Raw genomic sequence first — 233,114 nt, forward strand, 5'->3', positions numbered from 1 at the left:
TTTTTATTGTATGTATACCAGAGGTGAGCAGTTAATTTTCCCAAGGGGTCACATCTGCCAGTTTTTCCCATTTCATCCCAAGCGTGTGGTTACCTCCATGAACAAATATTGTTCCTTGCAATCTCAAACACTTTAGTTTTCCCATCCATAAAGATGAGTAACTTGGCTGTGTCACAGACATCACGTCCAGTTCAAAGTGTCCACTTTGTCAGCGTAAGTTGCAGATTTCCCACAGTGTCCTTGATCAGTCTTGTTATGCTTCGCCTGGATAGAGACACATTCTCAAATGCTTCTTTTTTTCTCATGGGCATAATAACAGTTCACCAAATAAACTTCCCATCGGAGAATAGTTTACCTTTGTTACTGCTATTTGTGCAATTTTATGGGAAAAGACAAAGCTGGTCTTGACTGCTTCTTCCTTGGATGTGTAATGCTTGGTAAAAAAAAAGTTCTTCTGTCTTCACATATTAGTTTGCGCTCTGCATCATTCAAGTTCTTGTATTTTTATGTAGGTGCTTAGTCTCATAATGGCAATTCAAACTGTAATCCTTCAACATAGCAATCTTCTCACCACAAACTAAGCACACTGCTTTATCTCTAACACCATCTCTTGTTCAAAACGCTACATTCTGCATCAATCTGTACTCACATAGCAAGCAGGTCTGGCCCGGATCTGGTATCAAGCCGGCACTGCTGGCGGACTTCTGGCATGATAAGACGCATGTCATCCAGATATGGGCCAGGCCTGACATAGATGGCACTGTCTACGTGATGGCATGCCATATCTGGCTCGATTGTGGTTTGGTTTATGTGGCCCAGGCCCACAGAAAACAGGTCTGGCCCAGATCTGGAATCAAGCTGGCACTTCTGACTGACTGGTGTTTTGGCAGAGTGTATGTCAACCAGATGTGGGCCACGTCTGGCAATGATGGCACTATTTATGTTCCTATTTTCCTATTTTAGTTAGAAGACCCAAATGCCACTCTACTGCTATGGTAGCCAATGTTTCAAATGCAGGTTTGACAGGTTTGTGAGTGTACACTTTATCCAAAACCTAGTGAGGGCTTACTCATCTTTGCCAGTGGGAGGCTGTAGCTCAGGTGGTAGAGCAGGTCACAAACTGATTGGAAGGTTAGTGGTTTGATCCCTGGCTCCTCCAATCTGCATGTCAAGAGTGTGAAAGTAGTTAGGAAGCCCTCAGTTAAGCAAAAGTATGTGATTGGGTGAATGTGGCATGTTGTATTGAGCACTTGAGTAATCTGGGAGAGTAGAAAAGTGCTATATAAGAATCAGTCCACTCACTGTCTGAACAGAGTTTTGGCATGTTACTTCTGCATGTTCTGGTGTTACGCCCCAGTCTAGGGGTACAGGAACGCAACATAAGTTTGAAAAGATTGCCCCGCCCTGGTCCCCAAAACCATACACAGAGGGAAAACCAATTTCTTAGTGAATGGTGGTTTATTTATCTACACTGCAAAAATGAAGCTCCGGGGTGAACAAAGGCCAAAATAACAAACAAAACAAGCTAAGTCAGGAGGAGGTGTTATCTAAAACCCTATGTGAAATCAAACATCAAACAAAAGACAAGCGCTACACCTAACTCCCTAACTGAAATAAACAGGAGAAAACAGTGCAAGGAAAACGATAAGGCAGCTCACCCCTTCTGTTCCAGTGCTATTTACAAGGTGCTATTTACAATGAAAACTAATGTACACACTATATACAGAACTCAGAAAGTGGCACAAATGTCTCAGGTTTTAGAGGCCAGGGTCAGGTCTGCTGCTGCTGTCAGTGGCTGCCTGGGACAACTGCTGGTGATGGATTTTGAATGCGACCACATGATCAGCGGACCAATCGGCAGCCGTCAGCTCATCCAATCCGGGACCTGCAAAGACTTAAAGGCACAGACAAAGAAAACAACTACTAAAGCAGATTATGGCCAGGGCCATAACATCTGGTACATGTTGTTATTGCATGGCTTGTTTAAAGTATACATTAGGCTGACATCTGGGGCCAGAGCTGAAATTGTTCTGGGCCAGCAGTGTGTCTACAACTGGCCCGTGGCTGCACACCACCTACATATGGCTAACATACCGCAAAGAACGACGGCCCTTTGGTGGCCCAGATCAGGTTTGCCAGAGGTAATCCACGCATGGGCCAGCACAGGACCACCAGTGTGTATGCAACTGGCCTTGTGCTGGCCCATGTGTGGGCAACCTTGGGCAAACCAGGTCTGGGCCACCAAAGGGCCGTCGTTCTTTGCGGTATGTTAGCCATATGTAAGCACATTGTGTGGGCCTGATCCGGGCCATACCAATTTTGCTATGTGGGTATGTGTATCAACTGAACACACACACGTCTAATAGCAGTCACCTTCAAAATAAAAGCAACAAAGTTGCATTGTGATTTCCCCAACCCACAAAACCCCCAGAAATCTCCGTTTTCAAAGACCTAAAATGGTGCTAATATGTGGGCAAGAGGCAAAAAGGCTATGTTTTCCAAAATACCTGTGTAGGTGCTGACCTGAAGCTATAATGTTAGCTTTTTGGCTTCTGCCATGTTGGTTTTTGAAGCAGATATTATATTATATGAACAAAAGAACAGACTGCTAATTTATTAGCTAATGCTAGCTAGATTCATAGCAAGCTATATTCATAAACTGTATGAGTGCAATGCAGCTAATCAGTGGTAACAAACAGAAAACACAAACACAAAAAAGTTACTCACCAAAACCGAAGTACGAACCACACAGCAAGCCATAACAGTAGCCAGTCTATTAAAGATAACACAAAAAGGATCCAGTTTAACAACTTGAGGTAGTGGATGAGGCCTAGCAGAAACTGTAGCTGCCCTTGTCAAGACAGCTATCAGCCAATGCAGACATGTACCTAGTTCAATTATCCAGTTAAGAAAGTCATTTAAAAAAAAATTTCTTAAAAAATTACCCTACTCATAGTTGTTATTAAGGGGGGAATTGTCCATAGACATTCATATTAATGTGTGTTAAGCTTTAAATATGCTTTTTAATGATGGTAAGTCGGACATTCTAACATGGGACTCTAACATGGGATAGCTGGTGAGACAGCTTTGACAGGTTTCGACAGCGAAACCTGGTTTCGACAAAGGATGTTGAAGATGGAGCTGCCAGGCCGGAGGATAAGAGCAAGACTTCAGAGAAGGTTAATGGATGTATTGAAGGAGGACATGGAGCAGGTTGGTATGACGGAGGAGGATACCAGCGATGAGGTGAGATGGAGGCAGATGATCCACTAATGCCAGCAGGTAGAAGAAGAAATAGAAGATTTATGCAAAGTAGAAAGCATTAGACTAATAAAATGCAATACCTTTTCAAAGTAAATTTTTTTTTTTTTATAATGACTTTATTTCAGGTTTTATAGGAAGTTATTTGTTAGTTTTCCAGGCATGCATTGAGTAGGCTACTGTATGAAAACCCGTGGTTGTCATATAAGTGAAGTCCTGTTACTAAAAATAACATTTTCTTTGTATTCCAGGGGGTTTAATACGACTTCACTGTGTTAATAATAATCGGTTCAGCAGTTATTTCTAAGTGGGTCAGCCTATTGGCCACAAGGACACTGCTTAATGGGAAATGAAATCCAAAAATATAAGTTACCTTACATAAAGCACAAAACAAATATGGCAGATCCACTTCATACCCAGGATTAGTGAGAGGACTGAAGCTCTTGAGGTTTAATTAGGTTGCGAGGTTCATTGGAGGTGAGGTTGGTGAGCAGGACACGCAATAAAACTTCCTCCTCCCTCCTCCTCCTCCTCCTCCTTCGGACTTTATAAACCAGAACACTCCATTCGCTCCTGCTTTGCGCCCCAGTGAGCATCACATTGGATTACACCGCGGAGGTCAGTGTGCCGAAGATGCAGGAAACAGAGATGATGCTGACCGTGTCGTTCATGAATACGCGACATTTTACATGTTAGAGATAATTTTGTAAAAACAAAACAACAACAAAAAGACAGACCATATTCTCGGATTTTTTTCTAATCGATTCTTTTTAACATTTCCGGTAATATCAATAATATTTTGGTTTACTGCTCCCGGACAGTGTGCCTCCGCTACCCTGTCATGTGCACCCTCCGTCCGGCGTGGCTGTGCGTGCTGCTCGGGCTCTTGCCTTTGGAGATCCAGTCCCAAGCACTGACTCCGCAGAGAACTCACAGACCCAGGTACCCGAACCCCGAAACTTTTAGGGGGATTTATTTGTTTTTAAGTAAATTGTTAAATTCAGAATATCTTCTTAACTAATAACCTTAATGGAAAACAACTTTAATTTTGCTGCTTTACTTTGATGCACATTTTGTATTTTTCCTCTTTTCCCCCCATACAAGATAAAGTATAAAGCAATGTTAAAAGGTTTTGTGAGTAATTGTGAATAAATTTGCACCACATAACACCCTTTAAACTCTCTCTTTAGAAATAAAAAGCCTTTGTAAAAAGGTAACTTTGGCAAAACAATGACTACACATCACAGCATTTGAAGAAAAGAAAGAAAGAAATAAAAACATAAAAGAGAAGAAAAAGGGTCTAGTGACAGAGTAAGGTAATTCCTCTCAGTAGCAGCAGGAGGTGAGACAGAGGTGAAGGTGATTTAGTGGGATTTGGGACAAGGATACATGCGCATACCGAGGGGCCAAGCAGCAAGCAAGCAGTCTGAATAAGACACCAGCAGCTTGTAGGTTCCTTAAGAACATGTTATGATGTGGCTGCTTCAAGGCCAGCAGCACGCCGTTTAAAATTACCGTCACATGCAAACCCACAGGTCGTTACTTTGTTTTCTGCTACCTTGGTAGATCTAATCAGAGAAAACTTCTTACGCTGTTTTGTGTGTGTGAGAAAGAAAGCGTAAGAGAGGGAGAGGGGTTATGCTCCCTGAGTCTAAGTTATATAAGAGGGATTTCTCCCCTTATTTGCAGCTTTTATAAAGCTTTAATCCCACATTAGTGTTAATACACCTTATCTATTGTTCGAGAGCTAAATTAGTGCGATAACAGTGTAAGATAAAAAGGCATCAAGGCAATGCATTTCATACAATTATTTTTATTTTTATTTTTTCAGAACTATTCCTGCTTGTTTATTTGATTGTTTTTCCTCAACAACACCAATAAGAATTATCAATTTGATTAAGTTGTGTAGCATTATATACTAAACATCTCTGGCTAATGGGGGTGGGGGTTGTGGGGAACCCCATCTCAAACGTCTCAGTGTGATTCAGTGCTGTTGGATGTAACGTAATATTGCTGCTGGCTCTCAGCAAAGTGAGCCTAAAGAAATAAAAGAGGAGAGAAAGAAAAATGAAAGCATCCTGCTGTAATTTAAAAAAGACAGAGCCAAAAGGAGGGAGGGGGTCGTGCTGTTAGTGAAGCTGTGGGCAACCCATAGGGACAAAAGGGTGTGTGTGTCTGTGTACACGTATGTGTCTGCATGTGTGTTCAGTCTCTCTGTGAACAGCCCCATGCTGAGCTCTAACTGGGGAAGAATGTTGGAGACGCTCCTTTTGGTCTCTCAGATTCAGGTTCACATCCTGAATCACACATGAGAGGTGAGGGAATGGGGGTTGCAATAGAAAGAAAAACACAAAAGGGGGTTCAGCTTATTACATACTGCTATCATGGAGTGTTAATTGCTGCCAGATATTATAGGCAACAATCGTTTCTGTTTTCCTTCCTGTGAGTTATGACCAAATTTCATTTTAAAGCATCTCAGCTGCTCAAAAAATAACTTTTTTACAACTTTACAGTAAGTTTCATTGACGATAAGCAATCCCTCTCTGTTCTCCAGCTAGTACCGCCATTAAACAGACCAGGTGGGCAAAGAAAACTGTGACTGGGAAATGGATATCACTATCATCAGATCTTGTCAACTCATAATAAAGTCGTACTTTTAATGTAACTGGCTGTAACAAAGCCAGGGTGAGATGCTGTCTAAAGCTATCCCTTCTCACATGTAGCACACAGCAGGCGATGTGAGGTGTGTTCTCACTTCTGAAGGAAGAAGGTGAGGTTGGTGCCTAAGAAGGCAGGACACATGAGGTCCTCTCACTCTCTGTTACATATATCTAACTGCGTCTGATATTTTTGTGCTCGCATGCACCTCTGGTGGGCAGTTTCTCATCTACAAGAACTCAGGATGCAGTGAATTCATGTTCACAGCTATAAATCTACAGCCAGTGGAGACTAAGGATGCACTTTAAAGAATGCAAGATGGTTTTTCACTGCACTCTGACCCATCCACTGCTAAACAGAAAAGAAAGAGTGGTATTTATGCAAATGTCTGAATGAGGCAAGGGAATGTGCTATGAAGACGATGAAACATGGAAAGCTGATTTGTCCAGATGGCATACCTGTGGAGGTATCTCCATACCTCCACAGGTCTGGAGTCTAGGAGAGAAGACAGGAGAGTTTGCTTATTTTTGCCAGATTGTTTAACATAATCTTGAAAAATGAGAAGATGGAAAAGTTGTGTACTGAATTTCAAGAACAAGGGTGATGTTCAGAGCTATAATAACTACAGAGCCACTCACAAAGATATGAGAAAGAGCTGTTGAAGCTTGACCGAAGCTAGTAATGATTAATGAGCAGCAGTACAGCTGAAAAGGAGCAATACGGAGAAGGTCAGGAGGAGTTGCACTGTGTCCTTGTAGGTCTATAGAAAGCATGCGGAAGGGTGCCAACAGAGGAACTGTGGTACTGCATGAGGAATTTAGGAGTGACAGAGAAGTGTGTGAGAGTGTTGCAGGACATGCATGAGGACAACGAGACAGAAGTGAGGTGCGCAGTGGGAGTTCAAGGTGGGGTTGAGCCCCGTCTATTTTGCAAAGGTGATGGAGAGGCTGACAGATGAGGTCAGGCAGGAGTCTCCGTTCACACATGGCATTGTGATCCATAGTGAGAGTATGGAGCTGGTGGAAAAGAGTCTAGAGTGATGTAGGTATGCTCTGGAGAGAAGAGGGAGGAAAGCCAGAGGAAGCAAGACAGAACATTTGTGTGCATGTAAAGGAGACAGGTGGAAAGGTGAAGAAGAACACCCATCCCCGTATCTTGTAGTACAGTGGATAAGCAAAACCTTTTCACCACAATGAAAATGCAGACACTAAAAATTACTGGAAGTAAAATAAAAAATAGGCATATGTGTTTACTGTATTGGTTCTTTGCTGTATATTAGCTTACCTGTATTAGATGTGTTAGAAACTAGCAAGTAGCTCAGTGGCCCAGATTTCTTGTTACTGGGAGGCAGTTTGGTGCCAAGTGCCTTTCCCTTCATTGGCAGTTGATTTTAAACCTCACCACAGGGGGCCATTTAACCATGTATGTGTGTGAGTAAATGCACAAATGTGTGTTTTTTTGTGCAGAAAGAAAAAGAGACAGGCAACTACAGATGTCAGCACACGCATGTAAAGATGAATAAAGCCAAGAGTTTTCTTACGCTGTGTACCGCATGCATGCAAAAGTCTGCATCTCAGTTTGACAGTCACGTGTCACAGTCACGTGTTTTGACTAATTCTCCACCATGCAACATTATGCCAGTGTGTGTGTGTGTCTAAGTGTGCACGCTTCATTCACCATCCATTAAAACCAGTTCAGTTCACCTAGCCTAAAGTCAATGGTATAACACACAATGAATGTGTGTTCTCGTGTGTGTTGGCAGTGAGAGCTAAAGGTGTCCAGCCAGAAGAGTGATCAGAATACCAGTCAGGATTAGTTACAGGATAAAATGGTAATCTGGCCCACTTTTCACAACAAACAAACAAACATTATCTTACTTCATCCATCCCTCTGCCTTTATTCTTTGTTCCTTACATACTGAATATACAATATCATTTTTTGCAGTACAGAATTATAAGTCATGCGTAAGGCAGTGTTGTGTTTGACAAAACTATAAAAGTATTAAAGAGAATTAGGGACGATGAGGGTTTGCAGTCATTTGACTTAACCACTTGCTCCTGTCAGCAGTATAAAAGGGCTGGAATAAACAGACAATTGCTTTATTGCAAACCTTTAATTTACCTGTGCAGTATTATGTCATCGCTGGTTGCTTACATGACAAAACATACCCCCTCTTTGCACTTGAACTTTTGAGCATCTGGGAGAAAGTGGGAATTATTTTTTTCTTTTTTAAATAGAAAAGGTATTGTGATGATGTGAGAGGAAAAAAACGTTTGCAGACAGCAGGAGACTGAGAAATAAAGTACTTAAAACCCACTCAAGGGGAGTGGAGGAGGTGTAGGAGCCCCTCACCACCAATCTACATTGTGCTTTGTCACTTCCCGGAACTGTTGTGAGATTTGCCGACTTGCATACTGTTATTGATTAACCATGTCTTTTTTTTTTTTTGACTGAGCGGATGTCAGTGTCTTGGTTCTCGACTCTGTTGGTTTAAACCACTTTGGTCCGGTTGGGAGCTGGAAACAGAGCAGCCTTTAGATGTCGCTAGCAGAAATTTTAGACCGACTGGTTGCATTCTTTTTTAATTATTGACTAAAATGAACTTATCACCCTTTTAACTGTGTTTTGAAGATTAATGGGGGAAAGCAGTGCTTTAATGTTTAAGCAATGCACATAGACGGTTAGATAGCTACAGGCAGAACTACTACCTGTGCACCACTCTGTCTTTCTTTATCATCTCTTCTCAAAAATGAGACCTCAGACTGAGCACAGCAGACATTCCTGCAGTGCAACCGTGAATCCTGTAAGGCGTTTATCCAGTTTCACTGTGAAACTCAAGCAGGTGACATGCATGACTGCCAATCATCACATTTGAACAGGTATTGCTAATGTTGCGCGTTTACACAGTCACCCTTTCATATCCACACAGTTGTTCAATTTTAAATTGCTGCGTTAGGCGGGGATGAGGTTAATTGAAGTTATACTAAAGGATTCACTAAGTCTTCAGGAAATGAATCTGCACCAACGTAATGTACCCTAAAGTCATGGGGGCTCCATAGTAGAGTCAGAGATCCTTAGTTTGATCCTGAGAGGCGACATATATCCCTTTGGGGTTGCATCAATAAGGGAACCTGCCAAGTCAAACATGCAACAAACCCACTGTGACAACCCTTTGTGAATAAGGCAGCAGCTGAAAGTAGTATTATTACCCTAAAGTCACGTTTATATGACGTATGTGAATGTGATTCCCTGGAAATATTTTCTGTCTTTCTGTCTGTTTTTCTCAGGCTGAGTTTTCCCAGAACCTCTAAATTCCCAAAGTCCTTTCACCCCAGCATCGTGCCAACTGTGTCTGATCTCTCTGTCGCTGCTCCCAACCAAATTACAGAGGAAGACGGACAGATCATCTGGAGGGCCTTGCTCCCACACAAAGATCCCCCGCCAAAGCCCTTTGACCTGTTGGTCGACCAAAGCCACAACGTGCTACCGGAGGTGCCAGTCTGGCAGCACGGGTCACGGGGTCGTCGCCATGCTGGTAGAGGCAGGGGCCACCCCCACCTGATGAGGGTGGGGTGTGTCCTAGGCACCTGTCAGGTTCAGAACCTCAGCCACCGTCTGTACCAGCTGATTGGACAGAGTGGGAGGGAAGACTCCTCCCCAATTAACCCCCGCAGTCCTCACAGCTATGGATAAGGCCACACCCACTCACCCACACTCAAGACAACTTCATCAACACCTGCTGGCAAATTACCCAGGTCCACTGTTACACTAACTATATGTTCAGGCTCAAAAATATCGCTACTGCTGTCATTCCTTAACAGAGCAGTTGTGGGGTTTTTTACAGCTTGGGTCTTATTTTTATAGTTTTGACTAAAACTCTCATCAGTAATAAGAACAAGGTACTCACAGAGTAAACTGTTGAACGCTTTGAATGAGGCAACATCATGAAAAAGACAACAGCAAAGACTAAGAGGCCATTTGGAAAGGTCAGAGTCCCTTGACTGGAAACAGCAGACTGCTTTTTTTTTATGTCAGAGTGCTTTGGTCACTCAGGAGTCTTTCCCAAGACAACTTCCTGCTTCAACTCATTATCACCAATTTGAGATTGAATCTATCAATTATTCTGACGAGTACATTGCTATTGTAAGCTACAGATACGATTGTCAAATCTGTAAAAATAACACTTTTTAAAGATTATTACCTGTAGTGTGGGCTACAGCATTATACCGAGCTAAAACTAGAGTCCTATATGTTTTGGCATTTACAGCACGACTATCTTTGTAACCAGACAAGCCTCTCTCAACCAATCCCTACCTGACTAATGTCTGCTGATGAATGGTTATCCTCCTCCTCTTAACTTACCTGAGCTCAGTGTTAATCCACAATGTGTCTTGAAAGCACATTTATCCCTCTCTGCTTCAGTGCAGACAGAACCCGAGAATAACCCCCAATCAAACCCAATTAACCCTTCACCCAAAAACCCACAGTGCATATGATCAGCCAAAATAACCACTAACCCTAATCCGTAATCTGTCTGTACACTTAACAGACACCGTAGCAGGTCTCAACTCTATTAAACCAGAGGGAGGACAGCCGCACTCGATATTCTCTGCATCAGTTTGAGCCTTAATTGATCATTTATAAGGCCTTAGAGTGTTTTGCCTTTCACCAGCGCAGATTAAGCATGCCAGTGAATTTAGACCATCATTTTTTAAGCTTTATAGTTTGTTTTATTCTTTTCTTTCTGTGTGCACATCAGCTCATTATAACTCCCGTTTTGGTAGTTCACACAGGCTATTATTAGGAATGCATGAAAGCACTTTATTATCCTTTACATTCAATATGACTTGAATTTTAAAGGTGTGTTATTTAACTTTAAATGAATGGGTCAGTTTTGCTGTAAATATCACACTTTAGTAAATCTTTGTTTTCATATACACTCCATTCAAAGACACAAGTGTCCTTTTGTAAACCATTGTGCTGTTTTCTTCTAACACTGATGTTAAATAAAACCTTTATAGTTATTTCACCTGTCAACAGCAAATCAAGGCGTCAGTGTGAAGTTTTTTGTGAACATTTCATGCTGTATTATACTGACAATATTTTACAAATGAAGTAAAGTTACAAACCAGCATCATTTTACCCTTTTCATATCCATGTTGCCTCCTTTATTCTTTCACTATGAAACACTTTTTTGTCCATTCCTAAAAGGTGAGTGTGACTTACATTCACGTTTCATTTCCTGTACATGCACAGAACAAAGCAGGTAGAGTTCAAATGTTCAGAAAAAACACACATTGTAAGTCACGTTCATAAACAAAGAGCAGAGGCAGGGGCTAATGAGGCTACCAAACTTGATCTAGCTCCTTCTACAGCCACAAATAGCTTTAGATATAAAACATATTTTACACAAGTATAATAAACCCCGCGGTTTGCAACATTTACATCAGATGTGCCATGCTTGATCGCATGCAGGCTGTTGTTTCTCAACAGTTTTGGGAGGCATTTAATGTGGCCAATTAGATTTAAGAGTGGGCCAAGCCTCTACCACCCCCAGATACACCCCTTAAACGCAAATCAGAACTAGAAATATTTAAGCTTTTCTGAGAAGTTATCTTGTTTGTGTCCAAAAAATTATGCCCAAAAATGTTTTTTTATGCCGTACAGTATTATTAACACATAAAACAAAATGTAAAGATCTGTTGTACTCCGTGTCCTCTCCGAGGGAATGTAAAGGTTGCAAATCAAAATTCAAATCCAAATATCTCATCACAGCAAAGCGGAAAAATATGAAGGTTTTCCTGTCGTCTGTTCAGTCTTTACAATGTTCACCTTGTGACCTGGTAAAGAGGCAGGCATTTGGTTTATGTGACAGACAGCAATCAATAAAAAAAATAGAAGTCACGAAGTAACGCTTGTTTGGACATCTTTGTCAACTTTACCTCTGTTAATCTGCGTTTGAACCAGCTGATACTTGAAAGACAGGACCGTTGATACTGAAAAATCCCAAGTCAGAGCCTGCCTTCATGAGGACCAGTACCCATAGATTACAAGAAAGCAGAATTGTTTTGCTATTTAAATAGTTTGTGATATAGTTCGCAGACATGTAAATATGACAAATCTACTGTATGTAATGCATACATAGTATTAAAAACAGATCTACATATGTGTAAAAACTTTTTTCCCCCGATAATTATAAAAAAAATAAAAACAACTTAACTGTGAAAAGAAGTACTGAGTCATTCTACATAAGCCCAAACATGCAATCTGCTGATCACTGAAAAGCTCTTCCTGGAACGGACAGACACTCTGACATACAAAAACACACAAACAAGGCCAACGTGCAACACAGGGTACCCCATTACATAAAATTTGGTTAAAGTGTGACAGGACATTGCTGTAAACCTAGCCCCCAATGCACGTCAAAAAGGTTACAGTTTGAACCAGGAGGATATATATGGGCAGGCGGACAGTGACCACCAGAGCATCGACGCATCACAGCCCATCACAACCCAACAGTAACTGTGATTTCACCTATCAGCCATGAGGATCATTAACATTGTAAGTGTAATTTTTGCCCATTCACACCATTCATTTGAAAGCAGAGTTGCTGCATAGCTTTGTAAAATCTGAAAATGTACTTTTTACTGCTCAAAGGGTCCGGACCCGTCTCTGGCATATCGGCCAAATTTGGAGACAAGTAAGGCGAAAGACAAGGAAGACTACAGAAACTTTGAGGTAATTAAACAAACCAGCTTAATTCCACATTAATTTATGAGTTGAAGGAAAAAACTGAGGTTATAATTACAGGCAGACATAACTGCTTTAAGTTAAAAAAAAAAAAAAAAAAAGCTGAGCTTCAGAGTGAGCCAAAACTTAAGCAAAATATCAAAATGTGCCTAACACTAACCCAAGGCTGACCACAAGGGGAGTTCAGGTTCTTATTTTCTACTCAATAGAGTCTGACTTCTGGCTAATTTGATCAGTTCTGTAACAGCAGATCATTCACTCAGTTCATTTAGTCATTCACTGAGTTTAAGCTTCCACAGTGGGGTCAACTCACTGAAAGATAGTTGAGTTTTTATCAGCAGAGGCTGACACAGTTCTGCATATGTCATCAGATTTTTAACTAATCAAACATTACAGTCTAATGCAGATTTTCCGAGAAGCTCATTGATTTGATGGTCTGATCTAACTAAACAACTATGTAACCCAGTGTTAAAAACGGGATTAAAAGTATAAATATTCATACTCTCACAATGGGAATAAATATTGATAAAAACAAAGTTAATTATAATAAATACTGATAAAAAAGCATGTAAATATAAGTTTAATTAATATGTACATATGTATATGTAATATATAAATGGTGTGGGGGCAGAACTTAGTCCTTTAGAGTGTGTTTGTTAGAGCCACTGAGCGACCAATCATTGGCCGGTGTTGTGCCAAAAACTGATTGCTTGTATTTAAACTGCTATAAATAACTTGTTGATCTACAATATGTGAAACATATGTCAAATATATCTCTCGTGAATTATATCAAGTCCTCTTAACCAACAAACAACATTCCTGTAACAAGGTAGAAGCCGCAATCACTTTTTGGCAGGGACTTTTATGTATCCTTTATTTATGCAGTTAAAAAAATTATTGTTTATTGTAAGTGGACAAAAGGAAGCTGATTGATTACAATTAAGTACAATAACACAGCTACAAAGATAATTGAGAAACAGGTAATTTTTTTAAATTTTGTATATAACCCCTTTGCAATACCTGTTCACCGAAGTCTGTTTAGCAACATACGTAACGATATTACACATAAAAAAACACACGGAAACATTGGAAATCAGTTTTTGCTTTTGAGAATCTGTTGGTGTTGGTCTGTGTTTTCAGAGCGGAAACCTAATTGACCGTGTCTTCAACACGTACAGCCTGATGCACACCTATCAAACAGTGGAGTTTGTAAACCAAAAGGTGAGAAAATTAGAAGGAAAAAAAAACAGTGAGTAAAACCTGGTACAAAGAGAACATTTTAAAAAAGAGACCTGGATATTAAAAATAAGGTCTGTCACTATGTGAAATGATCAGTTACAGATTCATGAATGGCAGCTTTTAGTCAATCACACTGAACTTGTGCGACCTCTGGATTTGCCTCTGGATGAGCAAACTTGACTCAGACTGAGCAAACAAAAAAGAAAGAGGTCTGAATCACAGACCAGTCTCTGGCCTTAACATTGTTTACTTAACCTAATTCTCCTCACAAAGTTATACATTGAATATATTGTCATATATTTGACAACATGATGTGCTTTTGCTTTATTATAAACGGCAGAATATTAGTGTTAACTGCTGAATAGCATCGTGTCTGTGAAGGTTCTCAGTCATCCAGGTCATCGTAGTCAAAGGAGCTTGCAAAGAAAAGCGTCTGGACTTCTTTAAGTTGCTTGAAGACGTTTCACCTCTCATCCAAGAAGCTTCTTCAGTTCTAAGGTCAAATGGTGGAGAGTCTCAGATTTAAACCTAGTGGGAGTATCCCCCCACAGAGGGAAAAAAGGACCCCCTGATGATCCTCTAATCGCCTGAGCCAAGGTGTGGAACTGGGTGTGGGTCCCAATCAGCCAGGGTTTCGGGTGAGCTCATTGTGAAACCTGGCCCCACCTTATCATGAGAATTCCTGAGGTCAGATGGCCCAGGATGTGCGTGGTCGTTAAGGCGTCTAGGGGAGGGAACTCAAAACTGGATTATAGATGGCAGACAGTTGGTGTCGTAAACCACCGCCTCTGTTCAAAGATGGTCGCTCACAGTGGACATAGATGGCTTCTTTCAAACCATCTGTCCTCTCTGTCCAAAATGTGAACATTGGCATCCTCGAAAGAGTGACCTTTGTCCTTTAGATGCAGATGGACTGCTGAGTCTTGTCCTGTGGAGGTGGCTCTTCTGTGTTGTGCCATGCGCTTGTGAAGTGGCTGTTTGGTCTCTCCAATGTAGAGGTCTGAGCATTCCTCGCTGCACTGTACAGCATACACCACATTGTTAAGTCTGTGTTTTGGAGTTTTGTCTTTTGGGTGAACCAGTTTCTGTCTGAGTGTGTTGCTGGGTCTGAAATGCACCGGGATGTCATGCTTGGAGAAAACTCTCCTGAGTTTTTCTGATACACCGGCAACCTTTACATGCGTGTGTTCCTTCACACGCATGTGCAAGGAACACACGCATGTAAAGGAAGCACTCAAAACGTGCAGCTATCCTAAATGGGCGTTCTTAAAGTCAGCAAAGAGGCACAGAAAAGAAGATCAGACACCAGCGAGGGAGGATAAGAAAGACAGACGCAACAACATTGTCATCCCCTATGTAGCCGGTGTATCAGAAAAACTCAGGAGAGTTTTCTCCAAGCATGACATCCCAGTGTATTTCAGACCCAGCAACATGCTGTGGGGAGACACTCCCACTAGGTTTAAATCTGGGACTCCCCACCATTTGACCTTAGAACTGAAGAAGCTTCTCGGATGAGAGGTGAAACGTCTTCAAGCAACTTAAAGAAGTCCAGACGCTTTTCTTTGCAAGCTCCTTTGACCGCTGAATAGCATCACTTCTATCTGTTCACCAGAGCATTTTTCACACACCGCTTGGAGTTATTTAACTGTCTAATATTGATGCAGCACACTGAATGGAACGGTTGTAACCACACCCGGATGGGGATGATGGATGCCATCATGTCTCTAGACCAGCTTGTGGATGAGTCTGATCCCGATGTGGACTTCCCCAACTCCTTCCACGCTTTCCAGACTGCTGAAGGCATCCGCCAAGAACACCCAGACAAAGGTAAAGTGCAGAGAGAGAATCAGAAATGCACCGAGACTGTGGAAAAGCTCATGCTATAGAGTAAATATCTTGTACTTACTGTACCTCTCAGAATGGTTCCAGCTGGTTGGTCTGATCCATGATGTCGGAAAGATCATGGCTCTCTGGGATGAACCGCAGGTGAGGGATAGGTCCAAGATAGGTAAAGCTGGCACAGCAGATTCATCTGTTCAAAGTTTTCAGAGCTGCTTTTCCTCAAACGGAAGTTTTAACACAGTTGTGTTCATTTAGTTTATTGCTCATTATTGTTATTATTACTATATAAATCCCATTTGTTTCATGTTTAATTTTAATAGGTTTCTAAGGTAACTGTCTGTGTCTCTGTGTCCTGTAGTGGGCTGTAGTGGGCGACACTTTTCCTGTTGGCTGCAAATTTCAAAACTCCATTGTGTTCAGAAACAACACCTTCCTGAAAAATCCAGATGACAATAATCCCAAATACAAGTTGGTATTCTGACGTTGACTCTGCGAATTTCACAAAATAATTGCACATATTTTACAGATGAGAACATTGGAAAAAAAAGTTAACGAAGTGTGCTTGAAAGCAAACTGCTCAGTGGACATAAAAACACACATCTGCATCTGTTCAGTCCACAGTCGGTGTTAATCAGCTGACCAAAAAATTTTTTTTTATTTGTGCTATTGAAAATATGCTCCTTGTAAAATTATGACTGCTGACAGTAAATTGTAGTCTAATTATTAAAAGTGCAGGGAGTTGATCCTGTTATGTTTTTTCCCCCTTTAGCACTGAGTTTGGGATCTACGAACCAAACTGTGGCCTTGACAATGTCCTCATGTCCTGGGGCCACGATGGTAAGAAGCATCATCAGCCACGCATGACTTAAATTATTTTTAAAAGTTCTACTACTATAGAAGAGCATTTATCTATTACACTGTGATCTACACCCTTGCGTTCTTGTCTTCAGAGTATCTCTATAGAGTTATGAAGTTCAACAAGTGCCTCATCCCAGAGGAGGTGAGTTAATTATTACCTTAAATTGTTTTTATCGGGGGCAATTAGCTTTATAGTTGGCACAAAAGTGTTAGGCAACAGGAAAGTCTTGGCTCTGAATTAACAGCTTAAACACTAATTCCTCTTTTCCTCTGACATGGTGCCAGTTCTGCTTGGTGCTCTTTGAGAACCAGGGTAGATTTCAGCAGGTTTAAGAACCAAACATTTAATTGGATTAATTTGTGGGGAAAGACTGATTGCAACTCCAACACAACCAGAGTAAAGGTCAAAGATTAGGCATCAGAACAAAAGGGGTAGAATAGAAGAATTAGTGGATAAATCCCGATTATAGTGGAAAAAATACATTTGTTTTTTCCATGCATACAGTGACTGGAGACACCTCTAATTTGTGTCTCCCTCCAGGGCTTATACATGATTCGCTTCCATTCCTTCTACCCCTGGCACTCCCATGGAGATTACATGCATCTGTGCAACGATAAAGACTTGAAGATGCTGCCCTGGGTCAAAGAGTTCAAGTGAGTATCTTAAACACACATGTAAAATGTGTTCAGTCAAGTTTTGCACCCAGGACTTAACTCTGATTCATCTACAGCAAATTTGACCTGTACACAAAAACCACTGATCTGCCTGACGTCAACAACCTGAAGGTGTACTACCGGTCTCTGATTGACAAGTACTGTCCTGGAGTACTGCAGTGGTAAAACGGACCAAAAGGAACGCTTAAAAAGAAAAATCAACGACAACACTGTTAGAAATCTGTTAGTGGAATGATTTTACATACCTATATTGTGACACTCTGACTAAATGTATAGCTGGACTTGGTGTCTTTCTGTATATAGTTTAGTTTTTACTGGATAAATCAATCTTATTTTGTATATTCTAATCATTATAATAATGCCTATTTTATACAATAAAGCATGTACAAATCAAAATTTCACTTTTATTGTACTGTTACATATATATAAAAAGATTTCAAAACACTACAGTGTTCCATGTGTTTAATTTGAAATCTTAAACAAAAACAAAACCCAAAACACACGTTTGTAGAAAAGGGGAAAAGTGCTTGTGTGATTTAGTTCTGTACATACAGCAAGACGCAAACAGCACAGGCGGGAGACAAACTGTGCCGAACAGTAGCGTCAACGCTAGACAAACCAGAGCCCACATCATCGTTTCTCGTTTCATTCTACATGATTTGTTTGTTTTTTTTAAACTGGGTTTCTCCAGGTGTTCAGCTGTATATGTCAGAACTGACAAGGAAGGCATTAAAATGTTTAAAAAACTTCTGCAAAGTGATGAAGCAGAAATACAGAGAGATACAGTGTGGTGCAGTGAAGTGTTGGTGAAACAAGGCAGGCATGTTGTTAACGAGTGGCTGATCGGGAAACACAAAAATACAGAAAACATCTTCTTTGGTCATCTTGGTAACATTTTATAAAGGCAGACGTGATAACAGTCTACGATGGATTACCAGTAGCTTTTTCAAGGCCCTCATCTTTTTTCTATCCTTTCTTCATCCTCATCTTCTTCATCAACTTCGTTCTCCTCTTCTCCCTCCTCTTCCACCTCATCTTCACTGTCTGCTTCTTTGTCAGCCTCCTCATCTGCCTGCTGTTCATCAGACTTCTCATGATGGTCTGAAGAAGAGCCGTCGGCCGCATTTTCAGTACGATCGGTCGCTGTGGCCTTGTGAGCGTCTGAAGGCTTCTCTGCATCTTTGCTTTTATGTCGCAATCCCTGAAGTAGACAGAAGGTGGCACTGCAGGCAATCAGGGTCCAGATAAGTGTGTGCGCAGGGACACCTCTGACCTGAGAGCGCACCCACCTCACCGCTTGGGCAACAGTGGTGTTGGACAAACGGCGCGGAGGAGACTTGTCCTATAAACAGAAATCAGTGTGGATCAGTGGTGGTGCTAACACTGGATCTTTTGAGCTGGAAAACTAAGGCTTGTGTTTTTATTACATCACATCACCAATCATGTTAGTTTTGTTTTCACACTGAAATTATGAAACCGACTGCTTCCTATACTGGCATACGTCATGGACATGTAGTCTAATTCATGCAGGAAAATAGAACTGCATGCCGCATCTCATTTTCACCCTCCCCCACACTTTTGACCACTTGTAATATTCTCTACAACTCATCTGAAAAGGATGACACACTGGTGTACAGTGGGTCCTCTTTTCTCTTCTGACTGGTCTGCCTTTTTTGTCCCAGGGAGGGCTTCAAACACAAAAATCTGGTTCTGTGGAACAACTATCCAGAAGCCTAAATCTAATCAGGAGCGAACATTAAGCTCTTCGAATACAGGAAAGCATTTTCGAGAGTTACCTTAAGTCCATATTGGTTGAGCATGCCCTCTAGGAAACTGTTTCCCAGATGCACTATGGGATAGAACTCCTCATCATAGACCCTCCTCCACCAGCGCTCTGGGAAAGAGCTGCAAACAAAGAGTCGGTGAGGTCTAGTTTTAGGATAAAATAAGTAAACCTGCATTAAATTTAGTATGCATGTCTAAAGTCACTTTTTTTTTTTTTTTTTTTTTAAACACCAGAAAATGAAATAAAGGAATAAATCAAGCCGTGAAATGTTTCCAGTGAAGTTTCTTCAATGCATGCAAACACAATGAAGCACGAGGAGAACCAGAGAGCACTGACCCGTCAGCCTTTGATTCGGTAAACCAGTATCTGTAGCGGTGAGCTCGCAGATAGGCAGGCGGCTGCTGGTGAAATGGATACTGGGATACATCCGACTGGATCAGTTCAACAACTGCAGAACACAAAGCAAACTTTAAGAGAACTGTTTGTTCCTGACCAAGGTAATTGAGCACTGTAGAATAGTCTAAGTCAAGACTAAGGTAGAACATGGATCTCTGGTGGATTTTTATTTGCCTCCTGCTACTTTTTCTTTTGATTGCACCACCTTTGAAAATACCATAAAATGTGGCTTTCAAATAAAACCGTATAAACAAACAACATGGGATTTTTTCCCCCTAATTTGATTAACTGAACTTCCCATTAAGCAGCTGCACAAGGAAAATGCAGCTCTCCGCTCTACGTGTTCATACCGTCTCTTTTTCCTTGCAGGAGTCTGTACATCAGGCTGGTGAACCATGGAGATTGCGTATTGGGCCCAAGAGCAGCAAACCACATTTGCCAGTCCAGCCTGGGCTGATGGGGTGTCAGCACAGGAGGAGGTGCACTCAGATTCCCTGGCTTATACATGAACTCAATCTCCTATAAAGAAAAAAAGATTTAAATGAAAATAAGTTAATGTTATGAAATATGCAGTTTTCCTAATTTACAAATTAGAGAATTTTACATCTTGTTTAAGTTCTCACCGTCCATGTGACCCCATCACTGCTTCCCTCAATGACAACCTCGGGTCGCCCGCCAACTCCGGTCATCCTTCTGAACAAACCGTACGAGTTGACTACCTGATAGCGATCAACCATCTCATAGGCTTGGCGCACTCCTGGCCACAACCTGGAGTTGGAATCGTACTCTATGAAGGTAAACGGCACCTGAAAGAGAATCAGGCGATTTACAGCTGATCGCTTATGAGCTTTATCAGTTCCCATGTTTCCAACAGAACTCACCAGGCTGACAGCGAACATTGAAGCTGCAGCCCCTGCGAACACCGTCCACTGGACCGTTCCCCAAAACCTCTTAAAGAAACCAGACACACACGCACACCTAGAAATAAAAGTTAGATGTTAAGTTGCACAACATCTAAAAGGCAACTGCTCAACAAGCAACACATCACAACCATTTATAGGTCAATCTTACCTGAAGAGAGAGGTAACCATCTCCCAGGTGAGTGAGAGGACACCGATCCAGATACAGGGAATAGTGACGGTCTTCAGAAACAGGTTAAACTGGTGGTATGTAAATGCTGCCAAGGACATTTTAAGGAACATGAAAAAAGAGAAGCAAAATTGGTTACAGGCACATAAAAAGAAAAAAAAAAAGAAACACTCACCTGTCCGCGAGGAGATGCCTTTCTTAGCTGTATCCAGCTGCAGGTCAAAGCAGATGATTGTTCCAACAATCAGCAGAGCCCAGACCACCAGCTCCAGCAGGTAACACAGCCACGACCACAGCTTTGAGTCTAAATACAGTGGAGAGAGAGAGTGAGCAAAGTTTGTCCTCAATATTTCTTTTAGTCTGAAGGAAGTTGAGATAAAACAAAATGTGCATTCTTCGTGACAAACAGCTACGCCTTAGCCTACGAAACATCGCCTGGGCTGCAGCTGTGCAATGAAGTTTCATACCATCATTCCCGTTATCAGTCTTGTATGCCTTGCGCAACCAGAAATAGACATGGCGATCATCCAGAAGTGACAGACAGAGGGTCACAGTCAGCAGGTTGAAGAAGTTGTAGTTGCCAGACAAAATGATGAAGACTTGAAGCAGCACCTACACGAGGAGAGAAAACAGACTGATTTCATTTTAGAGCCAACATTGAAGTTGATAATACTGCAGGTGAAACTAAAGCAAAACGTGAAAAAATTCATTTCTTTTCACCTGCAAGTAAAAAGCTCCAAGTCGGAGCCTCCGCAGTGGACTGAAGAACAGGAACGGAACAGCGATCTCGATAACGAAGGCTCCCACCACGCTCAGCTTCTGCCAGCACACCGGCAACTGGTGGGCAAACCAGGCCAGAGGGGTTGGGATACACTGAGTCTCGTAGTGATACGTGAGGGCTGCTCAACACACAGCAAAAAGAGGGAGAGAGTAATCAGATGGAGGAAAATGACAGAATGAAATGGGAAAAGAAAACATGACACCACTGTGTAAAGACAGCATAAATGGCATCCATACAGTCACTCATCCGTACCTGTGAGGCCCCACCAGGTGGGACAACGTGAGGTTAGCTTCACCACCCCGGATGCAAACATGAGTCTGAAGAGCAGCCAGCGAGTAAGCCAGAAGGTGACACGATCGTGCTCTCTGACCCCTCGTGACCCTCCGATTAAAGTCAGGGGAGCAACAAGGATACAGAGGAACCCCGTCTCTAGGAGCAGGTTGTCCCTGAAAAGCAAGCAATCAAAGCAAGAGGAGAGACTAGTAAGAAATTGCATCTACAACAGTGTTGCACAGCAGCAGAGACCTTGCAGCACACTGATAAAATGATCTCCTTTAAGCAGCTGCTGTTTTAGAAGCTGTGTGGTATTCAGGAAAAAAATGAACTGCATTGCACTCACCACTGGAAGTAGAGGAAAACCTGGCCTACCTGTAACAGACAAAAGTTTAGTGAGAAATACTGTGACAGGAAAAAACAGAAGAGCGCATTACCACCGTGCAAAATCACCTCATACATAGACAGGTACAAGACCCAGAGGCAGAAGAACACCACACTGTCTCGAAAAGCCTCCACCAGCGTGGCAGCAAGGCTCAGTGCCGCACCGATAAGACACAGCAGCTCCATGGCAGTGTGAGTGTCCAGGCCAAGCCGAGGTCCCAGCCACAACAGCGTGGGAGAGGAGAGCAGCTGCTCCACCAGAGGCTTCCCACTGTATCGCAGCTGCCAGCGGGCAGGGAGCAGCCCCTCATTTCCATACAGACCTGCACACAAACACGGAAAGCAACAGTACTGATTATGCTGGTGGTGAGCAGTGGATTCATTATGTTACTCTTTTTAATGAATTTTACTTCTCAGTGCTGGAGATTATAATCTGAGTCATTATAATCTGGTGACCTGCTGGGTGGAATCGAAAAATAACAACACTGGTCATACATATGTGATGCAGTTCTATAAGTAAAATGAATGAAAATATTTTATTATAACCACCAGTTCTTAACAAGTTTAACAATGTTGCAAATGTATGTACTATGGCGTAAAAATTAACGAAAATAAACAGTAGTAACCTTTGCAGTGGAAAGTCATGTTGCCATTGCGACTAAATTAAAAAATAGCCCAAATACATTTCCTTTCAAATATGGGCGGAGGAAATTTTTTTTTTTTTTTTTTAACTTAACTGGGCTGCAGAGATACCCCTTACATTAAAAACATAGTTCGGGTGTGCTGTGACTCAAAATGCCACCGTATGTCTTTTTTTTTTACAACAGGTTGCTTGTAAATTTGGCCCAGTTGCAGGCTGACCGTGCCCGGGATGAAGAAACTTCCAGGCGGTTCTTCACCACGTCTAACGGCGTGGAAAGCAGAGGAACGGACACACAGGAAGCGCCAAGTTCCCAGCTAACAGGCTAACACATAACATTAAGGGAAGTCAGCTAGCCGCTTCTTGGGCTGCAGAGTTGAGAGGCTCACCTGGTATCTGCACGTAGAGGGAAACAAAAGCAGTCAAGTAGATGACCGCCATGCACCAGAGGAACATGCGGCGTGGCAGAACAACTTCCCCCATGTTTGACCGACTCCCGTTCTGCTTTTTTACCCCTTCACCTATCGCTGCTACTCCTGTGGAAGCTGGGAGCAGGATTTCACGTAGCTGGGGGACACGTAGAAACGAGCTGCTTACGCTAAATTCACCCGAATGGTCGCTAGGTGCCGCTGCAGGTGGCTTGAACGGTGTGGTGCGTTAAAGGTACACGGGAATTTAGATATTTAACCCGATTTAAGGATTAGCTTGTTTCTGACGATCAGATCATAATTAATAAAATACATTTTACAAGAACAAATCAATGTCGTATACATTTATTTTTTATATTTTCATATAGCTGATATTTTTCATCACTTATTTCGAGGGATACCTCACGTTTATTCTATGAAGCTGAATGCAAAATAAACAAAACGATACAAACAGAAGAATAAACTTTGAAAATGTTTAAAATAAAATAAAACGCAGGGTCACGACTTCAGAAGGTTGTTTCTACGGCTACAAAAAATAAATAAATACATTATTTATTGAAATTCTAATGAAATTTTTTTTTTTAAAAATTATGGTTTGGGGAGGGTTTTTTTTGTTTTTGTATTGGCAGAAATAATCTTTAAAAAGACAACTACAGATCCCGTTCTATTTTTATAGCTCATCAAATTAAACAAATAACAATAAAAACAAGAAACCAATAGCTGTCACTTTGACTCAGGTTTATTGTGCAAGACCTATCAGGCAAGCATACAGGGTCATGGCAATAAAAAAAAAAAAAAGGGTCTGCATGCTGCTAGTCAAAGAGCCAAAGCTTCCAAGTATTTACATTCAAGTTTTAGACACAAACATATGAAACTAATCACAAACAGCTGATCACACACAAAACAGAGTACCACTAATCCTCTGACACAGTGACACAAAAACATCATGAAACTCATTGCACAGCTGAATTAAGTAGTAGGACTCTTTAACTTACAAAAATACTAGAAATCTGATTTTTTTCTCTTTTTTTTGGAGAACATTTACAGTCTGTTTTCAGGTGGCACAGACACTTGTAGCTGCTCCCCCCCCCCCCCCCCACCCCCCACAATAGACAGAAGACCAGCAGCAAGACTCTAAACATAAACACGAGTGCCCACGAAACAGCGATTAAGCTTGGCGAAGGTATGTGAAATTTGACACACACAGATAAATGCATCAAGAGGACGTCAGTTGCTTCGATACCCAGAGATCAAGGTTTAAATACTTCAAAACAACCTCATTTTTTATATTCTATTACAGATCCCTGCTACGACATCCCAAAGACCCGCTTTATATCAACTCACCAGTTTTGTTTGTATTCATCTGACATCACACCTGTCACCATTTCCCTGCTCACTCCAGTTGCATGTGAATAAAAAGCATACCTGCTATGCCACTTGAATTTAAGATAAAGCAATATAATCTAATAGTTTTAAATAGCTTTATACTGAATATATGGTAATGGCTATTCTAAAGGGAGTTATTGCTCTACAAAAATATGTGCATATAACACCTGTAATTTTGGCTTGTGTTATCTATATGCATGTAACATGAGTTTCCTCCCAGAAATACAGCTGTTACACCATCGTTCCACACTTGCAGAACAATTTTGGACTTCCTCTGAGAAACACTTTAAAACTAATTAGCAAGATTCTCAAAAATTCAACATGAGCCCAGTTTAGACATAAAACATTAAAATTGGACAACAGTGAACGGATCACATGTCCACCTGGATTCTTTGGAATTAGCTTCAAAATTTTCCACTTCAGGCTATTTTTTCTATAGTTTAAGAAAGAGCACCACTCAGTTGAAATTTAAACACTTGCCTTGCCTGATGCATAATCTGTTCACTTGGTGCTCAACACATGGGATGAAAATAACTGAGTAAGAATTTGACTGTGTTTTAAAATCATTAGCTTGTATCCCTTTTACTTCAGTCATTGAGCGACATCTGTGATCCGTGGATGGACAAATCAGTCATAGCTGCCTTACTCATACCCGACTGGATGACCAATATACTGTGGCTGCGAGTGACCCCAGCATGGATGGCTTTAATATGAAGGTTAGGTGTAAGGAGTCGGTGACTGGTTTTAAATTAAATGTTTTTAAATACTTTGAAATTCCATAATATGTCCTGCAAAATATGTTCTCTTTAAACAAAAAAGAAACATCCCACACTCCTATATTAATATAGATTGCTTTGCATGCTTGAGCAATGGTTCTTTATTCGCTGTGTCCAAGCCTTTGGATCTTTTATAGAGTTTTAAGGCAAACATAAGTCAGTCAGATTTGGACGGCTAGACTTAAAGTGTGTTAACTTAGTGTGTGTTTCTTGGAGCCAGAATTGGGGACCAGTGTCATTGTCATGTAGCCCCATCAGTTTCACTGCCACCGGTCTGTCCAGTATTTGCCGTAGATGCTGAGGACTCCTGGTCTGTTTCGCTGATGCAGATAACCGCATCACCGCTTACATTTATGAGACACTGAGCCTAAGAGAAGAACAAGTACACAAAATTTAATCAATTGAACAGCCAGTATTGAGATAAACCGCCTGTTAGTAATGTGCAGTTTATATCACCTGATTTTTATTCGGATTTTCCATGAACACACATTCTTTCATGCTGTAAGACACAACTGCATTGCCGCCGAGGGCCGCTACATGGGCTCGAACCATCGCAAACACCTCTGCGATGAATGAGTGAAGGAAGCCGCTGACACCGCCTTCCTGCACAGAACAAAAACACACTTTACGTTTAAAACTGCGCAAAATGACCGCGGGACTTTGGATATTTTACTGACGTCGCTCGTACCTCCCGTAATGATGTCGTCTCTCTGATAAAAAACATGTTGATAATGCCAAGGTATTTAATGATGCGTGTCCCGGGAAGGAAGGAGAGCGGCGTCATCTTCACCACCGTTACCGAGCTGCCTCCAAACGAGCGACTGGAGCGCAGCGAGCGGGAACGTCCCTCTTGAAGCGGACTGCAGCGCTCCAAAGATGAGACTGCAGGTTCAGAGAGAGTGTAGGCAGAAGCAAGTGGGAGACGTGAAGAGAAAAATAAGAAGAGAGGAGAGGGGATATAAAGAAAAAGAAGAGATAAAACGGGAATGGAGATACCAGAAAAAACTCAAAACTAGTGGAAAGATTAAAAGCAGACATGAGCCTTGAAGCAGAAAGAAATGTCATAGTGGAATGAAAATGCAGAAACTCAGCTGTTAGGGTTTGCACAGCAAGAGTAAAATGTGCACTTACATGTGCTTAGGCATGTGTGTGTGTTTGTTAGATTTACATGCAGCATTGAGAATGCAATAGACAATCACTTGGCGCGTGTGCGCTGCCATGCATATCATGCAGTTGATGCAAACAAACAATTACACATGTCTGCAGACAGAGAGACAGACCTGGGCACAGCTGTTTACAAGTGTGAATAGAGTGCTTACAGCAAAGTACATGAGAGATTTTATTCTATATGTTGGCATTTGTGAGGAAGGCTTCAGACATGGAGACAGACAGAAACAGCTGTGAGGCTGAGGCTGGGCACATGTACACAAGCCAGAGTGTGAAAGATGCTCCAATATCTTATTGCAAATTTACCTGATGTGGCTTACATCCATCAAACCAGGAACCTTCAGAGCCACATATTAGACTGTAGTTTACTTAACATGCACAGATCTGAAAAGTCACACGAGCTCTTGCAGAAAAGCTTTGACCCCCGCCCCACCATGATTATCAGTGTGTTCCCAAACAAATCAGACATGAAATCCTTTAGCATTCATACAGTGTCTCCTCCTATCTTCCAAGCATAAGAAGAATCAGTGATGCAAAAGCAGGGGAGGGGAATAAAAGGAACCCTCCGGAGGTTCTCATGAAATTGCTGCAACCAACAAGCTATTTGAGAAAAATGCTGCACACAAAATGCAAAAACCTTTCTAATGTGACACACTGTTTTTGGCAAGCTGCAAATTGTGGATCCCTCTGAGGGGCGGGGCGTCAACTTTCACACTCTAGCCAAAAAAACAAAAACAAAGCTGGTGCTTGATTTACAATGCTCCGCCCCCCAGTGGCATGCATGGAGGGGTGTGTGCGCGTATGTGTGACCGCTTGTGAACCGTGTTCTGTATTTGTGGGTATGATCACCAGAGTGTGCTAGAGACTGTGTCCTCCTACTTGTCTTAACTGATCCTCGTCTTATGGTGTGAGCTTTCAGCCTAAGCAGCTCTAGCCAGGTGCTGCATCTGTCTGCAAAGGAACCGTAATCAACGGAGGCAGCTGGAGAGAACACACACGCACGCACGCACACACACACACGCGCACACACACACACGTGCATTCACAAACGCAACAGCAACAACAACAACAAGAAAAGAAAACGAAAAGACAAAACAGAACACAAAACAAACGAACAGAAAAGAACAAAACTGGATGAGGGTTGGGAGCTGTGCAGGATAACTCTGTCCGAGACTAAAGGATGAAAAGTCAAAACAGGGCAGTGTAGTAGTTTCGGTAGCGGGAGAAGGGGCTGGGAAAATAAAAGACAAGAAGGTAGCTTACCTCTGGGTGACATGTTGGTACTTTCTCCGACACCTGTCACACACACACACACACACACACACACACACACACACACACACACACACACACACACACCATCACAGTCTAACTTTGTCCTTGTCGGAAGGTGAGAAAAGTTCAGTAACAACCGATTACTGCCACAAGGCGAACACAGCAGGCGCTGCCTAGCTTTAACCATCACCCCCACCCCATTATCCCATGGCTGTGTTAGCCTAATGCAAATGGGGGTCACCAACACAAAGTCTCTTCTAGACAGCGTCACAGACTGTTATCTAAGTTCACGGCAAAACAAACTCTCACTTGTCTACTACAGTTCATTTACCTGCTGATCGGACTATAAGCAGCTGGTTTTGGCGGAGCTTTGCAGCTGAGGTGAATAAAGAGACTGTATCTGATGTGTTAGTGGACGAGATGGGTGATACCTGTTTAGTGAAGCAGGGTAACGGAGGTAAGGGAGGTAAAAATACAGTTAAAGATACCTGAGATTTTGGATGCTGTCTGAATGTTGGAAGAGGACGAGTCTGCACACAATTCCAGGGGAAACTGCAGCTGCTCTTCAGCCTCAAGGCTCCCTAAAAAGATACACACAAAAACCACACTCAACTTTACACACAGCACTAGCAGGGATGTTTCTAAAAAGCAATACACTATTTAGAGCAGGGGTGTCAAACATAAGACCTCAGGGGCCAGAATCAGCCAAAGTGGGTTGTATGTGGCCTATCGTGTAAAATGAGTTTGACATCCTGGCTTAGATCCTAAAAGAATATTTGTTTTCCTACTTCACTAATAATCATGCAATAATTCTCAGCTTTGCTCAATATTGATATCAACTTACCTAAGCTGAGTTATTGCATTATTTGGAGTCAAGTAGTGGCTCACTTCATAGATACAGCTTGAATTTTTTTTTCCTTGACTGATGAGTACTGAGTGTATTAAACTGGACGTGAAAGCTTTCCTTCATCTGAGCAGAGCTTTAACTGAAGTAAAATTAACAGAGAGACTGACCTTTGTTGACGGGCTTCTCAGCTGTCTTCTCCTGAGTCTGTTCCTTGTCATAGGTCATGGCAACGGCTGTCACTGTGACCTGCGCAGGGAGACGGGCAGAGGAACAGCAGTAGATAAAAATTTTTCTCTCAATTACATTCACTGCTCTGGCAGCTTGACAAATGAGTGATAGCCTGAATTGTCTCACCTGTATGAGCTCTTCTTCTGGCACTGCTACGGTGAAGTTGAGATGACAAAGACAGCAGGGGATCATAGAGCGCAGCTTGAAGTAAAAACTCTGAAACAAACATGATGAATTGTAGACTTGTAAAACCCAAAACTAAACACAGACAACCATAGCAAGTTCAACTAAGAAAACCCCCCCCCAAAAAACAGTGCCAGTGTGAAACCTGCTCCATGATGGTTTCTTACCTTCAGCAGGTTCTCACAGAGGTCAGTAAAGATCTTGTTTAAGCCTTGGTTAGTAAGATTGGCATTGCTCAACCTCAAAACCCTCACTGATGTAAACATCTGTCAACATAAAGGATGACACAGATTTACACAGATCTAAATTAATACTTAATTGTATTTATTTCTAAAATAATTATTCTGCAATAATGGTTAGTATTGCTACAACTACGTTCAGTACGTACCTGTACTCCTGAAGTCCAGTTAGAAATCCCAGGCATATTTTCAGTGTTGCAGCTGTAGAAACCTGAAGACATTGAAGCAGATGCAATGAAGCACAGAAACAATGGCACCTGCTAGAGCTTGGACTGAATTATTAACTTGTGTGCAGTGCATAATGATCCATTGTAACTGAACCAGAGTGAGTGTGCAGCATGTACCTGTGGGGGGAGGTGCATCGATCAGGAGGGAGTGGATATCCTCCACGGCATCGGTGTCATCAATCTATAGGAGTGATCAAACATTGTCACCATTTAAACTGGCATTTACAACTGGCGTGTACTGATTTGATTTGTACAGATACACACCTCCAGGACGAAGGCATCCTTTTTGCCGTGGGACAGATCCAGTTCTGATAGCTCGTCTGAGCTTTCCGAGTGGGAGCGAAAAAGTCTGGATCGATGCCTTGGCTCAGGGATTGGAGAGCCCACCCCTTCCTCTGCAAGCTCCTGCAAGCAAAACAGACGCAGCGTCCGAGCAGACGGGACGTCAGAGAGAAAACCAGAACACCGCAGAAGATCACATCTGTATCTAACATCTGTACATCTGTACTGTAACTAGTAGAATGACTGTGTTAGTAACAATCCACATGCTCTCACTCACCCAGTCAACTTTACTGACACACACTCATGGTTGGTGTTAATTTGGGAAAACGCACACTCGCACACACACAAATATATATGCAGGGGAGAGTGTGATTGGTCAGGGGAGATGGACATAATCAAAGTACGTTAACAACTTATAAAATGACTTTGCAGTGAGTCATCTGAAGAGGTGACTCTGGTGTGGGTTATGTATTATCCCCACACACAAAAAAAGTCCCCAGTTAAGAGCTGCAATTAATAGTGTGAGATTAATAGTGTGAAACACTTGTCATGCTTTGCTGCGTCTCACAGCTAAAGGTTGGCATGCTCAGTACCATGTTTATGCCGCAGAACACCTCAGGGTCCAGGGCAAATAATTTCTTTAATGATCAGAGAGAGACAAGAGGGGTAAGTTTATCACGATTCACAAAGAACAGAATATACAGCCCAGGCATATATGGACAGTTAGAAGTTGTTCAGCTTCAGCACAGAGGATTTAAATAAGATGACATGTACTACATTAAAGTGTCAAGTCTTAGATTTCACTTGAGAAGGTGTGCATCAGTATGGAAAGGACTGCTTCCTATGCACGGCAGACAACGTTTAGGGACTCTTTCTTTAATCTGACCTTCAGCAAGTTGAATAGGTCTCAAACAGATTTGGCTCAAGTGATTAACACAGCGATTGAAAGACAGCTCACTTCTTCACCCTGGAAGGCTCTTTGGTTGCTTCGGCTATGTGCCTGATGACCATTTTTAATGCATCTAGAGAATTCACCTACAGTGCACACCTGCACACTCGTCCCTATGCTTTTTTTCAGCAGTGAATTAATTAACAACTAGCAATATGACATTAGCAAACACAGCCATATGGGCTGAAACAATAACAGAGAGGGGGCTTTAAGTCAAAAGATCTATCTATCTAGCTATCTAGATCAGGGGTGGGCAATCTCAGTCCACGAGGGCCGGTGTCCCTGCAGGTTTTAGATGTGTCCTCGAACCAACACAGCTGATTTAAATGGCTAAATTAGCTTCTCAACATGTCCTGAAGTTCTCCAGAGGCCTGGTAATGAACTAATCATGTGATTCAGGTGTGTTGACCCAAGGTGAGATCTAAAACCTGCAGGGACACCGGCCCTCGTGGATTGCCCACCCCTGATCTAGATATATATACACATATGACTTGGCCCCTTTGTTCTTCTGATCCTTTAATCATGAATTAATCTGGTCACGAATTCTTCCTTTAAAAGGTGAGAACAAGTTATGTACTTGTGAAGCATTTCTGGCTTGCTTTTCAGCAAGTTTTTTTTTTTTTCCTTCACCATGATTTTCAGATTTTCTGGAAAACAAATACCAACATGGAGTTCTTTCTCTTTCATGTTCAATTCCTCTCTTCTCATTTAATGACACATAACTTCTACTTGTAACTGAAGGTTAAGTGTTGATAGTCAGCTCTGAGCCATGACACACAGCCACCCAGGAAACAGTTTCCAGTTGGCCGGGCACTTTGAATCTTTGTAAATCTTGACCCTTTAATGTTGTATCCAATCAACAAAGCTTGGAGAACAAAATAAAAAGGTAACTGTCCACATAACTATAGTCTGGACTGTATAGTATGTCTCATAAAATGTTTTTTAACACTGTAAAATATCACCAAAATAATGGAAAACACTAGTATTGTCCATACAATGTAAAAGCCTGATGACAATGCACTAGTCTTTAATATTCTTGGTCATAGACCGTAGATATTTTTTCTTTCAAAGTAGAAAAAAAATGTGAAAACTGTTCCCACTTGTTGCAGTATAAAATGACCACAAACAGTGATGTTATAGCGTATTCATCAGGGTAAGTTTTTACCATGTCTGAACATCATAAATTTTAACTTTTTTAGTTCTGTTGTGCTAAAAGGCTTCATACATGACACCACAGCTACTGCAGTTGGAAACAAACCTACATTACCACAAACCTGCCCTGAAAGGTGAGACTTTTCAGGCTTTATCACAAAGATCAGCTTCCATAAGTTCACTGTATCAGCAAGTGTTGACTGTCTCACCGGAGGATTTATTTGATAGAGCTCTTTGTTCACAGCTATGGTGTCATTAATCCTTTTCTGAATGGATGATATATGCTCGCTGCTCAAGTCTCCTGGAGTCTTCCCTGCTATCTGGATACCCCCTGGAGCAGGCAGAGCTGTCAGGTACACACCTGTAGCAGACTGAACACACACACGTTTTCTTCGATTAAGATCCACCACACATAAAAGCGACATAATCACTTGTTAGCATGAAAGGTTAACCTACAGCCAGACCCAGGAGCATGTTCTCGCCAACACTGATCTGTATGTGCAGGCCAAACAGCGCGTTCATGCTCCGCAGTTTCAGCTTATTCATCAGCTGAGTGTGTAGCTCATATTCCATGAAAGGCAGCAGGTTAGAGATGGCCGTTGCATTCGCTTCTCCCTGGGCTTTCTTCTTTAGACGGCACAGCCTGACAGATAAGAGGCACTGGCATTGAAGGTGCATTGATTCACTCATAGAAAACCTGCTTGACTGAACCCAATTGAGGTCTAAAATTGACCTTGATTGGTCAAAATTGCTCACTTTGATAACTTCCTTTGATGTCAAAATGCATCGTCTGAGGTGTATTGTTTAGTCCACATGATACCACTGAAGAATATTGGGTCTTATAAATTATGTTATCTGAAATATCTACTGTAAAAGTTATAATTTATAGCTAGATTATAGAGTGAAATGCTTGTAATATTCTTTACTTTTATAGATTTGATTTGTGTGTTTTTTTCCCTAAGTAATATTTTTTTAAAGCCTTTTAACTCCTTTTCTGCTAATATCAAGAAGGGTTTGTGGGTTTGTGAGGTGTTATACCTGGCCTGGATAAGGCAGCCCTTTCCTGCAACAGCTGCTTCTGATGGCAGGTCAATTGTTGTGAAGAGCACATCAGGAACCTTACAAAAAAAGGCAGTAGTTATTGATATTTTTAAAGAGCAGAAACCTTTTATTTAACCTAAAAAGAAATTAACTGTATTTGATACCTTTTGTCGTCTACAGTGGTAACAATAGGTGAGCTGTGCAGGGAAGGGCATGTTGAGCTCATCGTACGGGATGTGACAGAAGCCACAGTTCGGTGGCGATGGCTCCTCAAACCTGGAGAACAACAAAAACCAAAAAGGTGCATTGTCATAAACACGTGATGACTGACATTCAGACTGTCCGAGACTTTGAGCTGAACAATAAGAAAAAAAGAAACCAACCTGTGGTCGGTGCAGCCGATGTCCAGGCAGCCTTCACGCATGTACCGAGGATTCAAGATGGCTGCTGTGCCAGATGCGGACAGAATACACACCTCCTCGCTGTTTTGAGCCAATGGGAGAAATGAAAAGAGAAAAACAAAAAGGCGCAATGAGAGCAGGACACAAAGAGAGAAATCACAAGGATCCAAGTGTTTTGTACCAAACTCGGGATTAAAGTGCATCACTTTTCTGTGTGTTTACGCAGTACATACCAGATGCTTGTGCTCTCACTGTACCCTACAACCGCATGGCAACCGAGAGCTCTGGCATGAGATTTGATCTCCTGGCGAATCTCCTCCCACCAGGCATCGCGAGTCTCGGGCTCATCTGCGAAACACACAATTCTAAATCAAACAGCCTTCACGAGGCATTTCTAACTGAATTATTTATCAAAACACCTCACTGAACACTAAAATATAGGTTAAAAATGCAGTACCCTCACAAATCCAAACAACACTAACAGGAAATCTGTGCATAATCCGGTGCCTAATCTGACTGCTTTGACTTACCAGAAAATCAACAAACAGCCAACATTACAGTTTGTATTTTCTGATGTTTTATGGGTTAATCAGTGTATCAAAGCAGGCCAAAACCAACCGTGAGTTTGTAAAACAAACTGACACTGAAAATGGTTTGTGAGAATTTCAGAGAGATGATGATGATGAAGGCAGAGTCAATGGTCAGACAAGATTAGTTCATTAGTGGACATCATATAAATGTTCATGTCTCCCTTCTCTTTGTCTCCTTTCAGCCAGCTGCACTAACCGAAAGGACACAGCCACCAGCCATTATGTGGCTCTGCTAGTATAGATAGAAAATCTGGTATAAGAGAAGACACTACGCCTAATTTTAAACGTGCTTTCCTATCCTGGTGACAAAGCTAGTAATTTTAAAGCGATCGAGCCTTCATCATACTTATGCTAAACCATGGGTGTGTTTCAATATTCTCATGAGGCTTTGCTCCAAACATCTTTTTCTTTAAAGCCAAATCATTGCAAGTTGAGAGCTTAATCATAGAGCTGGGCGATATGAGATTTTTTCATATCACGATATGTTTTTTTCATTTCAGGCGATAACGATATCTATCACGATATAAGCCAAATAACTATATTTGTAAGATTTAAATGTGCCGTTGCTCACAAGTAAAATGTGAAATAATCAGCAGCTTGTTTTTAAATATTTATTTCCCATAATAAGTTCAACAGGGTAGATGTACTTAAGGAACATGAGACTTTTTCAGATAAATAAAGGCAAATATTGCAAACTACACAAAAGGCAGCCGCTAAAGCGTTTAAGTTTCAAAATAGAACAAATGAAACAGACTAAATTGTCAATTCCACTTAGAAACAAAATATTAATTCTAAAAATAAATCTTAGTTTGTTTTACAGAAGAACAGACAAAACTGACTAACTTTTGTCAGTATCAAATAAACTGAGAACTAAAAGGAAATTCTCAATCTCTCCTTGTTGTATAGTTTAGCTTTTCAAACAGTTTTAACAGTTACTTTAGTCTGACAAAAGCCGAATGACGAATTAGCGCTTCCAGTCAGAGACTGAGGCTACGTCCACACGTACACGGGTATTTTTGAAAACTGAGATTTTCCGTTTTCGTTTTAAAAAATAATCCCGTCCACACATAAAGGCAGAAATGAAGGAAAACGCTGCTATGAACATGCCAAAGCAGCAGGTGGCGCTAGATTCCTAACCGTGCAGAAATGTTGGCCAATCAGAAGTCTAGAAGCCTCGGTGGGAAAAAGTAAACAAAGCTGGGGCATAGAAGCAGAACCGAGTCGTATGTGTGGAGGGACAGTAACTGTGTGTATATGTAAGCATTTAAACACTGCAGAGAGTAGAATTAACAGTAACAGTATTGTAGAAATTCATTTCACCGAAACAATAACGTGGCGCACAGTGTGACGCATGCACCAGTTTATTGTATTTCCAGACTTGCTTTCGGCACAATTTACAGTGCACGCTACTCTGTTTTTTGTCAGACTTGAAATAGCTTCACACTACGGAACTTCTATGGCTCTTCCGTTCGACAATCTCTCCGGCATTGGAACCATCATCTGTTTTCTCTTCGGTCACGCTCGGTTGATTTTTCTAGTCGGCACACTCATTTCCTCCATTATGCGCTGGCTCCATTACCCGCTGGCTGCTTCCCAAACAAACACACGTGCGGCTTGGCACTTGTGCTGTACGTAACAAGTCACGCGACGTGACGCTGCGGCTGTGATTGGTTCGGCTCTGCGCTACTGAATTTGGATCGGCTGACCTTTTTTTTTTTTTTTTTTAAGAGAACAAGAGCGGCGAGGTCTATCGCGATAGCTTAATTTCTCTATCAGTAAAAGTTATATCGCGATACATATCGTTATCGTTCTATCGCCCAGCTCTAGCTTAATCTGACTCATATGGTTGTTTTAGGCTGTTGAACAAAGAGGACATGACCAAAAAAAAGCTACATTAGAGTATTGAGCTTCACCCCATGATTCCCTGGGAGCGCTACATGCTGACAGAGCCTCCCAAATACAGAGAGAAACTCAAATGGTAGGTGAGACAGGGGAGAGGAATGAATGAGGGGGTGAGAAGAATGGGCTGTGAAACTGAAGAGATGAAGAACAATGACTGATGGTCAGGCATTAGGCCCACGAGGTGGGTTTCTTTAAACCAGAAGCAGTTATGTCAAACAGGCACAGGCTCACCAACGTGCACACTCATGACCACGTGCACAGTCATGGGCAGAGAAGGGCCATATTCATTCACTAGAGTCCATCAAATCTACTCCATTATTTAAGTCAGCTCACCTCTTTCCCTCCATCCCCACCGTAAAGTCCCAGATCCAGTTAATTTTCCTCAACTGCACCCCCCAACGACTTCTTTCCATGCATCCATTCATCACTTTTCTCTCTCTTTCGCTTTCTTTCTCTCAGTATGAATACGGCCCAGTGAGTTAAGGATGCACATGCCTCAGTGGCTCTTCGTGACAGAGTAAACCTCCTAAACCTCCTCTGGTCTAGACAGGTTTGACCACAATGTTCATTCGGGAAGCGTTAGAAACAGCGCTGGGACAACGTTAGTGAAGAGCAGGAGCTCTTCTGTGCAGCAGGATGAGCTGGGTGTGGGGTAGCCAGGCCAGGCTGGATGGGGTGGGGACGCAGGGCATGCTCAACTAAACTCAGCACACACACACGCAAACACACAGATTAGAGAGAGGAAGATGGCAGCTCACTGAAGTCAGAAGTTTTCAGCAATATGAGGCTATGCTGAATTCTACTTAAGCTTTCTATGGGGGCGTTATAGTTTAACACTAAGCAGACATGGGTTTAATTTCATTGAGCTGCCATCATTCCTGTGGGTGAGAGCATTAAAAGGGGGGAAAATACCTGCAGTGACACTATTCCAGTCTAGCAGTTTGTATGAGCGCGTGTTACCCAAGGCTGGGCCAGAACACACCGTTAGTACAGAAAAGAGAGAAAAAGAAAAGAAGAGACAGTCTAACAAACCGACACAGCACAACGGAAGCACTCCACAATCACTATGCAAAGACAGACACCACTTCACAGTCACTAATGCGACGACAAACTAAGTTAGGTCCTATTGAAACAATCTGACAGAGAAGAAAAAGACTGATGAGGAAGAGAGGAGAACTGAGATGAGTAAAAGCGTCAGGCTATATTTACTTATTTTGTTTTTAACATAAGGAGAAGAGAAGCTCTACAACACAAAAAGGAGCATGCAGCGACTGTAAGTACATGTAGGCGCACTGTGGAGTTTTCACATAAACAAAAACGAATGCGTCTCATCATAATGCACCGGGCATGTTCTTACTGTAAATGCCCCCCTGCTCCGATTTTAAATCATCAGTCAACAGGTTCAAACGGTGCCAGTCTGGAGCAGGCCGACCAACCTGAGTGAGTGATAGAAGTCATCTGGGTTGCCAACATTTAGCTGCAGTGATTCAACAACGACGGCCTTGGATGCATTTATAAAACATTACATGAAGTGCTTTTACATGCATTAGCTAATGTATTTTGCTAATAACCAGCAGATCAAGCCTGAGTTAAGCAGAGCATAACTGTTAAGTTATTGTTGTTATTGTCGAAGTAAAAACAAGCTAAAAAAGTAATGCACTTGTAAAAATATTGCTCCCCGGTGCTATTTTTGAAGAAAAACTCCACAGGGTACCTTTGATGTTTTTCTGTAGTAGAAAGGCAACAGTGAACAGGGCTCTTTTCAGACTGCTTTCCAAGTTAATCCTGGAGTTTCAATCAGGGTCATTGAGTCTAATTTAAACAAGACTACAGGTTTAATCACAGCACCTTTTTTACAGTCTTATTTTAGTTCCCCTGTCCACTTCTGACAAGAGCCCTGCTTATCCTAACCCAGCCCACATTCATCAACACTCCCCTTTGATTAGATTCTCAGACATCCTTCATTCATATTGGTAGGCTATTAGTAAACTGAGCTAAAAGGTAAAACTACTAAGTCTATAAACTGGACTCAGGCATTTCAACACTGTTAACAGGCAGGTGATCACCTGACGAGCAAATGTCTGTAAATCTCATTTGAAGGTGTATTTATTATGCCCCTCTTAACACAAGAACAGATTCAACACACTGAGTTCAATAAAGACAGAGAAAGGCTGGCAGAGCTTAATCAAGACACCACAGCACCCCGATATGTTGCCACCTACAGCCAACCACACACACAACAGAAGTAGCAGGCAAAACACTGGAGCCATGCGCCACTACTGCAATTCAGCCGCAGGGGGCAGCACTGCACGACAACAACACAGCAACCACAGCACAGGCACACACACAGAGCCACCACATGACCAGCACAGACTATTAATTACATAAAGCCAGTGAGTCAAACGACAAGGTGAAAGTTGCCCCTATCCATAAAAATGTTTGACACATGTGATGATAGCCCATCCTAAAGTTTAGAACAAACTGCAGACGCAGCCTATCGGCGTGAACAGGAACAGCTTTCACCTGCTACCTACAGGACTTGCAGATAAACTTAAGTCTGACCGTCAACTTATTGTTTTTTTTTTCCTTTGCAAACAAATTGGGAGTAGGACCATACACTGGAAAAATTTGGCAACACAAGAGGATAATGGGTAGCATTGACTAACAGCCATTTGCAACGAGATCAAACACACACAACACTGTAGGGTCAATGGAAAAAGCTCACTCTTATCTTTTCATGGCGCGATGGACGAGCTACGTTAGGAACTTGTGTGCTTTTGTGTGTTGAACTCACCGGGGTTGTGTATCCGATCCAGTAATTTGACAGATCGAGCGCTGACCACTCCACCAACATGAAGCAGAAAACCAGGCGGGAACGACGTCAAGGTGAAGAAGGGGAACTCCTACACATTTAATTTAAAAAAAAACAAACACACACACACTGGTCACTTACAGAAAGGGCCTTTCCAGTATTTTTGTGTCTCATGTTTACTTATACATTGGTGAATATTAGGTTCTCAACTCAAAACTGAGTTCAAATATTTACTTTTTGCTGACAAGGCTAATTTGTTCTGCGTTAGGTAGGTGGTTAAAACACCACTATAAGATACAACACCTACAGTAGTGGGCAAAAGTCTTGAGTCAGCCTATATTTCTTTATATTTTACCAAGAAAATGGGAATTCTACAAACATAAATGAAATACAGTACATAAGGCAAAAACTGTTTTTACAATTCTAACTAGCCTGAAAGGTCAATAGGACCCCTTTTAATCTTCACTAAAGTGTGAAGTCTTTCAGCCAAGCGTCCTTCTCAGTAGTCTTCAGGAAAAGTTCTCCAGGCTTCTTAAAGAACATTCACGTGTTAATGTTTCACTTCATGTGTTTTTTTTTAGCCATGTATGCTTTTAACTCTTTTGTGTTTGGAATCACTGTTGTGCTGAAAAATTAAGCCACAGCGAGGTCCTGTGTCAGGTCTTTGCTGGATTTTATTTCCTTTTTTTAATATATGAATTTCAATTACTGTTCATCTGGTTCTCAGCTAATAGCTCTTTAAAAATCACCTTGTTGGTGCAAAAATACATCTATCTAATCATGTTACATTTGCAATTTTTCATAGAGTCAACTAAATAAAAGTGAACAAAGTGTTTTTTTTCTCATGGTCTGCTAGTAAAAAAGTCCCTAAAGATACAACTTAAAAATGTTTCTTTGCCAAGTTGACTGTAATGTGCAGACATATGTGGGTTAAATTCCTTTTTATGTTTGCATGATTAAGACATCAGTTTTTAGTGGCTTGACAAAAACAATAAGAAAAACTATCACGTACAAGGACTGGACTGAAAATGAATGAAAAAGCAGCCAACATGCAAATCAAAAAACCTAGAAAGACTTTCAGAACACTGGAGAACTACTGCTCAAAACCACCTACTTCCTGCTTGGAGGTAATTTAGTTTAAAAAAAACACACAAAAAACCCCCAGAAAAAAACAAGGGCTAGCTCAAGACCTTTGCACACTACTAATAAGATCTTTATATTGCATAACAAAAAAAATTAATTTGTAAATACTTTGAATAGAGATCATCCTATATTTTTAATATTTTTCAACCCCAGAAACCTCACAGTATCAATTCTATGCAAAAACTGAGAAATTGGAAAATCCTAAAGCAGAACCAGATATCAAACTTCACATTTTTTCCTCTTCCAATACACACTGAAGCAGGTGATTATCAATCAAAACTGTTTTTAAAGTCTAAAACATGATGCATGTAGACTTAAGTTACAGCAGGTATAGGATAAGTGGAAACATGCACCAAGGACAGAGTGTGATGAGCCCCCCATGCAGGTTTTGTCCACTGAGATTCCCCACTACAGCCTACCCATGTAGGAATAAAACTCAAAAGCATTTCAAATACAGCTGGAAATGATTGAGAAAAACATCTATGAAAGCCTAGGTATTTAGTGTCACTGATGTAGTGATTGAATTCTTTTGAGTCTACTGTATACACATGCATTCATTAGGTCTGGAGCTGAAAGTGAAGGACAAAGACAGACAAAGTAGTTTGCGGCTGTGAATCATTACTCTGATTTACATGCTTGTCTCTGCCCACTAAGAACACAGCTGGTCTTCTGTCTCTAGCCAAGTAATGTGATGCAAATCCATGCATTCACTCACACGAGGAGCAGGAAACAAAGCCTGCTGGTATTCATTCTTAGTTGAAGAGACAACACTCTTACAGAAAAGCAGAGGGACGTAGTGATTCCCAGCCATGCAGGACCAGTATGTGATGGATGGCTTCAGTGATCAGAAATCAGGTGGGAATGCCACAAATTTCAATCGTATCCACTACTCCACAAAAGGAAGATGTCTTCCAATTTGTCTGACAGCTCCTCCCACTCTGAGCCAGGTCACAAGAATGAGCTGATGAGATGAGTATGCTCATTCCTGTTTTTGATACGGGAAACCAAAAGTCAAACTCGGGAAATTTTTCTGGAAGGAGGGAGGCACTTGAGATGAATATCCAGACGAAACACGAACAGTCTCAAACACACCCCTTCGAACAAGAAGGGAGCCCAACTCCTAACCTCAGGCACTCTGCCTTACATGTTTGTCAATCTTTTAGGGTTTGGAGGGTGTAGAGCAATAAAAAAAAATTTTTAAAAAAAGAGCTAGGTTAGGAGTTGACTCAGGCTAGGTGGTGGTCATCCGCTTGGTTAGGGTTTCAAGGGAAAGGTGGAGAGTGAGAAGGTGTCACACTGATGGGACATACCCTGGCGTTTAACAATAACCCAGAGGAAGACGCTCCCTGAATAGCATAAGTGGTCGAGACACAAAAAATGGAACATTACTTGGTCTTACACAGACCGATCCCCATTAAACACCTCTCCAATGTCAGTTATGAATTTGTCACAAAGAATGCACCTGTGTTAAAACTCACCATTTGCACAGAGATCTGAGGCTGATATGCAACGCCAACACAAATGTCAAACCCTCAACTCTCCAAAATGGCTCGTCAGCTGTGACATTGCATTTCAGTCTCAGGTGTCTGCACCAGTAGTGAGCTAGTAATTAATTGTTTGTAAGCGTGGACGATGAGTGACACCATTGTCACCGTACCCGCTGCTCAAGAGCTGTCTGCGTCTGTTGTCTGAGGAGGGTCCTCAGAGGTCCCGCCTCCTTCCCGGCGCTGCCTCCACTGCCCATTCCTGATCACAGAGGAGAGCCTGGCTTCAGTTTTGTCATTTTAAACACAAAAGTCAGCCGAACACAAAGACAAACAAACTGTCAGGTGATTATTACATTGCAGCATTCATGTTAAAACAAATCAAGAGAAAGTTGAACTTGGATGAAAAAAAACCTAATGATCTTCAGCCTCATGAACCTCAGACTAACTTATTCTGATCATTTAGTGCACTAGAAAATACATCAAACCACATGCTGGGAGTTAAGGTATTCAGAATAGGACTCTCACAGTAGTTTTGTGGACTGTGAGCAGTTAGTGTTTCTGACAAAACCAGTCAAGACAATTTGGGTGTGAACAGTCCTGCTGTTGACCCATCAAATGAGTGAGATGCCAACACTTCACTGTTATAAGGTTCTGGCACTCGGTGACACACAGCAGGCCTACTATACCGGAGGCTGCCAGCAGCAGGTCCTCAGTGAAGGACACGCTCTTTCTCAGCAAGGCAGAGTCTGACTGGATGGAGGAGAGTGGGGCTGAGGTGGTTGCCCTGGGATTAGAGCCACGACCACAGCCCACTGAGCCAGAACCAGGAAGGGACAGAGTGTCTGTGGAAAGGATGGGGGAGCTGGGGCAGAGGAAGATCCCAGGTCTGCATCTCACTGAATGGGGCTCCTCTATCCAACAGCAGAGAAAAAGATGGAGGGTGCATAAAGAAAACAGATATATTGAGAATGGATAGGCAGAGAGCAATGAAGAGAGTAGGTAGAAGCACAACAACTGAGAAGATGGAGAAGAGCACGATGAGGAGGAAAGTGGACACAAGCATAGAGAAATGAACTATGCAAAGTAGGTAGCTAGTATTAAGTAAGCTGGGCATTGTACTGATACTGACCTTGGTGAGCGGATCAGCTGTCAATACATTACATGGCTGGTCCACATTTTAATTAAATTAGCATGCTAACTACAAACTGATGACTTTCAGTGTTGCAGAACCCAAAATATACTTTCGATTCAAATAATTTAATGACATTTATCAAATGTGCACTGTATGTACTGGTTGTAAGGAGAGAGAAAAAGGAAAAATGCTGAAGAATGATGGGAAGCAAAAGCCATTTTCACACATGAACTCCAGACAATCAATGCTTCTGATCATGAGTCATTTCTCTTGCTCTCCATAATTTTATCTTCCCATCATTATGGTACAAGTTGATCTTGGTTTCAATCTGTCCAAAGATTTTTCTAGAACTGTGAAGGCTCTTCTAGATGTTTCCCGGCGGTCTGATCTGGCCTTCCTGTCACGACCTGTGAAAACCTCAGTTCAGGCATCTCGTTGATTGTTCCAACTTTACCAAAAGTGCTCTTCACTCGGTTAGATGTGAAGCTGTTTTTCCTAAACATGGAAATAATTCTGTTATAGTGGACTTTACTTGTCTTCTGTGGTTTTTCAAGCCTTTCGATGTTGCTGAACTGGCTAGTTCATTTCTTCTTTTTAAGAATACACCAGAATGTTGTTCCTTAAAGCTGATGCTCTCTGTTTTCTTTTGGTCTTTCAGCCAAATGATGAGCACTTTAACTTGTATTTATACATCTCTTGATCTCATATTGAGGTCAGCTACTAAATGCAAGCTCTAAACTTGGAATCAGCCCTAGATTTTTTTATCTGCTTTTAAATTATCACGGAATAACAAAAGAACATTCCTCTGAAATTGGATGTAATGGACTATGTAAACAATTGGCTGTAATTCCTAACAAGTTAATGCAATAACTTTGTCAAATGCCTCGAATTAAAGCTTAAAAGTCTACAACTCAGTCAAATCTTATTGAAAAAGTGTTAAATCCTAAAGACTTAGCTATACAGTGCACCCAAAAAGTATTCACAGCTGTAGCAGTTTGCCATGTTACAGCCTTATTCCAAAAATTGATTAAATTCATTTTTCTCTGCAAAACTTTGAGTATGATGCCACAAGCTTGGAACACCTATTTTTGGGAAGTTTCTATCATTCTTCTTTGCAGAATCTCTCAAGCTCCATCAGAATGGACGGGGAGCGTTGGTGCATAGCCATTTTCCGATCTCTCCAGAGATTCAATCAGATTCAAGTCTGGACTCCTGCAATCTACATGTGAAAATGGCTTAAGAGGAAAAGAAAGGAGGCACAGAAGAGGAAACATGAGCAAGAAAGATAATGAAGTGGAAAGAAAGGAGGAATGTGGATTAGGGGAAAATGTAGGTCCAATCCTGAGGGCTCGGGAGGGCAGCTGTGGTGAAAAGTTCCTCAGTTTTTGTGGCATTTATTAGTGGCCTGCGTTAAAATGTGCTTAAGTTGTCCTTAGGGCAGAGTTCTACCAAAATTATCTCTTGCTCAATGATTAACCATAATGATTACTAATGGAGAAGTGACCTTCAATCAACAACAGCCCCCATGAGACACAGTGCTTCTAAAGCTACAACAACAAGGGGACGGAACAAATACAGAGATCTGGTGTGCCTTCAGGCTATGAAGCACATGTTTCATATTACAAATATTAAAAATGTTTTTGGTTTTTTTTGTTTTGTTTTTCAAAGTGTGAAACAAGAAGACACACCAGGCCACTGAGGACAAGTGGGAGACGAGGCAAGGCTTAATAAATATTTATAATAAAACTTACAACAGAAAATAATGTTAAAATATTCTTAAAAAATGAACTGAATAAACTGAATTTGAAAAACAAAACCACACAGCAGCACCAATATGAAGTGTAGGAGAAGGGAGGGATGAGAATGGGAAAGAGGGACGGGGCCAAGTATTCTTACCCGTCTTGGGCGTCAAACTGAGGTCTGTGTCTGATGATGAGGACTGGCGGCTGCATGGCTTGGAGGGAGAGAAGGGGGGAGGAGAGGAGGAGGTGGGAAGGGCTCTGAAAGGGGTTGGCGGGCCGGAGGACGAGGGCAGATCCTCAACAAATACCGGCCTGCCAGGAGAACATGACACACACACACACGTCAGTCACCACTGCACCCCTCTGAGCGTTTGTATGTGTGCGCATATGTGGGTGAGAGTGAACCGAGGTTGTTAAGTGGAAGGGTGACTTTTTAATGTGACACTTGTTTGCTTTGGGTGAGGTGTGTTGTCAGGTGCTACGCATGGCTGGAAAACAAAAAAACAAAAGCAAGCGTGAAAAGCAAAAAGTAAGGACGAAGAACAGCACACGCACACACACATAAATGAAACTAAAGAAAGCAATATGGCAAAACAGACAAAAAAAGATCAGATTAACAGAGGATGACGAGCTGAAGCATGTGTCCCAGTAGAGTGAAGCAAAGGTCAGGTGACTGTAGGGTGATTACAGGCCCTTCCTCAGAAATGCTGATGCAACTGCAAACCCGACTGCCCACCCCGCAGTAATTAGAAAATGAGAAGTGGAGGGATTCCAGACTAAAATCATTTTTAAGGACATAAGGGTCTGTCTACCTTCTTTGCCTTGATGCTTCTATCTTATAGCTTTATTGCTACACTGCATTTCTGATTTCCTGCCTTTCTCCTGCACCTATTTCCTTTCCTGCCTCTGCGTACCAGTGAAGATGAGTGTGGGTACAGAGACTGAGAAGTTCTGGGACAGTCTCTGGGAGCTGCAGACCGAATGCACTGGGCTGTTGTGGGTGGAGCGGCATCCGTGGGCAAGGGGAGACCTGGGCCAATCAGCAGAAAGAATGAGAGTGAGAGAGAGAGAGAGAGAAAGACAAAGAAAAAGAGAGAGAGGAAGACGAAGGGCCGATATGGACACGAGCGGTGAGAAACGTCCAAATCCAAATGTTGGCAGAAAGGAAGAAAGAGGTGCACACAAGAACCAACACAACACAACATTGCAGTAGAGTGAAAAAGGGAGACAAAAAAGGAAAAGAACAGCAAAAAGAGGTTGTTGGGTTTTTTTTGTTAAAACTCCCACTTTTTGCACTGTTATTCAATTTAAAGTCATGTGAAAGAAGCACAAAAACAACACGCAGCTCTCAGTTTGAAATCTCAGTCTCACACATATACAGAGCAGGGATGCAAACACGAGGGGAAAAAAAGGTAACGAAAGCTCTACAGCAGTACAGATAAGTAACCAAAAATAAGCTAGCCTGGAAAGAATTTCTTTTTATTTCTCCCTGGGAAACCTTAAAATTCTCCATTATGGCTGAAATATTAAAAAAAGAAGTAAAAGAAAATAATCGGCAATCATTTTAATACATGGAGTAACTGTGGATATCAATTTTAAGCAAACTGATTAAGAAAGGTCCTTTATTTTATAATAGTGTAAAATATCCAACCGCTACATCTTGAACTGTTGGTCAAAAAAAAAGCAATCTGATGACCTTGTTTTCCACTTTGGCACCATTTTGTTCTCATTATGTCTTTTTTGTTTGTTTGTTTTTACTGAAAAGTAAGTAAAGGAGGCCTAAGCAAAGATAGATAGACAATTAAATAAAAAAGTGACTGTATTTTTTTGTAGTAACTAAAAGTGCATTTATTGAAGAGAAGGAATTGAGACTGTAAATGACTGGCAACTGCCAGCGCTACCCCTCAACCTCCTAGTGTTTGATATAAGATATATATCGGATGACGACATAAAAACGTCTATAGTTTCATTTTATGCTATCGTTTGTTTCGTGGTGTCGCAAAATAAACTGTTTACGGCAATATTTTTTCATTATTTTGATGGTCACTGTAGTGGCTATATTAATTTCTTAAAGTTCTCTCTTTCTCTTATATTTAATATAACCACACTACAGACAGACAAGCGTTTGATTTTAATGCATTGTGGTTAGCAACAACGACGGTAAATCCACCGCGTGTCCGCTTGTTCCACATAAACCTTTCACAATAAAGCTCAAGATCCTGTAGAGACTTTTCAAAATAAACTGAATCACGTGAAAGATGCAGAGTGTTTACGGATGAGAAGCAAAAAAGAGCAGTCAGGTGCTAAAAAATAAACCTTAGACTCAAACGTTAGAACAGGCTTTTCCTCGCAGCACGCTGTGTAATAAATACTCACAAAGAAAACGGCGGCCGTTACAACTTATGTCTAAAAATGTATAGTTTCATGCATCAGTTAAAACACTGCACTCCAGGTACGATGCCCAGCTGGAAACGCTTCAGGCAAGTCGAGCTGCCCGAGATTCACAGAATTTACAGAAAATGTTACATTTTTGTTATTTACATCGTTATCGGACGATAGATGTCTTAATATCGGAATATGAGATTTTGGTCATATCGCACAGCCCTAGATACACCTATGGGGAAATTAAAAATCTGTTATTATAACCTTATCAAGTTATTGAATTCACAAGACTTGACCTCTGACCTTGAGGTCAAACCCAAAATTACTAAATGGATTTAATTTAGTGGAATTTCGCTTTATACTCACTACTGCTGAACAGTGTCAGTAAATTAAACAACAATAAATACCCGAAAGAGATTAAACGACAAGAATCCCGAATCATGGCAGCTTTAGCTCATTGAATAACCAGTTTAAAAACAATCAAGAATGTGTGTAATCACAGATAGCTGTTTAGATTCTGATAACATAGAAGAAATAGGGGTTTCTTTTACAACACTTTCTTAATTGCAAGAAAAACCAAAATGCAGGTAAGTCTTAAAGGAAAGATGAAGAAAGACAATCATAACAGAAAGAAGAAAATGAACTCCGGTACAATAATTACGCTCGCTTCGATTCATCACTTTGTCCTATTTTTAGTGGACATTCATGACTGTTCTCCTCACCGAAAAAAAAAAGTTTTCCAATTAAATTCACACATTTCATCTCACCACCAGCAGATGTTTACATCCCCGTTACACAAAATCTCACACGCCGACACACAGATGTAAAGTTTGAAGAGAATAAGAGGCACACAAGCGCACCAAGTCGTTAAGGTTACAGGAACTGGATGTAAACCACAAAACAAATCACTTATGATGGGAAAAGCAGAAAAAAGTGAGTAACCACATAGTTAGAGGCACAGCAGAACATGTGTACTAGATACACACTAAAAAGATGCAGCACTAGAACATGCAGAGGCAGAGCAGAAAGCCATGCAAGAGGAGTCTAAAAGAGCAGACACAGACAAGGGAGGAGGAGGGGGTTGAGGATGGCTGTGTGTGTACTGTACATGTGTGTGTCTCAGGTTATGTCGTGTGCTGTTAGTTTTATGATGCACTATACGTGATACAATGGACACACCAAGTGCAAAGGGGAATCAAGAGATACTGAGACACACACAGGAGTGTGCACATAAACCTTTATACAGTACACGCTTTAATCCACACACTCTCCCTCTCGTGCACACACAATCGTCTTTCCCAAAACTCACAGTCTTGCACATAAAAGAGGTAGTAGTGTGCATGCTCGTGATGTTGGTTCATACTCACTCCTTTCCATCTTTAGAGGGGGAATTGCAGGCATTGGAAGCAGGAGCTGTGTTTGGGTGCATGTGTGTATTGGTGTTAGGGGCACTTCCAGAGCTGAGTTTGTCCAGCGTGCAGGCGGTACCTATGGCCCGGACCACCAGGCCCGACTCTCCTTCCAGGTCGAAACACTGCAAGTAGCCCACTACTGCATTCCCACCCATCTCCAGCACTTTAAGCCCTATTTTTCTCTGTAGTTCTCCTGGACGGGGGGGTAACACACGGCCATGTTAACAAAACAGGGAAAATTGGGGCACTCATTCCTCCACACCTGAATTTCCTTACCAGACATGAGAGAGATGAGCCTCTGTCGCGCTTCATTGGAGGCCCTGGGAGTTCTGATACGGTCAATCCACTGGTACTCTGGATCTTCATTTACCACGAGTTCCTCAACAAATCCGTGCACCAAAGTTGCCCTGTAGCACTGTGGAATACATGTGGCTGCCATACAAAAACAGAGGGGAAGGAACTTAGATTTCACTAGAAAGGTTTGTTATAGCTGATATTCCATCTTTATTGCACAGTTTTAAGTGGTATTTCCTTGTTTACAGATGTGCTGATGGCACTGACACGGCTTATAATTTTGCTGATTAAGGAATAACCCCTTTTTTTGTTGGCAAGATCATTATGACACAAAAAACTTGATTACAATGCCATCTAATGAACTGCTCTCCCTCACATAAATCTGAAAATTGTGTCTTATGATGCATTTAGAATCAAAAATCCACCCAAACTTACTGCAGAAAAACTTGACCCCGCATGAAGACTGTCTGAAACGGTTCAAATCGTTGAAGAGTTCCACTTTAACAATGACGTTTATTTCCCCTCGAATTCCTGATGACAAACAATAGAAATATAGATAAGGCCATGAAGAAAACAAAATAAAATTAGTGATCATTGTGGATGGATTAGCTGATTCTTATACCATGGATGGTATCATAGATGGGAAACCAGCCAGAGATGACAGAAGCAGCCTCACTGTAAAGCAGTGGATCAATGTCAATGTAAACTTTCCCTATGGCATCATTAGCACTGTAAGTGTCGTGGTCCAATACTGTGATCTGCAATGGCTCATCCTGCAAGTCCTCATCATCGACCTACAGACAGCAAGGCATGAAGAGGAACAAGAGGCAAAAGCGAGGAGGAGAGTTTAGAAATCTACAGAATCTGATTGCAATTTAATGTAGTAATAACATCGGTCCCTCATGTTCAAAGAGAGGCATTTTACCTCAAATTTGAACCACTCCGAGTTCCATTGTGGATTGAGGGATTTGGGACAGACATCAGTTTTGAAGGTTGTGTTTCCAAACTTGACCTGGAATGTAATCAGACACCTTTTTAAAATGCCTAATTGCTTTTCTTGGCTCATTTTAGAGGGGAAGTGACTATCAGCATTAGGACAAACAGTTCATGTACAGCCACACTGCTGTAAACAAATTAAGTACATAAATTCTTCTCTTACCTCTACGAAAGCATCAGTAAGGTCACTGGCTCTGTCCATCACAGGCAAGTGGCGCCCTGCCACAATTTTGGCCTTCAGTTTCCCAGGCATGATTCAATTTTACGCTGATCTGTCAACATATATAATTAAATCTGTCAACACTGCCCTTAGCAACAGGAAACATCGAGGCGTCGGTAAACATGTTTTGGTGATAACGTGCAGAGCCCCTTCCTCTGTTTACAAGCTCACTAGCTAATTAGCTAAAAGCTAAACTAGAATTTGTATTTCTTGTTTTTCAAAAAGGTTGATCCACTCGGTTTGAGGTTATCTACAGGATTGCCGTTTATCAAAACAAAACAAAAAACAAACTATCAGTGTGCTAGATTAAGTTAGCAACACGAGGCTAACACGAAAAGCCACTTAGGTTAACTGCATTGCAGTCAGAATCTCTTTAGCTCTAGTTACCTGATCGGCCATGTTTTTACAGTCACACGGCAAAGCCTCCACCTATGCAGCTACAAAATAAGCATGTTGTCTTCAGTGCAGACTGTAGCATCCTTACCAGTGCTAGAAGATTAACATACAGCTGGCCAAGCAGCAGCAGTCTCGTTTTACTCGGACATTATTGTTGACAGTCCACCGTTCGTCTGACCTCCGTGTCTCTCCCATAACACGAGACGTGAGTTCCCAGTACACCACACAGGAAAGTGTCGCTCAACTTAGAAATCATCCAGCCGCAGATATTGCGGCTTTACAGATACTGGCGATGCTCTACAAATGGCATTACTGTTCACTAACTATTTATTACACACGTCCCGCGTAAATACAACGGCTAGCTTGACAGCATGAAGCCCATGATGAATGAATTCTCACTTGGGGTTGTTGTGTGCTGCGTTTGTGTGTACCTCGTAAAGATGTACTTTAACATGCGAACGTTACGTCGACGCGCCCCTGCTTCAAATAAAAATAATAATATAAGAAATAATATAATATCTTTTTCCACTAGGATGATTAAAACGTGCTTATATGCAGTCAAATTAAGTTTAGCTTTTCAGTAGTTCAATTTCGCTTAATTTTATCTATTTCAATAGCAGCTCCCCCGTTAAGTGTATCCCTTAAAGGCATCTTAGAGATTTGGTTTGAACATGCGCAACTTTGACAACTTCGTTTACCTTCCATGTGACCGTAGCACGAGGAAGCAAACACTCCCAGTATTATTAAAATAAATGCAAAATGTTTTGCGTGCATGGGTACTGTAAGAGGTTACGTGATAGATTTTTTTTTAACAATCCTGCTGTTGTATTTTTTATTTTATTTTTTTTGCGCACGTTGAATACTTTATCCGGAAAAAAATATATATCTTTGCAGAAATGACAACAGGAAAACCTATAATAGGAGGAGGCTTTCCTAATAATCAGGAAAACCCAACAAAAGACCTAAACTAGAAGTAGCCTACTGCCTGAACCGTAGTCCTCCAAACATCTCAACAAGAAACTGTTGCACTGTTGCAGGTGCTTTGAGTACTTAGAAATATTGACTGAAAATAAACCCTCAGCATGTTCTCCATTTGCTCAAGCTTGAATGTTATATGTTTTAAAACTACAGCCCCCGTGAATTTCAGGGAAGGAGTTGTGCCCGTTTTTTGTTTTGTTTTTCTAAATTAAAATTATACATTGTTTGTTTCATTTTTTAAAAGATTTACCATTACATCTCAACCTGAGAGCCTTTTATATATGTATATGTAATATGTTATGTGTAAGAACTGTAAAAATGTTCTGCAAAACAAAGCAAGAAAAGACATCAGGAAAACATTACACAGTGTTCTTTTGTAGTACACGTAACTCTTGTGCCAGGTGGATTAGTCTATATCAAACACAGCTTGTCACCTTTGTCTACTGAGGGGAGTCAAATGGTATTTTTAGTATGTATGATATGTGTGAAGACAAACACCTGTCACATAAAAAGAGATTTAGTTACACATGTATGACTACCTATATTTGTGGACCAAGGTTTAAAATTAAATCTCCCTTACACTAATAGATTTTAATCACAATACATGAAATAATCTGAAAAGGACAACAAAATAACTTAACAAAGTAGGGAAAACTAAACCAAGGGCACCAGAAGGCAGGAGCTATGGTTCACTAGGTTCATGGCTCTTTCTAACATTTATGGCTCAAAGAAGAAAAGTCCTGCAGGGTTTGATCGTGCCCTTATTATGTCTCCAACACAACAAAGTGGGTACTTGTGTTTTTTTAGTGGAACCTCTCAACATTTATTATAAGTCATAATGGAAGAGCACAGTTTCACAGTTATAGTTTTAAATCATAATTAATTTATATAGTCTGGACATACTGCTTATGAAATTATGTCTAACCAACTGCAACACAAATATGCAGTTTGGGTTGCGATTTGTCTATATTCTATTCCTGCAGAGCTGGCACAGTTGACGTTGAGCACACACAACTTTGTTGTAAAGGGCTATTCTATTCTATTCTATTCTATTCTATTCTATTCTATTCTATTCTATTCTTTTCTTTTCTATATGAATTACTGCCTTGCCGTTTTATCTCTATCTGTCTAGACTCAGATACCATATCTAGTAAGGATTAAGTACATATATATAAATATAGTAAGGGATTTAATATGTTGTGGTCACATCTCTTTCATATTTTGACTTTTGGGTTGAATAGTGGCCAGAAATCTTTTGTAGAACTTTATGAACTTTGACACCTTTTTGTTGATAAAATCTCATCAACTTCTCATTTTATCTTACAAAATATATTTTTCCCCATAAATTATGACTTTATATAAGTAACCTGCATTTCATTGTAATATTGTTACACGAGTACAATGTAAAACATTGAATTTGATTGAATCAGGTTCAATTTCATTTATTTAATTGAATTTAAATAAACCTTTGATTTTACATATTTCAATTGCATTACATTTACTTATTGGATCATGATGTGTTGATGTCCAAAACATTTGGTGACAGTGATCTTGACAGTTGATCACTTAATAAAAAAAATAACTTTAACCACTTAACATAAAACCTTATTATTGAGCAATACAAAAAAGCAAAACAAAACAAAAAACAGTTATGTACTGGGAACTCTGTTCTCTGCACCCATGGGCCACTAACAGGTTAATCCAACCATGTGTTAATGTCTGAGCGGGTTTAACACATTGTGCGGATAGCTGAAATAGTTGGAGAAAGGGCACCAAGTTTTTAGTGTGCACAAGAATAAAGGACGTTTAAACTATGCATACATCTTACCCTGAAGAATACAGTTTCATAGTTGTGCAGCATTCACACAATGAAGAATATTGTATCTTTCATTCAGATCAGATTCTGGTTCTTATTCCAGACACCTAATAGTATGCTTTAGTAGGTGGAAATCCTTTTGGTTTATTGGTAGGCCAGGAACTTTTTGCCTTTAATAAATAACATTATAATACCGACGCACTGTAAACCTCTCTGGAGATGCCATCACTGTACCACAAATATGAAGATGAAAGCTACCAACGACCACAGAAAGTCACGCATTTCAGGCTGAAAACGTTCCCCACTCAGTCTTCCTCCCTTTGCCACGAATTTCTTTCTTTTATTTATTTATTTTATTATTTTATTTTTATGTAGAGTCTTATCTTAACAGTTTTTTGTTTAGTTTTGTTTTTAGCTAGGTGGCCAAAAATAAAGTGCTGAATTTGTATCTTGGTGAGAAATCTCTGTTCTAAAACAAAAAGAAGAAAAGGGGAGATTTATTCGTCACAATAGACGATCTTCGATCTACAGGCGCTGCTGTTTCCCGCTTGTAAAGTAACTCGTTCCTGACGTGAGAAGTGAGAACTTCAATTAGGCATCATAGTTTCTTTCATTCTTTCTTTCTTTCTTTCTTTCTTTCTTTCTTTCTTTCTTTCTTTCTTTCTTTCTTTCTTTCTTTCTGTCCATTTTCCAATTTAATAGCATCCAAATTGTGTAAAGGAAAAACAATGTCTGGCGAGTAAGTTGTCACTTTTTTATTCTTATTTAAATGGCCTATGAAGCCGGATACTCTTTCATATGAGAATAATAATCTCATGCCTTTTTTTCGTTTGTGCATCTTTGATTTTGCTGAACAACAAATTGGGCACTCAAAGCGGTGTAAGTTACAGCCTGCATGACCATGTACTTTCTCAGCTAACAATTATACAGATTTGTGTTTAACATAGTTTGAATTTCTTGTGCATCCCTTTCTCCTCAGTATACAGGGAGTGCAGAATTATTAGGCAAATGAGTATTTTGTCATGCATGTTGTCTCACTCCAAGCTGTATAGGCTCGAAAGCCTACTACCAATTAAGCATATTATGTGCATCTCTGTAATGAGAAGGGGTGTGGTCTAATGACATCAACACCCTATATCAGGTGTGCATAATTATTAGGCAACGTCCTTTCCTTTGGCAAAATGGGTCAAAAGAAGGACTTGACAGGCTCAGAAAAGTCAAAAATAGTGAGATATCTTGCAGAGGGATGCAGCAGTCTCAAAATTGCAAAGCTTCTGAAGCGTGATCATCGAACAATCAAGCGTTTCATTCAAAATAGTCAACAGGGTCGCAAGAAGCGTGTGGAAAAACCAAGGCGCAAAATAACTGCCCATGAACTGAGAAAAGTCAAGCGTGCAGCTGCCAAGATGCCACTTGCCACCAGTTTGGCCATATTTCAGAGCTGCAACATCACTGGAGTGCCCAAAAGCACAAGGTGTGCAATACTCAGAGACAGGGCCAAGGTAAGAAAGGCTGAAAGACGACCACCACTGAACAAATCACACAAGCTGAAACGTCAAGATTGGGCCAAGAAATATCTCAAGACTGATTTTTCTAAGGTTTTATGGACTGATGAAATGAGAGTGAGTCTTGATGGGCCAGATGGATGGGCCCGTGGCTGGATTGGTAAAGGGCAGAGAGCTCCAGTCCGACTCAGACGCCAGCAAGGTGGAGGTGGAGTACTGGTTTGGGCTGGTACCATCAAAGATGAGCTTGTGGGGCCTTTTCGGGTTGAGGATGGAGTCAAGCTCAACTCCCAGTTCTACTGCCAGTTCCTGGAAGACACCTTCTTCAAGCAGTGGTACAGGAAGAAGTCTGCATCCTTCAAGAAAAACATGATTTTCATGCAGGACAATGCTCCATCACACGCATCCAAGTACTCCACAGCGTGGCTGGCAAGAAAGGGTATAAAAGAAGAAAAACTAATGACATGGCCTCCTTGTTCACCTGATCTGAACCCCATTGAGAACCTGTGGTCCATCATCAAATGTGAGATTTACAAGGAGGGAAAACAGTACACCTCTCTGAACAGTGTCTGGGAGGCTGTGGTTGCTGCTGCACGCAATGTTGATGGTGAACAGATCAAAACACTGACAGAATCCATGGATGGCAGGCTTTTGAGTGTCCTTGCAAAGAAAGGTGGCTATATTGGTCGCCGATTTGTTTTTGTTTTGTTTTTGAATGTCAGAAATGTATATTTGTGAATGTGGAGATGTTATATTGGTTTCACTGGTAAAAATAAATAATTGAAATGGGTATATATTTGTTTTTTGTTAAGTTGCCTAATAATTATGCACAGTAATAGTCACCTGCACACACAGATATCCCCCTAAAATAGCTACAACTAAAAACAAACTAAAAACTACTTCCACAAACATTCAGCTTTGATATTAATGAGTTTTTTGGGTTCATTGAGAACATGGTTGTTGTTCAATAATAAAATTATTCCTCAAAAATACAACTTGCCTAATAATTATGCACAGTAATAGTCACCTGCACACACAGATATCCCCCTAAAATAGCTACAACTAAAAACAAACTAAAAACTACTTCCAAAAACATTCAGCTTTGATATTAATGAGTTTTTTGGGTTCATTGAGAACATGGTTGTTGTTCAATAATAACATTATTCCTCAAAAATACAACTTGCCTAATAATTCTGCACTCCCTGTACATCATCCATTGCCCCCAAGGGAGAGGCGAAGGTATTTATATTTTTATATTATCATATGATTATTAAATTAAGTCTTATATTTCTAACCTGTCAAGAATGTGTTTTTATATTTGCAGACTGTATACTTTCATGCAGCAGAAAAAAGAAATAATTTCAGTGTCATTGTGAAATATTTATGTCAGTTTTATTTGATATGATCTGACATTTAGTTTCTCATTATAGAAAAAAAAAGGTAATCATTTAAATGGTTGATGAGCTTATAAGTGATGTCAGAATACCAGATACGCTCTTGTGTTTGTTAAGGGTACCTATTTTAGATAACTGCGATAACTGCAGATAGAAAATTTTCCATCCTGTTGCTGTTTTAAAGGAATTAGGCACTTAATTAAGCAATGTGGCATTTCAAGTCATCAATAATATGTAAGATTTGTATTGTTTCCAGCCTAAATGCAAGATTTCTGCGTCACGCAAGCTATCACTAAAGGTAAATAATTTGGCAAAAAATGCACGAGCCATAATAACTCCTGAATATATAATAAATAGAATGTCATTATTAGAATGTTCTTTCCTATAACAACCAATATTAAAATTATAAGCGATAACCAGATGACACAAATGAAAACCTCTTTGACTTTTTCGAGATCCTTCTCCTGACTCGTGCAACGGAAGACTTGGAGGCAGAGAAAACTGCAAATGAGGAAGCGAAGGTTCGATACCTGAGGGAGAAGCTTCCACCGCTGCAGCTCAGAGGGTTAAACATTGATGATCTGCAGGTGTGAGCTTATGATACTCTGAGTAAGCATATGGGCTTGACAATGTTTTTAAAGCCCATTAAGTGTCATGAATTGAAACTTATTTTTTTCTGTGTAGAAAGTCTGTAAGGAGATTCATGAAAAGATTCATGTGGTGGACGAGGATCGCTATGACTGTGAAGCAAAGGTTCTCAAGAACTACAGAGATGTATGAGCTCAGCAAACATCATAATACACCTAGTTAAACTAAAATATGTTGACACGCTTCCCCCCCCCCCCCCCCCCCTTAACAATAAGCCACCAATAAAGCTTTTCCCTCTATTGCTAGATCAACAAGTTGAAGCTAAAGGTACAGGACCTTGGAGGAAAGTTTAAGAAACCAGCTCTCAGGAAGGTGAGAGTGTCAGCAGATGAGATGTTGAAAGCTCTGTTTGGATCGAAAACTAAGGGCTCCATGGATCTGAGGGCCAATCTCAAGTCTGTAAAGAAAGAAGACATCAAACAAGAGAAGGTTTGCTCTAGCAACACACATAATTGGTATCTAGGTACATTCAAATAAGCAGCCAAATAAAACTGCAGAATCTGATGGTCTGAATGCGGCTTTACTTTAGGAGCTGACGATGGAGGTGGGTGACTGGCGTAAAAATGTGGAGGCCATGTCTGGTATGCAGGGCAGGAAGAAGATGTTTGATGCTAGAGTATTTAAAAGTAGAATGGGAGGGAGAGCCTTCAGTTTTCAGGCCCCTCTTCTGTGGAACCAGCTTCCAGTTTGGATTCGGGAGACAGACACTATCTCTACTTTCAAGATTAGGCTTAAAACTTTCCTTTTTGCTAAAGCATATAGTTAGGGCTGGACCAGGTGATCCTGAATCCTCCCTTAGTTATGCTGCAATAGACTTAGGCTGCCGGGGGATTCCCATGATGCATTGAGTTTTTCCTTTCCAGTCACCTTTCTCACTCACTATGTATTAATAGACCTCTCTGCATTGAATCATATCTGTTATTAACCTCTGTCTCTCTTCCACAGCATGTCTTTTATCCTGTCTTCCTTCTCTCACCCCAACCGGTCGCAGCAGATGGCCGCCCTTCCCTGAGCCTGGTTCTGCCGGAGGTTTCTTCCTGTTAAAAGGGAGTTTTTCCTTCCCACTGTCGCCAAAGTGCTTGCTCATAGGGGGTCATATGATTGTTGGGTTTTTCTCTGTATCTATGAAGCGCCTTGAGGCGACTTTTGTTGTGATTTGGTGCTATATAAATAAAATTGAATTGAATTGAATTGAATGCTGCTGGTGGGGCCCAGTGAACAAATTCCTTCATGTGCTGACGCTGCAGGATGGATGGAGGAAGATTTAATGAAAGAACTTTAATTGAAAGTGAAAAAAAATTAACCAAAATTTAACATAACATTTATAAAATCAAACTAAAATGAGTCAAAAATAAAATGGGATAGTCAAAAAGTGAAAATTACAAACCTAAAAGTAAATGAATTCATAAATTACTAGTGGAGACTAATACGCGATGAAGTTCAGAGCTTGACCATTACAATAAGATATACTCCATGGACAACTGGATTGGTTGGACTTAGATTTTAGGCATATTATCATATGGTGATAATACTGTATTTCATTTGTGAGTGTAGCAGATTTACATTGCTTGGCATTGTCCTTGTACACGGTAATGGAGCTGTATTTCTTCTGTCTCCACTAAGGAATGCCATAAACTTGCAGTGCCACCTGAGATATTTAGAGCAAGGATATACTTAGCCTTTCTTCTTCTATGGAATGAATTCCTCTCCGGTTAAAAACAGCAAATATTGTCACACATACTGATACTTGTCCTTGAACTAGCGTCAAACACTGTCAGCAAGACAGGGGGTTGAATAATCAAGGGTGTTGTGGATGGAGTCAGCAGCCTTTAAGGACTCTAAGGGTGATGGAAAGAATTTGTGTATGACTGACAATGCTATTTTTACTGCGTGAAGTTATTTCATTTAGTATAACAGTGGCCTATATGCACTACAATAGTACAGCTTCTGTCTATATGAGCTATGAAATAATCTGCCATAACCCAGAAATATCAGTCTAGCCTCAAGAATAAGAAAATCACAGAAACTGGCCTGCTAGTCTCTATTTTTACTTTTACAAGAATCAGGATGTATGTATAGATATGTACCTAATGCCCAAATCAGAGATTTTGGCCCAAAGTTTCTGCAGATTTGTCAGCTGTATATCCATAATGCGAATACCCCAAAGGTGCTCTGTTGGACTGAAATTTGGTGACAGTAGCAACGACAGTACCCTATTTATTTCCTATCCTATTCATAGTCTTTTATTTTAGGTCACAAGCAGTTGTCTAAGCATTTCACTGCATATCGTACTGTGTATGACTGTGTTTGTGACAAATAAAATTTGAATTTGAATTTGATTTGAGTACAGTGAACTCATTGTCATGTACAAATATCATGTAACATGATATTCTATTCTGATTGAAATAAGCAGAAGATTGGTAAAGTGTGGTCATAAAGGATGGACATTATTAGCAACAATACTCAGGTAGGCTGTGGCATTTAAACAATGCTTAGATGATAAAAAGGGGCCCAAAGTGTGGTAAGAAAAGAACTCCCATAACATCACACCACCTACAGCAGCCTGAACTGTTGATACAAGGCAGGATTTAATTCGTGCATGAATTAAATTACGACTTGTCAGACCAGGTAATGTTTTTATAGTCTTCTGTTGTCTAATTTTGATCCGCCTGTGTCAACTGTAGCCACAGTTTCCTGTTTCGAATTGATAGGAAGTGACACCCGTTGCAGTCTTCTGCTGTTTTAAGGTTTGACATGTTGTGCCTTTGAGGAAAAAAAAGCAGGACATGTTTTCTGCATACCTTGGTTGTGATGAGTGGTTATTTGAGCTACATTTGCCTACCTATCAGATCGACGCACCCTGACTATTCTCATGTCACCTCTGACATCAAGAAGGGATTTCCACCTAGAGAACTACTGTTCACTGGATAGTTTATATTTTTCATACCATTGTCTGTAAACCCTAGAGATAGAGATGGAAATTTTGTGTAGATGAACACATCCCATCCTTCACCAGGTTTTAACTTCAGCTAGTTAACTATGCCTAAATTCATTAGATTGGCTGATAAGATTGCCGACCGGCAGGAACACAAATGTCTTTCAAGTTTATCTGAATGAGTTTAAGAATAATTACTACTTACCAATTAGATTATTGTGAAAATGTGCAGAGATGTACCAAGGAGGAAAACAGTGATGATGCACCTATAAAGCTTGTTTCTCTCCAAAGGTAATTTAATCAATAACTAGAATACCTCTCTTTTTTTTAATTAAAGGTTGTCTCAGTTCATTACTTGCATCCTGGGGCAGTTGTGGCTGAAGAGGCAGAGCAGTTTATCTTCTAGTTGGAAAGTTGATGGTTTGATCCCAAATTTCTACAGCCTACATGTTGAAGTATCCTTTGGCAAGACACTAAACTCAGAGACTATTCTGATGCACCTATATGAGTGTGTGTGGGAATGTTAGGAAAACTCTTAGGCAGATAAAAGTGCTATATGAATAAGTGTGACTGGGTGAATCAAGCTTCCAGTAAAAAGTTCTTTGAGTGCTCAACTGAGGTACAAGTCCACAGTATACCTCAGTATATATCAGCTATGTAAAACAACACGGTAATCAAACGAACACATTTAAGAGGACTTTATTTGCCAGATTTGTCAAGGCAGCGTAACATGGAATAACCTGTCCCTGAGAGAAAACGCTTCAGAACATTAATGGAGAACCTATTCCCAGCATAAAGACAGTGCTGAGGTATTTTAAAAGTAAACCAAGAGCACTTTAAGTCATGTGAAGGAGTGTAAAGGAGGAAAGGGGGAAGTATCCATTATTCCAGCAAACTCACAAACCAAATTTAGAAAGAGGCAATGCTCGTAAAAGGAAAAAACAAAAAACAAACACAACACACTACTCTTAGCAGTGTTATAAATTATAAATGTCACTTTCAACTCGTCTTCTGTCTTCATTGCCCTGAATGACAAGTGAAAGAGTTCAGCACCTGTCAGTCATTTTTACAGGTTACGCTAAAAGACAACTCATTTGCTGACATGGAATGTTAATGAGAAAATGCTGCCATTACTCCAACATTAACTAACAACATAACAATGCGACAAAGCGACAAGAATTTTCACTCATTAATCACATTTTGAGGAATTTCTCTGCTGTCAGAAATGACAACCTAAGGAGAAGCATGATCCATTGATGAAAAAGTAGAGCAAAGGGACCATCAAACACAGGACTTAATGCTATGATTAAAGGTTATTTTGGTTATTTTTGGTTAGTGGCAGTGTAAGTAGAACTGGCAAAAGTGGAAAATGTACTTCCACAGTGGATATGATATGGTCATTAATTGCCTGTGCATTGACAAAAACAAATCTGTCTAAATTAAAGCCATTATTTTTTGTTTCCTTAAAAACAACTTAATGCTACAATTAAACATCACTTTAACATTAACTTATTATTTTCAGCTTTTTTGGATTTGCCTGTAAAACAGTTCTCATTACTTCGAGTCACAGCAGAGTAAGGACACTTAAACATAATGAGAACAAACAGGGAAGAGCACTGAGGTAAGTTCAACATTTCTAGCATTAAATATAAAAGGGGGAAAAAAGAACACCACAAATATTTATTCAATAAATAAAATACTTTCTCTAATTTACAACAAGACAAGTAAGGCTGTGTTTTTATCATATAAACAATCTACAGTAAAAAGAAATTTTGGGACACAAATAAAATAAAATCCCCCCTCCCCCCCTCCCCCTCCCACTAGTTAAGACCTATGTGCAAGAGTGATGTTTATAATAAGGGACACTTGTGAGCTTACATATATGGAATCCAGCTTTGTCTTCAGATTAGGAAATGTTCTTCCTGCCAGTAGTGCAGATCATGATCTTGGTCAGCATCATTGTGCACGGCGGTATCCTCATACATTGAATTTTATAGTCACTGGCACTCAGTAGCCAGTACCCTCTTTGGAGTCCACAGCATATTCAATGAAATAAACTCTGAGCATATCAGTAGTATCTCCTAAGCAATGACCTTCAGTGCTGCCACCTGCTTCCCAAAGCCTGAGTGAGCAAATACAGCACCGGCTCATGTGCTACTCTCTAACCGTCAGCAGGTATTACCATTACATAGCAGGAATCACCCTCCGGCTTTAAAGTGCTCGCGTTGCCTTGGTTGTAACCGTGGTGATGTCATTGTGCAAATGCAGGTGACAAGGTCACCTGGGACTTGTTGACATTCGCCGGTTCCACATGCCACGTTTGGAGTGATAGTGGTGGAAAAAGTTCCTCAAGTAGATCCTCTCCACTTCCAGACCTGCCTCAAGGATTCTAGATGAGAAAACAAGAGGAAGAGTGCTTACTCAACCTGGATCACAAACAGGAAAGAAACGATTTTTCGCCAATTAAGAGCTCCAACATGCTTTGTTGTCATTTCTTAGACACAAATCATGATTGGCTGAAAAAAACCCTTGCACTAATAAATCAAAATTTTTTTGAGAGTATGTCCATCTGTTCTTTGCCTTTACCAGCAACCTTTTAACCAGTCTGCGTCTTACCTGGAAGGTGTATTGCTTCCAAGTATTGCTATCTAATTTCTTTCAATGGATGAAATGGATGGAAAAACTCTAAACATATCTATCCATTTAGAAAAGATAGAAAGTGTGAGACAAACCTGTCGAGAAGCTCCCAGTCTTCTCCTCCCCAGCGATCAGTAAATTCCTTGGTGTTCATACCTCCCACTGTGTCAAGATCTGACTTATAGATACCCAGCAAGCCAAAGCCATTGATCTCCCAGTAACCTACAACACAGACAATCACATAGCCCAAGACATAAATACTTGTCATTTTAGTGGCTAAAAAAATAAAAAACAAAAGGAAGTGAATCTGGTCCCATTTCCCACCTCTGGCCTCTAAAGGTGTATTACCACAGCCCAGCCTCATGACAATGGGAGCAAAGGCCATGTATCCCTCTACACAGTGCATCCTGATGGTATCAATGATTGAAGGAGGGAAGTGGATGTGGAGGTCGCAAAGAAACACGATGCTGTGGTCATCCTAAGGAACAGCGAGATGGGAAACATTAAATTCATGAAATTTACTATTGACATCTATCGGTACACTTTTATGCTTCCTTGCCGAGCGATGCCGCAGTACTCACAGTTATCAGGTCGATACCTGCTTGCAGACCAGCAGAGCGCTCAAAGTTCCCATCCATCTTCACATACTGGTACCTGATCATTTCCACAAGCATACATACAGCTCAGTTACACCATGAATAGTTTGCAATAGGCTTGTATTGCCTGTAAAATTAACTCACAAACACAAACCTGGGCAGTGAGGACTTCTCAAGAGCCTTCCTCACATCCATGTCAGTGCTTTTGTAGTCAGTGATTATGAGGTTGAAGTTACTATCTCCAGTTATTTTGAACAGTTCCTCCATGTCAGTAATCAGCTGCTGCACCCATCTAGCCTGGTTTTTTACTGAAAAAGACATACAGGCCAATTATATAAATGTAATGGACACTATTGCTCCCATTAAGGTGAAGGTTATCTCTGGAAGGAAAAAGTCTCCATGGAGAAACTCCACACTGGTGAAAAAAGAAAAAAGAGAGTGTAGGAAAGCTGAGCGCAGATGGAGAAAAACAAACCTCCAGGTTCATTATGACATTTATAAAGAGAAACTTCACAATTATAATTTACAACTGAGGAATGCAAGGAGGTCCTACTTCTCTGACATCATCACTAAAAACAGCCATAATGCTCGGGTCTTATTTTCTACAGTTGACAGGCTAACAAACCCTCCTGTGTCAGTGGCAGCTGAACTTCATTCGACCATGGCCTGCAATGACTTTGCCAAATTCTTCACTGAAAAAATCCAAAAAATTAGACAAGCAATTGGTACATCAACAGCAGATCCAGGATATGTACTGTGTCCACCAAAAAACTGTTTAAACACCATGAAACAGTTTCAACCTATTAACAGCAAAGACCTGGAGGACATCTTAGGTAAACTGAACTCCTCCTCCTGCTGTTTAGATGTCCTGCCAACAAGTTTTTTCAAAAAGGTCTCAAAGACTTTAGAGTCAGACCTGTTACAGATCGTCAACTTTTCTTTATTATCAGGTGTGTTTCCAGAATCACTAAAAACTGCTGTAATCAAACCTATACTGAAAAAGGACAATCTTGACAAGACACAAATGAACAACTACAGGCCGATCTCAAATCTCCCGTTTTTAAGTAAGATCATTGAAAAAGCAGTTTCTCAACAGCTCAGTTACTTCTTAAAACAGAATAATTGCTACGATGCCTTCCAGTCAGGTTTTAGACAGAACCACAGCACTGAAACCGCTCTGACCAAAGTGTTTAATGACATATGTCTGAATACAGACAGTGGAAAAATGTCAGTCCTAGTTTTACTGGATCTCAGTGCAGCATTTGATACAGTTGACCATAACATATTACTCAAACGACTGGAGAACTGGACAGGTCTTTCAGGAACTGTACTAAACTGGTTCAAAACATACGTAGAAAACAGGAAATACTTTGTATCAATAGGTAACTTCACATCTGAGCAGACAAGTATCACATGTGGAGTTCCCCAAGGTTCCATCTTGGGACCCCTTCTGTTTAACATCTACATGCTCCCACTGGCACAGATTATAAACAACAACAAAATAAACTATCACAGCTATGCAGATGACACACAAATATATATCACAATGTCACCAGGAGACCGAGGCCCTGTACAGGCTCTTGGTAAATGCATTGAGGAAATCAATGACTGGTTGTGCCACAATTTTCTCCAGCTAAACAAAAACAAAACTGAGGTAATAGTCTTTGGCGCCAAAGAAAAACGATTACAGGTCACCAGAGAACTTCAATCTATACATCTAAAAACCACAAACCAGGCGAGAAATTTGGGTGTAGTGATGGATGCAGACCTAAACTTAGAAAAACACATTAAGACAATAACAAAGTCAGCTTACTATCACCTCAAGAATATATCAAGGATAAAAGATCTGATGTCTCAACAGGACCTGGAAAAACTAGTCCATGCATTCATCTTTAGTAGGCTTGATTACTGTAACAGCATCTTTACAGGTCTACCTAAAAAATCAGTCAGACAACTACAGCTCATTCAGAACTCTGCTACTCGAGTCCTCACTAAGACCAAAAAAGTGGACCACATCAGTCCAGCTCTGAGGTCCTTACACTGGCTGCCTGTCCGTCAGAGGATAGACTTTAAAGTTCTGATGCTGGCCTATAAAGCTCTGAATGGTTTAGGACCAAAATACATCAATGACCTCCTGACCCAGTATGAACCATTCAGATCCCTCAGGTCATCTGGATCCGGTCTTTTATCAGTTCCCAGAGTCAGAACCAGACACGGAGAAGCTGCATTCAGCTTTTATGCTCCTTATATCTGGAACAAACTCCCAGAAAGCCTCAGATCAGCTGAAACACTCAGTTTATTTAAATCCAGGTTGAAGACTCACCTATTCTCAGCTGCATTTGAATAAAGCACCAAATCCACACTTTAAGCTTAAATTTCAAAACTTACATTTAACTACTGATTTTATCTACTGTTCTGATTTTATCTGTTTTGATTTTATATACTGTTTTGTTTGTTTGTTTGTTTGTTTGTTTGTTAATTAGTTAGTTTATTTGCTTGTTTTAATCAATTTTAAATCATGCTTTTTATTTGTTCTTGTTTCTAATGTCTCTGTAAAGCACTTTGAATCACCTTGTTGTTGAATTGTGCTATACAAATAAACTTGCCTTGCCTTGCCTTGCCTATATGACAGATAAGTGACTTATCTCTATCTTTTATCTGGCAGAGGTGTTTTGACCTTTGCATTTTTTTTAAAGCTATTAATTCTCAAAGGGAACACAGGTCATTCCCACAGACAGTATAATAACAGGCTTGCCATGCCCATGCGGTGCTCGACAGTTAAACTGCATTAATAAAGGGAAGCTCTGTTATGTGCTTTACATACCAGTATTAATGCATTACTGCCAAATTTACATTAATATTATATTATGCTGAATTCATAATGTGATTCAATTTCTGTCTTCAGGTGATAAGAGTTTTACATTTTACCGTTAAGGACCTTGTCTCAGAGAGATTATCCTTTATTTCTGCATAGTTTAGAGACATGGAGCCATTATTTAATCCCACTGAAGGGTTTTCTTTTTCCTCTAAAAAGGTCCACTTACATCTCACCATGTTTTTTAATATGACACTGTCAGGCTGTAAGAACTTCTATCTTTGAAAAATGAAATATTAACAAACAAGAAAATGAACATGTAAATCAGTTGATTTTGAGCAGGTGTGGGAACTTTTTTTTAGATTTGGCTGATTTTATGTGCAATCACCAAGTAAGTGTCAGGTGTACAGTACCTGGCACTATGAAGTGGACCATGGCAACAGGATTCCAGCGGAAGCCCACCGGGTTGCAGAGCAAAGTCTTAGATTTTGACTGTTGGAAGTCTGAGTCCCAGCCGTTGGACCAGCTATTGGTTACCAGAGCATAGATGTAGTGTGATACACGCAGCAGCTGGCCATTCACATCTTTCAGTTCCAGTTCAAGAAGGTAGCGGCTGCCCTGGAAGTCATCCACACGCTTCACCATGTTAACCACACGTACCAACTTAAACCGCCTGCAAGAGCAACCACAAAAATAAAAGTGCAATGTGCTGTAAAGGAAGTACAAAGGTTTTTGAATATTTTATCACCTAATTGAAAATGGCATGAGCTTACAATAAGAGTCTTATATCATACGTTGACTTGTTACAATTAATCTGAAAAACTTAATTTACTACACCAAGTATAAAATAACTACTAAAAAAGTAGCAAAAGTTCTCATGTGCTACAAAGTGGCTCTTGTCAGTGTAATATTTTTGCATACTACAATCAACAGCCACGTTATTACATAGCCCTGTCCAACTGCTGGTTAACGCATACATCTAAGCAGCTAATCATATGAAAGCAGCTCAAAGTATTTAGGCAAGTTATAGCTTTAAAAATATAGTAGCAAATGAAGCAATTTAAAAAAAAATAAAAACACTTTACCTGAGGAGGTATACATAAATTAACCACTGACTTTCAAGATGAGAAAAGTTAAAATCACCTAAAATACTTATTTTAACAAATTCTAGAGGATATAGCAAAATCCAATCAGATTAACATTTTCCACACACACACATCACTAGATGCACAACTTACCCATGATGCTTTTTATTCAGTTGGTCCATGAACATCTTGACTATTGGCAAAGCATCATTGGAGTGAAGCAACAAGTTTCCAGAAATGTTGCACTGCAGGTCGATCCAATCTGAACGCTGGGCCTGAAGATCCAGGTGGTTGACATGGAAGGTCTGGTTCCAGTTGACTTGAGTGTCAAAAACTGGTGCAGGTGTAAGATCTTCATCATCAGTACCTTCAAAGTCTTCTTGTCTTTCCCAGAAGTAGCGTTTCTCACCCTCTGTGGTGTCTTTCCTTTTCTCAGCCCTGTTGGAGAGCTCATCTTCCTCCCCTTCTTTCCTATCTGACCACCTTTTGTCAATATTCCCTTTAGCAATCTTCTTACCTCTAACAATGCTGTTTTCTAAATCTTGTTGTTGTGGCATAGTCAGTTCCATATCCTTATCATTGGGGCTTTTTTTGCCATCCAAGTCCCTTTGATTTGATCTTTTTAATGGGTGGTTGAAATCTCTTTTGGGAGGGGTAAAACGCTTGCTGTTTGGCAGCTGAAGTTCCTTCTGTTTGGTTACAAACCTCCGCTGCTTGGCCACTGGTGGTTTTTCAGGCTGTGAGTTGTTGAGTCGCTGGATTTCGGTATTATTCGTTTTACCAAATTTCTGGATTTGATCCTGTTTAGAGCCAAGTTGCTCTGATTGGACAACTGGTTGCTGATTTGCTTTAAGGTCTTTTTTATTACCCAGTATTGGTAGATTATTCTGTCCTGGTCTCTGAGCTGCTTTTACCCTTTTTCTTTTTACTCGTTTTCTGCTTTTCTGCTGTTCTGCTTTTACAATTTGCCCCTCCTCTTTTTGTAACTTTGTCTGATTCAGTTGCAGGTTATGTTTTAAGCCTTGCTTTAGCACTGACTGGGGCTGAGACAAATTTTCTTTATGTTCCCTCTTCCCCAACTCGCCTCTGTGCAGTCCTGAAGAGTTGCCCAATGTGTTGTTTGATTTTGGGACAACCAAGGAGAAGAGTTTGCGCCTACGTTTTTGTACATAATCATCATAATCATCTCCATAGTCTTGATAATGGGCTTTATCCTCATGAGCAGGCTTGGTTTCCGTTTCTTTTTTATGAAAGTCATTGTCCTCCTGGTTAAAATTCCTCATCTGGAAATTAAAATCTAATATACACCAGATATAAAAAAAGGACAGTTAAATGGACTGAAACCGCAAGCAGCTTATGTTTGCTTATGGGGAAAAACAAGGGCAAAATACCTCTGTCTGGATTTACTTTTTCCTCTGTAGCTGGACGGTCAAATCTCATGTATCTAGAGAAGCCGAACCTAGATATGACATTTAAAAAAAGAAAAAAGGACGGAAGTTATAGCAGCCTTGCTTGGTGATACTCTAAAACTAATTATAGTTCAACTTGTCACACTTTTCCAGCATTATTGTTATTAGTCCTTTATTTATCCAGGTAGAAAATCCCATTGAGATTAAAAATCTCATTTCCAAGAGAGACATCATGACAACAAAAGTCAAAATACATGTACCACATAAGTATATAACATTTTAAACAAATACAATATCCTGTACAAACATGTGAAAAATATACATATAGATCAAATTAATCTTAGGAGACGTAGATAACAATTCTTTGCCATTTGAGAATAACATGAACTTGGATTTCTCTGGATTTAACATCAACTTAAGTTGAGTTGAGTGGGACAGTAAACGTATTTGTAACAATTAGCTCACCTCTTTAGGTAGTAAGAGCTCTCAGAGTAGAAACAGCTGGTCTGCGTCTCCATGTGTGTTAGTCGAGTGTAGTCATTGGGGTAGATGTAGGACAAGTGGACCTGAGGATATGAAATGAAATGACATGGTGTAAAATATATGACATCTTATTGAAAAAAGTTGAATATTTTGAGGTATGTAATTATTGTCCTTTGTATTGAAAGTTGGATAAAAATCTATTTGGTAAATATGAAGGTACAATTAGAGGCTTAACTCAGCAGACTGGAAACAAAGAGAAGGTAAAGCTACCAGTGGCTTTCTTTAAAGATTAAAAAACATCTACTTTAGAGCTCTTCCAAATCTCACTAACGCATTTCAGCTGAAGCGTGAAAGAGACATTGAAGACAATTTCTTGGCCAGTAAATGACGTCCTGGAGGCAACCATTAGAGATTCCAGGAAGTCACTGCAAATAACTCGACTTCAGCAACAGTAGTAAAATCAATACGAGAAAAATCTCAAGCTATTTTACTGTTTTTTTTTTCTTCCTAATGGATGCAATTAGCACTAATTTATTTTATATGGTCCTCGGAAGACATTAAGAATGTGGGTGCAATTTAAAGGCCTCAAATAGATAGCATAACTCAGTATACCAGGGATACCATTAGAAGACTGACATAAAAGCCATAAAAGATTGAAAAAGCTTCCCAGCGTTTCTTGCTGGCATGCCTTTCTTTATCTCTTGAACAAACAAAAGATTTTAAAAATGCACCTGTAACCTTCTGAGAATAATGGTATAAGGTGATTAAATATCAGAAAAGTAGTGTAAGTGACGTAAACAAATTATCAGTACAACAGATACGTACAAACTGCAGTCCTTGATAACGAAGCAAAGGGAAGTCTTTGATTGTGTAAGAGGGGTTATATGAGCAGTCAGGCAGAACACCTTGTAGGTACTTGCTGTTTAACATGCGCACTGCAAAAAAGCGAAACAGATAAGAGGCGAGATTACTTTGTGCATTCAGTAAGAGGAAATAACTTGCACAGTACTTGCATCCGGGATGGTAGGAAACAGACAGCTGATGTATCTGCTTTGTGTTGAAACAATCGAGCGACGTAGCTGACCTTTGTAGAATGAATCTCGACGGTCTTCAATTAACATATCTGCATCAGCACTGCGCTGCTTTGTGGGGGTTTGCCGGTGGCTTGCAGCTGTCTGTGGTATGTGGGCGACATCATTCATTGACAGTGCTGACTCATCTGAAGACACGGAGCGTCAGAAGAAGATACAAGCTTTTTACTTACTGTGCTTTTTAGCATCTATGCAGAATAAAAGGCAAATGTTTCATTGCGATCTAGACTCATGAACATTCATTCTGAGGGATATATTTTGAGGCATGATGTGTGTACTCACTAGTATAGAGGGAGATGTACTTGGAGTCAATAACCTTAAACAGACTGCTATAGTCCAATTGCAGCCACTGTGTGAAAACAAAACAAACTTTAAAAACTGCACATCTTTTCCACTTTATTACTCACATAATACAAGAGCGCATACTCGGCGCGGGAGTTTGGAAACAAGGAATGAGATAAGAAAACAGAGAGGGATCCAGCTACTTACTGCCACCTCCACGTGGTCAGTCCCTTCGTCGTTTTGCTTGTGAATAACTTCAAAAAAGTATCTCCTCTGAGCAGACAGCCTGTCAGACAGTAAAGGTACTCAGTATCATGTTATAGTCATAAAAAAGACAATATAAACTACTTACCCAAAGATAATCTCAAACCCTTATTTGCTGAATCTACATAATAAATTATTTAAGACTTCAATATATACAATCATGGTAATGTTTTTACATATCAGGACATAATAAAACCATACTGTCCTTAATAGGTCTTAAAATTAGGTAATTACAACCTCAGATGAAAAACAGAAGTTACACATGTTCAATAATTATTTATTGGAAATTAAAGGAAAAATGTGGAAGTTTATACCATCTTCCTGTACCCTTGGATGAACCTTTCTTAAATAAATAATGACACATGTCATGTGCTGTTTTTTTAATCTCAGGTTGTATTTACCTTTTAAGAACAGATGAGGTCCAGATCATTTTTTTTATTATCCTGATACATAAACCCTTATATATATATATATATATATATATATATATATATATATATATATATATATATATGTATATATATATATATATATATAAAACTATGAGTAGACATTAACATTATTTAAATATTTGCATTAATGTGGATTTAGGCCGGTTCTGTATATCTTGGCACGAGCATACACGCCACTCCTATGGCAACTCACTAAACTGCTTTAATAAAGCAACTAATTTTATACGCACAGGGTGTAAAAGGGTGTGCTTTCCAGCATGCCATTAATTATAATTCAACTGTTAAGAAGAGTCATTTGTGCTTTTGAAACAGGTTTGATGCCTCAAACCTAATTTCTTATCCTCAAGTACAACAAGTACAACTTGTAAAGTATTTTAAATTTAAAGAAATATTTGTGACTTGAAAGAGCTGAAATTTCACCTTTCTGCCTCATTTAATATACACAGAAAAATCAGTACACAAACAAATCCCTAACTGCTACTTCCCCACTGCAACATGCAAAATATTTATTAAAAACTGACTCTGACAAATTGGTTAATATATTCATGTCAGACAGGTTAGACTACTCTAACGCTCTATATGCAGGTTCTTATCGTCAGGTTGACTTCAACTTGTTCTGAGTGCAGAGCCCAGGGTCCTTACACATACGTGGAAATAGGAACATATGACCCCAGACCTGAAATCACTAAAGAATTACCTTCTTTTAATTTTAAAATTTGCATAGCTTTGAACCTGCTTAATATAGAAGAATTGTTGAGACATATTTCAGCACGTCAGGGCCCTATGACTGTTCACAATCGTTTTCTTTTTTGTGTGTCCAGAAAATACCACGATTCTGACCTTGTAGCCTTCAACATTGTCTCTCCTCAGCCCATCAGGCTGGATGCTTTAGTGCTCACGAGTAACTGTGTTTTAAAAAGCTCCATACACAGAAAGTTGTTATTATGAGGGAACTGCTTTGTTAATATAAGGAGAAAGAATGAGGACACCCAGGAAAACAGTAAGGGTACCAGATGGGGGGAAAGAAAGTAGCGTAAGTCTTTGACTGCTAACGATGCTTTACCAGTGTTAGATAAGCCTTGTTCTTGTTCTCCAGTTAGGTCAGTTCCACAAGTTCAAAGCATTTGTTCGTTATTTGTTAAATGATAAACCCTGGCAGTTGGTGGTAATGCTTTTGAGACTCTTATCAGTTTGAACTGTTTGTGTAAGATGTCAAACCAACCAATGTAAGTACGTTCCCAACTTCACTCACCAAACTGGTCTGGAGGTCTGACTGGAATACTTCTCAAACTCACCCGGGGCCGTCCATTCTTTTCCCGTCTAGGAAATGAAAATTAAACACTGAAGGAAATGTTACAAAGACTAGTATGAGAAATTTACCCCGGAACACTTGAGATGACAAAATGCATACCATTCCAACCCACGCAATTAACTTCAAATTAAGGGGAGAGTCATCTGTGCTCAGCCAGAATTCAGAGTTGTCGTCAGAGCTCACAGCAAACACAAAATCTCCTGAGACAAAAGAAGAGGAAATGAGATAAAGGAATGAAGAGACAGACTGAGTCTGTATAGCATAACATACACGTATTACATGCTGAAAATACACAAAGTGAAAAAGTACCATCAGTATGTGGATGAAGATAGCCAAATATTCTGAGCCCATAGTTGGTCCACTGAGGAGAGACGGCCAGCTTCTCCACTGTGGTTCTGGACTAAAGGAGTAATGAAAGACAAAGAAAATCAGCCATGATTTGATGTCAAAGTGATGGTGCATTCCCGAATAAGTCAGAATTTCTGAGTTCCCAGTCGACTTTGAATCTGGAACGCTTCCTTACCTCGGTTTTAACACTCAGACCAGTCAGAGTCGGAACAGCCTAACCAACCCCAAGTTAACAATCCAAGTAGTAAAATCCAGTAGTAAAACTGTAAAACTTCATTTGTACTGCCACTGCTGTGTATCTGTGACTTATTAAATCACTTAGTACTGACTAGACTCTGCATGAACGTGCAGCAGACATGTTTTTAAGCATGAAAAGTATTGCTCTGGTGTGCTAGTGAGTCCCGAATGTCGCTTTTCCTGTAATGCACTAACCTGAGATTGACATTACTCCCGAGTTCCGAGGTATCTGAACCATGGCGTGAACTCAGGAACGTGAAAATCTGGCATGAAGACGTATAATGTACCACTGAGTAAAACCAACTGTGCGTGTGTGAGAGTGTGTGCACGAGTGTCTTCTTTCACATCCAACCACAAATACTTACATGCAAGAGGAGGTGATATCTATGGGTTATCTGAGTTTGGTGGTATTCTCTGGTGACAATCTTCTGCCTATGCTTCTACTACTTTTATACTTTTACACATAAAACGTGAAAGAAATAAAAAACCTTTTTTTTAATGAAGTTTTACTAGGAATATAACATCACACATACTGGGCAGTTTTCTGCAAAACCAGTATAATATGACAATGAGAAAGGACTCAGTACTAACATAATTATATATAGCAGGAATAATGTTTACTATGTTTACCTGTTACATTTGGCATGTTAGCATCCTAGTACAGTTTTTGCAAATTACCATTTTTAGCCTGGCTGGAATGCTATTTGGTTTTCATATATTTGGTCACACAATGGCCACAGTGGCTAAAAATGTAAATCATCAGTTAAGCAAGATTAATGAATAACCATATTCTAACCATTAATAAAACGAGTTTTATTAAGAAATGGGGTTTTTTCGCCAACATGTTTAATGATTCCTTGTAAACTGTGCTTGTGCTCTTGTGAATGTTTCCTCTTCTGAGGTTTGTCAAATCTAGTTTAAGATTGTCTGACTCAGTGAAGGTTTACATTTGACTGTGACAACTGAGAAGTTGGGCATTTTGACTCACATGAGGGTAAAGCGGGTAATGCAGGTTTTTGCGAAGATCGGCCGTTGAACTGCCACACCAGTCCTCAAACACATGCAGATTGGCCTGTCCCTTATACTGCAACACAGGAGAGTGACAGTGACTTTAACACAGAACTTGTATGTTTACTGTATTTAAAGGCACAGAAGTTGGAGCAACAGTCTAAATCACTTTTCTCATTTGCAGTTCAAATGCTCAGTGAAAGTCAATAAGAAACACTGGAACACGAACACGTAAATGAAGAAGCAGCTGAGTTTCAGTAGATGCACAGATGTCCTGTAAACATATACCTCTGTGATATCTGCCAAAGAGGCCATGTTATCTGATCTGTGTGTGCGTGTGTGTTTGAGTGTGTGAGTGAGTGTGTGTTGGTTTCGCCAAAGGGACATAACAGTGCAGATCGGAGCCAAATGTAGCCAAGCAGCTCATCAGATTTCAGTAGTGGTCAGGCTAGTTAGTTAAATATTAGCATGACTGAAGCTCACAAGTTTACACAAAATGCCGTAAAATGATGACTGAGAGTGTAGCTTGTAATCATTTAAGGAGATTCTTACTCAAAATCAAAAGGCGGTGAGTTTAAGGAGCCCTTTTGTTGTAAAGCTCAATTTGCTTCTGCTAAAACTCTATTTTTCAATAACTAGCCTGCTACGTGTGGCGCTTCATCAAAGCATTTTTGAGCTTTGTTAATTCTCCGAGACATTAGCCTAGTTTTACATCGTTTTTCACAGCAATATTACTTATAACTCAATAATAACATTTTGTAAAAAACTTATCAACCTCTTCCTTGACAAAAAACACAAAACTATAGACAAATCTACTACAGGGGCATACAGTGTGCACAAAATCATGTAAAACTGAGGAATACTGACTGTAGAACTAATAAAGACATTGATATCAAAAGGGTTTTTTTCTCAAAGCAGATACGTGACACTTGTTTGTTGTTGGGTACATGTGGCTTTCCTTTCACTTGACTGTACATTAAAAACCCCAAAGTGAGTCAGTTTATCAAGAAAGATTTCAGCAAATTAACAGGAAAGTAAGTCATAGTTAGATGGAATAAAATTACAGGTATTTCATCAAAACTAACAAAAAATGTTTTATGGATAAATATATTTTATATGCAGTGGTTAGTATTTGCATTTCATCTACAAAACTGAAAATTAAGGTTCTTTTTTTGTTTTTCTCTTTGCATGATTTCTGCAACTTTTGTTCTTGCTCTTTATCAGTGCACCTGATCAGGACCCAAAGAAGATGTATACTAATATTGTGCTGTAAATTGTGTGTAAAAACAAAAACAAAAACATAAACAGGAACCGGTTACACCTGACATGAAATATTCGAAACATTAACACAAAGCAGGGAAGCTTCTGAAATGGAGTCACACTATAAACGGAGGGACTGAGGGAGGCCACTGGGCCACTAGGTATGGGCAAGCGCACACACCTCTGGTTTCCAAGGTTGTGGAGCATAACTGGAGACCCAAGCACTGCTGTCCCCAACAGTGTTTGGCTGATGGTCCTTTTTTGCCTGTAAAAACAAATATTAAACTTGGTTTAGTTTTGGTTTCCTTTCTGAAAAAACAAACACTCTCGGGTGCCATCCTTACCCTATTTTCAAACACGTCTCTCCTCCAGCTGACGTGGTCAGCGTCAGTAATTGGACCTGAGGATATAGGTGAAGACAATAGTCAACATGGTCACATCATCTCTGTGAAAGTTGTTATTTTAAAGCGACTTGAGGCTTCCCCAGTAGGTGCACATCCAATCAAAATGCATTCTAAACAAAAAAATCCCAATCTGCTTCTTACAACTTGTGACATAAAAGAAACTCTATCTGGGTTGCATGTGAGGAGCGGTAGGCACGCTACACGTCCATGCATAAATGATAAACTCTGCCCATGCATTGCACACAACAATCAGGCCCGGTGTCTAAGCAGAGACTCACTGCTCATAGTCCCTGAACATAGCTCATCTCAGTGACAGGCTTCAAAGAGCTGCTATGGCATAGGGCTCCCACGTTGGCAAACATCTCTGGCGCTCTGGCAGAGCAGATGCTCAAATATTATTCCTGCTGACTTCTTCCATCATCCTTCAAATTACAGGACAGGGTGTATTTTAAAACAGGACCTATTTGTCTGTCTTTCTTTTCTTTTTTTACGACCATGTGGTGTCAGCAGTGAACTGGAGTTACTGCAGTGATGGTCTGTCATTATCGCCAGGGTGGAGATCTCCTAACACACACCCTTGTGACATACGTTCCAATTTTAGCAGCACAAGTAATTCTAGAGCCGTGGATAAGGAAAGCAACAGTGGAGTACTTTTCATCTCTATGTGCACTCCTCTCCTCTTCTTACTAAACCTTCCCTGTCATGTTTTTTTCTACTTTCCGTGGAATGTATTGCGAAATTTACTGTCAGGGTGGACACTTCAGGTGATAAGAAGGATGCAGCAGGGTTTCACTAGCTTTCTGCGTCCATATATGGCAGGAAAACAATTTTTTTTTTTAAATCTCTTGTCACATTGTTGCTGTTTTAGTGTTTTTTTTTCTGTCCACTTTGGACACAACATACCAGTTTAGCAGTCCTACTCTTCTTATTCTGTCAAAAAAATGTTGCTAACAGACATTTAGTTAAAGTGTTGAATAAAAGGGAGAGGCTGTGTGATAACATGTAAAACAGAATATAATCAAATATATCATTTACAACATTTAAAAAAAAAAGCTTCATTTGCATGTTTTAGCATGCAAATTAAGTGTCCACAGTATTCTTTGGATTATGTGCTTGAAGTTTTAGTGTTAAGAAGGTTTACAACAGGATTTTTTTTTAAACTGTTTGTGAGATGCATAAATTTTTATACAGCAAGTTTTAAAAGCAATGTGTCAAATGGATGCATAATATTTCTTGAGCTTCTGTGTTGTTTCAGCTTGAACTCATACACCGAGAGTTAAACGTTGCCTTTTTAACTGAAGTGGAACTGGCTCTGAAAATGAGAGGTAAATTTCCAGGATGTAGGCGTACATTTTTCTTTGCAAAGAGGAAAAAAAACCTTCATTACCAAAGCCTCAGACAACTCACCACAAGAGACAAACCGCTGGTAAGCCTCAAAAAGCATGAAAGCTTACTTGCAGTTGTTTTAAAAAAAAGTGGAAACAAGCGGAGGTGTAACGCTGTGTTCTATGTTAACTATGCAGAAAACTGGAATCAACCAAACGTGGTAACTGAGCAGTTATGGTTTACTGAAAGTAGTACCTTTGCACACGAGATGATTTGTCTCCTGATAGATGCCCTGAATGCACAATATATAAAAACCAAAATCCTATAAGCAAACAAAGAGTTTCTGTAAAGTGTTGCAATGTCCCCAAGCTGCCAAATATATCTCCTGATCCCAGTTAAGCTCAGCATACGGTTCACTTTCTGTAAACCATAGTCAAAGGCAGATCAAGAAGTGAAGGTGGCGGCAACAATAGCCTGGGACAGCGTCTCCAAGGTGGAGATGGTGTGTGTCGATGAGTATGGATCAAAGATCAAAGATCAGGAAGTCATATCTTGAGATGGATGTTTCTTGACCTCTGGGTCACATCTTTTAATCTTTTAATTCAGGGTTTTTAGTCCCATTACTACATGTGTATAAAACCAAGCATCCAGCTATGCTTTCTGCCTTTTGCAAACATTTGTGATACAGTAGGCCTTTCTAGTGCTCAGTGAATTTAAGCTTGGTCTTGTAATAAGATGCCTCCACTGCCCCAACTCAGCTTATGACATGTTTTACCTCTCAGATCTTCCACCATCAGCTGTGAGTGGTATTGCTGCAAAGTGGAAGTGTTTAAGAACCACAGAAACTCAACCATGAAGTAGCAGACTACATAAACTTACAGAATGGGATCACCGAGGTGTATAGAGCCACCGACGCTTTGCTGACTCATTAACTGCTGAGTATCAAAGCTCCTCTGGCATTAACATCAGCAAATAAAATCTGTGCCACGAGCTTCGTACGTAGAATGTGTTTGCATGGCTGAACAGCTACTGTAGGTGTAATGTGTAAGTGCCCCAGTACTTTTGTCTATATTGTGTATTTACCTCAAATAAGAAAGCTTGAAACCTTTGAACAACGTGCACAATTTTCACAGAATCAGAATCAGAATCAGAAAGGGTTTTATTGCCAAATGTTGAGCAGGTTTACAACATTAGGAAATTGCTGCGGTGCTTCAGTGCAAACATACTGTCATAAAAATATAAAAATAAGAATAAGAATTAAAAGTGCTAAGTGGATAGATATATACATGATATATACATGAGTGCAGGTGGTGATCAGTGCCAAACATGGAATGATGCAGTGAACACAGCGTAGGGTCATGTGTTAGTGGTGGGAACAGTCATACGGTTATTGTTCATGTGTCCGACAGCAGAGGGGAAGAAACTGTTCTTATGGCGAGAGGTTCTGGTGCGAATGGACCGGAGCCTCCACTTGTGCCTGACATCTTGGATTTTATGACAAAGATTTTTTTTTTCCTGGTAACATTTCTAAAAACGTGCCTCAGAAAGGTTTTTATAAGGACCTTTGTGGCGTAGTTTTACAGAATAATAAAGCCAAATGGTAGCTACCAAAGTGGCTGTGAGGTCATGTCTTTGTACTCCCGCAAAGGGGCTTCCATATAAAGTTGGACAGGTGGACAGATCGATCTAAATATCGATACTAACCCTGGTATTGGTATTGGATCAATACTAGCACGACAGGATCGATACTATGTGTCTAGCCTCTAAGTTCAATATGCAGCCCACTGAATTGTGTTAATAATTTTTTGGGAAACGAAAAATATACCTCCCACATGCACGATGAAAGAGGAACCTTTTTGTGTTGACTGTCATGTCTATTTTATTTGTAGCCTCTTGCAAAAAGTAAAGTGCCATTCAAATCTCAAAAAGTACCAATATTTACTTTAGGGGCACATTCACATTCCGGGTCTCAAAACACAAACAAACCCCAAAAACCAACCCAGTTTCAAAATACATGAAAATCTGAAATGTGTGTGCTGTTGTGTTAAATTATTGTGGACAGTAAAAATCACAGTGATTTAGGGGCTCATTAAAATGTGTTCAGAATTCGGCAAGTGACGATGATTCGTCTTATAAATCATGACACACTGCTCCCCCTTACACAAGCTGTCTTTAGAAGTTAAAAATATCAGTGTCGGTATTGGTATCGGCAGTACTGTGTTTACTTGGTATTGGATTGATGCCACAATTTGCATTATCACACAGCACTTCTTCCCCAGTCCAAGCATACAATGCATAAATCAAACAATTTTGTAGTATTTCCCAATAAGGGCTCCTGCTGTGTGGAAAAATGCCATTTTTAAAGATATTGTTTTGTTTTCGCTTACAGATATATATCACACAAAGCTGGACTAGAAGCCTTAACTGAGGCCTATGCTCTTCAAGCTATTTAATTAAATAAGTCACTTGACCTTGCATGTGGCCATTGTGTATTAAAGGATCTTTGTCTGCATCACAATTTTTTTTCTGTGTGTGTAGATGTCAACCAAATTAATTGGATAATAAATTGCACATTATGAGTTTAACTACTAGTTCTCGACTTTTACCAAAGGGTTATTAAAAATCTAGGCCACGTGTCCATTGCATGGAATTATCACATATAAGTCATGCACACAATGGCCATCTTTATTCTGCTGGGCCAGTTATTAACTGCTTTACTGCAGCAAACATTATCTACGTTGTTAGTTGTAGTGCTCATATGATCTCAGAAAAAAAAGCCCGTCCCATAAAAACTGCTGTTTGTCTAGTTTAAAGGTGATTAACCTGAGTGAGTGAGTAACCTGCTGCACAAATAAAAGATCTGCATGTGAAGTTTCCTGATGACTTACGCACTTCCTTTAATTCACCTTGATGCACGTTTCTCCACCAAGGTGATCTCTGCAAAAACTGCAAAAGCAAATTTCACAAATGCAGTGGTGATGGGTGAGGGGGGAGAATACATTAATTGCAGGTGTAGATCGGGCATGCATTCTTAAAAAGGTGGGAAATAAAACGGAACTTGGGTGATTATATTTTCCCAAAAGGTAGAAAAAAACCAGAGTTGTGGGGGAGTCGTAAACCGCATTTAGGGTAAAAAGAAATTGGACTTGTGAGAAGTCGTTCTTAATGAAAGTGTGTGTGAACAGATTATGACCCATTAAAGATATAAAGTGCTGCTCTGACCCACAAAGTGTACTCTAGGATAGCACATTTTAAACCTCAGTGAATTCCACATGAAGAAGACATTTCTGCATAGCTCCAAAAGTGCAATTCAAGCTGCTGGCGAGCCATGCAAATCACTCAACAAGCATACTTTAAAACAGCAGCCACATGGCATCACGAATAGGCACAACATCCCCATAGTGGACCTCATTTTGACCCTCAATACAAGGTTCTAAAAACTCTTAATAAATATCATTTTTAATTGCTGTTGGTTCTTTCTCTTGTAATTATGTAACAGACTGACTTGAATTATGTGTTTTGGGCTTTTTTTATGTGAGCCATGACACATTTTGTTCACTCAAAGTCATGTACATGTATGTTATAACAATCAAGTTACAACATTTTTAAAAACGTCTGTCTTGTCTTATGAACTGTGTAAAAAAGGGGGGGGGGGGGGGGGGGAAAGAAACCTCATACTGACCACTTGCAACTGAAGTCATGTGCTTAACTGCACCTGCCAATTATTTATCCATGTTAGGATTTTAATACAGCTCTGTTTGAAGAGCTTTGTGGAGTCCTTCTCTCAATAGAAGCCCCACTGTGGCCGGGGGGCTTCAGCCCAGGAATGTGTGCACATATAGGCGAGCCCTCTAATGTAGATCTAGGCATGTGTTTACATGCTGATGCTGTGCTCAGACTGAGCGTGTCATATGTTTCTGTTTCTCTCAACAACCCCACTGTTGTTTCCTTTCATCTGTTTTGTGCTGTGTGTGTGTGTATGTGTGCTGCGACAGACGGTAAGGCAACGTGTGAGGGTAGAAAGCAGGAAATCTGGTTACCCAGTGTGAGACTAGATTTCCTTCTGAGTGTAAACCTACTATGTGACCTCCTGACCTCCCCAACCCCCTTCTTACTGTCTTTCTTTCCCTAAATCAACCTGCTGTTTCACCTGCTGAAGGCTCAAGTTTCCTGAGGAAATGCATCCAACATCATGAAAGCTAAAGCAGATGTTAGATGTGAAAACGTGTTTAAAATGCACATGCATTCAAATCTTTCATGCAAATAAACAAATCTTTTGCGACTTCGTTTTCTGACTTCCAACTTCACATAATAAAAAATGTCACCAAACAACTCCATACATTGTTTTTGGTGATGACTCATTTTTACAGTGGCCTTAGCAGTATTTCATGTTTGTGTTTCCTTATTTTTGTAAATGATGTGGACTGTTCAACACCACAGTGCCATGGAAATGTGTGATACGTGACAAATAGCTTATATCATGCACGCTCAAATGCGTAATACAGTCCAAACCTTTTTACTTTTGTTCGGCTATATTTCTCTCCCCCCCCTCCCTCCCGCATGCGCATGTTCACTTGCTATCGCTACTGCATAATTATCATAAATAGAAACTCCGTCTGAATGGTGCATCAGCAAAGGTTTGAGTGACACTCTGTGAGTAGCAGTGCGCGTACTGGAAATCATAAACCATAAACTTACTCATATCACTCCTCCATTCTTTTGCAGCAACCATCTCGTGGTACACGGCCACCAATCCCGCCAGCAGGATCGCACCGAACAGGAGATATTTGCCATTTCGCCGCAGTTTCTTCAAGGGGAAAAACGACGTGATCATTTTGACTCCCGGGGGAAACTTGCTCCCGAGTTCCTCACCCGCTTTGTCATGAGTAGGGGACGGAACGCGCCCTGAGCACGTCCGCCTGCCGCCCACCGCTGCTCCCGGTGGATGCGCACTATCACCGGCACCCTGGATATCCCCGGCGCTCGGGTCCCCTGGTGCCTCTCATCCGGAGAAAAATCCCACCTTGCCCTGGGCCAGCCGGTGACCTACACTGGGCACTCTCGATCATCTAAAACTTTTAATAGGTCTCCTATTGCTCCTTGAGCGCCCGGCTTGAGACCTGACCTCTGTTCCTGCTAGTACCACATGAAGCGCACGCAGCTCGGTACAAAGAACTCAGCAAGGAATGAAATCTTCACCTCCCCTCCCCTCACCATCCTCCACACAATTTAAAGAAGCCAGATGGAAGGAGCTAGTAAGCGGCCAGAATAGGACCAGCTTTGCCGTCAACGTAAAAGCACGATCGTGATCATGTGAAAGAAAAAATAATACTTGATCTGCGAATACTCGCACAAATATGGCAAAATTACTTCAGCGCAAAGTTTCATCAACGTGAAATATAATGATATATTTTATTTCCTGTAGCGAAACGTTTCCCTTCTTTCCGAGCTCCTCAGGTCACAACTTTTGCACGCTTGTGATTTATTTTGAAATCTGAAACAGGAAACACTCTTTAGTATTCTAGCTAGCTCGACGTTACACACCACTGAGATTAAAGGGAGGAGTAAACACGTTCAGCGAACACACACACACACACACACACACACACACACACCCTTTACCCTGGGATTTACCTGCAACAGGTATAGCAACAAATGCTTCCTGGATTTTGTTGCCTTTCGAGATTTTTCCTACGTTTCACACGTAACATGTATTCGTATGTTACAATTACACATTTGTAATAAAGTTAGACAACGTAAAAATTGTCTTCAAATCTAAAAAGCAAAACAAAAAAATTGTTGCCAGACTTTGAGGGTGCGTGTGACTTTTCTGAATAACAAACACGCCTAAGAAACAATATTACCAATGCTTTAACAGCCACCATGACTAATCCAAAGTGCTATTCAGTGGATGCATGGGATCATTAAGGGATAATGGTTAAGACTATAAACAAATAAAAAGTAAAAGGGTTTTTTCCCTATTGAATTAAAATAGTTTATTTTTTTTTACATTTATTTATATCCAGTGTTGCCTCCATCTGTTCATAATCGTAGACATGATCAAAAATGCCAGTGGCTATATGGATTATATAACCACTCTGATACTGTATGTCTAAAATCAAGAGCAGCAAATAAAAGAACAAAGGGCTCATGGCATAGGGAACACAAAAGAAAGCAGACCCTCCCAGGTAAGCGCGATCCCCACACCTGTCTGCCTTTAAAATGCTGAGTCACTAAAAGGAGATCTTCTCAGAAGAAATGTCTGTAAAAAGTTAAACACTGTAAAGAAAAGATTTTTTTTTAATACTTTTGACTTCTGTGGAGAATAAGCAGTACTGGGTCATAACTACCCCAGAGGGAGAGAAAGCACATCTGTAAGCTGAGTGAGAGAGCTTGAGGATCAGATAAACACCTCTTCCTCCTCAAGACAAGGCCTCCTGACTGTCACAGGTGCAAGCTCGGTAGTTTTAATTTTCAAAATACACACAACACTGGTATTTTTGCACAGAGATTTTAATATTCCTCCCATAAAGATGGAGAGTAAACAGCTTAGTTAACCTTATGTTTCATTAAAGCACAATATGAAACAATAATAATTAAAAAAAAAAAAAATGCATTTACCGTCCCACCCCATCACATCTTTTTGCAGTAGCTTACTTTATGTGACAGACAGTGCAAACACCAAATTCAGTTAACTTGCAATGCAAATATTACAAATCAAGCTTATTACAGGTTAAATGGCTATCATCAACTCGTACAACCTTTAAACATTTAAAATCAGGTCAATTTAATTTTGCTTAACGTATAAACAAATTCCTCATCATAGAGCACAAGTCCAGCTGAGGAGTCGCCCTCCTCGTGTGACACTGTCAGCAGATTCTTTATTTTGCACACTTTGTGTCGATGGATACATCACAGGTTCTCAAGTTCCTCACGTGACCAACGAAAAGTGGGAGGAAATGCATGTACAAGTCAAAAATATCACACGCAGCTGAGTTGTATCCATTTGTTTATTAAATCCTTCTGTCAGGACAGAACAAGCAGTGACTTTTCCCCCCCAACAAAGATGAGCTGTACATACAACCCACAGCCATGTTTTTAAAAAACCGGGCCTCTCATTTGGTTTTTCATCCCTTTCCTGCAGGCACTGCTGACTAAAATGAATAAAGGTTCATTTAATCCTCTCGTGTGCAGTCTAAACCTGAATCTGACAAGCCAAATATGTACACTTTCATACAAGTACTTTTTTACAGTAAATTAAGACTTAACTGCTTAATACTCGAGGGCGTCCAGGAGAAGCTAATTCAGGTAGTTTCTACTGTAGCTGCTTTAAAAATGCACATATTCCAGTTAAGTAAACTGTTGTATTTGTAGTTTTGAGAACAATACAGAATCACAAGCACAACACTAGGAAATAAAAAGTACAAAAAAATCATTTCCAAAGCAGAAGGTGAACAGTCCTGTACCCTAGGGGTTAAAAGTGAACTCCATTTTAAACTGAGAGAAAAGCTCCAAGTCTGACAGCTATTTCACACCAACATCTTATTACTCCACCTATCCACAGTGCTGCTACATACATACTTTGGGACATAGGCACTAACATTGAAAACACAGTGGATCTATGCACACAGCCATCACAACTCTAGGAATTGATCAGTAGGCCCATGAGGAGGCTCGGATGGACAGCAAAAAACATAGGGTGGGTCATACAGAAGGTAGTGCAAGGTGGGGGATGGTCTAGCCCTTGACGGGTGAAGGTTCTGAAATTCAGCACTTAACATTTTGGATGCAATTCCCCCCCACACTTCCCAAATTCTTTTGAAACCACATGCACAGTTCAGAGTTGAGGGGGAGGGGTTGGGGGGGGGGGGGGGGGTAAGACTGTAGCATACAATTCATTTAAATCCACGTCCCACGGTGCCTGACGACACCCCACCCCACAGTCGGCTAGCTGCCACAGCAAAAAGCCCAACAAGAAGAAAGCCAGCGAGGACGTGCCCAAGGTCAGTGTTGTCGATGACATACTCATTCTCACACACAAACAATCACACCTTAAACACAAATGGCCAGAGTTACAAAAGTCTGAAGTACAGATGAACCGCAGGAGAGAATAGGAAAGGGGGAAAAAAAAAAAAGAAGACAAAAAATAAAAAAAGCTGCGTCTTCATCTACGCTTTTGCTTCACCCCCAGCTTCCTTTTCTCCGTTTTCAACCTCCATCGCATCTTCTCCGTTCTCCACGCTCTCACTCTTCCCCTTCTCTGCTTCTTTCTGTTCACGAGACACAAACCAGTTCAGCACACCTTCACTTTTTGCCAAACCTAAAATCGTGCTTATCACACCCTCTTGTGGCTGTTTTAGTAAACAGATCCATCACCTTTGAATCCCTCTCTGCAAATTTCTGGAACATGTTGGCATAGATGCGTTTGTCCTTCTCGTGCTGCTCCTTTATACGTTTCTGACAAAGTAGCACCTGGAAGAACATAAAGCAGACGTCACCCTGCTGTATTTCCAGATATGTTATGGGTACAACAACAACTAAAAGACTGGATATGCAGAACAGTTGTTTTATGACCAGTGACCTTAAAAAAAACAGCGTTTTCAATCCCAGAAGCACAGTCATATTTGTTCACCCATCCTGGTTTGTTACTAAATGAATCCAGTATAAACTTTCGTTTACACCATGAAAATAAATTAAACATTCACCTGTCTCATTTTGGATGGTAGTACAATAAAATTAGACACATTAACCAAACTGAATTGTAACTGCCATAACAGAGAGAGACAGATTTTTTAAAAAATTAAATATCATCTTAGATTGATTAAATTTCAACATTGAAAGCTGCTTGAATTACACATCAAAGGCGCACTGTGTTATACCTGGTTCTTGGCAGCTTTGTTGGCAGGATACAGCTGAACCACTTTTTGGAAATCATCTCTCGCCTTCTCAAACTCGTTCATTCCAAACAGTGCCTCTCCCCTTCGGAATAACGCCTTTTCATTGGATGCATCCAACTCCATCGACTATAACATAATTAAATATAATTACATAAATATAATTAAATGTTTTCAGTATTTAAGCAAAAACCAAGACAAACCACTGATCACACACACACACGTGCTGCTTTAAGACAAAGAACAGTTACCAGATACCTTGTCACAGTGTTCCAGGGCTTTGTTTGGCTCCTGTAGTTTAAGGAAGCACATGGCCAAATTCAGGTGTGCAGCGAGCTGCAGTGCTTTCGCCTTCTTATCGTCCTCTTCTGACAAACCAGATTCATGTTCCAGCCATGACACAATCCTTTTGTACTGCACTGATGCATGCTTATATTTTCCCTCCTGAAGCATATAAACCATTGCATCACAAAACATCTTGAAATCCAAGACAGGATCACTTCTTAAATTTAAAACAAAAAACAAAACAAACCTTAAAATACTGTGTTCCCTTCTCTTTGACAATGCTGCTCTGCTCCAGCTTTTCTGAGGTGTTCATTTCCCATGATTCCTTAGCCTAAAATAGAAAGAACACATTTTCCTTTTTAGATGAAAATATTGTAAATGAGCATCTAAAGTGCTGCTGTGTTTGCCACACACTCCCACCTTACCTTCTCAAAAGCTGTTAGTTTAATCTTGTACTGCAATGTCGCTCCACCAGGAATGTTAAACTTTGCGTTTCCTGCATTCCCGAAACCATATCTAACAAATCAGACAAACATATCATTAGTCATGAGTAAAGGGCACAAAAATCACTGCTGGTGTGCAACTTAAAAACCATTTAAGTTAAGGTATTGGATACTGCAAAAAAAGAGATAATTCTGCAGCCATTTTCCTGTTTAATCACATTGCAAAGCTTAACCGTTATAGTTGATTATATTAGTCATTACTCATGCTGTCACTTAGCTTAAAACCAAAGACTGCACAACTATCCAGTTAAAAATTCATGTAGCTAATTCTTGCAGGAATTAATGTTTATTTACTGTTACAGCAGCATTTTTAAACTGTGGAAATATTCTGTAAAGAGATGCTTGAGAGCTGCAGAAAAAGCAGTTCAAGAGTCTAAAATTGGACTGACTTCATATGAACATAAAATGTCACCACTATGAAGTTAGTGGTAAGAATTTGCACATGTGAACATACTTAGGTTTAATTGTGAAGACCGCCTCCTCTCCCTGTTCCATAGCCATGATAGCCTTCTCGACTCCAGCTGGCAAACCGAAACTCTCACCATCTCCAATTTCAAACTTTAATTCCCTCTCGTCAAATACACTGTCATCACAGGTCCCTATCACGGTTACTGAAGAAGACAGAAAATGTTCAGGTTAGTTCATGTCCCACTCAGTCTTGATTTCTTGGCAGACTGCCACGTTACAAAGTCAGCCATTTCTAAAGTGTCAGTGAAGTTCTTTTCCATCATTCGGTCTCATTTTTAGGAACCTTAAGAATTCCGTGTAATAGTACTTGTATGATTACAGACTCAGTTTCTTAAAGAAACCAAAACTGTCTTACAGTCATCTTTGAGCATTTACAGTCACACTGATGAGCTGGAGACCCGAGTAGACATTCCTGTTATACTTGTGTGCATATTCGGTGGGCTGAAATGTAAATTCTCCCCGAACTCCCAAAAAGTTGATTTTGTTCATCTAGACGTAGCGGTTTCAGTTGGAGAAACATTTCGTCACTCATCCATGTGAGCTCTTCAGTCTCAGCTGATTGCAGGTTTAACCACGCTTATAAACAGTACCTTTGCACAATGATTGAAAGTAGCCCACTGAGTGATCATTAATATGCAAAATGTCATGACCATTGATCAAAGACCATTGATTAATGGCCATAAGTACCATTCATAGAGAGTTGTGGAATGGCTGCAACCACAGCATTGTAACACAGTTGGTCCAAAGGGGGGGGAACAAAACAAAAGTGAATGCCACTCAAGCTCGCAGACTTGGAAAGTATAATCGAGGTTTTAATCAAGCCCAATACATCACCTGGACCATTGCTGAAAGTGGATATCTGCAGGTTTACCTTTGAATAGCTCTATATTGTAGTGGTTTAGACAGTGACTTGGCAAGTAAAATGCTGCTCGTTTAACTCCAGCTGGAGTCACAAATCGCCTAGAAGTGTAAAACTCACAAATCAAACATGCAAAGCTACTTGCTCTAGCGACCCCTTGTGACAAGGGCGCAGGAGAAAGTAGTTTCTTCGTTATGTCTGCAAGTCCACTCTTGGTGACAAAACCAATCGGTTACTGAATTATTATTCAGTGGGTTTGTTAAAACATAATAAGGGACATATAAGACCATAACCAAAGGCAACGCTGTTTGAAAAGATTATTATCCTCAATATGCTCTTACTTAAACACATTTAACCAGGGACTCTACTTTCCAAGGATGGAAATATAAAACATGAAATTAATTGTATCAAACACATTTCTGGATGAATTACCTTCAACAGCTGCTCCTTCATTAGGTTTAGAATATCCCTCTCCTTTAGTGATAATGCGTCGGATGATTCCTCCATCCTCTTCTTCCGTTATGTCTTCCCCTCTAAATTCAAACAGTTCCACCTATAAGCATGTAGACATGTGACAAAAAATGTATATCTTTTCATTAAAAAAACAACAAAAAACAACAACTTTTTCAATATAATTTCCAAAGTTCCCAATTTTTTCCTCAGAAGATTAGTTCTTTTGGGGGCAGGGGGTGGGGGGAGCAGTCATTCAGGTTTGTATTTTTTCCTTTTCTTTTACTGTAGTCTTTAAACAAAAGGTTACAACAGTTATCCTAAATGTATGAAAAGGTAACAACTGGTTTTATACAAAACAATAAAAACAGAAGGCTGTATAACAATTTTTAACACCATCAGAAGCAACAACTATAAGCACAGTGGAGATTCAAATTGTGAAACTGCTTATCATGATTTGCTTTTTTGCAAGTCTGGCCACAGAGATACCACTTAAAGAGATAAGCATTATCAGAAAAATTATTTAAGTTATCCTAAATGCTAAATTTAAGCATTTTATGATCCACAGCTGAAATTCACTGCAAAGATAACTGAGACAGACTGACTGAAATATGCAATGTGTAACCTGAACTGTAAAGGTAATTTATAAACTTGGAAGCAAAAAGATTGTAAAGTATTTTGTACTTGCTGAATTGAAGCCACTTCTCAATTTCTATCCTATCATGGGAGCCCAGATATATAGTATCTCAAACTACACAGTTAAAAGTACTTAATGGACAATGAAAACTGGCATCCTTACCTCAAAAACAAGAGTGGCACTGGGTGGTATCTTGGGTGGGCTGCCTGCAGAGCCATAGGCATACTCTGGCTTACAGATGAGCTGGCACAACTCTCCAATTTTCATTGTGGCTACACCGATGTCCCAAGCCTTTATTACTTGTCCTATGGGGGGAAAGGTAGATTACATGGTAAATGGCCTGTATTTATATAGCACTTTACTAGTCCCTAACGACCCCAAAGCGCTTTACACATCCAGTCATCCACCCATTCACACACTGGTGATGGCAAGCTACATTGTAGCCACAGCCACCCTGGGGCGCACTGACAGAGGCGAGGCTGCCGAACACTGGCACACCCTTGTCTCAAGGGGCAGCAACCCCCTTTGTGGTTATGTGGGGTCATGTGGTTATGTGTTACCTTAAATGCATTCTGGTTCATTTCCTTTATTAAAAGGTCATTTTTTAAAACGTAGAGAAAATCCTGCACTGGTTGTGCAGCTATAACAAATATGAAACTAACCTTTGCCCAACTCAAAGGAAAACTTCTCTCCTCTGTCTCTACTGGAGTCAAAATGAGTCCCGTCCAGAAGTGTGCCCACATAATGTACAAACACTTTGTCGCCGGACATAGGCAGTTCTGTGCTTGTACCTTCCCTTTTGATCACCTGGAGAAAAAGGTAAGACGAGAATTTATCAAAGAACATCAGAAAGCAATTTCTTGAACATGCTTGTGATCGCTGCCTTGCACGCGCACCACGCACTTCGCTTAGTGAACGACTAAATTGCAAACTTGTTTATTATGAATGAAGGCCTATATATTTAAAGCCCTCAGTATGTGTTTAATTGTGGGATGAAATATAGAATGTGTCCATCAATAAAATGACAGTTGTTTCTTCAAGGCTCCAGATCCTTCTAGAAATGCAGACCGTTTCATTGACAGCTAGTCTTGTTTCTGACATTCTGGTACTGAGTTAGTTCTCATAACTGTGACGCTGCATACCATTATAAGGTGTTCCTAGCATTAAAGTTAGCTTTCGTTGAATTTTTTTTTAAAAAATCAGTGTATGCGACAGCATAGCTATCGATAGCTAACGTTAACCTAGCCGAACAGTAAACAAGCTGTCAGCTAACCACTCAGCTAGCTAGGTGCTGAGTACCAAATCAAGCACCATTTTTTACCTTTAAAACACCCCCATCTTTCTTTGGTGTGATGTCCTCTCCTTCCAGGGGGATTGTATGTTGTACTTCACTTGTTTGTTCCTCTGCAGTCATCGTCATGAAGCTGATCTGTCCCTTCTCTGCCTTGCACAACAATCCAAACTAACACTGGCTAATAGTGACGGTGGCTAAAGCCCCTACTACTCCTCAGATCAAGTGCTGCAAGCAACAACCTGATCAACGTTTACTAGCTGGCTTAACTTCCTCGAGAATACAGCACAACTACCAACTAGCAACAGAGGTCCTTTGCTATAGTTCACCAGTCACGCTGCTATCGGCTTATAATACGAGGTTTACGCAATGTTGCCTTCAGTCCACGTTATCCTGCAATCTGGCATCTCACAGACGCTTAAAGAAGGGCAGAGAACTTTCCAGACAGTCTAGGAGGTACCGGGGGGGAGGGACCAGCGTAGGTGACGTTAAATATAGTTTAAAGGATCTACCTGGAAGGCGGCAGCAAATCCAACGAGCAATACTCATGCTTATTTTACGAATGTTTTAGGTCAGTACTCAAATTGCTAATATCAAGGCTATCTGACATTCTCTGTCATCAAACAGTGTTACAGTAAATGACAAAATCGTGGATAAATACACACAACCCCGTCCGGACAAACGTTACTGTACATTAAAACATGCACTCCTTCTCGTAGCTCGTTTCCTATTGGCCAGACTCTGTGACCACTTCTGTTTTTTGGCGCGGTTGTTGAATAGCCGGGAATTGACAACTAAAAACAGACATTATTTTACATGATATACACGGTAAGAAACGGCAGTCCTATTTTCTCAGATTTTGATTGACGTTCGATAAAAGATACGATTGTAAGGAGAAAGATTGCTAGCTAGCAGAACGCTTCACTTTAAAGATAGCTGAAAAGCTGTCGGTATTAAATGTTAGCTGCTTGACGCAACGTATTGGTGAACAGGTAAGGTCTTTAGTTAATGAAGATTTAGTTATTGTAGTAAAATGAGCCCTGCCGAAAAAGGAATTTGTCGTCGATTGAAAAGGTGCTATAATCGGTTGTTTGTAGAGGCAAGTCAAAGGTCCATATCAGAAATGAAAAGTTGAAACTAACCTTTGCGTTTGTGTTTCCTTCCAGGAAGGTTTAGGAGCATGGAAAATAGTAGGGCACAGTTTCCATTTCCCTACCAGCCCTATAACATCCAGGAGGAGTTCATGCAAGCCCTGTACAGCGCACTTGACAAAGGCAAAGTTGGCATCTTTGAAAGTCCCACTGGAACGGTGTGTACTAATGCATGGGGAAAAGCATATCTGTGCAGAAGCTGTTGGACTTCATTAATAAGTGTTTTTGTCTATTTATGTCAATCTAGGGCAAGTCACTGAGTCTGATATGTGGAGCACTGAGCTGGCTCACAGATTATGAGGAGAGAAAGAGGCAGGAGGCAGCTGCTCTGTTGCAGGAAGGAGAAGCAGCTCTTTCCACTAATGCTGCTCAGTCCTCTGCAGTCAGTTCCTCAGCAGAGCTGGACTGGATCACTGACTTTGTACAAAAAAAAGCAGAACGTGATTTAGTGTCAAAGTTGAAGGTGAGGAAAACTTGGATGTGAAGTGTATGTGAAGTCTGAATTTTAACTTGCTCAACATTTGCTTATTGTTGATTGGTTTGGTGTCAGGAGGAAGAATTGAAGAGGAAGAAGAGAGAAGAACGGTTAGAAATGATCCGAAACAATGTCCAGCTAAAGTATGCGGTTAAGCGAAAGGTGAGCCATCATGCACATGAGCATTTAATGGAACTTTACTTGGATATTAAAATTATTCCAAGTCATTTAATACAAGTGAATGAAATGGTTTTGTCTGTTCATAGAGCTATGAAGAGGATGAGGCATTCAAGCTGCTTCAGCTCAGTAAGGAGGAGCAGGTCGAGGCAACAGGAGATCAAGAAGACGAGGAGCTGATCATTGCAGAATATGAGAGCGATGATGAATCAAAGATTAAGAGCAGGTGAGGAAGACTGATTGTTATAGTTTCATATTTTCTAATTAGTTTGAATTCATCTTGAGTTTTTGGTTACAGTTCAGTTTAGTCTTTGTTAGTTTCCAGAGTGGATTTGCTTGTTCGTTGGCGCAACTGTTGCAAAGCAGCAGTCCTAGTACATGTTATTGTCATTGGCTATTTTTCTTCTTCTTTGCCTGCTAACTAGTCTCGCACCATGTGTCATAGACAGAGTGTTCATATGCCAAAACGAGCAGCTCAGTTATGCATTGCGTGCTTCTATTTAGATTTTCAAAATTTTGTTTCTGAAATATTAAACTTTTCTCTGACAATACAGTCCCATTGATTTTGAATGGTGCACCAGTCCTCTCTCAGTATGCTAAAGGTTGCTAGTTCAAATACAACGTGGTACAATTTTCAATTTTTTTTATTTATTTTTTTTGTGTATCATACATCAGTTATCGTTATTTTGAGTTTATCTCTAGTTATATATTAATAAACTAAGTGAGGACATGAATTAATGGGTAAAATTAATAAATAATCCAAATGAGAGTCTGAAATTGACAAAGGATTTCTTTGCTTGCATCCTCAGATTCTTTGGAGCTGAAAAAGATGAGGATGATGAACTGGTTGAAGAACATGTTACTAAGGTATGAAATTTCACGTTGTAGCTGTAAGAGTTAAATGGGTTGGATGGAATTAATATATTTATAACAAGAACATTATTATAATTATGAGCATCGGACATTCTCCTGATGTGGAACTGTGTTCATATGCATATCTGTAGATTTACTACTGCAGCCGCACTCATTCCCAGTTGGCCCAGTTTGTCCACGAGGTACAAAAGAGCCCCTTTAGCAAGGACATCAGTGTGGTCACACTGGGTTCACGGCAGGTATGTACCCAGCAGTGACTGGAAAAAAATAAAAATCTTTTCTACTGTAGAAAAAAAATGTTTATACAGTCATTGGTACACACACACAGAAACACACAAATGGCATAATTGGTTGAGTACATAAACATCTTATCTCATTAAAGTAACACAAACAATATATGAACATAAGCTGGTAAATTTTTGCATGGATCTCTTCATCCTGTACACTTATTCATTCAATAGATGTGATTATACTTTTTTCTTGAAGTTGCTTTTGACTGTTTCTCCATGGTGCTTTTTTTGTCAGCTCGAGTACTTGAGAGATTTCCTTTAATTCCTCAAAGTAACTGACTGGTATAATTTGTCTCTATTATTATTATTTTTTGTCAGTAAAAGTACAGATTGTTCATAAAGCACGCCACCAAGTCTTTCTGTTTGTTTACCTACTGGCAGTTTTTCCTTCATAGACGAATTTTTACTGCTCCCACCCAAAGAGGTTTTAAGCATAGCTAAAGGAATCTCACCAACGTGCTTTGTTAACTAGGTTTTATTACACAGGTGTAATAACTAAATTTCGTTTATCAAATGGTCAGAAATAACAAATAAGTTAACAAAGGTTCATTGCCTTTGACATATGCAGACTCTTATGTGTGTAATCAGCCCGTTAGAGGCTTTTTCAAATGTAGGAAAAAACCTGATCTTGATTTTCAGAGGATAATAAAGCCAAGAAGACATTTGCAGAACAGGATATGATGGGGAACAGTTATGAAACAGTCTAATTCTGAAAGAGTCCTTTTAGATTCTGACAGAACTATCAAGTAGCACCTAACAACAGCCAGCGCTGGGAAGATTGGCCTGTTAAATCCTCTACATGATAGAAAAAATGGAGAAACAAATGCAAGATAAATGGTGTTATGTTCTCTTCTATAGCACATTGAACAATCTAGTTTGTGTCTATGTAGAAGGAGGGTATTTCCTTTATGAAATACACAGTATTCAAAGACGCTGTACTTGAGACTTTACTTGGGATTGCACACAAACTATTACATTTATTCAATCAATAAAACTGTGACTCTTGACACTGACATCTGACATTGTCCTGTTATAAAATTCTGCAGAATCTGTGCATCAATGAAGAAGTGCTGCAGCTGGGCAGCATCCAGCGCATAAATGACCGCTGCATGGAGATGCAGAAAAACAAGCACGGTGAGAGGCATTTTGTGGAAGAATTGCTCTTCTTCCAGAAATTATTTTAACCTCAGGCTTTATTGATTTTTCTCGAGAAAGCCTCTTTCATCTCTCCTTCCATTTTGTAGAGAAGCATCATCACGAAGAGGGTGTAAAACGTAAGCGAGGCCCAGCAAAGAGCGTGTGTCCCTATTATAAGGCTTCAGCACTGCAGCAGATGCGAGATGTAGTTCTGGGGGCTGTTCATGACATAGAGCAGCTTTTGAAGCTGGGCAGAGAAACACACTCGTGTCCTTATTACTCTACACGTCTCGCTATTCCCCCTGCACAGGTAACTGAGTCGCCAGTCGATTTGTCAACAAGAGCTACTTGGTTACTGTATTTCTCCCACAAGATCTGGTTTTCATTTAATGTCTTTGTGGTTTGTTTATGTTGGTGTAGCTGGTTGTGTTACCTTATCAAATGGTGCTTCATGAAGCTACAAGACGAGCAGCAGGTGTCCAGCTAAAGGGACAGGTACAATTATATGTCTGGTATTCTTCTTCCTCTCTTAAAAATATAGAAAAATAAGTGTTTAAAATATCTTGGCAGTATTAAGAAATATATTTTTTCTCTTTTCAATTGTAATATCTGAAAATAACGATACAAATATGACCAAATGACTGAGTGATAAAGGGATATTTAAAAAAAGTTGTTGGGGTATCTTTTACAGGTGTTGATCATAGATGAAGCTCATAACCTTAGTGACACTCTCTCCTGTATACACAGTGCAGAGCTCAGTGGAGCACAGGTGAATACATTATTCTATAACATGCACAAAATACAGATTTCTGAGACGATTCTTCCTTGTGATGTTCTAATGTTTCAATTTTCTGCAGCTTTGTTGTGCTCACTCCCAGCTCAGTCAGTATGCTGACCGCTATAAGTGAGTCTCAGAAAATTCGCTTATTCGGAAATTGATCGCAGTCTCTCCTTCTTTGTATTGATATTTTTGTTTCTTAAATGCCAGGAGCAGATTGAAGGCAAAGAACCTGATGTACATTAAGCAGATCCTGTTTGTGATTGAGGGACTTGTTCGGGTGCTGGGAGGTGAGTGTCTGCAACAAGCTTAGCGAGGGTAATAGCTGGACAGTAAAATCAAATTTTGCAATGCACCTCATTTTGATATTTGTTCCTATTTGTTCTTCCAGGTAAGGTGGGGCAGAGTCCACAGAGCCAGACTACACAACCAGGTCAGTCAATGATAAACACATAAAGTTATGGTCTAAAGTTTGCATGCACTCATCATGGTCATGAATATCAAGGTAATGTGAGGCTTTTAATGATTTCTTTGAGCTTTCCTTTTTCCAAGATGGAGTGATTGTATAGCATGCATCTTTAGTGTCTTTAAAAAATGAATTAGTTGTGCAAGTTTGAATTTATTTTGGAATTTCTCTAAGGAACACAGGGCCAAAAATTATACATGCATACTCAAATGTGTACATACTGTATAATCACTTAAAACTTTTAATAAGTAGTGGTGAAGGTTCTACGGTTTCTTTTAATTTAACAAAGCTAAAGTCCATAAACCTCTTGTTACTGATTATCATTGATTTACTGCCAGCAGGTCTGTGTCTGTATATTAACAGGAAACCAACCATTTTAAATGAACTGTACCAATTCTGCCAAGAGTCGTCAAATATTCAACCAGAGTTATACCAGAAGCTTGTTGATTGCTACCAAATCAACTGGTGAAGATGCAACTTGCTAAGGAACATTTAACCGAAGGTCTTGCACAGTATCTTAGCTGTTCCTAGAACTGCGCTCTTCTGGACCACTGTTACCATCACCTTCCACATTTTCTCCAGCTCTTCTCTGAGCCCTTGGTATTTCTTAAGCTTCTCATGATCCTTCTTTCTGATGTTGCTGTCATTGGGAGCCGCTACATCTATCACTACGGATATCTTCTTCTGTTTGTCTATCACCACTATGTCCGGTTGTTAGTCACCACCATTTTGTCCGTCTGCATTTGGAAGTCCCACAGGATCTTAGCTCGGTCGTTCTCTACCACCCTACCTCGGGACTTCCAGGCCGTATTCGGCACAGGTGTTTCTGTACACTATGCCACCCACTTGGTTATGGCGTTCCATGTATGCCCTGCTTGTTAGCGTCTTACACCCTGCACCTGGGGTCTTGCCTGGTGTGAGATATATATCCCAAATAAATTCAAACTTGTGCACCCAAAGATGTATGCTGTATAATCATTCCATCCTCAAACGAGTGAATGACTTCTAATAAATTATTAAAAGCCCTAAATTACCATGACATTTACATATGATGAGTGTAAACTTCTGACCACAAACTGTAAACACGCAGTCATACATATCAAGGCACAAATCTGTTTTTTTTGTTCTTCTAGGAACAGAGATGCTCACCATCAATAACTTTCTCTTCAAGGCTCAGATTGACAATATAAATTTGTTTAAGGTAGTTGGTAATTCTATTAGGAATCACAATCATTTTAATTGCACACCTCATCGAAACTACAAGCTCTCATTGTCATTCTTGCTGTAGTTACAAAGATACTTTGAGAAGAGCATGATCAGCAGGAAGGTAAGTGTGATTTATCTCATACATACAAAGACGGTAAACGTCTGAGAGTTCACTTATGTAAAATTACATTTTTACCACCCTGGTTTTCTCTCTGCAGCTGGGGGGTTTTGTGGAGAAGTACGCAGGCTCAGGTGTGACTCTGCACACACACTGCAACAACAAGGAGAACCGGCGCACAGAAGGCTTAAACCGCTACCTTCAGACCCTACAGAGCAACCAGAACCCTGGAACAGGTCGGCTGTGTATTTTGTTACCCACAAAAATAATATTTAAATAATTTTCAGGACAAAATAATATTTCTGAGAATTGCATCATTATTGGAGGCATAGTGTATATACTGAAAGAATGCCTCACTGTACATAGTTTTTTTTTTTTTAATCAGTCACAAAAGTACTTTTGAAGATCTAAGATGTTCTGAAAGTTTTTTACACTTGGCTTTTTGCACGATGTTGTGTCAGAAAAGTGTAAAAAGAGACAATACAAGCAAATGCAATTAATCTCACATGATTTTTACCATATTTAGCTACTACCTAATTTCCATTTGTAGCCCCTCAGCAGGAGAACAGAACTGTGAAATAAAAAAAAAATTCATGTAATAATATTCAATGTAGTAGATACACAATGGATGATATATTCAAGCATAGATATAAATCACAAAGACACAAATAGTCCCTGCTTCAGGGGTTATACTACCCATCCCAATATCATATAAAGATTAGAGTTTTATAGAAATAATTATTCTGATTGTTTAACACTAATTTTTATCATCACATCTTCAGACTTTTGAGGAACTTGTTCAATTCCTTGATGCTGTTAAATGAAAGGCAGATTGTGTAAAAGCTCTTTTTAGGTATTCTATACTAAGTTTTACAAATTATTTCAACAGTTCAGTACGAGAATCAATTTCTAAAACAAACTGCTGGCGGAGAAAGGCGGCGCACACTCTGGATTTGTCTCCAGTCTGAAATGAATCGAGTATATCACAATCAGAATTTTGTTGTGGTTTCTTAATTATAATGTTTATGGCTCATTTATAAAGTCCATCTATCCATCTTCTTCCGCTTACTGGGGGCAGCAGCCCAAGCAGAGAGGCCCAGACCTCCCTCTCCCCAGCCACCTTGTCCGGGGGAACACCAAGGCGTTCCCAGGCCAGCCGAGAGATATAATCTCTCCAGCGTGTCCTGGGTCTGCCCCGGGGCCTCCTCATTTATAAAGTCACCTGATTACTTTAAGGTGGTCAGACTCACTTGAGACGAAGAAGAGCTAAAGTAGATGATAGCAGAACGTTTCACAGTATTCAGATGCACACTCAGCTTTTGCAGTGAATCAGTTTCTAAAGCACGGAAATAATTACTGTTTTAATTCAGTGCATTAAAAATGTATAAGGATTTGTAAAACTGCACTTGAGTTGCACGGGTAGACATTTTTAAATGGAAAAATAAAAAAATATGTCTCTGATTCCAACATGCAAACAAACTGGAATCCAGCCCAACATAAAACATCAGGCTGAACAGTATTTCTCTGCTTTTAGTGAGTTTTACCAGCCAATATACCCGACTGGTATTGTTTTTAACCTTATGACTCTGAGTATATGTTATAAGGGAGCAAAAACTGCCACAAAGAGGCCTTTGAGTAGCTTGGCAGGCATGTCTCTCTGTCTGTGGACAGATTTTGTCAGTGCAATAATGTCATAACTGTGCGGGATGAAGTCATAATATGTGATGATACCTTATGGTTAGGTTATTGTTTTTCTTTTTGTTTGTTTTTGGGGGGGGTTTCAGCATTCTTAGAAATTTATTTTGTATTCTTGTTTTGTGTGCAGTTCCTGCAGCTGACCAGCAGGAGTCCGTAGAGACGGAAAAAGTCCTGTCTGCATCTCCAATGATGCAAGTGGAGGGTTTCTTCATGGCTCTCACTAACAGCAACACTGACGGCAGAGTGGTGGTGCACAAACAAGGTGCCGTTTTAAACACACAGCACAAAATAAAGAACAGTTATGACATCAACGCATTACAGTGTAAAGTACACCCTTTGCTTGTTTTACAGGGTCTTTGTCGGAGAGCAGCGTCAAGTTCCTTCTGTTGAATCCGGCAGTCCACTTTGCCCAGGTGCTGGAGGAGTGCAGAGCAGTCATCATTGCAGGAGGAACTATGCAGCCTGTGAGTTGTGTTAAATCCTCTAAAAATAAACTGAGCTCTTGCTGCGTATCTTTTATCTTTCCACTCTAAAGGATGTTATATGTAGGTTTCAGACTTCAAACAAGAGCTTCTGTTTTCTGCTGGGGTGGGAGAGGAGCGCATCACTGAGTTTTCCTGTGGTGAGTGGCCCATTTTATAACACAACAGTACTTTGTGGAGCTCCCCCTTTTGTGTTTTTATTATGCACTCTCGCTAAGTGACGAGATTATCAAGATTTCTGTTTGTGGGAAATTTTGATAAAGGGAATAATTAGACTGCTTGACAAAAGTGATGACAGACATTTAGATGGAGTTCTAATTTTCCAGTGAGGTTACCCAGACTGTTATAGGAATAAGTTCCTGAAGTCAGGTGATGTCACACGAAGGTGGTTGTCAGCACAATACGTTAACCCAGGCTTTCCCAATCTACCTACGAGCATGTTTACAAGAAGGTGGTGTCAGCTTATAGCCAATCACAGCAGAGAGACTAATTTTACAAAAGAACATAAAACTATACTATGTGGAAAATACAAAGAGGTTTCACATATAATAGAGTCTGAAAGGGACACAGCTGCTGCAGACAAATCAGTGGTGTCACTGTCTATAACAGGAAAAGTGGAATGTGAATCTGCTTACATATTAAGCACTTTGTTCAGCAACCTGGAAAAGATCTATTATATTAATAAAGTTTAAGTAGAAATAGGTGCCCTGTTTTAGGCTCACATATTAATGCTTAATAAAATGAAATAATTTAAATTGTTTGTAGCCGACAAGCAAAAAAGTTGTCTAAGAATATATATTTATTATTCATCATCATTATTTATGTCCATTAGGAAATAAACTAAATGTTTAGATTCTTTGAATCTAAACTATTCCCTCAGACAAAAGTCTGAGGGAATAGTGACTTTTTCTAGAGAAATAGCTGATCAGCATGCAGTGATTTATTTATTTATTATAATTTTTGATCTCTTACCTCAAACATGGTCTGCTCTGGAGCTGGTTAGATCTGCTGCACAAGTTACCATGGAGATGTCCCGCAGTACGTGGCAAACTGCCTTCATGATACTGAAAACTCAGGATTTACTCCGAAGTTACCTGGACAAGCACAAATCCTGCTTATCCCATCACGATAGTTATGTTATTTACTTATATTGTATTGTTACATTATTATTGTTCAGTTACAGACTTAGGGTAAGATCTACAGAAATAGCCTTTGTAATTTTTGAAGACTCCCAAAAATTGATGTGTTTAGATGGATGATTGTTTACAGGCAAAGCAGAGGAGGAAATACAAGACATCTCATGAACTAAACCATAAATTAATCCACTGTACACAAACTTTAGCCCAACCTATAACAAGTTAAGTTTTGTGCTCTGTGACTCATTTTGTGACATTTGAACATGATCTTAATTCACAACACATGCAAGCCTTAGTGGTAGTGGTTGTGCATAGGTTGACTGAAGTGTATTAGTGCACGAAAATAACATAAGAATATTAGTTTGCATTAATGCATTTAACATGATAAATAACAGAAATTTTGCCCTCTAGGTCACGTAATTCCTCCGGAGAACATCCTTCCCCTCGTGTTGTGTAGTGGCCCGTCTGGTCAGGAGCTCGAGTTCACTTTCCAAAACAGAGACACGCCTCGAATGGTAACTCACACATGCAGAATACTGAATGAAGTTTGCGTTGTTATTCATTGGTTACAGTGGTGTCATTTGACTGATGCACATTTGTTTGTTTGCAGATGGATGAGACCGGGCGCATTCTCTCCAACATTTGCAACGTGGTTCCCGGGGGCGTGGTGTGCTTCTTCCCTTCTTACGACTACTCGAAGAGGATCATTTCTCACTGGGAGGCCAGCGGTACACTTACTCGATTGGCTAATAAGAAGAAGGTACATTAGCTTTATATATTACTGGAAACTACTTAGTAAATACTCAAGTCACTAAAAAGAGTCAAAAGACATCTTGTCCTATAGTCTCTTAATTATCTAATCACACCTCTTCAGATCTTTCAGGAGCCAAAGAAGGCCAACCAGGTAGAGCAGGTGCTGAATGAGTTTTCCCGTTGTATCCAGGTAAAACTGCACTCTTGACACAACCGATCTCATATGCTAACGTCAAGGATGCATACAGCTCCTCCTCCCTCCCCCCACTTGGTAGGTCAGATCATAACCTGATTCACCTCACCCCCCGCTATGTGCCAATTGTGAGGAGGGAACCTGTGACCACCAGGACTGTTAGGAGGTGGTCAGAGGAGGCAATAGCGGAACTACAGGGCTGTTTCGAGGTGACCGACTGGGAAACACTCTGTGAGCCTCACGCCGAGGACATCAATGGGCTTACTGAGTGTATCACAGGCTACATAACTTTCTGCACCGACTCCATTGTTCCAGCTCAGACTGTTCATTGTTACCCAAATAACAAGCCGTGGGTGACTAAGGACATCAAAGCCCTCCTCAACAACAAGAAGAGGGCTTTCAGAGGGGGCAACAAAGAGGAGGTGAGGAAGGTCCAGGTGTTACTAAAGGACAAGATCAGAGAGGCTAAGGACAATTACAGGAGGAAGCTGGAGTGGAAACTCCAGCAGAACAGCATGAGAGAGGTGTGGAGGGGCATGAAGACCATCACTGGATTCAGGCCAACCAACAGCAGGGGAGCTGAGGGAGGTGAGAATAGAGCCGACGAGTTGAATCTGTTTTTCAATAGATTCGACACCACAGTGTCTGCTCCCACCCCCACAACCTCACCTGCAGTCAGCCTGGAATCCAGAGCCACACCACTGTGCCAGCCTCTCTCTTCACATGTTGCCTCCTGTGAGATTCCTGACACCCCTCCCCCACCCATCACCTTCACTCAATACCAGGTTGAGATGCAAATGAGGAGACTTCACTCAGGCAAGTCTGCTGGACCAGACGGAGTGAGTCCCCTTGTCCTCAAGGCCTGTGCCCCCCAGCTATGTGGAGTCTTTCATAAACTGTTTATGCTGAGTCTGAGTCTGCAGAGGGTCCCGGTGATGTGGAAGACATCATGCCTCGTCCCTGTACCAAAGACGCCTCGTCCCAGTGGCCCCCAGGATTACAGGCCCGTGGCACTGACCTCCCACATCATGAAGACCCTGGAAAGGCTCATCCTGGACCAGCTGCGACCCATAGTAAGACCACATCTGGATCCCCTTCAGTTCGCTTATCAGCCTCGTCTCGGAACAGAGGACGCCATCATCTACCTGCTCAATCGTGTCTACACCCATCTGGACCAGCCGGCGAGCACTGTGAGGGTCATGTTTTTTGACTTTTCCAGTGCTTTCAACACCATCAGGCCGACCCTCCTGGGTGATAAGTTAGCAGCGATGCAGGTGGATGCTTCTCTGGTGTCCTGGATTGTTGATTACCTGACAGGAAGACCACAATATGTACGTCTCCCACAGTGTGTGTCTGACAAGGTGATTAGCAACACAGGGGCACCACAGGGGACTGTCCTCTCCCCCTTCCTCTTCACCCTCTACACCACAGACTTCAGCCACTGCACAGAGACCTGCCATCTTCAGAAGTTTTCTGATGACTCTGCGGTGGTTGGATGCATCAGCAGGGATGATGAGACAGAGTACCGGGCTGTGGTCGACTCCTTTGTCACGTGGTGTGAGCAGAATCATCTGCAGCTCAACGTGGCAAAGACCAAGGAACTGATCGTGGACTTCAGGAAGACCAGGAAACACTTGACCCCTGTTTCAATCCAGGGGGTCAGTGTTGACATTGTGGAGGACTATAAATACCTTGGAGTACACATTGACAATAAACTGGACTGGGCTAAAAACACCACAGCACTTTACAGGAAGGGCCAGAGTCGTCTCTATTTTTTGAGGCGACTGAGGTCCTTCAACATCTGCCAGAAAATGCTGAGGATTTTCTATGAGTCTGTGGTGGCCAGTGCGATCCTCTATGCTGTTGCATGCTGGGGGAGCAGGCTGAGGGTCGCAGATGCCAACAGACTTAATAAACTGATCCGTAAGGCCAGCAATGTTGTGGGGATGGAGCTGGACTCCCTCAAGGTGGTGTCGGAGAGGCGGATGCTGTCCAAGATAAAGACAATGTTGGATAACACCTCCCACCCACTCCATGACATGTTGGTCAGTCACAGGAGCTCGTTCAGTGAGAGACTGAGATTACCGAAAAGCACCACTGAACGACACAGGAAATCATTCCTGCCTGTGGCCATCTCCCTGTACAACGCATCCACTTAACACACTGTTTGCTGCTATAACTACACATGTTTCTTTTCCAAATATTTATTTATAAGTGACTTATGTATGTATGTATGTATGTATATATATGTATATATTGTACTATTCTTAGTTAGCGTATTGTCTGTCTTGTCTTAATGTTGGTTTAAAATGGAGCACTGTAACAAAAAATAATTTCCCCCAGGGATCAATAAAGTATTCTGATTCTGATTCTGATAACTAAACTGATGATCATTAGGATTGTGTTTTACCACTGCCAAGCAATGATTGTCTTTTTTACTTTAGAGGTGTTCTGCGGACTGCAGTGGACTCACAGGAGCATTGTTGTTCTCTGTGGTTGGGGGAAAGATGAGTGAGGGAATCAATTTCTCCGATGATTTGGGCAGGTAATTGAAGGGCGCCGAACAAGCAGTTGTACACCGTTTTAAAGCAGGGAAAGTCAAAGTCATTTTACATCATGGGCCACATTCAGCCCATTTTGATCTCAAGTGGGCTGGACCATTGAAACTGGCCTTTCAGTCAGTGAAAAGAACTACACTTTTAGCTGAGATGTGTTAATATAAGAAAAAGACAGAATTATTTCCATTACCCAGACTGTGCTGTAATTATAAAACATGAAGTTTCTGTTCTCAGAAAAAATTTCCTATTTTTTTTAATTTAATTTTATTTAAAAAAAAAAGACATTTCTAGCTGATAGTGGGGAAAAAAAACAAGAACTTTTATGTCATTTAATTGTTTGTCTATTACTTAATTACTTCAATGTAGTTTGAATGGCCATGGGGGGAGGTCTTTATCAGCAAGAGAAGCAGGAAAATGTATTAAAATACAGTTAAAATATAAAATGTATTCCCTCCTTCACATTTTCTAAAACCGTGCAGTGAGCCAGATTGGAGTTTGGCCACTGGGTCTTAAATTTGAAACCCCTGGTTTAAAGTATATCACACTAATCAGTGTGGGTTTGTGCTTTTGATAACAGGTGTGTAGTGATGGTGGGAATGCCCTATCCAAACATCAAGTCCCCAGAGCTGCAAGAAAAGATGTCATATCTGGACAAACACCTGGTGAGACTCTTTACCAGCAGCTTCTACTGTGACTTCATTGTAAATAGAAGATTAGAGGGAAGGCGACATGCAGCTTAGTATCAAATCTCATCTTTTTTTCTATTTCAGCCTCACAGTCAGGGGAGGAGTCCAGGACAAGCTCTAATAGAAAACATCTGCATGAAGGCTGTCAATCAGTCTATAGGTACAGATAATGAAGTCATATTAATACATATCAATATCAAAATACAGTTTTATTAACTTGTGCGTGATATCCTCTGTTCAAAGGAAGAGCTATTCGTCATCGGGGCGATTATTCCTCCGTTGTGCTGTGTGACAGGCGTTACTCCCGGCCTGCTACGCTCTCTAAACTTCCCACATGGATTAAAGATCGCACTACCACGCACACGACGTTTGGGCCTGCTTTTGCTGCCTTACGAAAGGTGAGGAACATTACAGGGAGTGCAGAATTATTAGGCAAGTTGTATTTTTGAGGAATAATTTTATTATTGAACAACAACCATGTTCTCAATGAACCCAAAAAACTCATTAATATCAAATCTGAATGTTTTTGGAAGTAGTTTTTAGTTTGTTTTTAGTTTTAGCTATTTTAGGGGGATATCTGTGCGTGCAGGTGACTATTACTGTGCATAATTATTAGGCAACTTAACAAAAAACAAATATATACCCATTTCAATTAGTTATTTTTACCAGTGAAACCAATATAACATCTCCACATTCACAAATATACATTTCTGACATTCAAAAACAAAACAAAAACAAATCAGCGACCAATATAGCCACCTTTCTTTGCAAGGACACTCAAAAGCCTGCCATCCATGGATTCTGTCAGTGTTTTGATCTGTTCACCATCAACATTGCGTGCAGCAGCAACCACAGCCTCCCAGACACTGTTCAGAGAGGTGTACTGTTTTCCCTCCTTGTAAATCTCACATTTGATGATGGACCACAGGTTCTCAATGGGGTTCAGATCAGGTGAACAAGGAGGCCATGTCATTAGTTTTTCTTCTTTTATACCCTTTCTTGCCAGCCACGCTGTGGAGTACTTGGACGCGTGTGATGGAGCATTGTCCTGCATGAAAATCATGTTTTTCTTGAAGGATGCAGACTTCTTCCTGTACCACTGCTTGAAGAAGGTGTCTTCCAGGAACTGGCAGTAGGACTGGGAGTTGAGCTTGACTCCATCCTCAACCCGAAAAGGCCCCACAAGCTCATCTTTGATGATACCAGTACTCCACCTCCACCTTGCTGGCGTCTGAGTCGGACTGGAGCTCTCTGCCCTTTACCAATCCAGCCACGGGCCCATCCATCTGGCCCATCAAGACTCACTCTCATTTCATCAGTCCATAAAACCTTAGAAAAATCAGTCTTGAGATATTTCTTGGCCCAGTCTTGACGTTTCAGCTTGTGTGTCTTGTTCAGTGGTGGTCGTCTTTCAGCCTTTCTTACCTTGGCCATGTCTCTGAGTATTGCACACCTTGTGCTTTTGGGCACTCCAGTGATGTTGCAGCTCTGAAATATGGCCAAACTGGTGGCAAGTGGCATCTTGGCAGCTGCACGCTTGACTTTTCTCAGTTCATGGGCAGTTATTTTGCGCCTTGGTTTTTCCACACGCTTCTTGCGACCCTGTTGACTATTTTGAATGAAACGCTTGATTGTTCGATGATCACGCTTCAGAAGCTTTGCAATTTTGAGACTGCTGCATCCCTCTGCAAGATATCTCACTATTTTTTTTACTTTTCTGTGCCTGTCAAGTCCTTCTTTTGACCCATTTTGCCAAAGGAAAGGACGTTGCCTAATAATTATGCACACCTGATATAGGGTGTTGATGTCATTAGACCACACCCCTTCTCATTACAGAGATGCACATCACCTAATATGCTTAATTGGTAGTAGGCTTTCGAGCCTATACAGCTTGGAGAAAGACAACATGCATGAAGAGGATGATGTGGACAAAATACTCATTTGCCTAATAATTCTGCGCTCCCTGTATTGTTAAAAACGTCCCCTTCATGATTGACATTTTAAATTTTCATATTGTGTCTGTATGTTCTTCTTTCCTAGTTCTTCCTGGAAAAGAAGCAGAAAAAAGCATAGTTCCTCTCCCAAAGGACCCAACTAACATCTCCCTAATATTCACGGAGACTTGTGTTAGGATGATAAGAAAATGATGTGCAACTGCAAGAGGGGAGGGGGGGGAAGAGACACAAAGTTCAATATCACACCACAGGCTTTTGAACATCTTGCACCCTTGTGAGTGCTGCTGGTTAAAAAAAAAAAAATCAGTCAGGCAGTTTTTCAGTTTTCATATTTATTATATATTTCATTTTTTGTACACTCTCTACATCTCGTTTTATTTAATGGCTGGAGAATGATGAATTTGATGGCACGATGCAAACAAAGGCTAACGGGGCAATTAACACTTCTAGTCAGGGTTATCCGTCTGAATCTCATAAAAGAAAATAACTTCTCCTCTATTTTTAAGTTTGGCTTGTTAAAAACTACTTACTGAACAGCTACCACACATATCAGGCACAGCGCTGGCATAGCAAATACATGTGACTGATTTACTCCTGAAGTTTGAAATATTCGTAGAATTCAAAGCAATGTGTTATGTAATGCAAAGCCTGCAGATCCGTTCCATCATCATCGTTTAACATGTTCTGCTTAAATTAAACATCAGTAAATTGTTTGATCATTTGCATTTTCCTTTTTTTTTTTTTTTTTAATAGTATTTCTGTGTTAGAAGGAAATTAAATCATTTTAAATAACTGTATCAAAGGGCATCGAATGTGGTGTTTGTCCATTACGCTTCCCAGTCGTCATCGTCTGTTGTCGCTGTATGTGGGGCAGGAAGTGGAGGGATGACATCTGACATCCTCGCAAATGCCCCAGAAGGACCGGCCGGAGCATCACCTGACTCTCCACCAGCTGGACCCTTACCAGATATTCCTGAACAGAGGATAGAAGACATTATGCAAATTCAATCACTAATATCAGTATTTTCAATTTCATTTGACATAAAACGGGCCTCTAACCTTTTCGTCGCATAGCAAGTTTGTTGAAGAGATCAGACATAAAGTCTCCACCACCGGCGGCCGCTCCCACTGCTATTTTAGAAGGAAAAAAAAAGAGTAAATAAATAATCATGCTACCAGTATTTTTTTTAAATTTGCAATTGGAAGAGATTATGGTCTCACTAATTCCCCAGTGCTGCACTTCAAAGTGAAGCATATAATTACAAGACTTTTTTTTTCTTAATCTAGTTATTCAGTCAAGGCAGTTCTCTTGAAAAAAGAAAGAAATGTAAGGTCATGACCTGGCGAGAAAATGAAAGGGCCAGAGATATGCTGTCTAATATTAGGTAAAACAGTTTTTAAGTACAATCGTTGGTTGGTATGAAACTGAAGTCACACAGTTAAGCATATGTGATAGTCAAAAACGATCTCATCTTAACATTCAGTGTGAAATACTGTATAAACTCCTGGTTGAATACTAATTAGGGGCTGGTCACGCTCCACTTTGCCTGGATGACTGCCGTGTGCTCATTAATAAAACATGGGCAGAACCACATCCACGCTCAAACCATCTGACACCTTGTTCTTGCTCCTTTTGTTTCTTCTTCTCCAGCTTGCGTTCCTTAACGTTGCGTAACTTGGCTTTGCCGATGCCCCCGGCGTTGCGGATAGACTCCAGCAGGCTGGCACGGCCATCTGACGGCTGGACCACCTCGCTGGGTGCACCCGACACAGGACCTGTATTTAGAGGAGCCAGTGAGGTCTGGGTTTACATCACTGAGGTCAATCTAATTTATGAGGACAAACATCATTTAGTCCGTGTGTGCATAACTGAGGGAACAGGCTTTAAGACACTGTCAGGTTCGCTCCAAGTCAGCAGTGTAGAGCCTGTACGAGACTACTGACGTGCATAAATGTGACAAACCTGAACTTGGCACTTGGGAAACTTCTGCGGAGCTGTCTGCAGGAGGGGGTGGTGGAGGTGGCGGAGGAGGAGCTGACGCCGGAGCTGCGGGAGGGAGGGAAGGCTCCGGAGGAGGGGGCGGGGGAGGTGGCGGAGGTGGTGTGCCATCAAGCTGGAGCTGAGTTCCTGAAACAAGCAGATGAAATACTGTATAACACTGGAAGAAAATTTGATCTATTTATGTAGCATCTTTTCAGATATCACAAAAAGCTTCACAGTAAAAGACAAATGGGCACAAAATGATTGAGGTTCACAACATAAGACATCTACCTGGTGCACTGCTCTCCTCAGAGAAGCAGGGCAGCTCGGGGATGTTGTGTGTGGGTCCCGAGGGGGCAAATCCAGGTCCGAGGTCTGCGCTGTAAGACAGGTCGTCTGCAATACCTGGCAGGTCTGGCAGGTAGGACGGCACATCTATCTCAGGCACTTGACCCAGGTCTGGCACATAGAAATAACTCTCTGCTATCTGTTAAGAGAAAAAGAAAACCATGATTAAGTTTTAACAGATCTGATCCTTCACAGAAAAAAAAAGGAAAAGTCAGAAGGTACCTGTCTCTCCAGTTGCTCTCTCTTTGTAATGGACAGAGGAGCATCGAATGGTTTATCTTCTTTTTCCGTCTCTAGTGTTGTGTGCGTTTTTGTCACTGCTCCCGCCAAAGGATCAAGAAACACATATTTCTTATATCTTTAAAAAAATAAGACACAAATTAAAACATACGAGAGAACATTGAAATCAGTCAGTGTTTACAATAAACATCTGTGTCTGTGCTGGCGTGTGCAGACTCACAGATTTTCTGTGGTATTAAAGAGCAAAAGAGAGCTGACAGATGAGATGTTACGCGGCAGACTGCCCAATCCTTCTTCTGTCTCATCCTCAGTCTTCTTCTTATTTCTCACGCACACAGGGAAATACATTAACTTCTCCTGAAAGGAAGAAAGCAGGACTTGGAGTGAGAAGGAGATCAAGAAAATGTTAACGAAATCTTTAGCAACGCATATCGTAAATGTCATCAAAGTGCTCCTGCGCATAGATGCACACAAACTACAACACCAAGTTATATGTTAGGGGGTATTGCTTCTATTGAGGGGGGTACTGAATAATGCATTTCTGCATCAGAGACAAATGCCAGCTCTATTTTCTTTTTTGTTCCCTTCCCAAGCCGACAAATACACACAGATACACAAACACGTGCAAGCACAGGCAGGAAAAAATATTATTTTTATATTTTTTCCTGTTAAGTTTTCTGTAACGGTGAAGGAAAAACAGTGGTGTTTGCTATAAATAATGAAGGAGCAGAGCACGTACACACAAGAACCACTTGGGGGGAAAAAAAAACACATCTCTTGTCACTGTGCGGTGACACAAATACAGCTGGGTTCTGATATAACCCATTTACATACATCACATACAGTATGTGACAACTTCAACTGTGACTCATGTGTAGTTAAATCTACAGAAAAGAAGGGACATGCCTGTTGCGGCTTTCGATACATGATTGACAAGCTGCATTTTTCTACAAGTCTATGTTGTTTTCACCTCCATTTTACCTCCTAAATAAGTACTAAATTGCAAGTAAAAGCAACAGAGTGCACATACAATTGGCTGCTGTGTACTACTTTGCAGTATTTTTTAAACAGACAACATAACCTACTTGGCCTGAAAATGTTTACTTAGCAAAACAGGAAATACGCAGGCCGAGTGGAGATTTATGCATAAACATGTTTCACAAGGTTTACAGGGCATTCACATCCAGTCAAGCATTCACTTGAAATATCAAAGTTTTAAATCAGGTCAAAATAAAATGTGTGTAATTTAAGGTATTACCCACATCACTATGGATATATCCAAGACCAAGACTCCTGCAAATGCTCTAAAGCTTTAAAGTGGTTTGCCCAGCAGTCTGCATAAATATGACCAGTGTGCTCAGAGTCCCCATGCCCTCATTTGACTAGAACGTGAGGTGTGGATAAAAGCTATGTAAATAAAGTTAACCGTGTCCATATTCCTGTTTTCTACCTGCTGTTTTAGCAGCATGAGCTGAACAAAGAAGCAGCAACACTAACTAGTCAGCAAACTCTTTTAAGACATCAGCTTTGCGAAAATAAAATATGCAATGTGGCTCTTAGCAAGTCACAGTCATCATTTTCATAATTTTGAAAATTGCTTTTCAAAACCTTTGCTCTTTTCCCCCCCAACATTTTAATGTGTTGATCTCACCTGCAAAGCCTTTTCATCAAAGGGTCGCAGTTTATTCTGTATTCTGTGTCGGGGCCGTGTTTGTGAAGAGGGGTCTGTAGCTCCAGCGAAGATAGACAAGTAGTCCTGAAGTTGATCTGGGGCTGGGTACTTGGCACTGGAGAAAACCTATATGCACATAAAATAACATTTTTACTCTTTTTTTCTCCTATATTCTGTATCAGAACTTAAAAAGCTGCCTTCTAGGGTGAAGATTCAGTGTTACCTTGGTGGCTTTCTTGCTGCCTTTAATCTTGTCGACACGGGCCTGAGCTAGTCTGATCCGGTCAGTGATGCTCTTGAGCTGGTGACGGTTTTTCTCGACACTGTCTGACACCCTGCAAGCAACAACAACTGAATATGGGCATATGCACATCTACACACAAAGGATAACCGTATGTCAAGGATACTGCACAATCCAGTTCTTTATTATATATCCTGCAGAGTCCCGAAACCCCCCAAAAGGAACTGAAGACTCCTACAATTCATTGAGATTATGTATAAGTATCAAATGCCACTCTCATGTTTTATCAGTGATCTACTTATAAAAAGCTCATGTTTCAAAAGTTTACATGGCCAAAACTGTTCTGTTCATAAATGTTATTGTTTCCATGCTGTCACAGGCAACACCTCCTCTGTTTTCAGGGTGCCAGACAGGACCATCTGTCCTCAAGCAGCTGCTGTTTGTTAACGGTGCAATCTATTAAATATGACAAAGCTTTTTGGCCCATGAGCAAACTTGCAACAGCTGCTGTTATATCTGCTACCAATTCATTTTGTGCGTTATTAAAACCTGTTCTTTTGTTGTTAAACACTCTTTGCTACCTAGCCTGAGCAAATGCAGAGATCACTACTGTTGAGTTTTTTAAAAAACTCTGTAGCTTTAAAACTTTTTGCCATTTTGAAAATCTGATAAGCTAAAATTGATCAAAGTAACCTTTAAATAAATGACACTAAAAATGAAACAATCCCTGAAACAGGCTCTGGAATAACATCTGGCTCACTCCTACCCTGAATAAAATGTAGTGGTATAAACTGAAGGAATAAAACAATATCAATAATAATGAATTTGTATAATACATTGTATTACTACAATGTAACCACAAACAACAATGTAATTTCCCTATTAATTTCATATTCATCCCGTATTTGCAACCATGAAAATGTAAACAAAGAAAAAGACTGCAGACCCAGTGATTCAGTTTACAACCAAGAGTCAAACACTGCGAGACCAACCTGGAAACTGTAAACTGTGTGTGTGTGTGTGTGTGTGTGTGTGTGTGTGTGTGTGTGTGTGTGTGGTGGGCTTGCCTTCTGAAGATGTCTGTAGAAATGTTCTCCAAGTACATCAGTGCGTCTGCTATCTGATGAACAGCCTCCTCCCTCCTCAGGTCGGGCTGGATGAGAGGCACAGAGTACACCTGGCCCTCCAGGCAGTGCTTCTGTGTCATCCTGCAAAGCAAGAGAGCAACAAAGTTGAATCAAACTGTACCACTGTGTTGTAATGGCATATTCTCATAGTAAGGATTGCATTCCTGACAAACAATATTGTTAAAAATACCATGCTGAGTATCAAATTTATGAGGGCTTATGTCATATGGCAATCTCTCTCGCTGTCTCTGACTGACACTGACACACACACACACACACACACACACACACACACACACACTTCACGTCTGACTCTCACATGACGGCGCAGGAATATTATATCATTTCTTTAACCACAGCACTATGTGGACTCTTTTTATCGTCTTCAGCTGGTCAGAATTTTCTAAAAGCTAATAGCTCGAACGGTAAATAAATCTGCACCCAAATTGCTGAAGATATTATATTTCAAACAGCTGATCTCCGTAATGAAATAACCCGACATCTGACACCTCTTAATCCTAAATGCAGAATATCCGTGAGCATAGCCATACCCGTTTAAAGACTTGTTTTACTAGAAAGACAGTCTCACCTGACCATGAGTGTTGTTTACGACCACAAAAACAGTATAATGGGAAAAAAAATGTGTCGGCGATAGCCACTCGTTTAGCAAAACAACAGTTTCGCACTTCCGCATCCGTGTAGCACGTGACGACTCAGCAATTATTGTGTTGCTTTCAGGAACACTCGGAAATCTCTCGTTTAGTGCAGCCTACGCTTGAACTACGTCAGTAAACCGAAGTATTGGCTAAGAGCAGAAGTAAATGGCAAGAGCACTTCTCAGAAAATGTGTAGGCTTTCCTGCAGAATTCTAGAAAGAATTCTGGACGATTCTAGCACCAGTTTTTTACAGAACGTTGTTGGAAATCAAAGAAAAGGGCAGACTTCCATCAAATATGAATTCTTCAAACATTAATCTCCTGCTAAAACCAGGCAAAGACCCTGTATATCCCTCAAGCTATCGTCCAATATCCCTTATAAATGTAGACCTTAAAATAATCTGCAAAGCTCTCTCAAAGAGATTAGAGAAAATAACCCCCCTCTTAATTCATCCTGACCAAACTGGTTGGTAGGCACTCATCAACAAATACACGTAGATTACTTAATTTGATGGACTACTTATACAGTAAAAACCTTGAAACGACAATATTTTCTTTAGATGCAGAAAAAGCATTTGACAGAGTAAATTGGAAATTTCTATTTGCAACTTTACACAAATTTGGTTTTGGAACCTCTTTCATTAACTGGTTAAAAATATTATACAATTTCCCAACAGCTTGTGTCAAAACAAATGACCAAACATCCTCCAGCTTCTGTCTCCTGAGGGGCACCAGGCAAGATGCCCACTCTCCCCTTCACTGTTTGCAATTTTTATTGAACCACTAGCAGCAGCAGTTAGACAGAATTCAGTAATTAAGGGCATAAAATGCAAGAACGTGGAACATAAAATCAGCCTTTATGCGGATGATGTGTTACTTTTTCTCCAAAACTCACAAACCAATATCTCTGGGGTGATTGAATTGATAAACTCTTTTGCAAGAATATCAGATTACTCAATTAACTGATCAAAATCTACAGTCCTCCCGATTAATTGCTCCTTCCATAATTCTTCTTCTACACCACTGCAATTGGGAAATATAAAATATTTAGGTATTAATGTTTCTCCCAAGCTTGTAGATCTGACTAAATTAAACCATATCCCACTTTTAAAGACAGTAGAAGGCGATCTGGCTAGATGGAAATGTTTACCCATATTACTCATGGGAAGGGTTGCCGCTATAAAAATGATGGTCTTACCAAAAATAAATTATTTCTTCTCAATGATCACAACTACCAACTTTCAGCACTACTAGCCAAAAGGCTTCAGTTTATCTCAGGATGGCTAAAACATACCCTCTTAGATGAACCTTGGCTAGATGTAGAACAAGCACTTCGCAATAATCTAGAGATCTCAGACCTACCATTTATCAGCTCAAACATCCAACGACATCAATGCTTCAAAAGCATCAGCATCAGCTCTTCTCTGACAGCATGGTGGGAGTTTCTAAAATTGACGGAGTCTTCATTAATCCCATGCAAACGTACACCTATCTGGAACAACCCTGACATATTACAAAACAATAATATGATAAACTTTCCAGATTGGAGTGGTAAAGGAATCAAATACTTAGAACATATATTAGAAGGATCAGAATTTATTCCATTTGATAGACCAAAACTTCTGGACTCAGATTTGCTTAAAAACCTTTCATTTAATTAGAAATCCCAGTCTTCAATTAATTCAATACAAAATATTACATAGAGTGCACTATACAGGTCATTGGATGTTCAAGATGGGCTTTACGTCTACCAACAACTGCTCACACTGCCAAACCAATTCACCGGACAATTATATCCATGCTCTTTGGTTCTGTCCACCAGTTCAGAAGTTTTGGCGCGAGATATGTGAAGACTTATCGAAGTGTCTGAAATGTAACATTCCAACTTCCCCTTTAGTGAGTTTGTTGGGCAGCTTAGATAATGTCACTACAGAAAAGAATATAGCCCATATGGTTTTCACTGCCCTATGCATAGCCAAGAAAACAGTCCTCATGAACTGGAAAAATAAAAATAATCTTAATAATAATATAGAAATGATCTATTAGATTACATTAGTCTTGATACAGCCTCTGCCACCACATCAGATCAATTACTCTAGGCTCCTTTGATCAGCTCCATCACCTAGTGGGGGTGGGGGGTCATAGTTTGGTCCCACCTTTGCTGTTGTGATTGGTGTGGGGGCAGGGACAGGCTTGGGGCGTCGGGGGATTCCCCAGGAGCATCTTCCTTGGAGGGCTCAACCCGGGGTTGCGGTCATGGCCTATTAAGGGCTCTGTTGGCTCTTAGGTGACGGTTTCCTCGTGGTTGCGTGCAGCGGGGCTAGGGGAGGGTCTGTGCTGATGGACGCGGGTTACTGACTGGTAGCCTGGCTGCCCCTGGGTGGGTCCGGTACGGGCGTGGGGTTCTGGGGGTGCTCCGTCTTTGGGCTGGGGCCCTGGCTGGGCCTTGAGGGCTTGGGTCCTGGTTGGTGTGTTGCTGGGGTTGTGGGCGGGTGGGTGTATGGGGGCCAGTGCATCGAGCCACCTGGGGGGCTCTTCAACTGGTGGGGGAGGCTGTTACATCTTGCAGGAGGTCTCCTCTTCCTTCAGGAACTCACTCTGCAGGAGGGGGAGATACAGGAGAGGTGGAGGAAGATCTCAGCCTGGGCGTCTATTATCCTGTGTAGTCTGGAAGATGAGTGGATGACGGGGTGGGAGGAGGAGTTGGCCGTCTGATTGGGGTCTGGAATGTGGGGCCTCCCTGCTGCTGCCGAGTCGGGGCAGTCTGCTTCTCTCCACCCCAGGGAAAAGGGTAACACTACCTGGGTCTGGGTGCAGTTTCCCCCTCCAGGGGCAAGGGTACCTATGTCTGTCTCCACGTTGGATGAGTGTTGAGTAATTGCATATGAGAGCATGAGGGTGGGAATGGATGTCTGTATCTGTGTGTGCCTGTATGGCTGTGTCTATATGTCAGGTTGGGTATCAGACGCCACCTCTCTGGGGACATCTCAGGCCCTCCAAGGTATGGAGGCCTATCTCCCCCCACCACTTCCCCTGCCAGTGGCAGACGCCCTCAGACATCGGTGCGTTGGTGGTTCTTTGTGTCCGGGGGTGGGCGTCCAGGACACAAAGAACCTCACTTCTTGGTGGCTGCTTGTCGGGGCCTGGAGCCTGGGGCTCGCTCGGGCCACTTCGGGGGTGGGGTGCCCTCAGCCTCTCGGCCTGGGGCTCGGTCACTCTGACACAGCTGGCTGCCGATGGAGCTCACGGGCGCGTCACTGCAACCCCCCCCCCGGCTTCTGGCTGCCCCTCTGTTGGTCTTCCTTGGTCTCTTGTGTTCTGAGGGCCTCTGGATGTCTGGAGTTTTGATCTCTTCCATACCTGCTTCATGCCCTGGAGGACGGGGCTGTGGCCCCCCACACCCTCTTGCACTTCATTACATGAAGGAACCTTTTAAAAACAAGTGCGACCATGCTCACAGGTGTACACACGGGTTCTCACACACACACACTACACCCTTTTTGGCTCCTACCTCAAAGCACACTGTGTGCTGTCGATCTTACGTGCTGCACAATAATGTTTAATATTTAGTATTTACTGTTATATTCCCATAGATCATCGTGATGTTGTTTATTATGTTGCTCTTTTTTTTTCTTCTGCTTGTTTTCTCTTTTTTCTTTCTCAACAGGTGATCCAGGTGATTGATACATGTATTTTTTGTCTGCTTAATTTGTTGGTTTTTGTTTTTTGCCCTTTATCCCCGTCCCTCTTCCCCGCTGTTTTTCTTTCCCTCTTTTTTTCTCCCCTTTCTTTTCCCCAGTCAAGTCTGTCCCATATTTAGCAAGTGAAAATAAAATAAAATAAACAATAAAAGGTGAATCAAATAGACCATTACGGCAAGGCTGGGATGGTCCATTTGGCAAAGTAAATCCGTTGGGCATCTTTCTTCGCCTTTAGACAACAATTCTGATGGCAAAGAGACAAACGGGACAGGCCAAAAAAAAAAAGTATAGGCAACGCAAACATAAATAAGCAAACAATAATATAAAAGTCTCTAAGTTTTGTATTATTTGACTTTTGTGAATGAGTGTTTAGGTCAAGGCACCATGAGACGTTCAATTGTCTTTGCATGTAATACATCCCCCCCCCCCCCCTTTTTTTTTGTTCCGTATTGTTTATTTCTATATAGACAATTTCGTACGAACTAATTTCACATTCTGGAGCATTTATAGTTTTAACTTAGTTTTTATGGGCCTTTAAATTACATACAAAGCTCAGGGGCAAGATGCATCGTAAGATGCACATGCTACACAAATACACCGCCTTGCGATTGTTTAACCAAATTCTTAGATTTAAAAGAAAAAAGGATTTTGTGTGCAATAAATCAGCTTCACATACTAGTCCACAAACTAAAGATGCTCCGTAGAACTCCTTGTAGCTACCTATAGGGCGCGTGCTAGGACCGTGCTCGTGTCTGTGCGTGCAGTGACGCATCCATCCTCGAGCACCTCCCCTCCTCCCTGCTGTCACATCTGGAGCTGGCTGCTCTCATCAGCACCACTCAGCGCAGTGTATGTGTGTGTTTGAGAGAGAGCGAGAGCGAGTGAGAGAGAGTGAGGGAGGGAGTAAACGACTGGAGAAGTGGAGACTGACTTGGTCGGCGTAGCCTCATCCACAGCCGAACAGAATCAAGGAGAGGAGAGCGGAAGGACATCCCACGCCACCTTCTCATCCGCACTCACAAATAGGCTGTTTTGCATCTCCTCTGTCCTCCATCCGCGCGTCCAGGTTCTTTCCCCCCTCTCTCTCTTTCTCTTCCTTCCTCTTGCTGTGGGTAGCGTATGATGAGCTCCAGCCTGCTAGAAAACCCGGTGCAGGCGATTCTGTACCTGCGGGAGCTTACCACCATCGTCCAGAATCAGCAGAGTCTCATCCAGACCCAGCGTGCAAGAATAGAAGAGCTGGACCGGAGGGTAGATGAGCTGATCGGCGAGAACAGACACCTGCGGGACGTCAGGATACAACAACAGCATCCTTATCACCACCATCACCACCATCACCACCCCGACCCCAGCTGCCTTCATCATCACCACCACCATCCCCAGGACCCCCCGCTCAAGACTAGTCCGGGGTCTTTGCCAGATGCGGCTTCACCAGCACAAGTCGAGGCGGCTCCGGCTGTCCAGTCCTCGCCCACCCAACCTATGGACCCAGGAGACATGCAGCTGGTCCCAGCCGAGCCATCCACAATTTCGCCGGTTGAAAGTGAGTCCGAAAACGGTGGAAGTTGCCACAGCTGCCGCTCTTTGGTTCCGATGACCCCGACAACCCTTTGTCGGTCTCTGGCCCTGGCCAGGAAATCCGAGTGAGTAGAAAATATTAGAGCCTTTGATTGTTTGCATGTATGCGTGTGCGCCAAAACGCTCCAGATGCCTATATACATAGCCTAGTGGCTTTTCAAAAAGTAGCTCTATAGCCCATAATTTCAAACCTCTCGCGTTAACCTGACTTATTCGGCTGTATCAACTTCAAGCCAAAACAAATTTCATATCTTCCATATTACGGGCTAGCCTGTTGTCGAATCCAGCTTTTGTCTGAAACTGTGTAATTAGGCGCATCCACGTGTGCGTGCGCGTGCTCTGCAGATTGAGAGGCGTTTAATTAAAGAAGAGGGCGCTTGCAAATTTCCAATTTTCAGCTCTGTGTATGTGTGTGCCGACCAAGGACCGTGCCAGGAGAGGAAGAGGTGGATTATTTAAATGAGAAACTGGATCACGATCACTGGATCATTACATAACAAACAGCTGGAGGCCTGTACGTGTGTTCGTGCGCGGGCGCGCGTGTGTGAGCGAGAAACACACTCAGCGCAGCGGTCAGAGTCAGCAGGAGACAGAAGCAGCTTCACGTGTGACGATGACACACCTCGAGCCGCTGTCCGTGTTTGCTGGCTTTCCTTGTCAATTACCACCAGGGATCTACAAGCTCCCACGGGATCTCAATTCCTCTGATGTTCCCCTGGTAGATGAGATACACACACACACACACACACACACACACACACACACACACACACAGTACCGCCTCCTGCTTGTCACCAGAGCTTCACAGAATATCACCCTAATGAGGGAAGACCCATGTTTCTCTCTTTGCCAGAGTGTGTGTGGTGTTCTTTCTGTTCATAAGTTTTCTATCAGCAGGAGCCCTTATTGGTCTCTCTGGGACTCCACCCCCACTGAGGGGAGCAACACAGAATGAAGTTGTGATGAGAGGTGCAGAGGAGCACATATTAACATTAGTGATATTAATCCAAAAGTGCACATGATCATGCATCTTACAGTCGCAGCTCCATGTGCACGAGTGTGTGTGTGCAGAGTCCCTGTTGCTCCTCTGGACCCTGTTGCACTGCGTTGACCCCAAGTTGTTCCTGAACGTCTTACTCTGCAACGACAATTTATTGCTCAAGAAACAGTATTACACAGATTCTTAATTATAATTAAGAAGAGGGGAAGAAATTACAATAACAATAATTTTTTGTTATTAAACGAGCTCAGAGCTTGGAGCAGAACATCCCCCAGATGAGCAGGCTGCTGCAGAGCAGTTGGCTAAATAGCCCTCTTGCTCCTGTGGGTACTGATGTATGTCCTTGAATGCAACCTTACGCCTCTGCTCCCTCAGTGATTTTAAGTCTTTTGGATTAGACCAGTAGCCTAACACCTAATGTCTACTTTTGCTTTTGGCAAGCCAAGCAGGAGAGGAGGAGAAAAGCTTTTCACCTCCCTGCTCCATCCTGTCTGCAGCTAACTGGAAATCAGATCTCTGCTCCATTAGTCCTGTTGCCAGCTAATTAACCTGTATAAGTTGTGTGATTGTGCATATGCATATGTGCTGGCATGCCTTCGTTCACACATCCCACTCTATCAGTTAATTTGAAGATTTATTTTAACTCACTATCGACTTTTGTGACAAACAGAGACATGTGGACTAGAGTTCTACATTGGGTTGGCTGTGAGTGTATTTATGTTTGCATTGTCATTGTTGCAGAAACCAATGGATATGCCTATGGGGGAGAGGCAGGATCCTCTCCTCCACTCATTCTCAGTCTTTCTTTCCAGCTGAGCCTTCTATCTGCCCCACTTAGCCCATGGAGCGAACAGTAATCAGCCATTCTCAGGAGAGGGAAAGGCAGAGAGCTATAAAGAGAAAGAGAGACATGCATGCCCAGTTGTTGTCTTTGATGGAGCCCTTGGAGGTGTCTAGAGGAAGGAGCTTGAGGCTGACACTGTGAATGGACCGCTGAAAGAGAGGGGAGTTGAGAGAGATGGGAGGGTGGTTAAAAGAGGAAGAGGAGGCAAAGAGAAGCACATTCATTGTACAAAAATTGAGACAGGTACAAAGAGAGAGTAAAACACACACAGAAAAAAAGAGCTGTCTCCACGATCTATCCGTCTGGCAAACAAATGCAAAGGCTGAACAACACTTTGCTATCCTGTGGCGGCATGAAATGTGCATACAAAGAACTGGTAATGTTTTTGAGTCCAAATGGAGCTGATCTTGTTGCATGCCAACCCTCCTCCATCGCTCCTCTCGCCTTACACTTTGTACTGGGTACTGGCTGATGAAAGGCATTGCGTTTTAAGTGCTCTTACAAAACAGGGAAGAGGAGAGGGGAGGTGCAAGAGAGAGGACAGAGCTCACAGAGAGAGAAAGAGAGAGAGCCAGAGAGAACATAGGCCAACAGCAGGAGGCATGTCCTGTTAAAATATTCACCTGTTCTCTTTGTAAGTGTTGTTGCAGACGAATGGCCGTTACGTGTGTGCCTTGTACAGACAGATGGACCCGCTGAGTGTTTGTGTGCGAGTGTGTATATGAGTAGCCTATGTGTGTCTGCTCAGGCTGGCCTCTTCTTCCCTGTATGACCAAATAAAACTGAGCAGAGCTGAACTGTTTTATATTAGCCTGACAAAAACTTCCAACTCTCATCATGATGGACAAACTGGAGTTGACTTTGGGAGTTGAGGTCTTACAACAACTGCCTGAACAGTCAGCTCCTATTTAAACCAGTATAGTTAAAAATAGGCTATATTGTATTTGCTTTCCTTTGGAGAGTTAGAGGATGAATGATCTTTATCTTATCATTTTGATACATTAAACACGAAGCTATAGCCTAGCAGGAGTAGATGAAAAATAAAAGTGAAAAAGCAAACTCACCCCCCTGCATATTTTAAAGTTCCTAAATTAAAATGTCATATTGCTTTATTTAATCTGTGCAAACCCCAAAGTGCAAGCAAGAAAATTTGTAGTTTTACACTGTAGTATTTCTCGGCCAGATTAATTAATTCACTGGACTCAAAGCAAGTAGTCTGGGACAAAAAAATACCATGGTCAGCAACCCCTCTGCAATCTAGTCGTAACTTTAAACTCTTCTCGAGATGTGGCTTCGTGCTGTGCGTCTCCTCTTCTAAACTTGATGAAAGCGAATTAATTTACTTTCCAAAATGTAAAAAGTGTTCCATGTTTTCTTTCAATTGCTGATGTGGTAACAGTATCAGTCATATGGCTCTCCATTTCATCGAGGTTGTGGCCTCAGAAATAGTTTCACCCTGCAATTTAGTGTAAAGACACTCTTTTATATTTGATGACAAAGATCCGTGACTGAGCTGTATCTTCCATAAACTCTGAGCTTTCACACAATTTCATTTTTCTGCTCACCTGTCAGTCAGATGTGCATTAGACAAAGTATATTTTGGCATCATCTCATCCAAAACCAAAATAGACGGTGAATGGCACAGGGAATGTAGTTTACAGGCTTACGGGGATGTTTAAACTCCTTCAGTTGTTGAGCCAGCGATCGATTCCTGGCTCCTCCAGTTCACGCACTGAAGAGCCTTTGAGCAAGACACTAAATCCCACATACGACCCGTTTACATCCATAACTGATAAAGCATCGTACCCGCAGAATAATACAGTCTACAGTATAAACAGATTTGAATCAGATTTTTAATGCAAAGCATTTTGAGTGCTTACTAAGATTAAGAAATACTAAGAAATTGGCTTTTTAAATGACAATTTACAGCATCAAAACCTCATCAAGTGTAAAATTAATAAAAAGCAGATCAAATTACTTTAAAAACATGGAAACGTCTCAAACTACAAAAAGGTTTGTGGCTATATAGAGTAGATCAGGTGTTAAAAAGTAAGATTTATTCAAGTGTGTAGACTTGTTTTAACCTGCAGGAAAACTAGAGGGGGACCGTGTTACTGTTTATTAAACATCTATCTGCGTACTAAAAAAAAGGGGGGAAAGGGAATATTCTTTGACAAGCATGTTTGAAAATTACTTGTTTCAGATGTATGACAGAGCAGTTTATGTTTTTAGCTCCAGTGATTTCAGAAAGTCCTCTTAGCTTGATATATTCCCTTTTTTGCCCCGCTTTACCTGATGTTTAAAGCGGATCAACGGCACAACAAAGACAACAACTACAATGGAAAAATGAATATTCAGATCTAACATGATTGTTTTGGAAATTTTTTGAACCTCCTGGGATCAAGCTGTTAACAGAAGAGTGTGAAAATTACTGCAAAACCTGCAAAACAAAACCCAAAAAAGATGAATCCAGGTATAATAACTAGTCTATAAATTCCACAAAAAGCAGTTCTTTGTGTCAGAGGTGTCACTGGGGGGCTTAGGTGTTACAACAGATGAAGCAGTATTATTCATACCAAATAAATATGAATAATTTTTGCCATGCATCTTTTAAAAAAATGAAGACAAAAAACCCCACAGTGTCCCTTTAAGTCTGTGGAAGTTGCTGTGAAACGATAGCTTTTTATAGCTCAGACTGTCATTCCTAGTCTTGCACTGACTCTGACTGCCTGTCACTGTGGGTCTGTGTCATGAGCAATATGCTGCGCCCAGGTCAGAAGACTTGCTGTAGCGTAGCCAAGAAATTCACTGTCAGCCGAATCCTTTCAGCTCAGCATGAAAAGACCAATACTACACCAAGACCTCACAAAAACTTAGCTGGATGGACAGTGATGATCATGCTAATTTTCAAGCCTCTGGTAGTGGAAGGTGTCCAGCATTCGGAAGGTGAAAAGGTCGAACGGCAACAGCTTCCACGTGATGCATGGGATTTTTTTGTCCGTTGTTCTCCTCGGTTGTAATCTGCCCCAGATAAAAGGACTAGCAAAGTGCTTAAAATATGAATGTAAATGCAAAATGTATGAGAGAGAAATGAAAATGAGAACTTAAGAAAAACACAGGAAGCAGAGCCAGAATAACCATCTGTCCAGATTGGGTTAGGGGAATTCTGCTAAATCACCACTGATCTGCTGAATTGGAGAGGAGGGGAGAGGACGAGCACATCCGGATACACAAACACATAAGTGCTCCCACTCTATCTAAGCTTTCTCAGCCTTGAATTGACCTACATAGGGTATTTACCCCGGGATCAGTGGCAAGTTGTGTAATGCAATGTTACAATAATCCAGCATCCAAGAAGCACTTCTTCAGGATCTTTTGTGATGTCGGGAATGGGCGCAGAGAAGCGTATTAGCACAAGGCAATCCAACAACTGAACCAATAACAACCTGAAAGACATGCTTTCCCTTCAAGTCTATCCACCCCACTGCTTTCCTCACCTGTCTCTTCTGCTGCAGGAGCGAGACTGTGCTGCATCAGTTTTGCTGCCCCGCCCCTGAGCATCCAGAGACTGAGACCACTAGCTCGTCCAGGTAAGCCAAAGATACTTTAATGGACTTTTTTTTTTCTCTCACAGTGTGCTCTTGCAACAATGTAAAACATCCAGTCTGCATACATACACTCTGTGCATTAGTGCCAGCTGAGCCATTTCAACACCCAGGCCTTTAAGCATGCCTGATAGCCTGCTTGCTCTTTATTGAACCACATGTGAGTGTGAATTGGTGCATTTATAGACCTATTGTGCATGGATTTCATAAAGATAGTTAAATGTTCTGTGACTAAACTACACCTCTGACAGCCTCAAGGGTAACTCACATATTCATAGGCATATAAATGGGAAGTGTGGGTAACCGAACTGATATTCCCACTATGAAAGCGCCTATGGCAACTCTGACGCAACCCTCGCCACTACCATAGTAACTGGAGAATCTACTGTAGTGACTTTTACCGTGTGACTGTGCGTGGGCAGTGCTGTCTGTTTGTGATGTGAGTTGTTTGTGAGTATGTAGAAAGTATTGTGTATGAGGATGTGTGGGAATGCATGACATTTCACTTGGATTTTTGAATGAGCCGTTAAAACTGTGAAAAGCTGATTTTGTCATGTTTCTCAATGATTATTGTTTTTCCACCCTCCTCCCGAATGTCTCCCATCTTCTAATCCTCTGTGCTCTGTTTCTAAATCCAGTCGTTCCCGGTCTATTTCTTTTCCTCCAGTCTCTTCATCTGCTATGGCGTAGTTTTCCTCCCTGTGTTGTTTATTTCTTCTCATTATTTATCTGTCTGTTGGAAGACTCTTCTAATCAGCTCACTGCAATTATTTCTATCTCATCCCTCCTTATCAAGTCTCTCACTTATTCTGCTTTTATTAATATCACCATCTGTCTGTCTGGAATCCCTCTCTTCTCTCTGATCTGATGACTTTACTCCTACACCCACATATCCCTGATTGGATGGGCACAGCGGCAGTGGACAGCCAGCTGAGATGATGATGAGATGTAGCGGAGATGTAGCTCATTATTATCATCGTTACACAAAGTTTTGTGCTCTCGGTGGCTGCTAACCTGCACCCACGTCTACGCGCTGATGTTCGCTGAATCCATCAGAACACACAAACCTCCCAAGAGATGCTACGAGATCTGCCTCTAGCTTAAACTGGTGTGCCTTTTCTCCTTTACTCAGCCTTTTCGCGTGTGAGCGAGTTCTCCCCTGGCTGTACAGTACTTTAGGTCTCCGTGGGACTGTGAGCAATGCGTTTTGACAGATGTTCAAATCTTGCCACCTTGTCACACAAAAGCAAAGGCAGGAGTCTATGTTTGCGAGCGTGTACGAGAGGAAGAGAGGGTGCCCATATCATTACAGAGGCTTTTGCTGTCCAGATGCATTAATAGCTGACTCTTGCTTTTAAATCCTCTAATGTATTCTAATGTACTCTAATGTATTCTGATGCAGTACTGGGGCATGGCAGTGTTTTAATAGAGTTTTTGATATAGACAGCCTCCAGCATGCACACCCCAACACACAGTCTCAACCTTCCTGTTTCCTCTCTATTTTCCTATCGCACTCTTTCCTCTGGTCCCACGCTCTCTTTTTCCATCTATTTTCGCTAACTTTATCTCATTTAATGATAAGAGCGAGCGTCTCTGGCCCTATCTGTGACTTTTAGCTCGGTACTCAGAATAGTTGCTTTCACAGCAATCAAAGAAAACAAAGAGGAAATTTAGTGATGCAGTCATTATTTAACCATGAGCGGGCTTTTTGTTCTCCCTGGTCCCGTTTAGCACTGGTCCTCTTCGTGTAAAAATTATTAGAGTAAGCCTTATCTGGGAGGAAGAAAGAGTGAACAAGCACACAACGTCATGCGCACACATTCAAGGAGGTTTCTGGTTTTGACTATGAGAAAAAAATTATTATAAAGAAATGGTGCTGCTAAATTCCAAACAGTATTTTCCATGAATATGTAGACAAAGTGTCTTAAAATGCCTGTTTGTGTATTTTGGACATTTTCTCATGACTGGTCTGGAAAAAGACATCTTATGGAAATAAAATAACCCAAAATTTCAAAATTGACCTCCGTATGAAAAAAAAAACATGCCTTCACCTGTAGTTTCTTTTCATAATCAATACACATACTCACCTGCTACTTTATTGGTTTTAGTAATTATCTAATCAGTCAATTACAATGCAGCAATTTAATGCATGTAAACATGGTCAAGAGAACCTGCTGAAGTTTAACCTGAGCATCGTGGTTGTTTGTAGCAGACTGGCCTGATTATGTCAGAAAACAGAAAACGATCTGAAAAAGAGAAAACATTCCATGACAAAAATGCCTTGTTGTAATCAGAGGTCAGACGATTATTACAAAAGGCATCAGTAACTCAGAGAATGCAGAAGAGCATCTCTGGACAGGCTTATAGCAGCAGAAGACCACACCAGACTCCTCTCCTGTCAGCTTGGAACAGAAAATGGAGACAATTGTTCACACTGGCACAAAAAAAAATTTGTTTGGTCTGATGAGTTTCATTTTCTGCTGCAATATTTGGCTGTAGGCTCTAAATTTGGCATAAACAGCAGGAAAGTTTGGATCCACCCTGCCTTTTATTAACAGTTCAGGTTGTTGTTGATGGTATAATCAATAATTTCTTGGTACACTGAGCCTCTTAGTGCCACTTGAGCATTGTTTAAATGTCACAGTATTGAGTATTGTTGCTGTCCATGTCCATCCCTTTATGACCAAACCGTATCTATCTTCAGGATGGATAGGATGGAGCAGGTCAGCCACTAATCAGAAGGTCGGTGGTTCGATCCCAGGCTGCCTCCTGGCTGCATGCCAAATATCCTTGGGCAAGATACTAACCTCATGTTTGCCTACTGGTGGTGGTCAGAGGGCTCGGTGGCACCAGTGTCCTGCAGCCTCGCCTCTGTCAGTGCGCCCCAGGGCAGCTGTGGCTACAATGTAGCTTGCCATCGCCAGTGTGTGAATGTGTGTGTGAATGGGTGAATGACTGAATGTAGTGTGAAGCGCTTTGGGGTCCTTAGGGACTAGAAAAGCGCTATACAAATGCAGGCCATTTACCATTCCAGCAGGATAATGTACCATGTCACAAAACTCAACATGACAATGGTCTCCAGAGTCCTCGGATCTCAATCTGATAGAGGATGTGCAGCCAACGAATCTGAAACGGGCGTGTGATGCTGTCATGTCAATATGGACCAAAATCTCAGAGGAATGTTTCCAGCACCTTTTTGAAGCTATGCCACAAATAATTAAGACAGTTCTGAAGGGAAAAGGGAAGTGAAGTGGTGGTGTCAGTCTGTTCATGCAATACTCTGGAACAAATCTGAGCAAACTTGACAAAATATGTCCCTCAGATCTCAGTACACAACATGTAATGAACATCAACAAATAAAAAGAAACATTCAAACTTCTCACATAGTAATAGAAGGAGGCCTGGAGAGATCGACAGATGTTTGGTAAATATGCATGAGCGGAGAATTGCTGAATATTTTGTCAGATGGTCATCAAGAAGACTTATAAGGAGGGCAAATATGAGAGTGGCTGCATGTCTAAACTAAACTAAACAATCTTCCATTTATATAACACTACAGTGCGAGCTAACCGCAAAGAGGTGATCATTTATGCTTTATATATAACATTTTAATTTACCGATTGAATAGGAGGAACAATCTATTGATAAACCAGTTACTGGTCAAGTGTGAGCTAGTCACCACTGAGGAATATAGGAAAACGTTCACTTCTATTACAGCTGATTCTTACCTCCTTAAGAGAGAGTCAGAGAATAAAGAATCAGTCTTTGACTGCTCACAGTTTATAGACATGCATCCTGCGATGATGGATCACAAGAAGATATTGATTCACATTACCGGCTCACAAGCAAAAAGGGTTGGGAACAACTGGATCAGCACACTAAAGGGAAATGAATCAATATTAACTGAATAGTAATTTAGGTTATTTTGGCTATTAATGGAAAAATAAAATGCTTTCACTGTTTGTCATAGTGTGAGGACTTGTGCATTTTCTCTATGTTGTATTATTGTGATAGAAATGAATATTGCTTGTGGATTGTTCATTTAATGAGTCATTTTTGGGTCCAAGAAATTATGATTTTTAAAAACATTTTTTTTTCATCACATTGACAAACAGCTGATGTGCTGTTTCTTTTCTGCAGAACACAATAAGAAAAAGCTGAGTTTTATGTTTGAAACAGCAAATAAGAGGTGGAGATTATAATTTTTACATAGTTTTACACTGTTACATATTCAGAGTTGCACACTTGCAACTTGCACTCGAGCCACAAATCTGACCAAATAGGACTGGGCACATAAAGCCAGTCAACCTCACCCTGGGCCGCCACAGCTACACATCACTGTCTGCGTGCTGCTCCCCTTATAAGTCTCTTCACATTTCACATACTTGATGACCAGCCACTGACATCAGAGTTTTACTCCGTCAGAAGGACTGATATCTTTCCGCTCTTATTTCTGTGTCAGTGGACAGATGCTGAGCCTGGAGGATGGCACCTCCTCTGGGGACAGACAGGAAACAGAGGGTACCAAAAGGGAGGGACCCAGTGAGTACGAGAGCACCCTGGAGAATAAAAACAAACAGGTATGTCTTTTAGCAGGTGTATGTGGGCTCATGAGCATATTTTGGGTGCTGAGGCAGAGCTGGTTGTTCTACCTGTCTTTGCACGAGAAGGTGTGCATGTGAAGGTTGCTCACTTGACACAGAGTTGGGTGACAAAAAAATAAAAACAGATTCCCATTCAGATCTATTTCTGTCTATGTTCACATGAAAAAAGAGCACCCAGGATACCACTGCCACAGAGACAGGAGCATGAACGATGCTAAGTTGTCATGGTAACAGCTAATAACTGCTTCTGGCGGCTGGAGATGTCTTTATTCCTCATAGGAAACTGCTGAAGGGTCCGCTGTTACTGCTAGCGCTGTTGCATGGATTCACTTATATGAGCGTGTCTGTGTGTACTTTTGGTATGATCAAATCCACGCACACACAGAAACACACACAAATGAGTGGCTGTCCTCCTTTTTCCCTCCCTTTTTGTCTCTTCTCCCCCTGCCTCCCACTTCTCCTTCGATTCCCTCTCGCCGAAAATGTAAGAGAGCAAAAAATTGTGGAGGACAGTGAGATTTTAAGCTGAGCTGCTCTGCCAACAAATGGAACAGAAATAAGCTTGTGCGGGTGTTTACTTTTCTATTCATTTTCTCAACAGCACCTTTGTCACAGCCCATCCATCCTCTTTTTCATGCCCCTTCAGCCAGTATTAGCAGCTGAATGATGATAGATGATGTTTACTTTGGTTCTAATAACACAAACACCCACCAGTTTTAAAAAGAGTGGACTGATAAGTAAGACCCAAGCGGGCGCTAGAAGACTCATGGACTAGTGGAAAGTATAATCAAGGCTTAAGAAGGGTGTGAGTGGGAATTTCATGATTCAAGTCAGCTCTTTTGATCTTTTGCAGGCATTGGCGCAAAATTGTAACATGTTTGCTTACTGCTGGATGAATAAGTATCTTTCATTAGATTTTGTGTGCTTTGCAGTACTATTCCTGAAATGTCTTAAAGTCTCAGAGTCCTGTCAACAAATTTAATATACTCGCTCTCTCCCTTTTCCCAGATAGAAGAGTTGGAGCAGAAGTATGGAGGCCATCTCATAGCAAGGCGGGCAGCCCGTCGTATCCAGACAGCCTTCCGTCAGTACCAGCTCAGCAAAAACTTCCAGAAGATCCGCAACTCATTGTCAGAAAGTAAGCTTCCTCGTCGGATCTCTCTACGGCATCCCAGCCCTTCGGGCAGAAACCGGAACGCAGCTCAGAGACACAGCTACACTCTGCATCCTGGAGGAGGACAGATACCTTTACGCTCTAAAACCCCCCCTCCACCCCCTTGCCGCTCCACGTCTCTGCCCCCATCGTCTCCTGCGTCAGCCCCGGCACCTCCCCCAACTCCTGCCCCAGGCTCAGGCCCAGGACCTGGACCAGGCCCAGCACCACCCACACCTCAAACCCCAGGACCCTCACTCACACAACTGGAAGACTGCTTCTCTGAACAAGTGAGGTTTTTGTTTTTTGTTTTAATCTTGTGTTGTAGGAATGCAAAACTGTATGATTTTATAAATGTTTTATAAACTTTTTATAAACTCCAGATAGAAATATCTGGAAAACCACTGAATGAATTATAACAATTTTTGGTACATTTTAGACATTGACCTTTCCATGACTGTGAATCCCAGTGACTTCTTTAACCCTCTAGTCAAATATTTTGACAGGTACAGAGCATATTACTATTAAATTCGATAGATACACCATGTCCTCATCATTCAGAAGATACATTTTTAACAACGTCTTGACTTTTGTGTCATTTTCTAGTAAATGTATTGGCAGAAAATTTGGTGTAGACATTCATAATCTCCTCGGGATCTTTTATAACTTTGATCATTCTTTGATGTCCTCAGGTCAAGATGTGAATGTGTCTGATACTGAGGTTTATGATGAAACATCTGCAAAACTGATGACATTCTTATTATTCTCTGACTTACTTTGTGTTTTAATGCAAATCAGCAAATGTCTGCATGGCATTATGACTTCATTAAAGCCAAGGAGCCCTACGAGCGTGTAGTCATGTTAAATAAGATTTTACCATATTCGTGAGGCACGCTGTCAGTATCAGTCTGTCCCATCATAAATCTACTGATCTCCGTGACAATATTCTCTTACCCTGACTGAACTTATCTTTAAATTCTCTTTAAATCTTGCACTACTTATCCAAGAACAGAGCTGACCCTCAGTGTCCTTGCATCTACACTTTATCTTACTTAGCTAAACTAAACTGACTGGCTCTAGTGACTTGATAGAAATGAGTTTAATCTTAATGCCAGTGGCCCACTCAGTAGTCCAGCTGCTGTCATTGTTAATTTAGTTCCACTAGTCTTACTAAAAGCCACTAATGAGCAACCCTGCGACTATCATAAGCTTTTACATACATGAATCATGGCCCTTGACCTGATTAAATCACGAGTTGTGATGTGAATTTTTATATTTTTTTGTGATCATACTTTCAGCTGCACTCCTTGGCGCAGTCAATTGATGAGGCCCTTCGTGGCTGGAGCTTGTCTGAGGGTGGAGAGGGCAAGGGACTGCTAATGGACCCCGGGGCGCTTCGTGCAGCTGCTGAGAGTGCTTGTCTGCCACGTAGTGCCAGCTCGCTGCTCATGGCGTTCAGGGATGTTACAGTTCATATTGACAGCAATAGCTCCTATACCATCTCCTCTGCCACCACCACAACCACCACCACCTCTTTGGGCAATGCAGGTGGGGGACAACCAGGTAGCAGGAAGACTTCTGTGAGTGGAATGGCTGGGGGAGGAGACAACCAGTCAGTGGAGGAGCCAGAGTTTCCTGCACCTCCGCCTAGTGAAGAGCTGGAAATGGTTGATCTAGGATCCAGGAGGGGTTCAGCAGTGCCAACTGCAGGGGGAGGAGGAATGGAAGGGGAGAACAGCACAGACAGACTGGGATCCTCCTCCACTTCTACCTCTACTTCCACTTCCATCTCCACCTCAGCCCAGACTAACCAACAGCCTGCCCAGATTTATACCCAGTACCAGCAGTACCACTACACTCATCCCCAGCAGATCTCCGGGGGGCCGAGCCCCGAGGCCCTGCAGGCTCTGGTCGTCTCTCTGCCGAGGGACCGCTGCCAGGATCCAGCCTCTTGCCGCTCACCCACCCTGTCTACTGACACACACCGCAAACGCCTCTATCGTATAGGACTCAACCTCTTCAATGTGTGAGTAGACCACCACACACACACACACACACACACACACACACACACACACACACACACACACACACACACACACACACACCGAGCACTCTCTCAGAAAATATATAATAAATATTTCTGCACCCTCTGGCTCAGGGTTCAAAGTACTCTTACTGCTGTTTGTGTCTCCAACACATCTCCAACAGCCATGCAAAACCGCTTTAGGCAGCTGCTCATTAGCGTTTGTGATTGTTGGGAGGAGCTGCCTGTTCAGTGTTATCTTCTGATGATCTGATGTCCATGGCAAAAAAAAGACATCAAGAGGAAGGCAGGGATGGGAATGAGAGAGAGAGACAGATGCAAAGAGAATAAATGCGGTGGAACATTAGAGGCAGTCAAGGAGGTCATGAACAATGCGAGAGCCACAGAGTTCCTATAAATAGTGTCCACGGTTGGACTGCACTTATTATTAGCTAATACAAATTAATGTAAATTAACCCATATGCATCAGTAACACTTGGTCTCTTTCTAAAGTCCACAGCTAACAGCTTTTGCGCACGGATGCGCCTCTCTTTTCCCTCTTTTTCCTAGTGCCTCCTCTGACACACACACACACACATATTAGGCACCCTTTCTCTTAAATATAGTGTAAGAGATTTTGTTTCGCGCTCAGCTCAACACACCTCTCTGCTTGAATGCACAAAACTTCTTACACGCACCATTCCCTCTAACGCTATGTGCTTTTCTCTATTTGTTATGTGCGGACAGGAATCCAGAGAGAGGCATCCACTTCCTGATTACGCGTGGTTTCGTCCCAGACACGGCCATCGGAGTGGCTCACTTTCTGCTGCAGAGGAAGGGCCTAAGTCGGCAGATGATTGGGGAGTTTCTGGGGAACAGCAAACTGCAGTTCAACAGAGATGTCCTTGAGTGAGTTCATGTCATTTCTCTGTCATCAGTCATCATTTAGGTTTATTTGATTAGGAAAAGATATAACTGACTTTATGGTGATAATAAGGCACCCCTTTTCTTATATTCTGATCATTCAAACGTTGTACTTCCAGTTAGAAATATAGGCTTCTTACAAATTTATAGCGTCAGTGCACAAACTTGTATGAACATGATGACATTTTGGGGGTTATTTTGTCAGATTTGACAAAGGTAATCCCCATAGTAATGAACCAATGACATTTATAAAACTGGTTTAAGTGCACCTCACTTTTTGAGTTTCCGATCATAAAATATTCTCTCACTCACTTTGACACTTTTTTCTTATCTTATGTCAAGCACCTTAGATCAGTGAAACAGAAACTGCGCTGCAGTCCAGCATCTGGACTGACAGCAATAGATCTTATTAACATTTACAGCTACATTGTTTAGGAGCGGATGTGAGTTAAGAGGTACAGTGGGTCATCTACCAACTGTAGGGTCAGTAGCTCAGCTACTGCTGTCTGCCTATTGAAGTACCCTTGGGCAAGATACTGAACCCCAAGCTGCTCCTGAAGGATCCATGGGAGTATGAACATGTCCATGAATGTTAGACGAGGTGCTTAGGTATAGAAAAAAGTGCTTGTATGTCTGGGTGATTGAGGCTCGTAGAGCTTTGAGTGTTTAGTACCAGTCTATTTAGCATTTACTCATTATAAAGTGAAAAAGTTTTTTTTGCTATTTGCCTATTTAATTTTCTCAATTTGAGTTAATAATCTTAACACAGTATTCATTTTGAAAATTTAAACCTTATCACATGGTTCTCTTCACCAGATTTAGATTGCTTCGTTGCTGCAAAACTGTAAATGCTCACATTTTCAGTCGTTTCACTTCTCATTGAATCGGGCTTTAAGATTAGAATTCCTTCCTGACCTTGGAAAAAAACAAACTCATTCACATGTAGCTGAGGAGCTGACCCCGCTATTTGTGAGGGTGCCCCTATTTTGAGGAGACCTGAAAGAATCAGGCTGTATAGAGGCTTTTTTAGGCACTGAGTTCTTTGTGGTTTCTTTTTTTTCTGCCTCTACAAAGGTTTCAAGGACAAACTGGCTGCTTGTTGATATTGCAGAAAATCACTGTGATACCTTATTTGAGAAATGTCTGCAAATGATAACAATTTAATGATGATCAAAGCTCCTGCACATGTGTGCTTATCTCTCTTCTCCTTGCCAGTATTCTCACAGGAAAAGTCATTTCTATACATACTTTGCATCCATATGGACCTCTTTAAAGACTTTTTCTTTTTCAGGAAAACCTAATCTCACTAATATTCTCATTTAGGTCCTTTAGTAGAGTTTCAATCATACATCATAGTACAAAGTCCGATGGTACTGTTGCTTTATATGGCTAAGAAACTGAGGTAAATAAAGTAAAACATCTGTTAAATTTGGACTTTCAAACTTCAGTTATTTTAAAAGCTATCTCAAACTGAGCTGGTTTTCGAAAGCAATTACCTTATAAATGAGCGTACGCGCAAAACTCACTTGACATGTGGCACCAGTTTGCGGAAATGGAAGACATCCATGAAAACATGCTTTTTCTTAATGTTTTGACACTCACCCCTTTTTGCATCCTCCCAGTGTAGGCTGCAGACTGAGAACCAGCGTAGCGAGGTTTTCTGCTGATGTTGTTGTACAGACTGTAGAAATAGGTCACTGCACTGAACACACACTTAAGCACACACCCTCACTTTCTTTCAAAGAGACACACTTGTATGGACACAAATACACCCATGCACCTAAATGTACATGCGCAATCTTGTACGTACTACTCCCATTACCGCAGTCTGTCCTCAGCCTTTCATGTTACCTCTCTCTTTCCCATTCCCTCTTTTCTTTTCATTTTTTGCCATCTCATCCCTCTTTTCCCACTATTTTCGGACTCTTTCTTCTCCACTGATATTTGCACAGCACGTGGGTATATGTGTGTGCACGTGCAAGCATGTTGTCTCTATGTGCATCATTCAGGTCAGTGGTTCTGTAATGGAACTATGACTGTAATGACGAGATTTGCCGTCAGCACTTGGGTACAGATAGTTTGTCTCAGATCCACTCGCACACTCACTCTGTTACCTTCTCACTACAGTGAAGTACTGAAACTAAACCCAGCTTCATTTTGCCTTTTTTTCTTGTCTTTCCCCCCCTCCCTCTCTGTCTCTTTATAGCTGTGTTGTGGACGAGATGGATTTCTCAGGCATGGAGCTTGACGAAGCCCTGAGAAAGTTCCAGGCCCATGTCCGTGTTCAGGGAGAAGCACAGAAAGTGGAGAGACTCATCGAAGCCTTTAGGTGAGACTGTCAGCTTGATCACAACCCAACCTCACTGACTAACGGGCTCTGGCTTTGATTTTTAACAATGTGCAACACAAAAACAGTGCATCATGTGACCGAGCAGGGCTGGGTAGTGCACTCTGAAGATTTTAACAGGAATGGGCCTTTTGCTTGTGGCCACCAATACAAATCAGAAAAACAATGGCACACAACCAAGAACACACACTTTGGAATAAAATTGAAGCAAAAAGCTTTTTCTGATCTCGCAGCCTTGGGGTAGCAGAATGCGTCCAAGATGGCATACTAATCAGCTCACTGTATAGACATAGAAGAATCGGCTGTTTTTGCTGGCTTACTGCGACAGGCTGTGATGACAGCAAAGCTCTGTGTCATTAATAAGTTACACTGATTTCCTGTAACCTTTGAATAAACTCAACAGTGTTTGATCATCAGCCAATCACAATAGGGATTTACACTGCAGCAAAATCAGCGTGTGTTCCATCAGGACAAGAATAGATGCTTTGTTTCGCAGCTCTCTTTTCACCAGATGACACTTCCCTGGCCAAATCATTTTCTTTTTAGGCTGCTGGTGCATGCTGGGTAGTTGCGTGTCCATCCCATTCAAAATCACACATGAATATGTAGAAGTTTGTTACTCACCAAGATCTGCCTCAGTTGGTTTTGTCCTCATTTTGTGTTGAATCCAGCCCTGAAGTCACGCTAGTGTATGCTGCTGATAAAGGTCTTGAAATGCCAAGTGGAACTTGTTAGACTTACTGCAGTTTGCAGACTACACTTATACCTTTCCTGCAAACTGTCTAGCTTTGCTTCTAACAAATACCTGGATGGAAACTGTTTTATTTTAAAATCATGCTATTTAACCTTTAACTGAGGCAATAAACAGATAGAAGCAACCAGACAAATAAAAGCTGCAACTTTGGTCCCCTGGCTGGCCATGTCCTTGATAAGTCCTAAAGATATCCAAAGCGTCCCCTCAGGACTAAAAATGCAATAAAAATGCCCTTCATTGTTTTCTATTACAGAGAAATTGCTTGAATTGCTCTATACATTTAATGTCCTTCCCTTGATGTACTGCTCTTTCCCTCAGGAATGCCCACACTGTCACCAGCATGACACGGCTTGAGTCAGTGGCCTCTTTGAACTCATTAACCAAGACGTCATTTTCCCTGTTCACACCATAACAAATGTTCAGCTTGTTAGTAGGCTGCCAACAAATTTCTGCATCCTCATTCTGACAAATCTTATGACTGTTAATACAGTTTCCTCCTTCTTCTGTGACAAGGGCGGTTTGTCCCTCTGAAGACATTGAACAGCCCACAGGCCTGCTGCTTTAAGCTGAATACTATTGTCAGCATTCAAACATGTTCACAAAACCATTGTGTTTAGCAGGTAATGATCACCATGTTTACCATATCAGTTTGCATTGCTAAACAGCACGCAAGGCAAACAGCAGATGGAAGTACAGATGGTAGGAATGTCATTAGTTTTGCAGGTATTTGAGTTAAACCAAAATAATGGACAGATTAAAATGCTGCCTGACTGCACTACAAGTTTTGCCAGAGGCTCATCATCGACATTACAATTTATATGTGAGGACCACACTGTTAAAAAAAACATCTTAAAAAAACAGTAATATTCCGGCAGCTGGGGCGCCAAAATACTACCGTAAAATAACAGAAAATAACTTTCTCATGAAAATACAGTTATTTTCAGTAATGAAAATAGAGTTTGTTGCGCTAATTTTACATGGGATTCTGCCTTTTCCAGTAAAATACTTTTATATTAGGATTTTTTCCTACAGTGCAGCCATACCCGCGACCTTGTGGTTGTTAGTTCACATTCATTGGCCGATGTTTAGCGTCATGTTATTATGTGTCCCAACATCCATCCTAGATGACATGAAATTTTCAGCAAAATTATAATTCAAATACTCCTTTAATTATTATTGTTCTCATTAATTTTCAATTTTTCCATAGTATTACATTTGAATTTAACAGATCATTCTCTCACATAACAGACAAATATTTGTGAAATTATGATACATTTCTGAATGTATTTTTACAATCTAAATATGCATACAGTGGGGCAAAAAAGTATTTAGTCAGCCACCGATTGTGCAAGTTCCCCCACTTAAAATGATGACAGAGGTCAGTAATTTGCACCAGAGGTACACTTCAACTGTGAGAGACAGAATGTGAAAAAAAATCAATGAATCCACATGGTAGGATTTGTAAAGAATTTATTCGTAAATCAGGGTGGAAAATAAGTATTTGGTCACCTCAAACAAGGAAAATCTCTGGCTCTCACAGACCTGTAACGTCTTCTGTAAGACGCTTTTCTGTCCCCCACTCGTTACCTGTATGAATGGCACCTGTTTGAATTCATCATCTGTATAAAAGACACCTGTCCACAGCCTCAAACAGTCAGACTCCAAACTCCGCACGGGGGGACCTGGTGAATGACCTGCAGAGAGCTGGGACCAAAGTAACAAAGGTCACCATCAGTAACACACTACAACGGCAGGGAATCAAATCCCGCAGTGCCAGACGTGTTCCGCTGCTGAAGCCAGTGCATGTCCAGGCCCGTCTGAAGTTTGCCAGAGAGCACATGGATGATACAGCAGAGGATTGGGAGAATGTCATGTGGTCAGATGAAACCAAAGTAGAACTTTTTGGTATCAACTCAACTCGTCGTGTTTGGAGGAAGAAGAATACTGAGTTGCATCCCAAGAACACCATACCTACTGTGAAGCATGGGGGTGGAAACATCATGCTATGGGGCTGTTTTTCTGCCAAGGGGACAGGACGACTGATCCGTGTTAAGGACAGAATGAATGGGGCCATGTATCGTGAGATTTTGAGCCAAAACCTCCTTCCATCAGTGAGAACTTTGAAGATGAAACGAGGCTGGGTCTTCCAACATGACAATGATCCAAAACACACTGCCCGGGCAACAAAGGAGTGGCTCCGTAAGAAGCATTTGAAAGTCCTGGAGTGGCCTAGCCAGTCTCCACACCTCAACCCCATAGAAAATCTGTGGCGGGAGTTGAAAGTCCGTGTTGCTCGGCGACAGCCCCAAAACATCACTGCTCTCGAGAAGATCTGCATGGAGGAATGGGCCAAAATACCAGCTACTGTGTGTGCAAACCTGGTAAAGACCTATAGTAAACGTTTGACCTCTGTTATTGCCAACAAAGGTTATGTTACAAAGTATTGAGTTGTATTTTTGTTATTGACCAAATACTTATTTTCCACCCTGATTTACGAATAAATTCTTTACAAATCCTACCATGTGGATTCATGGATTTTTTTTTTCACATTCTGTCTCTCACAGTTGAAGTGTACCTCTGGTGCAAATTACTGACCTCTGTCATCATTTTAGGTGGGGGAACTTGCACAATCGGTGGCTGACTAAATACTTTTTTGCCCCACTGTATGTACAAAAAAATATATTTAAAAAAACAAGTAAATTATGTTTTACTATATTTACAGTTATTTTACCTTTGACATGTAAAATCACAGTGTACTTATGTAAATTTAATGATATTCTAGAAAGACAGTACAAAACTGTAAAATATACAGTAAGACACTTTGACATTACTATTTTTTGGAACAGCGCAGTTTCATGAAAACTGCTGATATACAATACTGCTAGCATGGCTAATGTAAGCATGCCAGAAATACAGCATGTCTTTCAGTGCAAGAACAAGTAAGTACAACTTCAATTAGTGATTTCTTTTCTTTCTTTCTTTTTTTTAAAAATATATTTTCTATCTGCCTGTTGTATAACATTTGTGCTGACAGATTCATTCCTCCTGGACACGGAGGATACCATTCTGTCCCAAATCTGTAGAGAACTGTTCTGCCATTTCTCACAAGTTATTTTTTTCAGCTCTCGTTGCTGGAGGGATTTTGCTGTGCTGCTATCCTTTGCAAAATATTCCAAATGAGTTATCCTACATTCAAGTTAGGGAAATATATATATATATATATATATATATATATATATATATATATATAGCCATGCATTCACTTCTTCCTTTAAAACTGATCGTTTTTTCTCTGACCTGTCCTTTCAAGACTGCGAGTCGTCTTTTCTTCCAGTCTTTGGGTATATAAAGATGCATTCATAGAGCCATCTGTAAATGTCATCTCCCCTACAAGCTTGTGCACTCATGCATTCCCATATCAGCCTACGCCTACATCCATGTTTCACTGTTGGTGCTCTTCAGCCACTGTGGTATTTCTTGCCTTATTGACATCAGGCATGCAGGATCTATCTGTATCATCTACAAATGCATTTATTTTGCTTTTCTTTTAACCAAAGAATGTGCTAGAATTCATTGATGTTATTTTCTCAGTTTTGCTGTTTTTGTGCCATGTTGTCGACAGTGGTTTTCTTCTTCGAAACCATTCCTGTCTTGTATGTACTGTTTGGGCATTTTTGAAGAAGTTTCCATAAATAGTGTTCTGGTTCAGAGCATATACACATGATCTTGACCCCATTGAAAAGATTTTAATATTCATTTAATACAGAAGTGACTCCTGAGATTTAGAGCATCCTTTAAAGAGTGTTCTAGGCAGCATTTTTCAAAGAAAAGCTCTAACCGGATGCTCTGCTGTGAGGGGTAATATTTCTAACCTCATGTTGCACGAGACACAACCAAGGACAGAGCTGAGTCAGTTCCGGTTTTTACAGGGTAATTTGTGGGTGTGTTATTCAGTTAACCTGGAAATGAGATGAGTAATCACGTTTTTGATTTCTGTTTTTCAGTTTGTAATTTAAACGTACACCTTCTTTTCTGTTTGTCTTTAATTATTTATACAAATTAACATCACATCAATGAAGAATATCATATTGTAAGTAGAAAAAATAGTACAGTTAACATAAGATGACTCACTGTTGAATTAATGCCCACGATTGTAAGTGAAGGAACATTTGATCCAGTGCAAAAATGTGGCTTGATCAAAGTGTCTTTAGCACATCTAGGGAAACACTGCATGTCTATGACACTGATTAAGACACTACTGTTTATGGGGGGTTTGGCTACACTGACAGCAAGCACCACTTATTTATTTATTTATTTTGGATTGAGACGTTTTTTAGATTCTAGATTTTAGATAATGTGAAAAGTACAGAATCCCCGGCCTATCCATTAAGAAAAGTGTTCTTATTCCAAACAAGAGGTGGTGAGGGAAGAGAGGAAAGGGAGCAGTCATGACACTTCCCCTCTCTGATTCTGATTTGAGGGCCAATCAGAACACCCACTGCGGTCATCAGTTAATCACAGAAACACTCAATCATACATACTGAGCCTTTGGGTGCAGATTATAAAGTCATCAGTGATCTGAGACCACACTTTCTGGAGCTGGGAGTTTAGGTCAGAAATGAGCGGGCTTTATCGGGACTGCCAGACATCCACTACCATATCTGTTATGTAACACTTGTTATGTCATCTGTTTGAAGCGTGTTGTACTCTTGTCGAAAGCAGTTCTTTTATACAAAGTGGTATTTGTGCCAGCTGGCATGCAACTTTTATATGCAGATATGAAGATAAGCGATCAGAGCTAGTGTTTAAATAAACTGGTTACATAAGACGGAGATGTGTGGTTGAAAATGTGTGAATGAAACAGAAATACACGCTCATGCTTACCACTACCGATTTAGTCAACTGTTTGCTCACTCACTGAGAAAACATGCACACATATGCACTTTCACATCCATGCACATGCCCATTTGCATGCATACGCTCACAGATACAGCAGAGCTTGCCTTGAATTCAGTCTTTGATTAATTTTTTGCAGAAGTTGGCAAGTCTGCTGATACAGATTCATCTGTGAGTCTGTGGTTTTGTATCTATGTGCGGGTGCCTGTTCTATCTGCAAAGGAGTTTGAGACGAGCAGGATCTAGTCTCTCTCAAACAAAGGCATTTCTTCTGAACTGTACAGCGTGATTAATACTCACTGACTCCTCTGACTTCAGTTCTGGTTTGGAATGTGAGAAATGGCTTTCTGGTTGCACCGGTCTCAGATGTGACCTCTTGATTGCATACGCTCTTCCAAGTGCATAGTCCTCTAGAGCAGAGCAGCCCCTCTCCGTGTCTGCATCGTGCCTGACTGCAAAGATAAAAGCCTCCCGCCACTGAAATGGCCCACTGTGTAAGTGTAAGTGACAGTAAGAAAGAGAAGGAAAGAGCTGTGGAAGAAGGAGGGGTGGAAGTGAGAGTTTGTGAAGGCTATGGGCACCAATGGGTCAAAGCAAGTCCAAATGCAGCATCTCTGGTTCCTAAACAAAATGGGGAGAATTTTCTTAGCTGTATTGCACTGTCAAATTTCTCTGCTGTCCTGTCTTTCATATATGGTGGAGTGACGGCTTTCACATTTGAGCTAAAGTTAATTAGTGAGATTAGAAAGAGAATTATCTATCTTCAAATTACAGCAGGAATCTACTGTCTTTACAACTAGATCAGTATGCAAGCATCTCTCTTAAAGATGTCCTGATTTTTTTTATATAGCATGAACTCACCAATCAGTTGTATGCGTGTGTGTGTGTGTGTGCGTGTGTGTGTGTGTGTGTGTGTTTGTGTGTTAGTGTGTGTGTAAATAACTGTGCCAAAGTCTCAAGCCACCTTTTCCTTCTTCATATTTTGCTGCCAGGGAACCCAACCGCTTTTTAAATTTTTTTAAAGTGGTCTCGAGCTAGTCAATAGTTCCCCATGTTTTTAGAAGGTCTTTCAAAGTTTTTCTTTGAATATGAGTACTGCTTTTTCACTCATTTTCAGTTCAGTCCTTGTAAATGACCACTTTCATTTTCAGTCATTAAGCCATAAAAATGCACCTCAAGCACAAAACTCAAGGGATGAATCGGTTTTCTGTCTTCACATCACAGGTGACCTATCAAAGAACCAATTGATCAGTCTACAGCAACTGAACACTATCTGAAAGTTTTTTTTCCAGGAAATAGGAAAAATTCAGAAAAGAACTGACACAAGCCCTGAGCGGTGAACCTGACTGCTGAGCATCATTAGAAATGGTCTCAGTGGAAGGATGGCTGTCAAGAAGCCATTCTTAAGGAAGGAAAACAGGAAGAAAAGTTTGAGGTGTGGCAAATTACCCAAGAACTGGACTGAAAATCAGTGGCTGCAGGCCTTGTAGAGTGATGAATCCAAATTTGACATTTGGTTCATATTATTGTTAATTGTACAGAGGTCAGGAGAGAGATACAACTGCGAGCGTCTACAGCCATCTGTAAAACACGGTGGAGGCTCTGTCATGGTTTGTTTAGGATCTTCTAAAACTTGATGAAATTATAAACATAGAAAAGTACAATTAGATTTTCATCCACCATAAAATACTGTCTGGAAAGCATCTGACATACAACGTGTACTTTTCAGCCTGGCAGTGTTTCCAATTTCAATGCAATAAAAACATACCTGGGTAGAAAAACACAACATGTAACACTACCAGTCATGAATTAACAGCCTGCCCAGAGTGTGGTTCTCAACATTACTAAAGCAGTGTGGGATCATCTTGACAGAGAACAAAACAAGAGGCAGACAAAATCTAAAGAAGAGCTTCGAATATCCTTCAAGAAGCATGAAGCACTAATCTTGAAGACTACTTAAAGAAATTACAAGAAAGCTTGCCAAAGAGAGTGCGGCAATTTTGAAGAATAAAGGCGATTATTCTAAATATTGACCTTCAAGCTTGTCAGAAACCCTGTTTTTGAATCATGTGCTGTTTTTGCATTCGTGCTTGCCCATTTCACCTACACATATTTCCCATTTTCTTTGCACCAAAAGAAGAAATGAGGGGTGGCTCAAGACTTTTGCACAGCACCGTATTTGTAAGAAATCCACATACACAAATATATAAACACAGAGCATATATTTCTTATGTTGTTTGTTAATTTTACACTTGACGAGTGCACGATAGGCTCACCAAATCAAAAAGCCATGCATCGTATTACATTGCATGAATGCAAGTTAAAAATAGCCATAACAGGACTTTGACGTCATGCTGCATGAATATTATCCATGTGTATGTAATAACTTGGCATCTGAGTGTGATTTCACGTCATCATCATTATCATCTTGTTTTTTCATTTAGTTTTTCCATGTATTTCTGTGCTGCTAGGACATTTTTAACACACTGCAGTGAACACAAGTATTAAAATCTGGCATTACATTTTTGTGATGTTTTTGTTATGACAACAAAATTGTGGTGTCTTGCAAACACGTAGCAATGCCATTCTGTTAGAAAAAATTCACCTCAATCTATCCCGTCAAAAGAAATAATACTCCTCAGGATTCTGTCTGACTAATAAACAGGATTTCAGTATTGTTGCGTCAGCAATGCTTAATGTTCTCTACTTTCAAATACATAACAGAGAAGTGTGTGACCTCCACTGAAAAAAATATAAAAATATAACTCCTTTTTGTCCTCCACAGTCAGAGGTACTGTATGTGTAATCCTGACGTGGTGCAGCAGTTTCACAATCCAGACACCATATTTATTCTGGCCTTTGCTGTCGTCCTCCTCAACACTGATATGTACTCGCCCAACATCAAACCCCAGCGAAAAATGGGCCTTGATGACTTCATACGCAACCTAAGAGGTAAGAATGTGCTCAAACTGCGAGGCAGAGAGTATTTTTCTACAGGTTTTACTCTACGTGCCATGCGAGAGCTAACTGTCCCTGTGGGCAGAGCTGGCATAATGAGCTGCAGACATGTTTCAACATTTATAGCAAGTGGTTTTATCAGAAGGGCACGAGCACTGGTTATAAATAGTAAACTTGTTTATACATACGTGCCCCTCTACTGTAGATCACTCACAGTGGATTGGTGTGGTGGAAAGAATGACGGTGAAGATGAAAAAGAGAGCAGATGGCAGGGGAAGTCAAAATTTTACAGCAGGCACTCTCTTATCGACCTCACTTCAACCTCACTATCAGGCCCGTGAGTGACAGCTTCTTGAACTGAAGTAAATTACTCAAAGAGGCTGTGGTTGGCTGCCTATGCTCGGTACCATCAAGGAAACCATCATCAGTGCGGGAAGAGATTCCTGATATCCTTGACTCGGAGCGCTGCCCCAGAGGCCGTGGCGGCCGCCCATTTAATTGAGGCTCACTTAGCGTGAGATTTAATGATTTGAGCTTGGTTTTCCAGAAGCAACTCATCGCCGCGGCTGAGCTTCCCATAGCTCTGAATGTTGTCTCCATTAGAGATGGCACGATACCACTTTTTTTATGTCCGATACCGATACCGATATCATAAATTTGGATATCTGCCGATACCGATATGAATCCGATATAGTGTTTTTTAATCAACAAAACTGTTTTTTTTTTAAATATCTTGCTGCATTTTGTATAAGTTCATACTCAAGTTTAAAACAACAACTACACTAAAGCTATTCTGTTATACCTATATGCAAAAAAAAAATATTTCATAGTTCAGCAATACTGATCAATCTAATAAACTTAAACCTACACCATCCTCCCTATTCTGGTATTTTAAAGAGTACTTAGCGTAAATATTAAGCAACCTAACTAATAGGGTTCCAACTCCCAGCAACAACAAAAATAAATAAATAAAAAATAGGGAACCACCCCTCACACTCCACCTCATGATGCTTAATCAACGTAATCAACCTTAATTTGATGCAGTGTGAAAAAAAAAATGCACAGAAATCAATTATTTTTCAAGAAATATTAAATAGATTCAACATCTTTCTTCAACAAAATTGCAGACTGCACAGATGGTACCTTCCCAAAGGAAAAAGTACTATAGCTTACTAGGGTATATATATATTAGACTTAATAGTCACTATATACAGTAATGGACTTCTATTCATTTTACATCAAATTAAAACTTTGGGTGTAAGATTCGGATAATTATTTATTAAAAGGTAGACATTTTAAATGAGAATAAGAAAGAAAAGTATGTCTTTGTGCCCCCTTTTCCCTGTTCATGCCCTATCGGCCCCCCTGGCTAAACTTTGCTAGATCCGCCCCTGCACAGTTACCAGCCGTCAGCTACGTAGAAAAAGATCCTGGAGTAGAAAGTAATATTAAATAAATTCTAACAACAGCTTATCAAGCTTAAACGTGCTGCTGTTGTTCAGCCGATGGTTTCCTCTTTCTGGTGCAAAGTGGGCCAAAAACAAACCAGAGAGACGGACTCGCGACAGAAAAGCCGATCAGCTGATCGTTAAGCAGTTTCATGATAGAAGTAGCAGCAAGAAGAGGCAGTCGCTCCATATATCGTTTGGTAAGCTTAAAGCAGGAATGCTTTACAAACATTCAGAGATGGACTTACACACTTGCTTTACTTCTCTCGGGGATAACTTTGTCGGAGATGAAATGCCGGGTTGCTAGCGAAGCTCCACATGCTATCCAGACCACCGACAGGTCCCGCATGCCACAGCCGCTCTATCACGTGATGCATACTGCTCCGACGTGCTAACGTTCTGAGGTGAGTTACCGCGTGTTGCAAGTTTTGTGAGGTGCTTTCGTGATATTTAATGGATCGGATTAAATTTTTTATTTTTCTCCGATATCCGATCCAGTAATTTAGGTCAGTATCGGACCGATACCGATACATAATATCGGATCGGTCCATCTCTAGTCTCCATCCAAAGGTTCAGCAGATTCATATATTAACGGCAACAATGGCCTAAGGAAAAAGGATTTCACTGTTATTTGTGCCTTTAGTTAACAGAAAAATCTATTTCTCAGTCATTACATATTTTTCCTTCATATTATCTTCTACAGCTGAGTGTGCTGCTCCACAGTGATAGTGGAACAACTGCCAGGATACAATGTCAGCACACACACGCGGCGATAACGGCACATTTTCTGATTTCACAGCTTCAGATCCTACAAAGGAATAAAACTAATTTGGCATTAAAATGTTGGGTAAAAGTGATACAGTCACACAGTTTGAAATTCAGATTGTTAAGTTTACACTCAATCTCAAGACACCCATTAACTTCCTCTGTGTGTTTTTCCCTCTAATACTTCCATTAATTTGCACATTAGAATGAGTCACAGTCAAGTCTGTGAGTAATTAAAACTTTTGAGATGCTTATTTAATTTCCAGCCTAAAGAACTGTTATCTGGTATCTGATTTCAAGTATTGACTTCACTGTCTGAAATCAACCCAAAAATCAAAAAATGGATTTTTTCCCCCCCATTCTCTGACTTTCTCTGTGCTCTTGATACTATTCCTGTGTTATCTCCTCTCGTACCATTTGTGGATATCTCCTCTTCAATCTGGATATCAAAGGTGATGTCACCTTTCTAATGTAATTTATTTTGTCACATTGACCAAGGACAATGTTCAGTTTTGCAGGAATAAACAAGGACTGTGTATATATTGTTTTAAACTATGGCCTTGAATGTACAAATGTGCAAAGCTGCATGCACAGTGCATGCAACAGTCAATAACTGTTGCAACGGTGGTGAGATATTTTACATATGATGTAAGTGTGCAAAAAAAGGGGGTAGAGAACGGCCAACCAAATTAACCCTTTCATACATGAGTTATGACAACCTCAGTGAGGGTTTTTTCTTAAGTATTTTTAGGCATGAAAAAAGATTTTTGAACTTCATTTTTTAAACATGTAATTTTCAAAGAGTTTTCTTTTACACATCCACTTAGTCAGCCCACTGGGTGACCAGTGGGTGGCAGGGTATGGAATGACACATCAGTGTCCAATGTAGTGGTTTATGTGCAAGCATACCATAAACATTGATACAAATACAAGAAAACAGCCTTTGAATAGCTGTCCACTGTAGTGGCCACAATGCATGAAAGGGTTATATATTCATCTTTGGCCATCACATAAGCCAACCAACAAGTAAAGACAGTTTATAATAAAGACAGGTTATAATTTAGTCAGATTTGATGTTGTGTCTGAATCTGTTTTGCTGGCGGTGGTTGTGGGGGGAGGGGTTAAACCTATCTGTTAAAATGTGTATGGTGGCTACTCATGCATTGCATGAACCCTTCATTTCTTTCAGGTGTGGATGATGGAGCGGACATCCCCAGAGAGATGGTTGCAGGTATTTATGAAAGGATCCAGCAGAGAGAGCTCCGCTCAAATGAAGACCATGTCACCTATGTGAGCCGTGTGGAGCAGTCAATCCTGGGCCTAAAAACTGTGAGTAATAGCCACGTTTTTGTGCAAGTCCTGCATTTCCTTTTGTCTTTTGAGAGAGCTGTCTGCCCTTTTTTTGTACAATCTTCTTTATCTTATATCACGGATTATTTTTCTGCAGCCCATCCCCTGCTCTGTGCTAGCTGTCATCTTCATCTCTTTAACCTTGTCCAGATTCTCGCCGTGCCCCACAGACGTCTAGTGTGCTGCTGTCGTCTGTTTGAGGTGCCTGATGCCAACAAACCTCACAAACAGAAACTGTCTCAGCTCCAGAGAGAGGTCTTCCTTTTCAATGACCTACTGTTGGTAAGATTTTAACATTTAAAAACCATTAAAAAGCACTAGAAACCATTTCAGAACATGTAGTATGTGCCCAAATGCAACCAACCATATTTCCGTGTTGTATGTCTCTAGATCCTGAAGCTATGTCCCAAGAAGAAAAGCTCTGCTTCATACACCTTCTGTAAAGCTATGGGTCTCCTAGGAATGCAGTTTCACCTCTTCAGCAATGAATGTAAGCTGCCATTTTACACTGCAGCAATTTATTGCCAGTGCAGTTTCACCCTGTGCTGAAAAATGCTGAGCCATCCACAGCACTGTTGTCTGTCAATGTCAGTGTCAGGATCCATACTTTAAGGAATTGCCAAGCACTCACCAGTATACCAGTGTTAACACGCTGTTGTCAGTGTTACAGCAGATATCCTGAAGGATATATTTTTATTCTTTTTAAGATTTAGTCTTTTTAAGTTTTTAAAGAAAGAGCATTTTGCTTGTACATTCATCAAGATGTTGTCTATGTTCTACAAGAGCATCTTACTGTCAATCTCTTATGTGTGCTGTCAATCTCCTATCAACATTTGAGTCCTCGGGTGCATCATCGAGTAAGGTTTGTGAACTTGGTGAAGCTCTGAGAATCTATAAACACAAATAATTCACTAAATCCATCTGGAAAGATAATAGAAAAGGTGTGTGAACTGAGAGAGCTTATGGGTTACTGGAAGGAAGAAAGAAAGGCTGAGATTATCTGTGTTAGGTATTGATTATTGGATTATCCATTCGTTTTTCCAGTCACAGTTATGGTAAAAACACTTCTGTTTCTCTTTGTTGGGGTTTCTCATCAGTCTATGCCCATGGTGTCACCATGATGAGCCCGTTTACTTCAGAGAAGAAGCAGCTGGTGAGTTTCTGCTCTCCAAGTGGAGAAGAGCTCAGGAAGTTTGCGGAAGAGCTCAGAGAGTCAATCGCAGAGGTCAACGAGATGGAACAGATTCACATCCAGTGTAAGGAGGAAAATCCTCAAAATCTGCAAAATCTATGTAAACAAATACTGATCAACCTGTGTACGGCTCACTGAACTTTCCCTTTCTCATGCTGTAGGGGAACTGGAGAGGCAACAAGGCATCCAGCCACATGGCTTACACACTAACGGTGGGCAAATGGATGCACATACAGGACACGGCTCTCCCTCAGGTGCTGGTTTTGCTTGTGCAGCATAACACAGAATATATTACTCATAATAATGCAAACATTGCTCAGGGGAATATAGGAAATAGAACAAGTTCTTGGAGAAAAGGTACATGAAAAAGCTGGTGAGAAAGCCATCACTGTCACTTTTGAAATATTAAAGAAAGACAGAGAAATAGCTTCAAAAAGATTGTCCAGTTGTCATTTTTACATTGTACACAGGTGTTAGAGACTTTCAGATCTGATACAGTCTCTAATTCAATAAATAATTATAATACACGGTCCTTTTTCAGAGAGAGGATGGATACCAATGTCATATGTTAATGATGAGGCTAGAGTGCCAATTACAGTTGTGGAAAAAATTTTCAGATGATCTGCAGTCATATGAAAAACTTAGTACACCCCATGATTCATTATCTTGAAGAACTATATTTTACAGAAATATGTTAAAGTTATGTGTTATCTGCAGTCTGGAATTTGACTGGGTTAGCCAATGTGTTGTAGATTTGCTGACGTGCTTTCTTTTGCATGTCCCAGTTTTGGCTGTTGGAGAGATGGCCTCATAGCAACTCTAGAAACTTTGGTATACAGAGAAGTTCATGCTTTACTCAGTGACGGCAAGGTCCCAGATCCTGTGGCTGCAAAACAAGCCCACATCATAACATGTCCACTGCTGTGATTGAGCACAAATGCCTCAGACGTTTGTGCTGATACGGTGTATTTGGATATTACCAGTTATGAGAAAACTGTAGTATTAAAATATGAAAACATGACATGTTCAGTTGATTCTGTGCAAAATGTATTTTAAAAAAAATATTCAAGAACCATTTTTTAACTGAATGACAGTTGCCTGTATGAGAGTCTGTTTCTGACATTTTCGAAATTCTGTATGTGAAGCTGAAATCTGCCTGTTTTTCCCCCACAGGCCAGGATGCGTACGATAAAACCGGCAACAACAACACAGTAGAGGTGAGTGCCAAAGCTACTCTTGTCTCCCTCAGGTAAGTATCTGCGTCTGCAGCTCTGTGGGTGTGGTTTTTATATGTGTGTGTGCGTGTGTGTGGTTGGACAAGGGCTGTGCCTCATCCTGACAAGAAAGTGTGCTTTATGCTTTGCTTTAAAAGAGCTCCACCTGAGGCACATCCTGACTATGCAGCCATAGATACAAAGGATGCTGAGAGGACTCTGGTGTAGTGGTGCTACAAACTGTCTCTCACTGTGCCTCATGAGTAGATGAGCAGCCACTCTACTCGCTATATAGCATTCCTTCTCTCATCAATTGCTGCTTGCCAGCCTTACTGTATAAGCCACTGCAAGCCACCATAAGCCTGGCTGGCTCCAAGAATACATCTACAAAGCCAGATAAGCTTGATACTGTTAAAGGTCTGTTGTGTGTGTGGGTACGTGTGTGCATGTCTGTACAACCAGCCCTTCCTGTAAGTAGGCGAAGTGAAAGAAGATGTTTTCTCTGTTTTATTCCTTTGCCCGTACTCCCAGCCCCCTTCTCCTCCCTTTCAATCAGTCCCTTAGATTTGTAAGTCACTGTGTTAGGGAGACACCACGCCCTCGGTGTCACCTCTTTCCTCGTCTGGCACTCCCTTATCTTTCAGCCTATCAGTCTGCCACTCAATGACCACTCCCTGTGTCGCACTCCGACACTCATAAAATCCAAAGGGTTCCCACCATAATTCCTTAAGAAAATCTCGTCTTACCCAGCAACCCTCTTCTCTTCCTAGGCTGGTGCGTGTAAATATGTGAACTCAAGTTTAAATCATCGAAGAGATGATCAAGAGAAAATGAGAGTGTGTGTTTTGCATGCGCTCGCTCTACATACTACCTACCTGCATGCCTGCATGCCCATGTGCGTAACACACCAGAGGGCTGCGTAGAGGCTGCGTTCAGGCTGGTAACTCCTCATGCGTTCTCTGACTGTTCCTAAACTAGGTGTCAATTCACAACAGGCTGCAGACCTATCAGCTGAGCCAGCCCAGCATTGAGTCAACGCCACTGGCTCTGGCTGCGCCACCTGCCCTGCTCAGCCCAGTCCAGGCCGGAGATCTCCGCCCAGAAACACTCATCCAGTGCCAGCAGATTGTCAAGGTGATTGTCATGGACCAGAGTGGGCGAGGACGGATGGAGGCATTCCTCAGCCAAGGCCCGGCCACCCATCAGCTCATCCAGTCGGCCCTGTCAACACCTGCGCGTGTCAGAGAGGGAGATGGGCCTCAACCCCCTTTGCCACCACCTCCTCCACCTTACAACCATCCCCACCAATTCTGTCCACCCGACTCACCCATGCCCCTTCACCACACCATGCCTCTTACCCGCAGGCGCAACTCCAGCGGCTCCCGCAGCATCGTTTAGGTCATCAGCTGCGTAACAAACTCCCTGCGCCAGACAAGATCCGCACACTCACACTCAACAAACACATGCTGGAGCACAAGTTAGCTTACTTTGAATAGTAAGACAAAAGAAGTGCAAAAAAAAGTAAAGATTATATTGTGTGACTTAAATGCATTCCTCAGAATTTATTTATAGTCTTAACTTGGCTGTGTGCTTTTTAAACATGGAGTAGCTTTGATGGTATTTCTGAAAGACTTTTCTTCTTTCTTTTCTCTTCAGCCTGTCACCTGGTAGCAGCTGTTGTTGTCTGTCTGGATTTCACGCTGTTGGGTGTATGGTGACTTAGCATTTTTAAATGTCGCCTATCCAACAAGTGTACGTGAGCTTGGAGTGTCAGAAAAAAGCACCCTGAAAAGACATGACATATCTTAAAAAAAAAAGGGGAAGATTATGTTTTCTTTGAGGATATTGATGTTCATGGCATCTCCCTGTTTTCAGTATTACCACACTCAGTGAGGGATCGTTTTGCAGCTAATCTAACTACTTTATACCATAATCATTTTCCTTCATCTCTGCATAATGTGAAGAAACAAGAGCACCAGCTTATTTGTTTCTCCATTTTCTAGGGAACTCATAATCAGTGTGTGTGAAAAAAGGCAAAGAAGATAAATTGCCGTACCGTCTCTACCACCTACGAGTTAGTGTAGTAAGCAAGGATGCTGCTACTAACTAAACTATCCTAAATTAATATCCTGATGACAATCATGATTCGGTGCTTCACTGTTGCATGATTTTCTAAAATTGAACAGATAGCAGATATCCTCACAGTATCTGTATGCTGTGATTCTGAAGTTGTGCTCTCACACAGCTCAGGAAAGAGTCTGCTGCATTGCAACATGTAACACTTTATCTGCACCTCTGAGTTGTACTGAGGGGAGAGTGCTTCTGTACTGTTTGTTCAGCCTGCTTACCCATGGGCAACAGGGAGCCGGGCTGGTAATTTATCCTAACCAAGGCTAAAAGAAGCCTTTCTCCTCCTGTCTATTTACTCCAAACAGGTTGCCTTGTGCATAGGGATGTTACCTTTGGATTTAGGGAAACCTAAAAAGAAAACGTTATCCAAAAATCAAATATACATGTTTTTCTTATGCTTTGTAGTGCTGTTTTTACATCTAGATTTTTTTTTTCTTCTGGTTTGAGTTGCTCAGTTGTGGACATGCCTGCCTTCTTTTGAATGTAATGGAGTTACTGTAGATAGCACTTGCCTTGCACTGCTAAAAGTAGAAAAAATGGCAGAAGGAAGCATCTATGACAAGAGGCATAACCATGATAGGATGTAAATAAGAGGTCCCGGTGCTGAGCTGTAATGTTTTGTACCTGAACACTTTTTTGGTTGGATGTACAACTCAATCCCCCCCCCCCCCCAAAAAAATTAATAAAAACATAATGCAACAGTTTGCAGATCACACAATCCCATATGATTATCTACAATATAACATAGAAAACATACTAAATGTTCAAATTGAGGGAACCCCCCCCCCCGATAATGTAAAGATAAGGAATTCAATGGCAGCAATCCATCTAAAAAAAATGTTGTGACATGGCCGTGTTTACCTCCGTGTCAGCAAAGCCGTGTTGTTGTAATATTTCTGCAGTTTAGTGCACCTGCTGTAGCACTGTCTTGTTGATAGACGTGGTGGTGTCCTATCCTCTTTAAACCAGAGGATGCAGCGTCACTGTGCCTTAGTCCATTTTAAATGATCCAGAGAAGACTACACATTTTCTAGATCATCTTTACATTATGGTTGTTTAACCTGCATTTGTGGATGGCAATTTGTGTTCACAGAGAGTGATTTCTGGAAGTATTTGTGAGCCCATGCAGTGATATTTACTGTATGACAGAATCATGCCTGTTTTCAAAGCAGTGCTGCGTGAAGGCCCATTGTGCTGTTAATGATGAGATATTGACAATCTTTACAATTTTACATTAAGGAACAATATTCTGAAAGTGTTCCACAATTTGTAGATGTTGTTTTTTGCAGGTCGGTGAACCTCTGCCATCGTTGCTTCTTAGAAACTCCGCCTCACTAAGATGCCAGCCATGTTACTGACCAATTAACCTTTATTTAGTATTATATTTACACGCTGTTCCTCCCCTTTTGTTGATCCCATCCTAACTTTTTTGAGATGGGTTGCTGCCATCAAATTATAAATAAGCGTAATATTGTTCCTAGAATAATAAAATATCTCAGATTAAACATTTGTTTACACGTTTTTTTAATGTGCTTATGAGATTTTCAAATCACTGCATTGTGTTTTTATTGACATTTTCCACATTGTCTGAACTTTCCTGGAGTTTGAGTTGTAGGCATCCATCCATTATTATATTCAGGATCAAGGGTGAGAGGCAGGGCACACCGCACAGGCAGCCAGTCCATTAAAGGGTGGACACATTAAAACTGCTCACAACAAGATTTGAATCGATCCGAAGTGAATTTTTTATTTACTTTATTTATTTATTTTTTGATAAATTGGATTTTGATTTCTAGAAATCACATTGCTACTAATTTTCTGATGTGTATTTTTTGGTGCTTTGAGCACCACAAGACAAAGTGCCATCTGCTACCATCATACTCAAGAGAAGGCTTGATTTCCTACAGCTATACCTCCAAAACTATATTAAAATGAAGTAAAATGCTCTACACAGGGTTGACCCAAATCACCTCACTAGACCACGTCTCCCCTCTCACCTATTTATATTCTCCTTACGCAATGAAAATATTATATAAGCAGACATGCACATGTGTACTGAATGTTAAATCAGGGGGAAAACTGAAGATGTCCGTGGAATAATAACTGATTTCCTCACGTGTCGTCTGTCTTGATGGTTTCGAGCCAGTTTGTACAGCACATCACGAATCATCCGACTGAGACATACCAAACACGTCTTGTACCTTTTTGCACCACAGAATATACTGGATATATTGTAAATAGATAATATAGATTTATTCTGAAAAAAGTGATTGCTTTGCCCAGTGTGTGTATCTACGTATGTATTTGTACAGAGAAAATCTAGTTTAAAAGAAAAAAAGAATATTATAGTTATTATAGTTACTATTATTCACATTTAATATCGGGGGGAGTCCTATATGTGATAAGAGACAGAAAACAGGCAGCTTTTATAGAATACGTGACATTATTACAGATCTACACTTGCCATTAAATTACCATGTCATGTTACTACAGGATTATTAAGAGATGGCTGCGTGTCATCTGTAAAGGTATGCAAAGGGCTATGCTGTATTGGTGAATACGTACAGTACACCACAAGTCACGCCACACACACACACATGCACGCACTAGCATAACAAACAGCTGCACATGTGATCACACAAACACGCAAACATGCACATGGCTGCCAAAGCAACAACAAATTTAAGCTTAGACTTACCTTTGAAACTGCTTGATTTCTCAAGTCAGTAACCCCACTTTGTTTACTGTAAACTCTGACTTGTACTATACCGCATGACACATTTTTTTGTTTGCTTTTTTTGTTCGCTTTGTTTTTTTCATTTACAGTACACAGGAGGAGTTTGAGTCTACGTTTTCGTTATTATTGTCAGGGCATGTTTGCTTTGTTGATGTCATTTTCTCCTTTCTCTCTCTTGCTCTACTCCCTCTCCCCCCTTCTCTTTTCTACCCTTACCCCTTGCCTTCTCCGTGGTTGTCATGGAGATGCACCAATCTGCATCCTCACTGTGGAGCACTGTCATTAATCTCTGCACCGTCACAATATTTCTATAAAGGAGATTTCTTAAAGATCAACATGTTTACTAAAAGAATTTCTAATTTTTCTGTTTGAAGAGAATGAAAGAATAAAGTAGTTTTTACTCTCAGTCTTGCGTCTCCACGGTGTCTGTGTATGAAGCACTCTCTGCCTTTCTAATGAATTAATTTGCAGCAGGTGTGCAGGGAGGATGGTGGAATGAAGGAGCTTATGGGAAATCAGTCTGACCGGTGTTTCGCTGTCATTCCAGCACACCTGGTCTGAACTCATTCATTAGAGGTCCTTCCACCAAACCCCCTGCCCCCAAAGTAACACTGAATCTGAGGTGTCTGAATGTCATATGCGTCTGCTGTAGTGGTTCTCAAAGATGGGTCCAATGACTTGTGCAGGTACCTGATCCATATGCACAAACCTGTCCATAAAAACTGCTCTAAATTGTGCTGTAGTAATAAAAGACGCATATCTACAGATGGGGACCATTTACAGAAATAATGCTATCATTTGGCCAATAGTAATCTCTTAAAAGCGTCCTTTTGCATTCCTCAGACATCATGGTTCATATTGACATGATATCATTGCATAGTCGCTGCAGATTTGTCAGTTGAAGATCCATGATAAGAATCACCAAACCCCAAATGAGCTCTACACGATTGAAATCTGATGACTGTGGAGGCCATCTGAGTAGAGTGAACTCATTGTCATTGTCAAGAAAGCAGTTTGAGATGATATGAGCTTTGTGACACACACATACACATGGTGCTCAGCTGATACTAAGAGGCTGAAAGTGTCCCAAGAAAATATCCCTCATACCATTACGAGACACGAACTTGAGCTGTAAATACAATACAGGATGGACCAATGTTTTCAAGTTGTTTTTGCTAAATTTGAACTCTACAGCAGGAGAAGCGGACACTCATTAAACAAAGTATTTTCCAGTTTTCTATTGCCCAGTCTTTGTGAGCATGTGCCCTCAGTTTCTGCTGCTGTAGCCTCAAGGCTTGACATCAAGATTTGACATGTGGTGCATTCATAGATGCTCCACTGCACACTTTGATTGTTAAGAGTGGCTATTTGAGTTATTCTCCTGAACGCCTGGTAACAGCAAGGCCTTTTCTCCCAAAGAACTGCTGCTCAGTGGATATTTCTTCTTTTTCAGACCATCCTCTGCAAACCCACAGAGATGGGCTGTGCAGAAAAATTCAAGCAGATCAGCAGTTTTTATCAGACAGGCCCGTCTGGCACCAACAATTATGCCACATTCAAAGTCATTAAAACCATCCCTCTTCCCCGTTCTGATGTTCAGTTTGAACCTCCGCAGGTCGTCTCAAGCCGAATGCTTAAATGTTTCTGATGTGTGTGCTAATATGCAGCTGAAATGATGCATCCAACAAAGTGCTTAGTGAATATATAACCACAGCCTTGGATTTAACGGTTATGTTAGCTATTAAGCTACTGCAGACTTCCCTTGTTGAAACAGCAAGACTCACTAATTTGTAACTCCCTACTGCAACGTCAAAGTGCAGACATTTGATGAAACAGTCAAGTGGAGAAAGTCTTGATTGTTTCTTTTATTTTGCAAATCACTCTTGAGAAAGGATAACGAACATCTCAACACAGTTATAAAGAGACTGAAAAGCCCCAACACTACTTTGGCTGAAAACAATTACCTTAAAAAAACACAGATGATATGAACATAATACATAATAATAATAAGACAGTGAAATCGATTTGTGCAAATACCTGTAGGCTTACACTTGTGATAGAGCTCTCACGATCAGCTCACAATGTCTCATTTATTCCTGTCCTTTCTGAACTTCTTTGTCCCTGCTCTTCACTTTTTTCCCTCGCAGTGTCTTTGGAAACAAGTGTTCAAAAGGTTCAATATAAAGACGACTGTGCTCGGAACAGATTTTGAAGTGGACTGAGTGGAGTTCTTCAGACAGATCGTTGAGTGTAGATATTCATCTCCTGTTGCTCTTACTTTGGTTTGTGGGGATGGACCTCTCCATCTCCAGGATCTGCCCACAGGTCATGTGACAGTGACGCACAAAACCCCCCAAAGAAATCTCACAGATGTTCCTTAGTCAGTTTTTTTTACATAGTGGTCTCCTCCCATTCCAGTTCAACATCACCTGAAGAGCAATACAACCTTGTGAGGTGAGCACTGAGCTGCATGTTTGTTTGTTTTTTTAAGTATGACCTCATATATTTACCTTCCATGGCATCCAGGGAGTCCATCTTCTCCAGAGCAGAGTAGCTAACAAACCATATCGACTGGCTGTTGCCTTTGTTGTTTAGAAGTTCCAGCGTACTTTGGTGCAGGAAGATGTACTGGGCCTGACAGCACACATATGCATAGACATATTTCTGCTTATTCAGACCATATGTTCTTTTGCATTAATCACACAAAGAACAGATGTTGATATGAACAATGATATAGTCCTAACAAAAGCGTGGGAAAAGCAGATTAAGTTTGAATTGCTGTGGTACGAAGATTGTACCACTTGATTTATTTTTCAGAACTAAAACTTAACAGAGGTGATTTAAAGCCAGAGACATGTAAATTGGCTGCGCGTGAAAGGCTTTGCATCTCTGTGAGAAGCCATATAATGAACTGGTGACCTGTCCGGCCAACCCTCCTCAAAATTTCTTGCTGCTTTACGTGGCGATTAAGTGGTTAAAATAATGAATGAATAGATGGATGATTTGAGATGTGCAAAAATACTTTGGTATCTTAATGGCTGTGACGACAACACCTCTTGGTGGTTTTTGCTTTGGACGTTTTATTTAGTTTCATTACTTCCAAATAAAGGATTTTGAAAGAAAACTTCAAGCACTCAGCAGTGCAGAAAAACTGGTTCTGGGTTGTCGCTCTGTCTTCCAAGATGACAACCAAAAACATGGTGAAAAACTACGTCCAGAAGATCAAAGTGAACTGGCCTGAAATTGAATCCATCGAAAATCTTTGGGGTGAACTGAAATTTGAGAGATTAGTCAAAGCAAAGCTGGCTGGGATTGCTCAGGGAACATGATTGTAAATGACTGTAAGCTGTTATCCAGCACAAAACACAGCTGTCTATTAGCAATAGTCAAACTAGGATGTTTGGAAATGTGTTAAAAACTCCTTATTCTGTTTAACAGGACTTGAAATACTTCCCAACTATATTTCCAAATAATTCTATCCTTATCTCTATAGTTTGAACTGACAGCAGTTGTGTAATTCATGAATACTGAACTAAAGGCACCAGAATGATAGAGCCTATTAGCCAGTACAGGCCCAGTCTTTGACATTTCAAGTGTATTGTTTAGTCCTATGTGTGGTTTGAGTACTTGTGGCTTGTGTAATTAATAATAATTGTCATTCATGGTCTTTTTATTTCAGTAGGAAACTGGAACTACGTTTGCAAAATCTGATGGACTTTTACAACAACATCAACCCTTTGATGCCATAAACACATAAGTAGCTCAAATCAATGACTGTAGAAAACATTTAAAGTGTCTTTTTAAAGCCGTCTGAAAAAGGCACTCTGCTTCAGAGTCTCAGCAAGGACATTTATGAGTTTGTAAAAATAATCAATATGAATGATGTCCTCAGGCATTGCACTAATAGCTAGCCTGGCACACTGAAAACTGAACTCTCAAAGAATCATGCCTTCAGCAAGCACAGCTCTCGTAGCTGCAGACACTACAGGCTCAAATCCCACAGCCAGATAATGTTCACAAAGACGTGGAGAAAGTCTAGCAACAAGAAAACAATTACACAGAAAAAGCACAGTAACCACAGCAGGCAGAGAGTCTATACAGGCACTGACAGACAAATCAGCAGTCCAAAAGTAAACACTAGGGTAAATATAGGAAAGGTTCAAGCTGTTTCAAAAGAGGGAATCCTGCTCAGCGCTTGCTTTTAATCCACCGCCAGATCATTCCCTTTGTCAATACTAAAATTTTCCGAATATCTTCTGATGGGGATGAGATCACAGCAGGGTACAAAGTAAAAAGTAGGGCAGCTGCATTTCCATTTGTCAGTCTTTGATGATTCTTAAGTTTATTGGAAGAACTTAGGATAAATAAATTTAAAAAAATCATATTTATTCTATTTACCATGAAGCTCACATGCAAAAGGATAACATACTGCTGCACTTATGGTAAACTTACCAGATTCTGTACCATACACATCCGCTCGCTGCGCAGTTCAGCCACCAGCCCATAAATATCGACAAAGTCATGATCTCTGACATGCTGAATAAGATGATCCAAAGCAATAAACACACCTGTTCTTCCTACGCCAGCGCTAAAGAAAATACAAGAGAGCAAATGCCATTATACTTTCAGCTGCACTGTTATACCACACAAAAGGATTTAGGTCTTATTTGTAGGTGTAATACAAAAGAGGATATGAAATTACTGACAGTGAAGCATTTATTGATAATCTGTTGATATGAGACTCAATTTTAATGACCAAAAATTAAATATTTTGCTATAGTTCATGCAATGTTAGTCTCCCTTACACGAAGCTGATAGCGTACCTGCAGTGGACAACAATAGTGCTATTGTCCTGCCTGTGCATTCGGACAGCTTTGACAAACTTAATGAGCGTACTGCAAGACTCTGGAACGCCGTGCTCAGGCCACGATGTATAATTGAAGTGGCGGACCAAAATGTAGTGCCCATGCTGCAGGACAGGAACACACATAACAGGAAGTCAATTAGAAACTCTGTTTTTATGGCAGATGTTTTTCAGTGATAACAGAGATAACATTTATTATTTTTCTAACAATAAACAAATTTAATTAAAAGGATGTAGGCTCTCTCAAGCCATCAAACTACTGATGGAGAAACGTCAAAACAAAACTTTCTTAATGTAATCAGAAATGTAATTCCAAACTAAAAGGTTGTGTGACCATCCTCAATATGCCTGCACGTCTTACTACCAAAACAAGATGGTTAGTAGGCCTACCCTCTGTTTCCTATGAAACACATGTAGTTCTACAAAGATGTAAAGCCTCCCCTATCATTCAGCTTTATTACATAGAGTTTACAAGATTTTTTTTATTTTTATATTTTCTTATAGAACATAAAATTCTGATAATTGTGATAATTTATCACCCCAAAATTGGGCAGTGCCACCATTACTTTTAAAATTCATATTACGGGTTCTACTAAGAAACCAGTGCTTTTGACACCAAGAGTCTCAAAAGACAAGTCTGAACTTAGTCTGAGCTCTCCTTATTGGCTGTAGGAAAAATTATTTACTGCTCCCAAATTCCAATAAAACTGGAAGAGCTCGACATAAATACCAGTTTAGCTTGAAAAGGGTAGCCGGACAGCCTAGAGTCCCAACATTACTTTACATTCAACAGTGTCTTCTGATGGCTACCTTATGCACATCACTGAATCACTTTTTCCACCTGCACCCCTTAATAAAGCAAACATATTGTCTTTGCAGTCAGTGGATGATGCTGTTTCATCCATACTTAATCAGTTTAATGCCTTTTTGTTCTTCATCAAGTTTTTCCATGTTATTCGCTCATCAATAATCCAGTAAACCTGTACTTTAGTTTGCCAGAAGTGTAAATTGTTCAGCCTGTTTTAATAAACCAAACTATATTCTTTGAAAAGGTTTTTTAAAGCAAACCTTTTCAAAGGTTCATTCATTAGAGGAGCTGGAGAAGTGGGGGCATATTAGCAGATGTTTTTTTTTATTTTTTATTCTTTTAAATCTTATTAGTTATTTTTGAAGAAAAGAGAAGTTGCTTTTTCTTTTTTAATTGTAAAAAATAAAAGAACTAAACTAAACAAAAAAAGCCAATTTATCCTCATAAAATAATAATAATAAAATGGCACCATGTTGCCTAGCAACCACTTATCAAAGAATTAAAATAACACTGATATAGTAGAGCAGAACCTGAGCATTGCAGGTGACTTGTAAAAACATGCAATTTTTTTAAGTATCTCCACTTTCCAGGTGCACAAATAGACCAAACAATACTGTATCATTGACATGAACTAATATTACTATTGCATGCACACATATATTTCAAGTCATGTGTGCACTGTAAGTGTGCATGTGTGCGTGGTAGCCGGTGAATGCTCACTTGACGGAGGTTATTAGCGCCATACCTTTTCTACTTTCAGAGTTCTGATAGTCCAGTCAGGAAAGACTTCCTCTGACACCTTTGAGATGAGAATGTCACTAAACACTGACATCGGCTTGTTGTCTTCAGGCCAGTACTTGTGACATCGAATCTGAAATGTCACACACACCCACACACACATACATCAGCTCTTTAGAGCAGACATAAGCATCCAGGGAATGAAGCCCAAATACTGGCTTGTACTCTGAATGCTAATAGCGGTGATGTTTTTTTTCTAACAGTGACAAATCTCTCATACGCACTCTGCCTTTCTCATAACACTGAGTGAGCATGGCGATAGTGCGGGTTCCCGTTTCCCAGATCATCCTCCAAAAATCAGCCACAGTGCCCGGCAGAGGGCCCTGGGTGGCTATGAACTCATTGGGACACAAATAACCCTACAGACACAGAAAAAAGGAGACGGGGAGGCTTACATCTACCCTTATGTATGTGGATGTCTATCTGACAGAATCGTGACTAACTGGTACTCACTGAGACAAAGCTGGCATTGATGTAGTCTGAGCCTGCAGTGCCAGGTTCAGACAGCAGTTTCACTCGGTTGTTATTATCTAAAAACAGTACAGGGATAATAATACAGCTGAATTTAAATATATGAAATGCGACCACAGTGAAGCAAACAGCAATGAGAGATAGGAACAATTCTGGTACGTTGTAGGCGCAACGGCCTTGAAAAACTAATTTCAGCCTGGCAACATACAAGGTTTGATGTTTGGGAAACGATTTTTGGACTTGTTCCACGGCAGGTCAGCGTCTGTAGTGGCCAGGTCCTGCAGCAGCTTTGGGAGTTCCTGGATGGACAAAATATAACACATCAGTATTCACAGAAACACACAAAGGTCAAGGCTACAATTTTTGCCAAAGTAAAATCAAGGGCCACGAGTGAGTGAAAGATAAAAGTAAAAACAGGTGACTACTCACCCAGTTCCTGCTGGCAAACTCAAAAATAAAACTCACAGTCCTTTTGACTTCAGAAAATATTATCTAGTATGTATGTAAATGGTAGAACAGGTTTAGTTTTAAAATTATGCATTACTGAAACATCTAAGGTCAAACATTAGTGAATTATCTAATGTATTAAATGTAATATAAACCACTAGTTTTTCATTTTCTTCTGTATTTATTTATCATTGTATTCATTCATTTTCCATGTATATCTTAAGATTTTCATCTACTGTATTAACACTGCTTTACAAATCTACTATCGAAATCATTTTGTATGTTTCTGTATGGTTAAAACAACCAGTACCCCCAAGTTCTTTTAAAAAAATTATATTTTAATGCTAAAATATAATTATTGTTATTATCATTGAAAAGCTGAATAAAAATAAAGCAAGTTTGATTAGAGTGACAAATTACAGTTATTTATTTGCATTCCTAAAGAGAGAAAAATTGTTCTAGTGGTTGAATATTATGATTCTCTGAGAGATCAAACTTAGAATAAAAACCTGAGTTTGTTATTTTGTTGCTTTGCCTTTGTATTTCTCGACAAATACATCAAATCCTGTAACCCAGTAACCCAGAGATATCACATACATACTCATTTTATGTATTCACGTGAAGATGTAAACAGAATTATTGACCAACTATTATAAAAAAACCCAGTATTTTTAAAGTATTTAAAGTATCAGCAGCATTTCTGAAGAACCTAGGCATTTACCATCTAGCTGGTGTTGATCAACTAATAGGTGAAATCTGGATCTAATTACAGAATGACATATTTGCATGAAGAAGCACAGATGTATAAAAAAAATGCAAAAAGACTTGTAATTAATAAGGACAACTTAATTGAAGGCAAAATTGGGGTAACTTTATAAAATGTTCTCTATATTAATTTTTTAATAATCTGTTAATAATCTACATTTAATGGCATATGAATGTATATACAGTGGGGCAAAAAAGTATTTAGTCAGCCACCGATTGTGCAAGTTCCCCCACTTAAAATGATGACAGAGGTCAGTAATTTGCACCAGAGGTACACTTCAACTGTGAGAGACAGAATGTGAAAAAAAAAATCCATGAATTCACATGGTAGGATTTGTAAAGAATTTATTCGTAAATTAGGGTGGAAAATAAGTATTTGGTCACCTCAAACAAGGAAAATCTCTGGCTCTCACAGACCTGTAACGTCTTCTGTAAGAAGCTTTTCTGTCCCCCACTCGTTACCTGTATGAATGGCACCTGTTTGAACTCATCATCTGTATAAAAGACACCTGTCCACAGCCTCAAACAGTCAGACTCCAAACTCCGCCATGGCCAAGACCAAAGAGCTTTCGAAGGACACCAGGAAAAGTATTGTAGACCTGCACCAGACTGGGAAGAGTGAATCTACAATAGGCAAGCAGCTTGGTGTGAAAAAATCAACTGTGGGAGCAATCATCAGAAAATGGAAGACATACAAGACCACTGATAATCTCCCTCGATCTGGGGCTCCACGCAAGATCTCATCCCGTGGGGTCAAAATGATCATGAGAACGGTGAGCAAAGATCCCAGAACCACACGGGGGGACCTGGTGAATGACCTGCAGAGAGCTGGGACCAAAGTAACAAAGGTCACCATCAGTAACACACTACAACGGCAGGGAATCAAATCCCGCAGTGCCAGACGTGTTCCGCTGCTGAAGCCAGTGCATGTCCAGGCCCGTCTGAAGTTTGCCAGAGAGCACATGGATGATACAGCAGAGGATTGGGAGAATGTCATGTGGTCAGATGAAACCAAAGTAGAACTTTTTGGTATAAACTCAACTCGTCGTGTTTGGAGGAAGAAGAATACTGAGTTGCATCCCAAGAACACCATACCTACTGTGAAGCATGGGGGTGGAAACATCATGCTATGGGGCTGTTTTTCTGCCAAGGGGACAGGACGACTGATCCGTGTTAAGGACAGAATGAATGGGGCCATGTATCGTGAGATTTTGAGCTAAAACCTCCTTCCATCAGTGAGAACTTTGAAGATGAAACGAGGCTGGGTCTTCCAACATGACAATGATCCAAAACACACCGCCCGGGCAACAAAGGAGTGGCTCCGTAAGAAGCATTTGAAAGTCCTGGAGTGGCCTAGCCAGTCTCCAGACCTCAAGCCCATAGAAAATCTGTGGCGGGAGTTGAAAGTCCGTGTTGCTCGGCGACAGCCCCAAAACATCACTGCTCTCGAGAAGATCTGCATGGAGGAATGGGCCAAAATACCAGCTACTGTGTGTGCAAACCTGGTAAAGACCTATAGTAAACGTTTGACCTCTGTTATTGCCAACAAAGGTTATGTTACAAAGTATTGAGTTGTATTTTTGTTATTGACCAAATACTTATTTTCCACCCTGATTTACGAATAAATTATTTACAAATCCTACCATGTGGATTCATGGATTTGTTTTTCACATTCTGTCTCTCACAGTTGAAGTGTACCTCTGGTGCAAATTACTGACCTCTGTCATCATTTTAAGTGGGGGAACTTGCACAATCGGTGGCTGACTAAATACTTTTTTGCCCCACTGTATTTAACTTTATCTAATTTACCTCTGTTTTTGTATTTATAGTTTATTTATTGGTGTGGTATGCACAGGGGAAGGTTGTAAAGAAAAACGTACAGAAAACTCCTCCTGGAACTTGGAATTGTCATTGGCACACAGATCCTCTACATGCTGCAGAAAAGACTTCTTGTTGACAGGCCTGTCGGTGAGGGCGGGGGAGAAATGCACTGAATGTGAGAAGCAGAAGAGGATGCACAGTAACTCTATGCCTATATGTGATTTTCTTTAAACACATTCAAGGATACAAGCAAGACTAAGCAGTACAGGGCAGACTCTTTCATGCTGCACTGTGTGCATATTTGAAATATTTACACAGGACGACTTACTTGAGTGATTTCCTGTAGCTGAGCAGCCTGGATAAAAATAGACAGTAAAAATCAACCAATATAAACAAATTAACTCAGTAATCACAGCCCACACAACAGCATTTTCTGTCCACGACAGAACTGAACTGATCCCCGCTTCAGACAGAATATGGCGATGTGTTGAAGGCAGGGACGGTTAACCATTTTTTAATCGCTTTGGTTAAACATCGACACAGACTTTGATGTTTTGTTCTAAAGGAATATGTGAACATCAGTAGCATCAATTGAATGCAGCTATTCCCCCGAGGAAGCCTTCTTGTTGCAGCGCTGTGACATGCAGCTACGCAGATCCTCAGCCATCAATAAAGCTTACACATTAGTACCCTACAAGAGTGCTAAGCCTTCCGAGCAATTTTTAGATAACAAGTTGGCAAACAAATTAAAATGGTCTTAAGCAGAGGTCTGTCAGCAACTCTCCAGCTTCCCTGACATTGATGGAGAATAGGGAGCAGTTTGTAGGTAATACATTGATGTCACTGATTTGTTCAACTTTTGATCTCCACTGAAGGTTTACTAAGCAGCACAGATGGATTATTTAATGAAAGCTTAATGAGTAACACTGTGATGACACACATGCACGCAAAGCAGACTACAGCTTACAAACAGATATATGCAACAAAATGTGCCACACACATGCTAAAAGCCCAACTTACTGGATCACATAAATCTCTTTCCGTCGAAAGAAGAATGAAGAATACCTGGTGGGAGAGAAGTGCTCAGTGAGAGAAAAACAAAAGCCTAAGCGAGCAAATGCAGGTGCTTAAGTTGTGCGGAAGAAATCTGGCTAAATACAATGGAATGTGTGTTATTTTAATATGAAACTCAGCAAAGCATTAGTGCAGGCATACCACAGAGTCAAGGACAGTCCTCATTTAATGTAGATCTGCTGAAAATAGATGACCTCAGTGCAAGGGCACATCAGCTAAGGACTTAGCTGGTACCCTTCTATGCATCTAACTGGAAAATATATTTTAAGTTGCTTGAACTTGTCTCCTGTTGCTGCTGCACCTGCAGCTCCCTTTGCAACCCATCTCCAGTCTATCTCCTCCCTTTAATGCTCTGCCTGACCATATTGCCAAATATAAATTGTTGTAAACTGCAAATAATGTTGAAAATTAAGCTGCCAGGCAAGAGGAAAAAAAGAAGTTTGTGGATGTAGTGATGGAGGACATACAGAGGTTGGAAGTGACAGAGGAGAGGATGCTATGGATAGAGTGACATGGAGGCATTGAGCAGCCAAAAGAAGAAGATGGATATTCTTGTGAGAGAGGTAGCGTGTATAGAGACCTCGTTTCATCACCTAACTTGGGAAGAGAGTCTGGTTACAACAAAGCATGGAAAAGAATCTGTCCTAATGACCGCAATGTGAACTGCGTATGGATATTTTGGTTCACATTTTTTTGCTTGTTTGAAACTTAAAAAGAGTGGTTGACAAACTGTCCTCAGGAACTGCATCCTTTATCAATTGCCTAATTAGAAGAGATAAGTAGCAATTATCCTCTGCAGGGAAGAACTTGTATTTATCTTCTTGTAATTAGGTTCTGTGTTTTAATACTCGTACACGGTCAACTTTTCCTGAAGACAGACACATTTACTCACCTACATGAACCTCTTTATTTTTGTTTTCTGTTGTGTTTTGTCAGTGTGTGGCTGACAGTATTCTTTAAATGTTGTGGAAGGAAGGGGTTCACTTAGAGGTTGTTTAAATGTTATTTTCAGTAATGAAAATAGAGTTTGTTGCGCTAATTTTACATGGGATTCTGCCTTTTCCAAGTGCTTTTAGACATTAAATTAGGAACATTTTAACGTGATGAAATAATGAAATTACCTATAAACAAGGTCACTGAATGAGGCAATATGAATCATAATACGTAAATGTACAGAAATATACGGTTAACAGTTGGTTTAAATAATAATGGATTGCATGCCCTGGGACAGACTGACAGAGGCGAGGCTGCCATATCGCACCATCGACCCCTCTGGCCATCACCAGTAGGCGAAGAGTCTTGACCACGGACACAATACCGAGAGTGTCCGAGCCGGGGCTCGAACTGGCAACCTTCTGATTACAAGGCGAACTGCCAACTCTTGAGCCACGATCGCCCTAAACAGCAATGATAATAATACTTGTGTGATGTAACACAAGCATGTTATATACTTTTCCATAGCATTAAATTTGAATTCAACAGTTCAATCTTTCAAATAACAGACAGATATTTGTAAGATCATGATACATTTGTGAATGTATTTTAACAATCTAAATATGCATATGTACAAACAGATACATTTAATAATCATGAAAATTATGTTTTATTACATTACAGTGAAATGTGAAATTTAAAATGTGAAAGAACAAAACTGTAAAATGCACAGTAAAAAAATTTTATATTAGGATTTTTTCCTACAGTGCAGCCATACCCGCGACCTTGTGGTTGTTAGTTCACATTCATTGGCCGATGCGTCATGTTATTATGTGTCCCAACATCCAATGACATGTCACATTGTTTTCATGGCCACACCCTCACCCCAGGTGCAGAGGCCTATTTCTGTTCAGGAATGTTGTGAATACTTTGAGATTCATATTAATTGCAATTCCTACCTCTACATTTATTTTTTAAAATATATAATTAGCACAGCGTGGCCGTGCAATGTTTTATATGTTTTTTTTTAGTTTTTATTCCTATTAACTATATATTTTCACTTGTTACCTCTGAATTATTGAATCAGACCTAGATGACATGAAATTTTCAGCAACATTATAATTCAAATACTCCTTTAATTATTGATTATTCTCATTAATTTTCGATCATTTTATATATTTTCCCATAGTATTACATTTGAATTTAACAGATCATTCTCTCACATGACAGACAAATATTTGTGAAATTATGATACATTTCTGAATGTATTTTTACAATCTAAATATGCATATGTACAAAAAAATATATTTAAAAAACAAGTAAAATGTGTTTTTAGTATTTAATACTAAATACTAAATACTAAATACTAAGTAAAGTGTGTTTTACTATGTTTACAGTGATGTTATGTTATTTTACCTTTGACATGTAAAATCACAGTCTACTTATGTAAATTTCATGATATTCTAGAAAGACAGTACAAAACTGTAAAATATACAGTAAGATACTTTGACATTACTATTTTTTGGAACAGTGTAGATATATATATATAGAGGATCTACTATTACAAAGCATTTGGCAGTATAGTATATACAGTAACATTTCTGCTTAGTGGACAATCTGCTCTACCTATTAGCTGCTGATTAATGAATCAGATTATAAACCAGTGTTTATACTGACGTACATATTTTTTTTCCTCAAGTTTACTGCTATAGTCGAACCATCGGTGGCACTCATAAATCATAAACAACAACTAAACCTGAGTTTGATTCTCACCAGATTCAAAATTGCAGCTTGTAAAGGAAGAGCAGCTTGCACCACTTAGTGTCTGCACTCTTGTTTGTGCCAAAGACAAAAAAAAAAACCCAGTAAAGCTAGATGCTAAATTTGTCTGTGAGGATGGTGGGAGAAAGGAGACAGGAAGACTTGTCTGTTCTGCAGAGAACTGAAGATAAATTATAAAGCCACTTTAGTGCTGCATTGTGTCTCTGTGCTGCTGCTATTTTCTGCACAAACTCTACAACACTAGAAGATTTTGTGCTGACAGGAGCGCACATCAAGTTGGCTGCAGCAAAGGCATTTTTTGTCTTGTTGACTGAGATTTAAGATCGTGTTTGGAGAAGCTAAATTAAGCCTGAAGTCATGTAGTACGCACCCTAATTCAGTTGCCTGAAATGTGCATGTTATATTCGTCAAAGTGACGCTTTTAGATTAAAACTAGCACAAACTTACTGGTTGAGTTTTTCTTGTTTTAGCTCCATATCTGCTACGGCGATCAGCTGATCCAGCTTACACTTAGTCTCTATGATCTCTGCCTCTCTGGGCGAATACGTCCCACCTTCCTTTTTACGCTGGTGGATCCTGACATGTCAATAAATCAAACAGGTAAATAATGATACAAATACATGTGTAAAATGAGTGAAGTTTTGTTTTCAAATGATGTAATGCTCAACTAGCCACGATTAAGACTATTAATATATGCAAATGAGTGAGTGTCTATCGCCATTTTACTTGACTGAGCCACAGATGATGATGATGAGTAACACAGCCAAGAAGAAGGAGAGCAGAACGCCCAGAATTATCTGCTCTTCTCTGGTCAACAGCCCATCGCCTGGAGCTGGAGGGTCACAGAAATGGCAATAAAGCAACCCATGCATTGGTAATTAATTTGACAATAAAATGATGCATTAGTAAATTTCCCCATACTCCTTAACAGAGAAGAATTCACAGAATGATAAACATTAATTCAAAAAAAGAAGAGGGCTTTGCCACACAGGTTACCCCTTTCCTTAGTACAGCAGTACCTGTTTTGATATGCTCCGAGTATTCAGAGTCTGTGTATTCCCCGTTGACGTTAGTGGCTCTGAACTTAAACCTGGTAAATATAAGACAACACACAAGACTTTGCATTAGCTTTTACCAAAAATAAACATAAAAAAAAAGTTGTTTTGTTTTTTCTATTTGACTGTGTCTGTGGCGCACTCACACATAGACAGAGTTAGGCTTCAAAGGTCCATTGCAGAAATACTCAGTGTTGTTGCCCGTGCAGTCATTGCTCTTGCCGATCACATATTCTGCAGCAGTTTGGTTGTACCTCTGTGACCAACCATCTCTAAACACACCTCTGAGATGTGCATTCATACTTGAGTCACTGCACGGGGGGTTGGGGAACCCTGAGTCAGTAAAGTAAGGGGCGGGATGATCATAGTACGCGCTCTTCCAGTTGGTCACGTTCTTGTTGTCCTTCACTGTGGCAAGATAAAAGTTAGAGAGGAGAAGAAGTGCAAAGAGGCCAAGTCAAATTTCAGCTGCTTAAGTTTTGACTTGCTTTTTTCTTTGAGGTAGGGACAAAGTAACATAGTGTAAACTCTGATTTAAAACACACACACATACAAAGACAGACACCCGAGTCGAGTGTATCCAACTAAAAGTGATGGCTGTCAATGTTTTTTAAGAGTCATACCCCCTGACTCGGCCACGATGACCTGAATTTTTGTGATTGGTCCATTGTCGTCACTATAGAAACATGCAGGCATGTGGATGGTGATACTCCTGTGGGTAACCATGGCAACCCCTCCATAGCTCAGCATTGCCTGAGGTTTTTGGGTTGGCTTGGATGGGGCTGAAACACACACACACACACACACAACCACACACATGAGCACACCCAGAAACACACGCACACGTGTGTGCGTAGAAGTTGCGTCTATGTGAGAAGATGTACTTTTAATCTGCCACATTTACATATATAACACGACAAACAGGCTGGAATAAATGCATAATTAGCACCCATCTAATAATACTACCAAGATACATTTACTGTATCAGAGCGGCCCTGAATGCCGAGCAATAATACTGTGCAGTGGTAGTTTTCTGTCTCACACTATGCTGCACTGCTGCATCAAGAAAGAAAGACTCTGGAGCATTGCAGAGCACAGACAAGACAGACAGGCTTGTACCTTTGATCCCTGTAGTAATCAGGACACGTGAGCTGAGTGGGCTCTTGCCAGCCCCGTTCTTTGCTGAAATCTGCAGTCAGACAAGCACAAGAGAGAAGGGAATACAAAAGTAAGAAAGACCAGCACAGAAAGGAACTAAAGCATTGAAAAGTTTAACAAGTCCAAGCTTTTGGTTGATGGTAGGCTTGGTTGTTTGGCTAGTATAGGTGCGCTGGTGTTGTGTAAAAGGAGATGAGATCATAAAGTTCTATAACTGAAGTTTCCCCTTCAGTTGTCTCCTTGTGCAGCTTTGAACTGCTCTTAAAGCTTTAAGTTGCTCCATGGAAGCCTTGTTCTGGCCAATTGTGCTTTTACTTCACCTACAACCTCAAACTTACAGAGCAAGAACCAACTTCTATCTCAAGCTGATCCAAATTTCATTTCGAGAATTATCACCAGTGCTCAGAGTTCCAGCTACAATTTAGAGATGAAGCTGCAGTTATTTAGAGACAGAGCCCACAGTTTCATAGCCAGGGAGTACATTATCAGTGAGTTACGAGGCCTGTTACATTTTTCCACTGGGAATTTTCCAGGAATCGGAGGGAAAACTTTTAGAAGAACTGCGGTGTATGCCAACATGAGTCTGCACCTAAGGGAATGAAAAGACACTTTTGGTCGCAAGTATACTTACTTCACTACAACCATGATGTTGGATAATCTGAGCCATCTGATGAACCATTTGCACAATACTGTATATTTGTTTTATAATTTTTTGGGGACATTGTTTTTCTTACATGGAGAACTTACACACCGAATCTCAAGTTTGCAATGAAAAGAAAAGAATTCACTTCACACAGCGGTGTGTTTTTTACCTGTAAACTGTAGGTCCGTCCTCCCTTTAGCCCTTCTATTACAGCATCCATCGTGTTATTCTCTTTTTGGATGATGTTAAGGCTAATGTTTCTGACCAGCTGGTCCTTCTCATAGATGTATACAATGTATTCTGTGATGTTTCCATTGGGCTCCTCTGGAGGGTTAAAGGTCAACTTCACAGCACGCACTTCCTCTGGGATTACTGAAACTGTCACATTCTTTGGAGGGTCTTTAGGTTCTGGGGTCAGATACAAGACAACAGTATTAATTTGGTCAACTCTAAAGGTGGGCAGAAGGTGGTGCAGACACTACAATGTGAAGACGTACCCTCCTCCTTTGTTTGAAAGTAAATGGGTCCAATGGCTTTCCCATCACTGCTAGCGTGCTCCAAGTCACCAGTGAAGGCAGTGATAGTCACAGAGTAACGACTGAAAGCCGTCAAGTTAGTAACAACAATGGTCATCAACTCCCCTGGAGCCCTGACTATTGAGATATTCACCCCGGGACCATCCACCTGGCATTACAGGACATTATGTAGAAAAGTTATTAAGTTATACTGGATTGCTTTTATAGCCTTGTACTTAAATTGCTACTGCTTTTTGAGAAAGCCTGAACAACATAATAGCCTGTTGAGCTGTTCTAAGAATAGCCAACTTTGTTCTACAGTTCATTGGTGACATGCTCATATTTGTGACAAACACAGTCTAACGAGATGACCTGCACAAGATAAGAAGTCAGTCCAGAGAGAACAGCTGGAGCGTCCCACGCAATGTGAAAGCTGTTGGAGGTGGAAGTCACTTTCAGGTCACGGGGAGGAGCATCGGGGTCTGAGGAAGGAAATGAGAGAAACACTGAAAACTGAGTGGCTCCGGTTATATGAATCAAACAAGACTAAACAAGATAAGGTAATTAATCTTTTCTTTGTTCTAAATACTGAATTAATGAGCTGAAGACTTTCCTGCATACATTAGTTGTACTTGGCAGGGGAGGTCGAGTATTTAATTTGGCCGGAACATATTAGATAATAAAATTACTGCAGCAATGCAGGACATGTCATTGCAAATGTATTAGGTATTATAGATTATTGGCATGACTAACAATTTTAATACTTTAATTGCTAAATCTTAACATGTTTACATGAATAAAAAGGTACTTTTGTTGCATTAGTGTTAACTGATCATTCTTTGGGATTAGCAGGGATCACTTGGTCCACCTCACTTTAAATGCCTTTCCTGTAGTTTTGCAGTTGTTAGATGTCATCATATGTTGTCTTTTAGATTGGCATATAGATTCATTACATGTGCAGTCCAATAAATATCAGTATAATTTCTTATTCAGCTTCTATTTCTTTTTTCTCTTTCATTTGTCAAACACGTGTAATAATGATGTTACAACAGCCTTAGTATTTTGGTAATTACTACTTAATTACGCACTGCTAAACTATAATGATATAACATCTAAAGACATCTTTCAGAATAAAACAACTGACCATGCCTGTGTTTGCTCAAGTTGCTAATGAAACATCAGACAAGCTGTGTAATTTTGCTGGTATGTCTGAAAACAAATAAGTAATTATTTGTCAAATATTGGTCATGAAGGTCTGACTAAGCGGGAAATCTCTCTGGCTATCTGGCAACACAAAAAGGTCACATCGTCAGTGTCATTCCTACTTCCTGCCATGGTGCGTTTATATTTCCACTGTGTATAGTCTCCGACTCCAGCGTTGGTCACAGCAGCAACTTTGAAGCGGTAGTGTCTGTATTTAGCCACGGGATGGATTGTGAAGCTTTGTTTCTGTTCTGCATCTGAAGCATTTATCGACACTGTCACATTATGTTCAATGCAATGCAGGGCCAGGTCGTCCTTCGGGGTTGACTGAGCTTTAACTGATATGCTTGGTTCACAGTTAGCTGAAATCAGCTGTGCAACGATGTGATACTCTTTAAGCAGGCCTGGAACAGAATGTGGTGGAGCCCACCGAAGTGTCACATTGTTAGGTGTGACCTGAGAGATGGTGAGGAATCGAGGGGCAGCAGGAACTGTCAGGAGACAACAAGGTTTAATCAATTATTCACTTGTGGTGGTTATGTAAAATGCAGTACAAGAAGATTTGACTACCTGATTCTGAAAGGGTGGAAGCTGTACAGTTTAATCTGTCTCCTGGTCCTGCAGAGTTTACAGCAGCTACAGAGAGAGCATATTCCTGGTCTGGCGACAGCCCAGTCACTGTGTGCTCTGGTGTATGGGCCTCATGTTTATAGGATTGCTGGTCTACCTCCAATTGAATCTCATAAAAAATGATCTGCCCATTAGGATTGGCAGGAATTTCCCAAGACAAAAGAATTGAATCCCAGCTCACTCCTGAGCAAGACAGATTCCCTACAGCGTCAGACACTGCAGACAGAGAAAGACACGAGACAGTGATGTTGTTAACCCAAATCTTAGCTTTCGGTTGATTTTCTTACTAAAGAACTCACAAAATTAACTGTTTATTATTTAATTGAACTTAAAAAGGTTGCAGGTTTTTGGACAGAACACTGAATTATTACTAACGTGCAAATATCTGTATTGACTAACTGCGTCTTTTTTCTTCACTATTAAAGATCTAGAAACATACTCGGTCCAAAAAAAGTGACACTACACGACACAACACAACAAATCAAACCTGTCTAATTATCACATTTCATTTATTATTTTAGTTTCTGTTTGGTAGAATAGCCAGAATTCTTGTTCCAGCTTAACCCATTAACTTCATTAGACGTAGGTTCTGGTCTAGAGACCCCAAAGATCCATAACCAGGGGTCTTGGAAATGTTTTCTTCCCCGTAAGTGGTCCTTGGCCCCAAAAAGTAAAGAAAATCCTACAGATTTAAAGCCCGAAAGCTGTTCTTAAGATGCCATCTGATGAATCCAGGGCTTTATTCTTTTGTTCACTACCCAGAGCTCATGACCATAAGTAATGGTAGGAATGTAGATCAACTATACACTCTCTCCTCACTTGTGAACAGGACCCTGAGATACTTAAACTCCGCCACTTGGGGTGGAGTCCCAGACTCGCTAGGCACTCCACCCTTTTCCAGCTAACTACCACGGTCTCAGACATAGAGTTGCTGATTCTCATTAGAGCCGCTTCACACTTGGCTTCAAACCATCTTACAGCATGCTGGAGGGGCCCACATGATGAGCCCCAAAGAACCACATCATCTGCAAAGAGCAGAGATGCAAGTCTGAGGCCAATAAAGTGGAAACCCTTTGCAATTTGGCCATTTCCAGAATTTCTATCCATCCCTTTCATGAAAGTTATAAACAGAATTGGTAAGAAAGAGGAGTCCTGGTTGTAAAGGCAATGAGCTACTGGACAGAGTCTCCTCTTCAGCTCTCTGACTTAGACCTTTGGTGAGAGACTGAGGAATGTATTCCTTTTGAAACTAAGGACCACCACCCTGATCTGCCAATCCAGAGGCACTGTGTCTAACATCCATGTGATGCTGCAGAGGCAATGTCAACCAAGACAGCCTTACAACATCCAGGACGAATTACATCCATCCAGGGGCTGAAGTAGTCAAAAACTGTCCAGTGGCCACACTGGACAGTTTTTGAATACTTCAGTGGCCTCAGCCACAGTGATGGGCAAGTCACTAGACTCTGCTTCCACTACAGTGTGTCACTGAGATTGAGAAGGTCCTTAAAGCATTCTTTCTACTTCCTGACTATCCGCAGGCAAGGTTAGCAGCACTCCATCACCACTGTATACAAGAAGCTGGGTCCCCTTCCTGAGTCGCCTAACGGGTTGCCAGAATTGCCCCAAGGCCTACTGAAAGCCTTGCTGTATGGCCTCATTTTCTTTTTGCTACTTCTACAGTCACACTCCACTTGGCATCCTGATACAAATCTTATCATCCCAAAAAAACATTCCAAAGTTTTAATTGAGAAAGGAAACCTATATCTGTGTTTACATGTGTCCCTTGTTTGTATACAGTGTATATTTTACCTGACTCATTGGTTGTGAAGGACACAGGGCTGCTGAACTGATTCCCATGGCCCACTCTGGTGAAACTGTTCACACTGATTTCATAGGAGCTGTGGGGCTTGAAGCCTGAGAGATACTCTGTGGTTGATGAACCAGAGGAATTCTGCATTTGTTCCCAGACAAACAAACAAACAAACAGGAAATACATACGATATTAAATCTGACTGCTGGAGTGGATAATATGTCTATATCAGCACATATGTGATGGTGAGTTTAAGTATCATGTTATTGCTCAGTAGCATCTGGAGTGTGAAATTAGCTCCCGCCCATGTGTACTCTTACTGAGTGGGTCCTTGGAGTATGTGTAGGTGTGTGTTATTGTTGTTGTGAGGCTGCTTTCAGTGTGTGAAATTAACAGTACCCGATGTGTGACGGTTTGTGTGATGAGGTCTTGGATCCGAAATCCGTACTTTATCACCACTCCGTTGGGCTCTAGAGGAGGCTCCCAGCTCAGCCACACAGAGACTGCCGTGTGGTTATATATAGTCAGGTTACGGGGAGGAGAGGTGGGACCTGGATCATAAAGTTGGGCAGATAGAAAAGAGAATATTAAGTTTCTGCCATCCCACTATAATCATTTAAACTCTTCTTTCAAACTAACCACTTTCATCGCTGTGCAGCTGCAGCAGCAGACTAGGCCCCGAGCCTTTACGAGTTGCGGCCGTAATCGTGAGATTGTAAGCTGTGTATGGAAGTAGGTTAGTGAGGACGAACGAGGTGTTGGGGGTATGTGTTGTGTTGGTGCCCTCCAGGCCAACAAGAATCAGGGTATACTCTGTTATCTCCCCATTGGCCTCCAGAGGGCGTTGCCAGACCACACCGATGGAAGACGAAGACAGGTTCTTGGTGGACACCAACAACGGAGCAGAACTAGGAACTAAGGGGAAACAAGCCCCCACATATGTCAGTGCCACAACAAATGCATAAAGACATATTGCATGGGTGAATATCTGTGAATAAACTCACTGTCATCATCCGTTCTCAGGTACATTGTGCTTGTATGGTTGTAGGCAGGGCCAGCAGTAGTTGCTGGGGTAACAGTCAGCACATAAGGGAAATATTTCCTGAGTTTGGTGAACAGGAAGATGTTGTCAGTTGTGGTGTGCTTTATGGTCTTGTTGACAGCTGGAGCCCTTTGGTTGGAGATGTTTGGAACGATGCCTGCCTCCTGTAAGGTGAGCAGGTAGTAGGGGCGTCCGTTTGGCTCCAGAGGAGGGTCCCAGCTCACTATGATTACCGTGGAGCTGAAGATCTGTGCCGTCAAGTTTTGGACCGAGTCACCTGGCACTAAAGAATGAGACAAGAAGAATAGTGTTACTATTATTAATCTCCACTGGCACGAGTGATTGAAACTCTATGCCCTTACTGTGAGTTTACGTTTGAGTGCGGAATCAAATTGGGCATCAATCAATGCCCTGAGACTTAAAAATGAAGTCATCACAATGATGATCATCATCATCAACTTTCAGGGTGATTGTAATTAGCAAAGAAATAGCACATCAAGAACAATACAGCATAACATTAATTTGGCAGCACAGGAAAACAGGAACAAAGCAAAATCAAACAGTAAACATACACAAAACAATGCACGATTAACAAGACTTCATTTTGAAATACAGAGGCTCTTAGAAAAGAAATTTACAAACTGAAAATTAAGGAATGAAAGGGAGAGAGATGAAGTGATACTCATCCTGCTTATGGTGTCAGGTCCTCTAGAAAGAGTAAAAAGAAAAAAGGGGTGGGGAGACAGAGGACAGAAAAAAAACAGAGAGATCTGCAAGATGAATGAGTGGATGTTAGGGGCCGGATGTGTGTGAGGGTCTGAGCCCAGGGGAGTAAACCCCTGCTGGGCTTAGCTGTGCGGGACAGACAAGGTGCCCTGGAGGTCCGGCGACTGGCTGAGAGTGGAGCAGCTAGAGCATAGGCAGAGATACAGAGTCAGTGTGAGCAGTGATTATTCAGAGGCACAGAATACACGACAAGCAAAATTGAACAAAACAAAAAGTGCCAAAATGCAGTCAGTTTGTGAATAAGTCTGTAGTTGCTGTCTGCACCGTTTTTTTTGAAAATCACATAAAAACAAAGAGCTTTAAAAGGCTAAAATGCTAAAATGCAACAAAATATTTGCATATGCATAAATGCAAATTCAAGGACTGTAGTGTGAATTAATATGAACTTCCTCAAAGCTCATCAAACTCAGTTGAATCTCTGTGCCAACAAATTTTAAGTGTTTCTGCGTTCCTCCCTTTTTATAATCCCTAACATTTTTCATCATGCTGTCATAACTGGCTGTCTTCAAAGCGCAGTGTCACAGGTGGTCATTTTTTTTTATCTCCTTTCACGGATACTGAAAGCTATTTTCAATCACAGCGTTTTTATGTAATTTTTTTTCAAGTTGAAGAGCTCTGAAAAAAAGAGTGCAGACCTGCCCTCCGGTGAGACTCTTAATCATCGCATGCAATTATTATCCAGCTTCCCGAGTAGTATTTTATGTGTATGTGTATTTTCTTTATCCTCGTTTGTACTGCGTTTGTGTGTGCGTGTGTCTGACTGACCGTCCTCTGGTAATAACAGGATTAAGGGCTCGGAATGGACCCCTCCATCACCCTGCACAGTGCTGGATGCCATCCAGAAGGTGTAGTTATTGCCCCCAATCAGCCCAGTCAGAGTGTAGGAGAGACGTGAGTCAGGAGAGGTGTGGGAATATAAGTCTGAAACAGGAACTGTCTGTGGAGAAAAAGATGTGTCAGGCTTAATTTCACAGCCTGAAAAATGCAAAATATATACTGTTACAAATCAGGTGCAATACATTGCATCAGGAAGCAAGTTTGCCCTGCATTTTTTCACTTTTTGGCTACTGTTTACATGGGCAGTGGAATGACCTGTAAGCACAGCTATCATTCAGTTCACATTTTTTTAAAATTCTAGGACAAATTCATGTAATTGTTAAAAAATACCATGAAACACATATTACTTAAACATTTTTGTAGCCTAACTTGGGGTGAATTTTTGTGACTGATAGTGTCCTAAAACATCTGAGAGTACAAGAGCAGTGAGAAGGTGTAAGAGAGCCTGGAGAGGTGGAGCTATGGACTGGAAAGAAGTGGAATGGGAGTCACTAGAAGCAAGACAGATAATGTGTGATGTGTGAATGAGAGGGAGACGGGTGGAAATGAATAGTGATGGTGGATGGATTTAAATACCTGAGGTCAACCATTCAAAGTAATGGACAGTGTGCAAGAAAGGTGAAGAAAAGTGTGTATGCAGGGTAGAGTGAAGACGAGTATCAAGGGTGATGTGTGACAAAAGGATAACAGCAAGAGGGAAAGGAAAGGTTTACATCATGCTAGTGAGACCTGCTATGATGTTGGTTTGGAGACAGCGGTGCTGACAAAAAGACAGGAGGTGAAGCTGGAGGTGGTAGAGTCGAAGTGATGAGAAGAGACTTGATTAGAAATGAGTACAACAGAGGTACAGCTGAGCAGTTGAGGCTGAGATGGTCTGGACATGTGCAGAAGAAGGATACTGGACAAAGGAGGCAGGAGGAAAAGAGGAAGACCATAAAAAAGCTTTGTGGATGTGTGACAGAGGACATGCAGAGGGCTGACGTGGCAGAGGTGGTTGTTAGTGATGAGGTGAGATGGAGGCAGATTAATCTGCAGCTGCGACTCCAAAATGGGCAAGCCAAAAGAACAAGAAAAAGAAGAAATCTTTCAAAATATATCTTTATATTTTGAAAAGAAAATGTCTTGACTTCATTATTTTATCCCGTTAGGCCCCAAAAACATATTTTGTGAGGTTACAGCGACCTTTAAACACTAAATTCAGTTCATCCCTCCAAAACATCACAGTGACATGAATGGTTACAGATGTAAGCCCCACACTTTGAAAAAAAAAAAACTATTAAAGATAAAGTTAAACTTAAGAGACAATGTGTTTATGAGCTTGAGCAAAAGGATGGACAGACAACCTAAAAAATAACCCATAAATACATTCTCTTTCCTTATCATTCAATCTGTCCTTATCAGGGTCGTGCGGGGGGAGTGTGTGTGTGTGTGTGTGCTGGAGCTAAAATGCTATAAAGGAATCTGGGACTTTGCCGTGATTACTACATTCAGCACCTTTCATCCGACTTATTGACTCAATTAATCTGTCTTCAGTATTTTTGTCTCACCTTCGCAGTCACAGTGTTGTTAAATGAGTAGTAAATAGTGTAGTGTACAATGATCCCGTTGGGTTCAGTGGGTGGATACCACATCAAGGTAACAGAGGAGGCGTCTGTATTAACAACAGTCACATTCTGCGGGGGGTCAAATGGCTCTGAAAGGAGACAGTTTAAAAGGACAAAAACTCAAGTTGTGCGATAAAACATCACTTAAGAGGAAATGTTATTTTTTATGTGAGGATAACACGATAATGTTTAAAGATTGCATAACATGTATCCAGCACCTGCATCAGTTGTGGTAAAGCTGATGTAGATCAGCACTCCTCCATCCCCCAGTCTGGTCCAGCTGGAGACAGAGGCATTGTAGTGACTCTCTGAGTCCACGTTAATAACCACCGAAGTCTTTGTCACATTCTGCCGCAGGTCAGTCGTTTCATTCCTAACACATAGATGCTGAATTATTTGTGTTTTCTTTTAAGGTTATTACATGGAAGTAGAGTTCAAAACCTTACCAGACTCTGACAATGTAGTAGAGTATGTCTGAATTGGCCTCGAGTGGTGGCTGCCATGATAACTCTACCTCATAGTCTGACAACTTCCTGGCATGGAGAAACTGAGGAGGTGTGCCTGGAGCTGAGACGCACGAGAAAGACTTTCCAATAACGTAGCACAAACCTGCATTGGTGGTGAACTTACAAGTAAACGGAAATTAATTTCTAAAATATTTATCGTTGTGGAAATCAGGGACTCAAAAGGCACACAGGAAGACACTAGAAAAAATAGAACATTTCCCTGAAAAGAAAAAAACTGATTAGTTGTAATGAATCTGTTGTTTGTGCTTCCCAGTCGTGGTGGAAAACACGAGTGTCACGTGGCATCGGATATCTGTGATGTAACATCATTAGCATGAGCTGAAACAGAGACGTGAGGAGGAAAAGACTAGAGGAAAGTCAGATTTAATCAGATGCCCTTCGAACTTGTCAGCCTGTGATGATGTAATGGTGGAGTGTCCTGGAACTGAAAAGAACCCCCACACCACCCCCATTTTTTCCTCTTGTCACTCACGCCCCTCTCACCATCCTCAAGTGTTGTGATGTTGAGCGGCTCGCTGCTGTAGTTTCCCGCTCCGACTCTTGTGTGTGCTTGAACTACGATGCGGTAGTGTGCGTACTTCCTCAGATGCGTGATGTGGATGTAGTTGGTTCGCGAGGTCAGGTTCAGGTAGTGACTGGAGTTCCAAATCTCTAAGCTGTAGTGAATAATGACGCCGTTAGGCAGCAGAGGAGGCATCCACGTCACATTCACCTCACTGGGACTAACTGATTCATAGGAGAGCCCATATGGAGGACTGCCCGGGACTGGAGAAGGAATAAAACATCATAACGTGTTGGTTAAACAGTTGGTATTCACTCTAAAGCCTTTCATATGAATGTATCTGTGAAGGTGGGCACATCCTTCAACGCACCATCTTCTCCAGATAACAGGTATAAAGTGTCTGATGTCTGGTTGCCATTTCCGTAACGCGTGTACGCGCTCACAGACACATTGTAAAAGGAGAATGGTTTCAGACTGAACAGGGTGACTTTGTTAGAAGACGTGTTCACCAGCGCAGAGTAGGATTCATTCTCATACAGGACCTCATACTGCTGGATCGCCCCATTAGCTTTCTCTGGTGCAGACCAGGCTATTGTGGCAGTAGAGGGGGTGGTGTTTACCACAGTGAGGTTTACAGGAGGGGAGTCGGGCTCTAAGAGGGAGAAGAAAAAAAACAGAGAACTTGTCAGTATTTGCAGTAGGTAGTTAATAAAAAAGTTACATTTTCAAGCAATTTATAAAGAATACAGTAATAGTTATTATGCAAAGCTCATGATTAATTAATTTAAAAAACTTAACACTGGATATTCATTAATCATTGATAACATATAGTTGATCCAAGCATTATAAACAGAATTCAGACAAAGTTTAGATTTTTGCATTTGCACATACAGGCAGCACGATCCTAAAGTTTTGCAACCAGCAAAAATAATAAATTCTTGACTTAAATTTGGCCGACCCTCCATTCAAGCTCATTTCCTTGTGCACCTCCTGAATGCTTCCAGTTCGGCTGCATTCACACGTCTGCCTCAAACTTGCTGTGAGAGCAGGAATGAGCTTCTGCATCAAACTGAATGAGCAGTTAATGAGAGTTCAGAAGCACAAGCAAGAGAAATCTGTTGTTGTTTTTTTTATTCTACATTCATCGCACATTTTATTTTTTAAAATGCAGTTTTGTTTTGTTTTTTCAATTTATGCCAAGTGGTCAGGAACGGGCCCTCGAGGGACTGACTGAAAAGTAGCAGCTCTACAGGAAGACCTTGAAGGAGATATCGGCCAAATTGTATTCAGGTAAGGATTTTTATTTTTATGGGAAAAGTTACAGAAATGTATGATGGCATCTTGTATTTGTGAATGTATAAATTCAAAAGTCCAACACGTACCATCCTCTAAAGTGAAAACAAAAATGTCATCTTCCTCAGAAAGTGAGCTCTCCCCCACAACTGTGGATGCAGCTACACGAAGCTTATAAGGAGTGTACTTGTCCAGATCTATACATAACAAGAGGGAAAAGTGATACTTTACATTGTAGTGGCAGTTATACTTAACGGCTTAAGAAAATGTCAGCTGAAGAGAATGAAGACGCTACCTGTTATCAATATGCTGGTAGTGTTAGTAACCCATTTCAGGCCTTGATTACTGGGCAGTTTGAGACCATAAACAGTGTAATGTGTGATCCGCCCATTGGGATTGATGGGTGGGGTCCAGCTCACTAGAATGGAGGTAGAGCTGATATTCTGATAGGATACCTCAAGCACGGAGCTAGGAACTAAAAGATACAGACGCACAAGATGTTAAAATTGGGCACCTTTAACAGCTCTATTAACATTTTTTCTTGTTAATATTTATTACAATTATTAAACGTGTACCATAAGCACCCACCCTGCTCCCTGGTCTTCTCTGTGATATTTGCAGCAGGGCCCTCTCCTACAGTGGTGGAAGCAGTGACCCTGAATGTATACTCAGTGAAGGGAACTAGATCTGACACCAAGTAGGACAACTCCTCAGACAGAACGTCCATTACCTCCTGTCTCACTGTTACCCCTGCAGATTCATGCAGACACATGCACAGAGGATTTATGAATAGTCAAGGGTTTTTTTTTAATAATAATTCTGGTTAAAGCGAAGCAAAGCAAAGCAAAGTTAAAAAAATGCAGTGTTTACAGTTAGCTCTCCCACCTGTGGTACCAGACACAGCACCGCTGCGTGTTGAAAAGTGTTCTGTAATTGAAGCATCAATTGTAGACAAGCGAAGCTGGCCTGGGGTCAGGGCCAAGGGGGCAGAGCCTGAGGTCACTTCCCCGGCATGTAATTGCTTCGTAAGCCAGGGTGGAAGTGTAACAGATGGCACAGAGGTAAGAGAAAGTGCAGACGTTCCAGAGACTGCAGAGTCAGAAGACTGCATATTTGGGTTGTCAGAGCGTGAGGCAGTGTCATAATCAGGGCTGGGCCTGTTGGTGGCCATGGGGTAAGTGGTTGGCTGAGCATTCGTGTTAGTGATGTAATCAGTGCTTCTAAGTCCAGAGTGTGTGAAACTGGAAGCAGTAGCACTAGTGTGCAGCGTGCGGTCTGAAATAGTAGCTGTAAAAGTTGGTGGAGATGTGATCAGACCAAGCTCAGCAGTTCTTTTATGCCTCTTTGAACTGTTATGGACATCAGGTGGACGTGTTTCATTTTCATAAAAACCAGTTGTATTCTGAAAGGAGACAAAAAAAACACCTTATATATGGATATATGAGACTCATCATCCCTTAATGTGATTTCTAATAAAATCAGTAAGCATCAGTAGATAGCACTCATTATTAAAGGGGCTCCGATATAAAGTAGGTGTTTTTTTTTTTAATTATTCCTATAATAGGATACAGCAGCACACAGTCCATTGTAATCCACCAGACTAGTGGTTTAAAAAAGCCGATAATCCACTGTAGACTATTGCAGAGTGTTGCTGAACCATATTGATCTTTGAGAGTGTAGTGGTCTTACATCCGACCGTAAAACGACGACAGTGTATCATCAGCTGTAATGGATTGTACAAGTATTCATGACACAGCAACATATCACATGTCTTTAACTGTGTTTTTTAAGCTGGAAGCATAGAGCGGTAGAGATAATATCATCTGGCTTACTGCTGTCATCGTGATGTTCTGGAGCAGAGTTTCCTCAAACAGCACCAGAAGTCTGTATTGGATTATGGGACCGTTGGGCTGGGCAGGGCTTTTCCAACTTACACGAATTGAAACTGAATCCTCAGCAATTGCCATCAGGTGCTGCACTGCACTGGGTGCTATCCTCACAAACACACACACGCACATAGATAAACAGAAGCACAAAAACTAAATTTGCTCTTGTATTTTGTATGTATTTATTTTATTTGCTACCAATGTGTGCGTCTGTATTAAAAGTGAAACTACACTAAACTAACTAAACTGAACTTTTTCATTTATACTTCAATCTTGTAACTGCCTCACCTTCCGCAGGTGTAACGATGTCTCCCGTCGCTGCAGGACCCACCTCACCAGCTGCTTTTGCTCGGACGTCTACTATGTACCTCGTGTAGGGTTTCAAACCGGTAAAAGCAAAACGGGTATCTCCTGTGCTGTTCTCATACATAAAACCTTTAAAAAAAAACAGAACAAAATTTAAAACTGCATTGATTTTTGCGTGTATTATGTGTGCATGTAGCTGTGTTTGCTCTGAGTCAACATTTATCCACCTGTGGGTCCATGAAGGTAGAGTACGTAGGAGAACTTTCCTGTCGTGATGCTGGGAGGGCTCCAGGACACAGAGAATGATCGAGACGTCATGCTGAATACAGAGAAGTTTTGTGGCGGGTCTTCTGGAGCTGCACAAGCAGGAATATTTGTTTTCATACCTCAGTGCTAATATGAATACGAGCTTAATTAGTGCTAAAGTGTTTGCACGCTTCTTTTTCCACACCTGATTCTGGCATGCGAACCATAGTGGAGGCTACCTGTCCCTCTCCTTCAGAGGTGAAGGCGGACACCTCAAATAGATAGGCAATATAAGGTCGTAGCTGATCAACTCCTACTGATATGGGTACGTTCCAAGAGGCTGCAGGGGGCACAGCAGAGAGGGTGATGGGTGGCGATGATGCTGTTATCTCCAAGGGACTGAGAGTCGCACTGGACAGGATATCGGCTGCATCCTAGACACATGAAATCATGCGGGATAAAAAGAGAGAGTGCATTTAAGAAAAAAAGGAAAGAGAAAAGACGGTCGGCCTTGTGCATTTGAGCTATTTATCATCTTGACAGGAAAGTAGTATAGAACAAAAACACTTGGCAATAACAGCACAGTTTAGAAGGAGGGTGAAGGAAAAACACAGTACATTGCAGTGAGGCAGGGCTACAGTCATGATGTCCACTGCATTGACCTCCAGCAAACGGACAATCTGCCCAGTACGAGCAAATTTGGCCTTGACGGCGAACTTTGTGATGAGGCCATTGATGCGGTGTGGCAAGAACCAGGTAAGGACGACGAAGGTGTGGTTATGAGCATACGCTGTGAGATTGGTCACCAGGCCAGGGGCTGCAGGATGTGAATACACATGCAAATTCAGTGAAATATACATGCACATGTTATTTTTTTATGATGTTGAGACGCTTGGATCGGAGTGCAAGGCTGTGTGCTTGTGCATGAATACCCACGGGACTCTGCTGTCTTTATGTATAAAGATTTGCTGAATGCTCCTACTCCAAATGGAGATATAGCTGCTACCTAAAGAGAAACAGAGAGAGAGAGAGGAAGTGTTGGTAGGCATAATGATTAATTCATGTTCCTGTCAGTTATCATCTCCCAGTCATGTGCTAATCTCAGGCTGCTGGAACAAGCTGCCGTAGCAGAGTTTATTCAGAGATCCCAGAGATATATATTCTACAAAAATATATCTCATTATATAGCGTAGATGTAAACAGATCACAACACAGTCTCAAGTCTTTGAATTTTTTCCAGTAATTTAAGGTTGGATCAAAATTAAATAGCAATTTATCAGGTCAACTGTGGAGTCACTTAAATGGATTTTAGTTTTGTACTGGAGTAGTATGGGAACTGACATGTTATCTTAAAAAAGAACAAAGAAAAAATGTATTTCGTTCCTGCCTGAGATCAGAAAACAGCGCGCGCCGTTCAGCTATTTGTTTCTACCTTGTTGCCACGAAACGGTTAGCAGTGGGGCGCTGCAGGCGTTTCTCTGGTTCGTGTCAGTGTCATCCAATCAGCAGCCAAGCACATACAGGGTAACCCCAGAATAATTAAACAAGCAATGGACATAATGGATCAGTTGATCTAGGTGCAACACTACAATACAGGTGAGCTAAACATAACCCTCATGTCCTCAGATTTTCTCAGTGTTTCCTGTCACCTAACTCTCACACCTGCTTCACCTGTTCTTGACTAAACCTTCCTCCTTTATTCATATCTGAAATCACGCCGTTGTTCTCTGTCAGTTCCTTACACATCAAATGGGTTCCAGTTGTTTTTTGTTTTTTTTCACTTTTTCTGTTTACCACTTGCCTACATGCAAGATTGTTCTTTATTATTCGACTTCCATTCTTTATGCCAACATGACAAATGGCTGTATCCGTGCCTTTCTAAACTGAATGCTTTCAGCTTCACATCAGAAATAGGTAAGCTGAGGAAAAACTATCTCATATTCAGCTTTAGAGAAAAACTCAATGGGCTTTACTTTGAGGAATTACTGTTGAAAAAGACAGAGCAGAAGAGGTTTTTGCCCTTGTAAAAATACAGTGCAACAATGCAGCTTTCATTAGAATAGAATAGAATAGAATTCAACTTTATTGTCATTGCACATGCACAGGTACAGGGCAACGAAATGCAGTTTGCATCCATCCAGAAGTGCTTTAGTGATATAGATATATTACAATATATATTAGCAATAATATAGATATGTGAGTATTAAAACGCTAATCTGTGGCACAAATGCTTTTTCTATTTGTTTATTGAGAAATCTGTGGGGAAATAATAGCCCTTATACACTTGGTGACAAGAGTATAAGGGCTATTACAGGCTGAGGAAGAAATACGAATTTGCTTATGGGCTCAGCTGTGCGTAGGGTCTAGAGGTCTAGCAAACTCAGAGGTAAAATTTAGTAACATTATACGTGCAAACACACACAGATAAATGCAGTATGTGCAGCTATAATCTGTAAGTGTGTCACGTCCATTTGTGTGAAGGTCATAGCGGGTTAATGAATTCTGAAAACCTTTAAGCATGATCGCATTCAAGCTCACTGACAACAGATAGTGGAAAGAGCCAAGACTCATCCATAGATCTGTTTACCTGTTTAATAATGCAATCAGGATCAATTACCAGTATTCAGCCAGATCAACAGAATAATCTGATCCTCTGTCACATAGTTACACACTCACATGCTGGGAGGGGGGCAGTTTCAAGGAGGTCTGTTAAGAGGGACAATGATCACAGTTCCCAGAAGTATATCTATTAATCAATTCATTTTAACATAATAAAAACTCATATTCAAAAGCTCTTTTATGTGCAGTATCCCTGCAGGACAGCTTGTTCTGTTTTGATTCAATCTGGGACTTTTTAAACAAAATTTGCTAGGTCAGCCTTTATTTGATAAGACTCCAGAGACTAGACAGGTAAAGGGGGAAAGAGACGAAAGAAATGGTGTGGAGCAGACTTGAACCCCTGCCACTGTAGCTCCTTTGGGCCACGGCTTTGTAGTCAAAACAGGTAAGTTGGAGCAGTTCCCGAGAATGAGTTTTATTTTGTTTTATTGTTTATAGTGAATTCACCAAACAATCTGACTGTAAACTTAATTTAATTCTGACTATTATATTCTACCTGAATGTGGTAGGTAGATCCTGAAGTAAAGTCAGTGATCAGGGTCTCTGGTATATCCAGGTATTTTGTCACCTGTGTGAAAGCGGGGTCAGGATAAGGACACACCTCCTTGTACCTGCAGTAAGAAACCAGGTAGTTAAGATCATCATATCTCAACTTCACACTTATGAAATTTATGCAACTGAATGAAAATACAATATATGGTCAGATGCAAAACTGTCGAACTGTACTCAACTACACTTAATATTTCTTGTTTACTTATCTTATTGACCTTATAGTGCCGTATCAACCCACTTTGCTCTCGCACTGCAGGTTTACCTGTTGTTCCTAGATTATTTAAAAGTACAACAGGAGGCAGAGCCTTCAGTTTTCAGGCCCCTCTTCTATGGAACCAGCTATACGGCTGCTTCATGAGGTGAATATTTCACTGATCTACATTAATCCAAAAACTGGTAACTAGCTCTGTGCTGATCTTTGAATTTTTAACATATAGTAATAAGGTCTTGTTGTAATATATTTTTAACATTAAAAATAATCCCTAGGAAAGTATTTCAAACCATTTTTGCACAAAAAAGCCAGGTTGTACTGTAGACATGTATCTCGAACACCTCAAATGCCAATTTCTGGCTATTTGCTGCTAATATTGGCATCTGCATTTATAACGGTCAATAAATGAAAATTGTAAAAGTGAAGAAGTGATCATTGTTGATGTTGTATAGGTTGTCCAGCAGAAGGTATTCTGCGACATCCCTTTTGGCAACATGTGTAAACGTGACAGAAAAACTACATAGAAGATATATAGATAGATCAATAAGTATTTAGCACTTGTTTAGTACATGTTGCTGATTATACTGCACTTTTACATAAGATGTGAGATCAAAACTTTTGACTATACTAAACTATGATAGTGTATGTATCTTAGACAGTTTTCCAAAGAAGATCTTGAAAAACTACCTTATGACATATCCATCTATATCTTTGGCATTAGACAGTATATTCCAGGAAAGCAGGATGCCATTAGAGCCGACAGCTTCTCCCTCTAGGCCTGAAGGTGGACCAGGAACTGATGAAGATGAGGGCAGCCGTGTGAAGGAGATAGATGATGTAAACATAAGCAGAACACAAGTAAAGTAAAAATATCTAAAAATTACACAAATAGCTGTATATTACATGTCTGTTAATCATCTGTACTTGAGCCAACTGGCGCCTCAGTGGGCTCAAATATGTAATCTCTTATCTAATCCCCTCGGCTTCTCCTGTGTAAAACATCACCAACAAAACAAACTCAGTACACTTGTTTTGATTAATAACTTTTGTACTATCTACCCGACAGACTACTGTGTCGTCTGAAGAATGGTGTTGCTATCTGTTGTAGACTGATCCTCTGAGTGTGTGTGGGTGTGTGTGTGTTGGGTCTGCATGAAGGGTGTTTTAGGCTGAACCCTGATGAATAAGGCTTCACACAGCAGTGGCATTTCACTGACATTCACTGCAGACCCATTCATCCTGTGGTTCAAAAACCCAGGCTTAAGTTACCTAAAAGGAATTAAACAGCAAAGTAGGCACACACACACATTTATACACACACCTCCACTGTGCCAATCCCTTTTCCTCAGTGTGTATGTGTGTGTGTAATATATATATATACAGTGAGCAAATACAAAACGAGTTCCTGATGGTGCTTTAACATCTGAAAAAACAAAACGTACACAAACAACACCAAACTGTGTGTGTGTGTCTTACCGCTCCCATTCATGTTGATCATGCGGCTGACTCCACGGCTGATGTTCGAGGAGGAGGCTGCTGTGACTGTTACAGTGTATTGTGTCTTGGGGCTGACATTTACCACATCGGCCTGTGGGAGCAGAAAAATAAATAAATCTACTTGCTCATCAGCAATGTAACGTGCTACTTCCCAATTATTTCTCTTTTAAAACCTAAATGTATTTTTGTTTGATGGATTTTAAACTGGATTTTATGCAAAATCATTATTGCTTAAAATTATAGACAGCTGAAAAATTGCTTAAACATTTTTAGACAACACATGCAGCAGTAATCCCTTTATTGTCTTTTCATTTGTCTTTTATTGTCTTTTTTCTTCAGTTTTTTTGCAGTAATATTCATCTAAATGACAAAATACATGCAATTTTCACTCCATTATTTTACTCCATTATGCTGCCTATGACAGAATTACCAGACCTCTCCTCATCCATCTAAATCAATTTGAAGGTGGGTATTAGTGAATGGATGACAGCTTGTGGTTGCACTTGTTTGCATTTTAACATCTGTGAGACAGACGAGCTCTGCTTCCCGCATCACTGCTTTTTTGCTTCAGTGCATGTTGTAGCATCTGTGACATCAAGGTGTTGGATAGTGTGTTACCTTTCAGAAAAATGACTAAACACTCAGACACGGTAAGAAAGGGTGCTTTAAAATTGATCTTACTGCATGTGCATTCATTTGTAAAGCTAAAACGTGACTCTGAATGGTTAGTGTATTACTGTTACACATACATAACATATCTATGTGCGCAGTTTAGAAATAACTGTGTGCACCAGAGCCATGTAACCATTGTCTAATTCTTACCTGTGAATGCACCTGGCCCAGGCACAGTGTGAGCAGTAGGATGTCTGAGAAGAAGGCCATGCTGGGTTTTCGAGTTAGCTTTAGTTTAGTCACAGCAGGTTAGAGGCCTCACCAGTATACCTGTTTCCAGAATTAGTGCACAAATGTTAGCAGTGGGCTACAGGTAATCCAGTGAGCCGGACAGGGATGACTCCGAGTCTAGAAGCTGCTGGTTAATGGCATTAATGAAGGTTACAGGGTTAGTCATCCAGGCATTAAATACTGAAAGATCCTGCTCTTGAGGTAGTCCAAAATGTTTGGAATTTTACAAGGAAGGGCAGTGGGTCCTTTCATTAGCACAAGGCTAACAGTCTCCCACTGGTCTCTCCCTCCAGGAGAGCTGCTTAAGCAAATGAATGATTCAGGGTTGAGCTCAAGAGGGCAACTTAACAAATAATGAGATCTATTACTCAACTCTCTGTACTGTCTATGTGTGTGGTTTGAGGTGTGTCAGGTTACATTTTGGGGGGTAACTGACACCTGGCTGCCGGTAGAAGCCGGAATGTGACTGGTCAAGAGATCTATGTGTGTATGTGTGTGTACTTTTTTCACTTTAATATTACAACACTACTGCAACTCTGAGTTTGTTCCTTTTACTCAAACACTGCTTTGGTGAAATGACAAAGGCTTTGATGATACTTAGGTGAACTTTTTACACGCTTGTTGTCCCAGCGTCTACAATTATGGTACATTTCTTAACTTAACCTTTAAACAGTATGCGTCTAACTAAGTATGTGTGTACCTGAATGTATCCGTCACGTGCGGGGTGCATGGTGATATTTCCTTGGTTTGGTAGCAGATTTACTTGGTAATGATCCACACACCCTACTGCCTGTTCCCAACGCAACGAGAAGGCACATGCAGATAGGTTTGTGATATGTAATCCTTGCACAGGGGCTGGCACTCAAGAAGAACATGAAAGGGAAAAACAATGTTAGCAGAGAGTTTCTAACATTTATGAAGACATGATCAAGGCTGGTGATAAGAACGGGGTGGAGGTGCTGACCAGCATCATTTGTGATATCATTTACCTGTAGTTACAGTCAGAAACGCAGAGCGTCCTGCTGTCACTCCTTTCACTCTTTCAACAGTCACGTTGTAGCTGCAGCCACCCAGCAACCCTGTAACCACAGCAACCTGCTTCTCCTTGGGTATGGTGAGTGTGGACGTGACTAAAGTGTTGGTCACAGTCACTCGGTGGAAGTCAAACTCTCCATGTGTACTGTCCCAGCTCACAGACGCAGAAGAAGAGGTCAGGTGATCTAAATAGAGATGGTGTATTCCTGCTGGGCCTGAAACACAATTTAGAATTTTTGCCTCTTGTTTTGGAAAGTGCTCTTGTTTCGGTGCGTCTCTGTTTCTAGATGCTTTTGCGTCACTCACGTGTGCTGAACCTTTTGTGGACCGCATGACTGGAGTCTGAGCCCAGTACGCTCTGAACGCTAACCCCATAATCTGATCCGGGGATCAGATCCTTCACCTCACAACTTGTGCCTTGGACAAGCACCTCGGTCCATGACTTCCTGTCTACAGACAGCAGGCCAAAAAGAAGCTGAGAAAAAAAACAAAAAACAACTAATATAACAGATTATATTTCTGTCTATTTTTATTCAACATTTTAAATATTGCTCATATTTTCTGCTTTAAATAATAACTCAGTGAGCACTTTTGTTGTGTGTCGGCAATGTGCTTGGTCATTCTTCCTGGATGTAGCTCTGTGGAGGTCATATTTCTCTGAAGTAACCAAATCCGTGGCGTGCCAACAGCAGTTGCTTAGTAACAACGGGTGAGTGTAGAACCTGACCCAGGTGATGTACTTTTATCTATCAATCATATCAATCAATATTTTGGGGGTATGAATCAGTATACCAATATACCATGGCATCTCGTACTGCCTCTACCTCTGGACTTGTGCATTGCTGTGCATGTCTTACCTTGTACTGCATCACCTGTCCTGGTGGCGGTCTCCAGGTGACAGACACAGACGTCACTGCGTTTTCTGAAAGAGTCACTTCCTGTGGCACCTCAGGAACTTGAGACAAGGTGCTTGTTAGCATTTGACACCACATACTCACACCTAAAAAGTTAAACTTTCTGTGTTCTTTACTGGTTCAGTTCATTCTAAACCAGCAGGGGGCGACACTGGATACGACCGAGCACCAGTGGTGGAGGGTGTATTGAGACTCTAGTGCAAGTAGCAATACTGCAGTATAAAAACAGTCTTTTAAAAGTAAAAGTCATGCATTTGAACACAAGGCAATCAAAAGATGGGCTAAATTTACCAAAAGTATCAATTACTTTAATGTTTACTGTAGCTAATAAGCATTATAATGGTTAATTATTACAGACTGGTGATTGAAAAATGGGGACTATGTATAAAAATGTCTGTAATTCCAAAACAATTAATGCAGTGCTTTTGTTAAACCTCTTGAATGAAAGCTCAGAGTCTGTACTTCAATCACATCTTGACTTTATTTATAATCCACTTTAATGGTATACAGAGACAAAGCTACAAAAAAAATGTATCTTTGTCCAGCAAATTATGGACCTAATTCTATATGCAACATAACTGATTATAGTATTACATTATTAAATATATTTTCTGTACTTTTTTGGATATTTTTATTGGTTTAAGTTCCTTGTTCCATTGCTTAGTATATTTTTTTTTACCTTTCCAATATATTTTGTTTTGTATGAATTTATTTTACTTTAATGAGCTAAATCATTTTTGATGCATTGGTTGCTGTAACACAGCGATTTCAAAATGTTTAATTTTTACACAGTTTTACCCAAATTTGCTGTAGAAATGCTGTTATTGTCGTGTGGTTTTGTGATTATTCTGAGTTGCTGTTTTCTGTTGTATTCAGTTTTGATTTTGCGGTTGTTTTAGTAATTTCGAGTTTTTGTGACATTATTAAGTTTATGTTTCCTGCTTCTGCTTTAGGGTTGTTCTAATGATGAATTAGATTGTTGTGATAATGTTTTGTTAAACTGATAATTAACTAACTGAAATTGAGTTTCAGCTCTGGCCCCAGATGTCAGCCTAATGCATACCTTAATCAAGGCATGTAATAACAACATGTGCCAGAACATGCAAAACAGTGCAAAAATAACAGACGAAACTCTGTTCAGACAGTGAACGGATTGATTCTTATATAATGCTTTTCTAGTCTCCCAGATTACTCAAAGTGGTCTATCCAACATGCCACATTCACCCTATCACACACACTCTTCTTAACTGAGTGCTTTCTAACTACACTGATACACATTCACACTCTTGACATGCAAACTAGAGAAACCAGGGATCGAACCACTAACCTTCCGATCAGTAGGTGACCCACTCTACCTCCTGAGCTACAGCCACCCACTGGCAGAGATGACTAAACCGTTACTAGGTTTTGGATAAAGTGTACACTCACAAACCTGTCAAATCTGTATTTGAAACATTGGCTACCATAGCAGTATAGTATTGCAACATGGCATTTGGGTCTTCTAACTAAAATAGGAACATAAATAGTTCCATTATTTCCAGATCTGGCCCACATCTGGTTGACATACACTCTGCCATGAAACCAGACAGTCAGAAGTGCCAGCTTGGTGCCAGATCTGGGCCAGACCTGTTTTCTATGGGCCTGGGCCACATAAACCAAACCACAATCGAGCCAGATATGGCATGCCATCACGTAGACAGTGCCATCTATGTCAGGCCTGGCCCATATCTGGATGACATATGTCTTATCATGCCAGAAGTCCGCCAGCAGTGCCGGCTTGATACCAGATCTGGGCCGGGCCTGCTTGCTATGTGGGTTTAGTTTCTGTGTTTACGCCTTTATGTTAGTCTGAGTCTTGTTGTCTCCATCTCTTTTGGATTGTTTCCTGCTTTACTTTGATAGTTGGTTTTCTATGGTGTCTTGTTTTGTGTTTTACTTCCAGTCTGACTGTCTTGATTACTTGCCTGTGCTTCATTCCTCTTCCATCGGCGATGCCCTGTTAGTCTTCAGTGTAAATATAGTCCGGCCTTCTGCTCTGTTTGGCTGTCTATTGTGTGTTTTGCTGTTTTTATAGACTCTGATGATCAGTTTTTAGATAAAGTTCACTCTTGATTTTACTCTGTCTGCATTCAGGTCTACCTTTGAAGTGAACCTTAACAAATGCAGATAGAAGTAATTTTGCTTCTCTTCTTTATCTAATGCGTGCTATTTCTGAATACATTTGAATTTATTTGCGCTCATCTATTTTGTACTTCATCAACATTATTCGATTGAACACTTACTAGTACAGAGGGTCATAGTAGCAGGTTTACTTCTTCTGTCCCCACTGATGGTAATAACTTCAACTGTGTACTGGCTTCCAGAAGCGAGGCACTTGAAGCAGAATAATCTGTGTACACACACTCAGCTTTAGCACTCGGTGTTTTTAAGTAGTTTCGATCTGATGATTGAAACGCCAGGCTCATAAACCCGCAGTAATTTATGTACTGACTGAGAAGAACGGAGACTGACCTGGGCTCCTGATAAGATGTGATCCGCTCCTGAGTGCTTGTTCTGTTTTTGATCGACAGGATGAGTGTAGTCACCAATCCCCTCAACATACTCCAACTAATGCATATGGATGATGTGGTTTTATTGACAAGAGAGACCTCCACTGGGCTGGAAGCTGGCACAGCAGAAAGTGATAGTTATTAGGAAAGAGAGACAGAGACGTGCTTGTACTTGTGTGTCTGTATTTACCTGCAGTGATATTAATCGTAACTGGTGAACTGTCAGTAAAGGACTGCTTCTCTGTCCGTACTTCGAATCGGTAAAGCGAGCCTGGAGTAAGACCTGAAAATACTGCACTCTGACTCAACACCTTCTGCACCTGCAGCACACAAATCAGATAACCAGCAAAGCTGACCAAGACCCTTATTATAATTGTATATATTTATACTGAATACATTAAAAACATGCCAATTATTGTTTACCATAAGTCTCCCCTGAAGCTACTTCTGATTAGTGAAACACTTGAGGAAATTTATTTCAGTGGGTGTGAAAACTTCTGATTTAATTATCAAACCAGACACTGAAAAGTTGTCGGGGAAATCAAATAAAGGCTTCTGTTGATATGCTTCCTAAACAGGTGAATTTTTGGGAGCTTTTTTAGTTGTTGTATTTTTACCTTCTGTGAGCTTTCACAGTTGAGACAGATGACCTCGTAGCTGTGATCCTGGCCTGGTGCAGGATCCCAAAGCAGCTCAATGGATGTATCTGTCACCTGACCCTCCCTTACTCTGCTAGGAGGAGCCAGACCTAAAGTTACAAAGCATATATCACATCCCATTAAGTGTAACGATTATTAAAAGTTCTAATAATTTATGCAAACAATGTTTTAGAAACAGATTTAAAGATTTTATTCATTTAGAAAATCCAAACTCCACAGAAAATTTGTGTTATAGTTTGATATGAAGTTTCAAACAAAGGGATCAAAATACAGTATCTATCATACAGTTCTGAGCACGGCCTCTGTGATCTGTGATGCATCTTTTTAAAACATTAAATGTTCTAATCTAAAAAAAAAAGAGAGAGAAACAGTGAAGTCGTGCCAAGATTAGGATGGATTACATTTGAAATTGAATTACTGCTATCTCCATGACATGATGAAGATGCACAATCTGCTTTTAAGTGAAGCCAAATGAGCAGCGCAAAAGAAAATAAGCCCTCTCCAGATTACGGTAACGCAACCACCATCCACAAACAGTAAACAAGAAAAGAGATTGGGGAATACATCTGCTACCGCCTCAGGAATACTTAGATGGCTAACCTCTATCATGGGCCATTCAACAATTTGTTACAGAGCGAGGATACACAGCAAGTAGTAGCTTGACTTTTTTTGCACGACTCTCATCATACAATCCATCTGTAAGAATTAGGACAGTTACAATAAATGAATAGAAATAGTGTTCAGAATATTGGCAGTCATACATTAATTTTGTTTTCTTGCGTTTCTGATGTGTAATGTGGCTTTTCTGTCATTTGGTTTGAACAGCAGTTTCTTGTGTTTCGGGGGGGTCTTATGATGAGGTCTTCTCTTAACCTTTGACAAAGGTATTTGAGAGCATTTGTGATGTTTTGTACAGACATAGAGTGTTTGGGCGTTTTTTTACATGTATTTACAATTGCCTGAAAAATGTTTTTCAGATCATCCATAACACATTTTTCTTTGTGTTTCTCCAGTTTTGTGCACATGCATAAAAAAAAAAAGCATAATTTCTTTTGTCTTTGTTTGAGCTTCATTGCTCGCTTAATCACTTTCCTCATCATATTTACAGACTACTCCACCTCTGCCTGAGGGGCAGCTCTCTCAGTCAGCCCTGACCTACTTTGGTCATCATCTGTTAATACTGCAGTTTCAACTTAACCCACTAATAAAACAGGAACTTTTGATCAAAGAGATGCACTGTAGCTCACTGAGTTCTTTTTATACTTGAATAAGCTTTCTCAAATTAAATCTGTGACTTGACATTTTAGTGGCCTTATCCATTATTTGATTCAAATTGAATTTGCTGAAGCATAGAGCTCGAAGAACAAAACATGTATATCTACCCAATTACTTACCATCTGGACTCTATGTGCCTATCTTAGTTATGTGAAATAGGATGATATGATCAGCTCCACTGCAGTCAAGGGTTGCACTAAGCTATCTTAATTAAAGTGGCCTTAAATCTCTGTGTTTGTGTTGGCACCTCTCAGTTAGGAGCAGTTTAAGTGCAGCTGTTACGCGCACTCTGAAGAGTGCATGCATTTGTATGTGCTGGTAGTGACAGAGGTAACTCACTTGTTCTAAAGAGGCGGCTGTAGTATGGTGGTCCCAACTGCTCTCGGCTCGTGCTGTGCACTCTGAGCTGGTACGGTGACCCCGGACTGAGGTTGCTGAGTTTTATGAGATGAACTTGAGCAGTGAGGGAGTACCAGTCACACAGATAGTTGCCCAAACCCTTGCAAACAGTATCCCAGTCTCCAGGACACGCACACACTTTTACGCCATCCATCACACCCAGTTGTGGATGCTGGATGTACAGTTGTGCATAGTTTGTACCCACCGAGACAGGCACTGCTACCTGCACTGGCATAGGAGCTATATACACAAAGACAAACAAAAAGAGTCAAAGACAGATAGTGGAGTATCTTAGATAATAAAAAATTGCAATACATCTATTTGGACACTTTTATTATTTCTCTTACCTGTGGTGTGTATGACGCTAGACCTCTTGCTCCTGTCATTTCCCTTCAGAGCAACAACTCCAACTTCATACGTCTGACCAGGAGTAAATGTGCCCAAATTAAAACACATGGATCCATTTATCAAGTGTCCATATGCGCTGGAGTGGTTTAGCCACAACAAAGGAGCAGTAGGATTGTCAAGAGGTTGGGATGTGATAAAGTAACCGTCTGGAGGATCGCTGGGTGGTTGGGTGCCACAGACAGTCAGATTTCTGCTCCTAGTGCTTATCACTACCAGACCACTGAGAGCCTTCACCACTAAGAAGTACAAACCAGCATTATTTGAAAGTCAGAGGTTAAAAAGCTACATGATTACTTATGCATACCTGCACATAACCATTTCATTTAATATTGTACTGAAAAAAAATCTATACTGCCCATATTATTTAGGAGAGCATTGCAAAGCAGTCAGAAACACATCTATGAAATCATATTTGCCAACAGGATCATCAGTGAATACTGATGAGTAGATGTAAACACATGCAAAAAATTAATAACCTCTCAAGTAATGTTGGAATGGCAGTAAAAATCAAACTGAAACTAGCCCACTTGGATGTGAAGCGATTTAGCTGCTTAATAAGATGCATATTTTGAGAAGGCAATAGTCTGCATTCATGCCATCTGCACTTGTGACACTTTGCGCCTTTTACTCTGGTGAAATGAATCACCCTGGCATCACAATACTGTCTTCCACTTCACAGCAATGCTTAAGTGCACTGGACAGACTTAAAGGTTGCTTACATGAGCAACTAATGTGTAGAATAACTTCAATTTTCTGTAAAGTTTCCATTTGCATTTACCTTATCTTGTCAGTATTTGCAGAGATTTCAAATAAGCCATGCGATTGTTAAAAAGTACAAGATAATTACTAGAATATAATTTAAAAATAGGTAGAGCATAGCACCAGACAGTACTTACTGGACAACAAGCTTTTAGAAATTGTTCATGAATCTAACATTTACATGCTTACCAGTTTTTACAGTTAGAGTTGCCTGTCCACAGCTCCCTATCCCATGCTCGGTAACTGTGTATACTTCAATCCTGTATTTCCTGTGAGATTCCAGCCCTCCAATTACTGCAGTATAGGACCTCAACCCAGATGACCTGGAGATGTTTGCCATGCCAACTACACCATCCTGTTTCGAAGACATGTCTTCATATAGTACAACAAAAGTCCAACCAGCCACAAATGACGCATCTGGCAGCATCCAATGAACGCTAATGTGACTGGCTGTAATGGGACCAACAGTGATATTTTGAGCAGGGTGAGGTCCTGTAAGAAAGGCAGTGTAAATATTAAAAGTCAGCCTCTATTAATATAATGTCCTTTGAATTGTGTAAGTGGTTATCAATACACTCACTAGTATATGCAATTTGTGTTTGTCCCAAGCTCCAAGCGAAGCCAGGAGGGTGAGACGCTTGAAGGGTGAAGGAGTAGATGCTTCCTGGAGATAAACCTGCTAAAGTTACGCCTCTAGAAGAGATCGAAATGGGGACCCTTACAATTTTTTTAGGCGTGCTCTGGTTCTTTGTGCCCATTTGGTCCTCTTGCTTCCTTTCTTCTTCACTTGGATCCCACTCTCCGTATTCTTCCTCTTGGTACTGCAGGAATACCTCAAATGATGAAAGAGCAGGTGAGTTACAGAGTGAGAGATCACTCCAACGAAGCTCTACCAGGTCCTCTGTCACCTGAACCAGGTCGAATGAGAATGAGGCAGGAACTAAACGTGCTGTAAAGAAGGAAAAAAGCAATATCTTAGCACCCTGAAAAGATAAATAAGTGGCAGAAGTGCTCACAAATTGCATGGTTTGAATCTGTAAGTGCTGTGCAATATCACAAACGAAATGTGGTGATACTCCCAAATTATATATTGCATATGACTTATACATTACAACTACTGTTAAATATTATATGCTGGCTAATAAACAGCTCGTGCACAAGTTATTTACTTTGATATTGGCAGATAAAGGGTAAGGGGATGTTACAGAAGAATGAAGTGAGAAAGAATCCCGGCCCCGTGGCATTCCTCTGGAAAGCGAAGCAGTCCGTCTGGTTGGCTGGTAGCAGAGTCTTCATAGTGTTTGTTCGGTTATATGATGAGCCATCAGACCAGAGAGGTCGGCCCTCTTCCTGTAGGGCAAGAAAGAGGCAGACATCACGAGTCGAATGCCATTTAAGTATGAAAAACAAACTTTCCCTCTGAAGGTTACGTGCTGCGGTGAAGCATTGTCAAAGTGAACAACGTTTTGTGAAAAACCTCCCCTTGCGATATCCAGCACTTCAGCGATGGCTTGCAGAGTTTTTCTAACTAAATTATTTTAACAAAACTTTAGAAAAATCCTACCAGGAATATTTTTGAACAGTTTGGACCTCCCTTGTTAGGCATATTTTGCTTTTTGTCATAAAAACATATTCATAATTACCTAAATGCAAAACCTGTTTTTTTCCTCACAAGGTTTGTGTTTGATTTCAAGTGTGAAAAACTTTTATGCAAAGAAATTGTATTTATGCAGAAAAAAAAGTTTAAATATAATGTCATGCAGCACACGTTCCACAACCACCTAACCCTGGAAGTATATTTAAGTGCATGTTTTTCAATATATTTAATCAAAATGTTGTTTTGTTTTTAGAAAATCCTCTCTAAAGTACTAAGTGCTCAGTTATTCATGACAAAAATGAAAAATTAAAGTCATTATAAATGCTGCTTTTTAGAATTAAAGTGATTTAAAATATGTTTGTGCATACCTGCTGGTCATTAAGTCCCGTCCATAGCAGCAGCAAGTTGTTCTGGGACAGGAGGTAAGAAGATATAAAAAACAGATCTTCCAGGCTCTTCAGGTTAGCCAGATGACTTCCTGCTGCAAGGTCTGAACATCTGTGCAGTGCATCACTCCAGGTCAACCCTGTTCTTCTCACAATGTAGCAGCTTCCCCCAATGGCAATCCAGCCAGGTGGGCACTGAGCTGCAGAAACATATTACAATCAGCTTACAGTACAAATTCCTGACTGCAGTCACTAAAAGGTTAATAATTGAGCTGTGGTCATGCGATCACAGGATTACTAATGTTCACAATACCTGTTTCCAGACGAATTCTGAGTCTCTGCTTCAAGGTCATATTAAACTGTTTGATGTATGTAGTCACTGTGACTTTGGCCTTGAAGCGTGTGCCCGGCTGCAAACCTTTCATTGTATACTGGGATTTTACTTCTGAAGAGTTTATGTTGAAGATGTGCACGACAGTTTCTGTGTGTGTGTTGTACAGGCTTATGGAGGACAGGGTCTGCAGCCTGTGAAGTTTCCATGTCAGAAGGGCGGTGGTGGTTGTGCTGTATACATTAAAGGAGGACGTGGACACTGGAACTGTTGAGACACAAAAAGGGGATGAGGTGTTAACGTTATTAAACATGATAGAAATACAACATGTGGTGTTTGGATTCAGACTTCACAGACACTCACGGAAGTGAAAGGTCTTTGTCTCGAGCACCGCATCACACCTGCTGGCTCTCAGCGTGATGTTATACCCCTTCTGATCCTCAACCATTCTCAATAATATCCTGCAGTGATGGGAGCATGCTGAGTTATTGAAGCTCTTCACATATACCTGCAAAGATGTGACAGAAAGTGAGAACAGAGTAAACTTTATAAAAACGAACAAAACTTAATAAGACTTTCACAGCTTTTTTTCACCATTACTAATGTTCTTACCAGATGGTTACTTGCAGGTCTGCAGGTGACCCTGTAGCTGTCTGGATCTTGACTAAAGGGCTGAAAAAGAACTTCAACCTCAACAGTGTTTGAATGTTTTTCACAGGTTAGCAAGACCACCTGTGGAAAGAGAAAGGGATTAAATGTCTGCTGAATAATTGAATGCGCCCCAAATCGCTATGTAATATTTAAATCTTACTGATACAGGAAAATAACTGAGCCTAAAAGACCCAGAATGCAGTTTTACCTTATTTACAGATAACTGCTACGTGCAGGGTTACCTTACCTGAAATAAACTTGCTAGTAGCCACAGGCGCTGTGTTTGACCCATTGGGAATCTCAATCCATCTCATTTAGCACACCTTCCAGGAGTGTCACTGATCCACATGGGTACATGCAGTCACTTCCACGCCCAGACACAACAGATCCTTCCTCTCGTCAGCCATTGGTCGCACAAAAAGAAAATCCAAGCCAGCTGTGCGTAAACATCAGTTGTGGAAAGTCCCAAACTATTTTGGTCGCTGACGTAAAACTGAAGAACAAGAAAAGTGAACGGGTTGAAACTTTTTCATTTTTTTCGTGAAACCTTTCAGCTTTTACTTAGTTCAGTTACAGCTGCCTCGACGTGTTAATGCCTGGGGGGAGTCTCTTAGTTTTACTTCACATTTACGCAGAGCCAAGACTTTGAATTTAGCGCGCACTCGAAGCCAAAGTTCCCTCGAGAAGCAAGCCTCAAGTGAAGAAGGAGGCAGTCTTCCTGGGTTTGTAGGAGGAGAGAGAGATTGCGTGTGCATTAGTTCAACCCAATTTGTTCTGCCTCCTTGTCGGGATAAGAGCACTTTACCATGACAACCATGGGCACACGGCCACTCCAGTGCTGGGCTCCTGAGGAGGGGGATAAGTAGAGAGAGATGGACATGTGGGGCATACTGAGGGGAAAAGATGTGGTGGGATTTTATGAGCAATTGAGATGTCCTTACTGGGCAAAGCCGCCCGCCATGCTTCACACCTCTAGAGTAACGGTCAACCACTCGGTTAGAGCAGACAGTTCATGACTGTTTTCACGACTTTATTTAACCTCTAAAATAAGCATGTGCTGCAAATTGCTCCGAGCATTGCAGTGGTAAGAATGGTTTGGCTCTGAGGTGGGGTGTGGTGGGAGCGCTGGCCCATGTGGAATGACAGGAATGTGAGAGGGAGAAATGATTGACAGGCAAAGAGCTGACTTTACTAAGGGCGTCTGTTGTCAAGAGGTGACTCCCACTCAGCAATAACCTCTGAAAAGTGAGACATAAATATGTGTCAGCACTATTAATGCTGAACCAGAATGAGTATGTGTGTAATAAAGGTTTAATGAAAGAGAAAGTGGAGGGAGTATAAAAACATCGCAGGTCATGAGGACACAGTTTTAGACAACAGCACTGTTAAATCTTTTATTAAACTACTGTAAAAACTAAAAGGAAGACAAAATAACATTTGAGAAAGAAATTCAACTTTTCTAAGACAACAAAGCATAAAGGCTAAATGAATCTTATAAGACAAACCAAAATTCATATACAGTGTTTAAACACAACTGCTATTTAAAAACGCAACAACGTGTTCATATACTGTAGGCACAAAAGCTTAGGGTACCATCAGCTGAAAGCACTAGAAGCTGAATGGGTTGGCACTGCAGGACTTACAGAAAATAAGGCTAAAGTGCGAGAAAACTATCTGGAAAACAATCCGCCTCTTAAATCGGTTATTCTCATATCTTTTAGTTACAACTATGACTCAAAGTCAGTGTTGTAAAGTGTATTAAGACAACGACAACAAAAAAAAAGACATGGCTGGTTTTCATGTTTGTCCATTAGTAAAACAATATTCAGATATCCCCCTACCCCACCCTGTTATTTAGACGTTCTCTTCACTTGTCTTGCTCTCATTCAGCCGTTTTTAGTTCCACTGGCACGAACAGTCCAGAGGCTCTTGGAAGTTGTACTCCACGACTGTGGCATTGCGAGAGCAGTAGAGTGCGACGGAGCGGGTCTGCAGTCCACTCTCACGGCAGCATTTACAGAATCTGGCGTGACTGTTGATGTTAAAGTTGAATATGGTGGCTGATGGACATTTCCCGTCGCAGGAATATACTGTAACCTGCCAAATGAAAAACATATATTTACTAAACAAAACACAACCACAACTACTAAATGTGTTTAAAATTCTGCTTTCACAGACTCCTCATTTTCACAAGTGAATGTCTCTTTTCTCTCTCACCGGTGCATTGCTCCTGCAATCATCTTTTCTAATGGTAGTCCGGATGGCCACCCGCTTACATGTCTTGCCGTCCTCTTTACCTGCAGAGATTTTCACACAGACTAACACTCAGGAAGAAATATAGGATCCTCAGAGTAATCATAGATCCTTAACACACCAGATATTTTTAGAGAAGCCTATATACACCAAACTGATGTTTGGTGTTTGGCACACAGTAATGATAATATGCTCACTTTCAAATGCACTTTAATCATTACACTACAGAGACTTCACATACACACTGAAATGCCTATTCACTTTGGCTCTTTGTTGCTGAGCAGTAGGCGCTTACTTTGATTGACAGCTGGGTGATGGGTGGGGGTGTGGGATACAGGTCCCCCAGCACAGTTCCACTGAATGGCTACTGACCTAAATTTAACCTTACTTTTAAACCAATCAAAGTTTCAAAGAATTCTGTGTGGGCCTGAAATTCATGAAAAAAAACAGAAGTGCTTCTTCTAAACATTTGTGTGTGCATTACTGAAGCTTATATTATTTCACAAGAAGTGCAATTTTTATTTTATTAAGGTCTTTCTGTTACAAATAACCTAAAATGCTTTGCAGGTTATATTGTGTTTTAAGGATCTGACCAAAAGTGGAGAGAGGAAATGAAACGATAAGACACACAGACACTGAAAAAGACATAAAAAACCGCATTTACACCGTACACATTCAGAATTTGAAAACACAAGGGAATGAGTCACTGAGAGCAAGGATGCCAAAGAAGTCGGAATAGTGCAAGATGGTGGTACCTGTGTCACAGTTTGTACTACCAGTAGGCGTTACAGGATTAACGGTAAATGGTAAAACACCCACTCCAGAACCTGGAAACATCGTTGGCACCGCAGCCGTCCGGTTCAAAGAACGTCAGGAGAACACAAGGTTATGTTTTGTTCAGAAAGCACAGTTTAATGTCACACACAAACACACAGCGGATGGAATCATTGCGGCCTGCATGCACATGGATGTCGCATCTTTTTTGGGTCACTCCAGGCAGCCAGCCAAGGAACGCAGTCATTTGATGTACTACAAAGCTCAGCAGGGCGAATGCTAACCCCTGCACCATCTCACATCTTCAGCGGTAAAACGCTCACTGTGAACACCTCAACTGGCCAAACAGCAAGAACAACTGCTTAAGCAGGCAAGCGGGCAAGGCTGCAACGCTGAATCCAAAGAGAGAGGAAATCTCACCACTGTATGTTTATTACAAATTTCATCCACATAGCTCAGAAGATACTTTAACTCAAACTTTTTCCAAACATCAAGATAGTTCAGTTATGTTCACCCTTAAAGTACAGTTTCAGGAGGTTGTGAGTGTAGTGTAGTATATCCCTTTGAATGTATTGGTTAGTTAATTACTTGAGGTTTTCAGCAAGTATTTCTTCAGTTTATGCTGTGGTAGCTCTTAAATATGTCAACAGAAGGTTTTGGGGACACCAGGGAAAGCAAGGGACTGTGAAATGTACTCATAGGCCAACAGGCTTTATGTTCACCGTCTACAAAAGGCCACACCCCCAACCAGTCAGCCAATAAGCCCATCCACTGCCAAGCAACAAGGCGCTCACCCCTCTAATTGACTGCTCAAAGCGACACCAGAAGCCCTGAATAAATTTAAAGACTCACATGTCCTGCAACAGCCATCCACATAGCTCTGAACAACACCGCCATTCTGCAAAGAAGATAGGAAAGAAATACTAAAAGTTTAATATATAAGAAAAAATATCAAACTGAGCAACTTTAGATAAAAATTTAGGCATCGTTAAACTCATACTTAGATATAGATTATAAGTAGCGGTCCTAACCTGAATACATTCTGTATCATTGAAAGGTGGGCAAACCACCCCAGAGGCAAGTATCACCGCTCCCACTGCAGTTTCCATGCAGTCGTAACGTGTGCAGTTCTCCACCCAGGAACTCCCTGCCTGCACACACAGTCAGAATTAGCACTGTTAAAGATTTGCTTTAATTGCACTTGGATGTGGATCTGTTCATTCTTACAGTGAAAAGCTCCGTTGTCCCGTTTTCATTAGTGAAAGTACAGGAGATATTTTTACAGGAACCACAGCACACCTGAGGGTCTGTAGATGGTACATACACCTGATGCTGAAAAGTTAAAGGAAAGGAGGACCAACAGAAAAAAGAATATAACAGGATGAGATGTGGCGCAAATGCCTCAGTTGAGATAAAACTTCAGGATTTTGCTCACATTTAAATACACTGAATACAGAGACAGTAGTCAAATGAAAATCTTGGTAATCTCATCTTCAACCAAACTATAAATTGGAGATTGGAAGGGAAAGGAAAGCCTAACTCAAATAAAATATAGCTGTGATATGCAAACTGCTGAAAAGTTTTCACATAACTTCTTTTGCCATCTGTTTTAACTCTATTAGGCCACACATGAGATGCTATTAATTACTTTGGAGCTGACTCTTAGTAAAAGTTCAGTAAATGTAAAGGTTAATTATGGTAGCAATCAACTTCTGGTTTCAGTGAGTTCCCAGCTGAGAGAATAAGGGGCTATTTTTCACAGAGAGTCTGTTACTACCACTGTCAAATCAATACTTACAGGCTTTTCATGTAGTGCTTTTCTCCTTATGAAACTAACACAGGAAATTGCCTGATCAACGATTGATTGGATAAGAGAATATTGACCAATCAAGTGACCAGTCAAACCTGAGATTAAAGCTCCATTGGATACATACTGGTCCACATTTTTGGGAGCAGTTGACAGAGGTGATTTCCATGGCATAATAACCCGAGTCTGGATCTTTATGATGCAGGCACTGGACAGTGTAGCACAGTTCTCCCTCAAAGTACTGAACCAGAGACTGGCCTGGGCCCAGCACTGTCACCCCTTGGAAAAGACACACCTCTGCCTTCTCTGCACACACACAAACATAGAAGAAAAGATTACGCCGCAAAAAGGTAACTATTAAAGCTGCTGAGCATTTTGGAAATAAAGTAGTGTTAAACAGAAAGGATTTCTGCAGAGACTCTGTTGTCACACTATTATCAGGTGTCTGTGTGCTTTCAGTCACGTTACACATACGGCATGTACGCTGAGGACAGCCACAGTTGGTGTTGCTGTCTGGAACCTCCATCAGCACCTCCCCCTGAGAGAAAAACAGATTGCTGACTTAACTGAATTTGCTCACTTTTTCCTCTTCCTTGCAGAAAAACCCGATTAGACAGTGACTTCTGATTCAGCTTTTTGCTGACTTACCACCTGACAGATGGGGAAAGAACTGTCCTCACATTGGCATTCTGGACGTGAAAGAAAAAAGTTGAAGAGGAAGGTAGTGTGAGGTTTACGCAAAGGGCATGACAGGCTTAGCAACTTCTGAGTTTACTGCAGTCATCAACACAGCAGTGAATTGACAAGTAATTATTTGGATGAGTGTGCATACGCGGGTGTGCATGTGAATGAATATGTGTGTGTTGTCGATTGTGTACCACAGTGATGCTGGGGGCAGCAATGCCCGGGAATGGCAGTTTGGACAAGAGAGAGACCAGGTGCACAGCTCACAGATGATTCAGGGCACAGATTGACATCACAGACTGCAATAAAAGGAACAAAATATGAATATTACTTGAAAGTCAGACAAAAACATACACACACACACACACATGAGCCTGCTCATGTAGTTTACCACAGTGGTACTGTGGACAGCAGCTGCTGGTGGTGTTCAGATCCACAGCCAGAATTTCTCCGTTCGAGCAAGTTGGAATGGGCTCGATACATGACTCACACACTGCTCAGAGAGAAAACAAACAAGAACATTCACAGATTTACTGCTGTAATTAAAGGGACCTCAAACTAGGCAGGCCTGTACACAGCAATTTAAACTCACCACACAGGTAAGAGTAGCAGCAGGACTTTTGCCCCCTGACCTCAACTAGAAACTGATCTTCCCTGCACTCTGGGGTAGACACAGGAGGGCACGCCATGGGGTCACACTCTGAGGAAGACCATTTAGTGAATGAAACTGTTTAATCCAAATGTTATATCTGACAGAAAGTTTATAAAATGTAATGATGAAAGTTTGTTCTTACCACAGCGGTACTCTGGACAGCAGGAAAGAGCGCTGTAACCGATCACTAGCCTGTTCCCATTATCACAAGGTGGAGCTTCACTATCACAGATGGTCATGTTGCAGTCTAACAAGTAGTGAAGGATTGCTCATTTAATGGGTATTACTTTATACTGATGAAAATGATTTTTGGTCTCTGAAATTGGTGTAAATTATGGTGGTATACTTTGCGAACTATTTGAGGACACACTTTTATTAAGCTAAACTCATTCATTCATTCATTCATTTATTTATTGTCATTGTCAGAGAACAATGAAATTGCGTTTGGGGCTTCCGTACAACCCATAAATAAAACAAAGAAGAAAATAATAAATACCCCTTAAAACCCAAGTGTAAATATTTAACCCAGTGTGACTCCAGTGCAATAAGACAATCCTTAACAACAACATGAGAACATGACAAGTAATGTTCATAAGAAATTCAGACAAAGACCTGAGAAACATGACAAAGTACAACAATGCAACCCGTTCAATATTATTGTACTGTGAGATATGATGTCAGATATGATAGTTATCTAAACATCTGGTGAAACATCATCAATGTCGTATCTCACTATAATAATATGCAAAATCTCTGTCTATGTGTTTGTTTGTTCCTTTGTCCACAAAGTCCTCGTAAAACATATGAAGTTGAGCAACCAGATTTGGCTCAGAGGTGGATTTTAGGCCTCTGGATTGTTTTTTTTATATCAGATATTATGATGTTGTCATATAAAAATGATACATTTTTATTTGTTTATTTATTTATTTTATTTCTGCACTTCTAACACCTTATTAAACACATCATTGAATTTCCATTTAAGAACAATAACAGGTTCAAAAGGAGAATTATGCATGATATGCTATGATGCCATCTCGTTGCCTGGCAACCCTCTAGGCTAAATTTACCGGTACCTGCTTTAGCCTTTCATAATACTTTATGCACCTACAACAGTAGGTGCATAAAGTATTATGAAAGCATGCTATCCTATCAACAATAATAACTCATTTATATCCACAAAAAGCTTAATTATACGCCTAGCAACCACGTAGCAACTGATAATATTGCCCCATTTTATCATTTATAAAACATCTCCCACAACTAGTTTTTTACTTTTCTCAATGTGATTAAGTATATCTGCTAGCCAACAGTACAACCAGACAAAACAATACTGTAGCATGGTCATGTACTAGTTAGTTACTAGTAAAAAAGAAAAAGGTAAAACCTAAAGATGAATCAAAGATAAAAGATAAACGGGGACAGTTGCAACTCACCACAGATCTTCTTTGGGCAGCAGGCTCCTTCTTCCAGCACATCCAGCACATACTCTCCCTCTCTCTCACACAGTGGAGTAGGCACGGCGCTGCAGTCTGGTTCCACAGCCACCACAGAGCCATTTTCCATACACTTGTAGAGACAGCAGCTCCGAGCAGAGCCATTCCACACCTCGCCTGGGGCCCGGGGGTTACCCTCATTATCTGTGCACACTGGATACAGCAGAACCAAATAAAAACAATAACAAACTTACGCAGCATCTTAGACATTGCAGTGTTCATCACAAGGGCAAGTAATAACTCACCACAACGGTCCTCGGTTACACAGTAAGGTGAATCAGCACGGTGCAGGATAGTTCCACTGCGGCACACACACTCTTCTCTGATGAAGGAACAGGTAGTCTCCTCGTAGTAATCTCTGTTTAGACAAGTGCGGCTGGTGCAAGTGCTCACACATGGCTGATACTCCTTACCAGGGGGACACCGGAGTGCTGCAAGATTACAATGCATGAGAAAACAAAAACCATGAATGAGTTCATCTGAGTGAGTATGTCATTTTTTATGCTGTGTCTCCTTACGGCAGAAGTTGTGTCGTCTCCAGTTGATGCAGACTTGATGTGTGTAGCAGACCGCCACGTAGGCTGCCAAGAAGTCACACTGGTGGTCCTTGTAATGAAGGTCACCTGCCCAAATGATGTCACAGAACTGCTCCGGAGGCACCTGAAAAAAACACAAGCAGGGCATGAAAGGGTGAGTGGGTTTTTAATCAACAAACCACATATCGTGTCACGGCACTGGGTCTGTTGACCCAGTGTTTGGGTTTTTGGTTTAACTTATACTCCTTGAATGGTGGTTTTCTGTTTGTATTGTATTTATAGTTCTTAGTTTTGGGTTTCTGTTCTGTTTCTGTGCCTCCTCTGTGTTCTTGGTGAAGGTTTAATTCTGTTCTCCGTATGTTGTATGTTTAGTATTAGTTATCTGTCTTTATGTCTTCCCTGTGTCCCATGTCTTGTTACTTTTGTCTCTGTTCTTCATGTTCCCTCTGTTCCAGAGTCTGTCATGTTTCCACGTCTGTGTAGTCTGCGTCTTTGGCTCGTGCTTCCTGTTTTACTTTGACAGTCTATGTCCTATGTCAGTGTATTCTTCGTTGTTTCTGTTGTCTCATTATGTCACATTAGCTCCAGCTTTACTTCCCTCCTGTTTTCCATTCCCTCGTTACTCCCTGGTGTATTTAAGCCCTGTGTTTTCCTCTGTTGGTTGTCGCGTTGTACTCGTACCCTCACAATGCTGTGTGCGGTCTCAGTGCTCCCGGTTTCCTAGTTTTTTCAGTTCCTTGTTTCCATGTTCAGGGTTTTGGTTGGCTTTCATGAGTTTATTTAATGGAGTGTTTTTCCCAGCAATAAAGCTGCCGTTTTAAGTTATGTTTCCATGTTCCAGTCCTGCATTTGTGTCTTCCCTTTTGCCTGCCACAGCACACACCTTGGCATATCCTCACATTTGGTATTTTTGCATGATGAATACTTGAAATAACAAAGCTTTTTCAAAATTGCCTTAGCTTTTCCTTTTGACCAGCAAATGGACTGGTTCTTACATAGCACTTTTCTACTCCTCATTCAAAGCACAAGAAGTCTCATTCAGCCATTCATACAAGCAGCTTTTTCTAAGTCTAAGTGCTTTCACACTCCAGTGACCGTATCAGAAGCAACTTCAGGTTCACTATCTTGCCAAAAGACACTTTGGGATGCTGACTTGAGCAACCAGGAATCGAACAACCATCTTTCCAATTAGTAGATGACCTGCTCTGCTTCATGGGCCACTGCAACCCCATTTACTCTCCTGCTACCGTTTTTAATGCAAAAGGCAAATGACAAAGTAACTTAGCACATTCACTAAAATCAAGGTTTTGAAAGCACTGCTGGTTACCTTGCCGTGGCATGGTGTGAAAGCGCTTTGGTAAAGCATAGAGAGACAGGTGGAGCAGTCGCCAGTGGTGCAGTTGTCTCCGACCCTGCGTGTGTGTTCGGTCTCATCGGTGGTGTGGACTCTCCATGCCTGTAGGAAGATCATCATGTCTCCCAACTCTCTCACCACTGTGCCATTGGGCAGTTTCAGGTCATCTTCTGGGTTCCCATCGCAGCAACCTGGCATAGTGGACAGACAGGTTTGTGTGTGTATGTATGTGTGTGTGTGTACAGCAAATGAGCAATAAAAATGTCAAGTGACATGGTGTCTGCCTAATTAAACCAAATAGCTCTCGACATCTCAAATTGTCATATCCCATAATGATTCAAGTCAAAGTGATGCTGCAGTTTAGACATTAAACCTTAAAGGGCCTAAAGATGGCACTTAGATAAAAGAGGCTGATGTTGGTGCTGATGTAGTCAAAGCCAGTGGGTATGTGTGTGTATGGGTGCATGTATATGACTGCTCACCACACAGGCCTCGAGTGGGCACAGATCTATTATTAGGAGCAATATACTGTAGCACCATAATGCCCGTGCTATGATACCACTGTATACTGATCCCGCCAGGTGTGTGGATAAGGTACATGCTTCCTGTATCTTCCACATAAAGGGACTGACGTGAGAACGGAAGTCTAGCAGGTCTGTAATTTACTGTAACCTAGAGACCAATATAAAGAATGCAAGCATATTATTTATGTAGGCTAAATTGAATATGTCTTGGGATTAAAGCTGGTAAAAATAATCACCTTCCGATCGAGTCGGTTGATTATAATTCTGTAGAAAGAGGTAGTAATGTTCAGCTTCTTAAAACAAAGTCCAGATGTTCCACCTGTAGGGCTCTGCAGGAAACATTAAAGAGTAGTCATAATGAGATAATAATACAACAGCTTTGATGCAAGTATAACTGCAGGGAATAACACGGAAGAATTGAAGCTGTACTCACAGTTCGTCTGATGGAATTCACACTCTGAAAAAACGTCAATGTAAGCCATTAACATCTGCTTTTTAGTTTATTAGACTTAATTGCATTTACTTTATATAATACCTGACTAGTTGGACATTTCTCCACAGTGCCAATAATAGTCTCTCTGGGCAGGTTAACCAAGATGTAGGAGCCATTGTCGTACAAGGCTACATTATTACCATCAAATGTGATCACACGCAGGTCTGACATTACAGTGCAGCGACCTGTGAAAGCCAAACAGATTATCAAGGCAAAAGAAAACTTTCATACCATTTCATACCAAGTTATTTTAGTGCATATAGAAAAACTTACACGGGCACTGCCACTGCGGACAGCAGGGGTCTGTGTTAACCAGGATAGGCATGCCCAGCAGACTGCACTGAGGTTGGGTGGTGTTGTAGCGACAGTGAAGAGAAGAGTTGTGAAGCAGCAGCTCTCCATTAAAACAGATCAGCTCAACACACTCATCAATCCGATAGGAGTATGGGGGCTGTGGATGCAAATATACACGTTCTGTTTTTAAAAGCTGAGCTGGCTTAAACTTCATTATCATCATCAAACACACATATTTAATTTCTACATAATGATTTATCTGTTTTTTCTTTCAGCCCAACCCATTATTGCTTAGAATAGAGTATGTGTATGCAGATTAACTATGCATTATTCTGCATAGCAGGCAGCACTGTGGCACGGTGGTTAGCACTGTTGCTGCACAGCAAGAAGGTCCTGAGTTCAATTCCACCATCAGGCCAGGGTCTTTCTGTGTGGAGTTTGCATGTTCTCCCTGGGTGCTCTGGCTTCCTCCCACAGTCCAAACACATGCACTTACCATGTCTTAGGTTAATCGATCAATCAAAATTGCTCATAGGTGTGAATGTGAGTGCAAATGGTTGTCTGTCCCTGTGTGTTAGCCCAGCAGCCTGCGACCCTGAAAAGGGCAGAAGTGAATGGATATTCTGCATAGCAATAATGATGAAAATGAGTTTTCAGTAGTCATTTAAAAGAAATAATGGAGTGAGCCGACCTGACCGACTAAGGAAGACTGTTCCACGGTTGGGCCCAACAACCTCAAAAGCACGATCACCTCCAGTTTTAAAATCAGAGCGAGGGACAGTTAGGAGGCTCTGGTTAGAGGATCAGAGAGGCCGGCAGCTCTGATAAGGTTTCAGAAGCTCTGCTATATAAGCAGGGACTTCTCCATGTAAAGCTTTATATGCTAGTAATAGAATTTTAAAGCTGATTCTGAGTTTCACTGGAAGTCAGTGAAAGGCCACAAGAATAGGTGTGATATGTGACTGGCGCACAGGTGATGCAGAAATGTTGCCTTTATGGTACGAGGACCGATCAAGCCTTTCTGAAATGAAAGGCTCATTGTGAGTCAGAAAGCATTTCTTAATTTTTAATAGTAGGTATAATTTGTTTTGACACATAACGGTATGAACAGTAGCACCAGCATCAATTTAAAAAAACACGACTGAATTTCACTGGTTTTAGAGAGCTAGTATTGTGGATGCTTACTGTGACACTTATTTTACTACAAGATTACAACAGAACTATTAAAGATGTCAACAGCAACCTGGACTCTTCGTAGCATTTTGCTTATATTTTAAAGCCTATTCATACTAAATAATCATGTAAGGAATCTATGATGATTTAAGTAATCATTTAAATTGCTACCATGATTTCTAAAGTTTAACAAGGATGGGTATTTTCATGCACGTTTATATTTGTGCATATATAATAAACTAAAACAAAAGACTTACTGTACAGGGAATAGTGGGCAAAAGGAAAGGGTGAGTGGTTGATGTTTCCTCTGTTACAGGAATGGTTGCAGGACTTGTGACTATCTCTGTAGTTACAGGCTCAGTGGTGGGCTCGATGGTTGTTGGAGGGGGTGCTGTAGTTGTTGGAGTGTCTGTTGGAGTGGTGGCCTCTGTGGCGACAGTCGTATCTGCTGGAGGAGGTTGAGGAGTGGTTGTGGATTTGGTAGTGGTTTCAGGTTCAAAAGTAGCTGAGGTGGAGGTAGTTGTAACAACTGTAGTGGGTGGTAAGGTGGGGGATGTTGGATGAGGCGGGGATGTGGATGGTGCGGTAATGGTGGTGGAGGTAGGAATTGAGGGTGAGGTATGGGAGGGACGAGAAGTAGTGGAGGGGGCTGTAGTGGCTCCAGTGGGTACAGTGGAAGGCGTTGCAGAGGTAACTGTTGTAGTCACCGTAGTAGTTTGCGTTTGAGTGGGGGTTGTTTCAGTTGTCCTGAGAGTGGTGCTTTCTGTCGGGGTTGTGGGAGTGAGAGTAGTTGAAACAATAGTGGTGGGAGTAGCAGATGGAGACGTGGATGAAGTTGGGGTGAGCAGAGTGGTGACACGCTCAGTGGCTAATGTTGTGCTGGGAGTAGTAGCAGGAGTGGTGGTGGTAGAAGTGGCAGTGGTTGTTGTGGACCTGATAGTAGTGGAGGTGGTAGTGGTGGCTCTAGTAGTGGTGGTGGTTGTTGTCGGCCTTGTGGTGGTAGTGGTGGTGGTGGTAGTAGAAGTTGTTGTTGTAGTCGTAGGTATTGGCAGTGGTGCTGTAGTAGTCCTGTTAGACCGCGTCACATATGCAAACGGGGTTGGAGTTGGGGGAAGAGACACACCTGGAGAAGATGTTTATTATAACAGGCAAATATTTTCAATTGAAAATGATTAAAACCATCGTCATATACAGAGCAAACCAAGAAAAAATATAAACTTGGCACAAAAGTAAGGACATTTATGTCTGATTGATTATTTCTTTGTCATAATCCTGCTTCTTGGCAATAAACCTTACACTGTTGAATTGCTTGCTTATTTCCACTTAAATGGTGCCACAAAATGCATTTTTGAGTTGAGTAGCAGTGTTGAGTATGTCGGTTCAAAAACTTTGGTGTGGTTTATTTTATTGGGTGTTTGAAGTGTGAAGTAATAAGACATATTGGCAATTTAACCATTTTTTCAGTAGCATGTGGAAGAACCATATACAGCCAAGTAATGCTGCAGCTTGGTTGTTGTCTTATGGCATGGGACCAATCCAGATCAGTCAAACATGGCATGCTTGCAGTAGACACCAACTGACAGCTGTAGTACGGTCCATGCTGCTGCTCAATTCACAAATGTATTTTCCTTACAATTAAGAGAAATAAAAAGGCTTTCCAAAATATAAGATTTTTTATAAGTGCTGTTACAGCTAAGCAATAACTTACCAAACATAAATCTCCTTGCTTTTTGTACTAAGTTTATTTTTTGGTATATGAGAAAACCATATCTTTTTTCTTTTCTTTTTTTTACAGCAACTTAAAATAAAAATGGCTGTACTCACAGTCCTCTGTGTAGACACATCTTCTAGTGACTTCATCAAGGACCATGTTCTTTGGACATCGTGGAAAGCAACCTTCTACACTGTAAAATACAAAACTACTTCAATACTTGCGTCGAGCACACATTATGCTGATTTTATTATTGCTTTTTAATTAGCCAAGCCTCTTACGGAGGAAGAAACTGGCAGCGTGTAGCATCTGGGTCACTGCACGTGGGGACACAAGGACTTGCACAGGACTGGTAGCGCCACTCACACATCATACGGTAAGGTATTACAAAAGTGCTCTCTGCAAGAAGAGAGGAAACATACCTTATTAGTCAGCATTTGTATGTACAGCATGCATCTATAAAAGGTATACAGTGGCTCCAAAAAGTTATTTGGACAAGTAAAAAGAGCTAAATTCATACGGAAAATATGGATTTACATCACATTACGGGCTCAGGCAAGTTCAGGTACAGCTGTCTTGATTTTTAGCTTATGAATGGTTTCTATTCATAAGATAATATTTAAGCTGAGTTGTCCTTGCTGCTTTTTATCACCTGTTTCTGATTTGATTTTGCACAGAGCCATGCAGACCAATCTGCAGCTGGTGTTCCTGTGTCTGCTTCTCTTTTCACGGATGTTTAACAATATATATTCAAAGTGTTCCTGTGTGCAAGCAAATGATGCTTGAATTTTTCTTCACATTTTAATTGATGTTCAACCAACAAGTTTCAAGGTGATTTTGAAATGTAACAAATTTATTAAGTCAGTTGCTCATCAGTTCAAACATATGCCTCTAGCAATGCAACCAATGGTGGAGTTTAGCTCATCACATTAGGAATGGGCATGGTCCACTAAGTTTAACAATCAGAACCTGTCCAGCTTGCCATTTAGAGCACTGTGTTCATGCTTTCTCCCTCCTTGTGATTTATTTATTTATTTTAATAGAAACCTTCCCGTTAAATTGTCCTAAATGCATTTTATGGTTTAAATACTAGTTTATCTAACATTTTATAAAAAAAAGAACTGGGTCATTCTGATATGTTTTTGGGGCCACTGTATATATGCGTGTGTTTCTGACCCTCCAGTGTGAAGCTGCTGCTGGCTTTGAAGCCCTGTGAGGTGTCGTATCTCTGGGCTCGTGCAGCAGTGCGTGTGAGTGTCAAAAAAACTCCGGGCTGGGCCACAAGCTCAAATGAAGTGTGACCTGGGAGAATCAGCCCCTGGTGCTGGATAAAGGTTGCTCTACGACTGAACTCCACCCCTCGACTCCACTGCTCCAACTGCAGACGGCTGCGCCCTGACACAACAAGGAAGTAGTTGGGTCTCTCTGCAGACTCCAGCGACACCATGGGAACACCTACAAATAGTCGTAATCATAATCAAAGTAATTTATGCAGAAAATAAACACATATCAATGTATAATAATAATAATAATAATGCAGATGCTCACGTGATGTTCTGTCCTTCTGCAATCCTGCTGTGATCATGAAGTTGAACAGTAGACCTGGGGCAGGCAACTGCCCTGGTCTTTCTCTTACCAGGGGAAAAACAGAGCTGCTGGTACGATTCACTCCAAACATGGTGTCTTTATAGACTGCACTCACCAAGGAAAATGGGCCATCGCCTAGCTCTGTGATGTGAGAGAGCGAAAGAGGAAATGAATGATAAGATGGCAGGGAATAAGAGTAAGGTTTACAAATCTGGTAGAAGATTCTCAGTTAAACATACCTTGATTGTAGTACTCGCAATCATAGGCTGAAAGACAGTCCAGAAGAGTAAAATGTAAGATATAACAGAAGAATTATTTAATCTTGTGAAAAATGGCAAAATATTGACTGATGCAAAGAGTGACTACAGAAAATGGGTCAAAGAGGTAAGCAAAGGTCACGTCCCTGACCCACACAGCAGAAGCCTGTATTGTATTTGTCTGTCTGTGTATGTATGTACTCACGACAGACAGAAGGTGATCTCCAGTGAATTGTGACCCCCTGCTGACAGCATTTGTATGCGTATGCAGCGATGGACGTGCAGAGACACTCACAGTCTCCCCCACGGTTACAATTGCAAGTGTCTGTTAGGCAGTTCCTGTAGAACCAGGCCACATCAACCTGAAAGGGTACACACAGGAAGATATCCACACAAACAATCATGAAATGAACGAGGCCAAATCTCGCTGGGAGAAACTGAGGGAGGTCTTATTTTTTGGAGGGGGGGGGGGGAGTTGTTTTAAATAATTCAGACAGGAAAGACCGATGATATCGGGACAGAGAAATGTGGGTCAACCTCTGGTGCAGAAGGTATCAGATGAACTCTATGACAAACTATGCATCAGCAATGAGTTGGTGTGGCCAAAGGGAAGGTTAACTCTGTCTTTGACACTGGCTACTATGATGTACATAAACAGGAGCAAATAATACTTTTCTGTATTACTATAATTTTAGAAAATATAACAAGTAGAGACGTGTGCTGCAACCAGGTTGGAGCAACAAGGTTACAATTAATATTCAGATGTTAGCATTTTACTAGAATGTTATTATGAAACACATTTAATAAGCCCTTTCTGTGCCCCTGATGCATATTATTATTTCTCTTCTTGTAAAATTTTATTTTCAACAACACTAACAACAATAAATTTGTCACTTTTACCCCAGTGCTTGTCAGAGGCTAATAACAAACAGGTACATGTTTAACAGGACATGTGAATCATATTTTGTCCTATAATTTGTAAACATCTGTCACATTATCAGCGTAGACAGAGACAGATTTCAAAGTTGTGAATGGTTATTGTTATATTCTGGAACTGATAAGGTATTGATACCACTGATTGGTATCAAACCTCCAGGAACTGCCTGCATTCTCTAATCACATGATGCCGGGCATGCTTTTGCACCGGAGGAACCCAGGACCCACTGCACCAGCGTAACGTCGGACGATATCAAGGATTTCACCTTGATATCTTATGGCAGTCAGGATGCCATTGCTTAGCCTGTAGAGGTATGTGTGTCTCTCCTAATTCTGGTATTCTATGGCAAATCAGGCTCCACAGTGCCAGGCCGTGAGCACATGGCCAACTAGACAAGGTTAGGGTGTTAGGCATAAAAGTGTTCCTTTTTTCAGAATTTTAAAGAGCAGTATATTTACTTCGTATCTGTCCCAGTGATGAGGGTTTTTTTTGTTTTTGTTTGTATTTTAGTTGTTGTCTATTTTTAGAATTGTTTGTAGAAGTGGTCTCGACAGTGTTTGTGTTATGCATTCCTGTCTTATACCACGTTTATGCTTTGGTCCCTTTTGTCTCCTTGTCTCCTATTATCTCCTATATTGTTTAGTGTTGGTAAGAGCATCTGATTTCCTGTTTTACATTGAACGTTTTTGTTTCCTCTGTGTTTTATCCGCCTTTCCTTGATTCCTTGATTGTTTTCATCCATTGTTAATTGTGTTCACCTGTGTCCCTCTAACCCCTGTTGATTAGATGTCTTTACTCTTTGGGATTGTTATTGTTTGGTTTCTACTTGCATCAGCCAATAAAATGCTCATTTTCATATAATTAGTGGTTTCATGTGTCTACATTTGGGTACTGCACACTACATCAACAGACCAGCTGTGACAGCCTTACTATTAAAGACTGAATGCTAGCTCAACACTAACATGAGTTAAAACTCACTGGGCCTGGATCTAGCTGTACAGAAATATTTCCAAAGTTAGCTCAGTACTGCCTTGGGATATTAATGTTTTTATTTATCCTTGCCTTAATTACTGCAAATCTAGATTTGTATCTTAAAGCATTTACTGAAAATCATTTGGTTCAGAATGAGGCAGTGAGGCACATATATGATACTAAATGAGAAGAACACATTACCCTATTCTTGCTGAATTGCACAGACTGACATGCTTTATATGAATATATGCTTCATAATTTAGTTCAGTTCTGCTTTTAACATTAAAAGCATGCCATGGCATAGCAGAGTCTTGTATATCTGAACTCATCACCCTGTATTCTCCACTACGACCACTCATATCTTTTGACCGACTGCACTTAATTATCCCACCATCGAAACTGAGAACAAAGAGGAACTGTGCTTCTGACATTTTAAATCCTGCTCTGTGGGATTGCCTCCTGCTTATTATCAGGTCTGCTGTGTCTGTACCATATTTAAAAATGTATTGATTTACATTTTTATAGTCTTCTGTCTGCAAGCATGATTCTTTTTCTGTTGAGAATTCGTTGTAATCTATATTTTTTGCTTTTGATGAATTAATACATTAAACTGTTGTTTCCTCAAATAAATCTGTTTTAGTGCAAAAGAATACAAACATACTTTAAATAAGTGCTAAAAAAAGTAGCAGGAATTCAGAAATATCTCAAAGGAATATACTACTAAATGATGTTCCTCTAAAGGTTGCTTCAAGGGAACGTATTTGTCTTCACTGGACAACTATGGCAAACAGAACATGACAAGAACGTGAATCAGATCAGATCAAAGAGGGCACATTAAGTTTAATAAGAAAAATGAATTTATTGCAAAGAATATAAGACAGAGAGAAATTTGTTTGAATACAGACACGTTCAAAGATTGACTTTTGCTTTATTATGATAATCTCTACTGAACCTCTTAGTTAATTCTAAATGTATGTATTTTCTGAAATGTAGTTTAAGCAATGAAGTGAAATGGACTCTCCACTGGTTGATAGTGATGGCTAAAAAACTGTACATAAAAACATGGCTCCATCTACTGGTCATAAATTGAAATATAACACTATAATAAACACTAGGTGTGCCCTATTTGAATTTGAGTGGCAAGCTTGTGAATCTCTTTAAAGAGTGTGTTTACCAGGATTAGTTAAGAGTTGTTCCTATAACCCCTTATTAATCCCTATAGCTCCCTTTTTCAAATGATATAACCTTTTCATAGCTGCAGTCTCTCTGTACACAGGTTTCTGTGTTTGTGTGTGTTTATATGTGTAACTTGAATGGCACTTACAACATTGTGACAAGGTGCAAAGACATCGCTGTAGAGGAGAGCGCACTCTCTTTTGGCGTACGGCTGTCTCCCTAAGTCCCCTTCACATGGTCGCTCAAGTACATAGTCGCTTTCACACTAAAAGACAGAAAACACACACACACAGAAAGCGATCAAGTGTCTGATTACTCTTAAATATCACGGTGTACTCGAGGGAGACGGGCACAGGGAGCAGGGAGGTAGAGAGGTAGTGAGTTTGAGGGTGATGGACAAAGACAGAAAGAGAAAAGAGGGCAAAAGAAGAATCAATGAAGGGGAGTAGAGGAAATGAGCTGACTCATACCTGTCCCAGGGCCCAGCTATCGCCGAATGTCTGTGCATTACTGACTTCCATGTGGCTGGAGGTGGTCATATCATTCGCTGTCACACTGTCAAAATTTCCACATAACCCACTGAGAAGACCCTGGAGCGAAAAAGCAGACAACTTGTTATATTTTTCTTATAACAACACTTCGAATTTCTGATGTGCTACTAGTACACGCCTTCCACTGAGGTCCAGCTCTGATGTGCACAGTCGTCTTGCGGTCCCAAAGGATGGTCAGGTCCTGATTTGAGAAGTGGATGACAGTGTAGTAGCCGGCTTTCCAGAGCTCAAACTCTGACCCTCGACCAACAACAGTGGAAGGGCTCTAACACAAAATAAACCAGATAGCGTGACATCAGCAGGATTCACTGGATTTTACTGAAATATTTCAGCTTGTTACTGTGTTTGTATTATCCATACAAGGTTGCCAGAATTGTCAGTGAAGTAGATCTTGGTAAGTCCCACGTGAATGACCAGGATTTTCATGCACACAATGCCGCTCTCATAGCAGTCTTTGTTTTGGGCAACAATGGATACCTCGGTCTCTCCTGCACTCTGATGAGAAGAGAAGACAAAATATTACTACTGTAAGGAAAGTTGTGTTTTTTTTAGCAAACACAACAAAATACTTTTGTTGTGTTTTTTGTCTGTTCAAAATTTTCCTCACTAAAGCCACAGCAGTCAGAAAGCAAATATCTAAACACCACGTGCTAGACTCAGAGATGGAATCTCATTCTACCTGTTCAGGAAACATCATCATCCTGGACACATGAGAAGTGACAAAAAGAGGAAACAACTGTAGACTATTAAAGTACAGTTTTGACCAACTTCCCCATTCTTTTCAGGTCTGCATGGTGGCAGGCGGCCTGCGAGCTCTGAATGTCTGTTCTGCTAATTCTAATTCTATATCCCTGGGAGCGCAGGAGCCCTGGGGTTTGAAGTGAACACTGGTCTCTTTGTGTCACTACAGCTTTGCGCAGCGTCTGCTAGCATTACAGTGGTCCCAACCCACCGACACAAACACACACATACATGCCTTAATCGGCTCTAATTAAAACCCAAACTCCAAGATTAGAAACCAGCTTGGATCTTCTTTCCCAGATCCATATCAGTGTTGGCTAGGAATTGTTAAGGATGCTCCTCCTTTGCCCTTAAACGCAATCAATCACACAAACTTCTCTGGCACAGGTTAGCACAGTCTCTATCAGACAATCCCCACTGACATTCCAGTGCCAAAAATGAATCCATAAATTTGTCACTGGAAGCAAATTATATAATTTTACACCTTTATTAGTTTTTTTTTGTGCTAACTAGAAAGTTGTTATATAAATCCACACAGCCAGCCTACTCACTTTGAGCAAGTAGACCTGACAGTCAGAGTGGTAGTCATACTCGAGGCCATCAAAGGTGTGGTAGTGCCTGTCGCTGTAAACAGTACACACAGCTGGACACGGGGAGTAGCTGCAGTTAAAATAGCCACGGTGACACACGCTAAAGGGATGGACAGGTGGGTGCATAAGAGAAGAGCAAAAACAAAGCAGAGGTGGGACAAAAGACAAACTTTCTTTTGTAACTGCTTTGAGAATCAGTTGTTTGGAGATGATTGACAACCTTATAAGGAACCTCATTATTACTTTGTAAATAATACAGAGGCAGGAAAGGTGTTTACCATTTGTAGCATGGTGTTTCCACAGTTTCTCCAGGCAGGTACTCAAGTCCAAGCCAGGAACAAGGGCAATTTTCTGGATAATAACATTCCCCCTGGTGCAGCACCAGCCTTCATGGGTAAAACAAAAGTAGGTGGTACAAAGCATGCGAACACTTAAACACTCAAACCCCATATCTGTGTTTGTCTCTGTGTTGCAATTAACACTTTAGCTTTTAGGCCTGGAGATCAAATCTCTTTTTGGAAAAAATGGTGGAGAAAATACATAAACACAAGATTCAACAGTTCAAACACAAACTCAAAACAATCAGTCATCTCCCCACTAATTAAAACAGTCACAACTAGAAAGTGCATTTTCTGAAGAAACTGCAGTGTGAATGCTTGAATCTGAATGTATGCACTGAAATGAATTAATTGCTGAATTTTGAGTTAAAAATATTGAATGAGATTAAAAAAAACCCCGAATTTAACCTGAAAACAAAAGTGCTGAACTGCTAAAAGCTGAAGGTTACACAGAAGAAGAAGTTGGAAAAAAGCTGAAAATGTTTTAATTGTAAATTAGAAAAACCTAAGAAATGAGAAAAGAACATTCAGAGTCAGAAAACATCTGAAAGAATATTAAAAGGTCATATTCTTTGAATCACTGAATGACTAAAATGTGATCCCTCCACTTGGACCCACACAGTTTAAAAAGTTTACATCTCTGAGCTTTGAAAGACAAGATGTTGGAAAAAGAACAACGATGGCGACGTTTTGAGGGTAAAATGATGGCTGTGACACTGTGGACACAGCAGCAGTTGAAAGAGAAGTGTTTAAGATTAATTTTGGCAGAGTGGCAGGCAGAGCTCGTTAAGCAGGCAGGTGTGAGCCTGGTTGCTATAGTGACCGCACCCAATGGCTCCATACACACGGACACAGACATGCACCTCACTTTTGCTGCTTAAAATGAACAGAAAAGTCAGGCCGAAACAAATCGTTCCCAAATGAAAAGTAAAAGTCGTATTGACAAAATTCTTTCACTGTGAGCGACAGCAATGTCTAGTCTACCAAATTCTCAGTTTTCATGTCTGTGGAGTTTATTATATGGACGTGGTGACAGTGGAAAGACACCATGCTCTTCTGATTTTCAAACGAACCTTCTGAGCCATTTTAACATTAGAGTCTATGGAAGAGTTGGAGGGAGGAGGCTGTGCATTGGTGACATTTATGAAAGAACCATAACACCTAGTACAATAGTAAACACATTGGATGAAAGAGGACAGCGATGGCTACGTTTTGAGGGTAAAATCATACCTGTAGAGCAAACGCTGCGGACACAGCAGCAGTTTTAAAAAAGATTTTAAGATTAATTTGTTTAAGATTAATTAGTGTGAATGCTTTTCAAGCATTCACACTAATTAGTGTGAATGCTTGAAAAGCATTCACAGTATTGTTCTTCAAATCTTTATTATTATATATTCCGTACGTTTTTTGGCATCTAACTCCTTCAAAACCGTTCAACTTAGAAAAACCATTCAAACACCGTTAGATTCCTCTTCTTTTGGACATGACTGCTTCTACTTTTCTCATTTTTAACATTTATATTTTTAATTTTATTCAACTTTATTCAACAAAAATTTCCCATGTATTTCAATGGGGAGACCCTTCAAATTCTCATTCAACTTACTCATTTTTAAACTCTTACTACTTCCACATACATTGACATAGAGCCACCATTCAAACTTTAAAACGAAGACAAGACATTCAACTATTCAACTTGTATTTATCTTTTCAATATCTATTATACTTTTTCTTCAGTTCCAGTTTAAGTTTCATGATGTTTTTTCACCCGTTTCAAAATTTATAATGGGTGTGTATGGGACGGAATGTTGGGGCTAGAGTGAGACAGCTCAACTGCTAGAGTGAGAGGAGCAAAAAAATTAATTTTAAAATCTTTTTTAAAACTGCTGCTGTGTCCGCAGCGTTTGCTCTACAGGTATGATTTTACCCTCAAAACGTAGCCATCGCTGTCCTCTTTCATCCAATGTGTTTACTATTGTACTAGGTGTTATGGTTCTTTCATAAATGTCACCAATGCACAGCCTCCTCCCTCCAACTCTTCCATAGACTCTAATGTTAAAATGGCTCAGAAGGTTCGTTTGAAAATCAGAAGAGCATGGTGTCTTTCCACTGTCACCACGTCCATATAATAAACTCCACAGACATGAAAACTGAGAATTTGGTAGACTAGACATTGCTGTCGCTCACAGTGAAAGAATTTTGTCAATACGACTTTTACTTTTCATTTGGGAACGATTTGTTTCGGCCTGACTTTTCTGTTCATTTTAAGCAGCAAAAGTGAGGCGCATGTCTGTGTACGTGTGTATGGAGCCATTGGGTGCGGTCACTATAGCAACCAGGCTCACACCTGCCTGCTTAACGAGCTCTGCCTGCCACTGTACCAAGATTCATCTTAAGCACTTCTCTTTCAACTGCTGCTGTGTCCACAGTGTTAAAGCCATCATTTTACCCTCAAAACGTCGCCATCGTTGTTCTTTTTCCAACATCTTGTCTTTCAAAGCTCAGAGATGTAAACTTTTTAAACTGTGTGGGTCCAAGTGGAGGGATCACATTTTAGTCATTCAGTGATTCAAAGAATATGACCTTTTAATATTCTTTCAGATGTTTTCTGACTCTAAATGTTCTTTTCTCATTTCTTAGGTTTTTCTAATTTACAATTAAAACATTTTCAGCTTTTTTCCAACTTCTTCTTCTGTGTAACCTTCAGCTTTTAGCAGTTCAGCACTTTTGTTTTCAGGTTAAATTCGGGTTGTTTTTTTTTTTATCTCATTCAAGATTTTTAACTTAAATTCAGTAATTAATTCATTTCAGTGCATACATTCAGATTCAAGCATTCACACTGCAGTTTCTTCAGAAAATGCACTTTCTAGTTATTAGAAATATAAACTCTAACAGGAATTAGTGTTCCTAAATTTAAGCTGCATTGAAGGTTTTTTTCCAGTATTATGGTGACAGTACTGAAAACCAGTCTTTCCCTGGACATGAGCTTTCAGAGTACTTTGTGCTCTGGTTGCTGAATATCGGCAAAAATCTTGTAAGTGAAATTAAGACACATATATGCTGATGCCTGCAAGATGCTTCTTTTCACACAGTCCACAGTGGTGAGTGCAACCCATGCCAATGGCAAATGGTCCTGGGGTAGGTGAAAGGTGTTTTAACTACGTTAAGGTACCACTTTTTGTGTTTCAATGTAACTATCCTAACACGGGTAAAGCAGGGATTACAATTAGTATTAAAATTAACAAAAAAAAGTGACTGACTAACAGGTAGGAGGCCACTAAAAACAAACGAACAAATACCTATACATTCTCATGTTATTTTGAAAATAGTCACTAAGTCTTTGTATTACCCAGAAGGGCAGACACAGCCAGGTATGCATGGTGTACTGGGTGGGCACGTCAGGTTCAACATCAGGTTGCGGCAGGTTGGTGCACAGGCCACTCCTCCCCTCTGCTCAGTGCAGCTGTGGTACACTTTCCCCTCTGGACACTCCCCGTCTTCTATACTATCTGGCTCTATGATGTTGATGCACGCGCACGCACACACACACACACACACACACACACACACACACACACACACACACACACACACACACACAAGAAAATCGATGCCCTAGTTGCCATAAACACCAATTGCAACATCAAGTCATGGGAAACAAGCCACAGCTACAGACATAAGGCTCTTGATTTCAGCAAGAGGGACATAGCCTGAAATGCCACTTTGTTACTGGAACGGATGAAAGCAGGAACTGAAGGGAGGAGGGGGGAGTGCAGAGAGGTTACCTTTTTCCTCTGGCACACACTCCATCTTCCCATTTCTGCACAGGCTGATGGTGGAGACAGGAAGGGAGAGAAAAAGGGGCGAGTGTTTGGGAAAGAGAATAATGTTATCAAACACAAGGTCAGTTTAAGTGCTCTACATCTCATTTGACAATCACTCAAGCTTAAACTGCTTTCTCAAATGGATCATGGTGTGTGCCAGTATGTTGCACTGTGTGCAGTTTGAAGAGCAAGAAGAGTGGGTTTTCAATTTTCAGTGCAGCTTACGGTCAGCTGTGACTCACCAGGGCCCAGAGGCACTGAAGGTCACCTCTCCTGGTTGTGACACCACACCCATGGAATAACAGTGACACTGCGACCTGAGGAGAAAGTCATGAGAATATTTTGATTACATTTTTTAATGATGATGCTTTTTGTGTTTAAGTGCTTTGTGTGCCATTGTATGTCCTTTCTGGCCAAATGGCAACTGATACCCATTAGTAAGTAAGGATGATGTATGAGGTGCTTAAGGCTTACAGCTGCACACAGCGCTGGCGCACATCATCATAAAAACTGCCGTCTGGACAGCCGCATCCCTCGGCACAATCATCAGGGGTACATGTCTCATTGCTGGACATTGCCCGACAGGACCGGCCACAAGACGACACACACGAGTGGTACATCATTCCACCAAGACACACCACTCCTGTATATCACACACAGAGAATAGTACAAATTTGTTTTTCTGGGGTAAATTACAGTCTTCTGCAATCCCTTTACAATGCCTACATTTTGGGGCAGTGTACACTTAAATCTCATATCAATAAGAAGAAAAATCACAAAGGCACAAATTAATGTCTAAAAAAAATCCAGACTATGGAAACTTACCACACTCAGAGACTTGTGATCTGAAATTAATGTTGACTCCATGTTTGGAGCAAAGGTAAGCGTAATGAGCCAGTGCAGTGCACAAACAGCTGCTCCCACAGCGGCAGGCCTGATAGCGGCACTGCTGCTGGTAGATGTTTGGACTGATGTAGCCATGGCACGGAGCAAACACAGTGCCCAAAAGCACCTCACACTGGGATGCGTAGAATACTACAAGACACATAAGCCCACACGAAACTTAACACATCCTCATAGTTCCTTTGACAAGATAGATTGCCTGCAGCTAACACTTGAGCAATTCATAATTCAAACCAGAAAGCAGTAATGTTAGAATGCATAGTACAATCTGGGATTCAAACCCCTAAAGTTTTGCCTTAATCCTTTTCTTTCTTCATATTTTTTCATTAAGGCTAAAATGAAAGAATAATAACCAAATCCACAGTAATTGAAACTATTACCGTTGTGCTGATTCATCTCACATGGGTCTGTAATAGGTAGATTAACTGGAGCAACACAGGCAGATGACACCTTCCAAGCACTGGCATGAAGCTGCGGAGTGCCCTCTATCATACCCGCTGGAGACCTACCCCCCACAAAAAATATTCTCAGCAAAAGTCACATTTTCAACACTGACGTATAAGTGGGAAGTACATGCTCACAGGAAATCATCTCGTAGATTTCCATTGTAGGTTCCACAGAGTCCCAGCGTCTGTCCGCGCCACTGGCTGTCAAGCTGCACATAGACCCTTCCGCCTCGACCGTCATAATGCAGCCTGAAACCAATCCCAGTCTTCAGCTGTGTGAACACAGAGGTCAGCTTCCGCACCTCGACTGCATCTGTATGTCAGGAAGAAGTTTTAAAATCGAATCAATTGGTTGTTTTTTTTTTAACTATTTCTAGCAATGTATTTACATGTACCATTTGATATTGTGTGTGTGTGTGTGTGTGTGTGTGTGTGTGTGTGTGTGTGTGTGTGTGTGTGTGCATCGTGTGATTCCTACCATCGACATATGGCAGGGCAGGCGCTGGGTTTACACCAATTATCACCTCCCCCTCTCTTGTCAAAGTGATTTGGCGACTTACATCTTCATCCAGCACTACTGTCACTGACTGAATACACACCTGCTGCTGTTGACACACATTTATACGGAAGGGGCAGTTATATCTGGATTAAAGGAACACTGCAGGCTTGTTAGGTGTGTGCAAAAGTAGTTGTGTGTGCTACCTCTGCACAAGTAGTATATTGTAGTGTGATGGTGAATCTGCTGCTGCTGCGGCTCTTTGCCAGGACATACTGACACGCCCCTGGCTGGAGAAACATCCTTCCGTCAAACGTCGTCACAAACACGTCCCCAACCACTGAACATTCAACTAAGAAGAGACAAAGAGAAGAGTGTTTTTGTTTTTTAAATCTGGATGCATTATTTCTTCTTTGGCTGTCTTCGATGGGATTCTCACCTGTGCAGTTATTCTCAGTGCAGTTCCACACACCACCCATGCATACACTGAAAAAACAAAACAGAAACAGTTAGCAACACGTTGGCTGTGCTATATTCTCACACAGTAACAGTTTTCCACACTCACCAGACACTGCATCCCTGTTGTAGCACCTGTCCTTGTACATATGACGTTCCATGATAAACACATGGACACTGAGAGGCAGCAATGCATGTTCCATTCTGCAGGATGAGACCTGCATGCAAGGATCTGAGATCAGTCAACAATTTCAGAGACATTAAAAAAATTTGGGGGGGTTCTTTGAATACCATCAGGACAGTAGCAGCCATCCAGACAATGCAGGTTGGTTCCCAGGCATTCTTTCTCAAATGTACAGGTAGGTGGACAGCAGCTGATACAGTCTCTATACACAAAACTCTCCTCACAGCCGTCATCTGAGCATAAACACAAACAACTGGCTTAACAATAAAAGTAGAACACAAGTGTGCACTAAATACATTATACAAGTTTTCATGTTTCCGCTGAAATCGTAGAGCAGCAGCCATTACTTACTGCAAGAAGGGAAGCTGTCTCTCCACTCTCTTACGGGATATCCAACATGGGAGCATGCTCGGGTGTACTCCACCAAGGCTCGACAAAAAGTTTCCTCATCATCAGAGCTGAAAACATGCATCAAATGTTTTCGGGGAACTGCTTTCTATGCAAAAAGTTTCAACTCAAGCAAAAGGTTGAATGTATCTACTCGACAGTGTGCTTGCTTTTACTTACACACAAAGGTCAGAGACACAACTGGCAACAAAGGGATTGGGATCGATGTTTTCATGACAGGACAAAAAGGGGAAAAAGAGAAGCGCACTGCATTTCTCTATAGCATCCTGCATACAAATAAAGTATGGTATGAATATATGCAACATAATATACCACCAGAAGTAAACAAAAATTAACACTGCTAAAAAAGGTTTTATTATGGTGCACTTTGGTGGGCCTGATTTGTCTTTGCACATGTTATTAAGTGGAAATATTGCTTCTGTGGTTCTTACATCCATGTCTGACTCAGACTGGCAGGGCCCACTAAAGTCAAGATCCACTGAGGGACAGGCTCGTTCATGAGCAAGGTCCACTGCCCAGCTGTTAGCAAACAGTGCAGGTTCATCAGTCCGAATACCTAAAGTAAACACATATGTGCAGCTGTATGTGGTATACCCAGCATGACGTAGGTACAGACAAAAGATAAAAATGTATAAAAACACATACACAGAGTAAAAATGGAGTAGATTTTCCATTCAAACATACATTAAATTATTTCTTTAATTCATTAAACACAATAACATGAGACATAAAAAAGAGGGCTGATTATAAGAGGCACTAAGAGGAAATATGTGCGTGTAGAAATGCGCTGTAGTTGGTTCCTTTTTGTCTGTTGTCTTTCCTTGGGCTCATCTCCACATTACTGGTCATCTCTCCTCCCAAACAAGCGGGGCACCGTAGTTCATGTTACTAGGTCATATGAGGAAAGTCCATGCTTCTTCCAGCTATTCAAATCAAAACTACCAGTTCTCCCCTGTCCTTCCACTCTAGACTCCCCAGGTCCCACTGCTACTATAATTGGCCAGAATCAGTGTTGAGTGTATAATAACAATAATTATGATGAGTGGGTGCTGAGAGAAGGGATAAGAGGATGAGTCGCCAGTCAGGCCGGTCTTACCGCGAGCAGTGGTGAGGTCATCACCAGCAACATTGTTGAAGTTTCCACACAGGCCACAAGGGGCGCCTTGGTGCTCCTCGCTCATCTTCAGGTAGACGCCCGAGCCTCCATCCCAGGCCAAAGAGAAGCCAAACACGCTCTTCACGAGCAGGTAATCAGCCAGTCGTTCAATAAAGACACCGCCCACGGTCTGTGGTAAACTTAACCTGACATTATACAGAGACAGAAACATCATGAGATCATTGGATGACGTCAGGTCTTTGAAAATCTTACTTATAGTCTTCTATCGATTTTACAGTAGGTTTAGATGGGATGGCGAGCAAATGCTTTCTTTCTTTCTTCCTTTTTAGTTTTTATTTTGACACCTCTGCAGTTAACAAACACACACATACATGCACACACTCATATGCACCTGCGACCTCCCTGGTGGACCCGATATCCCGAGATGTGGATCTCCTCCTCGTTTGGGAAGAACAGACTGAGAGCTCTCGGACATAAATACACACTCCCCTCACACACTCTGCTGTTGTGAACCTGACAAACACCAGAAAATGATAGAAGTGGAATAATAATAAACATGGAGGGAAAAGCATACCGATTTATGAACAAGGGCTCATTAAAGCTACAACTCAAATTTTGCAGACTATCATTATCTAATAATATATGGCTGCAAGGATAAAGACATAATTAGAATGACTTTGGCACCTTTTTTGAAAAGGTTAATCATAATTAAAAACATTTTTTTGTCCTTAGTAAGGCAATTTTTTTGTTGAGTTTTTAGAAAACAATGGCACAAAGAAATATGCCACATCGGTGTTGTGCTGACAGCAGATAGTCATGTGGCAAGGTCTTAAAGTGTCTGTGTTTAGCATACATTATTAACAACTATCTGCTGTCAGCACAACATACAATAACAGGAAATAGGAGATCTGTAAAGGCTATAAAACAGTCATGTGGCAAGGTCTTAAAGTGTCTGTGTTTAGCATACATTATTAACAACTGTTTTATAGCCTTTACAGATCTCCTATTTCCTGTTATTTTATTCAGTACAAGCAGTCAGATGCCACTGCAGTTTAGCTTATTTAAGAAACTTCCATATTGCTTTGTTTTAACAGCAAACATGGCAATGTAGCAAGAAGCTAATATATAGACATAGAGTAAAGACTGATTACTAGCCTTACCCACACTGTGTACTGCGGTGTAGTTGAGTGACAATCCTGGGCCAAAATGTAAGAGCAGGTTCCAGGGAAGTAGAAATATATTCCATCAAATGTTTCATAGTGGTGCTGACCCCATGACCTGCAGATCCCATCTCTATCCTGGCCCTGGTTAGGTACTGAGAGGAAAAATGGGCACTTCAGTCAGACAAGATTCTTGTAATGATAGTGACACAAATGAACTGACCTATCATCGTTATGCCTTTCATCATGTTCTATTTCATTGCACTTATCAGAGGAAAATGAACTCCTGAATTTTCTAAAAGCTCTTTGTTAGAGGAAATCCCCATAGCAGGATATGCCAAGATGCTGCCGAGGGCCATTCCCAAAAATCTGAGGAGGTGGGTTGCGCTGACAGCAAACACATCTTCTGATTTTAATACTCTGACATGAATGACTCATTTTACATATCTTCAATTTCAGACATTAATGCTTAAAAAATATAATTTTCAAATTTTATTCAGTACTTTTTGAAGAATAGCTCAGTTGCCTCAATTATTATAATCTGTTACGGTGGGAGAGCTTGATATTTCTCTTGGGTGAAGCTTTTATTACCTTCATGACAAACCTGCACTCATGACATTCTTTCATATTTTCTTTCTGTAGTGGTGTTTTATTTTTAAAATTCATATTTTTTATCTTGTCAGTGCCATTTCAGGGTTTCTCCTCAAGTCTCAGCTGAGTCACAGGTGGTCTCTAAAGAACTGCATTGCCTTCGACCATTTGTCAACACTAAATTAGTTTTTATTGAAATGAAAAATGTCTTTACAATCACTGTGACCTCAGATCTCCTGATATGCTGTATAAGGAGCCTGTTCACAATATAGAAACCAGAAACTCCATCACTCAGCCCTTACCCTATTACCTAAGTTCAAGTGACTTTATATCAGCTCCTCTAGGGAGTAAAGTCTTTGTGTGCGTGTGTGTGTATGGGTGGGTGGTTTTAGTAGAGATGGAGGTTGGTGGATTTGTATCAACAAAGGAGAGACAGAGAGAAAGAGATCTGGGAAAATCTGATAATTAATGCTGGAGTGTGTACAGCTAATTAACATTTGTTGAATGATTGTGGAGCACATTCACAAATTCTTGAAGACTGACTATGTTATGTTATTAAAAAAGGGTATTGTTACCAAAGATGCTAGCCAGCTGGTTTATTGCATACCAAAAATGTGTGGTTATAAGACAAATCTGAAGGAAGACATGTAGATGGGTGGATTACTCACTGATCTGGCAGCGGTCTCCCAATGCCTGGAACTGGGCACAGTCACACACCCCACCTTCCTGACACCAGCCGCCATTGAGGCAGCCGCAGTATTCTGGGAAAGACAAAATCAAGGGCAATCATTCCAGCCTGCCCAGGTAAAGAGTGTTAAGTTTCCGTGAATGCATTTGGAATCACTTCACAGGCGGAGTATTTACCTGAAGAGGAATCTCTGGCTGTGTAGTTGTGCAAAATACTGCGTGACAGAGTACCCTCTGACAGCAATGGTCTGTACGTCTTGGAAAAGAGTAAACAACAGATGCTAAGAGTAGTTCCTTAAATAACTCTTAAGCTTTAACAATATCGCTGACACTGATGTTTCTGTACCACTGCTCTAACTGCTCCTGTAAGATAACAGTTGCGTCAAGTTGAGTGGGAGAAAGTGTACAAGTTAGTGAGTGTGTCTCATTCTCTACAAAGACAGCTTTGTGCCGCTTAGGGTGTTGTGCGCAGGTGGATGCCCTGACCTCCTCTGGTTCTCTTAGGTGTAGTGTACAAACCTCCTCCCCGAGGAGATCCCGTTTCCTCCGGAGTGCATTAGCTCTTCTGCACACACACACAAACATGCACATTAGTGGGAAGAAACAGTCAGAGGGGAGACTTAAGTGCACTTTACACCACTTGAATTTAGACTTGAAACCTCTCTGTACTGAACTCTCACACGCACATGTGCAGGCACACACAGACACACACTCTCATACACTGTCTCTGTCATATACACCATACAGGAAGTGTAAATGCATTTATCATGTTCACCCTAGAGCAATGTGTAAGAATGACATATGAAAAAAATGACTTTTCATTTGTATCATCTAATGTATTAATACTGTATTAATATTATTAGTAGACAGCAACATGTTTAGTATTCTTTCTTTTATTTACCTCTGTGGTCTTCCTTCTGCCACTGAAAGTCGACTCTGAACTCCTAAATGCAAAGTTATAAAATCAGCATTAAGGTTTCTGCCTTACTCATCTCAGTCAAAGGTATCTTATAGGTGTAAAATCAAAATACATCTCAAAGTGTACATCGTGTTAAGCAGACAGTTGTAAAATTGTATTACCATCTGTCAGTGCTAATACTGATAAAAGAAAGGAGAGATGAGTCGAAAATAACTTGTAAGACCTCAAGGATTTTGTGGCTTATTTATGTAAATATTGTCTCATACTTGTAATACATCATATAATATCAATAACATTAACATCTACAGAAGTCTGGATGTGTCTGACTTACCCTCAAGTAACAGCAAGTGGGAGACTGAAAACGACATAAGAAGAAATCGTTTCACTGTCCACTTTAAGTTCATCTCAGAGTCCGAAAGGAAGTCTCGCCGAAACGTTAACGGTGCATCTCAACTGTCCCGAGAGGAAAGAGTTCAGGGTGTTTGTTGAGCCGGTACGATGCCTGGTTGTACCTCTAAAACGTACCTGGTGGAGACAGCCCCCCCTGACCAGCTGACGAATAGCCTACACCTGTTGCGCAGGTAAGCCTGTTGCTTTGCTCTCTATCACTGCATCTTCAGCCAGCAGGCTGACGTTGGCTTGACCGTTTGCCACCGTGTGAGCCTACAAAGCTGCCCCTCCATAACAGAGGTTTTCACCTGAATGTACCGTAAAATCACTTGTGGGGTGGGACCCTTGTCAGAGACACAAACAGAGAAACAAGCAGGGGGGAAATGAACTAGAGAGCTTCGAATTAAGAGTCCAGTTCACAAAAGTTGGTTATATAGACATTATTAGCCAAAACAAACCATAAAAACAACAAACATATATTTGAAAAAGAAAACAACAGGAGTAAAAGCCCTTCTGGAAGACAGCCCTGAAGTAAACTTAGTCCATTAGCTAACAGAAAAGTATGTTAGCTAGCTAGAAAAGAATACGAACACTGATGCAAAGATGTGTGAAAATCATTAAAGCTACCATATGTAAAGGTAGCAAAGCAAAAAAAATAAATAATAATAATAATAATAAAATGAATACATAAATACAAACAAATAAAAAAAACATTTTCTTTTGTTTCTTGCATGTTTAAGATATTTGAACTAATTTCAATTAGACAAATTAGACAAAGATAACCTAATTAAATGCTAAATGCAGTTTTTAAAAATTATAATTTGATTTATTAACAGGCATAAATTGCCCCTTAAACCTAACAACTGGTTGTGCCACCCTTGGCAGCAAGGATTGCAATCAGGTGTTTGCAGTAACTGGCAATGAGTCTTTCTTATCACTTTGAGAAGTGTTGTTCCACTCTTGTTTGAGGAATTGTTTTAATTCAGCCACACCGGAAGATGTTACACCAGTAAATACTGGTGTATATTACTGCACTGCTTACTGGACTATTAGTGCAGGAATAACTTTC

At 40.8% G+C, this 233,114-nt stretch overlaps 12 protein-coding genes and 1 long non-coding RNA gene across 35 annotated transcripts; 5 read left to right on the forward strand and 8 right to left on the reverse strand.

Annotated features, from left to right (window-relative positions):
• Positions 1-1,459: 1,459 nt before the first annotated feature.
• Positions 1,460-3,785, reverse strand: LOC147324610 (uncharacterized). Its single transcript, XR_015130201.1, has 4 exons — positions 3,635-3,785; positions 2,946-3,269; positions 2,728-2,773; positions 1,460-1,894 (listed from the first exon to the last, which is right to left on the reverse strand). It is a non-coding gene; the product is annotated as an uncharacterized LOC147324610 (long non-coding RNA).
• Positions 2,699-12,012, forward strand: adm2b (adrenomedullin 2b). Of its 2 annotated transcripts, none has more exons than XM_086298525.1 (3): positions 2,699-3,879; positions 4,083-4,203; positions 9,207-12,012. In XM_086298525.1, the coding sequence occupies exons 2-3, from the start codon at positions 4,103-4,105 to the stop codon at positions 9,610-9,612; spliced, it is 507 nt and encodes a 168-aa protein (XP_086154651.1). In that variant the 5' UTR covers positions 2,699-3,879; positions 4,083-4,102; the 3' UTR covers positions 9,613-12,012. The 2 variants fall into 2 exon arrangements, with proteins under 2 accessions (XP_086154651.1, XP_086154652.1); XM_086298526.1 differs by having other exon boundaries at positions 2,699-3,246.
• Positions 12,013-12,316: 304 nt separating this feature from the next.
• On the forward strand, positions 12,317-17,727 carry miox (myo-inositol oxygenase). The gene is made up of 10 exons (XM_086298524.1): positions 12,317-12,480; positions 12,577-12,657; positions 13,810-13,890; positions 15,573-15,735; positions 15,827-15,894; positions 16,109-16,218; positions 16,520-16,587; positions 16,701-16,750; positions 17,150-17,262; positions 17,340-17,727. Exons 1-10 carry the CDS (start codon positions 12,463-12,465, stop codon positions 17,446-17,448), a joined length of 861 nt encoding a protein of 286 aa, XP_086154650.1. The 5' UTR covers positions 12,317-12,462; the 3' UTR covers positions 17,449-17,727.
• A 3-nt stretch (positions 17,728-17,730) lies between these two features.
• lmf2a (lipase maturation factor 2a) lies at positions 17,731-23,267 on the reverse strand. Its single transcript, XM_086298523.1, has 14 exons — positions 23,022-23,267; positions 22,062-22,315; positions 21,955-21,983; positions 21,588-21,781; positions 21,275-21,453; positions 21,022-21,166; positions 20,730-20,858; positions 20,537-20,642; positions 20,347-20,443; positions 20,089-20,271; positions 19,816-19,984; positions 19,406-19,517; positions 19,080-19,188; positions 17,731-18,625 (listed from the first exon to the last, which is right to left on the reverse strand). Exons 1-14 carry the CDS (start codon positions 23,113-23,115, stop codon positions 18,239-18,241), a joined length of 2,187 nt encoding a protein of 728 aa, XP_086154649.1. The 5' UTR covers positions 23,116-23,267; the 3' UTR covers positions 17,731-18,238.
• An 897-nt stretch (positions 23,268-24,164) lies between these two features.
• On the reverse strand, positions 24,165-50,159 carry c2cd5 (C2 calcium dependent domain containing 5). Of its 13 annotated transcripts, none has more exons than XM_086298527.1 (32): positions 49,810-50,159; positions 49,269-49,377; positions 49,035-49,121; positions 48,732-48,903; positions 48,545-48,640; positions 48,092-48,247; positions 47,771-48,008; positions 44,176-44,333; positions 41,834-42,058; positions 41,318-41,406; positions 40,971-41,006; positions 38,500-38,608; positions 36,618-36,671; positions 33,447-33,561; positions 33,196-33,294; positions 32,977-33,088; positions 32,810-32,889; positions 32,228-32,414; positions 31,981-32,142; positions 30,264-30,308; positions 29,653-29,793; positions 29,506-29,569; positions 29,311-29,372; positions 29,090-29,188; positions 28,866-28,955; positions 28,679-28,757; positions 28,153-28,245; positions 27,653-27,685; positions 27,239-27,370; positions 25,911-26,104; positions 25,679-25,825; positions 24,165-25,589 (listed from the first exon to the last, which is right to left on the reverse strand). In XM_086298527.1, exons 2-32 carry the CDS (start codon positions 49,356-49,358, stop codon positions 25,464-25,466), a joined length of 3,570 nt encoding a protein of 1,189 aa, XP_086154653.1. In that variant the 5' UTR covers positions 49,359-49,377; positions 49,810-50,159; the 3' UTR covers positions 24,165-25,463. The 13 variants fall into 13 exon arrangements, with proteins under 13 accessions (XP_086154653.1, XP_086154655.1, XP_086154654.1 ...); XM_086298529.1 differs by having other exon boundaries at positions 27,269-27,340; positions 49,810-50,158; XM_086298528.1 differs by having other exon boundaries at positions 27,269-27,370; positions 49,810-50,158.
• A 5,067-nt stretch (positions 50,160-55,226) lies between these two features.
• tnni1c (troponin I, skeletal, slow c) lies at positions 55,227-58,246 on the forward strand (the record flags this gene model as incomplete). The annotated part of the gene is made up of 7 exons (XM_086302724.1): positions 55,227-55,259; positions 55,671-55,712; positions 55,870-56,001; positions 56,099-56,188; positions 56,309-56,491; positions 56,592-56,688; positions 58,230-58,246. Coding segments are annotated over 7 exons (594 nt in total), but the record flags the coding sequence as incomplete, so codon positions are not given.
• A 2,571-nt stretch (positions 58,247-60,817) lies between these two features.
• b4galnt3b (beta-1,4-N-acetyl-galactosaminyl transferase 3b) lies at positions 60,818-81,245 on the reverse strand. Its single transcript, XM_086298541.1, has 20 exons — positions 80,705-81,245; positions 74,621-74,676; positions 74,458-74,541; positions 72,997-73,092; positions 71,733-71,823; positions 71,523-71,623; positions 71,364-71,431; positions 69,603-69,681; positions 69,396-69,462; positions 69,107-69,241; positions 68,848-68,957; positions 68,005-68,105; positions 67,522-67,589; positions 66,284-67,427; positions 65,459-65,718; positions 62,385-62,538; positions 62,216-62,288; positions 61,959-62,112; positions 61,730-61,856; positions 60,818-61,386 (listed from the first exon to the last, which is right to left on the reverse strand). Exons 1-20 carry the CDS (start codon positions 80,838-80,840, stop codon positions 61,275-61,277), a joined length of 3,216 nt encoding a protein of 1,071 aa, XP_086154667.1. The 5' UTR covers positions 80,841-81,245; the 3' UTR covers positions 60,818-61,274.
• A 1,256-nt stretch (positions 81,246-82,501) lies between these two features.
• Positions 82,502-89,953, reverse strand: fkbp4 (FKBP prolyl isomerase 4). Its single transcript, XM_086298547.1, has 11 exons — positions 89,424-89,953; positions 88,765-88,909; positions 88,265-88,407; positions 87,448-87,568; positions 86,143-86,299; positions 85,611-85,701; positions 85,433-85,516; positions 85,159-85,344; positions 84,886-85,029; positions 84,383-84,478; positions 82,502-84,276 (listed from the first exon to the last, which is right to left on the reverse strand). The coding sequence occupies exons 1-11, from the start codon at positions 89,520-89,522 to the stop codon at positions 84,175-84,177; spliced, it is 1,368 nt and encodes a 455-aa protein (XP_086154673.1). The 5' UTR covers positions 89,523-89,953; the 3' UTR covers positions 82,502-84,174.
• ddx11 (DEAD/H (Asp-Glu-Ala-Asp/His) box helicase 11) lies at positions 89,876-106,901 on the forward strand. 4 transcript variants are annotated; one of them, XM_086298543.1, is made up of 28 exons: positions 89,876-89,964; positions 90,560-90,702; positions 90,792-91,007; positions 91,095-91,181; positions 91,286-91,422; positions 92,006-92,063; positions 92,201-92,308; positions 93,406-93,493; positions 93,604-93,806; positions 93,917-93,991; positions 94,188-94,265; positions 94,354-94,400; positions 94,485-94,564; positions 94,666-94,707; positions 95,874-95,941; positions 96,029-96,067; positions 96,165-96,300; positions 97,890-98,024; positions 98,114-98,226; positions 98,312-98,384; positions 99,792-99,895; positions 99,991-100,140; positions 100,255-100,323; positions 102,771-102,871; positions 103,462-103,546; positions 103,655-103,730; positions 103,814-103,968; positions 105,611-106,901. In XM_086298543.1, the coding sequence occupies exons 2-28, from the start codon at positions 90,574-90,576 to the stop codon at positions 105,641-105,643; spliced, it is 2,685 nt and encodes an 894-aa protein (XP_086154669.1). In that variant the 5' UTR covers positions 89,876-89,964; positions 90,560-90,573; the 3' UTR covers positions 105,644-106,901. The 4 variants fall into 4 exon arrangements, with proteins under 4 accessions (XP_086154669.1, XP_086154668.1, XP_086154670.1 ...); XM_086298542.1 differs by lacking the exon at positions 89,876-89,964 and adding an exon at positions 90,021-90,221 and having other exon boundaries at positions 105,611-106,900; XM_086298544.1 differs by lacking the exon at positions 89,876-89,964 and adding an exon at positions 90,238-90,385.
• On the reverse strand, positions 105,841-111,860 carry washc1 (WASH complex subunit 1). The gene is made up of 11 exons (XM_086298546.1): positions 111,724-111,860; positions 111,075-111,215; positions 109,990-110,101; positions 109,746-109,892; positions 108,315-108,451; positions 108,077-108,212; positions 107,798-107,993; positions 107,489-107,653; positions 107,143-107,301; positions 106,585-106,656; positions 105,841-106,498 (listed from the first exon to the last, which is right to left on the reverse strand). The coding sequence occupies exons 1-11, from the start codon at positions 111,729-111,731 to the stop codon at positions 106,353-106,355; spliced, it is 1,419 nt and encodes a 472-aa protein (XP_086154672.1). The 5' UTR covers positions 111,732-111,860; the 3' UTR covers positions 105,841-106,352.
• Positions 111,861-116,338: 4,478 nt separating this feature from the next.
• Positions 116,339-153,422, forward strand: iqsec3b (IQ motif and Sec7 domain ArfGEF 3b). 2 transcript variants are annotated; one of them, XM_086298550.1, is made up of 15 exons: positions 116,339-117,134; positions 122,429-122,503; positions 126,981-127,098; positions 128,131-128,565; positions 129,574-130,301; positions 131,049-131,210; positions 133,432-133,554; positions 142,008-142,174; positions 145,583-145,722; positions 145,894-146,025; positions 146,134-146,233; positions 146,841-146,999; positions 147,097-147,189; positions 148,109-148,152; positions 149,145-149,317. In XM_086298550.1, exons 1-15 carry the CDS (start codon positions 116,611-116,613, stop codon positions 149,178-149,180), a joined length of 3,036 nt encoding a protein of 1,011 aa, XP_086154676.1. In that variant the 5' UTR covers positions 116,339-116,610; the 3' UTR covers positions 149,181-149,317. The 2 variants fall into 2 exon arrangements, with proteins under 2 accessions (XP_086154676.1, XP_086154674.1); XM_086298548.1 differs by having other exon boundaries at positions 116,341-117,134; positions 149,128-153,422.
• A 1,455-nt stretch (positions 153,423-154,877) lies between these two features.
• Positions 154,878-200,081, reverse strand: ptprq (protein tyrosine phosphatase receptor type Q). Of its 2 annotated transcripts, XM_086298551.1 has the most exons (63): positions 199,818-200,081; positions 199,532-199,651; positions 199,283-199,427; positions 198,902-199,186; positions 198,571-198,788; positions 197,775-197,955; positions 197,186-197,554; positions 196,795-197,097; positions 195,786-196,082; positions 195,379-195,678; positions 193,723-193,853; positions 193,296-193,425; positions 193,068-193,221; positions 192,839-192,945; positions 190,500-190,597; positions 189,949-190,117; positions 189,597-189,857; positions 189,308-189,468; positions 187,684-187,795; positions 186,895-187,003; positions 185,941-186,055; positions 183,762-183,831; positions 183,443-183,642; positions 183,031-183,259; positions 182,807-182,935; positions 182,562-182,708; positions 182,220-182,377; positions 181,273-181,789; positions 180,976-181,137; positions 180,683-180,862; positions 180,477-180,584; positions 179,465-179,746; positions 179,076-179,357; positions 178,512-178,632; positions 178,284-178,438; positions 178,009-178,154; positions 176,390-176,561; positions 174,801-175,121; positions 174,436-174,711; positions 174,196-174,347; positions 173,796-173,937; positions 171,924-172,199; positions 171,476-171,844; positions 170,523-170,632; positions 170,133-170,319; positions 169,805-170,043; positions 168,954-169,023; positions 168,458-168,616; positions 167,981-168,242; positions 167,799-167,869; positions 167,506-167,611; positions 167,227-167,355; positions 164,011-164,055; positions 163,319-163,345; positions 163,050-163,131; positions 160,166-160,256; positions 159,940-160,016; positions 159,711-159,845; positions 159,434-159,559; positions 157,840-157,985; positions 157,469-157,604; positions 155,527-155,650; positions 154,878-155,445 (listed from the first exon to the last, which is right to left on the reverse strand). In XM_086298551.1, the coding sequence occupies exons 1-63, from the start codon at positions 199,860-199,862 to the stop codon at positions 155,408-155,410; spliced, it is 10,764 nt and encodes a 3,587-aa protein (XP_086154677.1). In that variant the 5' UTR covers positions 199,863-200,081; the 3' UTR covers positions 154,878-155,407. The 2 variants fall into 2 exon arrangements, with proteins under 2 accessions (XP_086154677.1, XP_086154678.1); XM_086298552.1 differs by lacking the exons at positions 176,390-176,561; positions 178,009-178,154; positions 178,284-178,438; positions 178,512-178,632.
• Positions 200,082-200,950: 869 nt separating this feature from the next.
• On the reverse strand, positions 200,951-232,592 carry otogl (otogelin-like). Of its 5 annotated transcripts, XM_086298553.1 has the most exons (58): positions 232,181-232,590; positions 231,987-232,108; positions 231,638-231,680; positions 231,256-231,301; positions 230,914-230,992; positions 230,718-230,810; positions 229,459-229,613; positions 228,690-228,811; positions 228,278-228,483; positions 227,613-227,737; positions 227,341-227,447; positions 227,125-227,231; positions 226,881-227,006; positions 226,699-226,807; positions 226,573-226,619; positions 226,340-226,485; positions 226,116-226,242; positions 225,773-225,950; positions 225,572-225,696; positions 225,114-225,323; positions 224,763-224,931; positions 224,531-224,605; positions 224,250-224,293; positions 223,814-223,979; positions 220,408-220,515; positions 220,091-220,229; positions 219,159-219,293; positions 218,917-219,063; positions 218,718-218,837; positions 218,396-218,512; positions 215,368-215,524; positions 215,145-215,171; positions 214,867-215,046; positions 214,495-214,773; positions 213,600-213,717; positions 213,432-213,511; positions 211,865-212,730; positions 210,414-210,591; positions 210,183-210,325; positions 210,081-210,104; positions 209,884-209,976; positions 209,606-209,795; positions 209,097-209,314; positions 207,752-207,893; positions 207,479-207,664; positions 207,174-207,386; positions 205,883-205,987; positions 205,681-205,788; positions 205,480-205,581; positions 205,283-205,387; positions 205,053-205,093; positions 204,879-204,942; positions 204,532-204,710; positions 203,825-203,929; positions 203,629-203,748; positions 203,450-203,495; positions 201,788-201,867; positions 200,951-201,667 (listed from the first exon to the last, which is right to left on the reverse strand). In XM_086298553.1, the coding sequence occupies exons 2-58, from the start codon at positions 232,057-232,059 to the stop codon at positions 201,467-201,469; spliced, it is 7,794 nt and encodes a 2,597-aa protein (XP_086154679.1). In that variant the 5' UTR covers positions 232,060-232,108; positions 232,181-232,590; the 3' UTR covers positions 200,951-201,466. The 5 variants fall into 5 exon arrangements, with proteins under 5 accessions (XP_086154679.1, XP_086154680.1, XP_086154681.1 ...); XM_086298554.1 differs by having other exon boundaries at positions 226,116-226,239; positions 231,987-232,591; XM_086298555.1 differs by having other exon boundaries at positions 214,621-214,773; positions 231,987-232,590.
• Between the last annotated feature and the right edge of the window lie 522 nt (positions 232,593-233,114).

This window comes from Aulonocara sp. 'chitande type north' Nkhata Bay, linkage group LG7 (genome assembly GCF_057382095.1).
Source record: "Aulonocara sp. 'chitande type north' Nkhata Bay isolate Kocher_YH1m ecotype deep benthic linkage group LG7, A_spYH_male_GT1.1, whole genome shotgun sequence".
Taxonomy (NCBI): domain Eukaryota; kingdom Metazoa; phylum Chordata; class Actinopteri; order Cichliformes; family Cichlidae; genus Aulonocara; species Aulonocara sp. 'chitande type north' Nkhata Bay.

Bases quoted from the DNA above. Each gene is read 5' to 3' on its own strand.
- lmf2a (XM_086298523.1), bottom strand. From the start codon at position 23,115: ATGGGGGAAGTTGTTCTGCCACGCCGCATGTTCCTCTGGTGCATGGCG. The intron at 20,272-20,346 runs GTGAGTTCTGTT...ATTCTCTTTCAG, and splicing joins CAATGTTCGCTGTCAGCCTG to GTGCCGTTTACCTTCATAGA. The intron at 19,518-19,815 runs GTATGAACACGT...TGTGTTCTGCAG, and splicing joins CCTGCAAGGAAAAAGAGACG to TTGTTGAACTGATCCAGTCG.
- ddx11 (XM_086298543.1), top strand. From the start codon at position 90,574: ATGGAAAATAGTAGGGCACAGTTTCCATTTCCCTACCAGCCCTATAAC. The intron at 95,942-96,028 runs GTAGTTGGTAAT...TTCTTGCTGTAG, and splicing joins ACAATATAAATTTGTTTAAG to TTACAAAGATACTTTGAGAA. The intron at 96,068-96,164 runs GTAAGTGTGATT...TTCTCTCTGCAG, and splicing joins AGAGCATGATCAGCAGGAAG to CTGGGGGGTTTTGTGGAGAA.
- fkbp4 (XM_086298547.1), bottom strand. From the start codon at position 89,522: ATGACGATGACTGCAGAGGAACAAACAAGTGAAGTACAACATACAATC. The intron at 88,408-88,764 runs GTTAGTTTCATA...TTCCCCCCATAG, and splicing joins TTCCTTTGAGTTGGGCAAAG to GACAAGTAATAAAGGCTTGG. The intron at 85,030-85,158 runs GTATCTGGTAAC...ATTATGTTATAG, and splicing joins CCCTGGAACACTGTGACAAG to TCGATGGAGTTGGATGCATC.
- washc1 (XM_086298546.1), bottom strand. The intron at 108,213-108,314 runs GTGAGTCTGCAC...ATTTTTTTAAAG, and splicing joins TTTAATACCACAGAAAATCT to ATATAAGAAATATGTGTTTC. The intron at 106,657-107,142 runs GTGTCAGATGGT...CTTCTAAAATAG, and splicing joins ACAAAAGGAGCAAGAACAAG to CAGTGGGAGCGGCCGCCGGT.
- b4galnt3b (XM_086298541.1), bottom strand. From the start codon at position 80,840: ATGATCACGTCGTTTTTCCCCTTGAAGAAACTGCGGCGAAATGGCAAA. The intron at 62,289-62,384 runs GTTTGTGTTTGT...GGAAATGATCAG, and splicing joins GAGAAGTCCTCACTGCCCAG to GTACCAGTATGTGAAGATGG. The intron at 61,387-61,729 runs GTTTGTCTCACA...TTTCTCATCTAG, and splicing joins GACTGGGAGCTTCTCGACAG to AATCCTTGAGGCAGGTCTGG.
- iqsec3b (XM_086298548.1), top strand. From the start codon at position 116,611: ATGATGAGCTCCAGCCTGCTAGAAAACCCGGTGCAGGCGATTCTGTAC. The intron at 122,504-126,980 runs GTAAGCCAAAGA...TTTCTGTGTCAG, and splicing joins GAGACCACTAGCTCGTCCAG to TGGACAGATGCTGAGCCTGG. The intron at 146,234-146,840 runs GTAAGCTGCCAT...GTTTCTCATCAG, and splicing joins TCACCTCTTCAGCAATGAAT to TCTATGCCCATGGTGTCACC.
- adm2b (XM_086298525.1), top strand. From the start codon at position 4,103: ATGTGCACCCTCCGTCCGGCGTGGCTGTGCGTGCTGCTCGGGCTCTTG. The intron at 4,204-9,206 runs GTACCCGAACCC...TGTTTTTCTCAG, and splicing joins CAGAGAACTCACAGACCCAG to GCTGAGTTTTCCCAGAACCT.
- otogl (XM_086298553.1), bottom strand. From the start codon at position 232,059: ATGAACTTAAAGTGGACAGTGAAACGATTTCTTCTTATGTCGTTTTCA. The intron at 226,486-226,572 runs GTGAGAATCCCA...GTCTCTTCTTAG, and splicing joins CACTGAGAATAACTGCACAG to TTGAATGTTCAGTGGTTGGG. The intron at 205,388-205,479 runs GTAAACTACATG...CTTTTATTGCAG, and splicing joins CTGTCCACAGTACCACTGTG to TCTGTGATGTCAATCTGTGC.
- ptprq (XM_086298551.1), bottom strand. From the start codon at position 199,862: ATGGGTCAAACACAGCGCCTGTGGCTACTAGCAAGTTTATTTCAG. The intron at 189,469-189,596 runs GTAAATGATATC...GTTCTTCTTGAG, and splicing joins GTTTCTGACTGTAACTACAG to TGCCAGCCCCTGTGCAAGGA. The intron at 159,846-159,939 runs GTGAGTACCAGT...CTGTGTCTGTAG, and splicing joins TCAATGCCAGCTTTGTCTCA to GGTTATTTGTGTCCCAATGA.
- c2cd5 (XM_086298527.1), bottom strand. From the start codon at position 49,358: ATGCCTGGGAAACTGAAGGCCAAAATTGTGGCAGGGCGCCACTTGCCT. The intron at 41,407-41,833 runs GTATAGTAGGCC...CTCTGTGATCAG, and splicing joins CCTGCTGCTGGCAGCCTCCG to GAATGGGCAGTGGAGGCAGC. The intron at 28,758-28,865 runs GTGAGACAATTC...CTCCCTGCGCAG, and splicing joins CAGAAGAAGAGCTCATACAG to GTCACAGTGACAGCCGTTGC.
- miox (XM_086298524.1), top strand. The intron at 12,658-13,809 runs GTAATTAAACAA...CTGTGTTTTCAG, and splicing joins AAGACTACAGAAACTTTGAG to AGCGGAAACCTAATTGACCG. The intron at 13,891-15,572 runs GTGAGAAAATTA...ATATTGATGCAG, and splicing joins TGGAGTTTGTAAACCAAAAG to CACACTGAATGGAACGGTTG.